Genomic DNA, 283,927 nt, shown 5'->3' on the forward strand with positions numbered 1-283,927 from the left:
TCTTGACAGACAACAGACAACAGCCATGGGATCTACTAACCGCTTTCGTTTAGGCCAACTAATTGAATTGGCATGCCTGCGTGTGTGCGCGCTTTGCTTTAAAGATACTCTTCAAAATAGAAAAAAAACGAAGGGAATACGCACTTAACGATGCTTCTCACATTGCAGCTGGTAAATCGATTCAATTGAATTCGTATCGTTAGAATCAAAAAGTCGTAATACTTGTAGCAGCGCTCTAGCTCTCTAAAATGCTGCTGCAGAACTTTCCAGATACTAGTAAAAGTAATTAATAATTAAAGGAGTTATTGCTCTTACTTTTAGAACCGAATGGTCGTAATAGCAGTTCTCTCTTCCGAACTTACGCTACTGAAATACCGCTGCAGAGCTTTCCAGATACTATGTAGTACATAACTATGTTTTTTTATATATATAAATATTATGTTTATTGTACTGGCCGAATAATTTGGTTACACCCTGGAACACCCTCCATCACACCGATGATGTGCTGAAGTCTTGCTTGATGCATTATAGTATTACTAATTAATTATTAGAGTAAATTAGATTAACGATTACATAGTTTTACATTTTTAGGAGAATTGGGATAGTTTGTTAGTTATTTTTTTGTAAAGTTAGAAATTAATTATTAGAGTAGATTAGATTATTTTTATTTTTAATTAATCATATTTCAGTTAACTATATTAAATGAGCGATGGTGACTTGAGAGGAAGATAATTCTACAATTATAGCTCAGCTTCTTAACTCAGAATTTAAATTTTAGAAGCTCTAGCATTAAATTTTATGCTTGTTAGATTTTCAATTTTAGAAGCTCTTGCATTATATTTTATGGTTCAATAGCGGACTATAAACCAGGATTAGATAGGTCGAAATCAGTAAAATGGCTATTTAGCTGATAATGAATATAAAGTTTTATGTATGGCAATCATTTTTCAGATATAGCATGGGCCTTTCACCTAATTATAGATATAATGCATATATAGAAAAGTATATGTTTGCAGGTTTAGTTAAGACGCTAGAATATCGCTTTTCAACAGAGTTTTGGACTAAAGGCTAAGCTAAAATGTACATTTCAATGTAAGACAGTTATTGTAATGATCGGTAGATTAAATGCATGTGAGCTTTATAAAAGCAAATTCTGCTTATGGTAGCTAATTAAGAGAAGACTGATAGGATGATATGATTCGGTATATTTAAGAAATGAGTTAATAGGAAAACGAAAAAAACTGATCATTTCTACAACTAAACTCCTCTATAAGCATAGTCTTTTGTAGATTTTATCCAAAGTGTAACAATTGAATTAGCTGTATTAATTGACAATATGAATTAAGAAATAACTATTTCATGTAAGAAGACATGCTTCACACCAATTTGAACTCTACTTGTAGAGTATTGCAACTTCGTCAAGAGTCAAGAGAGAAGTATATTACTCCCCCCTAACAATTGTTGTTGCTATTGTTATTGTACTTGTTGGTGCACCTTTTTTCAATTAGCGCAACACCTGGTGAGCTCTGTTGGCTGCTCCGCGCTTGATCTTTGCGCTGCCTGTCTAATTAAAGCGCTATTAATGGACCGGCCTCTTGCCACCCATTGTCAGTGGAGGCGAGCCGCACACAGCTAGACTTGCCACTCGCCACTCGACAGTCGCCACTCTCGACTATCGATTACAACTAATCAACGCGCCACACGAAATCCAATACAAGTGTAATTAATAATCCTAATGTAGTGTTCCAGCGAACAGGCATTGTAAAGTATTCAAATTACGCAGGAGAGAGAGAGGAGCAGTGCTGGGTATAGAGTACCGGGTACAGGGTACCGGGTACCGGGTAAGGAATAATACATTAGTGTTCGGGGCGACGAAAAGTGTGAAAATGCGTTTTGAAAGACATGACGTCGCACCCATAACATTTTGTGATTTATGACAGCAAACATGTGCGACCCACAAAAAAAAGGAGCATAAACTGAAAGATAGAAACCAAGGCGGGCCTGTCGGCCTCTGCCGATAGTGCAGGACCGACAGCCTTGAGCATCCTTCAGCGCCACTCCAGCGCAAGTGTCAAGTGTGCCACTCGATGTTGTTGTTGGTGTGAAGGAGGCAGCATTTTGGTCAGACCGCATGCTCCGATTACATGGCATGTTGGTTGTACTTTCGGGGCCCGCTCCTCTCTCTCTCTATCTGTATCTCTCTGGATGTTGTTTACAGTGCGGCGCTATGCATAAATTATGCAATTGCCTGCGCTTGTTTGGTTGCGCCCCTACTTTGAGGTCTGGCACTCGGACTCGAACCCAGCCGTATTGCGTAACCTGAGTCGAAATCGTTTGTTGATAACATTTCTGGAAACTGTTGTACTTTGTTTACATACTTCGTGAGACTAATTGTCGCGACTGCCACAGCAGCCGGCAAATGTTTTTTTGAGAAAACCAATTTCGAGCTCTACTTCTTTTTATTTCCCATACAACACACACACTCATTCAGACTGGGAGTCTAGGCGACAATGTTGCTGGTTGACAGACTTATAGGCACAGGGAAGTGATGGCCAAAATGTTTTGCTTGGAAATCACTTAGAAATTTATTGGTTAATGCCGATCCAGCAAAAAAGAAAAACTCATTAGCTTGGGTGGTCCAAAATGCCGCTCTGCTCCTGGTTTCAATTGCACTTGCGTTTTGGCTCTTCAAGTGGTCCCAGTGCAGGCTCTACGAAGTGTGTTTTGCTCGGGGGCTTTGCAGTTGCTCGTTTACGACTTTTCTGGGAAACATTCCGGGCAACTATGTACAGTAGTAGACTCAGAGACTGCGGAGACCAGTGTGGCACAGTTGCTCAAGTGCTGGGTTTTAAGTTCCCAAATATAAAACCCATTAGCCGCAACCAGCCAGCAGCAATCGGCAGACCAAGTTTCTTACAAGTGTTTTGTTTTGACTAAGTAGCATGTCCACAGTTCGAGAGGACATAGAAATCAAAAGTAATAAAGTTGGTCTAGAGTACGAAAACCCCCTAAACTAATGCCTGCTGTATAATAAATTTCAATGTGTACTAAGAGCAATACTTTCGTTTAATATCCTTGCTTTTTAGACCTTATTTAGGCTTATGTTCAAATCCTAAGCAAATACTAACTAGAAGATTTGCAAAAGAGCTTTTTATTCTATGAAAATTCTATGAATTATAACTTAGGAGCGAACTGAAATTAAAAGTCCCTTTCATTTAGAAAGTAATGCAATCTAGATATATTGAATATTAAAATGGTGGGTCTCTTCCCACACCTCTTCTTAGCCATTAAAGATATTTTTTGTAACTTCTTTCAGCAGCATTTCTTTTAAGTCTTTCATCTTAAAGCATATCAATAAAGAAACCCAGGATGTTGGGCTTGTAAGCATCATGAATATATAGAGAAGTGTATCCATTATCACCATCATGCGGGACTCTTCTCAGTATTCCCTTTTATTTCTCTTATATTCCCCGTCTTATCTTTCCAATTTCTTGCCATCATTCTGCGAAGCTTAGTCAATTATCTTTAAAACCCTTCCATTGGCCTTTCCTATTTCCTTACTTTCCCAACGTCGTGTCTAATTACTTCATTATCGTGAGCACGTATGCCCTTCGTTTAGCCACATTAGTTCCCTCTTAAACGCTTAATTTGTTTGAATGCCAACTTCATCTTGGTCGGTTGGTTAACCCAACATTTTACGCTCCTCACCTTCAACTCTCACTGTGCCAGTGGCCCACCCACCTGCCCTTGCACTTGCACTTGCACTTGCACATTCGATTCGTTGCCAACCTGCTGCTAAATAGTTACAAATAATTATCTGTTTGGCAAATATTAAACGCTCCGTCTCAACTAACCCAAAACAACTTCATCCAGCGCCTCGGGGAATGGCCAAAACAAAATCACGCTACGGTTTACCGTGAACGACAAGGCTCATTAGTAATTGTAGGCCTGGGCACAGGATGCGCCCAAATGCGAACGCAATTATCCTTGAGAGACCAGAGAGGGGCTCGAGCGCTGGTGCGCTGGCCCAAAACTAGCCAGAAAACGCTGGGATTCTGGGCAGGCGAGCGTAGCTAATGCGCCAACGAGTGCTGAGACATTGAAGTGGAAGAGGATGTGGAAGTAGTATTTAGGTCTGGAAGAGTCCTGACTACATGCGACTAATGTTGTGATTAGCATCTGCGTTGACAAACACAGCGAGTGGTCCCAAGGAGACGACAACGGCAACGACAACTACGATGACGATGACGATGGCCAGCCACTCGCCTTGGCCTCATGCTCTGCCTCTGCCTCTGGCTCTGGCTCGTCCTCATTCCCATCCCCACCCAAGATGAATAATTATGGACAATCTTTATGCCCACACCGGCTCCTACTGGGACCGTTAATGCCTCGAGTTACCTGCGGCGTTTTGGCATTCCGAAAATTCCTTCAATTGATGCGCTCAGTGAGTCGTCGCATTGTTAGACAAAACGAATTCACGCGTATTCCGCCGAAACTCGCTAATGGTCGCAGTCGGTGTTCAGGTTCGTTCGCTGCATCCTCGTCGTCTCTGGACAGCGTTCGAAAGACGTCCTCAGCCTTGGCTGCCTCCGCCTGTGTTATTAATGATGGAAATTTGAAAATACAGAAGGTTCAATAATTGCAACATCATTGTGCGCGATGAGCGATGCGCACAAGCTCGGGTTCGGGTTCAGGTTCAGGCTGGTGCTGAGGCTGAGGCTCAGCTACAATTTCAGCTTCGACTGCAGCAGCTACAAACCAATTTCTCAGATCGTTTCACCTTCGCGCTCGTCGCTTCGTGCATAAAATCAGTGACTTTGTCTCAACAACAAAGCCGAGAACAAATTGCCGCTTGTTTTCTTCAGCATTTCGCCACACTTCCCAATACAACTAACACGCGTCCCTGAGCCTCTGTCTGGGCCAGAGGATCCGCTCTCTACTCTCGGTCTACGCTTTTGGCTGCCATTTTCATTTCCACTGCTGCCATTTCACTCTCACAATGCAAGTGAAGATCACAGTGTGTAGATCGTTTTATTGCCACCTTTACGAGCATACATAATGCGCCTGCCTGCTCCTCGCCTCGCCTTTCCTTGTCCTGCCTTGCCCGCTCCTCTCGATCGGCAGCACTGCGTTTATATTGCAGCAATTTCGTATCAATTGAATGTTTTCCACGAATGTGCGGCGGCCATAAAGCGCGTCGCGTGTAGTAAGGACAACAACAAGAGGGACAGAGAGAGAGGGAGAGAGAGAGAAAGGGCATCAAGTGACCATTTCCATGTGCTGTTTATGCCAATTTTTATGCGCCCTACGTTCACCTTCACTTTACGTATTCCTGTTTATTGGCCTCGCCTTCAACAATATCGCCCGCTTTTTGTTTTTCTCAATTCACGCTTAAAACGTTCCTCTTCCCATTCCCATTCCCATTCCCGATCCCAGTCCCAGTCCCAGTCCACACCAAAAGTTGAGTCGCGCGCACGCCTCTTGTTTGTTTACTTTACAGCATTGATCGATGCATGTCCTTAAGGACATGCGCGCGTGCGCAGCACCAGAATCAAGTAATGAACAAACACAACTGCTTAGCTGTTGTCAAACTCTACCAATTCTGCGAAGTGTCGACACAAGACTTTCATCAAATTCCCAACACCAGTCACATTAATAATGCCCGGCCATTTGTGATGGGGAAAGCAATCGACCTTGCAGCACACTTAGGCCTATTTGCTCGTAAAGTAGCTCTAGTAGTTCCGTAAAGTCAATGTCAAAGGAAGAGTTGGGAACTCTTCACTTAACACCTTTCGAAATCAGGTCTATCTTGTAAACAGTGGCTGTGTTAAGTTCGAGGAAAACTTTAATATCTGACAAAAAAAAAAAAAAAGAAAACTTCAACTTGTTCTGTATAGAATAGATGAGGCCCAGTTTCTGTAGACAATATCAAGGACCGTGTTGTGCTTATCAATAAATTCTAGGACACCCTACCCTCAAATTCATTCACCTTTAAAAAGTGGGAGAAGTAAAACAGCTACAAAGCAAATCTTGTAATCTTTTTGACATAGTCTCCCAACACTTCTAAATATTTATTAATGATTTTCATTTGATTGTAAATCGGAACGCAATGTTTGCGCTTTCTTAATTCTTATTATATCAAAAATCTTATGTTGTCAATATAATTCGGTAAAAATAAATTCTTTGTTTAATTTCAGCTTTAAAATTAAGAACTCTTAACGTTCGTGTTTTCAAGTTTTTGCTGAAACAGTTAACATATAGTAGCTTTCGAAGTTATTTTTGATATATATATATAATTTTGATATATAATTTTTCAATTTATTCACTTTTCTTAATAAACATTATTAATTAACAAGTGAGGTAAGGATATCTAAATGTTAAGACTACAAGCAGCTTAGCCTTTTCTGCTTAAATAAACAAAATGGAAAAATATAAAAAGGTTAACAACAATGGACCGTGTAAAGCGGGAAAAATTATACAAGAAAACCCATAAAGCTGAATGACTTAAGTCTAACTTAATACAAGTTAAGATATATATTTTTTAAATGCTGATATAAAACAGAATGAAATATAATAAGAGGCATTAGTCTTAGTGTTATAAGTACTTCTGCATCGTAACTGGGCAAATGGGCTTTGGAAGTGAAGCCTTCTCTACTCTTCCTACGCCTCCACTCTTCCTACTCGTCTATAATGACAAGTTTGTTTAAAGAGCCGACGAAAAGCACTAATAAAGGAATAAACACAGCAATAACTTGGCAGTTTGTAAATAAAAAACGGCACTCTCCAGAACAAGACTTTTATTTACATATGCACTACACAATCCATTAATAGTCGTATTTATTTAAGGTGTACATGAGCATTAGTGCTGGCATTGGCTGGCTTTTGGAATAATCAACGCCCACTTATGGCCTCCACTATCTCTCATTTAGTATACAAGTATATGTACATATGTGTGTGTGCGGATTTCGATGTACTTCACAGGGAAACACATGCCGTGCCAAATTGTGGACGGCAATTGTGCTTTGATAACATACTATCGCAGAGTCCAAATAAATCTATGGCTCAATTATATCAGCTGCGCGCAAGTAGTTGCCACTAGAGTGCCAGCCAGCCAGCCAGCCACTAAGCAGTCGCAACGTCAGCAAGTTGCCACTTCAGGTGGCCGAATTCGAGTAGCGTGTGTTGGCCAAGTTAATGCCCTCGCCGCCACTTGAGTGAGCAACCGTCGCGTAATCACAGGAAACTGCAGCTCCAAACCACAGCCCGATGCAGAAACCAGACTACACTCGAGATTTCTTTAGCTATCGTCGTCCGCCTTTGTCACCGACACTCCACACAGACACTCTGGCCGCCCGGCCGGCTACTCGTCATGGCAGGTCTGTGGACAGAGACGGACAGCGACACGAGTCCAATAATAAAACGGCCGGGCTGGCTAATGCCAACTTTGTTTGGTCAGACGTTAATTGGATTTGTCTCCGCTCCCTCCACTCTCTCCATCTCTCCCATTCAGCTGCCAAAGCGGCGCTTTCTTATGGACAGCTGGATGTCCCCTTCAGCTTAGGGATGGGCGATAGTTTCACGACCATTATGGCACAGTTGTGGCATAATATGAAAAGATATGGTTAGCGCACGAACTCATCTTGAAGTAGTGCTTGAGATTTAAATTAGACTACTTGTGATGCAACTTACGTCAATTGCGAATATAAGTAAATACTTCCTGGTATTGCATATAGAAGCTTCGAGAGTTAGTGCAAATGGAAAATTAGCTAACTTTTCCAATCGCTCCAATATTATATATCTGCCTATGTTGTAATAGAATATAAATAAAATGGGCGCAAAACTTTAATTGTATTAGCGATCTATATCTTTAAAGACTCTGAAATAGCTCGAATCCTTTTTGTACTCCATTCAGACAATTTTAAAGTAAATTCTAAATGTTATAAAATAAAATATAACATCTTTAAAATTATACTTTTTTATACTTAGCTATCTATGTTTACATATCAGCTTTTTATTAAACGGCGTTTACTTCATTTGAAGTTCATATAACATTTCATTAAAGTCTTTTATCTATTAAAGAATTGACTTCAGTTGGTCGTTTAATTATTTTAAAAAATATTTAATATTTTATTTTATTTTATTTATTATTTATTATTACTATTTCCTAGTGCGACAAGAAACACTCTTATAAATTAATGCATTAGTCACAAAAAATATTTTGAAGAGTGTATAAATTCAGAAATATCGTCTCAACAAATCTTCCCACGGAAAATCAGATTGAGAGGATATTTAATAATGATAATAATAAGTATGATAAGTAGATAATAACTTTTTGCATTTCAACTAAACAGTAAGGGAAACCTTTAATTTCAATAGCTACCCAATATCTTGTTTCCTTGGAAGCTTTCATGGTATTACTCAGAGCACGATAGATCATTAGAAGCATTATAAAAGTCCACATATAATGCTATTGAAATGCATCAGATTCTTGGATAGTTGCCCCTCAGCTCTTTTTCAAACTCTTCTGGTGGTTTTGAGTGGCTATTTGGGAATCGCAGTATTCACTGATTATCGCATTTGTCCAGAACATCACATTTTTGTTTATTTTTGAAAATTCAAAGAGTATAATCAAAATTTGCCACTAATTATCTGAATTTCCTTTATTGTTACTTGAATATTTAAAAAATAAGAATTCAGAAAATGAAACAACTTTTGCGAACCAACTTGTGTGAACTGACGCCGGAAACATCCACTGATAGTCAATCTTCATCGTTTTCGCCATCTTCGTTATCTTCAAGATCTTCAAATAATTCTTCATAATCTTCGCAATCAACTTTATTGTTGCTCCAACGGATTTTGTTACCTACAGAAGATGAAGAAGGTCTTAAAGATGAGTCTTGGATTTTGAATCATAGTACAAGATGAGTAGTCCTTCTAGCTTTTCCGACGGATCTGCTGTTAAAGAGTTAATTAATACAACAAATTGCGTTGTTATTTGGTTGTGAAAGATTTTATTTATAGATTATTATTTTTTTTTTTTTATTTACAGATAATTTTTTGACTTTGTAAACTCACATCTATAAGTAGTTGCCTAGCGGCACCAAAATCTTAGTCACAGTTGAAGTGCCATCTCTGAGCTCCCATTATTGCCGCCAACTAATCCTGCACTCGGATGTGCTAACGCGCAGTGCTTGGACCAGACAAGGGATACAACTGTGAGGACATCAATTGGACAAACAGGCGGCGATAAATGAGCAAACAAATGCGCATCGTATGTGTCCTTAAACGAATCAAATTGGATCATAACTGCGAAATGTTGAAATCTGCACAAACAGGCCATCAATTGGGTCCTGCAGCGCTCAGCTGGTCAGTCTATAAACAAAAGGACTTACACACGCGCCAAATGCCGGGCAATGAACGCAATGATGGGCGCACTGGAGGGGGCGATCATAAAAAGGACACAGGCGACTCAGTGCGTGATGTTTTCAATTGATTCTCGGCTGACAGACTATTGGGAAGGGGGCACAAATCTCCAATTGCCTTTGACGTCAGCAGCAGCAGCAGCCGCGTATTTGAAACATGTTATGGATTTTCCCAGGCCGCATGAAATCAGAACGCACTAAAATTTATCCAGCTGTAGAACGGACATTCAAATATATGTTTCGAACTCTGATAAATTCTTTCAACAAAAAATTGTATTTCTTAGGGGCGTTAACAACTACCATTTGCCTCAATTGTTCCCATGAGTACCATGATTGCCGTTCAGTGTTTGCTATTTATTTATAATTCCTACAATCGCTCTTTTATCAAAACACTTAACAACAAAAAATATTAAAAAAACACACACTTAATGGTTGTGCGCTTTGTTATCGAACTATGACGCTTGCCACTTACCGAGTCTGCTGGTTGCCCCAGTCGTGGCAACAACTGGAAATTTGGATCGGGAAAGTGGGTCGCCAACACCAGAATCAGAGCCAGCACTAGCACTAGCACCAGCACCAGCACCAGAATGTACGCCCACACCGACGCCCACTTGTGCTCAGTCGGGTGCAGACGTCTGTGTCTGTAGGCATCTTTAGGCACTTCGAATTACTGCTACTAATCTCTTCGGCCTCTGCCTGTCTGTCTGTCTGTCTGTCTGTCCTTCTGTCAGTTTGTCAATCGGGCAACCGCACTGCAATGCGAATGAGAAGTGCACTTGACGGACAGCTGCAGACAACGCCATCATTTCAATGCCAATTGCAATTACATTTATTATCGCTCCATCGCTTGCGGTTCAATTAACGCTTACTACTGTCCATTATCATGTGTGAGTCTGTTTTCCTGCTATATACTCGTAGAGTATGTGTGGTTGCGAGTGTGTGTCTTTTGTGTGTGTGCTTGAAATATTAATTCGAGAGATTCTTGAGAGCTACTTATAGTTGTGTGTAAAAGCAGGCAGATATTGTCGATATTGAAAGTAGCTCTATTTTGCTTAAGAGCTGTGCTTTAAATCGATGTAAATGGAATGAGCGACAAAAGCACTTGAGATCTACAAAAATAGGAAAATGTCACCTTCCATTTTAAGTAAATCGAAAATATTATACGAAACATTAAAAATAATGGTTTTATTAATGGCTTAATTATAATTATTGTTGTATTATGCATTCATTAATTATTTATCTATAAACATAGACTAATTGTAAAAAGATTACTTCATCCAACCTTTATTTATCGTCGACAGTTTAATTATTGTTAAGAAAATATTAGGCAGTATGAAAATATATTGAATGTGAACCTATTTCAATAAAGAACTAGTCTTTAAGTCAAAGCAAGGTGCGGTAGCTTGACAAAGCGTGTGTACATAAATGTGACAAGAACTTTTTAATTCAAAAGTATTATAAAAATTATAAGGAAGCCGATGAAAGGTTAATTATTTAAATGATCTGCATTTATTCAGTGACAGTTGTAGTTCTTCGTACGTACTATTTAAGTTTAAGATTCAAAAATCTGTCAAATAGTTGCAAAAATTACTCCCCAGGGATCGGCCAACGACTGACTCTTATATATATATTACACATATGTTTAAAAACGTGATACGATTGTTACTAAATGGAAGGCCTTATAAATAGAATTGTTAAATTTATAGCCAATATATGGGAGGCAAATAAGTAATAAAATGTGCTAAAGAGAGTTATTCAAAGACACGAATTAAATTAAGCATTTCGTAAAATAATTAATAATGTATTTAAAAATATATCAATAAAATTATGAAAGGCAAACACCACTAGAGCATAATATTTATTTTTAATTTATTGTAATTTGTCTTTTTTTTTGTGCACATTAACAAACCAATAACTTTTAAATGTATTAAAATAACAACAGATGTAATTATAAAATTAATAAAATGGTATATTTTTAAATTACTAAAATCCGAATACGTACATTTAGAAATCAATTCACATCAATTTAAATTGTAAAATAATAAAATACGTAGCTTCTCTAAGTATGCTACAATTAAAAACTACAAACACTTTCAACATCTCTACACATAGATGGCGCCAATATCACCTACACCCACATCGCAAGACTGCAAGTCGATCGATAATTTTAACCAGCCAGCTGTGAGCGCAGCCAGCATGACAGGGCTGTTGCGCACTCTTAATAAATTGCATTCAATTGCAGTGGCATCGACTAGAAACTTTAGTGCAATGTTGTATGTGCAATTTACAAATAATCAGACGACCTGATGAGACTAACCTACCAGCAGGGCATGAAAGTTAGATAACCATGTCTACAGTCGGCGCATTCGTTGACGCGCAGCAGAACGATGACGACGCTGCTGAGAACTTGCACGTTAATTAGGTTATTGTTTATACTCGTGACTGCTGGCCAGCAAAAAGTGCAAGCTGGCAATGTGTTGGCCGTGTTTCCGCACTTCGGATTCAGCCACTTTAAGGTTGTGCAGCCCATCTTGGACGCGTTGGCGGCTGCGGGACACAAGGTGACGGTCATATCGTATGTGAAGAATCAGAACTTGCACGAGAACTACGAGCAGTTGCTGATCTCGCCCTTGGACGAGGATCAGACGAATACGACAATCAATGTGGTGCCATTGACGGAACACACGCCCACACGCTCGCTTCCCATACTGCTCAAAGAGTACTGGGACCTGCACGTGGAGGGTCAGCATACTTGTGAGCTGCTCTTTGCCAGCGGCCATGTTGAAAAGGTGCTGCAACGACATCGCCAGGAACAGCCCTACGACGTACTCTTCACCGAGTACTTCAATGCCGACTGCCAACTGGCAATTGCGCAGCAACTTCAGCTGCCGATCGTAGCCCTCAGCACGTGTACTCTGATGCCATTCTACTACGATCGCATCGACCTGCCTGATACGCCCGCATTTGTGCAGTCGGAGTTCGTCGGCTTTGCGCAGCCACTCAAGTGGCACGAACGTTTGCTAAACTTTGTGCAGGCCAAGCTACTGAAGCTTCTCTATCGCCATCACTCGAATCGTGTGGACAACGCGCTAGTGAAGCGTTACCTAAACATCGACGTAGATGTGGCGGCAGTGGCGCATGCCCAGACGGCCGTCATCTTTGTAAACCAGCACTACACGTTGATGGGCAGTCGCCCGCGCACCCGCCAGCTCGTGGAGGTGGGGGGCGTGCACATATCCCAGAAGCAGAGCAAGCCACTGCCCGAACTTATCTCCAGATTTCTGCAACAATCGCCGCTGGGCGTCATCTACATCAGTTGGGGCTCCATGGTGCGTGCCTCCAGCATTGGTGGCGACAAGCTGGCTGACATACTGCAGGCGCTTCAGCAGCAACCGCTGCGTGTTATCTGCAAATGGGAGACGGATCAGACGCCCCAGGTAGACGCGAAGCAGTTTCTGTTCATCAAATGGGCGCCCCAATTGGATATATTGTGTGAGTAAAAATTTTAAGTGCGTTGCGAAATTGTAGATTTTTTTTATGTTTATATTTTATTCTTGTTTTAAATTAATAGAACTAATAACTTACATTAATGTGTCGTAATTTCAAATCAATTTAGACAATTTTGAACAAGTTTTGCAAATGAAAAAGCCCATTTATTTATCATAACTATTCATTTAACGAAGTCAACTGCATTACTCTGCAGGTCATCCCAAAGTGAAGCTGTTCTGGACACATGGTGGTCTGCTGGGCACCACCGAAGGCGTGCATTGCGGCAAACCGATGCTGGTAACCCCCATCTATGGCGATCAGTTCGTGAATGCGTTCGCTGTTCTAAATCGCGGCATTGGCTTAAAGCTGGACTATGACCAAATCAATGTGGAGAATTTGCAAGAGGCGCTGCAGCAGCTATCGCAGCCCAGGTAGAGTTGTTGCAGCAGAGATCACTATTGGGCCAAATAATAAGATAACTTGTCTTATAGCTTTGCAACACGTGCTCAGAAATTGGCGCACATTTTCAATGAGCGGGAACGCACACCATTGGAGACCGCCATTTGGGCGCTGGAGCATGTAATGGAGCACGGACTCTTTGGAGCCGAACTGTTGCGCTCCCCAGGCGTAGAGCTGAATTGGTTTGTCTACAATTCATTGGATAGCATTTTTCTGCTGCTGACCGTATTGGTGTTGGCGCCGCTGTTGCTCGTTTATAGTTGCCGCTGGACGTGTGGCTGCAAGAAGCAGAGCACACAGCAACAAAAACGCAAGTCGAAGCGGGCCTGAAGTGTGCGTGCCTATATTTAAAATATATATATATTACACTATAATTTGTGCTGAAAGTCAATGGAACAAAGGTAAATAAATATACAGATCTTATTACTTAATGCATAGCTTAGCTTAGCTTATTACGTGCGTGCTGCACTCTAATTGTAATTGATTTTTAAATCGTATTCTAGTAGCGCAGGCGTTGCATGCAATCACGTCGGCATTCCTCAAAGGTCAGGAAATTGTTCTTCGTGGAGGCACAGCCGGTGTAGTAGAAGCTCTCACAGTTGCCCGTGTCCTTGTTGTAGGCATAACGCAACTGACGTCCTCGACACAAGCCCGGCGCCTTCGGCTGACTGCAGGCTGCAGAGTGAAGAGGTACTTTGCGACATTATCTATATGCTCGTATTTATAAAATCGGTTAGTGCCACCCACCAATCACTTGCTGCGTTTGATTCTCCAACACCGCTGCAGCTTTCGAGTTCAAGCGCAAGCCCAGCACGCAAGTGGCATGAAGCAGGAGAAGCGGCAGCAGCCAAAGGTGCTCCCATCGTAGCAGTCGCATCGCTGGCTAATTTCATTTAACAAATGTATTACCTGTGGAGTGCAAAAATTGGTATTGTTTCCCCCGTTTGCGTTGTCGCTCTTTATTTGTGCAGCTTGTACGCTGACTCTGCGAAATAGTATTTTGTTTCTTGTTTCTTGCGCTCGACCAGAAGAACAAGAAGCAACTTAACGTCAGACGCGCACGAACGTTTCATATAGAATGTTCCCAAGCGAATTGACACTATTTTCTCAGCCCTCTTGGCACACATTTTGTATTTTTGTTTTTAGTCTGGATGCGCACGTAGTTGAGTTTTGTTTTTAATGAAATTCGTTTTAATTTTACAGCTCAGCTTAGGGCTTTTCTTTTTGCCAGCTACTCGAGCAGTGAAACTGCATTCTATTGAAGACGTTTGAGTGCAAACGTGAGCTTCGCGCCACTCAAATGCAGGAAGCACAGCTCGGAAATAAGCAATAAGAGTGCTTACTACCGTTTTAAGTAGTCGACAAGAAAGTAGTTTACAAGTTTTTATACTCTGTACTGTAGGGTAAAAAAGGCATATTGGGTTTGTGCCAAGTATGTAACAGGCAGAAGGAAGCATCGCCAACCCCATAAAATAGTACTATATACATATATTCTGAATCAGCCCGACGGGAGAAATGATCCGTCTGGATGAACGTCTGGATGAACGTCTGGATGAACGTCTGGATGAAAATATACTTGTATATATAAATATCTACTCTTGTTTCAAATTTTATCCAATTCGGTCTATTCTAAGAAAAGTTAAGAGCGAAACAATGGCGCACCGACAATCATTTTTCTTCGAAGGAAGAACACAACACCAAGGAAAATCCTGCGATTAGACAACTGCAGGAGAAGTCGACTTGATTAGAATGGCAAACGAAAGGAGCAAAACGAAGGGATTACTTATATTATAATAATAGTCAAATTAATTATTATAATAATAATAATAAAATGTATATGTATGTATTTATTTAAATATATATGGATTCATGATAATGGATGTGGAAGAATGGCAATCGAAAGTTTAAGCCACGAGACGCAGAACGAACAAATTATTTTTATTATTATAACAATAAAATTTATAATAATAATATATGGATGTCCTTTTTTGTGTTTATTTTATTTCCTATCTTTAACTTTTTCTATGTGGGTATTACATTTACATTAATAATAACAATAATTATTGATTTGTAAATAATTGGAAATAAAAGTGCCTAAAAATGAATTTGTAATGAATTTTTTATTGTTGTGTGTGAGGGGGAGAAGAGGGTGTTTATAGAAAGTTTGGCCGATGGCCAAAACGACCGGTTTGCTAAAAATCAAAATCTGAAGTACCAGGTGAACAGAAACCAGCAGCAAGATGAATTTTTTCAAAAATTTTTAAATTAAATTCAACTGCCTAAAAGTATGCTACACTTCTTAAATGTAAGCCGGGTTTCACACCATAGTAGCCAGACTTGCAACCAATTTACCTAATTGGTTTAAAGCCCGGCTGCAAAATGGTTTGAAACCTGGCTTAATTTAATTTTTAAATTTGTTAAAGCAGCAGCTTGCTGCTGCATTATGTTCGCCTGGTACCTAGCAAAGAAGCCAGTTTGCAAACTAAAACCGAGGCCAGCTGCGTCTTTCAACAAATTTATCAAAACGCCTGCAAATGCTAAAATTTAAAATCTGAAGTAATAGGCGAACATAAACCAGCAGCAAGATGATTTTTTTAAATTAAAAATTTTCTTTAAACTGCTGCCGGTTTCAAACCGGGTTCCAAACCAAATAATAATAATAAATAAAAAATAAATAGATAAATAAGTTTGCAGCGGTGCTACTAAATACAAATGAAAAAGGACACTTTTTATGATTTGCTGCTGATTTATGATTGCCTGAAATTGAAGGATTAGGATCAGATCCTGCTTCCTGCAGCAAATAAATAAAAAAGAGATGGGTTTTTATATTTTAAAAGTTGTTTTATTTGAAATTTAAAAAAACTATAAAATATTTGCCTTATGGTAAGTGATAATTTTATGGATAAAGGATAAACACAGCTCCTTTTGGTATTTACATATAATTTAATTGGTATTTACATAAAATTTAAAACTTATTTTAATATTAATTAGTATAATCGCTTTTCGAACATCTTTTCAAGACACCTAGTCTGTGGCTTATAAACAAGGATACAAGCGCTGCTGCGCCCACTCAATTTATCCTTTATTGCTTCTGCCCGGAGATATGGTTTGCAGATTTACAGAATCGTTACAAAATCCCATCTAGGGAAAATTGGGATTCTGCAAGCAATTCTGCCTGGTATATGAGAGCCGTTAATATCGAAAAGGGCCAAGGAGTATCCAAGTTGGTGACTTCCTTATCGAGCTAGCTGCGCAGTCCATGGGGCGTGTGAGGAGGAGACTGAAGAGGTCACATCCGGACAATTTTTATGCACTATAATTATATAAAATTAATTAGTTAATTCCACAAGCTTATTTTTAAATAAAAACAGTACACTTTTAAGAAATGATATATAATTTCGTAATTTAAGATCATAAAGTTGTATTTATTAATTTCTAACTCAATTACTTAAGACAACAATTTGAAGAGCATAGGTATACATAATTTTAAGCATGATTGTAAATCCTTATAGCATAGATGTGTGTAGGTATGAATATAAATTTGGAGACATCGGAGATTAATGTGAATATGCGATAGAGTGGGCGGTTAGGAAGCTTTAAGGTTCCGTGGTCATATGTTGCATAAAAATGTTTGCTTAAAACCTATAAGGCAACCCCATATTTGTGTGTATATTTCTTTTAGTTTTATGTTTGCGCGCTTAAGGACACTAGTAGATTAACAACGGATAATAATAAAAATAATAATAATAATAGTAGTTATTTTATAATTACAAACATACAGAAAATGTACATAATGACGTTTCAATTCATGTTGATAAAAGAGCCCTGCGAGCGGGCCGCTACTTAAACGTTATATCAATTTTAAAAATGAACTAGAAACATCTCTTTACATAATAATAATAGTTATAAACTCGTTAATAAATTCATTGTGTTGCACATTAAATGATATCAAGAGAACTGTGGATGAACTGGTGAGCGTGTTTTTAGCTGCCGCGATGTGTGTGATCGATTAATAAGTGTGGTGTAAACAATGATGAGGACCCTAAGTCTCAAGTGTCAAGTAGTAGTTCGATAGGCGCTAATCGAGCGATGATTTTTCTGCTTCCACTGTGGCTACCCTGGCTACTCCGGCTGTTTTGGCAGCTCTACGCTGCTGACTGTTACTTTGGCGTACATATGGCGCACTATTTCGTTGCTTGTTTGTCCCGATTTCGTACGTATTGAGAGACATACGAGTTAGAGAGCATTAGAAGTCCTTGTCCCAGCCAGTGACATCGTCCGGCGGCGGTCCCTCCGGATCGGGAGGATAGTCGTCAAAGTTGGCAGTATCCACGACGCTCTTAACCGTCGGCTTGATGGGCGGTTCCAGCGAACGATTCTGCAGTCCCCACCAGTAGAAGCCATCAAACCATCTGTAAAAGCGATTTTTTAATTAGTATATATCCTTTTGAGATTGTGTAAAGTGGTTTATAAAGTTGATCATATCTTAAGGGCAATTGTTAGAGGCTTGACTTTACCTGTCTAAACCAGTTCCAAATTGTTAACAAAATGCTTCCATAGGGACTAGACAATATTTAAAAGCTGAATTACGTTATCAAGACAACTATATATCTAACTATATATGTACAAGTATATTCCCTCTTTACAATTGCCTCGGAATAGTTTAAAACCTAAATAATTTGATCAAACTGGTTTTTTTGGCTCCAAAAGAAAGATTTATCTGCGAAAGTTCTTAGTTTTTATTTGAAATGCGACGAAATATTTCAATTTATGTTTTCTTCTAAACTTGTTTAATGGAATTCCTAAGAAAGTACAAGTATTTGTATTGTTAATACAAACTATCTTCTACTTTCTATCTGCTCTAAATGTCTGTTAAACGTAATATGGAAATAGTTATGGGGAGGTATCCATTCAAAGTCTGTCTCGGCTATAAGATCTACTCACTTGTGCTTCTGGATCTCGCTAATGCCGCCACGTTGGTAGCCCAAGCGCTCAGCGGGATTATCGCGACACAATTTCTTGATCAAGTTGCTGGCGTTGCGCGTAATGTTGCGTGGAAATTCAATGGCGTCGATGCCCTTAAGTATAATGTTGTAGGTGCGCATGGGGTCGGAGCCCGTGAAGGGTGGCGTGCCTGTAGGAAGAGCCGTAAATAGATGGAGGGGTTTTTCCAAAGAGTTCGTTGCGCCACTTACCCGTCAGAAGCTCAAACATGAGCACACCCAATGACCAGTAATCGGCGCTAATATCATGACCACGATTCAATATCACTTCGGGCGCCACATACTCGGGCGTGCCGCAGAAAGTCCAGGTCTTGCGACCAGTTTGCAGTTTCTTGGCAAAGCCAAAGTCCACCAACTTCACGTAGCCCTTCTCGTCCAGCAGCAAATTCTCGGGCTTCAGATCTCGATAGATGATGTTGCGCGAGTGCAGATAGTCGAAGGCCTCGACCACACAGGCGGTGTAGAAACGTGTGGTTCCATCGTCGAAGTTCCCCTTGTCGCGCAGAATGGTCCACAATTCGCCACCCAGACAACTCTCCATGAGCATGTACAAGTACTTCTTGTCCTTGAAGGTCTTGAAGAGCTTGACTATGAACTGGCTGTTGGCCTCGCCCATAATTTCCTTCTCGGACATAATGTGCTGCTGCTGACGCGTCTCCACAATCTGCGACTTCTTCATCTGCTTCAGCGCAAAGGAGCGCGAGTTGTCGCCATTGATTTGGACCAGTTCGACGCGTCCAAAGCCACCAACACCGAGTGTGGCAATCACACGCAGATCCGTGAGATTGAGATCACGGTATTCCTCGTTGATTCTATTGGGAGGCAGGAGCATAAGATTATACAAGTAGGTTCTTAAAGATTTCACAAGTCTTCTAGCTTCTACTTACTTGCTGCGCTCCAAGGCGCCCTCATCATCGTAGCTGTGCTTAATCTCATCCAGGTTCGAAATCAACTGATTGAAGGTCTCACGATCGATGACCAGACAGGTGACGCCCTCCGGAGACTCGCAAATAATGTTGGCAGTGCGCAGATCCTCACTGAAATTCGATCACAGATGTTAGTTGGGGTTTTCCAATATTAATGGGATCTGAAACTTACCCCTGAAGCGCTTTTTCGCCAAAGAAGTCTCCCTTGCTCAGCATGCGTATGAATTTCTCCTCCTGAGTATCCTGCTGCTTGATGGTTACACGCACCTTGCCCTTGGATATGATGAAGAAGGTGTCGCCTCGGGCCCCTTGGCGCACAATGTAGTCCCCGCGCTGGTAGTGTGTCTCCTCGAGCACATCGGAGATTTTGATGAGCGTGTCTTCGGGCAGATCCTTGAAGATTGGCACGCTGTAAAAGCAGGACGAATATGTCAATGTTCATAGGATATTTATTCTAGTTAAGAGAGTTTGTTCAGTTATTGGTAAGGCAGCTAAACTCTTCTGCGTTTGGAAAGCACAACTTGGTAAGATTGGTTTAATTGCAGATTCTGCAATATGGATTCATACTTTCTGGAAGAAGCGGATCGAAACTCTATTCAATGCGCTGTTTGAGATGAATCTCGATGGAATTAAAAGAACTCACACCTTTTAAAGCAAAATGTGTAAAAAAATTAAGCTAATTGTGTAAGCTGAAGAATGAATAAGAAATGAGAGGTTCTTGATCTTCATTAGATTATTTCATATTCATATTCTCTTATAATGGTTTTTTTTTTATTTTTATGTGAACCTATGCTGTGGTTAGGCGGCAAATAATCTGCAAACAGAAACTTCATAAATCAATCAATAAAGCTAACTTCCTGACATTCTTCAATTAATTAATTTTACGAATGTCTAGGAAATTATTTGCGCATCTGATCGTTTAATATAAGTATATATAATATTTAGAAACATTTCAAATAAATCTGCAAAATAAATCTGTACCTTTCTTCAACATTTGGTTGCAGACTACAAGTATTTATTAAAGAAGATTCAATATATTTCGATTTCGAAACAATTAAAGCACTCTTTTTCATTACATTTCTGGATTCCAACGTTGCATCGAAAAGATTTGAAATCATAAATAAGTCATTAACAAAACTCTTTTTTATTTATTCCCAAATGTTTATAGTTTGTCTACATAATCGATTTCATACTCTTCCTGTTGGGGAAGAAAGGATTGTAAACTCTTAAATGGCGCTAATAGAGCTTTTCTTATCTAGCATACAGATCAGACTCGAAGCGCTTGCTTATGGGACATATTAAACGATAAGGAATCAGATAAAGAAGAGATTTTAACACTCAACCCATTTAGTGTTAAACGAACTTTTTCCTGAAGAGACAATCCATGTTCAAAGAGTGTTAGATGGCAGTATTTGATAAAAAAAAGTGCCTGATTAATTGCCACGCCCCCTTTAACAGTTTTGGCTGTCAAAAAGCTATATTTACTCTATCACTATAAAGGGCATATTGACTGAGAAGCGAAAAATCCACAGCTAACGTCTTACAGTTTTGTTTATTTAGCCTTAAGTCTGCCTTAGACAGTAGCGGGTTGGAAACGTAACCACACTAGTATTTGGCGAAGAACTTTTTTATTTTAAATTAAATTACAAGTTTTTATGATTTATGAAAACTATAATTTTGGTTTCTATTATTATTATTATTTTATTATTAATCATTTCTGATTAAATGTTTTAAAAATATAAATATAAAGTGCTTGCGAGGTAAGTGAAATTTTCTCTATATCGCGCTAAATTTCTCTTGCTGAAATCAAACAATCTTTTCTCGATTTCTCTGCTAATTTTTCAAGCTAGCTTTTCTAACAATGTTTTCCAGCATCCTTTCTTCAGCAGCTAACCTTTCTCATGACTATATCTTCTTTTGTTTCGGTTGGGTTCGCAGCCGCAGAATTGACATTTTTGTGGATTATATTAAAATGTTACCAACAACAAAAATTGTGCAATTAAATACATACTTGTATAAATGGAACAGATATAGTACTATATGTGAAGGGCGACATTGAAACAAATAAAACTTTTTCGAACAATCCATTTAACTGCTCGCTAATGAGAGATTCATGTTTTGTTAAACATCTGGCCGACGAGTTCACACTTTTTGGCTCAGCTTTTTGGCACTTTCTTAAAAATCAACTGAAGTGTGAAAATCATGAGCTTGACGTATGGAAAGAAAGTTGAACCTATACTATAGTCGTCATATTCGCATTTGTCTTCCACTCATTACTTATCATACATATATAAGACTTTAAACGGCAAATGCAACTCATTACACGCCTCAATTGCTCGGGCCGGCCCTCGTCAGCTCCTTTTCCACAATTTGCACTTTCATTTTCGTTTCCATCATTCGATGCAGCTTTTAATATTTTCCTAAACAGCACTTTGTTTTTCAATTTTTTGCTATTTCATGGTCGTGTTTTGGAAAATGCGCTCACTTCGACTCCTAATGGTAGAGCGGCGGCGCGAAAATGCATTACAGTTTGGGAGGCACTGCACCCTGCAAGCTGGCAATTAAATGCGATTAATTTGTTAGTCGCTCGCGCTGGCTGCACAAAACTGGTTACTAATGGTGTCTATGACTTGGCCGCTTTGTGGGCATTTTAAAGAAAGAAATTTCTATGCGGTTGTTGGCCGCACAGATGTGTGTCCGTGTCTGTCTGTCTGTCTCTCTGCCCGCCTGGCTGTCCAATTTTGAGCGTTGCACGTCACTGCGGCATAGCCGCCCATGACGATGACGATAGCGTTGGCTATGACGCTAACTGATGCCAACTGAAGTTGTCTATATTTGAGCATACACATGTGTACATACATATATGTCGTCTATATGTTTGTGCAAGTATGTACGAAGTCTTGAGTATTTGCGCGGCCGTTGGTGGTGAAAGTTTTGACGCCAAACACAGCGGCACGCAAAAAAAGACTTAAGATTGAATACAAAAAAATCCTTCAGCTTAAATGAATTTTTTGACTTAATGGCCATACATGCGGCTTGACGGAATTGATATAATTAAGTGCAAATGTACATTAATTACAGCAAATTGTAGTAACAGCAACAGCAACAACAACTACAGCGATCGCTAATGGCTGCCGCATAAATCTTCAAGGCAATGAAATTGCAAAACCTCATTAAAGCAACAAATTTTTGTTGGCGACTCACAAAATTGGCCATTGGCCATTGGCCAGTGGTATGTGGCATGTGGCATGTGGAAGTGAGGCAGTTAAGGGAATCTGAAAATGCCAGCTGCTTACCTCTTGAGGAAGTCCGTGTATTCCGCCTGCCTTATGAGGCCCGTACGCATCATAATCGTCTGGAAGCATTGCCGATCAATGGCCCACAGATTGCACTCCGTTATGGCCGTAATGGTAGCCGTCCGCTTGCAGTTATAGAGTATGGCCAATTCGCCCAGCACCTTCGCGCCAGACAGTGTCGATAGGTATTTGCCCTCGCGGGAGACTTCAATGCGGCCATCTGCAAAAAGAGTTTCAAGAAATGTTTACTAAAAATCTTCTGATTCCTGCAGCTGACTTAAGAATTATCAATTACCACTAGAGCTTCTATTAATATTAATCTTCTTAGAGAATATAGGTATGCGATAAATATTACTGGATAAGTTTTACTTATGGGTTAAATATAGTTCATGCTAAAATCCTATTAGAATACTTGTTAACTAGGAAGCGTTTAAAATTTGAAATATCTCAGCTATAAGTTTAACTTTCTGCTTAACTCCTTTTTGTGCCTTAATTTTAATCTCTTTTACCAGAGAATTATTTGATACATTTGAATATATCTTGAAGCAACGCTTATATCTAATTTTCATTATAATAGTACTTACTAATCCTAACCATAATCTTAAGCTCGAAAAGAATTGACGGGGTAGAAGCCTTTCTTAAGCTCTGGGTTGAATATTTATTCAGGATCGATATTCAAACTCTCTATCTAATAACAAATTATAGTAAGAGATCTTTAATATTTACTATTCATTTCAGTTTCAGCAGAAGTTTTGAAATAAGCTGGAAAATATTTGACGGAACAGAAGCCTTTCTTAAGCTCTAGGTGGAATATTTATTTGGGATCGCTATTCGAACTCTCTATTTAATAACAAATTACTGAAAGAGATCTTTAATGTTTACAATTTCATCTGAAGTTTTGAAATCCTTATATAACCATCAAATAAAATGCAAACAGAGTTATATTTAAAAAGGAAACAAGATCGTTAGGCAAATCTATATTTCTTAATAGCACAGTACGAAAAAGAAAACTACAAGTATACCCCAGAAAAATATACCCCAGTAACTGAAAATATTTATAAATGATGTTAAAAGTCTAACGTCGGAGCATAAGAACGAAGCATCGAACCAAAGTGTTTTAAAAAATATAAGCTCTGTTTTGATTCCTGAGGGGATTTTGTTACATCAAAAAATGTGAATATATATTTTCGGCTTAAATAATAATTCCACAAAATGTAGTTATTTTGTCGAAATGGAAACGTTCTCGAAAGAGTCTTCCTATATAAAGAGATTTTTTGAGATTTAGGGAACTTACTTATCTAGTTTCTTGCATTTCAATTTTAATAAAATTACATTTTTTGGGCGCTTCCTTTTGGGAACTAACACCCGTATAATAGCAGCCCCCTTACCACTTTCTGGATTCTCATTGGTCCTATCACATGGCTGCTCCTTCAGGTTTCCTGTGCGTCGACGTCGCGCATAGGTGTGGACAGGGACAATGAGACGAGGTCGGGGTATGCAGAAACCCTCTCGCTTATCGCCTGACGAACCATTGAGATCTTTCGATGTGTCGGGCCTGCTGTCCAGACTGCTGTTCGAGTTGGAATTCGATTTGTTTGCAGGGTGTTCCTGTGTTTGTTGTTGTTGCAATTGTAGACCCCGTAGGGCCTGCTCCAAGCTGTGGCGTCGCTGCGCTGCTGGCTGCGCTGGCAGCGTTGATATCCGCAGGGGTGGGGGTGGTGGCGGCGGTCTAGCCCTGGTGTTGGGCACTCGAATGGTGGCATAACGTTGCACAGTCGTATGCGAGCGACTGAGGGGCTTGGGTTTGGTGCGTGGGGCGGGCAAGGGAATGGGATTGACAGGGGGCGGTGGTTCCAGGGGTGGCGGCAAGGGGGGGAGCAAGCGTTGCGGCTGCGTGGAAATGACGGGCTGCTCGTGATCATCCAGCTCGGCGGCGGACGAGAATGTGGAATAGGCCGAGGAACTGTTGCTGTGGTTGGGCGCCTTGGAGGCGCGCACAGTGCCAAAGGCGAGGGTGGCGATGGCTCGGGGCTTGCGTCTGCCATCCAAGCTGGTGCAGGTGGAGGGCTGCAACATGGTCTGGGAGCGTCGCAGGGAGGGCGGCTTTATCGACAGCTGTTGGCGCGGACGCGGCTGACGCAGTCGCTCCGTGGGATCCAGCACATAGTGATTGACCGTGGGTGTGGATGCCGGGGGGCCTGTCGACTTAGATTTGGCCTTCTCCTCCAAATGCTCGGCGCTCTCGTCTATCCAGCCGTTGTGCAGTGGCGGCGGCTGATGCTGCAGGGCCGAGGGTCTGTAGCCATTCAGCTCCTTGATCGCATGCACGATGCGTCTGTCTCGCGACTGCTGCTCCAGCTGGCGTATACCCTCGAGGGTCATCTGATATTTGCTGAGCACGGAGACGCCGTCGAGCAGAAAGCTGCCGCCGCTGCTCGGCTGACGCGACAACTTGGGCAGCGGCCCCACTGTGCTCCTCACCGTGCCCCTCACAGAGCCCTCCTGGTGCTGATGATGCGCCTGCAGCCAATTGGCTTCGTAGAGCGCTCCCATGGCATTGCCGGTGTCCAGCGAGAGACTCGCGTCCACCGCCTTGCCCGGATAGTGTTTGATTTTCATGGCGAGGCGAGGCGAGGCGCGGAGTGTGTGGGAATTTTTCTCGGTCGTCTATAAAGTTGGGTTTTTTTTGCTCTATAGCTTCTACTTTTCCTTTGCTGGTGAAATTTCAAGAGACGTGATTTGTTTCTTTAAATGTTTGCTTGTAGTTGTAATTGTAATTGCCGTTGCTGTTGTTGTTGTTGTTGTTGTTGTAGTGATTGTTGTTATTTCTTTGCATAACCGCCAGCAGAAATTCGCGCGCTGAATTTTGACGAGTCAGGCGAGTCAGTTTGTTGTTTTCGAGCGACTGCCTAATTGTATTTGGTTTTCTATTATTTAAATTGTAAAGACTATTGTATTGTTGTTGCTGTTGGTATTGTTGTTGCTACAATTGCTGTTGTTGCGGTTGTTGTTGCGGGTTGATGTTGCAAACTAACTTTCCATATCTGTTGGATGCATTATTTTAGTGATTGCCTCACACCTTTTTCGATTTTGTTTATAAACATTATGTTTGCCAACCCACTAACTGCTTTGTCATTCCCCCCTTCCCCCCTCCTCATCCTCATAGCCATCACTTGTGGCCAATTGTGCCAATATTGGCAAACGTCTGTTTGTTTCTTTGTGACGAACATTTGGATGTTAAATACGCTTACCCATTGCGTGTAAATAGTCGTTAAATAAATGAAACGAACAAGCAGGCTTTGCCACTCAAATCCAATTATTTAACAGATTGTTGTGAATGAATGACGCGCATTCGTCTCTCGCAGCTTAATCATAAACATTTCCCAAGAATATTATATGGTTTTTGTGAATGAATGAGTAAATAACAATAACACATCAAATGTGACGTCTTTACGTGTCTGTCGACCTCTGTGTGTTGCCCTAGACAAGGCTAAGTGAGTGGCTGGAAGCGTGTAAGACACGTTGTTTCCAAAGACTATGCGGCTTTCAATCGTGCTATCAATCAAAACAGCGATGTAGGCATTTAGTAATCCCTTTATGATGGCTGTTATCAAAAGGTCTAGTGGCGCTTTTTGTGAGATTTTCAAATCAGTTGGCAACAGCGACCTTTCAAAACGGTCTTGCTTTTTAGAAAGACACATAAGATGTTTAATCTTTATAGAGCAGCTATACTAAAACTACAAAAACAAACAATGATGTAAATATATTTCCTTCTCCCAGTGCCTTACCTAATATTTATTCTCAAATCTTATACTTTTTGGCAACACAATTATTTGTCAAACAACAGTTTCCAAAACTAATTAAAATGTGATCTAACCCCTTTTTTCTTAAAAGTTTCTACAAAGAGTTATATACAAATAAGAACTTCCTGACAAGCTAAGCCCAAATGAGCTCTCTAAACGTGCAGTAAGCCAACATAATGTCCCGTAAAGTATATGCTGACAAATTAAAATTAATTACGATCTCTAAAGCATTTAATTTAAGCAATTTTCCAGCTGAAGAATCTTAATTAAACACAATCTTATTACAGTGATGTGTTCATCTTGAAGTTGTCGACAATTCTAAGGGCATATTTAGATTTTGTTTCCTACATTTTTGGTAGTTTTCTAGCGCCTGAATAGATAAGAAAGACCTTCTCTGATAAGGCAGCCTCGACCTAGACATTTTGTCTGACATGTATTTTTGTCTATCTATTTTCATTTCTAAGTGGTTTCTCATAATTTGATAGCATTTCAATTTGCATGAGTTCTGCGTAATTAAGCAAATTACTTTTAAAATAGAACGAATATTTTAATAAACATAACTAGTTTATTATTGTTGGAATTGAAAGACTAAACGAATTGGGAATATTATAAGTATTGACAGCATTTTACTTTTACTTCGTTAAAGCTTGATCTTTTAGTGTTTTCTATTCAGATTATTCAGATTAAAAGGCATGCATAAGTGATTTTAAAAGTTATATTAGAAGTGCACAAAACTATAGAGAACTCATCAATAGGGAGAGTGAAGTAGAAAAGAAGGCAACTAGTGTACACAGATGAAGTACCAGACCAGTTATGTATGACAATATTTAAACACTTGGGTAAATTCTAATAAAATTGTAAGTTCACATTCATTGGCATTAATTTTCCTCTTTAAACAATTAATACATTTCTTTAAGCCTGGCATTATCAGAGAAACCCCAAAGAGAACCCTAAAAGAATGCTGTATTTTCGAAAGATCGTGTTACATTTTAATTTGATTGGAAATGTAATTTCTTTATAAATAGAAACACCATCTTTTTAATAAAAACAGTGCAAATTTTTAGTAAAGAAATTAAACAAAATATTTAATGTATTTCCCCCTCACATATCACTCCTAAATAGTTTGGCTAGGGCATTTAATCTTCGGGAAATTTCAACTCAACACCTATCTGTGGTTTTTCGATTTCGGTTTGTTGACATCATCAGCAATTCGATGTTAGCGTCCGCTTTTATCTCTCGATGTGTTGTCGTGCGTCGAAGTCGAAGCCGAAGTCGCGTCCGTCGTTGCTGATAAGCGTCAATGATATTTAGTTTGAGATTGCAAACATTATTGTTTTTAGCATTTGTTTTTCGTTGTTGTTGTTGTTGTTACTTCCTCACAAATTTTGTTTGCTACACGCCGAGTTTAGCGCGTAATTTCCAATTAATGGAAATTTGGTTGGTAAAAAAGAAGCGCGTAACTAATGAAAATTGAAAGTCAACTCAAACCCACGTGCTACATACTTGTAGTATAACAAGCATTAAGTGCCTCGCATAGTTTGTGGAGTTCAGACGCTTACTTAACCCGAACGCCGGACGCCAGACCCGACCCCGACCCCGACGCCGGACCCAGCATTAGCGTCAGAGTCAGCACTTCCAGCGGCCATTAAATGCGGAAATACGTCATGCAAAGTTGAACAACTTCTGGCCATTCGAATTGAACATAAATGGCAGCTGTTTGTTCGGGCTCTTGCCAAAGATTTTGCAATACATAGACCTATACCTAGAGACGTGTTGACTTCAACGATCTCACTGCTAAGTCTCAGTCTCAGTCGCAGTGCAAAGCGGCACGAAAGCAAGGTCAACAAGTTGACTCGGCCTGGCTGGTTCGCTGAGCAGCCCCGACTCCGACTCTGGCGATTTGAATACAATCGGGCGAAGCAGAAAAGCAACAAGAATTTTTGCAAATGGCAAGAAGTAACAAGATCGAAATCAAGTGATCGCGAGTATAGAATATAGAGAATACCCTGCAGGCGACAATATTGCTACTGAAATGATAAGTTGACTAATTTTGATTTCAATTGTTTAGATTTTTGCTTGCAAATAAAACTGATTTGCATATTAAGAGTCGCTGGATAACGATCATTTATTACCTTTGATATTTTAATGTAGAGTTTAAATTTCGTGAAATTTATTTATTTAAATTCGAGACTTTTTTAAAAAACAAAACTTGTATTTTTATAAAAAACTAATTATACTATTTATTATTCAATCTGAAATCTAAGACGAGCGTCGAGACAAACTTAAAGATTCCAAAACATAGAAGAAACAACAATCGCCTTAAATAAAGATGGAAGTAATATGAATGTTTGCATGAATCGTTACTTAAACAACTACCTAAGTGATATAAAGAAATTCTAAGTGAAGCCCAAAATCTATAAGCATTTAAGGAGCAGACATGCTTAGCCTCATGTGTCCAAGTCTTATAGTTTCAAAAAACGAGACGTTCATACAGACAAACATAGAACATACACATTTACAGCTCATTTTATTCATATTAAATAGATAGACAGAAGACTATCTAACAATCGATTGCTTAGATAAGCCGTATTATAAATGTACAAGTTCACAATTCAAATTTGTTAACTAATGTCGGAATAGTTTTCCAGAAAAAAAGGTTCATACAGACAGACGAATAGGCAAACATTTGAAAGAAATAAACAGAGTTCAACTGCTGGTGGTTGAAATAATTTATAAAGCTTTAAGTAAATTATAGTCTTGTGTTACATATGTAGTCCCAAAGCGTACATACTGAATTGAATTCGAGGGTATAAAAAGCCATTCAAGCTTGCAGTTTAACTTTTGGCTTTTATCTGCGGCTATTTATAATTGTAACGGGGCTTCAGTGGCAAACCAGATCGGGCCCCTACACGTACACACCGACGATACGGCGTGGCTACCGAACAGACAGTTAGACAGACGCAGAGACAGAGACAGACGTGGCCATGCAAATACGAGTACTCGCACAAAGTCAAGTCAGTCAGTGAAATAAAGCTAAATAAAGTTAAGCTAAGTAAACCAAAGCAGCCTCAATTTAAATCCGAGTTAGTCACAGCGCTTGCTTATGTGCCAAGGGCAAGTGCTTCATAATTTTTTTCTTTTTTTTTGTATTTTGTATTGTAATGCGTTGTGTGTTTTGTATGGTAATACCCGTAGAGTGGTAGCTTGTAATTACACACATCCACGTACACGCAAACATACAGAGACGGACGGACGGACGGACGGACGGACAAACTTTTGTATTGTTGTCGCTCAGGCGACAAGGCAAGGCATAAACGCCAACAACTGGGTAAGGTAATACGCCAAAATTCCATTTGCTTAGTCACATTTTTCTGACCGCATTTCAATTTTTGAAACTCAAATTTCAGACGCGCATCTCTGCCCTTTTTTTTTAGTATTTTGTTAATACTTTTTACTAGCTTTGCTGACGTTCAGGTTATTTATAATCGATGATAAATATTTATAAATTTTGTTCGGCATATGCTAATGAAAGTCGAATCCAAGTCGAATGAAGAAAGTTATCAAATCGCTTGACTGCAGCTGGCTATGAATCGCAATTCTTTAGACTCTGTGTATATCGTTGCGTTTTAAAAAGCAAAGCTCGAAGCACGCGCTAATTGGCAAGAAGTTGAACATGAAATCAACATATGAGCCATAATATACACGTTTATTGTATCATAAATATTCAGTTTCCATTGTTTGTGCTGCTCTAATTGATTAACAAAAGAATATCTTAACTGAACAGGCTTTGGCAATTGCATGAGGAGGAACATCGCAAAAAATGGGTCAGCACTAATGATCGCAAACATTTGACAGACAGACAGACAGAGAGACAGACAGACAGCTATGGCTGTGGGTATGGCCAATTAATTGCTTACAGACGATCATTATTGAGTGATGGATGTGCAGCCTGTGGCTACAATCTGTTCATAACTGATCATTTCGGAGTGATTAGGGAAAGGCCTCCAAGCTGTGTTTCCGATCAGCAAATATTTGCAGTCAGTCGTGCACAGTCTTTGTAGAAATTTGTGGAGCACGGAAAATGTAGGGCATAGATGATTACAGATCTTGGATGGTGCTTTCAAAGCTCATTTGTTTGCTCAAATTACAAACGAAAATTGCTTGCTTTTAGCTGGAAATAGTGCATTAAATGTGATTACAAGTGATCGTTACTGAACTCTTCCAAAGACGATCGCAAATTTGTGATGATGACAGATCTTTATTTATTTTCAATTTTCATTTCTCAGACTTGAGTGATCGTTAAGAATTAAGGCCTGCAGCTAACTGCTGATTAATTCTGAGTGATCATAGAAAGACTCCTGCATAGTGTTTACTCATTACTATTATAAAGCTACTAGAATAGAAACTGTTGATAGAAAATAATTTTCTCTTGAAATTATCAGTGATCAGTAAACATATTAAAATACAGGTAAGCACTGACTAAATATTGCTAGAATTGAAACAAGCTTTCGAATATATAGTATGTATGTGCGATTAATTTAAATGATCGCAACATTGATCGATCATTACTTGGTATAAAAGGGAAATATTTGCACAGTTATAAATCTAAATACCGACCACATTTCAGTGATCGATGAAAGTAAGAAGCCATTAATTGATTAAGCAAAGCACTCCAGTTCAATCAAGCCGGATATATACTATATGCTTGGATATATACGACTCATGTATTTGCATATTTATCAACTGATCTTGATAAGCCTTGAAAGATCATTTGTAAGTTAAATTGTTTGAGTTCACGAGCGTCCGACAAGCTCTTTTGGGCATTTCCAATTACTAATACCGCTGACAATTGATCATTCGTCATATTTTTCAATGATCGATGAAAACCCTCAAGTTATAATTTGAGCAACAATTTTTATTGTACTTAAGTCGCCCAGCCTGTGTTTCTTTTTTCAAATTCGCATTAATGAGCTGTTCATGATTCGAGAAAAGCTGCGGAAAACTGATTAATTTTCAAGTGAAGCGAACGTTAATAGAACTAAGGCCCATAATGGATTGGAGTGTTTGCTTGAGGTTCGGCCTTAGTTCGGCTTTGTCTCTTTTAATTATGCTCGTAATACAAACTCTTTATAGCTACTTGCTGTTAATTGATTAACAGCTGCCCCCGAGTTGTATGGTAGTTGAAAATTATGTTTTCCGTCCGATCATTTCTCAATCAGCGACTACCCTTGAGCTGGCCATTACTTAATCACAAAGTCCAGCAATTTGCCAAGCCCCGATATAAATTTGCCTGCCAGCTGGCTGCGACTTAAAAAGTGAGAGTGCCGCGCGTCTGACTTATGTATAACTAACTAGTATCGATTAAAGCAAATGACTAATGGTCGAGAGTCAAGCGACAACCATTAGGCGGAATTCAAACGTAACTAAATGCCAGACTCTTTAACACAGTTTCGGTTTCTATTTCTAACATTTTTCTGTCTTTCTTCCACCGCCTTTGTCGTCGTGATCTCTCGATTGTCTCTTTACTTGCGTACTGTGGCGTGTTCCGCTCATGTTTCACACGATTTCTAATTTAATATTAAACTGAAAATCATTTCTACGGGCAAGTATTCGGTTAGAAATTCTTTTTGGCCAGCTACCTCTTCCGCATTTTCTAGCTTCATTTTAATTTGTTCGCAGCATGCAAAGAACAACAACAAAATTGCAAAAAAGGCAAAAATTATTATCTAAAGCAATCGCTGTCTCACATTCTTGCACGACCAGCCGCGACATAGGGGATATTGTCTTTATGACTATTATTGCTAATGCTGCTGCTGTTGTTGTTGTTGTTGTGCTGTGAGACATCAGGTTTTGGCCAAATGAGCCCAGCTTCGTTCGGCCCCAGCGCGACATTTGGCATTACTTTATTTTGGTTTCGGTTTTCGGTTTTTGTTTTTTCTTTTCTTGGTGTAGCCGAAATCATTATTTTCCATACATTTTTATTTCTACACTTTTTTTCGGACCAATGACCGACAAAATACAATGCACAAGACGAAAATAACAACAACTACAGCAACAGCAGCAATGTGTAGGAAAGGTAGATTGATGTCTGTCCTACTATGGAATACCCTAAAATCAGTGGGCGAGTCATTTATAGCCAACTGTTATGTCAGCCAACAAAAAATTTGGTGGGAAAACGAGCGGAAAAAACAAATGTTCAAGTCAATCGCTGTGAAAAGATAGATGAGAAGATACGAACAGCCTTTGTTTTAGAAACTCAACAGCGAAAAAACAATAACTCACCTAATAACTGATCTATTAAAACTACTAAATGAAATCTTATATATTGGAAAGAAACGTTTTGTGTCATAGAGTCGGCAGATTTTGATGAAATTGAAGAGTAATGCCAGAGCTTCTCGTCTCCTCCTAGCTATGAGTAAAATCTGCCTCGATTCTCAGCTCAGCCATGGACAAGACACTACAGGATATATTACGATAACGGATCTGCTTGATAAAGAGCAAGAGTTCTAAGGTACAGCCATAGAGGATTTTTCAATTTTTTTCAATTCATCAAATTGTTATCACAGCTTCGAAATTTTAAAAACTTTGAAAACAAATGCTTTGCTGATATTGTAGAATCAATCGTGAAAAGAAGAAAAGATTATTTTAAGAATAATTTAGTCATTACAGAAAGATAATCTATCATTCCTTCTAACCTCAATATACTCTATAGAATTTAAGTTAAGTCTCGCACCTCCGCTAAGCGTTGAAATGCATTCGTTTCGTTTCGTAATGCCATAAGATTTTGTGTTATCTGTCACGGCTTCGATCGCGCCTGACTTGTATCATGCATATGGCAGAACCCTGGCATACCCTTTTAACCTTTTTGGGTGCAGAGTATGTATGAAAAGACATAAAGCAGCAGCCAGTCAGCGGCAAAAAGCCATAACAACAACCACAACGGCAAAAACCACAAAGGAAAACCACAAACCGGAATTCTTCAAGTGATCTTTACGTTCAATCGTTCAAAAAAAAAGAGAAAAAAATGAAAACCAAATGTGACTGTCTATACGTTCCATACATACATACATACATATGTATGTATTTTATACATATACTCGCCGTATGTATGTATTTTCGTTTGTATATAGACAGACACCTACAGACTGTATATTCAGGAGCTATCAGCGCTTGGCGCGGCAACTGCATTTAGTTTCTTCTTATAAACACTTTCACTTTTGTTGTTTTTGTTGCTTTTCGTGTCTTGAATAATTTCAAGAATTATTTAAAATATAAATGATAAGAAGAAAAAAACCCAAAACAAGTTCATTGGAAACAACAAAAACACAAAAACACACGCATGCTTTGCCTTTACATATGTATTATTTTGTGTTAAACGTTCGCCTTGTTGTTGTTATTGTTGTGGTGGTTTTATTTTCACTTCATTTGTAAACAACACATGTGTATGGGAAACTATTGCTTTTTGTTATTGCTGTTGTTGTTGTTGTTGTTGACTTTTTAGAACAGCGAATGCGGCGAAATGTTTATGTAATTGTGTTGGAAAATAGCGCATAATATTGTTACGAGCATGTTAAAACGGCATTGTTGTTGTGCCATAATGTGCATTATTATTAAATATTATTTCATCTACTTTGCTTTTAGTTTTCGCTTTTATTGTTGTTGTAATATTTAGCGCGCAACGAAGCGTACTTATGTGTGTGTGTGTGTTTGTATGCAAAAACTGCAATGCACACCACAATAAACGAAAACACAAGAAACACGAAACAAGCGACCGACACGAGAAATTGTTGCAATCGTTGTTGTTGTTGCTATAATTGTTACTGTATTGCAGGCCAAGCGCGCATGCGTCTCGCACGTTGCCTCGCTACGCTGGCTGCTGAACGAATGACGAACGACTGAGCAGCAGCGCGGCTGCTGTCTGTTGTGATGTTAGCCATCTAGCAGCCAAGAAGGTGAGAGAGCGTCGCTGAGAGCGCGCCATCGACTGACAGCAACAACAGAGAGAGTGAGTGGGCGAGCGAACTTTGCAAAAAACTAAGTACAACATGTGCGCGGCCGTGAGAGCGACGCACAAACAGGTAAAATAATCCGAAAATACGGCAGGGCGTGGTCGACTTTTGAAAGCGCTATGCCCGTACATCTGCGAAAAATATTTTATGACCGGTTGTCGGTCACTATTAAATTATTTCTTGGTGTTCCTCGTGTTTCGATGGATTTGTCTAGTTTGAAAGCATTCGTTACGAACTTTTCAGACCATCCCGTCGATCTGGCAATGAATTTGTAGGTTTTATGGTAAAATATTGGTATTAATCGACAGAATTATTGTTAATGTTAATTGTTAAACTAAATAAAATAAAATACAAATAAATAAATAGAAACATCCTTTCACAGATTTGTTAGAAGTTGATATCCTTTATGTCTGCAGGAATCGAAAAAATCATCAAGAATAATGGCGTGTGCTCTAATCAATTCAGTACAATATTTCGATATTTTTTACAAATTTTGTTTAGACACACCTATTATTCTGTCCAGCCGAAATATTTGTACTTTTTGAATTAACTAAACGCTAAGTTATTTTTAATAGCTTGTAAAGCCGTTTATTATTTGTTTTGTCGCTAAAGTATGTTTATTTTGAAAACTAATTGATTTTTTGAGAAAAAATAGAATATAAATGAGAGGCAAGCTTTTTGAAAAAAATGTTCTCACACCTATTATTCTATCCAGCTGTGTAGTATTTTTATATATAGTATATTATTTATATAGTGTTTCAAGTATATTCAGCTTCCCAATCAAAATTGAATTGACACTAATATATGATGGCCCTTTTTTTAAAAAAAAAAAAACTAACTTGTTTTCCTTGTCTCTATGTTATTATAGCTTTGTCTTCATCTTTTTCTCAACCTACTTTTAGCTATGCCTAGTACTATATATATAAGTATTTGTCGTTTTGTCTTAATTTTCTGTTTTATTTTAAATTTCTATTCTATTTTTTTTTTTTTTTTGTTATTAATCTCTCATTGTCTGATTTCTGCTATGGGAATCTGTTCTATAATCTAGCTTTCAACTCTTAATTACTAACTAATTTACAAAATAGTATTCGAAATGGTGTTTTATTCATTTAAAATTCATTATAGACCACGCTAACGATTTTCCAAATCTCTAGCTTATAGTACGAGTATGATATTAAATAAATATATATTTTTAAACACTTAGGTTGATAAATGAACGTAGAAATTTGCAAATTTATTCATAGATAAATTAATTTTTGAGTGAATTTCCTTCAAATATACCTTATGTGTTTCGTTAGAAGTTCCTTATCTTCATATACTCGTTACAAACATTGTAAATGGTCTCTAAGCCACAAGTAGGGCATCAAGAAATCAAGCAGAACCAGTTTTAATTGGCAGAGACACATGTGTTGCTGAATTTTCGGAACACATACATACATACATACATATGTGGCACGTTTGAGTAAGCCACTCTGCGTTCTCTCTAGGCTCTGAGTAATTGATATGCAGCAAGGCAGTGCTCAGTGACATCTGCTCACCGGAGTGATTGCAAGCTGAGTGCAACAAAGACTGACGGCAGCTGTGCCTCAGCCGGTAGTCAAGTGCGGGTGCTGAGATTAAGGAAGCATCGCCGAAATAGCGATATGTTGCATGTTGAACACAGAGTTTCAAGGAAGCATTCACCTTCATTTCATTCCACTTCGCTCCACTCTACTCTGCACATCAAGTGCGCCCGCATTTTCATTTTATTGTCTATTTTATTGTATATGTACCGCAGCTCTTGCGAACGCAATTAAAATGTTAATGCTAATACGTAAAAGTCACATATTAAATTAACACTAATGCAGCAAAAACAACCGGTTGTTAATTCGCAGAAGCCGAGCACGTAAATAAACAGAAACCCCAGCGCTGCCATGTCGTGCAAATATTTAATACCACAATTAGTTAAAAGAGCTTGGCAAGCAACCTAAATGCCTAGCACACCCTGAAATGGGTGTAAGAAGCAACAACAACATCAACAATAAGCCAAGAGCAACAACTGCAAAGCAAACACATAAACGTGATCAAAATTGAAAGGAAAATTGCAAAAAAAAAAAAATAATAAATAAATTAATAAAAATAAACTCAATAAATTTTTTTTGCGCAAGTACTGACATTTTACTTGGGCGCGCTGTGAACTTCTCTGCGAGCGTGGGTGTGACCCGCAACACACGACCAGCAATGCTTGCCACAAAGTCAAACTCCATGTTCAAACTCGTAGATACACACACGAGCGTTTCAGAGCACACGTGCAGCCGGCTTCGACTGGAGAATACGGCATCGGGCTTATCTGCAACAACTAGTTGAGCGATCTCGAAAGGGGTGGACCAGAGGTGGGGCTCTGTAGGCCATGTGGCAGCTGCCATTAGCTGTGGGTGATCGCGCCTGCAGTGCGCACAGCAAGAGCGCAAAAATTAAATTAAGTGTGGCTTGCATTCTGCTGCATACTTCTGGGGAGGTAGAAAAATCGCCATTTTTGGACGAGTGTGTTGACTCAAATTTGCAGCATACTTTTAAGGGCACGTTCAAGAATTTATTAATATTGAGGATGACAGGATCTCCCCACGAGATCCCTTGTGTAAAATATTTAAAGTAATATCATAAAATATATTCCGCATTTAATCTACAATCAGTTGTATTAATATGTGTATAGGTAGATTTAAGTGTGTCCTATATATAGATATATAATATGGACAACTTTGTATTCCCCTTTAATTTTTAACAACTAAGTTAAAGTTGCCATATTCATAGCAGAATACTAGTTTAATAAATTGTAAATAATTGTTTATAAAAAATAAAATATTTGAGTATAATATTAACGATTTAAGAAGAGAATTTTCAGTTCATTCGGAATGTTCGTATAGAATATCTAAAAAAATTTTAAAATTTCGCGGCAGAAATAGATGCACTAGCAGATTTATTATCTAAAATGTTTGCGGTAAAAGATATAGCCAAGGTTATGTTTTTGGTTGTTAAAAAAAGGAATGAAAGCTTAAAAAATTGTATTTATATATTTTTCACATATTTAAAAACAAAAATTTTAAAAGTGAGTCAAGTCTACTTATTAGAAAATGGAATCAAAAATTTTAAATAAATTTAATAAATTTAAAATTTGTAAGGTCTACAAGGCTTCGTACTATGTCCGGTATTTGGTGAAAGTCATTTAAGTTATGTTTTAAGTCTGGTCGATAGGTTTAGTCCACTGCTTTTAAAAAATCCGATGCAACCTAACAATCTATAAAATTTTAGTTCTTCCCAGTGTGCTAGTAAGAAATATAGTCTTTAAAAAAGTTAAGAACGGTTTCAATACGGAAGAGGAATGCTTTCAGTATCGATAAAAATCAATGATATCTTACTTAATATCTAATTACCTTCAAGCTTCAAAAACTCGGAAACAAATATGCAGCAGATTCTTAAATTTCAAGACTTTCATCTGCGTACTATAATTGTCCTTTCTTAAAGAATAGTCACTCTATTAACTTAAAGTTTACCAAAAAGGATTACTTAACTTAAATGCAAATACATGCTTTGAATAATATAATTATTATTCTTTTGGAGATACTAGTATTACTATTATTAAGTACTTAAGTTATAATAAAAATAAAACTTCTATTTATAATTTCTATAACTTGAGAAAAATTGCATCAACTTACCTTCCATAACATAAACAATGCTGCCCACATCGCCCTCCTTGATGATTAGATTCTTGGCTGGATATTTCACAGGATACATGCAATCGACAATTTCACGTATTTGTGTCAGGTCTAAATTCTTCATGAAATCATTATCCAAAATGGCCGATTTGATTAGTTCACGGGAACTGCAAGAGATAGGAAATGGAAATTAAATTGATGATTAATTTTAAATTAAAATTGGCAAAGCTGTCATAAATGGCCAACCGTAAAATTTAGGCACGAGTTCAATTCGACCAATTCGACTCCGAATGTGGTAGCAACTGCTTCGATTATGAGAATTATGGCTAGCCACCAGCACCAGTACCAGCAAACCAATTAATTTTAACGCTGACACATATAAATCGTTTTATCTCGTTCGCCACGGCCGATTGGCCCAAAAGCAAGACAAACGCATGGAGAGCCAGAGCCGCAAAACGCGGCAGATATTGTGTATTGGCATGCGATATGAAATTAATACAAATTTGAAAATTGTATGCTTGGCTATGCGATTGGCTACCGAGGACAGGACAAGAGGCTGCGGGTGGACCGGAGCGGGTGGAGTGGAGCGGGGAGTGGGGAGTGGGGGCAGGCTTGCGCATTGCACATGGCACGGCCATGTTGCTCATGCCTGTAAATGTCAAATGACTTTATCTGTCAGCGAATTTGACAACTTGCACACAGTGCAGACCAACCGGGCCGATTAATTAAAGCCATGGCGGGCGTGCAACGGTGGCGACGTCTGGGGATGGCGCACGGGGCAGAGGCAGTCACCCAATTTGTAGCTGTTGTCGTTGCGCGCATGCGCAGGAATGCCAGCCCAAGCCAGCAACAACTAATGACAAAGCGACCGGCTGCCGAAATTAGAACGCTCAGGTCGCATTAATGATGAGTTGTGGCAAAGTCCAAGACGCCTGCGGTGTCTGGCAAATGCAACTGCAACACCTCTAAGTGCGGCAGGTGCCACAAATTGCAGCACACACACACAAGCACACACCACAAATTTTCGGCAATTAATTTTTCATACAACTAAATATGCATGACAGGCCAGCAACCAGATATGCCACTCACGACTAGGCCAGGCGGCACGCAGGCAGACTGGCGGCAAAGGGGGCACACACTGGGGTGCAGGCAGCAGGTCGACCCGTGACTATCATTGGGCGCATTGTAGCTAGGAAGCGCCGACGTGACGCTGCCTCCACCGCTGCCGCCATGTAGCGACAGCTTTAATTTTTGCGAGCGCAGCAACGATTTTGCGAAAGAAAAATGCGTATTAGATTTCAACGCCAGCGCCAAGACACGACAGGTCGCTAGAGATGGACTTGGGGCTGAGAATAAAAAGTAACTCGATCGAAACTTTTGCACACAAATGGAAGAAGAATAAGAAATTTAGTAAATTAGTGTTATACAAGCAGATTTTCAACACGTCAAGAATTATAGAGAATTCTATACTAGAGATATTTATGGTAGTTTTGCGATTGACCATATTCATATTAATTGTAAATTGTATTTTATTTATGAATTTAAATTTATTTTTCACACTCACATCGACTTGAAATTATAAGAAATTGCAGTTTTTACACAGCTTGAACTCAACAATTTACAAAAAATGAAACTAATATAATTTTGAATTGTAAAATTCATGAACAGATAAATTTAGAAAACATGATTACGTATTCAATCAAGAATAAATTTTTTTTTTTTTATAAATCTTTATTTTTTATTTAAGATATGTCCTATGGAGGACAATTATGAAATGTTCTGCCATGATGGTTGTGACGTGATCAAGAACAAATAAGCAATTTTATCATTGTATTTCATTTTGTTTTAAAATAAGATTCCATAATGATTCTTAAAATGAAGAAAGCGAGTGTGAATAAGTGAAAGAAAATTAGGAAAGATAATTATAGTAAAAAACGATTTTCAATTATCACCTAATATTTTACCAATACTTGCCAAATAAAAAGTTTTAAAAAACTGATCTGGTAGAAAATGATTTTCAATCAATGTCAAGTTTTCAAAATTCAGTTAAGCTTCTTAAAGCTTCGGAGCGACATGCAAATAATTTGCACACAAATTTATGTTATTTCAAAAGAAGGCCTCGTAATGTAAATCCCAAAAAGTCGTTTGAAGCAGAACACTAATAAAATAATTAGACAGTTCTTACTTGTTCTAATTTGTTTTAGATTGCAAAAACCATATTTTACTTAGCTATTTCAGAGTTATTTTAGATATTTTTTCAGTAAAGAAAATGTTTTAGTTTGCGAAATTAATCAAATTATTTGTTTTTCTGCTCTTACTTATCTTAAATCGAAATTTCACAATTATCGCCGATTTGTTTGGATTTCAAGGTCTTGGCAGCAATTATTAAGTAAAAATTAATATATATGTATATATATAAATCAACCCTTTCAATACATTTGATAATATGTATATATGTATATATAACAATTGTGCAGAAGGTGGCGCTCAATTTATTTTGTAATTATAGTTTTGTCAACAACTAATTGCTACCAAGTGAAAATAGAATAGTTTTCTCGCAATTATTTGCAGCTTTTTACATTTTATTAAAATACAAAAATAAAAACTTAAATGTGTCCGTTTATAAATATATTTTTTTTTTCTATATAAATAGCAATAATTGATATACAAGAGATAATGGAAATTAAATCCACATTGTTCCATTTGTATTTGTTGTCCAATATTGATAAGCTCATATCTTTAATAGCTGCTCGGTCTTGTATTTCCGCTGTATTTATGCAATTCTGGTCTAATCTAATCAAAAATATTAATAACTGATGTTTGAAAAACCCACAATTCGAATTGTATTGACAACTTTTGAAACGCTTTGTTGCTCATCTCTAAAACCCGCCAATTGGATGAAACTAGTTCGGGCCATCGTTGTCGTTTGTTGAACGCCATTGGTGGTGCATGTTGTTTGTTGCATGGTGCGTAGCGTGGCATAGTCTTGCGTCTAGTTGGTGTTGGCTGTTGTAGCAACACCCGCGGCGCTTTTCCACGCCAACGAATGCGCTTTTTATGCGTAAATTATCTTTGGGGACATGCAGGCACACAGACATATATACATACATATGTATGTATGTGTGCTCGTACGGTAGACTCCGATTCAGATGCAGAGGCACGTTTCGGTTTGGTTTGCAATTCGGTGCCACTTATAGGTATGCCACATATAACAATTAATAGCTTCAATTAGACCTACGGGGCGTGCGTTCCAGTTGTCGGAAGCTATAACCATTTATATGACTATATTTGTGCGTAAATTTGATTTTATGTGTGCCAAGGCATGTCGGGCATGTATGTGAACGTCACTCGCCGCTAGCTGCACCTATTTTTCTATTTTTTTTATTTTTTTTTTTCTATTTATCTGCCGCAATACCCAAGGCGCCCAGCATGCCAAGATACCGAGACGTTTAACGTAACAGTTGCGGGTGCGTTCAATTACGACGCCAAAATTGAAAGTGCAAACAGTTATTAGCGACAGCCAAATGCTGTTGACAATTAAATGAAGTAGCTGTGTGTGCTCTTTCAGGGTGAGGCCGACTTTTTTGCACTTGACAAACACAGCTGCTGGACACGGCCAATACAAGTTAAGTGAGGTGCGAAGTGCTGGCCACATTTCGCACTCCAACTTAAGAGCCATTTGTCATAATTCTTTAAAGGATGATACATAAATTACTGCTGAATAGCAAAGAAGCAACATGGTAGAACCAAAGTTTATACCAAATTCAAAGAATACTTGCTTAACAGCTAGTTGTTACGTGGCTTAAAACGTGTGCTGATAAAAAAAGAAGCTTTCTGTTTTATGGCAAACCTTTGAGGCCATAAAGATGAAATGCTTATTTAGCTTATGCTCTGCCGTATCATCATAATCTTTCAGATTGAGTACGTATTGTATATAGAGGCAATGCAATCAGAAGGTTAGCTTCCCCTTGAAAACAAAAATAGCCGCCATATGACAAAAAAAAATGCATCACCATTTCTCTTGTATGGAGTATGAGAACTTGAACCTTATCGTCAAGACTTCAAGGAAGAAATTCAATACGTTAATGAATAACTCTACTTCCTATAAGACTGACGAATCACGAATACAAGGCTAGCAATCAACCATTAATATTACATACATTCTGCCTTTTAAAGCTAACTTAACTGTTGATTACTCAACAAAAAGCCATTGAATGCAATAGAAGTAACGAACAGCCAAAATTAATCTAAATAACAATAATATAAGTCCAACAAATAGTTCTTCCCTTCTTTCGTGAATAAACAAAACAAGAGATGAAGTTGAAGAAACAAACAAGTAAGACTAAGTACATTGAAAAATAGTATTCAAGCTAAGAAGATTAAGCAGGAGTAAGAAAACAAGTCGAAAATTTATTTAAAAACTGTCCTCAATAAGCACTGATTAAAAAGTGGGAAGTAAAAATCATAATACATACTTGTATGTCTATTCTAAGATAAGTAAGTTTATACAAAAAGGTAGGACTCAGTGGATGCAGCCTCTTGGATACAAATCGAATTAATTTACTTCGTTTGTTTTTTTTTTTTAAGAATAAACCTGATTCTCTATGTTTCCAATGATTGTGTTCTTCCCCTAATTTGCTTACAATTTTCAGTTTGTGAGTCAAATTATTCGACAAAAAATGTATTTAAAAATCAATCATATCTTTGTGAAAAGCACCATTTCCTGGTAATCGCTCTGGGCACAATATTTATTAATACACATCTAATATTTTACTTTTGTTAAATGACGATTACATTTTTTATGCTACTTTTTCCAAAAAAAAATACACTTGCATGGCAACAAAACAATTGTTTTAAAACAAGCATTATTTTAGCTATAAATTTACTTTTCAATCATTTGCATAAATGCCTTCCAAATGTTCTCATTTAAATAAATAAATTGCATTCCTTTGCAATAAAGACTTGTAAGTTGTGAACTCATCAGCAACTCCTCTGCATAGTCAGCGCCAAAATGCTGAATAACCGCCTTCTTTATCATTATCTGTGATCAAAATTTATGCTGCCTACTTTATTGCATTGACCGGCCATATCGTGACAGCAAATCGGTCGGTTTTCGGTAAATAATGCCACAAATTTGCAGTAAACGCAATTTATGCATACGAACTGTTGACACAATCGGAAAAATGCGGCAAATTGAAATCTAACTGTGGGCCCGAATCGAAGTGTGCAACAACAATTCGGCCAATAAATGGGTCGGCTGGGCGCATAAACCAAGATCTAATGCGACATGGCCGGCGGCCAAGATTGGCGTCGGTGTTGGCGTCATAGCCAGACTTTGTGTGCAACCAAAAATCTGTGCCGACACTGCCTGGCGACGGCAACAGGACACTTTTTGACACTTGCATGGCATAAATCAAAAGCGCCGTAGGCCTGGCCAACACAGCCAGCCAATTCATGTCTGTAAGTTGACCAACTGTTGGCCATTATTGCCAAGCTGTTGCCCGTTGTCGGCTATTTGTTATGGCTGTATGTATGTGTGTGTGTGTGTGTGTGTGTGTGTGTGTGTGTGTAGTTTTGTTTGTTTATTTGTTTGTGTGTGGCTGTCTTTTTGGCAATTTACACGCTGCATATGTCGCATTGCAGCTTTCAACGGGGACATCTAATAAATAATGCCAGAATATGGTAAAGCAATTCGTACTGCGTGCACAGTGGGGGTCCAATGATAACTTGCTATATGCGTATGAGTATTATACTTGTAGTATGACTAAACTGTCCAAAGTGGCAGATTGTTGGTAATATTGTGGAACGAGTGAGATGAAGAGGTGTGTGGGTAGATTTTCAATTTAGCATCATAAATGAAAGATAGCTTCTTCTGTATGTTTATCTCTGCATTCAGCGGATTATCTTCCAAATTAAGTTGGGCTGAATAATTCAGAAACTAAGAGTACAAATTTGTGGGAGTACACCGTCTATAAAGAACCAATTATTAAAGAGTTGAATAACGTTGCGTTACCTTATTGGTGATCATGGAAATCGAGTCGTAGAAAGTATTAGCGTATAAGGCAATCTTCCATCAGGTCATCCTTTTATTAAAGTAAGGACAAGAGATTTAATAGTTGAGGGACAATAAAGACCACAAGGAACCAATAGAACAATAAAGTGCAACCATATTGGTAAAAATAGAGATCCAGTCCCCGAAAGTATGTATAGTCATCTTCCATTCAAGTGAGGCCAGATGTTTGAATGGAGGACGAACAAAGAAGAAAATTTAAAGTACCAGACGGTGAGCCAGGATTAAAGAGATCACAATGAACCAAATACTAACTTATTAGAGATCACACAGATCCAGTCCCTGAAAGTATTATTAGGACTAAAAAAAAGGATTGCCCAAACTATCAAACATGATTATTCGAGTAATAAAGAGTCTGCAGAGTACTACCATGTGGGTCAAGAATAAGAAACTAATAATAAAACATGCTGTAATTGATAATTAAGAGACAACGAAGAAACCGTTGCAGATGATGCTAATACATCCCCAAGAATATCTAATATCGTATTTGTAGTAAGCAAGTTATTAGTACTGAACGATCATTAAATTTTTAGAGTGCGAGTAGATTTTAAGAAAGTTAAGTAAATGAAGACTTTTTGCGCGTTTTAAAGTATAATCTTTAAATTCTCCATAGTAAGATAAGAAAAGATTTTATGCAAAGTTCAGTTACTGTGAAGATGCAATTTGAATGAAATGCTCGTTCCGTGTTTGAAAGAATATGATAGTGCTCCATAATTTTATCACAACTTTCATGCCACCATGACTGAAAGAATTAATCCAACTGCATGACTCATGCTTTGCTTATCAACAAGAAAAAGGTGTATCTTCTATTAAAAATATTTTAAAGATTATACCTAATTCTGTTTTTACACGGTAGATTGGTGCCAAAGAAAGTCTTGTAAAGAAGACATTGATCATATATTATTTTGAATCTTGATAAATGGAATAAATTCGTACAACCATATACAAGTATAACATTTTTAATGTTCAAACCGTGTAAAAACAGAATTAGGTGTATTTTTAAATGAAAACCTCAACTGCCTACATTTGAGGAAATCGACACATATTCTCATAATGGCTTAGTATCCATTTGTATTTATCATTTCTACTATTTAGACCAACACACTGCTGACCTCTAAGCTGTGATCACTGTGCCAATATTATTGCCACTTAGGCACACGTGTCTGCTCGGAAAAATTAGCCACTATTGCCAACAGGAAGCCACAAGCAACAATCGCAAGACCACAGCAACAACAACAACAACAATAGCAGCAACATCAGTCGACAGCAAAAGTAAATGTTTATGTTTGTTTAGGCGAACAAACAAACAAACAAAAATCAAGTGGAGAGATGGCAAGACTAGCAGAGCTAATTGTTGATGCTGGATGCTGCATGTTGTTGTTGTTGCTGTTGCTATTGCGGATCGAAATAGCGCATTGCTGGGTCCGGTTCTAGACAAAAAGTGGCCAGACTGTGGTAAGTGTGAAAAGCGAAATCTGAAAATATCAGCGCACCCACGCATTTTCGCGGCTTTTTTTTCGACGCGCCATTTCTCATACGGAACGAATGTGGCAACTGTGATTTTTTTTCAAGTTTTCGTTTCGGCCAAGTTTTAATAAAAATTGTTAAAAACAAAAGCGACGGCGCATACAGAAATATACCGCATGTGACGCAATGGAAGCGTGCTGGCTGCCAGTTGGCAGTGGCTATCGTGGATATGGCGGCTATAGCGACTATAGCGGCTATACGGGTGCGACACTGTCACCGACGAAGGCCACTCGTGCCCACTGGGATTTGCCGTACTCTGAACTTGTACGTGTATGTGTGTGTCTGACGTGTGTGTGTGTGTGCGACTGTCAGCGGCAATTTTTAATGAAGACATTGTGCGACGCCCTGATTTTGATTATGATCGTCATGATGACGCTAATGCCAAAGCCGATCGTCAGCATCATGATGATAGTGCTGATAATGAGAGCGCCTTATTTTATGTGCAGTGCAGGCCCGGCAACGTCTCTTCCATCATAAACAACTTTTTTCCATTGGAATTTCGAATTTGTGAATTAAAGCACAATATTTATACTTTGGGAAATCTTTTTTTATGGATTATGTCTAACGATGAAGAAATAATTCATTGTGTCTGGAAATAAACATATCAACAAAGAGATTTGCAAAAAGACACATTTGCCCACGCAGTCAAAAAATGTATTTTTAATACAAAGAACTAATTTTTTCAGTACGTTTTTATAGGATCAACAAAAGTACTTAAGTAAATACCTCTTGATTGCGGCCTTATTGGACCCCCAAGACAATATTAGTTTTAGTTAGAGTTCAATTTTAGTAACTTTTTGTTAGCATTTTTAAAAGCAGGGATGATTTAACAACCCAAAATATGTTGTTTTTGAAAATTTCAAATATAGAAAGAAATGTATTTTTTATACAAAGAGCTCTTTTTTTTTTAAGTGAATCCAAGTTTTTCAGTACATTTTTATAGGATCAACAAAAGTACTTAAGTAAATACCTCTTGATTGTGGCCTTAAGACAATATTAGTTTTAGTTAGAGTTCTATTATAGTAACCTTTAGTTAGCATTATTAAAAGCAGAGCTGTTTTTGAAAATTTCGAACATAGAAAAAAATAATTCTTTAATACAAAGAACTCTATTTTAATGAGTCCTAACCTAACCTAGAGTTCAATTATAGTAAGCTTTAATGCGGAGCTGATTTAACAACCCAAACTATATTGTTTGCGAAAATTGCGAATATAGCAACTAATAGTCGATCAAGAAAAGTACTGACTAATTTGCATTTATTTAGTTATATTACACAACACTGTTTATCCACTTCTTTCACACACTGAATACGGCTTTTACACAATTGGGAAAAAGTTTGAGTTAGTAACATAAGTCCATTAGAAAAAGGGTTAGGCCTAAATGTTTTTCAATCGAAAATTTGTAGTCAAATATTCAATTACTACACAACATTGTTAATACACCTATTTCGCGCACTTAAACAAGTTTGAGTTAAAACCATTACATAAAGTTTAAAACCTAAACGCATCAAACGGAAATTTTCAGCCAAATATTAGACATAAAAAATTTAAAAACAAAACAATTTTAATTGTTTTTTGATACACAACCCATTATCTCTTTAGCAAATCTATAAAAATTCCTACTGTCGCAAAGCTCAAAACCTAAACAAAAACATATACATATACATAAGTGTATGTATAGTCACATAGTCTATTAACAACCACCCGAGATGATAACTCCTAACAGATATGTCAAGAGGGAATCCCGATAACAATGTTTACAACGCACAAAAATCTTTCATTCATATTTTTATACATACATACAAGTATGTACTATATATTTGATTTACTTTTGTTTTGACTACTGAGTCACATTTTTCGAGATCGTATGTGAAGAAATAGGGCTATTAACGAGCTACAAAATGTAGTTAACACACTTACTAGTAATTCGCAAGCATTTCGGAAATAAAAACAATTAGGCACAATTTGCATGACTGCGAAAAATTACAGCCTGTTCTTGCATTCTGTGGAACTACAAGTATTATAAATAGAATATCGAATTTTAGGATTTTGTTTGAAACAATTGAATTAAATGAAATGAAATTACTGCATCATTGACTGAATGATTCAATCAATCACACACAGCCAAAATATACATTTAAGTATGTGGCTTAAACGGAAGTACAATGGTTATAATCGATGAAAAGGGCGTTCAAAATCGAATTGGAAAATGCAAATAAATGCAATTCTGTTGGATTGCGATAAATATCGAAGTTTTGATAATACGAGCAACTACACTTTCATTTCAGAAACAAATCGAGTGCTGCCGGGAAATATCTGTACTTGTAGTTCCATAAACTTTCAGGGTAGGGCTCTGGTTTTTACAGCTCACGATGTTCAATAAATACGGAATGGAAACTTCCACAGCTACAATTTTTTCGATTTATGTATAATTGACTTTTCCGAGTGCACTGTTAGATTGAACAGCTAATTTCATCTGCTAATCTGCATATACTGTATGCATATATATATATATATATATATGTATATATTCATTTGCTACTCACCGCTCATCCTTATCGTATTTGGGCAAGGTGATGTGGTCCAGCAGCACCGAAGATTCCGACTGGGGTTCCGCGGAGATGCCCTGAGCACGCTGCCGCTGAAAGGTTTGTCCAGTTTTGCGGGTCGCCCCTGTTGAGGCGCTGGGACCGGCACCCGCGGCACTGCTGCGAAAGGGAAACACACTCTGGAACTTGTCCAGATGCGACTTGAGCTCCGCGATCTCGTTATCCTTGTACTGAAGGGCACGTTGCATTTCCTGTATCTTCATCTCCTTGGCCTGGATGATTTGTATGAAGCGCTCCTCCTGCGGCGTGGCCGCCACATAGGTGTTGTTCATGATTAGCTGCGTGGGATCGATGGGTGTGCCCGGCGAGGAGGTGGTTGAGGCCGGCGAACAGGCCGATATGCGCATATTCTGCATTTGCTGACCGAGGGCCAAGGTCGAGGGCGGCTGCGGATGCTGCTGTTGCTGCTGCTGCTGTTGCGTGGGTGAGGACGTTTGCTGGAGACAGGCAGCGGGTATGGCCACGGGTTGTGTTGGACTAGGAGCATAGAGTACGGGTTGAGATCCCGCGGCGGTATATAGACCCTGAGTCTGTGCCTGCAACTGCTGCAGCTGTTGATAGCGTTGCTGCAGCTGCAGCTCCTGCTCATGCAGGATGTTGCGGGCCTGCAAGTTCAGGTCTGTGTGCAGTTGTTGGGAGCCCGAGGGCGGTGTGCCGTAGATTAGTGTGTGGGTGAGGACGTCGTTGTGGGAGGGTGGCGCCGGACCCGGTATTAAACGTAATCCGGCTGCCGTATGCTCTAGACCGACAAGTCCAATGCTATTGGCTGCTGGTAGCGTAACAATTCCGCCGCTGTGAGTACCGACGACGACCCCACCGACATTGACGTTGCCGCTGCTGTTATTATTGTTATTGTTGTTCACGATGTTCACCAGACCCAGGTCGGGCTGAAACTGATAGTTGGCGTTCGGCTCCTGCTGCATGCTGGCGGCTTTTCGCAACAGCGCTGACGGTGGCAGAAGCTCTTGTTGTTGTTCTTGTTGTTGTTGTTGCTGCTGCCTCTCTTGCTTCGGCCGCTGATCTTCGGCACTGCTGTGTCGACGATAGCGACGAGCGCTCTCCGCCGCTTTCTTGCTGTTGTTGTTGTTATTATTGCTATTATTTTGGTGAGTAAGATTTGTCGAGGGTGGAAGAAGAAGTGTGTGCTGATGATTCCTCTCTATGTCCGGTGGCTTGGCCTCTGTTCTAATGAGCGGCACATCGGTTATCACTGACTGTGCTTTTTGTAGTTGCTGATTTTGAGGTTGTGGTTGTCTCTCAGTGGCTGTTGTTGTTGTTGCTGTTGCAGTGACAGACTCATTTGTTGTGTCTGTGCTATGGCTATTGTTGTTGTTGTTGTTGTTGTTGTGGCTGTTAATGTTGTTGCTATTTGTGGCTGGCCGCTTAGTTGCGAAGCACAGCCGATCAAAGCAAAAACGCATGCAGGCGGTTTTTCAAACAAACCGCCGCCACAAAAAAAACGCTCAAGCTGCTGCGATTAGCCCTGCAATGAGAGAGAGATAGAGAGAGAGAGAGAAATTGAATTAATATTAAAGTGCGATTAAATATTGAAATGTCCGCTTATTAATCAATTTAAACAGCTTGCTAATTCATAAACAAATTCTTAATCTACTCTAACTAAATGAGCAAACTGTTAAAACTCATAAGGCTGTTAATTGGCTTCCCCAAAGAGAGCTAGTTCGTGAGAGTAGGAGAGAGTGAGAGAGAGCTGCTGGCTTGTCTCTATTATGTTTAATTTGACGCCGTCGCCGCCATCTCATTGATAACACACAATCACAGGCATTTAGACATGCTAAATGCCTTTATTAGAATTTGGCCGCAATCGTTAATAAATCCAACTCGTATATCAGTTGGGCCGTCGCCAGACAAGCCCCAAAAAATCTAGCCGGGCTGACAAATTGTACATGACTTTGCAGTTTCTATGTCTATATATAGTATATATTTGTGTATGAGTGTGTGTGTGTATAAACAGGCCTGGTTGGCTATCACCGGTACATGACAGCCACGCCTTATGCTTCAATGGATAACAAGCAACAGCTTTATGTTTCTTGCCGCACACACTACACTCATAAATCGTCAGCCCCAATTGGCATATTAGTTTAACGACCACACTCATTTATCTATTCGTTGGCATAGTGTTTAAAAGGCTGTTTTAGATCTCTATCGATATTTAATATGTAGGTACAAGTATGTATAATATGAAAGCATAGTTCGTTTTTCATACTTTATCAGAATTTTATAATCTAGTTATACTATATTGCCCTCATTTGCTCGGCTTGATAACCAATGCTCAGGTTTCCGGCAGCTTATCCATGTTTTATTGTTATACAATACTATATGTAGCCAAAATATAAATTTAATTTCTTTGTATAGATTTAAACATAAAACCAAAATATGTAAACTACCAAATGTGTTTGAATCTTTAATTAGTTACCAAGGAATAGTTAGTTAATTAATGAATATTATGCTAAGGCAGCTCAGCTGGATAGTCCATTCCCGTTTGTGACTGTATTTTAGATACACATACGAAATAAAAGGGCCGATCTATTTACAGCGTCTATCTATCACTAAGTACATATATAGACAAGTTTATACTTTTTAGAAAGACTATTTTCACGAACTTAAATATTTTCCTATCAAAACTATGTACAAGTAAAAAAGTAAACAGAGTGTTTAGAATTCCTTTGTTGTTGCTCTAATTAACTTCTAATTAAACCGGTTGGTGAGCAAATTTAGGCACTGATTATTGAAAAATTCAAATTGGACAGCAACCTTGATGAAACAACAAAAGATCTCGTATCAAACCATAACATAAGATTTACATTTTATATTCAACTATAGTTTAAGCAAGAAAAAAATGTTTCATAAAGGAACGGTTTAACACTCTATTTTCATTTGAAAAGCAGCGCTTCTCACAGTTTCCCCGGCCTATTCATAAATTCCCTAATTTGTTTACGTTCTTTCCATGCAACCAATTCCAGAGAAATAACAAAACCGGCATAGACAACTTCTTGGCACATTTCTGACTACATGTGCTGTTTACTTGGACTGTTCTTCGTGGGCATATATAATTTAAATAAATAGAACTTGGGGGCTAAAAATAAACCCAAAGGGTGATGCAAAGTGGCAGATTTCTACGCTGAGCTAATTGAGGTTCGCAGACCGAGAGTAAAGACTGTAGGCTGTTGTATTGATGGGAAGCAAACATTGAAGCGCCAGCAATGCGGCAAAACAAATTAGAAAATCATTAGCATTTTTATGAGCGCCCATCGGATTAATAGCCAATTTGAATGCTAGGCTATTTTTGTGCCCGGGCTATAAACAATGCCAAAAGCAGCCTCAGCCCGGCTCAGACAATAGTGAACGGCATTGGCCAAATACTAGACACCTCCGTCAGCTTTGTGGCAATTACACGACGTAATTACTCACAAATTTGCTAGTTGCGATACCAAAAGTATTGCTAAATATTGAACACAAAAACAAACAGAGAGATCAGTGTGTGTTTGAATGTTTGTTTGTTTGTTTTTTGTACAAATTAAAACAATAGCGGCAGCAATTGACACAAAGCGTCGCTACTTTATTTATAGAACAATTGACAGGCCACTCAAAATATTACCGATCGAGCTGATATACCCCTACATACACGTACATATGTACGTACAAGTGTGTAGCGTATGGAGAGGGGCGACCATCGTCTGTCATGGCTTTTCAATAAACACATATCTGTGTGTCTGTTGTCTTCAATATGACTCGTGATCGGTGCTGGCTATGCCTTTTGCCCACTTAAGCGCAATTACGCATGCAATTTGTTTTCATCTTTGTCATAACAAGGGAAATGGAATATAAATTGTACATGCTGGCGTATACGTAATATTTAAAATGATTTTAAATCCCCCTCCAAACATTTCCAAAGCAATACAATTTAGAAGACAGCCCTCCAACCAAGAACTGGTTTTGGATATCAATTATTATTATAAACAATTTATATCAAGCGACACACAAAACAACATAAACAAATCAAACGTATTTGCACACGAGCTCCACAAACGTTTTAATGTCAACGCTGTCGCCGTCATCGGGCAGAGGGTATTAACATCAATCGATCGTGAGTTCGTTCATTCATGCGACTGATAACATTCCGATTCCTATACGCGCAGCAAAAAAAAAACAATAACATTAGCATTAACAATACTCGTACTCGTACTCGTTCAGGTGAAGGCTGTGTCGTCAAACGATCCAACGAAACGGCCATATTGGGAGTTTTGTGTGGCGCTAAGGTGAGGCATGAAGTTGGCTGCTTTATTGCCGCAGAGCAGGTCACGATATTGGGAGGTACTATCAGCAAATACTCGTAATTGTGAATAGCCTTAAGCTCATGGGTAGGTACGAATAAATGAATAAACTTCACAACGGGCTAGGCTTCTGGGAAATAACAATAATTCTATGCGGATTGGCGTGAAATTAATTACAGAGTGTACAAAATATTCTTGCTTAAACATTCAGTAGAACTAATCGGTAAATAGTTGTGTGGAAAGCATTTAAATTTGAATACAATACGAACAATTTTGTTATGAGATGTTCAATTACTTCTAAATATTTAAAAACTAATTAAAATTATCAAAAAATGAACGAGGAGTTGACTTCGTGGCTTATTTTGGAACTTTTGTAATAAACAATTCATTATGCAAAAAGCAAATTAAAACCATTTATGTTATTTGTAAACCAGTGAGTTCATTTGAAGTAAACTTTGAATGTTTAGCTATTCTCTAAAAATCCAACAAAAATCAATTATTTTGTTAAATAAATCAACAGATTTGTTAACAAAATAATAGAGAAATATAAGTATGTTTGCATAACAGCCATTATCTTTCGTCCAATAATTGAAGATGTATATTATTATACGAATGGAATAGTTTTATTAAGAAGTTAACTATGAGAACAGCAAACAAATACCTGTCACAGAGTGATTCAAATATAAATCAAATATAATTAGAAATAGAAATAATAGAAAATGCTAACCCAAAAATGTAGCTAGATTGAATAACGTGGTTTGGCTCTATGATATGGATCTTGTATAAACGCTGCAATTATTTCTGCAACAAATAAATATAAGTATTTTAAAAAACCACCTTATAGTTATTTAAGAATTTATTGAAACTATTGAAGTATTATTCCAATATGAAAGCTTTGCTTTCAAACTTCAAAAAAATAAGAAAAACCATCTACCATAGGCCTGCTTTAAAATTCAAAACAATTTGTTGTATCAGGTTTTTCAAAACTATCCAAAAATGTATATAGTATGTGATGATGATGATGAACCTGCAGAAGTTGGCAGATTTTTTCTTCTGGTAGCAATTGAGACTCCTTTATAAATTTTAAGTATTGAGTAACAGACTTAAAAAAGCTATTGAATTAATATTTGAAATTATCAATGAATATATTTTTTGTACAAATGAATAAATAAATTAATTAATATTTAATATTATCGATCAATATATTTTTTGTACAACATTTTAGCCGATTGGTATTTAAAAATGTTTGTAATTATTCGATGAATATATTTTTTGTACAAATAAATAAATAAATTAATTAATTATGTGAAATTATCGATGAATATATTTTTTGTACAAATGAATAAATAAATTAATTAATATTTAATATTATCGATCAATATATTTTTTGTGCAAATAAAAAAATTAATTAATATGTGAAATTATCGATGAATATATTTTTGTGCAAATAAATAAATAAATTAATTAATATTTGAAATTATCGATGAATATATTTTTTGTACAACATTTTAGCCGCTTGTTATTTAAAAATGACAATTACTCAGAGCTTTCACTTGATGTGATCTGATTTAGAAGCCACTGCCTAAAGTATAAATAATTAAATAAGACTAAGCTCTTAGTTAAAGCTGTAAGTTCAATTTAAGTTGTTGTAAATAACAGTATAATTAAAGTTTTACAATTATATAAAATAAAAACTGCCCATCACTGCCTTTATTTAATACAAACTTTAAAGTTCTTTGGAAACGATTGTGTAGAATAATTAGATGTAGAGAGGCTAAATGACTATGCAGCGTCTTCAGCAATTGGAAGAAGAGCCCACTAACTATATTAAGAACTGATCAAAATATTGATATTTCGCAGAACCTCTCATAATACGTTTACTCTCTACTGACTGTGGGTAGTCGACGTGGTAGTCTACGACTTTAGTTATTTATAAACAAATTGAAATGATGCTGAATCACACACACACATGAGCTAGCAAGCCTCTCATGGATCCAGATAGTCACTTGATGTCAATCGCATGTTGAAGCATTTGAAATGTGGAGCTTCGCTTAATTGGTCTTCTGAGGATAGCAAACATCGAGCGGTACTTTGTCTCTCCATCAAGTATTACGTACGTATTACGAGTTTATGGCAGAAGTGTGTATTTATGTATGTGCTGGCTAATCAGAACTGACAGTGACTAAATGCCACGAGCATGTAAAACTGAAAACTATCTGTCGACAGGTTGTGGGTAAGCGGAATGACGGCATGCTGGAAATGCTGCTCATTCGAATCATTTAAACATAATTAAGCGGCTAGTCGGCCTGCTGGCCATCTCCCGCCCCGATGCTGACTCTGCCCAAGATCGATTCGAGTCGAACGCACAAATTGAGACATCAATTGAAAGTTTTATCTTAACCATATATGTGTGTGTGCGTCTTCTATATACGAGCATATGTATATAGAGAATGTTATAATTATAGGTTTCAATAATTGTCAGCGCTTTAATGAACGCCAAGTGCTGCTGCTTCCTCAACACACAACGCAGCACAAACCAATCGGATATATATACTAGTATGTGCGCCATATAGCGGCACATACCGGATTTTTTCGTCATTTATTTTTCGTTTTTATACCCTGTACCCGTAGGGTAAAAAGGGTATATTAGGTTTGTGCAAAGTATGTAACATACAGAAGGAAGCATCTCCGACCCCATAAAGTATATATATTCTTGATCAGCATGACGAGAGAAATCGATCTAGACATGTCCGTCCGTCTGTCCGTCCGTCTGGATGAACGCAAGGATCTCAGAAACTATAAAAGCTAGAATAACCAAAGTTGGCATCCAAATTCTCCTAGGTCCGAGTAAGGACGAGTTTATGTTTTTTTTTTTAATTTTCCCCCCCTTCCCCCGCTACAGAATTTCGTCAATAGCGTCCACATTTCAAATGCTTCCTAAACCAAACTTTGCACACATAATTAATATATAATTGTCTACTGTTGTATAAAATTTTATTCAATTCGGTCAATTCTAAGAAAAGTTATTAGCAAAACAAATTCTCGCCAGTACAACCCCCCCAAACTGCGGCAACAAGTTCGCTCTTCTTCTTCCTCTTTTTGCTGCTGCTATGGGCGCATATAACTCAGTGACGGAAGTTTACCTGGGTACAGGGTATTACACTGTCGGGCTTGCTCGACTGTAGCGTTCTCTCTTGTTTGTTTACAATATATCAAACGAGCGTGCAATTATTTAACGTATTTCAATTTTTTCGACTTTTCGCTTTTCATAAACAATCAATAAAAAATAAATAAAAATAAAAACTCAAGTTGAAAGTCTAGCGCATAAATTGTGCAGCTTATTGGCCACGTTCCAGATCTGAGGACGTTGCCTGACCGCTCGATCGCTTGATCTGCTGATCCGCTGATCGGCTGATCGGCTGATCGTGTAACCTGTAAATTGTGCTGTCCCGGCAATGACCTTCACTCGAACTAATTACAAAACAAATTGCACGAGATTTATGTTAAATTATCTTTGCTGCCAATGCCGCACATTTTGTAAAATCGTCTCGTAATCCAGAGACTGCCAAAAACGTAAAACTGTACATATAGTATAGCACATACTTGTACTTGTACAAGTATATAGTACGAGTATCGCACACTTTATCGGAGGTAGCTTAGTTTAGTTTACAAATGTTCATTAGTCCCGGCGACACGTTCGCTTGATCGATCGATTGCCGTGCTGGCAAAGGCAATTGATCGCCTGATAACGCAAAAAAGACATTCAATTTGGTCGACTTTTTGTTGTCGCCGAGTGCGGTGGCTCGCCCGATAATTAAGTCCGGACCTGTGCATTTAGTGGCAGGCATTAACTGTGCTCACAGCCCAAGTGCTCTCTATCTCTATCTAGCATGGCCCGGGCCGACGCATTTTGGCCCGAACTGGCAGCCAATTCGCATGGAGTGCACGTTCGATCAATTAAAACCTTCGCGCAGCGGGACATTTAACAACGATATGGAATTAAATGAACGCAAGTGAATGAAAATGCGGGCTCCAGGTTCTTGGCAGTCGCCGATGAGTTCGCGCAGCACGCAACTACCAACAAGGTTAGGTCAGTTATGAACTTGGGCTGTGCATGTGTCAAGTAATTACACTGGCTGAGTGAGATTAAGTGGAAAGCTGTAATAGCACAAATGAATAGAGGAAAGCAAGTGGCAGCAATTGAACGAAAGAACTAAAAATAGATGGACAGAGCAACCACTAAAATATTTAGTAAACAAAAGGTGTAGAATTGTTAACGCATTCGACACACAGTGCTCAAATCAATTAGCGTTTCTACATCAAATAGAGCTGCAAAGCCAGTCATGCACTTCCGATTGTGTTGGCTGCGACAAAGTGACAGATTTGAGCAATAAACTGGGAGGGTTCGATCAAAAATTACATAAGCTGCTTTAGAAACTGTAAACTTTAAAGGAATAAAGAAATAATATAGTTATGTAGAAACAAGCACATCCTCATGACATTATTTCCCAGACAAATAAAGCTATTAACAACTATAATTTCTTCAACTATTTTATATTAATTAACAAAATATGATGGACTCAATATATTTAAACCTCGCACAGAACAACATGACTCAAATACCTGTAATAGAAATATCGGAGCCGAATAGTTTCGTATCTATAAGACTCTTCTACATTTATATTTTAAAACTAATTCAGAATTTGAATGATATTCGAAATGTTTAAGAATTGGAATTAGTAAAAAGTTAAGTATAAGTTACTTTTAGCTCAGCTACAAGCAATCCACTATAAAAGGGATTATTTATTAACTTACATGTGTAATTTGACTAATGAATGAATAATAATTAATAATAGATGCATGAAAATCGAAGGAACTGTAAAATTAATAATACACTTCCCATTGTTTTAAGTATTATTTGAATGAGTGAGACAAAGAATTATTAAGTAAAATTTCAAAATTTACAAAACTTCTTTTGAAGGCAGCGAAAAATATGTTTAAATTGAAAAAAATAATTATCCATTTAATAAGAATTTCTAACAAAAGGGTTTGATTATTTTAAATGCAGCTAACATAAAATGTAATTTCAACAAATAAAAATAAGAAATAAATAAATAAAAATAAAATGTAATTTCAGCAATATCTTAAATTTAAATTATATTTTTTTTTAATTTGCTGAGCTTCAAGCAGGTCTATTATTATCTATTAATATTAACTTGTATGTTTGCCCAGAAATTGTGAGGGCATTATATAACTCATGAAGAACTATCGCATTAAGCCTCTGAGAATGCAATTAAGTCGAACTCAAACGAAATATTGTCTCTAATTTCAAAATATTTAACATTTTAACATTATAAATTAAGAGCTGAGGGACTCTTTTGGGGAAATAATACTGAGATACTTAGCTATATTTATAAATTCTAAATAAAGTCTCACATCAAATATCTCTAAAAAAAAATTAATCTATTAAAACCTTCCCAAACCCAACAGCAGACAAACTAAAACTAATAAAAAACTTCTCAAAAAAGAAAACAATATTTACAACAATATACAATGTAAATATATGTATGCAAATATAATGTAAATAGCATGTAAATAGCACATTAACAATTTACATTAAAAATAGGTATAATCGCTTAAAATGTTCAATTATAATTTAAATACCCCCACAAAACTCTATATAGCTTAAGTCCTTAGCCAGGCTATAAACTCAATGATCGTTTATAGTTTTAACTCTTAGCTAGTTCCATAAAAAATAAAGAAAATAAATTTAAAAATTTTGATCACAAAGAAGACAAGCCTACAGTAGCCTAGCAAGCAAGCCTTAAGATATAACAAACGTTTTCCATCTCCATTTTGTTAACCGTTTTCTCAGGTAAGTTTGCTATTTTGAAAATAAGGCGATATAAGAAGATATCTGCAAACTGAGGAATGCATTTTCCAACAAAAAGACGATTAATGCCTGCAAATGGCTTCAATCAATTACGTTTGTTTGGCTTAGTTGGCACAGTTTTCTATTTTCAGCTGGTGGATCAACTTTTAGATGCCAATTGGTTTAACGATCATGCCTCGAAACTTAGTTTGGCATTTCCGTTATCAGCAATAGATTAGTCATAAAAGTATAAAAAGCAAACGCACTTGATTTTTCATGTCGCGCTATTGTGGCATTCGCTCTCACTACGAAAAAAAAAAAAAACAGTAGTGATAAAAGTAAAAAGTGAAAAAGTAGGCATTTAATGCCGTCAGTGGCGACGTTGATGATGGCGTTGGAACACACAAACACACTTAACTGGATTCGATGTCTGCATTTGTGGGACCCCACAAGGCGTCTGTTGGGAGCCCGAAGCCAGTAGCCAGGCGGCTGTTCAATTCATGAGCATTCGCTGTCACATGACTGTCCAAGGAATTGCGATTGTCGCTTTTCAATCGAAGCTGCTTTTTGTTTTTGTTTATTTTTTGTTGCAGCTCTTTTCTTGCATTAATTAAAATGTTAGCCACACACACACACATACACACACAAAAACACACACTCAGCAGCCATTGGGATGCTTGGCAGCGTTCGATCAGCGGGAAAATTGCACACTTGGGAGCACGTAAAAGGAAAATTGCATTACCTTTTGCTGGATGCGCTGTGGAGATCCAATGAAGGCCTCCACTGACGACTACACTTGCTGTTATCCTCCAGCCCGAGTCGCGCTGGCAATTTGCACTTTTAATGAACGACAGACAACTATGGCAACTCAACTATGGTGCTCTTGTTTTTGCCTTGTTGCTGCTGCTGCTGCTGCCGCTGCTGCTATTTTGTCGATCTTAATTAGTTTGTTCATGCGAGGAGGCATTAAACCGTTACACGCATGCCTTGCCTGTAAAATTAATTGAGAACGTTTGCTCGACGACGATGATCGACAGCTCGCACGCGCCCGACGCTCCCCAAATGCCAACAACAACAATACGCTACGCCACGAACGATGTTGTTGACGAAAAACAAGGAATACAGGCAGAGGGTTATTTACTTGTATTTATTTGTTATTTGTTTTTTATTTCTTTGCTAAACTATTTAGCTGCGTTGTTGACTGAATGAGCGACGCTTGAGAACTGAGTTGAAAAGCCAGCAACGACCGTAGCTATCGATAGTAGTTGAGTTGCCGGCAGCGCGGCGGGCAGCGACGTCGACAGCGACTTTGTTGTTATCGAATTGCGGGCCTCCTCCCCTACACCAGCCAGCCAGCCAGCCAGCAGTCGCAGAGAGAAGTGTTTGGTGCGTTGCTGCTGCTTGCTGTTGTTGTTGCTGGTGTTGCTCTTGTTGTTGTTGTAGTCGTTTAAATTAAAGCTCGGAATTTGGCTGAAACCAGTTGATTGCACGCACACACACTCACACACACTCACACACACACACACATGAGTTTCTTTGTACGAGTATGTTTAAAGCAACGCCTTGCGCTGCTTGTGATTCGTGCGTTTAGCAGCGATCGTTTAAATTAAATAATAGTAACAAACAAACACACACACACACACTCACTCACACACACACACTCACTTGTTCACACGCCATGCAACAAACTGCAATAAAAATATGTGAAGTGATCTAATTGTTGGGTTACATGCTAAAATGAAAAGCGTTCACCCAGCGGCGACAGCGACAGCAACAACAACAACAACAATAGTAATAATAACAACAACTGCAACTTTATTAAACACTTCCAGGCATAAACAACAAACGGCAGCCAGCGTTAAAAAGCAGGAAAAAAAAACTATGCTATATAAATCGACACACGCATCGACAATTTTTTGTATGCTGGCGCTGGGGTTTCTCAGATCTCCTACAATGCACCCAGACATGCATATTTATGAGCTGTCCGCAGCCTGTAAGACAGAGCCTGGCATAAGACAGAGTGTTTATTTGACATTTCAGGCCAAAGACATGAGCAAATACTTGTATTTTAAAGGCAACATCTTAATTACAGTAATTAAGATGCAAGAAATGTTTGCGCAAAGGCCTAGCTAGGCCTGATATGTATTTGCTCGGATAAACATGATTTACTTAGTTGTGTTTGAAAAAAGAGAAAACAGAAAGTTAGAAAATAAATAGTGAGTGCCCAAGATTAGATATCCACACCTATACAGATATAGAACTTACGATTTACAGGCATAATTATTCAGTATTACTTTGTTTGACTAAATTGTTAAAAAGAAAAGTCTCCCCAATGCAGTTGGCTTAGTGATGATTGCAAGGAATGTCGCGGCGACTCAATATTGTAATTCAAGACTCTTACTAATTAAGCAACTAATAATTTTAATAAGAAATTAGAAATTAGAATATCTACAACAATCATTAAATCTGTAAAAAGGCATTTTTATGGATTTAGTTTACGAACCAAATACTAAATTAAAATTATAATGAATTATAATTAATTAATGTGTATTATTATAAAAGACGAAACAAAAAAAATCAAAATAAAATGAAAAAAATGATAACCGTTCATATATATAGTACAAGTAGTATAACTTTTTAACCGATGTTCGATTTTCGAACATGAACATGTGCTATTAATTTGAAATTCCATTTAAATTCTTAGCGATTTTTCATGGCATGGACTGTTGTCCGTGCTGATAGAGCTCTTGATATGATGAGTTGAGGGCACTAGAATAATCACAATATTCGATTAGTCGATGATATGCAAATTCAAGTCATTTCCAGCTTCAACGGTTTCTTTGCAGAATACAATATGAAGATAAATTTAATCTTAACTAAATTATGACGACTTGGTTTTACAAAAGTGGTGTTTTTTTCTATTTTATTTAAAATGCAAAACAGTGACTAGAGGATGTCTGTAGTATTGGTGTAGTTCCGTAGTATCTGTTGTTCTGTAGTATCTTATTATATAAGACTCTGTATTCCTTGTGCAGAAATTTAGATAGATAGGGTATTCATTTGTTAAGCCTTCAAAAGGGTGGCTTGTTTAAAGGCTATTAGAATATAGTATAAGCTTTGAGCAGATACTGCAGCAGATGAACGTCGGCTTAGTTCGTTAAACTTTGAACGATTTAAGGTCATTTGTAATGATAAATGGTATCACTTAAATTGTATGCCTTTAATTGTGTAGCTCTTGTAATTATTATTACCTGAATAAGCTTAACCTATGTATCTGGGCAGTGCTGCGATGCTTCTTCTTGCATCTATGGCGACTCAGACATAGACGCTGTTGAACACACAATATTTAGGTGTGGAAAATTGAGAAAAAAATGTTGTTATCTTGCTAGAAAATAAAGAGTATAGGGTTACGATTTCCTTATATGTCGGCACGATCATAAGACGAAATATATTGAAATGAGAGGTGTTGGACGGCCTGGAGGGGGGCGGTAAGCACTAAGGACTCTACTTCTTTAATGAATCTACTTTGTGAAATGTAATTCCATTTCAGTAATTTCTCAAATCAGATTTTGTCGCAAAAGCCAATTTCGCAAATTCTTCAGACAATGGTTAAATAATGCATCAGAACGACCTCAGTACCTACCTCAGTACCCTAACGAATTAAATCGATAAAAAAAAGAAAAGTGAAATGTGTTTGCCAATTGAATAAAAAACAAATTACGCGGATGATGTGCCTTTTGTTATATCCAGTCGGTTTCCATCCCATTCTCTTCTCTTAAACAGGGACTCTTTTGCTTAAATTCGATTTCTCCTTCTTAGGCTTTTCTATATATTTTTATAGATTTTCCTCTTCAATGGTTGTTGACATAAATAAATAAATAAAATAAAATAAAAAATAAAAATAAATCGTTTTAGAATACCTAAGTACTCCTCTCTATAAACGCATATATTTCTGATTTCATTTCGCTGAGAAGCACATGGCGTATACGTAATATTGATGATCATTGCATTGCGTATACGCAGCGTTGACAATTTCATTTCAGTAAACATTAATTGCAGTTAATTTTAGAAAATTCGTAATTGCTTTTTATGATTCGTAAATACTTCTCTGTTTCATTTTTTAAGCAAATATTACGTATACACAGTGTTGACAATTTATGATATTTTTAGAACAAAGCATTACAAATTGGTGCCAGACCTTGTCCGTAACTAAATAACTAACCGCATTGATTGTCCTAATTTGTATGTGTATGGAGCTAACCAGCCCATAAATCACATCACTTGCCACTTTATGGCTGCAGCTCATGCAAATTTCGTCACAGCCAATTGTTGACATACAATTTTTATACAATAATTACAAAAGCTTGTTTTTTGCGCTGCCCCAAAAGCATTTAGGAAAAGTGATTTATGTATTATAAACAATATTACGGCATGTAAACAAAGCAGCAAAAACGGCATTCGGCAACAGGCAGGAGATAAAGTAAAAACGAACACAAATACAACATTTAATAGGTAAGTACCTACGACTAAACATAAAGTAGCCCTGAAGTTCTAGTATTGGAAATATTAGACAAGCAACTAGGCTTTATTTTGTTTTGAAGAACTAGTTACTAATCTGTTGTAATAAAATGCACTCAAAACTCTCTTTTTTTATGTGGAGATGTAGTTAAATTTTGAGTAAGAAACTATACTCTGTTTATTAATTAGTCAGCAGATTACAAAATGAATGTATATTGAAGTTTTTGTTTGTGAACTAAGCCTTATATTAAGGCCCTTAAGATCATTTTTAAATAAAGTTGGAATTCATCTGTCTATTTCAAATCAGCAAAAGAGTATAAAGAAATTTGGCCTGGTTCATTGCACGGGCGTAGCTAGCCCTCTAGTAGGGCGGGACTCAGCCTAAACTATTCTTTAGAGAAACAGGCCTACCCAAGGACTTCATAGCCACAACGAGTATGTAAATGTTTTGCAGAGGAACTTTTATATATAAATTCAATTTATGTTCAATAAACCAGTAAAAGTTAATCTGACAACACGAAGGTCTACTTTATTCAAATCAAGGGAAGTGAATGATGGTTGAAAAATGCGATCAATTGCCAACAAATTAGTCAAAAGTGTTGAAAGATAAGAATATGAACCATTTGATCGGGTGGAACGAGTTCCTGATGAATTCTATTTCCTCGAATCGTAAAAACAAATCAACTATGTCTTTACTTTTGACTTATCCGAAAGACTTTTTTCGGTTCAGCTTGAACTTTTTAACTCCTTTAAATACCTAATAATGATTTCGAGGTTTTTAAAGGCTGTATGCTCTATCCCTGTGGCGATTTCCCATCATAAGGAACTCCTAATAATCATTTCGAGGTTTTTAAAGGCTGTATGCTCTATCCTTGTGGCGATTTCCCATCACAAAGAACTCACTATGGATTAATTTTCTAGGCAGCAGTACTTGCTGTTCGATCTTCGTTTCCACTAGTTCTTTGCTAGTTCACAGAACTGCAGGGTAATGTGCATTATCAGCATACACACACACATCCACATTAACACACACATCCACACACAAATACACAATCAATAGCATTCGAGCATGTTGAATCGTTGCGCGTAGGACGTGATTCGAACAAATATCAAAATATTATTAAATTATTTGCATGCACAGAAAATAAAAAAAAGGAATAAGAAGTGGAAAAATAAGCGATCAGCAGCTATACGAACAACAACAATTTGGAATTGAGGCAAATGGAAATGCAGCCACGCTGAATTGGAAATGGAAATGCATCGAAAAATGCACGCAAATTTATTTTACGCGCAACCACTTGACGCCTCGCTGGATGCTTTGATTGGGGGCATACACATCTATATGCATATGTATATATATATAGGTTTGGGGCTGGGTCGGTCTATCTATCAGTTAGTCAGTCGCTTAGCTTAGATAGCCACCGAGCGCTGTCTGTCCGTCGCTCTCTCTGTGTGTTTATATTGGCGGCATTGATAAGACCTGGCGCATATGTAAGTGAGTGTGTAATTATATTTTATTTAATTGACGCAATCAAAAGGTTATTTGGGCGGTAACTGCGACAGTGCCAACAACGGCGGCGACGATGACGCCGACAGCACCCGCTTTTGGCTTTCCAGCGTTACACTTGAGGTGGGCCCAAAGGCAATGGAAAAGTTGGCAAGGCTGCGTAACTTGAATTTGTTGTTGACTTAACGAGCAGATAGCGGAAATGCATGCTAATCGTTCAGATAAAAGTCGTTTCCATTCATTATGCATGCGATTGCAAAAGAATTGCAGTTAGTTTATACTTATATTCTTTGACTTGTTACGCAGCAGGTGGTTAAGCGATAGTATTACGAAATGGGACAACTTTATTATACAAAATGTGGAGACCAGATCGGCGGGAGCAGATGGAATGAAGAGTTTAGGGGAAATACTACTTATATATGTAGGTGCAGTTAGTTCCACAAGCTGTCCATTGAGCTCATCTAATAAGATTATGACGAGCAAGCAACCCTCCTAATGTTCAGTTTTTTATTTGAATTTTTATGTGTGATTATCTTTTGTATCTTTTAGCAATTATATATTTATTGAACTTTCCATTTTTTACAAATCGATGAGTAAAGTAACTTCCTTTACTTCCAACTTATCAACAGCCTGAAAATTCTTAAAGATTTTTATTTTTTATAATAATTAATAATTACAATATCGATGTCCTACACTAGGCAGTGGAAGGTTACTGTCAAGATATGGAATCTGGATCGTAATCGTGCGGAATTTTGTAAATCTAAACAATAACAATCATATGTTTGGACGCTACAACAGACTTAATTACATCACATAAAGACCCATAAATTATGATGAACTCATTAACAAAATATATATAACAATACTTATCAATACCCCTCACTACTACTTATCTTTTATAGCCATAATTAGTTTATTCATAGCAGCAAACTGCATTTATTTCTAATATTTCATGTTATTATACAAATTTTATAAATTATAGTTTTTAATTGTAATTAATTACATTTATTTCTCTCTCCATTAGCAGAAATTGGCTGTCCACCTGTTGCGGCTGCCTGCATTAGAATATTAAAAAGCTTTTGCTTGACAACAAAAACCGCAATGCTAAAAAGCTTGTCACATTCAAAAGCTTTTTCAGCAAAAGCTAAAATTCTAGCGGCGTGTTATTTGCCATAACTATCGATATTTTTTTGTTATCGTTGCACTTTTAAAAAACCCCATTTATCACAAAATGCGTGCCAGTTAATTAAACAGAAAGGAGCTGGAAACTTTTCAAACTTCACAAAAATTTAATCAATTTTAAATCAATCTGATTTAATACACGTACATACACATATGTATACATATTACATTTATTGTCGCTTCATCATCAAGTTCAATGCTAGAGAGCATGGAAATTTCCGATTGTCATTCGTTTCATTGAGAAACATAAATAACAAACAATATTAATTCTTCCACAATAACAACAGCTGTTTCAATGCTCTACTCTGTCCCAGACAATAGTGAGTATTACGTGCACGTAACGTAAGCAGCATTTGTGTTGATGTGCCCTCTTTAACTCGTCTCTCCCCAATGCCAATTTCTCTTTAACTGATGCTCGCCGCATTCCACAGAGTTGACATTTTGTTTAGTGCGCGACCCCCACTCTCTTAATTGACAACAACTGCTTCGTTGTCTCTCTCTCACTCTCTCCCCTCTCTCTCACTGTCTCTGCCTGTTAATGGCATTGAGTGGCCAAAAGTTGTGGCGAACTGGCCAGCCGAGTGGCGTGTTTGCCGATAAAGAACATGTTGAAAAGCGAGGTGCAAGTTGTAAACAAGCAATCGAAGCCGCAGCGAAGCAGCAGCAACAAAAACAACAACAATATCAGCTGCCGCCTTTATAGCGTCTCTGCGACTATGTGTTTGTGTGTGTGTGTTAAAAAATGTGCCTTTTGGCATAAATTTGATATGCGGCTTACACAACTCGAGTATTTTAGAGTGCTGGCGAAATGAATTTGATTATTATTATTTGATTATTTATCAGCGAATAATAAGCAGCCATAATTAAAATTCGCCGAAAGGGACAGCACTGAAAATTAAATTAGTTTATAGACTAATGATATATCTGGACAACCATGCTTAGCTCTAATTTCCATTAGTTTTACAAATCAGAAATATACGAATAATTAACAGCGACGATTAAAACTGAAAAATGTATTGGTTTTTATGCAAATTCCTTATGTGGAATATATTCGCAGACAGCTCGAAGTTGGAGACAGAAACTGAAGCACAGGCTGAACTCAAATAGTCGTATAAGCTGCTCGACTCTGAAACAACTTCTAGGGAGAATTAGTCGCCTTAGGGAAAGCTGTGGGGGAATATTTTTGTGGACCAGGAGCTATGAAATCCTTTAGAGCGTCCATCAACTCCTTGGCAGGGAGATGTTAGATTGGCTAGGAATAGAACACTGTCAATTGCAATATCGGAAAGAAAGGAAGGCAGACCTTCTATACCTTTGTCCAGCACTTTTAACCTATAAAAAGTGAAATACATCCATGCGTACCTGCCCCGCTGAAAGAGGCAGCGAAATGATCCTCTAAAGCGTTGCTGGCGTTCCCAAAACATAGCAAGATTCTAGCAGAACATCGATAACGCAGCTCTCCTAGTATATCATATGAGCTAAGTCTTAGCTCATTCACAATATCAGCCAATTTCAAATACCATTCCTCCTAAGAATCTAAAACTGCAAATATGCGTAAAAACACTATCCCGTAAGATACACGATTCTAGTGCCGTCCTTTTCGTTTCATTAATATATTTTTTTAATAAACCATCTGACAATGCATTTTCTTTTCTTCATTTTACTTTCAAAATGTTGATAAATTATTGAATATTAGTTGCATATTTTGAAGTATTTATATTGCATTTTAGAGTATTAATAAGACGATTTTACATAACTTTCCTATTTATTTGCATTGCTACTGCGAAAACAGGAATTGGTTAAGCTAAGAACCTGTGTACAACGATTTTAGATTGTCATTAACATCGTTGTTTTAAAATACAAAGACAACAAATAAACTAAGCTCCATATTGTTCAAAAATGTATAAGATTGGTTCAACGTTAGAATTCTTTATTGAAACTGATAAGCCCTGCTGTCTCGTCTTTCTAGGCGTTCACATTGGTTTAGTTTTATTTAAATAAAAAGAAAATAAAAAAATCAATTCTAATCGATAACAGACAGTGGATTCTAAATAATAAAGAAACTCAATAATGAATGTGGCAATCAATTCTGTATGTTTATTTAACTTATCGGATTTATTCTGGTGAAAAGCGCGAAAAAATAATAATCAGATCGGTTCAGTTAACATCGATTGATTGCAGATGTAGTTCGGTTTCAAAATAACAAATTGCACAAATTTATTTAAAATTGAAGAATTACTCTTGTTACCCGATATTAGCAGATATTAGATATGAGCAGATCCCTCTCTCTAAATAACTACTGCCGGTCCATTATCCCGTCTGTGCTTTGTTACGGCGCTGAGATGGAGGGGTTTTGGAAGAAAGATTCTAAGACGATTCTTCGGCCCAAAAGGAATTTATTTGGCGAGAATTTCTGAACGCGAGCAGAACCAACAACCGGTTGTTATGGTCACAAAAGAAAGAGAAGAAATAACAGTAGATGGCATTCCTTCTTTCTGAAATTATAGCTTCATTGCCCAACAAATGATTAGAACAGAAAACCTTATAAGGGGCTGTGCCTTCTCGTTCGCATTCCCCCCAAGGCCTTGCCCAAGACCCAATCTGGGAGCTGCCATGAGGGTAAACAATTGCACAACTATCGCATTATAAAGTAAATATGCAGTTTCAGTTACACGAGCTCCCCATTAAAGACTTGCGCAGTTGTAAAACGACGCCGATCGACAACTCATAACACTAACAACAACGAGCACAACAACAACAACAACAGTAAGAAGCGCTGCAGTTAAAAAATGGCACCTAAATACGTTTATGGCACAATTTTGTCAGCTATTTTTTGCCCCTCTTTTATTTGTTTGTTAAACTTTATGACAAAAGTCTAAAAATAAATGGCAAGCAGCAACAACAATGGCAATTACTATGCGTCGGCTTTGTGTGCGAGCCAATCTACAGTAGAGCCTCATTATAACCAATTTCTTGACTGCGAATATACATAATAAAAAAAAGCTATCTGCATAGGCAAATAATTTGCATGCAAATTTGTCAAATTTGTATGAAACCTAACAATTAATAGAAAATCTGTGGCAACAAATATATTTGTGTTTTATTTTTTAAAGCTTACTTCATAAATACGATAAATTTGTTTGCAAATTTTTTGCATGCCTGACCGTTGCTCTTCATTCGACTTAATGTTGTCGTTTCTTTCTAGAAGCGCACTGTTCTTCGTTTAGTAAAAACTTGAAAAGCAATTAAATTCGATTCATTTTGAAGTGTGAATTTGAAATGCCTACGTTTTTACATTATTTCTAAATTTTGTTGATCTCTCTCAAATCTATTCACATTCAAGTTTGATTCTCTGGAATATATGTACATAGTTTCAAAGTGGATTCTATATAGATTTCTTGTAATTGCAAGCATGAACCACTGCTATAATGTACTCATCAAAAAAAACAGAGAAGTGTTTCAATTTTAAAATAACGAAGAACATATAGTTACGTATATATTCCATTATTTGTGATTCTCGGAAACACAAAGACGAGATATCACATATAAGCACAGGAAAGAGCTACAATTACGAAGCTAAATCGATTGGCAGTTATTTATTTACATATTTAGCATATTCCTGTTTATAAGTTAATTTAGAATCGACACTCTGCTATGAACTTAACAGCTCTTCATGAAATCCATTAAGCGGGGGTACTGACAGTATTTAGCCATGTATGGCGAGGCGCTATAACTGAAGTCTTCATGATTATGCAAGTAATGCAACGGCTAAAAAAAGTTTTTGCTGGGCCTCATTGATTATTCAATGCAAGTACAAGGGCATGTTTGCGTATAGAGGGCTGGGTGTTCATACACGCAGACAAATACTTGTATATGAATATTATACGAGTAGTTGTGCAATCTTGAAGCGTAGGTGTTGGCGTCTGCTGGCTGTGATAAGCAAATGTAACTGAAACTTATCCTTAAGCCTAAGTAATTCGAATAGTACTTACATGTTGTAAACAATCTTTCAAAAATTTTCCACAATATCAACCAGAAATAGAGAATAGAGAGGCGTGCGTGTAAGTGGTTGCTGCTCTCCTGCCTTTACTCTCTTTATGCGCTCTTCTGTTTGCTGCCTGCCGGCTTTTGCTTCTTTCTCTCTCTTCTTCTGTTGCCGCCTTGGGAGAGTAGAAAGTGGTTGTTGTTTTTGTTGCTGTTGCTGCTGCGTTGGAGTCTTTTCCCACTTGTTGCTTGTTTATTATTGCTTTTTGCTTTTTCTTTTTTTTAAGTTATTGCTGCACAACAGGAAACACAAAATTAAGGCATGCAGAGCGAGGCGACGTCGTTGACGTTTCAGTTGCGTCGTTTGTTAAAGTTGTGTGTGCGTTGCTTTGAGATGCACTCCGAAAAATGTCTTACAGCTTTTACAGAATATCCTTTAAACTAATAAAAAAAACTCTAGTAAGACATAATTTTCTTAAGTCGCGGCACTGATTCAACAATTTTAGAATAATAATAACAAAATATTTTAAAAGAACACTTGATTTTTAAATAAACCTTCCCAAGGCCTATTTGCGTGCAATTGTTTTTAAAGAGCATACATATGTCGGTAATTTTTTCTCTGAGTGCAGTTTGCTGTCACTGTGGAATTTGTAGTTGTTGTTCTGTTTACTGTTTAGTTTATATTTTCTGAAATATTTTGCCAATTTCCCGTACAAAGTTCATCCAATAATGTAAAAAAAACACACACTTGTTTCTATACAGAGCGATTTTCTACATTTTTTTTCTGAGTGCAGTTTGCATGCACTTTGGAACTTGTGGGTGTTGTTCTTGTTGTTGCTGCTGCTGCACTTTTCTGTTTAATTCAAGTACACATATGTACAGAAATTGACACATTAAAATTGTATTTTATAAGACACTTTGGACTTTATTGTTGTTTTGAGCACGCACGCACGTTGGCGCTGGTCTTGTTGTTGTTGTTGGTATTGCTATCCCTGCTGCCTACAGACGCAACAAGTTGCTGAGAGCAACAAGTGTATTTGTTGTGTCGCGCTCTTTCTCTCTCTCAATTTTGCCGCTCAGCAGCAAGCAAGTTTTTTTCTTTTTGTTTTTTGTATATTGTTATCACCTGAGCGTGCGCTCTACTCCGTCGTCGAGTAGTTGGCCAGCGTGTTCTGCTCGCTGCTGTTGTCGCTGCTGGCGTCAGCGCACAGACAACGTAGCGTACCGTAGTTAACTTGAACAACAGCAGAAGCAGCAGCAGCAGAAGCAGCGGAGGCAACAACAACTACAACACATATTGTTACTAAAAATAGACGGACAGCAACAACACAAACAACAAGAACAACGACCAGCCAGCCGCTAAAGCAGAAATAACAGAAACGACATCGTCGAGCCGCCTGCCAGGCAGAAACCAAAGCGAAATGAGCGCAAAATGGAAAAATGTGTGCGAGTGTGTGGCGAACAGCACAACAAATGAATAAAACAAAAAAATAAAAAAAAACAAAAAAAAAACAGCGAAACTAAAAACTATGGCGATGGCAAGAATTGTTATTAAAAAATATTTTTAAACCAGCTGTGCTTGAAAACGTTTGCCAGCCCCTAATCTGTCGGCGTTTTTTTGCACAACTTTCGGAAATGGAAAATTCAATAGCACCAGTAAGACAATTAATAAGCTGCATTAAACGCTTCTGCAAGGCAAGCTTTTGATTTCATTTCATTAATTTCATTAATTTGTCAAGCTTAAGAACGCCACGAAAGCTAGACAAATAAAAAAATAAAAGAATATAACGCAAAAGTCACGTCAGCACGACTTTCGAACACCCTCTCTCCAAGACAGTTTTTCATTTTTAATGGAACTTTACATTATTTCAAAAATTGTTTTTCTACCAAATTTAAGTTTTTCACCGATCGCTCCTATAGGAAATAATAACTCGCTCTGATTGAGGATAAGTCTGTCACGCCTCCTTCCCCCGGGTACAGGGCATACAAGAAAACTAAGCCAAATGTCGCATAAATTAAAATGCGTCATGCCAAGCTCGCTCGCACTTTCGCGTTCTCTCTTCCCGCAGCGCTCGCGCTCGCGCTCTCTTACAAAGCATCGTTTTGACGACGTATGCTAAATGAAATCAAATTGCTCGCTATATTTTACACGCTTTTAATTAATGCACACCACACAAGCACAACAAAACAAAGCAGCAAACTAAAATGCTTTAATTTATTAACTCTATGCCATAAATTAAGGCACGTAAGGCAACAGCAACAAAAACAACAACAACAGTCATATTCAAATGTCAATCGCATGCTCTTTACATGCGCCACAGCAACAATAACAACAACAACAGCAGCATTGCATTGAGTGAGAGAGAGCGAGAGAGAGGGAGTGCAATTTGTTAAATGCATTTTTCATATACATATGAAGATTTGTGTTGTTGTTTCACGCGGGATCGTATTTTATTTGCACAATTTACCGTTGAACCCTATTCCATTTGGTTTAGTATTTATTGTAAATAGTTGCACATATGGAATACAAATTCCGACAACTTTTTTGTTGCTGCTGTTTAGAATTTAGCACGCACACACACACACACACACACATAGAAACACTCACGTAAACGCAGAGCGATTTGAGCGCTACTAGACCGTACGACCGACCAAAACCTACTGAACTGAGTGCGAACTGCGCAGCACACTCAGACTCAGTCGGCCAGAGGCGACGCAGGCAGGTAGTAGTTTAACTAGCGCCGACTGCGACGCTGCTGTCAGAGCGTTGGCGTTGTCGTTGTCGTTGGCGTTGCGTCGGAGTTGTTGGAGCCACTCGAAGGCTGCGCCGATCAGTCGCAGCAAGAGAGCCATTTCTGAAGCGGTGATAAGGGTCGTGCGAGCACGAAAGATATGGATGGATTTGAAAACCCTAATCGCGCCAAATCGTGCTTTCTTATTAATAAAAGAGATCCGCTATACACTCAACGATAAAGTTCTTACCCTAAAGCTAGACTATACTTGTAAGAACGCACTAAAATGCATTTCTGCGCACGCAAAAACGCAAAATAAAAATAAGCAGTATTATTTAGGCAGTTTGTTGCCTCAAATATTCGCATTTTGTGCTTTGAATATAGTAGCGTGTCCTAAAATAGTTTTATTGCTGTTTATAGTAAACATAATTCTTTTTATTCGTTGTTTATTGCGTATTATTGTTAAAAATTTATCAAATAAACAATTCTTCAGGGGAGGATTAGAATGCAACAAATCATCAGAGCGCAGCCATTTACAATATTAGTTCTCTATGAGAATATCAGCTTTAAAAATACGATAATGGTTTCAAATATTTTAAAAGAATTTAATTCATTTATAAATACAAACATGTTTGGTAGTTTTATATAACTATACAATTATGTGATTCGTTTAAATTTGCTGTGTATTTTTCAATCGATCAGGAAAAGGACAAAGGTTAAACTTATACTCGTACGCAAGTAGCCCCAGAATTCCTCTAATATATGTATATACATACATATATACATATATATACATACCTGCTTTAATTGCATAAAGTTGGCTAAACATTTATTTCAATCCGTAGTTTTATTATAAACAATTCTTTATAAATGATTTTCTGAGTGCCAGAAAAGAGACACCAATAATTTTGCAAAAACTAGACATTGGCATTTGGAAGCAGTTGCTAAGGAATTTGAAAAATTATTGAAAATTTATAAATTATTTTGTTTTCCTTGGATATATTGTGGAAAATCATAAATTTGTGTGTCTCAGTGTTGTCCATAATTACAAGTACATTTAAATTTCAATTTAAATCCTCAACATGATTTTACAAGTGAAGAAATGATAGGCTTATGAGGACTTTACATGAATTATTGTTATGCCAAATGAAACATTATTTTTTTAATGCAAGGAAACCTGGAACAATTAGTATTATCAATTGCTTCCATAACCAATTATCGTTTGTTGCTAAAGAAACATTTCAGAAATTAGAACTCGCAGGACTTATTAACTACAGACGAAAGTTCTTTTGTGTTGCTTTACTTTTGTGGTTTTTTTTTTCAATAATATTATTTCTAGTTCCAGGTTTTAAAATCGGGCCATGAAGTCTTTTATCTTTTATTTTTGTACATTATTGCAACTTAGAATTAAACCTAAAATTGCAATGTTATTTTAAAGTCGGAGCAACCAAGGTCTTCCGGTTGTAAATTCTTGTATTTCTAGTAAAAACATAGTAATACAGTGGAGTATATAATGTAATGGATGGCGTCTGCCAAACGTTCTTCTGTGATTATCTAAATTCTCACTTTTAACCTTTGCTCGAAATGTTCCCTTTTTTGTATAGAAACAAAGAATTTAGCTAAAAGTATTTCCCAGTCCAGTCTCAAAGTGTAAAATTAGAGGTGCGAATGCAATTAAATCGCTAATCTGTACCGGAAAAAGGCAATTCTTAGTTAACGATCGTTCGCCCAGATTGTGGATTGTGTCTTGGAATATGCAAGCGCAGACACACGAACCAGAGGGCTTGTGTGCTCGCTTAGGGAAATTTCCTTGGTGGTGGTATGCGCTGTCGCTAAAAGTTCCCAAGTATTGTATGCTGACAAAAGCTGCGTTGCTCTGAAACGTGGGCACACGTTATACTGCTTCTCTTTTGCACTCACGCATATCGCCTATGGAATGGGCAGCTGATCTGTAGGTGCGAGTGAGAGGCCATTGCTTAGCCATTTTCTGGGCATACATAGGGGAGGAGCTAATTATATAAGGAAATTTCAGTTGAAGCTCTCACAAGGATGTGCATTGTGTCCCATTATTTGGGTAATGTTTTATTTTAAAATTTTAAAAAAGATTGTTAAAATAATTATTTTCAAAAGTGTTCCTTATACATTTATATTTTTAAACTTAAATTTATGAAGTATTTGTAAAGTTGGCATCAATGTAGTGAAGGTTGCAGTGCTGAAAGAAATTTCGTTTACATACAAATGTTGATACGATCAAGAATATGGAATTTTAAGCCTTCACTTATACGTGTAGAGTGCATTTAAAACAAAGTCAAATAGACTTAGATGTAAACCTTATATTGGAATTGTTGGGGAATCGAAGCTAAAATTGTAGTCTAAATCCCAAATATTATATATCTAAATATTCAGAAACTCTCATTAAATATCCAACCGAACTACAATATAAAAAACAGCTAATAAATATAATAACAGTTATAATAAAACCATAATCAGAACTCCTTATAGAGTTTCCAAGGTCAAATAAAATCATAATCGCATGTGCGATTTTTCTTGTTTTTCTTCACTGGTTTTTGGTTCTAATTTGTGTATTCCTTTCCTTACATTTAAGCTGAAGCCATTTTATTACAGCTAGGAGCATTATTTCATTAGTATATTTATTTGTATACTTGTTTTATTTAAATTGTGTATATGTGTATTCCCTACATTTCGTACTTTTTAGCCAAACCTAAGCTTCACATCACACGCAATGCCAAATAGCTAAGCGAGAGGCGTTCCGCAGGGGTTGTCACCACCCCCTTAACTAAATGGCATCGCCGACGTTGACGTTGACGTTGACGCTGCAGCTTCGTTGGCTGCGTTGGCTGACAGCGCGGCAGACGTCAACGTCGCTGCCGCAGTAACTTTCAACCGGAGCCGCATCGTGTAAGTCGACAACGACGATGACGACGACGACGATGGGAAGGTGTGTGTGTGTGTGTGTGGGGAGCTGCAAAAGTTGATTAGATGGATTTCGTTTGGTTTTTGTGTTTTTAATCACACACCAATTTCATTTATTAAATCTTCGCATCAGCATTTCATTTTTCGTATTTTCTCCTGCTGTTGCTGATTCTGTTGCTGCTTCTGTTTTTGCTCTTGCTGGTGTTCTTGTAGTTGCTGTTGTTGTTGCTGCCTGCCTGCCTGCCTGCCATTGCTTGACGTTTGCTTTGGTTTGTGTCTTTTTATATTATTGTTGCTGTTGCTATTGTTGTAGTTGTTGTTGTTAAGCTGTTGGCTTGTTGTTGTTTTCTCAGCTGCCGTGTGGCTTTCTCTTTTTGCCTCGCACCATTGCCATTGCCATCGTGCTCGTCCTCGCTCTCGCACGCTTTTGTTTATTGTTTTTCTGTTTGTGCAAGTTTGTTTGTGCGTGTATTTCTCTCTGTGTGTATGTGTGGTTGTGTGTGTGTGTGTGTGCTTTTGTATTCTTTTGCACTCACTCATTGTCACGAGCAATTTGAGTTGCTGCCTGCAGCCGTCGACACTTGCTCCAGCACTCCCACTCCCACTCCCCCCACCCTCTCGCTCGCTCACTCTCTCTCCCCCACTTCCACTTCCACTCTCTTCAGCGACGCTGCTGCTCTGAAACTTTTTACAAAATGAAATTGTTTTCGTATTAACAATTTCATTAAAATTAAATTACTTTTTTTTATTATGTCGGCTGTTTCTGCTTTTTGTGTCGAGTTGTTGTTGTTGTTTCTGTTGCTTTTGATTCGCTCATCGTTTTGTGCGTTTCATTTGCTTATCTATGCGTCATTTAATTTTCCATCGCCATCGCCACCGCCGGCACTCCCACCACTCCCCCCTCCCATCGCAGCCAACCAGAGAAAATGCTTGGCGTCTGTTTTCAACTGTCAAACAAATTAATTGCGCTTTTAATTGATTTGCGTGCGAAACTTTTGACTCTTGCTTGGTTTCTTTGGAATGTATGGAAGGTCTTTAAAATATATGTATCGGAAAGGTAACATTTTGATAAATAATTAAATGACCTTTATATCTAAATTTTATTTCCTTAAAGCTTACAGACTTTGTGAAAATATCGCTCCTAAGTTATGCTTATGCTGATCGAGTAATACAAGTTGTCTGTAATATTAATAATAATTTAATTAATCTTTTCATTGCAGCCGGTTCTTTGGTCTTCAGCATCTAGCAAAGTAACTAATTTTCAATAAAAATCGCATGCTGCCATGGCATGGAAATCCTGAAACTAATCATGGTTCATGTATGTTGTAGTGTAAGAAAATAAATGACAGATAAATGATAAGAGAAAGGAAGTTGTACAAATGAGTCAGCTCTAGGACTATCTAGCACTAAATAAATAAATTAAGTAATTGATATTCCTGCAAATAGTTAAGACGAATATATTGAAATAAGTTGGCAGAACGAGTATCTTAAAATGGAATTCCCCACAATTTCACTATTTTACAATTAAAATTGTTCCTTGATTTGTAAATATAAATTGAATGGAATATCTTTGCAGCTAAATTGATGATCAATTATTAAAAATCTAAATATTATTCAAGATTACTTTGAGCTTTTATAGATGCGAAGTAGAGTTGATGGAGGAAAGAAAGAAGACAAGAAATACTTTATATTGACTTATGATCTAGCTATTACTATTCACTTCTAATATATAATTGACTACATTTTGACAATTAACTCGAGCTTTAGTTAAACATTTTCATGCATTTAAGCTATTCATAATACAAAAGCTTCTTTAGATTTTTGAACCCTGTTCGAAATAAAACAAACGGCTTCATTCGTTGAATTCCACTTTTGAGTCTACTTGATTCCATAAAACTCTATCCTTATATACTATGATTTAGTAATCTTATTATATACATAAACGTATATTATTATTCAAATCTATAAGTCTTTTTGGTTGTTTTTTAAAGTGTCTATTTAAGCAGTCAAGTGCCGTTTACTTAAATACAAGCAGTCCTACAATGTTTCGCAGATTTAGAGAGATATTTATTTAATTCTTAAAATGCTTGATGTTAATATATAAAAGAGGTGGATTCAAAACCTATTCACGCCTTACCTAGCCAGCATTAATGTATTCAGTTAAGCATTACTTTAGCAGTATTGTATTCAATAATGATTAACATTTGAGAGTCAAACTTTGAAACCTTTCAACCTTTGTTGGAAATACTAATGCCGAGTTACAATACGAAAATCCCTAATAATTCCAATTCATTTCAAAGTTTGAATATAGCTATCTATTGCTGCAAAGAATGAAAATTTCATAAAAATGCTACTTTTTTCATTCCTTATGTTCAGTATTATTGCTCAGAATTATGAATGCAGAAAACAATTTGTAGATAGCTCGCCAAATTTTAGAGAATTGCGCATATTGCTGAACTCACTCGACTGCTCTCTATTCGTAGAATCCATTATCTTGAATGCTCGATGCGGCACTTTCCTCACTTGCCATTTAGGCCATCAATATGGCAGAGCCATTCATTTCCACAACTCTTTGCCGTAATTCTGTTTAACCATTTATTTTATTAGGCCATTTTGAAGCCTATGGCGGGCAATGATGATGGGAGCACCCCGAAACGTTTTCATACGCTAAGTACGCGGTGGCTCTCAACAAAATTATGCGTCAGCCATAAAACTCGAATGATGGCCTCACAAAACCATGCAGAATGAAAAAAAAAAGAGAAGTCAAGTGGCCATTGGTAGGCGTGTCGGCACAAACAATTTGATGGCGCCAATAAATTTGTTTTTGTGCATTGCTGCGGCTGCGTGTGCCTCGACTATAGTCTAATTTCGTTGAAATGTCGCGCCATAAATAAGCAAGGGCCGCAAATTGTCGGCCATAATGGGCAGCTATGGCAGGCGGCTAACTGAAGCGTTTCTATAAAGGCGCTGCCGAGAAGCAGAAAAAAAAGAAAAAACACCGCAATGTAATTTGGACAAGAAGGCGAGACCAAGGGGGCGGAATGTGGAATGCGGAATATGTGAGAGCGTGGTGGCGCTAAAAGAAGTTAATAAAATTTTCAAAACTTGCCCTAAGTGTATGAGTGTGTGTGTGTGTGTGTGTGTGTGAAGAAGTGAGTCGCAGATTGAAAACGAGCCGAGCCAAAAGCTATTCATTTCGAGCTGCGCCATTTTCGTTTGGAAAATTTATAACCGTAATTGAGCCTTCGTAACAGTCAGCAACGGCAACTGGCGCATAACTGCCTACTGCCAGCCCCCCCCCACACACACACACACACACACATACACAAACAAGCAAGCACTGGGAAAAACGACATGCAAATTGCAGTAAGCCCATTTTTATTGCCTACTTTTTAGGGCGACTTATCGAAGAGGAGTATTTCAAGGCATCTTAAGCTTTCTTAGACTCCAAAAATGCAAATACACATAATTTTGTTATTACACGGTATCTTTTTTTACACGATTTCAATTTAACACGGTTTGAAAATTAAAAATTTTATATATGGTTGCACGACTTCATTTCATTTAGCACGATTCTAAAGAACACATGATCAATGTCTTTTTTACACGGTTGTTTTTTACACGACTTTTTCTGAAGCCAATCTTTCGTGTAAAAACGCAATTAGGTGTATAAGTTTAATTATATCGGTTAAAGTTAGATATTTAAAATTTATAGATTATGACAATGTATATTCGTAAAATGTTCGTGCTTAGAAAAGCAGTATTTCCTACCACAAAAAAATTGCTGTTGTAGCGTCGTTCGTTGTTTTAAGACCACATTTTGCTTGAACATTCTTAAAACCAGCATTGTTGGAAACATTTTCCACACCACTTGATTTCACTAAAGAAAAGTGCACTGAAGGAAATCTAACCTTTGTTCTAATTAGCTATATAAGCACCGTGTTTATTCATATTTATTTTCCGGGCATCAATAAGAAAGATTGGTTAATACTTCTTACTAACATCCATTTATTTTCAAGTAAGTATGAGCCTCTTTTGATTGCTCAGTCTCAATGCTGGCGGCCCCAAGACCCAAAATCTATTATTTAGCTTAAAAGGCAACCATGTCGCTATCCATTCCGCAAGGGATACGAGTTAGATCCATTTTAGTGAGCACGCGCTTCCTGGCCTCGATCAAAGAGATGATGTCGCGGCATTAAATGAAGATGATTTCCACACCATCGGCCGGTCTTGAGCATCTAAGTCTTCTGCTTCAGCTTGGCAAGATCTGGGAGCTGGGATCAGCGACAGTCATATTAAGTGCGAAAATGTGATTCTAAATGTGATTCGAAATGTGATTCTACATGTGATTCTAAATGTGATTCTACATGTGATTCTAAATGTCATTCTAAATGTGATTCTAAATGTGATTCTAAATGTGATTCTACATGTGATTCTAAATGTGATTCTAAATGTGATTCTAAATGTAATTCTAAATGTGATTCTAAATGTGATTTTAAATGTGATTCCACATGTGATTCTAAATGTCATTCTAAATGTGATTCTAAATGTGATTCTAAATGTGATTATAATGTGATTATATGATTCTAATGTGATTCTAAATGTGATTCTAAATGTGATTCTACATGTGATTCTAAATGTGATTCTAACTGTGATTCTAAATGTGATTCTAAATGTGATTCTAAATGTAATTCTAAATGTGATTCTACATGTGATTCTAAATGTAATTCTAAATGTGATTCTAAATGTGATTCTAAATGTGATTCTACATGTGATTCTAAATGTGATTCTAAATGTGATTCTAAATGTGATTCTTAATGTGATTTTAAATGTGATTCCACATGTGATTCTTAATGTCATTCTAAATGTGATTCTAAATGTGATTCTAAATGTGATTCTAAATGTGATTATAATGTGATTATATGATTCTAATGTGATTCTAAATGTGATTCTAAATGTGATTCTACATGTGATTCTAAATGTGATTCTAACTGTGATTCTAAATGTGATTCTATATGTGATTCTACATGTGATTCTAAATGTGATTCTAACTGTGATTCTAAATGTGATTCTAAATGTGATTCTAAATGTCATTCCAAATGAGATTCTAAATGTGATTGTAAATGTGATTGTAAATGTGATTCTAAATGTGATTAAAATGTGATTCTAAAGTGATTCTAATGTGATTCTAAATGTGATTCTAAATGTGATTCTAAATGTGATTCTAAATGTGATTCTACATGTGATTCTAAATTCATTTATATACATTTTTATCAAATACGCGTTTAAAATTCGCTACATTATCGTCACATTATTTATTTCTGGTATTCAATAGCTAGTGCAGAGTTTTTTCATACTTCGTAATTCCACTGCGTTGCCTGCTTGATTGTTGTTATTGGTTGCATTTTCCATTGGACCCATTTTTAAAATTCGTTTGCTATTTTGACAGCTACTTGCTACACAAATAAGTTACTCGATTGCTACTTTATATCCCTACAATGCAAGATTTCTGTTGATTTCCAGCTATGCCTATTTATTTGCAGAAGAAGAAGTCTTAAGAATTTCTTTTTTCTGAGTGTTTCGAACACAAACACACGCCCAGTTGAAGAGCCCCCCACGTAAAATGCATTAACTGCTGCTGCCGCTGCCGCTGATACTGTTGTTGCTGCTGCCATTGCTACTGTTACAGTAACAGTTACTGATGGTGATGCTGATGCTGATTCTGCTGCTGTTACTGGTGTGGCTATGACTGTGGCTTTAGCTGCGGCTGGTGTTGGGCCTGATGCAAGGCACTCGCAATTTGGTTTTCGAAAAATAAGCAATTTGTAAATTGAAAATGGTTGGGGGCCCTGGCGGGGGCAGGGGCCCTGGTGCTGGGCCACAGCCGCCTGCTGGCTCTCTAAACTGTAGGCGTGCTGTTACGTATACGTAATATCGTACGTGTGGAAGCTGCTGCGGCCATTTCCTTGACTCTAGGGCCGCTCCCCCCCCCCCCCCCCCCCCCTCCAACAACACCCGCGCCCGCACAAATGGCCTTTACAAATGGCCGCGCAGCGCGTTGAGAGTGGCCGCTGGGCTGTGTGTGTGTGTGCGACACGAAACTCGGAAGCATGAAATTAATTATTTTCCATTAAAGCTAAGTATATGATAAAAAAAAAGAGAGGAGAAGAAGAGAGGAGCAGGCTAAGAAATGCTGTGGCTGTGCGCCGCAGGCAATTTAGACAGTCAAGTGCCCATATAAATTACATAAATTTCACCCAAAGCCGGGCCCAGTTCCCGGCCCAGGAAGCGCAGCGGCTCGAGCTGCTGAGGCTGCAGCTCCCACCCTAGACAAAAGACAAAGTGGGGCCCCATTTGCTGGCCAGGCCAAGTGAGTGCTGGGCGTTTATGCGTTGCGTTTTTACGCTCTTCCTTCCCACTCCTGCATCCTGCTGCGGAGACAGCAGCGACGACGACGTCAGCGACGACCACGAGCAGCAACATCATTCACATTTTACGCTTAATAAACGGTACTCTGCGGACGCGCGTTGCGGCTGCCGGTTGGGCTGGTGTTGGGGCTGCTGCTGCAAATTATAGCCCCACCCCACTCCCCAAACGAGATGGGGGGCTGGTGGTCGTAAGAACCACTTTGCTGCTTTGCTTTGGCGCTACTTCCTTTCATTTTTTCCTTGCCAGTCTCCTCTTTGCGTTTGGCCAAAGTTTCATTTATAAAATTAATGATGCAAAATGGAGAAAATTGTATCAGGGAAAGCAATAAACGTGGCAAATGGCGCCCATGCATGTGCTGGAGTGTTTAATAGGAGGGCAGAGGGGGGAGGTGCTGGCAAATGCGAATGGTTAAGCTAAGGATGGTCGTTGCAATCAGAGATATGCACATATATCACTGCAGAGACCATTGAAGTGGAAATTTGAGCAGAAAATAGATCAATAGCAAGGTTTTTTGGATCATATAAGTCCACTCCCTTATATCATTGGTTGGGTTCCTTAAATTGTAACTAAAAGGCAAACTAAATGCAACACTAACTACTTTTAAAAGTACATTTTGAAAACTTGGCGGTTCGAAGCGTAATTTGAGGGCATTTTGAGGCCTCCACACTTTTAATGAAGTAGTCGGAAATCGATAATACGACATTCCTATGGTTGCACAGTAAGGTTTATATTAGTTTGATATTCTTTTATATGATATCTTTACGAGTAGTTTCTGGAATCAATTCAAAAAATCTATAAATTTATTGTTCCACCTAAATACTACAAATATCACCCGGTTGTTCGGGTCATAACTTATTTATTTATTTATTATTATTTATATTATTATTTACTAAACTTTGTTAAAGCGCCTTCAAAAGCAATTAATTCCGAAGCAGTCCGAAATGTTCTTTTCTGAAATGGCCTTCAGTACCTTTTTCAATTCGGCTTAATCGTGCCAAAACGTAGTTCCAGGAGTGATCTTTTAAATTTATTAAAGCAGACCAGAAGCTAAGTCCAAGGCATACGGTGGTTATGGAATGATATGCGTCTAGTTTTTGCCGAAATGGCTACGAAGGACGAGTGCAGTGGAACCAAACGAAATTGAACATTTAGCAGGCAAAAAAATTGTGTTAACTGAATAATTAGAAAAGCCAACAGCAATAGTAATGCTTCTTGTTGTTAATCAACGACGTTGGAGCATCAGTTCTTTAATAATAAGTTGATGTTTTCAGTTGTCTTGAATGGGGTTCCTCGTCAACGCTTTCTAATTGTTCTCCAAACTTGCATTTATTCTTTATTATTGTATTGATTGATCCGTACTACTGTATTAATTAAATACAATAACGAAAATAATAAAAGTTGTGTTTGTTTTTAAAGGTAAGACACTATTACGCTTCTTTTGCATTAAACTAAAACTTTACATTTTATTTTTTAAATTTTTATCGCATTTATTATTAATTAGTTCAAGAAATAGGAAGTGAAACAAACTTAATTGCGACATTACATATCTTTTGACTATAACTAATGCAGGATTAAGTAGCTGCTTCAGGCAGGTCAGTCGGAAACTGATTTATTGTAAATATGTATACTCTAATACTCTTCAAATAGCTGGCACTTTAGTGCTTTGCAGCCACAATTAAATAATAATCATTGACAAAACAAGTTTTGTTAAGACTAGTTAATGTGGCCCAGCAGAGTGGCAGTTTGTTGTTATCTATTAGTGTAATAAATAATATGAAATGTTTTTATCTGAGTGTCATGTCAGCTCAAGTTTTAGCTGCAACGTGTCATATCGAGAAACAAACAGAACTAGGCGCCCAAGTAGCATTCATTATTCAGGCAAGTAATTCCACTAAAACCAACAAGAAAAATGAAGCAACCAAATAGAATAAAGCAAAATGAAATGAAATGAAATACTAATAAAACTGAAACACAAACTAATGGCAGAACTTACACACAATAGACAAACTCATAAATCAGCGCGCCAATTTGTGAGCCTGACAGGCAGAAGGCAGCAGGCGCTGCAACATCTCGCTTCCAATCCGACTACCAGCAGTGCTGAGCGAGTAGGCAACACCCACAAACTATTGTGCAAAGAATAGTTTCAGATAAGCGCTACGCCCCGAAAAGCCAATGTAACGGAAATGGGCAATGGGTGCTCGAGAAGGCCGAGCCATGCCTTGCCGAGCCATGCCGTGCCGTGCCGTGCCGTGCTACGGCAACAAATTCATTTCGTAATTGTGGCCAACGACCCAATCGCAAACAATAATAAATGGATCAGGCCAAGCAGGCGCAGCATCCTTATCATCATCATCGTCATGGTAATGATAATCATTGCCATGGCGGCGGCCATTGGGGAGTAAGGGAGTGCGGGAGTGAGAGCTGGAGATGGAGATGGCGCACAAATCCAAATCCGGCAGGAGCAGAGACGACGTCAGCTTAGCAATAACAATAAAGGCAATAATAATGCTCGATAATAAATTAACTGAAATTCACTTACGAGTCTGTGTGTGTAGCTGGGTGGGAGCGGCATTTGTGTGTGCAAGGGAAAGAGAGCAAGAGCGAGAGCAGGAGAGCGCTCTCAGTTCAGCTTAAAATTAATAAAAATAAATTGAGTTGTCAAAAATGATATGCGAAATAAATTCCAATGGTGAGTAATCGTTTTTAGCGCAGACCCACTAGTGTTTGGGGATAACAGGGGAAGCACACAATGGGCGCCACACACACACACACACACACACACACACACACACACACACACACTCACACACTTAACTGTAAGCATAACGATAACTATGAAAATCCAATTTAAGGCTGGCTGCCTTGCCAAGCTCCATCTCGCTCTCACACTGGCGGCTCACGTGCTGCTTCTGCTTCTGCTGCTGCCGCTGCACTGACATGTAATGGGAAAGAGAATGGCTGGCTGGCTGGTTGGAGCGGCAGAGCAGAGTGCGGGCACAAGTTTGCGAAACCCCTAAATAAAGTGTAATAAAATAAAGTAGCTGGGCGGCAATGCCAAAGCAAAGTACGACGAAATTAGGAGGCAAAAAGCAAGTCAAGAATACAACAACGTGCCTGATGATGCTGCTGTTGTTGTTGTTGTTGTTGTTGCTGCTGCTGCCCTCACTCTCATCACACACACACACACGCACACACAGTCCTCCTCTCTCTCTTTCTGTCTCTCTCTCTAGCGCTTCTAGCCACCCGTGCCGAAAATTCAATTTCACAATGAAAATGCGCGAAGAAAATTGCTGCTGCGAAAAATGAGAAAATTGTCTTACGTGTCACAGTCACAAAAACAACAACAAGAACAACATCTGCAGCTGCACAGCAGTTTTTGCATGAAAGAGTGAGCGAGCGCGCATTTGCCAATGTGCGAGAGAGAGTGAGCGAGAGCCCGTTAGCTTTGACTGAGCGCACGCGCTTCGTGTTGTAAATAAAGGGAAATATTGTGCAAAAAGGCGGCGCTTAGGGGCACAAAGTGTTACCCAACCCCCTCTAACGGTACACGCACATGCGGCCATCTTTTAGGTAACGACATGGGCAACAACAGCAGCGCAGGCAGCAGCAGGCAGCAGCGCAGGCAGCAGCAGGCAGCAGCAGCAGCGCAGCAGCCACAGTGACTGACAGGCAGATAGCAAGGCAGATCTAATTTGCGCACCACAATAGCAGCGAAGCAGCGCAGTCGACAGCGATGCTGGCAGCAGTTGGCAACGGCCACGGCGACGTTGTCGGCGTCGGCTCTGTTAGATCATTCGCATTTTGGCGTTGCACGCGTTCGGTTGCATTCAACATCAACACGCAAAACTCTGTGAAACGATAGGTTCTACAAAGACGCGACTCGACTCGACTCACAAACCCATTTGGCGATATATTGCAAAATTCAGCTGCGGCTAAGTGCAATCTCGCAGAATCTTAGAACAAGCAAAAACTTCAACCCCAGTGACTTGTGTGTGTGTGTGTGTGTTAAAGTGTTAAGACAATAGTCAACCAGGCGCTTCAAACTGCCCCTAAAACACCGAACTATCAAAAGCTTAAGCTCACGTATTTTATTGCCAACTGTAAACTTTTTACTTTTGCGGCTAATTACGCATTTGATTGACTGTGACGCAAATTTCTACCTGTTTGTGTGTTTGTTGCCGTCGCCCTCAGCATTTGCAAGCGGGTCTTTGTTCAAAGGACCTCAAAGAAAACAACAGAATATAACTGAAGTTGCACGCACGTTCTAAACTTGCCAGCAAGTGTTTTTCTACGCCTTTTAAACCCAAAAGTTTTTACACGTGTAGCTGTGCGTGTGTGTGAGTGTGTGTGTGTATGTGACAGAGAGAAAGGGCTGTTGTGTGTGCGTGTTTAACAACCTTTGTCTTCTAAACGGCAAAGTTTTCCAACAAAAAAAACGAGCAAGAAAGGATTCTTTTTCTGTGCAACGCTTGAAGAACTACTGCCAAAATTTTCACGGACGGTAACAAGGTAAGTGGCCGACAAAGAGCAACTATTTTAACTCCAGAACTCCAGCAGGGAAGCTCCCTAAAGCGGAAATACGTAATGTATTTTAATTATGTATAAACGAAGAAGCCTGCGCATTCTTTCCCCTCTACAAACCTTGAAGTCATTGCGGGAATTTGCTAATCAGCTGTTGATCCGTGCAGATTCTAGTTGCAAGGGCTAGTTGCTTATTTAAGTTCTAGAATTTCTTACAGCCGCTTTCTGTTCCTTATTTATTTTACATACATTTATTAGCCTCTGAAATATCAACATTTTTCAATCAACAAACATTTATTAGCGTCTGAAATAACAACACTTTTCCACCACTTTCAAATGCCACTTGGTGAAGATTCTAGATGCAACGATTACTTTAAGGATCTTCTGATATTTGCATTTTAGAAATCTTTATGGTTTCTTCGATTATTTCACGTCGCAAAATTCCGAGTAACTTTCTAACTTTTAAAACGAACTATTGGAAAGGCTAATCAATGTTTTGTGTAAATATTTGGCTGTAAAAGCTGATGGAAATTGCGTATTCTGTAGACTACATTTTTATTAACAATATTATTTAACAAGTAACCGGTACTTTTTTTGTCTGACTTTTGTTATCCTTCCTGACATAAACCAAGAAACAAATCTACGAAAATTCTTGACGACAATCTCCCATAACTGCTCAGCATTTCGAAACGTTTCTGTAGAAATTTGAAGCTTCAACCTAAGCTCCCCCCAAAGATTTTCTATCGGACTTAAGTTAGGAGACTAATAATTCGATAGGCCAATCGATGACAAGCTTCCAGGTATGATTATGTTGCAGGAGTCTTCTTAGAGGCCTATTTTCATCTGCATATGGCTTATTATTAAAGATTTGGAAGCTTATTGAAACTGAAAATAGAATCCCTGAGCCGCTTATAGATGATTTATTAAGCAGTTTTGAAGGTGAAGCACCAGTCTACCAACATTTCTGACCATGTATGAGAATAGTATAGTTTATACGTTAAAGCCAAAAGCGATGGCATTACATTTAGGTACAAATGAGGAACATTTTATTATTATATGGTATTGTATATACTGGCTCGTGCCAGCAACGCCTCACTATAATCTGAAACTTAATCAAAATCTGCAGACTATATCTGATAGCAGCCACAGCAAAGCTTGGTTCAAAAATCGCACTAACAAATTTTCTTTTTATTTCTCTGGTAATCATATTGGTTGGCCTTAATCGTACAAAATATATCATGAGACAGTAGGATAAGGGATAGGTACGCAGACCAGCATTATCCAGGAATATATTTTTAGTGTTTTGCCTATTAGACTAGATTATTTTTCATAAATATTTTGTTAAATTTTAGCTGGTAGAACTAGTTTTTAAATGAACACAAATATTTGGCACATTTTCTGGCGGCCACAACTTTACTTTTTTAACTTTTAAAATCAAATTATTTTACTCCCTTACATTATGTAAGGTATTATGAAATACCCAAAAAAGTATGTTGAAGGGCTGACAAAAAAGTATGAAAATGAAATCATATAATAATAATTTATTAAATCGTCTGCTAATTTTCATTAATAATGTCCTAATGAGTTTGAAGTGATAAAAATCTGAAGCACACACTCGCACACATATTTAAATAGGCATTTAAGTATGTAGGTAGGTAGGTAGGTGAAGTGCCTGATACGAGCACACCAAAAGTGTTTAGGTTCATGCCTTTCCTGTCAGATCTCGCACAACCAGAATGCTGTGTGAACACTTCACTGGCGGTTAGGGGCCGGATAAGAATCTGAAAAAGCCAGCAAAACAAAGCTTCAGCTAAGAGGAAGCGAGCTGGCATAAAAGCAGCAAAGAGATTTGGGAATAGTGGCTGCAGCAAAACTTTTCATAAGGCAGCGAAGGCAAAAAGTTCAATTAGCATAAAGCAGACAAATGAATTTAGTGCAGACATAGAAGAATACTGGCGACCAACAACAGCAACAACAACAGCAATAACAACAGCAATTGCAACACTCCCAACTCAATTGAAGACCAGAAGACCAAAAGTTGATCACTCGCAAATGCTGTTTGAATAATTGATGGTAATTAAAAAGAGTGCCGGAGCTGCGGTCCCCAGTTGTGTCGACTATAAAAAGCAGACTATACTCTATACACACTGAGGGATAAAGCTGATGCAGTGCAAGAAATATTTCAATCAGATATAAGACATATATTTCACAACAAATCTAGGCAAATAGTAATGCAACAAATAGTAATAAAAAGTATATCAATTAAGTAGTTTCTCATTGTAAAACAATCGCGCTCTTATTTTTGTTAAGCATCGAGCAAAAAACCGTGTGTATTGATATTTTTATATGAAGATAGGAAGATAGGAAGACAAAGAATAGAATAAATACAACCTAAATTTAGAGAAGCAATTGTTTTAAATCTTGTTCACCCTTCTACTAAGTAAGTTTCAAAAGGTACAATACTTTTACAAAATAGATATTTATTTAGAATGGTTCTAAAACTAATAAAAATCCAATATTCAAGTGAAATTTTCTGCTATAATGAAAAACAACTTTAAGATTTACTTAAAAAAAAAAATTGCCCAGAAAGATTCCGTTACATACATAAAAATATACACACATACAGGTGAAGCTAATAAAAGCGTGTTAATAAAAATACTTACAGATGTGCCTGTACTTTTACTGACGATTTGTGTGTAGTGTTTTGATCTTTGTACAGAAATTATTTACATTTTTCGCTTACATTTGATGCAGTTTTATGATGGGAATATTGCAATTAGAGCCGTGTTGCCGCTTCCCTTTCTGATCTGGAATGAATTATAAATATATAGTTAGCAATTGGTTGGTCACAAAGTTTCTGCCGAATCATGCAAGGAACTTATTTACACTACCTTCTAAAAGTTTTTTTTTTTGGCTAATTAATTCCGTAGCTAACGTAAACACAATTGTATCGGCCCCTGAGGTTTTGGTTTCGATATAGAAAGAACAACATGTTCTTCTGAGTAATATAAAAACATATACCCCAATACTTTCTTAAAAAACGATATTTCAGCCTTCTGTTTTTCTAGCTATTGCTCTCACGATTGGAATTGATAATAATCGATTATGTGTATTTGGCGCATATATAATCATTCGAGTCAAAATGTCCCTCAAACCATTTGCACTCTTACAGCCTTATTTGCAAAAATAATTTGAATATAGAAGCCTTGATCTGGGAAAAATAAACTAACATATAAATATTATAAATTGTTGGGCAAACCTAATAGAAGTATTTAGAGAAAGAAGTTGAATAAATAAATAAATTTTAATTTATACCATAACATTAAATAATTGTCCTCCTTAGGACAGATCTTAAATAAAGATTAAATAAAAAATAAATAAAAAAAAGGATGTAATTAATTAGCAAAGCTACCAACAGCCGTGCAAATAATTTGCGCAAAAAGTTTTTTTTTTACAAGTGAAAAGTAAATGCCAAAAGAGAATTTAATGCTATTGGATTTTTTTTAAAATAGAGACAAGACAAGTGTTGGGAAATTTGACAAATTTGTGTGCAGATTTTTTGCCTGCCTGATCATACCTAAACATTTCTCTAAGATTCCGATATTGATTTTCAAAATGAAAATGTAGTAGAACAGAAGATTTTCCTCGTTCAAGCAGAACAACTTTTTTCCTAAGTGCGCTCAACCAGACCGAGGGCACCATGGATCCACACCCACATAGGTAGGGCAAACAGACAAACACACACACACACACACACACACACACACACACTGATGGCACAAAATCAATGACCAATAATTTGCCAAACGAATCCGAAACGCGCCAACAAATTAAAGCGTGGGTTCTGGGAGGTGACCGACCAAGCCGGCATCGAAAAGAAGCGACACAGAAATGCAAAAAATGGAAAAAAAAAAGAAATTGAAACGAAGTTTCAAATTAAATTGATCAACCGCAAATTAATTGGCAGCCATGCAAACGTTGTGCGCCCTACTCGATGGCATCCACACCGCCTCCTTCCCGACCCTGCTGCTCCAATGGAGTGGTCCTCCCTCGATTGGAGGGTCAGGCTGGGGGCCATGAGATGGGGGCTGCTGCTGCTTCTGCTGCTGATGATGGCGGCATTCGGCCACGTTTCGTCTCGTTTTGCTTTGGTTGCTGTTGCTGTTGTTGTTGTTGGGCTGTCGCCGTCGAGCTGATTCGTTTTCATTTCGTTCAACTCAATTAGAGGGACGTGGTAGGATGGGTCGGCTGGCGGGAGGCGGCGGCGCATAGTCGTAAAAATAAAATACAATTTGGCGCATTTAAATTAGCAAATAAAATTATCTGGCAAATGGCTTGGTCCCATGTCTATGGGAGGTTAGTTGCATGTTTATTGATTGGTTGATTGAATTTCTATTGAAATTGAAAACATTTTTTTGGTATTTTTAACCAGCCGGGCCACAAACAGAAATAGGGCAATGCTATTTAGATGGAAATTTTTGACAAAACTATGAATCATGCGACGCAAGAGACAGAGCAAGAAGAGAGGAGGGAGAGTTACACAAATTGGTGGTTTAATAAAGCCATATACATATAGGGATTGCATGCGAGCTATAAAAGAGAAGCCATTTAATACAATAATTCAGAACGTCAAATATTTACATACGAGTCTTTGTGTGAACAATTTACAGCGATACATACATGGAGGGAATTTTAAAATTCCACGAAATATCAACATAGACGTATATTTAAAATATTATTTTATATAAAGAGGTGTGACACAAAAACTAATCGAGTGCACGCTCCTGGCTGGGGTGTTTCCCAAACAGTGCCATCATGAATGAAAATTAACTCTGAGGATGTCAGATCAAGAGCCTAGGCAAAAGGTGTTTGGCCTCTATAATCGGATTCAGCCTACAAGTCCGTGCTTCGGACTATGAAGCAATGGCAATGGCCTAGAAATTATAGCATAAATTTCTAAAAGATGGCGAATGGTCTGCCACCTAACTGGCAATATTAATCCATTAATGATTGGTAAGGTCAGTGGAGCCACTTGTTCGTGAAGTGTTTTTTATCTCCTAGCTTTTTTAATCGAAAACCAACTATAAGAAATCTGAAAATTTATCTCAATCCGTTCTTCTCTCCTCCTTTGAAATATAATACATACAATATGGTTAGGAGCTTGCTCTCTACTTATTTCTTAGTGTTTACTGATTTTTACCTGATTTCTTCAATTTCTTAAAACTTCTGGTGATGGTTGGGCTCACAAGATCTACGGATAACCTTGGGCTAAGTAGATTTTCAGGTTTCAGATTTCTTACAATACTGCATTGGTTTTGGGTTCAGCCTTTGCCCTTCCGTTACTTTGTCGCTCTTGAGGGCACTTGGGATCAACAGAATCTATTTTTCTATAAATCAAAGAAGAAAAGTCAATTTATATAACTAATGGTAATTGGTTTTCTATGTGTTTGTCTAATTTGTTTTCGTTATTGTTTTAACATTTCTTTTGTGATAATGGATTTTTCACAATTTTTAGTCTGATAGGAAACGATATAAGGATAACAGACCCAATTGGAAAACTGATATCAAGTACTTTTTAATATCATTCCTTTTATGGCTTCCGATTCCAAATTTTATTGAAACTTCAGGACCCAATTCTTTATCTGAAGAACTGTGTTTTAATCTTTGCGTAAGTAGAAAGAACAAAAGTTTTCTCTCTCCACAAAGTTTTCTTTTTTCTTAAAATTTGTTTTTTGAAATAATCTTTGCTGTACGTTTTAAAATAAGGCTAGTTTTCACATTCTTTGAAGCTATTTACTTTAAAGCTTTTAAATACTTTTCTCTAGATGCAGTCTTTGTTGAAAACAGTTTCAAATTAGAAAAGTCATAGAAAATGATTGTTTTCTTTCAAAATACTTCAACTGAATCTTTATTGATCTCAACATATATGTTATGTTAAGTATGTCTGCTCAGATCGTTTTCATGCAACGGTGGGGTGTACCCCCCTTTAAGGCATACGCTCTCTAATCAAAGCTCACCAAACGGCACAATAAAACAGCTTGCAGTCTATTTACAAACAATTTGGTTTAATTAAACAGAAAATTCAATCAAAATATTTATAAGAATAAAACAACAAAAACACGATGACGACAACACACGACGCAGCAGCAGCAATAGATCAGCATGCGGGCGTCGAAGATGTTGAAAGCGTTGAAGGGTTGCCACCACAATGTGCGACACTTGGACATGGTTGCTGCAGTTATACGAATTTATACGAACGAGTAGCAGCGGGCGGTGCAGTCATAATTCAATTTAGAGCGTTTTCGTTGCTGATTTCGCACACACCGGCCATAATTTTGCACAAAAATCAGCATCAGCATCAGCGTGAGCGTCAAGTGGACATATAGACGACATCTGGCAGAGATTCGTGGCATTTGAGCTGAAAGCGCGCGCGCGAGCCAATTGACACAATCAAATTCGAACGAACCGGCGAAAAATGCTCGACTAATTCGACTGCGACCGAAAGACAAAAGAACTGCGAAATGCAACCGTATATACATGCATACAGATATATACGAGATATATGCGAGGCTTAGTCCAAAAATTTAGGATAGAAGATATACTGATATAAGATAGAATAGTTGCAAGTGCATCTAATGGATGTTGTTGATGCCTCAACTTAATATCTACAAGTGAAAGTGTTCACTAAGAAGCTGTTTTGGAAAATTCTAACTCCAAAGGGGGGAAAACGGGCTTTCGACGTTTGTATGAAAAATCTACAATTTTCATCCGATTAACTTCATACTTAGTTTGTATACTCTCAAAAAGAATATTATATATATATTGGAAAATTAGAACTCCAAAGGGGGCAAAACGGGCTCCAAAGATTGCATGAAAAATCTGCAATTTTTATTGGGTTGGCTTTAAATTTGGTTGGTTTAATCAAAACATAAATATCAACTAATTTATCACAATTGATGGTTCACAAAAAACGTTGCTGCCAATAAAAACATTTACCCTTTTAAAAACCAAAATTAAGTCACCAACATCACTGTTACTTGGAAGGAAGTAAAAATTTCGTATTATTTTGATCTTTATTCAAAGAAATTCTTTCCAACTTAACTTTTCAGTCTCATCGGCTGACTGATGCCATCGATGTTACATTACAATAGATAATATTTAATAGTAATCACACGAAAGTCTAAAAAATAATCCAACAACAGGAACGTATTGGGAATATCGGGAATTTAATTTTCATAGTTTTAGAATTGGATAAAATCCAAGTATTAATAATCTATGAAACGGTTGTGCACAAGTTAAAGTTATCAAAATTGATTGCATTTGAGGTTTAAAAAAATGATGCTAAGACTCGAATATAAATAATAAGAATTATATTACATAGTTTCCTAGTCATAGGTTTTTATTTCATAATATAAATCTCTGTAGTACATTTTACATACATTTTCCCAATCAACATTCCAGGATTATTCCTGTACCTTTCCAGTCATTCCATAGCCGTTCTTAGGCCTTTCCAGAGTCGTTCACTACTTTGTCGATTTCCAGCACCATTCCAGTCTCCTTCCAAAGTCTGAGCTTTTCTCCCTTCTTATCCCTTTCCTTTTCCTTCCAATACCATTTTGTTGTCCAATCTTTGTGCCGTTTCGGATCGATTTTAGCGCACAGGCCGACTATGCTGATATATGCTACAAGATACGGTTTTCTCTCGATCACATGCAATCCCATCTTGCTCAGACTGGTCCAGCAGACAACAATTGCACCTGAGACTATCCGTATACTGAATGACAGCATAGTAGCCCGATGTCATCCACTGGGGATTCGAGAGCACTAGACTATCGGCGACGCCCTCGGGCAGACCACAAATCACCTCGCACTTAACGGTACGCATGGCGCACACATTTGTGGGTCGAAAGCCGCGCAGACACGTGATGAACTCCTCCGTGGGATCCCAAATGTAATCGCCCATGAGCTTGCGATAGTTGAGGTCCCCCTTGAAGATGGCCAATTCGGCTCCGGCCAGTAGCTTGAAGAGTTCAATGTCCACATCGACCATGACAAAGAACGGTTGTGGACCTGTCCAGAAATACGTTTGGGGCGCAATTATTACGAGCTTGGAGCGAAACAATTCTGCAAACTTATGCCCAAGGGAGGAGAGTATGTCGCTGGGGTGGTGCTGCAAGAAGTCCAGAGTCCACTCAATATCTTGTCTTGTGGCATCCGATATATACCAAGGTATGGCCTTCACGTGCATTCGCACTTGGGTGGCCAGGCCCGTGTCAACCAGATACTCGATAAAGATCAGATCCGTAAACAGTTCGAAGCCCGCATTGTCGCAAACGTAATCCACAATAATACGCTTCTGTGCTCTCTTCTTGGCCTTGATCAGACAATTCCACACCAGCATGGATTCATTTGCCAGAATCCGATGGTCCAAGTCGATTAATAACGACAAAACATCAATCTTCTCATTTTTTGGACCCTCAAACAATATCGCATTCATTTGAATCTCAAAGTGGTTGCTCCACAAGCTCAGGCGCATCAGTTTGTTGAAGGTCGTCCAATCCTTCTGTAGTTGCCTTGTGGCCGTAGCCAGAACCTTCATGGACGGCACACTGATCTTCAGATCCTCCTGCTTCAGATGGGCAAAGTAGTCGTACGTTTTCAGATACTGACTGTGCTCGAAGAACGAAAAGATGCGCCGATAGAGATAGCACTCAGCATGAAGCCAGCAGGCTCGAAAGTAACTCCTTTTCGGCTTTGGAAGCTCACTCAGAAACGCATTCCACTTCGCCTGGTCCGGCTCGTCGCCGTGAAAGAGCGTAAAGTAACGATCCCGATTCAGGTCCACCTTCAGTCGCTCTATGGCATCCACTATACTAGTAATATCCTTGCGCACATCCTCGCCAAACTCATCCACCAGCTCAGGCGTATTGTTCTGCATATGGGAAATAATCTGTTGCATGATGCCGGGCATGCGGGTCCTTAAGGTCAGGTAAGCGAAGCTTTGCTTGAAACGACCCGAGAGCAGCGAGTGACGCGGTGTTGACATCCCCGGCATCGACTGATCAGCCGAGAGGGAGGATCGTCTGAATTCCATAAACATTTTGCTCACAATTTGTAATCTGAAGGCTACTTATATCAATTGCTAGGAAGTGTAAAATGAAGAGCTCAACAAACGAAAATGCAAAACTCAACGGAGATCACAGCTGTTTTAAGAAAGTTACATGTTCTAATGACATTTTTAATGAGATGAAACGAGGAACGACATAAATTTTGAAGCAAATATGTTGACTATTAAAACTAGGAACTATTGATGTAATTTGATTGAAAGGGTAAAGAAAATAGCAGCATCCTTATTACAGTTTCCACATTAAAAAGCAGCCCTTCAGCTTAGAGATGAATTCGCCCATCGTTTTAAAACGTGTCAAAAGAAGTGACTGACATTCATCAAGATCTCCAAGTCCCAGTCGTAGAAGTCGAAATTTCTTTAAACTTAAATTGCATCCCAATATATACAGACTTTCTGTCAGTCACTCATCAAAACGCATAATTAATGGGTGATACTTAGTAAGGTGATTCGATTAAGATTTGAAAGCTTATTCGTTATTGCTATACAAGTATGCTGGCCAAAATCTCCTTTATTGAGATACAAACAGCCAGAGAAATAGTAAGCAACTGCTCTTGTAGATCATCGTGTTAACTATTCCTGGTAATCGGCACTCTGGGACGATTTGTTCAATGATATTTCCTTTCCCACTAGCACACGTCTGATTCCATATAAGTGATTAACTCGCTTTACCAATCTTTTGTTTGCTGATGCAGGAATCATTGAATGAGAATAATATATTTGAAGAGACTTATGCGGGCGATGATCAATTTAATTCGGAGCAGCAGAAATTCGCTTAGAATTAGAAATAGACAAGATCAGAGACAGCTCAAAGGTTTCGTATACAAGATGTTAGCAATGATGTCAATAACTTATAAATTATTGAATGTAACTTCTATTTTCTCGTTTGTTTTCTGTGGTGGCTTCTATATACTTACTAGAAAGCTAGACACATTTAAAAAGGCTTTACAGTACGACCATGTGCGACAATTCTTAGGTGCAATATGATTGTTAATTGGACGAAGTCGCCATTCAATAAGTTAAAGTTTATTTTCGAAATAAGAGTGCTAGGTTCTAGTTCTTCTCGTTTTTCTATCCCTGCAGAAAAAAGCTTTACAGGACGCCCATGTGAGATAATTCTTAGGTGCAATATGATTGTTAAATATATATATTTATTTTTGAAATAAGAGTGCTAGGTTCTAGTTCTTTCTCGCCAGCTCGTAACATAGTTCCTCTCAATGTCGTTGTGTTCTTTAATTATTTAATGTAATGTTTATTGACTTATTGAGATGGACATCGTCCTCTGATTTGTCAATCTGATATTGGGCAACTATGAACTGAGCAGTCTTTGTGGGTGACTTTAGAACACAATAATGGAAATAACCCAATATTACATATCTCCACATCTCTAAATAACTCTCGATCATTCTTCTGGGTTGGACTTATTGTATGGCTGTAGCTTCAGCTTGATAAAGCCGTGGGTCTAACTTAATTAACCTTCACTTGAAGCCTCGCTTTTCAAACTAAACATCATACAAAGCTTCTTTGGAGAGCTTAAACTTGTCCCTAGAAATCTGAATCGTGTCCATTTGGGAAACCCCAAACATTATCTCCCTGTCTCGGCAATAGTTGTCATTACCTCTCGATCATACCTCTTGGACTTGGACTTTTGTTCGGACACGAGCGTTGCAATTTTTGGAGCGTCGCGTCTGCGCCAGTTTAGTTTGATTATGCGCGCCGGACGCCGGGACGGACTGTTCTAAAAACGGATGCACTTTACTTTTTGCAAGTGATAACCTCATCATCGTCATTATCAGCATCATCTGTAGTGTCAGCCACACTGACGACATAGAGCGGGAGGAGGAGGGGGACGCGTATCCATGTCGGTTGTGTGCTGTTTTGGAAAATTATCACGCGTTCAGTTTTTCGCATAGAAACACACAAAACACTCAACACATCAGATGCTGAAAAAAAGTGCAGTGTTGTGTAGGTGTGTGTGTGTGTGTGTGTGTGTGTGTGTGTGTAGGTGTAGGTGTGAGTGTGGGTGGCGGCAGCAGACAATTTTGCAAATGCGTTTAAGTGGCTCTAATGTGAGCGGGATGAGGACGGTAGGCGCTCACGTCGAATCGAGTCGATCCGGGTCGGGTCGGGTCGGGCCGGGCCGGGCCGGGCCGGGTCCGGCCTGAGCCTGGGCCTGGGCCAGCCGGTGTGCAGCGCACGTGGATAGAGAAAATGGATGGGTATGGCGGCTATATTGCCACTTCACGCCCTCAACATCAACATCAACATCAGCGTCAACGTCAACGTCAGTTGCTGTCTGGTCGTCCGTCTGTTTGTCTGTCTGTCTGTCTGTCTGTCTGTCTGTCTGTCTGGGCAGTTATGGCGAATTATGGCAGTTATGTTTGCGCCGCGTATCTGTGCGCTGTTTAGTCGCGATTTGGCGAGCTGAGATTTTGCAGGCCGATAAGTCTATTATGGGGTTTTATAGTCGCCATGTGTGTGAGTGTGTATGTGTGTGTGTGTGTGTATGAGTGCGTAATGATGTTACGGCGGCAATGCCAGACTGACCTTGAATCAGTTATGGACTGGCACACACTGGCAGACTGGCTGCAACAAATGGGTTAGATGTAAGATTAAAAGCCATGACAGTGATTGGTTTTTACTGAGACTAACAATAAGTATCTTTCAATGGAAAGAATATTTGAAACGTTTTATATAGAAATACTTAACTGATGGGTTCGAGAATTTTGAAAATGTTAAAAGCGATTGCGCGTTTTTTGTATTTTTGTATTTATTTAGACGAACTTTCAGAAGAAAGTTCTGTAGCATAAGATATTTTGTATCTATATATAGATATAATAATTAATGATTAGGAACTGTTTGCTGAAAGAGAATATGGACCTTGCCTCGTTCCATTACGACTACTTATTTTTGAAAAAAATAATCAATTAATTTGTTGACAAAAACCAAAAAAAAATTATAAATAAAAAACAACCATATTAGTTTTGGGAGAAAGTTTGCAAGAAGCCATATTGTAAATAATGTTAAGTAATGTATGATGTCTGAAGCAGTCTTAGTAACGAATAAAAATTGTGGCAAGTTTATTTAAAAAGGACAGCTCTTGGAAAACAGCATTTACTCAAGATATTGCCTAGACATAATACTCACAAATTAAAGATTAAAGATGCCGAAATGATGTTATTGTTCTTCGTTGTACAATTACAATTTTTCAATTCATCTGCGTCCCTTTTATTAACACTTAAAGGTATTTAAAATAACTGACACAGATTCCTTAAATATGATAAATAGATTTAGATCTAAGGCTTCTAGATCCCTTAAACTTGTTTGTGAAACCCAAAGAAATTTCAAAGAATTAGCAGAAATACGTGAAATTATGAAAGAAGTTATGTGGAGTCTTGATAGCTTTGTCTAACGAGCCTTAAAAACTTTCAACTCTTTGTAAAAATCAAGACAAAATTAAGACTTCCTCTAGTTACATGAACTTTGTTTCAAATGAATAAAAACAAATTCTTTCACATTAACGCGTTTTTGCTTCTTAGTTAATGTACACATTATTGCATATTTGTCAATATAAGTATGTCGATAAATAAATACAGCAACAACAGCATCTTCACTGATATTACAATCTGAGATTCTCAGTGTGGGCTGAGCTTCTGAGCTATTTACGATTGAAAGGGAAAGGCTTAAAGCACTGCTCGATGAATGCTTTGTTGCAGGCTAAGAATTGTTCAGATTTTTAAATGTGTTTTAAGGCAAGTTTTAACAATTAGTAATAAAATCAGCTTACAGTCTTCATTTCCTTCATCCGCCTACAAAAAGTTTGTTTTCAATTAGATATTATTAGATTTGATTGTAATTTGATTAGATTTCTCCTTTTTAGCTTATAAGATGCTTTCTATAATTTTTATATGTTTTCCTCCTATGTGGACAGTCAATGTTTGTTGACATAAATACATTTTCTTCCACACAATACAAATTTCTCTTGTCTATAAAGCCACGCCAAACAGCTGAGCTTTGTCGTTGGAAACAAACGAACAGAAATAAAATAAAAGTCAAATTAATTAAAACGCATCAATGTAATTAAATTTACAACAGCAGCGACGTTGGCAGCACATTATGCAACAACAGCAGCGACACAAAGAAATACACAAATATAAATTAATAATGTCAAAAAGCAGCAACAAATGCGCGACAGCAATTGCATTAATTGAACAAACAAAGTGGAAATGTGCGGCTCTCTTCTCTCACTCCCCCCCCACTCTCTCCGTGCATATGTCTCTCTCTGTCTTCTCCTTTTCGAATGTCTGCCCATGCAGCAAACCCATTCATTCGATCATGCATATTCATGCACCCAATGCCAATGCACTTTAGCCATAATGGGGAGGACAGACACAGCACAGAAATGAATAATAAAAAAAAATTATTACTTCGCTTGATTAATTTGAATTAACAAAATTAAAACGAAACACAAGTCAATCAACAGCAGCCAGCAGAAACAGCAATTGTCGTCACCAGCTAGAGAGGAAATTGTGGGTTACCTCCCGATCCCCAGCAAATCCCAACTCTGCGCGGCAGGAAAAGTGCATTGAAAATGCCATAAAAAATAATACATTTTTAATTCCATTAACGCAATCAGGCGGCAACTGCCGATGTCTGTCTGTCTGTCTGTCTGTCTGTCTGCTAGGGTCTGGTTGGCGAAAAATACGCCAACGCATCGCGGCAGTAAATGCAATTTTCGCTGGGGTGCCACTGCCATAGCTACATACATATATATGTCTGTATATATAGTCGGAGTCTGGGACGGAGTCGCCCTCTAATCCTTCAATGCGCATCTCTGATTGAATTTCCCGTTCGTCGGCTCGTGGCACCAACTACAGCGATGGCGTGGAGTCCAAAAATTCGCCACACACACACACACACACACACAACTGCTGCTGATGACAATGACAGCAACAACAACACCAATAACAACAACAACAACAACAACAATGCAGGCAGCTAGCTCAGATTTGCAGGTTGCACAATGCGAGTGCTGTGTGGCAGTTGCAGCCTCACATAGTGCGGCAAATCGTTGCGCTGTTTAGTGCGCACTTAATTGAATTTCGCGTGTGCTGCTCTGCCGCATTGTCTAGGCCAACACACCAGCACACACACACACACTTAACTACACAGATAGACACACACACACACACACTTATATAGAGTGGAACTGAAGTGCATTTCGTGCAATTGGGTAATTGCATTTGGCTCGCCTGTTGTCGCCAGCGATTTTGCTCGGACTTAGCAGCAACGCCTCTGACAGCTTAACTGTAGTTTAGCCCTCGAATTACGCAACAAATGTCAAGTTTAGGCAGCGGACCTAAGAAAAATTCCCTCTAATTAGCACATATCCCCTGTTATAAAGACACTAAGTGTTAGGCTCCTAACCAGCAAAAAACAATCACTGAGCAACAAAGCCATTGTTTATAAGTCCTGCATCGCTCCCTCTTGGCGATATGGCTTGCAAGTTTATGGAATCGCTGCGAAATCACACCTGGAGAAAATCCTGCGGATCCTGCAAGCGGAAACGGCAAAGAAAACCCAGAAGATTACTAAGAAAGAGGCTGAAGAGGCCATACCCTGCTGATCTTGCCAATAGATTAATATAAAGTATAAATAATTCATAATTAAATGAAAGAAATAATTAAATAAGACTAAATTCCTAGTTAAAGCTGTCTTTTTATTCATCCTCAAAGTTTAATATAAGTTGTTATAAATACTAACAGTTTAATTAAAGTTTTAATTTTTATAAAAAAAAATATTAAAAAAAAATCCAATTAGCACTCATCCCCAAAAGTAGACAGCATTCTAAAAAATCGATTTAATTAGAAAGCATTACATATAAGTAGAGGAACGAACTAATACCCTTTCCGAATTTTTGGAATGACGTAAGCTTGTTTTCAGTTCATCAATGGTCAGACAGGCAGACAGATATTGATTGATTTGCTTTTAATTTTGATTGAAAAGGCGCGTTTATTCATGCCCCCAACGGGTCAGTGTTTCTCCATCTTTAGCTTTTAATTATATGTTATCTTTTATTATTTTAGTATTTCAATTTCAATTTAATCATACTTTATACTCTTTATCAGTTATCGCTACTTTGATTATTTGATTATGGCGCACTATTTCGCCTTAAAATGGAACTGAATTGGATTTGTTGAAATTTTTTCATTGATCATATGCTTAAATAATTTTAAGTATTTAATCAACATTTTAATCTGTTGGCCCCCCCTTTTGGTAAAAGCTGCGTACGCCCTTGTATCTTTCTTTTTTAGAGCTCTAATAACGTCTCTGACTACACTCTGCTGCGAATCGGGATATAGCTGACCTTTGGTAAATAGAATCCCCTCACCGTGTCGGATTCGTTATTAGATATTTTTTTGTTTTTTCTATAGGCTTTGTTTTTCTTTAGCTTTATCTAGTTTAAGTTTTGTATTGTTTTGAATTTTTTTCACATCGACAGCTCTGTTTGTCAATAAAGTAAATAAATAAATAAATACGTTTGGCATTAATGTGCGATTGTCATTAATCCCCAAAATTGAAAATGTCCCAAAAATTGAAATAAAATGTGAATTGCATTTTACAAAAATGTGAACAGAAAAGATAAGGGCATGCCCTTTTTTCAAATGACATCCTAAAAACAGGACACATCGTCTTACAAATCGCACCAATTCTGTGGACTTTCCGATAGGGAACAAGCTATATATTTTAAGTTCGCAGACGCACATTTGAACACAATTCTTTAGCAGTTAAGTGTTAAAACAATAGAATGTTAATGGCTGATGATGACAGAACTATGAAGGACTTGCGACCGCGTGCAAAACATTTGGAGTAAAGCCCATGAAGGAATGACCAAATTAAAATCAAATCAGTTAATGCTAGGCGCTAGTTATGGGGAGTGAATGAGAGATAGAATGAAACAGATATGGCCAAGAGGGCCACACACAGCTTTTTCCAAATTAGCCAACATATTAAAATTTCGATTAAATAAAGCATGATGCGTTCAAATATTAATTTATGCTTATGTGAAACGGGAAAACTGCACCAAATCCAACTCAGTTTCATTTCAAGTTACATAAAATGCGACAAGAAAAATAGGTGCTTCCCTAAAAGTTAAAAAATAAGTCGAAATTTGACTTAACTCTGATCAGAATATAACATGCAAGCCAAGTTTAAAAACTGATAAACAACCAGGACCATATCGACTCGTCTTGTCAAGCTGTTCAATAAAACAAGCAATTCAAGGAATTTCCTTTTTTTCGACCCATATTGAAGTTTAGCTTAAATGAGGAACTGTATAGATGTTAAGACTGTTAAGACTAACAAGCACGAACTTAACTTCTTTAATTTGTTGTTCTTGTACAGGCTTGTATGCAAGCCATCGGCCCTCTCCTCAGTCTAATTTCCCGGATTATACGCATGCTGTTCATATTGCAATTAAAATTAATTGTAGTTCTACTATGTATGATGCATTACAGTTGACTTATTTCCCCACGGTTGTGTGTTCTAAGCCGCAGCAGCGCAGCAAACCCGCAACCAATCGCGCAACCAGACCAGCACCACTTCAGACAGACAGAGAGACAGACAGATGGACGGACGGACGGACGGACGGACGGACGGACGGACGGACGGACGGGCAACGCCCAGACAACTACCACCCAGTGCAGAAATTTTGTTGCCACTGTCGCTGCAGGCTTTTTGCCGTTTTAATTTATTTGAGTAAATTTGTTAAAAATTTTATGAATTTTATTTATGGGCCGCACACGCAGAGCGACGCAGCGCGGGGCGACGCAATGCGACACGTCGGCCGCACATGGAATTGGGACCACAAGTGTTAGCATATCATGTTACAGACTATTTCCGCCAAATTTACACACGCAAAATAATTTAACGTGCTCCTGACTCCTGACTCCCGACTGCTCTCCTGCTGACTATGAGGCCAGCAGCTGTGTCCCACCCAGAAAAGGACGAGCGTGTGACCTGCGCGCCACGCCAATAAATTTCCATTTAGACTAACAAGTGAATGGCGCACAGACTACAAAACCACATCATCACCTGGGCTGGACCAACACCAACACCACCACCACCACCACCACCACCACCATCCAACCCAAAAGGCCCAAAAGAGGCCCAATGGTGGCCCCGGCATTCCATTAGAATTGTGAGAATTTGTAATTTTGCATAATTGTTATATTTGGAGTGTCCCGGCCGCAAAACTCATTTGCCAAATGGAAAATTGCCATTTCGTGTCTAATGTTGCACATGCGGCCCACGGCCCTCGGACTACGGCCCATAGTCTGTGGCCCAGTGTAGTGTAAAGTTTTAGGGCCAGTTACCAGTTACCTGCCGCAACCAATGGAGCTCCATTGCTAGTTGTTGCTCCTGTTCTGTTGGTTGGTGTTGTTAGTGAATTAATTTCCATTGAATAATTCATGCTGAATTATTTGGCCGTATTAAATAGGCACGAGGCGCGTTTCAGGCACAGGACAAAGCACACAGAGTACACAGTACTATCTAAATCCACAAACACACACACGCCACCCGCAAGTACCGGAGCAGCTTTGCGGCACTACTGCATGGGTTGGCTAGCTCTCCGGCCTCTGGAGTTGTATTTTAAATCAAATCAAATGCTATTTCTGAAATGGATTTTTGAAAATGTGAGAAGAATTTGTTGACTACATGAATATGTGAGCTTGATAATAATTGCTGCTGCGAATGGCATAATTAGTACGAGGGATAAGCCGCGCCCTCTAGGCAGGGATGATACTCAGAAATTAGCTTTTAGAACTTTTACATTCAGATAAACAATCCTAACATTTTGCTTACTACAAAGAGTTAACACTCTTCTACAGCTTCTATCAGAGTTTAACAAACAGTTAGAGAAACAAACCTAAATATTTCATTCTTATATCAAATACGATTCGATGTTATGGTTGATGAGATGTGAAAATATTGTTGATTTAGTTCTGTAATAACACCAGCAGATAAACAGATCACCATAGACAATATAGAAACAGTCGTAAACCGATGACCGTTCCATATTCCGCCCCAAGAGCAAAAACAGTATGCAGCCTTAAAGTCTTGACCGCCAAAATCTGGAATGCCCCACAAAAAACTTAAAATGGGTGAAATGTCAATTTAGTCCTGAAGCTAAGACTCATAAGTCGGTAGAAAGAAACGGAGCAAATGTCTTATAGATTCGATAAAAATTGGTAAAACAAAGAGAAGCACTTTTAAGTTTGTTTTCGCAAAATTTAAGCACCATATGGGGTAAAAAATGGACTAAGGATATATGGGAAAATATACCTCAACGAAAAAAAGTTGATTTCCGAAATTATTATTATTATTAATTAATTATTGGCAAGTATAGTAGTAATACAAGTATTTATGGTTTCAAAACTGGACTAAGTTGGAAAAATTCAACCCAAAATTGGGTAAAACTCCCATTAAAAACAATTCCAAGCTTAACTAAAATAAACAATTCTAAGCTTAAGAGGAATAAACAGAGAAGAAAAGTAATATATGGGAAAATATACCTCAACGAAAAAAAGTTGATTTCCGAAAATATTATTATTATTAATTAATTATTGGCAAGTATAGTAGTAATACAATTATTTATGGTTTCAAAACTGGACTAAGTTGGAAAAATTCAACCCAAAATTGGGTAAAACTCCCATTAAAAACAATTCCAAGCTTAACTAAAATAAACAATTCTAAGCTTAAGAGGAATAAACAGAGAAGAAAAGTAATTACTGCGTTAACAAAAATTTTTTAAATTTAGTCACAACTCTAAAAGTCTTATTCTACCAGAAGTTAATCTATTTCCAATAAAGTTATATGATTTTCTGTGACAGCTTTCATTCTTCAGCACTTTAGAGTGCGGAGTCTTTGTACTTTTGCTCTTTCGCTGCACTCGTATTTAAAATTCCAGAGTAATTAAGCGCCAAACATGCACAGCGCCAACGAGGCGGCAAAGTAATAATCATATATATGTATATATATAGTCGTACTTGTAACTATGTAGCGATTCATCAGCCAGTCAGACAGTCACGCAGGCAGTCAGTCAGTCACTCAGTTTGTCAGGCCAGCTCTCGCATTTGTCGACTCTTTTGCGGCAAATGCAATTAATTTAAATCAATTGATTCGTTTGAGGACAATTTAATTTTATGCAGACGGCGGCGCATGCGCAAATGCAACTGCGGCGACGACTGCAAAAAGTAGCAACAACAACAACAGCAACGAACAAACGGACACAAATCGATTGTAGATTATTTGTCATAAGGCCGTAATTGTCTTTAATTGAATCGAATTGAGTTTGAGGTGCATATGACAACATTAAAGCGGCTCGGCCCGACTCGTCTTGACTCGATTCGATTCGATTCGACTCGGTTCGGTTTGGTTCGGTTCGGCCTGAGTCTGGGCCCGCATCTCTGTGGACCAGAGTCGTTGCCGGCGTGGTCGTGATATTCGATTGAATTGTATTTAAATTACAAGTGCGCCTTGCCTTTTTACGAAATACTTGTACGTGATTGCCACCTAAATTAATAAAAATTATATGCAATTTATGAAACGATTCTCCTCTCCTGCATCATCTGTGAAAGTATTATTTGTCTCACCCCACCATTTCTGTGTATTACAGCTCGGTCCTGCAGCTGCGGGCAGAGGAATGTTTTGCTACCAGTGCCCGCCCGCCCTGCATCCCTGCGGACCGCATCCGCCACGCCTGCCAACCCTGGACTACCCCTTCGCCGCAACGCATCCATGTGAGTATATATCTGAGCACATCTTCCTTTATGTTTTTGTTTTTGTTGATGGCCTGCAAATGTGCAGCGGCGCCTATCGCCGACGCATCTCTTCCTTTTTCGCTGCCGAATTAAATTTAGATAAAAAGCCAATGATAATCGTCAATATGATGGGATTTATATCTCTCGACCAGCACTGCTGCCTCTGGTAGTTACATTAACGAATTATTCTATTAGCGGCACTTGGAGTGAGTGGCGCATTTGCTCGAGTATCGAGTTACACGGGCGCACATGTCGAGCGTTTGCTCGGTAATTGTTACCGCCGGGGCTGGAATTTATGCCCAGACGGTGGCTTTTGCTTTGGGCGGACGAAGAGTGAGACTCGCCGGCTCGGTCAGAGGGTAAATGTACAAGTGGCTGCAGCGAAAAGGGAGTGAAGTGCGATTGTGGCACAAGATTGCGAATAAAGAGTGCTTCAATTAGCAGCCTACATTCAAAAATGCAAACTACTAGAACTTAGGGAATTTTAAATTATGTGAGTTCGAAAAACTAACATATTGTTGTCTTAGAAATAAGGACAAATTAGGACTGAAGAATATTACAATTTACAATTCATAAAACACAAATTAATGTTAAGCTTACCCGCCCGATATGTTAAAACGATTACGAAAACAAATTATTAAAAATTATTCAGCCGAAAACGGGGATAGAACCAAAATAAAAATAGTTGGAAATGGAAATAAAGCTATCACAAAAACAAATAATAAATTTTCGAGCTGCAGCCAAAAGCCTAACCTTGAGGAAAGAGAAAAAAGTTCAAAAGAATTTTCAAAATTTTGAGCCGTCGAAGTGGTGCTTAAATATCGCATATCCTTGATTCTGGTCCTTTGAGCATTGTAGTTTGTTGTTTTCCCCGTAAATGACACGGAAATGGAAACCAGCTCTCTAAAGTCTGAATCACAGGGTTAGCTGCAAATAACAAAACTATTCTTTTCTCCTTGTACAATATTTAAAGATGTGAATTAAACTAATTTGTCATTTACTCTAACTGTTACCATTTAAATGCAATCAAAATACTGAACCAGAAGTGGAATTAGGAGTAATGTGAATATCTTTTCAACATCACAGTTTTAACTAAATTGTTAATGCGATTAAAATGCAAACGTCCTTTTATAAATAATATTATTCCCACATTTCAAATAAAAAAAACAAGAAAACATGCATAAAACCATTTAAGTTAGAAAATATTGATATTCCCAATATTATATGAAAATTAATTATTGAAATCGAGGCAAATGCTATTTTGAAATATGTATTTATATTAAAACCAGTATACCCTTTCACCCTTAGGGTACAGGGTATAAAAATAAATTAATTGGGAAATTAAAAATCAACTTGTTTGCGATTTTGTGTTATTCAGAAAACTAATTTCTTCAAAACTCTTTTGCCAAAGGAGCCCCAACTAAATAGAAATCACTCTTTTTTAAATAACTTCATAAGCTACAGTATTCGGTAGAATTTTTCGTTGAATAAGATGTTCACCTTATTTTTTTTAACAGGTAGTATAAAATAGTGTGGTTTTTCTTCAAATTATTTCATTTAATGTCTTTAGCATTAAAGTCTCTAATATCGCTTTTTAAAATGCATATTTTCATATTATTTAGAAAATAATACATTTCTAGTATTATTATAGCTTATCTTTATAACAGATAGTAAATAGTGTGCTTTTTCTTCATATTATATGAAGCCAACTTCATTTCATGTCTTTAGCACTAAAGTCTCTAATATCGCTTTTTAAAATGCATATTTTCATATTATTTAGAAAATAATACATTTCTAGTATTATTATAGCTTATCTTTATAACAGATAGTATAAAATAGTGTGCTTTTTCTTCATATTATATGAAGCCAACTTCATTTCATGTCTTTAGCACTAAAGTCTCTAATATCGCTTTTTAAAATGAACATTTTCATGTTATTTAGAAAATAATACATTTCTAGTATGATGAGCTTTTGAGCTTAACCGAAATGCCGAAACTTTAAGCTAGCTGTGCGATGCCTCTAAACTCTCCCGAACAACTGCTTGAATGCAACGTGCGGCACTAACTTCTGACATGCTCCACATATTTTTGTCATAACTCGCACCCATGTCAGGTTTCTTCAACCAACACGTTGCTGGGCTCCCATCAAAATGCCAAATGCATAAAAATTCCATTAAATGCCGTTCGCTAAAAGAAATCCGCAAAGCAATTCGATTTCCTATTGCCAGCGCGAGCTCTTATTTTTATTTTCATTTTTTGTTTTTACGAATAATAAACTTTGCCTTTGCTCGTGTCAAAAAATGCAAAGGAAAAAAATGCCCGATACGCTTGCTATATATAACTATAATTGAATCAAAAAGTACGCAGCAACGGCAACTCAATCGATATTCGAGCCAAAGCAGGAAAGCAGGAGTGCCAGACCAAAAGGCAAAGGCAAGCAAAGTGTCGAAGTGACGACTCCACGGCTGGTTGGACGACGACGATGCTGCTGCTGCTGCTGCTCCTGCTGATGATGATGACGATGATGATGATGACGATGATGGTTGGTGCTGGTGCTGGTGCTGGAGCTGGTGATGATTGGATGGCTGACTGTTTTGACTGCTTGGTTGGCTGCCATGGATTTCATTTTGGGCTTTTGCTCTCCTTTTTTTCAGTTCGTTTATGCCCTGCTACACATTTTATGCAATTACCAGCAAAGCGTTAATGCTTTGGCATGCAAATGCCGCTCTGCTCTGGAATGCGCGAAAGTGTCGCCAACGCCATCGCCATCGCCATCACCAGCAGAGCCAAACCTCAAAAGAGTCATAACTCAAAATTTTCGACAGCGCGTATTTATCTAAATCAAAGTGCCACCTGCCGCCAGCCAAAAAAAAAAAAAAAAAAAAAGAAAGAAAATATTTGATTGATTTTCAATATAGCTGCATATACTTGATATACTATATAAAAGGCGCCGACAAGACAATTTTCCATACCGATGCCGCAAATTGCGAATTGCGAAGGGCATTTAAGTTCCACGCCATAAACACTATTAGACAAAATAAAGTGCAAGACTGCTGTTGCAAGAGAACTGTCCAATTATTCAGGCCTGTTCCCAAATACAAATTCGATGCAATGTTTTACAAAATAAGAGAAACTTCATAATTTGGCACGGTTATGCGAAAGAACTAGATGTCCTAAGAATATCATCTAATTGTGTTTTTAAGCTGTCTTTTTTGACACGATTTCGATATGACACGGTTTGAAAATGTAAAATTACATATATATTTCTTTAGAGATAAGGAACCATCCACATATTTTCGCAAATGATCTATGTCTTTTTTACACGGTTGTTACTGGAACTAATCTACCGTGTAAAAACAGAATTAGGTGCATATTACTTATGGTCCTATGGAAAAGTTTGCAGATAGTGGTTTTTTGTCAGGTTTGTGTATCCAAGTAAGTCGTTTTTGTCAAGGCAAAAGAGTCCTAGACTTGGTTTCTTGTTCCAATTTGTTAGCATCTTCCATATAATCACACTGAAATAATTGTACCCTACTGTTTAAATATAACCAGAATAATAATTTTAAATTAAATCGCATTAAAATACTTTTCACGTAAAAAAAATTTATTAATTCAAAGAAAGCAGAAATTTAAATATGTTTTGCAAATACAGTTCAAAGAATAGTTACAGAAAATTTTACCAAAGCTTCCTTGCGAAAAGTAAATCTTTACATTCAATTTATGAGTGGTCTTAGTTAGTAAAGAGACATATTCAAACAGACAACTAAAAAAGCATAGAAGTACACAAAATTAAGCATAAAGCCAAGAAATAGTTCTAATGCCTGTATGACTGTTTTTAATGACTAAATAAAAAATTGTTCTCAAAAGTCACTTAAGATATCTGAAGATACCTTAAAAGCGTGTGAAAATAAAATGTGTTAGAGATTACGCTTATGGATTTAATATTCCAAAACAAGAAATGATACTACTCCAGTTATAAATCGGAAGACAGGGGTAGACCACCAGTCCAGTATTCCGAAAACAAAATTACAATGAAAGAGTAATGGTTCTCACAGTCTCTTGATTAATATTTGTCTAAACTTTCGGGACTATTTTCGAAGAAAAAAAATAGTTAAAACATGGTGAGGAAGCATCCAAGAGGCAGACATAGAAACGCCCTTCGTGATTATTTTCTAACAAAATTTCTTAAAGGCATACTAATTTGTTTAAAATAAAATAAAAACAGGTCATAGTAGTTGTTAAAAATAATTAATGTACTTATCCGAACACACAATTACAATAAATTAATAATATTTGCCTCAGCTTTCGGGACTATTTTTGAAGAGAAAATATTGTTAAAATTTGGTCAGAAAGGAATACAAACGCCCTTCGTGATTATTTTCAAACAACATTTCTAAAAGACACACCAAGTTGTTTAAAAATAAATTAAAACAGGTCATAGAAGTTACTAAAAATGATTTATTTCCATAATATACTCGCACTTATTATAAAAATCCAAGCCAAATTCAAGATTTTGACTCCATTTTATCTAAATAATAATAAATGAATATCTTTCTTTTGGTTTTTAGATTCACCACAAACTTCTTCTATAAAAATGTTGGATTAATAATGAACATAACTTTGCTAGACAGTGTAGAGTATCTAAAGGGATGCATAGCTATAGTTGTGTTTGTTGACTGCATTGCTGCGAGCAGCTGTAATGGGATTAGCCAGAGACTTACGAACGCATTACACAAAACTAACACACTCTTGCCTCTTGCCTCTGGCTGTGGCGGCGCCTTATAAGCAGATATTTAATGCATGCCCCAGAGTCACGTTAAGTTGCACGTTAGCTTATGTGAGTATGTATTAATGTGTGTGGCTGCGTGTGTGCGTCCAGCTACTTCCTATTACCTACTACCTTAGCTGTCTTGGCATCTGTGTTCAGCTCGCAGGACCCTAATCATTCGCTAAAGGTGCAAATTCTATTTACTGTTGATTTATTCAATACGACAGACAGACAGCAAGAGTGTGCTGGCATGTGTCTTAAGTTATGCTCCGTAAATTCAAATATAAGCAACATCCGGTGCTTATTATGCTTATTACGTAAAATAGACAACTATTATCTGCCTTTTGCATTAAAAGCCAAAGTCTTATGCGCCTTGTAAGTGTCACTAATTCAATTTATTAAATGTTTGGACTTACGCTGAAGTCTTTAAATAAATTGAGATGAATTGCAGGAGCTCCGAAGAACTTATTTCAGCTTATTAGGCTAAATAGACAGTTCCTCAGATTCGCATAATATATAAATTAGGAGTATTTTCAGGGGTTAACCCTTTTTCTTAATGAGAATTTTAAGATATTCTTTTAATTGTTAAGCTGTGTGCCTTGCCAAAAGTTTGTTGACAGGCTTGTTCAAAATTTTACCGAATATTACTTTCTTGTATGTCTTAATTATTTCTATAAGTTTCTTAATCAAGTAAGTGTCAAGCAAAACTAGGCAAGTAAGAAATTTCTGACCAGTTTCTTCAACTGCTGATAGCTTGTTAATAAATTCTGAACAAGCCTTTCCTTTATCGGGTCTGCTTCTTTTTAACCGAATTCCAAAAAAGCGGAGGTTTATTTTATAATAGAATCCCTAGAAGAACCTGTCTAGAATCGTTCTAGAATATGTTCTTGAATCAAAGAGAGGTTCTGATATTCATTAATTGACTAATAAGCGCAAGTTCCCCTCTCCTTTGCGTACATTTTTTTTCTAAGCTCTCCTCGAGAATGATGTAAGACTTAAGGCTTTATCAGTGCAGCTTGGTTTATTACTTTAGGTTCAAATATTGCAATTGTTGATGTAAAAGAAACTTCTGAGATCCCTTTTCAAACACGTAAGCTATACTCCAACCGCACATTTCGATTCGCAATCCTCGCTCGTTAGAAAGTTATTTTTTGTGCCGCCACAGCCGGAATAAATAAAGGCTGAACATTGTTTCGACTTCGGGTTGAAGGACCAACGCAAATGGGCACAGAGACCCACAACCGATGGCTTCGCCTTGCAGGCAGCTAAGCAAGAACATCTCATTGTAATGCTTCAAATTTGATATTTGGAAATTTTGGACTTACGATCGAGTGCTACAGCAGCAGCTGTTGCTTTAGTTGTTCCAGACTCTTCCGCTAGAACAAGGCTGACGAGCTGCAAGGCTAAAAAGTAGAACAGTAGCTTAAGTTGCATTGTAACTAAAAAAAAAAAGATAATGGGAAAGACACTTGGAACTGACGCCTAAAATGGAAAACAACTAATGAGTTTTATCGCACCAAGAAAATGGATTGGCCACAGCCATGCATATTATGGGGCATACAAAATTGAATGTTCTAAAAAATCCAAACTTTGGGGGCAAGCGTGACTAAAAGTGCAGTTCAGAATATTTGTTATAAATTAGAATATATTCTTTGCCACAATATGTACAATCCTTCAATACATAATATGAACTGTGAGTATCTATATAAACATTAAGTGAAGTCGGCGCCAAACGACATGGCTTGGCATTAAAATTGACCCGCTTAAGCAAATCAAAAGCTCAGCATTTGCATTTTCCTAATTCAATTTGTTTGTGATTCCTTCACAACTGGGAGCCTTGCGAGCACTGCGAAGCTTCGAAGAACGTTTTCAATTGCTAAACTAATTTAAAATTTTGAGCGCGTGCGACACGAAAAATAAACTTTGAAATTGAAACCATGACAGGGAAACGGCGCTCTCTCCATCATCCTCATCGTCCTCATCATCATCGTCTTTGGGGTGTTGAAGTGCGTTGCGTTCTGGGAATTGCAGAGCAACGACAACATTAATAAAAAAAAGAAGGGCCAAAAGTGTCGCCAACATTGTGAGTGTTTTTTGTGAGGTTATGAGTGCGGAATGCAAATCAGTGTTGAATGAATGACTGAATCGATGAAATGCAACAACGCACAAAAGTAGGCTAAAAGTATGAAAACTCATTGGGCTCGAAACTTTAATAAATGTTAATTCGTCTGAGATTACGCAAGCCAGCACACAAAAGTTGTACGAAAATTGATTTTTATCGACAAATTCGAGCCCATCTTGTGAAGAGGCAGACAACGAGACAACGGGACAGACTGAAAGGCAGCGCCAGCATAGACAGACTTGCAGATTTTCAGCCAACAAGTGCGCACAAAAGTCTCTGTAGCGTGCCAGACTCATTCGCATCTTGCAGATAAAATCACACACACACACACACCCATACACAACCATTAAGTAAGAGAGATGTGCTACACACACATAGACAGAGACAGCCTTGCCACTGGGGTTGACTCGGCAGCTGATTGCATGGTACTGGCAATTGGCAACTGGCAACTGGCAACTGGAATGGCAAAAATCCCTTAATGATGGTTTCGCTTGTTATGCCAAATGTTTAAAAATTGAATTATCTCCCATTACCGGCGCAGCTAACGAGCGACAGGGCGGCATGTGTGTGTGCGAGTGAGATGAAGAATAAGACGGTAGACGAGTCTGTGGCAGAAACAAGAGGGCTGCAAATATTGCACAGTGGCTACAAATAAGCAGTTGAATATAAATTCTGAAATATACAAAAATATAGTCACTAATGTGTCTGGCTTCCATATATTAATTTATGCACCATCTTCTTCAAAATGTCATTTCCAAAGAAAAATAAACATACTTAGTATAATTATTATATGTATTCAAATATATTGAAAGAGAAATGCTGATTTAAGCTCTAATTGAAATTGTTTTCTATTCACGATTATTTCGACACTAGTTTTGAAAAAATGCACAAGTGTTCATTTCTGGAAGGCGGCAGCTTTTTTAAAAAAAATATTCTTAAGAAACCTGCTTTTAAGGCAAGAGGCAACAAAAATATTATATTTATTATTCATTTTCAAAGAAAATGAAACCTTCAAAATGATCGAAAATTGAAAGGTGACGAGATTTTCATTTATTTGTTTCCTTTCCTGGCGAGATAGTGTGTGCATAGTTAAATATACATTTTTAATTTCAAAACCAATTACTAAGGCATAATATTGCTGTTGAATTGTTTTAATATATTTGTGATTCATGTTGATTCTTCATTGGGAACTTTAATAAGTTATTGAAAAACAATCAAGTTCGAAAACTTTACAAAAATTACTAACATTTTTCAAAATGTTTATCTTTAAAAGGTCCTGTAGCTCCTCTTTAGCAAGAAAATTACTTTATTGATCCATAACCATAACATGACTTGCAAACAAAGCAACAAAATATATTTTAAATTTCTGAAGAAATTTGTTCACATTTTTGCGAATATAGTGCCCACTGTGCAGAGGGTCTGTGTGGCACTCTGTTTGGCTTGCCTGCCTGCCTGCTTGCTTGCGTACTTTTTGAATCAATTTGCCAACAAGGATTTGTTAATCCTGGCTTCCTGACAAGTGCGGTTAGTTTACTTGTTGTCGTTGTTTTTGTTGCTGCTGCTGCATGACGTTTGATGTTGAACTGGCAAGCTTTCAACATGAAATTCTTATTGGCTTTTTTGGACATGCCTGCCCGCACTTCGGCCTCTCTTTCTGCCTGTCTGTGGGTTGTGGGTTGATGTGATGTGCTTTGGGATTTGCACTCGCAACCTAATTGTGCTAATTGCCGGTTGTTGCCCATTGCCACAGAGCATGCTGGACGCAATCCCCCTCCCCATCCCCCTCCCCCTTCTCGAACCATCTCTATTATCGTTGCCATTTTGGTTTTAACTGACAGAGCAGAGCAGAGGAGAGGAGAGTAGAGGAGAGCAGGTCAGCAACCCAACACACTTTCCAAAAACTCTTACGGCAAGGCCTCTGTTGCCAGCATTTGCATTTTCAGCAATTATTGCAACAAAAAATTTGATTACCAAGAAAATTGCCTGCCAGATCGGTCAGAGCTGACAGCTATGTATGTATGATGACCAGCTAGTGAGTGCACGTAGACAGGCTCATTGACTCATTCAATTATGTGCATGTACATATGTGTGTGTGTGTGTGTGTGTTGACATTCATATCCTGATCTGTGTCCCAAAAGCACGTAATTAGCAATGGGCGTGCCTAATGGTCGGTTAAGTGGCTGTGTCGCTGCAGGTTAAGGGGCTTTCAAAGCCTTTATTTTAGCCATTTTTGGGCCGCACCTGTTCAACAATCTCTAATTATTTTCATAATAAAATATTTAATGAGACATAAATGTTTAATGCACAACATTCCGAAAGAAGCAGGCCAAGAGACACTTTGTTAAGCTTACCAGTAGCAGCAGAAGAGTTGCGGATTGGGGGAGTTGGGGATGAGGGGCAGAGAGCGACGAGGGGGAGAGCAACAATAAAGCAGACTAACTAAGTCGAGAGCTGTTGGCAACGCAAACAACATTAGTGCGCATTATATGTGCTCTCTGGGGAATCAGAGAACGAGCGAGAGGAAGAGGGAGCGAGCAAAAAAAGGGAACATGGCGTAAATGAGCAACGAGAACGTAACAGAATTTTTCTAATCGGATTACGCAGGGCTACGAAAAAGTTGACACACAGCCAAAGCTTAAGTGAGAGCGCAAACAACCCAAAAATAGCAGAGGAAGAGAGCGAAGTTGTGATGGGAGGGAAGGGAGCGGGAACTGAAGCTGAAGTGGAAGTGGGAGCGCAGAGAAGTGGAAGTGTAAGCGCACAAGAAATTAAAATTAAATTTTGCAATTTGCCAGCTAATTATTTATTTAAAATCAAATTGAAAATTAATTTTACAGCAAGCGTCGAGGGCACCAGACCGACCGACAGACCGACAACTGGACAGAATGACAGCTGAACAGACTGAAATACTGACAAAAAGTAAGCCAAAAACAGAAGCTGGCTCGTACGGGTATTGTGCAAGAGAGACGGCCATGTTGTGAAATGTTCCTTTTTGCCTTTTTCCTTTTTTGGGGTCAAGTGCGGCTGTCAACGCGTCCTTCTCAGCGTCGACGTCGTGACGAAACTTTGCCTGTGCATGTATGTGTGTGTGTGTGTGTGTGTGAGGGCCACACTCAAAGGCAGTTATAAAATATTTGCAGTATACAAAATGGCGCTGCTGCTAGAAAATTCAATTAGCTTGCAATTTGGCAACAGCTGCCTTTCACAAGCATCTCCAATGGACGCTTTGGGGCACCACTTTGGGGCAGGGGCTGACTGGTTGTAAGTTGTTGAAATTTCTGGCTTTTTCGCCAATTTTGTGGGCAAAGAAAATGGGCGGAACATTGATTATATTTTGCACAAGTAGCATAAGAACTAATTACTCGTCTTACAAATAGTTCGAGAGTAGGTAATTATTAATGTTTTAATAGTTCGAGAAGTTACATTCAACATAAGGTAGTGGAGTAAATATTTTGTTTATTTATTTAAAATCAAAACTAATTGAAATGTTAAACTTGAATGGGAACTTTTATAAAAAATCAAATGATAAAATATCTAGGGAAAACACCAAGTTGTTATTCTTCTGCCACAGGTATTCATTGATTTTTAAAAACTTTAACAAGTTTTCCGGTTTTTTTTTTGTGTGTCCTTTTTGATTTTTGTAAATAGCACTTCTTTCTACTTTAAATTAGGAGGACATAGTACGAGTCTTAATGTTGAAATGCTGCAAAAAAACACGAAATTGTCTAACAATCTAAAAACTTATAATTCTTAAATTGTCCATCGACTTTTTTAAAAGCTATTTGAAACTAAACTATGCTCCTATGACTAGGGTTTTAATATCTTAAAAATGTGTAAATGTACATAATTCCCTATATAAGAGTTTCAAAGGCTGCATATTGGCTTTTTTCTTTTAATATTTAATTAATATATTTCATGCTGCAATCTTCAATCAAACACAGTTTAAAGCCTTCAATCTTAATAAACAAAAAACATTATTAAGAAGCAGATGCGCCTTATATGGGTTCTTCTATACTTTTAAAAAAAGAGTACGTTCCCTTTAGCTATAATAGCCTCAATTTAAAATAACTCTTTCTGCTAACAAAATAGAGTTATTAAATAATGTATTTTTAAAAAGAATTAATGGTAATCAAGAAGATGTTAATTATAAAAATAGAATTATAAGAATAGGCTCTTTATGTATTTTAAAAAGAATTAGTGCTAATCAAGAAGATGTTAATTATAAGAATTGGCTGTAATTAAATTGGTAGTGCTTAGCCTTGAATTCTGCAGACAACTACTGGCTGCTGCCTGCTCTTAAAATATTTCCAAAATATTTAGCCGAATTGCCAACAAAAAATTGGCGTCTCGTACTCAACTGATATTTATAAAAATATATAGCCGATTTAAATGCTTGGAAATGTCTAGGCATAATAAAAAAAATTACAGCTAAGCTCACAAAACTTGATTAAACGATGCTACTAAGCTTAACCAGTTATACTTAATACTAGTTGTAGTTAATCTAAATCTTTAGCTTAACTCTACAGTGAGGCTGCCACTTAACAATGGCTTACCCCATTGTTGTTGTTTCTGTATCTATGTTGTATTTTTTCTGAGTGTAGACAGACTTAAGTCAAAAGCGCCAAAGGCAAGCAGCTTAGCGTCGCTTATGCTGCACATTCCTACACCTCTCAACACATGGTGGACAAGCAACTGCATTTGTATTCAATTATGCCAACTAATGCCCTCTAGGGGCAACACCTCAGAGCCGAAGCTAATGTTGCCTCCGTTTACTTGCAGATACCAGCTACTCGTATCATCCTGCCATACACGATGAGACTTTTGTGCGGCGCAAGCAGCGTCGCAATCGCACGACATTCACTTTGCAACAGGTAAGAACTACATGCGGGTCTTAGCCAACTAGTATATTCGTAGTAGTTTCAATTTTTAATGTGTTCACGCTTCTCTTGTGCTTATCTTTTTGGGGGCAGCTGGAGGAGCTGGAAACGGCATTTGCACAAACCCATTATCCGGATGTATTTACACGCGAGGATCTCGCCATGAAAATCAACCTAACGGAGGCGCGTGTGCAGGTGAGCGCAAAGTAACTGTGATTCCTTCTCTTTTGTATGCAAAATATGGAAAGAACAAGAAAGGAAATTTAATTTGCCCTCGGCAGGCAGCGTCCGAAAAAAAGGTTTAGGCATTAAGTGGAAGAGTGAAAGCGCAACGCAAAAAATGAAATACAATTTATGTATGTATATATAAAAGTTCATAAATTGTATCAAGTTTCACCCGGGCAGGGGCATTCAGGGGCAGTCACGGACACTGATCAAAGGTAGCAGAGCGGCTACGTGAGTGAGTCCTGGCACCCCTAGCCACCCTTTTGACCCGGCCAGTCCTTGCCAGTGCGTCCTCAAAAATCAGTTAGCCGCATCTCTCACGCTCCTGCTCAGCTCTATTAATAATGCATATGCATAGTAGACTTGAATATATGTACGTGTGCGTGTATATATGTATGTATATTTTATTATATATACAAGTATGTATGTGTATATAATGCAATAACTGCTTAAAAAACATTGTATATGGCATACATTTTTGATGATGTGCTGCGAAAGTAGAAAATATGTAAAGTTGTTAGGCAAGCGTGGCCAAAAGGCAAGCAGGCAGGCTTTTTGTTCTTTCCTCTCTCTCTCCCTCTCTCTCTCCCTCTCTCTTCAGTCAGTCTTCTTTTTCAATCTACCGTTAGAAGAAACTTACAAGCTTACAAACAAAAAACGATGATGAAAAAATATGGCAATGCAAAAGCGAAAGAGGTTGTAGGGAAAGCCCGTTTAAAGCAGTGAGAAGTGCAGAGAATGGCTTTTGTTCAAAGAAGAGAATTAAGAGAAATGAAAAATCAATTAAATGCCAAGTTCCTGAGCTATGAGCATTTTAAGAATGAGTCGTAAATATCGCATGAGTTAATTGACAAGCTTAGTAGTCTAAAATTATAAGGAAAATAACGTGATTTTCAATAACAAATCAGTTAATGTATAGACGTGGTTTGTGGATAAAACTGCAATTAAAAGTTGATAACTTTTTAAAGCAAATAAATCATTTCCAATACATTTTCAGTAATAGTAGTAGTAGGAGCTGTGTGTGGATAATAATGCAATAGACAATTGATGATTGCTCACTCATATACAAGTAATCTTAAATATTTAAGTAATGTTTGTAGAACAAAGGGATTTTTGTCAGAGACATGCTCATATTTTATTTTTATTTTTTTGTATTAGCAGATTATTTTTGTTTAAAAATGTACATCGTGGACAACAGTCGGCCATGCAAATAATTTGCAGAAATTTATATTGTTCTACAAGTTGTCTTTGAAAGTTCATATTGGATTTCATAAATATACCAAAACATTAAGCATATGCTAGAGAAATTCGATAAATTTGTGTGCAGATTGTTTGCTTGTCTGAGCATAACTTTAACATTTCATTTATAGTAATTCCACCTTAGCTATTGACGGAACTGAACAGCCAGTCATAAATTTAGCTTTCGCCCAATCAAATGCAGTGACACATTGAAATTAATGGCACAATGGGAATTGTGTGTCTATTTTGTCAAGAGTCGCATGCAAATTAAGTCAGAAAAGTAAAGTATAGTTGCACAAATTGGAATCATTAGCAATTCGAAATTCGCACTCAACACTCACTACTCACCACTCAGCGGTTTGTGTGCGCGCTACATTTGTCAGATTAGTGCACGGAAACATGACAATTAACGGATCTACTTCCACACACACACACACACACACACACACACACGTGCACACTCCACACAGTCAAGATGTTGCACTTCGGCACGTTGCAATCGTCGCGGCGGCATTCACACCCACACAGAAAAGTGGCAGCAACAACTACCAGCGCATTGGGCAAAGCAAATTATGCACAGCAAGTTGCTAATGAGGATGCGACGCTAACTAGACATAAATACATATATACAAGTATATATCCGTACCCACATTATACAAATACATGTACGAGTATGAGTTGAAGACACACTCACAGGTGGGGCAGCTGGCTATTAAAAACACTTTGGTGATGTTGGCGTTGCGGCCTCAGCTATTTCCGGCACAATTAGCAGGCCGTGTGGCAAGTGGCAAGTGGCATGACAGCCCACAAGCCTGCGATTGAATTACGTCAGAGAGCGAGAAGAGTGGAGGAGGTGGAGCTGGTATGAAATATTCCCACACACGCACACACACAATCAATTTGACACTTGATACTTTGAATTTAATTTGAAAGCGTGCCGTAATGTAAAAAAAAGAAATAGGAAAATGAAAACAAAATGCTTGTCAAATGTCGGCCAACGGGACACTTGTCGCAAACACGTGTACTTGTCAGGCTAACGAAATTAGCCAACCACCCAGAAGAAGTTGCACAAAAAACACCACACACACCCAACCACCCACAGCCGAACTCACAAACCCACATAACTGCCAATTGTCAGCTGCTTTGCGACTTCTGCCAGCGAACCACCGCCAGTTAAGAATTCTGCAAAAAAAAAAAAACAAAAAATGAAGTGAAAAACAGCATTTTGAAGCCAAAACAATTGGCCTCCCTCTCCTCCCCTTGTGGAGCCTGACCATTTGTCTGGCTCAGACGGGGATTTCGATAATGGAATGAATGCCAAATGTTTTGATGAGGGTGCTGCGTGGCCGCCACAAGCTGGCGACCACATTTTGACACATTTTCTTTGTGTTTGGTATTCAGGCCGTTGGTAAAAAGCAAATGCGGAAATAAATTTTATAATAAAATTTATTATGTACTCCACTCTGTCCGCCTGTCTGTCTGTCTGTCTATTTTCCCGGTCACTTGGCATACGTAGTACTCGCATATTGTGTAACCTGATATATTTTCTCGACTGTCAATTTTTTGATGCTCTGCGTCTGTTTCTTAGACAGACTTTCTGTCACGGCGCATTGCCACTCGGCACAAAATCATTTACTTAATGTATCAAAGCCTAAGCTATGCGAATTGACAAGTCGTGGTTTTTCAATTATTTAGGGGGGAATATACGCATTTGGCCATACTGCCAGCCAGTGCTTTTTACTCCTACCTGCGGTTATTTTGGGAAAACTCTGTCGCTTTACATCTAATAGAAAGTGAAAGCAGTTGCTTTGTTTTGATCCGTCAAGAGAACAAATACATTTTATTACAGTTTTGACTGAATGGGCAATTATTTGAAAGATTTCATTCAATTCAATGAGAAGTATTTGAGAATAACAAGCTAGGATACACACAGCTGAATCAGGTTTTAATGCAGCATTCGATAAACAAGTTCAGTTTTTTTTTTTAGAGAAAAATCATTACACATTAGACGAAGCTGTGTTAAAAGCTTCTAAAGAGCCTCAATCGATAACTTCTAAGGATAATACCTCATATTCTTTTTAATGTCTAGTCTAGCAAATATGCTAGTTTTATCACAAAATAAGAATGTCTGTATTTAAGAGCCCCTAATGAAATATAATACTTGTAAACTCTATTTCGAACATGGAAGACGGGGCAGCTTTTCTACTTACCTTCGATTATGGTTTTTGGTTTTTGTGCCCATAACCTAAATGGTTCCAGTATTCCCCATCCGTTAATTGTTTCCATAATAGTTAGTGCACTTGTTTTAGTTTGCAGATCTGGTCTCACTTCTTCGATGAATCTCACGAATGCATGTGGTTCCTTAATTAATTGGGATTCAGAGCCAATAACGATCGATTCCTGTTTGTTAACATCAAGCATAGCGACTCTAAAACAAGCAAATCGGATCAAAAATTACAGTTATAGAAACATTTTAAGTATATTTCGAAAGAAAAAATAAAATTTTTAATAAAAAAAATTTACTTATTTTAAGAGGAAATACCGAATAGCTGCAATATTCGTATATCGACATTGTTTCAGTTCCAGAAATATGCTTTATAGTCCCTACTTAAGGCTGAACAAATAACACTAATTCTGTTTTTACACGCTCTTTGATTTAACACGGTTTGAAAATTCAAAATTTTATGTATGATTACACGACTTTATTGTATTTAAAACGATTCAAAATAACTATTCTTATATGGGTCGTTATGCACATTATATATGAGATGAAACATAAATACTTGATTTTTCACTGATTTAAAAAGGGTTTTAGGGAATCATATGCATATGATGAATGTATTTTGAGCACGTTTCTTTTTACACTACTTTTTCTGGAACCAATCTACCGTGTAAACACAAAATTATGATTAGTTAGGAGCTGCGACACAGACTTCCAAAAGAAATCTCCTCCTTTCCAAGCAATCCCCAATCTTATCTTGGATTGCTACTTCACAATAATTTGTTTATTTTAAGGCGAAATCCAAATAGCTGTAATATTCGTATTTCGGCATTCATTAAGTTCCAGAAATTTACTTTATAGTCCCTACTTAAGGCTCACCAAATAGTTAGCATATACGCCACGGACTCCCAGAAGAAATCTCCTCCTTTCAAAGCAATCCCCACACCCCAATCTTATCTTGGATTGCTACTTCACAATAATTTGTTTACGGTCGCAACACAAAGCGCTGGCGGCGACAAAGTGTTCATAATTTCGAAAACAATGAGCTGTGTGTGTGTGAGTAAACACACATAGAGGACGGCCCATGAAAACATTGCGGTTACAAGTTACAGAAACCGATTTGCCATGAAAATGAAAACAAATAAGCAAACAGCAGGCGCACACATAATGCAAATAAAAGAGGAAACAAAGTTGTTACAACAAAGAGGAAACAATGCTGGCGAATAAAAAAGGTAAACACCACCCGGCTGGGCAGCTCGGCGGGTCGGGTCGGATCGGATCGGATAATTATGGCAAGTGCGCACCATTAGCTTCCGCAAATAAGTAAGAAACACTCAAAGCAAACACCCAACGATGACGAGGACGAGGAGGAAGAGGACGATGATGACGGCGGGCGCAGTTCAAGTGGAATGAATGAACAGATGTGTTAATATCAAACGCATTTGGCAACCCTTTGCAGCGGCCGCAGCAACAATAATTGGGCTACCGCAACAGCAACACCCCTCCGGACCAGCCCATCGCCGCCGGCAAACATATGCACGTCCTCGTACTTCGGGAGCAGCGGCGCAGCCATCAACTTGGATCAGCATTAAAGGATTATTCGAGCAAATGCAATTATTTGACGGCGCGCCAACCCCTTTGCCTCCACCCTGCGCCATATATCAGAGGTCGCTGCTACCAGTCGACACACATACATACAAGTATGTATGTACGAGTATATCGCGGCTGCAGCGTCTTAGCAGGCGATTTTGGGTGGCTGCGGTTTGTCCTTTATGCTGGCACAAACGCTGGGCGGCTCTGTGATTATAATAAATTATCAATTATTGGTATTATACTTGTATGTGCATATAAGTATGCGCCTGGGCATGTGGATGTGGAGTGGGTTACAACAAATTTTGGGGCGGCTTGCCTGCCAGCGTGGGTGTGCCAAAGGAAATTGTCATTATGGGTGATGCAGCAACACAATGCTAAACGAATTAGCTGGCAGTTATAGAGAGAAGAACGAGCTGAGGGTGACAGAATTATGAAACACCACTCTATACTATAAAAGTACACCCAGCGATTTAAATTTTTTAAGAATATTCAATGAGTTACACAAGTTGTAATTTATATTTGTGGAGCAGAGAAAAAATTTGCTTAGATGTCCTGAAGTGCACAATTTGTCGCGTTCAATGGGTTTTTCCAAATATTTGTGTGCCCAGCTTAATATTTTATTCAGATTTCTATTATCGATAACTTAAAAGAAAAGCTATTTAATATTTTCAATCCTATATCAGAAACATTTTAGCTTCCTTGAGCAATATCTGAATTTTTAACCTTAGTGCTGACACTCTTAATTAGCGACTCATCAAAACGCCTGTTAAGTTCGCCAAATGTTTTCACTAAGCAATAGTTCTGGAACCATTTTTGAAATTTTTCTCATATTTATCGTTTCATTTTAATTCAATATTTTTCGATTGGTCTTAGCTTAGGACAATCATTTGTTATCAATATTTAGAATATTTTCGACGTACCACTTCAATACACTCTTGACAAAATGAGTTGGCCTTATGAAATTGGTGGATACTGTTATGCTTAATTGGGTTCGTCCCTTGTGATGTATTCGATTTATGCTTTAAGCAATATCAACGTTTTTTTTTTTTTATTATTAGTCTACTTTGATTATTTTATCAACACAACTGTTTGTCTAAAAGACCATACACATTACTATTGAAAACTTGGGCCCTCCTATTACCTTGAGATATTTTTCATATGTCCAAGACTGTCAAATAAACTAAACTCCAATAAAGTAAAAAAAAAAAAAAACATACACATGTAATGAATATTGAAAATCCATGCAAACACAAGTATGTCAATATAGACAGATATTAATATCTGTGCCTGAAAAAATAAAACTTTAACGATTGCTTTCCTGCAGCAAATTCTGTGCTTAGCAATGCTTAAATATAATGAACTATGAATCATACAAATAATGAATAAGCAAATGTAATAAGATGTTGTAAATATTTTAATATGATTTTAAACTTAACATAAAAGTGCCAATAAAATTTGAATATGAAACCAATTTCCAGCACAAGACTCACAGGCGATTAAAGCCGCGCCCCTAAAAGTATGCAACATCTTGTCAAAAGCCAAAAGCCAGCCATTCAATTAAATATGCAAAATTTGGCTCTTTATTTATGCAACAGAAAATCAATTACTGGAGCTATGGCTCCACTGCAGAGCAATATAATTAAGCCTCTGTATAGCAGGAATGTGCAAAAAACCTTCAACGGGCGCGCATCTGACTCAGCACGTAGCAAGGGCAAATAATTATATTCAAGCAATCAAGAAACTAAACCAAGCGAATTGAATAAATAAGAAACACCGACAAGCAAGTTAGGGGGGAAGAGGCAACGGTAGCGATAATAAAACAAAGCAAAATTGTGCATGAAATTGTTATTGAAGAAGCACACACACACACACACACACCATCATACACATACATAGTATATGCTTCTGTTCGTGCACAATTGTTTTTCATTATTCAATTTTTGTCATAATGATGAAGCAACGAAGATGAATTCAAAGCCCTTCCCCTTCCGCTCTCTGGCTGCTCCAGGCATGCGAAAACGAAGAAAAAGTCTGGCCATATTTTATTGGTAATGTGCTTATGGCATAAATATTGTATTAAGTAACTGGTGGGCGTCACCACCAACAACAAAAAATGGTGAGGGCGACTGGCGAACAGAGGTATGTACTATATATGCGCCTCCCCTGGCCCTTGGGGGTTGACTGCGAATTTTTACGAGTGCGCATGTTAGGCAGCCAAGCAACCACCCACACACTCCTCACACACACACACACATACACACACACACGTACAGAATTTATTGTTTTTACTTTGTGGGTTGGCGCAGTTTGTTAGTTGAGTGTGTATTGTGTCTGGGATCTCTTGGTCTCAACATGGCGCCTGTTGCCTGGAGGCGCAAAATGTTGAAATTGCTTTATGCTGCGTTATGATTACAACAATGGGCGAGCGAACTTTTGCGCAATGTCTAATTTGAATTTTGATTAGGAAATTTACTTACACACATACCCAGAAGAACGGTAGCGAGATGGAGCGAGCGAAAAAGGTGAGGGGAGAGAGAAGGAAGCTGGGAAGCCAAGATGGCGCCGACAAGGCAAACACGAGTGGCTGTGGCTCGAGTACGTGTGTGTGTGTGTGTGCTTTTTGCTCTAACAAATCCCATTAGGGCGCGCGCTCTAAGCATGAATCAGCGTAACCGGAACTAAAAGCAAACAAGAAGCAACAAAAGTAACGAAACACACGCGCATAAGAATGTGGCAAAGCACTGGAGTTGGGGCTGACAAAGCAGGAAGCATTGTCTTCTTGATTGAAGCTCATTAGGGCGCCATGTGTGTGAGCCTGAGTCTGAATCTGTTTGTGTATGTGTGTGTGTGGCAACCCTCCAGACAGTCAAACAGACAAAGAGTCGTTCAATTTAGGCGCTGATTACAAACCAAATTTGTTTTGTGCTTTGTCAAATTGAAAATCTGATTTTATTTGTTTATGTTTTAGAAAATTTGCCGAAGAGCTGCTTAGCTTGAGACTCTCTTGCCGCCCTGCCAACAAATTGTTAAAGTTTGTGAGGTGGAAAATTGCGTTTATTGTTTTGCCACATCTCGTATGTGTGTGTGCGTGTACGGGTTTTGTAAGCAAAAGTTTTCCAATTTCATATTGGCTGCAAGCCAAACTTGCCCCCATAACATAAATAATAGACATGGCATAAAAACAATTTACTAACTTCTCCTTCATTTCTTTCTCTTTCTCTCCCCCCTCTTCCCCCTTTTTTTCATTTCTCAAACAGGTTTGGTTTCAAAATCGACGCGCAAAATGGCGCAAAGCCGAACGCCTTAAGGATGAGCAACGAAAACGTGAAAATGGCGAAAGCACCAGTTCATTAGATAAGGTAAATATCAATATTAATATATTAAATAATTTAAGTTTAAGGCTGACTTAAAATCTATGCGTACTGGGTAAAGAAAAAAGTAAAGAGAGATCACAAATTGTAGTGGTTAGTTTGCTAAGACTAAGACCTAAAACCATCAAAAAAGGATGATCTAAAGTTCTATAGGCGGCCAGATTCTGCTTAAATTTGAATTTGGCTTGCCCTCGAAAACATACAAAATCGAACTGGCATCAACAGTGTTTTTAAAAATAGTGCATTTACAAATTAAGGAGACTTCCAAATGCAGAACTGTCTTTGCGGAAAGGCAAAAGTTAGAAAAGGACTTTCAAATTAGTGGAGTGTGGAAACAATTAATATTTAGAAACTGGTAAAGACTTTTTTTCAGTGCCTCAAATTTGTGTTCAGCATTCAAGAATAGAGTAAGAAAATTAGGAAATAAGGGTTTCAATTCAAAATATATACTTTTTTCTTGACCTGCAAGGCACGCAGAATAGAGGTTGTTTATTATATGAAATTTATAAATAGAAATATACTTTAAATACACAAAATCGCGGCTTTCAAACAGGCACCGTGTGTCGGCTAAAAACAGCAATAGGGAACGCAAAATTTTACGCAAAATCTTATTATAGCTTAGAAATCAGAGTTCTTTGGAAATTATGCAAATAGAAAAAGGCATTCCTAATTAATCACATTTCTCATCACATTTACTTTATACATTTGTCGACTATAATTTCCCTTTTCCCAGCTTCACGACTCTCGCGAGTCCTCGCCGGATATAACCGGAGAAATTGACGATGATATGGACGAGCTGGCGCCACGTCAACGCTCGCACAGTCCGCTAGCCAATGGACCCATGGATCAGCAGCACTCGCGTAGTCCACACGGCGGTCTGGACTCGAGCGACAACGAGCGTCCGCTCTCCTCCACTCAGCTGACAGCTACACATTCCGCTTCGCAATCGTTGGGCTCCATTAGCGCGGGTTCCCCGTCGCCAGGCGTGCGGGAGCACACGCCACTGGCCAGCATCGGGCAGCCGAACAGCCCCTCGAATTCACGCAACACCGACTCACCCATCGAGGTGGGCGGTCCAATGTCGCTCACAACGAACACACGGCTCACAGCAGCCTCCTCGAACAACAATTCGGCCTCCTCCACGCCCACACCTACAACGCCGCATGCCGCCCATTTGCCGCATACGCCGAGCAGCGCAGCGGCGGCGGCGGCCTTTGGCAGCCACATTTTTGGCAGCTTCGGCAGCGCCAGTAGCGTGGGCGCAGGCAGTGACACGTAAGTACACTAAAAACAATAATTTAATAATGTCTACAATCAAAAATTACTTAGTTGAAATTTGTGAAAAGATGCAAATATTTATCGAAGTAGGCTTCATGAATTTACATAAATCGGTGCAACATTTTCCTAATAACATAAAGCCATATACTTGAATGAAGTTCATCTTCCAATTAATGAAAACAAATAAGGATCATTTGAATTATTCAGACTTTAAAAAGAGTCCAAGAAATTTGTGCAATTTTGTTTGTTCAACACTTAATTGGGATTTTCTTCTAGGGAGAGTCTTCTAGTAGACCTAAATAGGCCTTACAAACAAAATTTTAAAATGAGGAATAATAATTTAGGAATAATAATAACATAAAGCCATATAATTGAATGAAGCTAATCTTCCAATAAATGAAAACAAATAAGGATCATTTGAATTATTCAGGCTTTAAAAAGAGTCCAAGAAATTTGTAAAATTCTGTTTTTAAGGCCCATTCTAGTCTACTAAAAGCCTCTCCCCTAGAAGAAAATCCCAATTAAGTGTTGAGTACACGCTTGCAACCCAGGAATTAATTAAATATTCCATTCTAGTCTACGAGAAGACTCTCCCTTAGAAGAAAATCCCAATTAAGTGTCATAAAATATTAAGAAAAGTGCGTTTTCTCTGGAAACAAAGGAATGTCAATTCCTCGATGTACCCAGCATATGCAAATAGAATAGAATAAAGCTTTCTATTTAAAATTAATACAAAGAATATACTCAGACATGCTTTTTGCTCGTATATGTGATAGGAAAAGTGTTTGTAGCTTGACTCTTGAAAAAATAGACATTCCAGGACTTGTGTTTTAATCTTTTTAATATAGTTTAAGCTTCAATTTTGAAATTGAGAGATTTCTCAATTATTTTCGCTAACAAATTTACTTCAGTTAGAAAAAAAACAAAACATAATTATCTATATGGGCCTAAAAATTAAGGTGCATCTCTACATCTCTATTGAATTTGATAAATGAATAAAGAAGTAAAAGAGTATTTGAGAAAAACACAAATTCCAGATCATAGTTGAAAATTTTAACTAAAACTATATTTAGAAAAATTGTAACTAGAACAACCTATTTGGTGTCCCAACTTTGTGTTTCATAAACTAAAAAGTATTTTCTCTGCCGTTTTCATATTGCTCGTGAAATTTCCAATAAATGAACCTGAAATTTATATTTCATATGTATGGAAAATATTTACTTATTTTAAAGTATTTAAAAGTAATTGTAATGAAGGAATTAAGGAAACAAATAGAAATGTCCTCAAGCATTTGTAAATACACATCTCATGACAAATATTGCATAAATAATTTCTGAGTGTATAGACAATATTTTCTCAGACATATCGGCTGTAAAGACAAAGCTGCTCATTCGTGCGCTGTTCCGTTTGCTGATTAGGAACTTAGGGGCTCGCTATATCGACGCACGTGCCCATCAATAGCTGCATCATTAGCGTTGGAGTCAGAAGTCGGGTCAGACTAGAGAGCTGACGTTTGGCGCGCACTCTTAATGTTTCCGCTGCGCACACGACTTCCGCTGACCGGAAGTGCGCCAATGGAATTTAAACGTTTTCATCCAAAACATTAAGTAAAACGCCTTCCGTTTCAAACGCCTGCTCAATAACCCATAGCGTCCTTTAGTTCGTCTGTTATCATCATGCCTTATTGTTATTGTTGTTGTTGTCGACTCCGCAGGAGTTCCGCCTTGCCATTATTCTTGGCCAGCCACCCACATCCACCCACCCGCTAATGTCATTACTGCTCTCATTGTGGTTGTCTGCTCTATGCTCCCCATATACTGCAGTATTCTGTGTTTTGATCTGATCTGCTTTGCTTCCACATCCACGTCCACGTCCGCCTCCTCACTCTCATAATCAATTGCTAATTTAGTCATCGTCGCCAAATTTTTACACTGCCCGCACCCACTTAGGGGTGATATTTGTCGTCGCATTTCGCCCTGAGATTTGTAAATATTTGCTCGGAAAATTGTTTGGGGGTTGTTTGTTAGCTCGTTTGTGTTGCTTACATGTTTTCTGCTCTTCTGATTTTGTAGCAGTTGTTTTTTCCTTGTTGTTGTGAAATTGACGACAAAATGCGACACTTGCCATAAATTTATTGTTTGTTTGCCTAATGCCTTTGTAAGTGGAAGCTTAATGACACGCAAACAATTAGCCGATCGTTGAATTTAATTGTTGTCCTGCTTTCTATGCATATGCCAGGGGAACGTGGCGGGGTGCGACCCAATAGGGTGACAACGATATCCCGCAAGCTGCTGCTTTGGCAACTGTTCACTGAAATAGAAATTAAGTTTTCGAAATCATAGTTGTGCCGATTTCGATTCAAATAATCGTAGAATTTGTGCGTACCAAGTCGCAAGAATTAGTTCAAATATAATGTGAGTTACATTTGAGAATCCATTGTTCTTGATTCTATCATTCTATTCATTATCAAAATCGAAGATATTGGTGTTAGAATGATAATATTTAGTGGAAAAATTGCTTAAATATCGTAGAAACCTTAGAAGTTGTTTAGCGAATGTTTCGAAAACTCTCACTTATATTTCAAATAGTTGTTATAAAGATTATACTTGTAGTTAAGGCAACACAACAGTCATCCAATAATAATATTTCCAGCCTCACTTTATAACTTTCCAATTGTCCCATTTTCCTGATCTATCAATAGTTCGTCCACCCGCTATAAAAAGGATACACAAGAAATCAATTCATAAGCACACTATCTCATATCCGTACGACTATGCTACAAAATGTGGATATGACAGGCAATTGTGAAGGCATTTTTAATACTAATATTATAATTATTAAGCGAAATCAAAAACAAATTTACAAACATTCCATCAACCTTGAACTTTTTGCATGAGAACTCGATGCTTTATGGGCAATTTTTCAAAACATAAAGTCGGGAAGAAAATCCAATTAATTCTTGACATCTCTGCACAGTGAAAGCTCCTTTAATGGACACATCTTTTATCCAGACACTCTCTTCGGCGAACAGTTTTTCTAAAACATTCGATCGGTGTATTGTATCCCCTTAAGCAGAAACTCCTCTTGGACAACAATTGGGTCCGTGAGTGTCCGTCCTAGTGAGTTTTCACTGTATATGTCTTAGATAAGAAACGCACTGATAAAGCAAAACGGTTCTAAAATCTCCAAATCTATTCCTGCGCTTATCTTATAAAAGTAATTCAAACAAGATTTTAATATTCATTTTTATACCTATTCACGTAAAAAGCATAAGTATCCCATAGCATATATATAGAGATTCATTATAAAAGTGTTTGTTTTAATACTTTTTAGCATTCCATAACACAATTTGATGCAAGTCTAGAAATATTTGCTTTATATCGGCTGAAGTGAGGAACTAACTGTTTGGCTTAAAACCACAGCCCATAAAAAGCTACTTGAAAATGTAATTGGGCGTAAATGAGGGTGTTTCGTATGCCCTATCAGAGTAACCATATGCCGCGGCGCTCTTTTGGCACAAGGGCGGCAGAGACTGGGCCCAGTGGGCGGTCTCATCAGTGGCGCAATCGCTCATCGGGCGGCCCAGCTCATTTGATGGCCTTACATGTCAATGCGCCCGAACAACAACAAACAGCACACCACCACAACAACAACAACAACAATAAAAGAACAGGATATATAATAGCGCAGCAGTTGAATGACAAAGGCAAGTGGGTGAGCCAGAATAAATAATAAAAAAATAAAAAATACGAAGACAACCCACTGAGCAAAAAAAGGACACATGCTGCTGAATCATGGCAAAGGCTGATTGTTGTTGTTGTTGTTGTTGTTGTTTTGCTGTGTGTTGTAACGGTTGACCGAATCGACTGTAATATAAGTGCCTTAGTTTATGCATGCACTCAGCTTTAGATATCTTTTGATATTGTTATTCAAATGTGTGCGAGCAACGGATATCCTGCGTGTGTGCGATCTCAAGTCAAGCGTTTCATCGCAAGCATTTATCATCGCATTAGCCATGCACACACACACACACTCTCTCTCTCTCAATCTCTCATTTGCCATATTTTATGCAAATTAATAGCAAAATATATCAATCAGCAGAGACAAAAAAAAAAAACAGACAGTCACACCCAATTCAATTCCAATGCTGACGTCAAACAGAGTAGAAACAAGTCGCTCAACAACACATATTGCGGCTGTGCATTATAATTGAGCGATATGCCAATAAAAACAATATTCACAACAACAAAAGTAATAAGAAATCAATGCACTTGACACACATTGCATGCTAACGACGGAGAAAACATCAACACTCTCCTGCTCTTTCGATTTGTGTCCATTGTCTCGGCTTGCAGTCCCATCTTCAACTTGTTTCCACACTTGCAAAACCTGAATTGCCAAAAATTATGCAATCCTTCAAAAAACAAGGAAAAACGACTTAAACCTTAAAGTCTCGCCGGCCCTTGTATGACTTGCATTCTCTTCGCTCCCCCACTTCAACTAAAATGTTATTGCACGAATTGTTTTCATAACAGCCAATCATATGGCTTAATGCCTCGATTTTGATAAAACTTCAGGCTATGGCGAGTCAGCTCAAAAAACTCATTAAAAAATATTTTGATTGAGATGTTTGCGCTAAACAAAACAAAGAAATACAAAATTTATTTCCGATATTTTTGTAGACAAAAAAACTATCATATTTGGAATGATAATGACACCGATCGTTCCTATGAAAGCTACATAAAATAAGTTTTCTATATTGAGTCTGCAATATTCTTGTAATGCATACGATTAAGACAAGTCTTCATAATGTAGTTGGTCGCCCTAACTGTTGTTTTAAAAGTTATCAGTGTTCATACGGACAGACGGTTTATGAGACCGATCGTTCCCTATGAAAGCTATATAAAATAATGTCTCGATATATAATCTGTAATTATCTTGTAATGCATATGATTAATATAAGTCTTCATACCGTTGATGGTGTCCCTAAGTGTTATGTTTTAAAAGTTATCAGTGTTCATACGGACAGACGACGTTCATACTCTCTAGTACAAGTATACCCTATCCGAAGGGTATAAAAAGAGACTTCCAACACCTAAATGGGGCGCCAAATTGAAGTTGTTGGTTGTCTACAAAAAAAAAAAGAAATAACTAAAATGCAAGGCAAAGCTTTAAGAAAAATAAAAGTGTAATGCAGGTATACAAATACATACACTTAGATAAATATATTTTATAGATTCCATTTAAAATACATAAATAAGGACAAATTTCAGTTGATTAGAGAGATTTTCTCCTAATTTCAAGAATTTTAAACTTTTAATGAAAGTTTTTAAAAGTTTCCACTTTTACCAAAAATTTAAAAATAGTATTCCTTTTCTGCAGAAAAGAAAAAAGTTAAAAATATGTTTTATCAGAAATTAGAAATTGGGCGGCCAGAAAACATTCCTGTGATGCAGAAAAAAAATGTTTATGTAATAAAACAATTTTTTTTATGTTTTAAAAACTTTTGTGTATCTAAATAGTTCATAGGATATACATTTTACCTTGGCAGAAAATATAATATATTTACTTTAGAATAATTTGTAAAATTTAAACAAATAATAATTGCAATGACTAGCGTAATAATTTAAAAGTAATCTAATACTTGCAACGTTAGGATAAGGCTTATAAATAATAAATAAATAAATAAAATAAAGTATAATACTATAAGTATACTTTGGAGAAAATATATGTATATTCAGGCAGTCCCACTTAGTTCTGTTTAAAATAGTGTAGAGTCTCAACAAGTAACTCCTTCACATTTCTCCCAAAAATCTTTCTGCTATTTCTCAGTGAGGCTTTTGTCTTGAAATTTGGAAATTTTCAAAGTGGATCGTTTTATTTATATTCCGGCAGTCACATATGAAAAGCTCACTTAGTTCTACATAACTAAGTGTACGAATAGAGTTTAAACATTATCTCAACAACTATACAAGTAACTTCTATTCAATCCTCTTTGCGTGCGGGAAAACATATTTTGCGGCAAGCGTTGGAAAGTTGAAATCTTCTTAGCAATGCAAAACTTGGTCGGCAAAACTTGTGTACTATACTCGTATGTACTTGTATGTTCAATGGAAGCCAGCCACACACATATGGGAAACTTTCTAATTAAATGGTTAACAAATGCCTGCTCTGAGCTGAGAGATGGGAGCTTAAGCCTGTCCTATATTTTATGCACAAATATGTAACTTAATACATATTACATACAGTACCCAAAAGCCTTAGCTCGCCTCCTTCACTCTCCGTCCAGGTAAGTATGCCCCAAACGTGTGTCGAGCTATATACATATATTAAATATATATGTACACCTATATATTTATGTGTATATAAGCATACATACGTGTGTAGGCATGTGCCTGGCGCACGTTTATGTTTGCGCGCACGAATGCTTGAATAATAAATTAGGCAAATATTTTAATATTCATCATGCAATTAAAATAAGCTGCCTCGTCTCAGTCGTGCGTCGTCTGTCCTCTGTCGGGCCTCTCAGAAGGGAAGAGCAACTTTGCAAGGCTAATATAATAAGCATAATCCACAACGCTGCCATTAATGTTGATTTTGATGTGGAGTTATGTATTCAGCGCTTCACGAAGGTAGCGAGCGCGCAGTCAAAAGTTTCACCAACCGATGTATGTATGTATATATATGTAAGATTTATTAGGTTTATAAATCGTTTAATAAAGTATATCGAGTATTTGACAAACAATAAGAATAGTATTATATAATAACATAAGACTTAAAAATATGTTTAGACGCCGACTTTTGCAACTTCTGACCAACTTTAGTGACTGCTGTACAACTTTACTACTGACGACTGAATGCCACGACTGCTGCTTACGACTGTTGAAAAACGACTATCCCACGACTTCTTCTTAATTACACCTTCGCCTGATCGGGGGTGCCAACTGATGATAATGGCACAAGGATGCCACTTTACACTCGGCCATCCTGCTCATCATCTGTCTCAGATGATTCTCCAGCTTCATCGTCTTCGTCTTGACCCATGTAACGCCACAGTTTCATAGAATCAGTACAAGTTGAAGTCTGATTCGGACCCTGGAACTCTGCAACTTTCTTCACGTCGAACCTTCCATTACGTTTTATTTTGGTAACCTCGTATGGCCCGATATATTTCGGAGCCAGCTTTTTACCATTTACAAACTGTGTTACTTTAATGGCTACTAAGTCTGCTAATTGGTAACCACTATGCTTACGTCGCTTTTTGTCAAAATTCTTCTTGTAGCAACTTTGAGCTTTTTCAATCTGTACTCTGGCATCAGCTCTGATTTGGTTGCGTTCATCCTGCAAGCCTTCCAGTAGCTCGTCCTGAAGAATTTTCACCACTTCCAGATCAGATTCATTACGCATTTTGACGCCGAACATAATTTCAAACGGAGTGTACTTCGTAGATGAGTGGACATGTGTATTAATAGATCGTTGCACCTGTGATGTATATTTATACCATTTTGACGGCTCGGCTGCAGACATTTTTGACAAAACAGACAGAATAACTCGGTTGACTCTCTCTATCTGCCCATTTCCTCTTGGGATCCCTGTAGTAGTCTCGATGTGCTCTATTTTGTGTTCCTCACAAAAATCTTTAAACTGCTTCGATATAAATGCTGCTCCTTTGTCGCTGATAATACGCCGTGGATTCCCAAAGATAGCTACCCACGAGCTGATATGTTTAACAACTTCTTGCGCATCGGTAGACTTTGTTGGATACAACCATGTGTATTTTGAAAACCCGTCAACAGCAGCGAATATGTATTTGTACTTCTTTGCAGTCAGGTCCAATGATCCCAAATGATCTACATGGAGTGTACTCAGCGGCTGATCTTCTTTGTCGATACAATGCAAAAAATCATCTTGTTTACCCAGCTTTCTGTTATGTGTTATACACTCAATGCAATTCGCGATAAATTCCACAACTTTTTTCTCTAAGTGTGCTATAAAATAGTCCTGCTGAATGTGATGCATGGTTTTCTTCACACCCATATGACCAAAGTTATGAGCATTCCTGATAACTTCTTTTTCCATGCATTTCGGTACGGCTAGCAAATCAATACCATCTACTTGTTTATAAATCAGCTGATTTCTGACCTTGTAGTTTGCGTATGGTTTCAGTTTTAAAATTTCTGCAACTGCAACTAAGGTTTCATCTTTGCGTTGGGCCTTTAAAAATTGTGCCTGAACTTCTGTGCTTACGATCATGACTGGGAATCGACTGAGGCTGTCGACATGCTTCATCCTTATACCAGCGCGATGTTCTATGGTATACGTAAAATCTTGCAGATACATTAACCACTGCACTACTTCTCTGGGAATTTCTTTTTTCGTTGATGTCATCTTAAACGCTGCGCAATCAGTAACGAGAACAAATTCAATGCCCATTAAATAATGTCGTAGCTTTTTTGTTGCTAAATATGCTGCTTTCACTTCCAAAAAATAGCTATGCAACTTTTCTTCTTGAGGTGTCGTTTTTTTACTCCAGTACAGAATAGGATGCCACTTGCCATCATGCTGCTGGAGAAGAGTAGCACCAAACCCATCTTTTGACGCATCAACATGTAACTGTGTTGCCGCATTCTGCATAAATATCTTCAATACTGGTTCATTCGTCAAAGCATTCTTTAATTGTTCTATCGCCTGTACATGTAACCCTTCAATTTTGAATTCGGCTTCTTTTCTCAACAATTGTGTCAACGGTCTGGCTAGTAATGCATAATCTTTAACGAACTTTCGAAAATACCCCGTTAGTCCAAGAAAGGCCTGTACTCCCCGTATGTTTTTGGGAAGAGGAAAATTCTTCACAGCTTTTACCTTTTCTTGACCTGGCCAAACACGTCCGTTTTCTACTTCATGACCCAGAAAATTTATTTTCTTCTTTAAGAACTGACACTTGGCCCATTTTATATCAAGCCCATACATTTCTGCCTGCTTCAGTACAATTCGCATATTTTCCAAACATTGACCAGCTGAATCTCCGAAAATAACTATGTCGTCAACATACATCTCCATTATGCCTTTGTTAATCAATGTTTGAAATATGTAATTAACGTATCGTACGAACACTGCTGGGGAGTTGCAAAATCCAAAGGGTGCCCTATTAAATTCATACAACCCTTCCTTGGTAACAAACGCTGTATACTTTCGACTTTGCTCCTCTACCTGCACATGAAAAAAGCCATTTCGCAAATCCATAACAGTAAAATATTTCGCATTTTGCATCTTCTCGAGTACTTCTTCGACAACTGGTACTGGGAACCTATCCTTAAGTACGAGGGTATTCAGCTTACGATAGTCCACACATAATCGGTAGGTCCTATCTTTCTTTTTGGCCAACACCACCTTGCTTGCAACGTTTGACGACGACTCTCTGATAATGCCACAGTGAAGCCATTCATCCACCTGTTTTCGTACAAATTCACGTTCTGTTGTAGACAATCGGCTTGGACTTTCGCGAAAAGCGATGCTTGGAACATTCGGTATGATGGTCATTTTTATTGGGCATTCTACTGCATTGTCCACCGGCTTGTAATTGGCGATCATTTGTTTGACTGGTTCGGCATACTGGGATTCAACATTTAAATCGATCTCGCTTGCTGGACTTACCACGTTAAAAACATTCAACTCAGACTGCTCATCATCAGCTTTTGTTTGCGCCTGTACGAACGTGTAACCATTGGAATTTAGTGTGACAGTAAACTTCTGTAAAAAGTCATAGCCAACAATTATTTCAACTTTTAGACTTGCATCTGGTACAACAAGAAATGTATGATTTGTCACAAAACCATCGACCTCAACTGTTTCTGTAAATTCACCCAACACGACAGTGGCAATATTGCCTAAGCCAAACAGTTTAGTAAAATTCTTTTGCAACTTTTGGTCACCGAAAATGTTTTCATATTTTTGTTTTCGCATAAGTGAAACATCCGCGCCAGTGTCAATCAAACACGATACAACTGCTTTCCCGATTTTTATTTCTTTAACGCGATTTTCCTTTAATACAATGTTAACGCTTTGTTTGCTTGCCACGCACTGCTTCGCTATGTGACCGACACCGTTACACTTAAAACATTTTGTTTCTCGTTTACATTCTGCCCGCTTATGTTCTGTTGAACCGCAATTGTAGCAATGCTGCTGTTGTTGTTGTTTGTCTCCTACTTTATCAACGTTTTCGCGACGTTTGTTATACGAACTGCTCTTTGCCACTAATTCAGTAAGCTCATACCGACTTCGAAGTTCTTTGTACGTGGGCGCACTGTACAACGGAAATTTTAGATCGTCACGCACGTCTAAGCCATCAACTATATAATTTATAACCGACTGATCTTCAACTTGTCCAAGTGATGCTATTTTTCGCATCTGGAGCACATAATCATGAAAATTTTCCGACACACGCTTTTTCCGCTTTTGCAACATTTTATGTACTTCGGCACTGCTCAGCTGTTTATCAAATTCTTCTATTAAGGCTGCACATAACATTTCATAATTTGATACAGTAATAGTTTCCACAAATAATTTGGCCGTGCCAACCATTTTATTTCTTGCATTCACATACTTTTGTTTTTCACTTAATTCGTATGCCTCGGCGTTTTCGTCGAAATTATTTACCCACTGCTTAACTGGTATAGCTATGCCATCGAAATCAGGGACTACTTTTGCAAAGCTTTCCACCGACACACTGTTCTTGTTTGGGTTAGAATCGTTCTTTTCACTCAGCATTTTAATTAAAATTGACAAATCGTGGTTTTGTATACATGTGTGTGTCTCCTCAGAATACATTCTTTTCTCGGTATTTTCAACTGCGCAATTATCATGTAGTTCGACGTTCGCACCTTTTTCTTTTATTCCTGCCGTTGTGCCTTGTTCGCACTTGTATATATTTATCTCTTTTTCGCACGTATGATTTACACTTTGTTCATCATTTACCACTGCTCTGCTTTCCTCTACCATTTCAAACGTTAGATCGAGATCGTCTACACTTTGTGATGTCTTTCCATTTTCCATGCGCGCCACCGGCAACAGATTTTTCTTGCTTGGTGCGCCATTTTTATTTTTTCTGCTTGAGCGTATCATTTTTAAGCACTGCAACTTTTAGATGTATTATTTCAACTGACTGCGTATGAAAATTTATGCGGCTGAGCCCTTATGTAAGAATCATTTTTTATGAATGCTTCACTTAAAAACTTTGAACTGTTCTGAATATTTGTCCGGCTGCTCGACACGGTTGAGCCCCCATGTAAGATTTATTAGGTTTATAAATCGTTTAATAAAGTATATCGAGTATTTGACAAACAATAAGAATAGTATTATATAATAACATAAGACTTAAAAATATGTTTAGACGCCGACTTTTGCAACTTCTGACCAACTTTAGTGACTGCTGTACAACTTTACTACTGACGACTGAATGCCACGACTGCTGCTTACGACTGTTGAAAAACGACTATCCCACGACTTCTTCTTAATTACACCTTCGCCTGATCGGGGGTGCCAACTGATGATAATGGCACAAGGATGCCACTTTACATATATATGTATGTATATAGTATAATCGTGCTAAGTATATACATATGGGTGTGTGAAGCGTTGCATGCAAAACATTTTGCGGAAATTGAGTTTGACTCGAAAGTTTCAGAGCTGAAGCGCGAGGTGTTGATTGCTCGAGTTTAATTTGTTAGAATTGCGGAAAGTATTAAAATGTTTACCAGAAAAATTACGCGCACACAGACAGCAAAAGCGTAAGACAGTGACAGAGAGACGGACAGGCAGGCAGACAGGCGGGCTGGCAGGCAGACAGTTGTTGGCGCTGGCGTATGTGTAAAAATTAATTAAGCCAAGGCAAAAGTTGATCCTTGCAAGCAAAATGGCGGCCGCGCAATCTGTGCGGCAAGTGCGAAAATTTAAAGAAAAACTTTTTCATTTCATTTTGCCTTTGTCTGTTCACTTTTTCGTTGTTGTCTCTCTCGCTCTCTCCCTTCTCCTCCCTATTTTTTTTTGGCTAGGTACACGTCTGACATTGACAACAGCAATTGTCGAGCCTCGAGCGTTGCGCTCCCACGCTCCCAAACCCGATCCGAAACCCTAGCATGACAAGCAAAAGTAGCAAAAGTTATGTACTAACTAACGAGCTCAACGACAACACTCAAGCTGCTGAATGTCTTAATTAGAGAGCGACGGGCGGACTAACTCGAGTATGGCAGACGCCTCTGTCTGTCTGCCTATCTATCTACGTTGCGAATTTAGCCATTTTCCCGCCAGCTTTAAGGTTTTCTTGAATTGCAATTGTTTTTAACAATTAATATGTAGATCGTAGAATGAAAAGATGTGCTATTATAGTTAATATAATTAACTATACTATACTCTTTTTTTGTGGGTAGTATCTGCTTACTTATGATTTTTCCTAAACATCGAAGAAGAAAGCTCGAAAGTTTGAGAGAAACTGATACGAAGATAAATCATAAAGAATAGGTCTTACCTTTATATCATGTACAGCTTGTGTAGCGTTTTTCTAGGCAACGCGAATTCAATTTAGCAGCTTAATAAAATTTTATAAAGGAGCTTAATGTTTTTTTTAAGAAAAGACACGCTGAAAAGCAATTAACCCTTAAAGAACATAGAGCAGGCAACTATATCATGTCATCATCAGTCATTTGAATGATATGTTTTTAAAAAGACCATATTAGTAAAAAAATCGACTTTAGATATCGTGTCGTAACAAATAAATATATTGTGATGGCGATCATAAAATATATTTTTTTTAAGATCAGGTCCTTCAGATTTTATGAAACATACATTGTATGTCGATCAGTTGGAAAATTTAGATTTTTCATACAAAGTTTGGAACCTATTTTCCCCCTTTTGGAGCTCGAAATTTCCAAAATCGCCAACCTACACTATGGAAGGATTTCCTAGCTTTTAACGTTTGGGCTGTTCGTTGATCACCAATCAGTCAGGACACACTGTTCTATATATAGATTACTGAAAAGAAATTAAAGAGCATGCAGAGTTCAAGAGTTTGGTTTTCTAAAAAAATTGGAAACAAACATTCTCTTACAGAAAAGAAACGGAAGAATTTGCAAAGTTTAGTTTTCTAAAACTGAGAATGTCAAGAACAAAAATTTCCCTTGTAACAGCATTATGTCATCATTTCGCTATTTTAAGCTAATTGAAACTGCTGATCTAGCTAGAAACCAAGCAACACTGTTCTGTTATGAGCAAGAGAATCCGAGCGAGAGGAGAAAGCGCGAGAGAGGGGCAGAGGAGCAGAGCGTGGCAATTAAGGCGCAGCTGCGTGGGTGGCTGGCAGTTGTGGAGTGCCTCTGCCGAGGCGCCTAAGGCATAGCTCTGCACAATTTTTCGCCAACGACAGTCGGGCAGTCTGTCAGGGAGGAGGGGATGGGAGTGGGAGTGGGAGTGGGAGGGACAGAGCTGGCAAGCTGCTGGATGTGCACATGCAAAATTTAATTACAACCAAAGGATGAGTGCTTAATTATACGCAAACATTTAAGTTTACTGCTTTTTTCGCTACAAGTCTGCCAAGTCAGGCTGCCAGTCGTGTCAAGGGGGTGTGTGGTGGGATTGTCTGCAATCCTGCATACCAGTATACACAAATGTATATATGTTTCGACTCTGTTGTTGCTGTTGTTGTTGTTGTTATTGTTTGTGCTTCTCTCATTTGCACACTCGGACTCGGACTCGGGCCTGGCTTTCGGCTTAATTAGCTGCATATGTACGAGTATGTGTGAGTTGGCTATTTATAAGCATGTATGTACATACAAGTATATGTACGAGTATATGTATCCTTCTATGACCTTATACTAAGGAAAACAAAAAGTTGACTTTGTTATTTGCACCTTTTTTTGGCATTCTGATATCAAATGAATTAAGTCTTCTGCCAACATTCAATAAAGTATTTCGTTTTTTTTCTGTTCACAATACTCTACATAGGACTTTTTTGAAAACAAGGGAAACGAATTGATATTTTGGCCAAGTTTAAGTTTTTTACTTCATTCAAAATAATCATTTTCGAAAGAACTTTTCTGATTAGGTATTAGTCACATGGATAGGGGTTGATGGACAAAATGGGTTTGTTAAACTAAACTTGTTAAACTTTGTACAACAAACGCCAACTTCTTTCTTCACGATATTCGGGCCGATTTATTTATCTTATAAATTAATTAATTTTCATTTCATCTTTTGTATAATTAAATTTAACTGTTGCGCCCCATACTCTGAGTGCCTGGTTTAATCATAAAGTTTTTAATATAAATCTATTAAAATGAGTTAGATAAAAGAAAAGGGTGTACTATACAATTTTATTCAAAAGTAACATTAAAGCAATTGTTAAGCACGCTTAAAAGTAATTAATTCTAATTGTGAGTGTATTATTTATAACCGATTGTTGGTTGTCTTTTATGATCTGAAAACTGAAACGAAACTATTAATTCATTTGTATTTATGTATGTATGTACATGGGAAATGCCAGGCATGAGGGTCGGATTAGCCAGGGAGGTGTGTTCGATATGGCTGCAAAACAATATTCCAAAATATGTGGATATGCCTGAAGCTGACGGTTCTCAGCGCATCCAAGTCTACTAGAATAAGATTAATTGGATTCAATAGCGATAACACTGGTTTCGGTGAACCATTTTGAAAGCGCTGCTTCATCAGAAGACCTATGAAGTATCCGCTGTGCAACCGCAATCAATAGACAGATGGAGGGATATATCATATACATTTATATATCCGCCGGATATATAAATATATACATATGATATTGAATTGAATGTGTTAACAGTCTTGTCTCAAATTTGTTATTGATTCCTCCAGTAACTGGCACAGAGCATAAAACATTTATTGTTACGCACCACCACCGAAACGAGTCGGTTTTCTTTTCCTGTCCTTTGATATATTTTCCTGAGGAACCAAGACTCGCATGGCAATATGGCTCTTACCATTGATGGAAACAAGCGTTTACCATTCTTGGGGGAATCCCAGGCGGAGACAATCTGGATCGTGGGACTGAACAATTATCGGCAGCTAGTGCATGACCAGGAAGCTGATCGAATACTGATTCCAATCAAGACCCAGCTGAAGAAGGTCAAGCAAATATCTGGTACTGGACAATACTATAGTTTCCTTTGTTTTGCCTTGGATAGAGCCCTATAAAAGATATTGTGGGCCAGCTGACGCCAGTCAATGTACTCGTTGAAAAGAAGATTACATATATAGGCTGTGGCGAAGGCTACTGGCGAGCTGTTTTCCTGGGGCAAGGGCTCAAACAATCAGTTGGCCGGTACTTGTTAGCCGCAATAATACACAAAACAACACAACATTTTCCTGGTTGAGTCCGATGTGCAACAGGAGCAGAAAGAAAATGTGCCAGCCCAGAAAACGAAGGCTATCCTTGATGGCTCGGGATTGGCTGCTACGGGAAAATCGTTAGCTGTTGGACTCCCAGTGGGTAGAGCTGTGGTTTCAAATGCTGGCTTGAGAGCCGTCCTAGTGGTTGGCGCACCACCGCTATTCTTCAACAGGCGACTTGGACGCGGACTGTGTTGTGCCTGGAGTTCGCTGTGGTGGTGTCTGTGGCTGTCAAGATCACAGTCCGGTGGTGATAATAGTGGTTTTGTTTTTAAAAATATAAATTTATGTGCCGAAGTTGAAGAATCGTCTTCGCTACTTGTCTTGCTCTGCACGCTCAATAGCGAGCTTGTAGGGCCAGCGTTTACAGGTGTGGTGGTTGTTGTTGTGTAGCCGCTCTGGCCAAGCTGCTGCTCGATTTTCCCATAATGGCAGGTTCGGTTGGTGAGGAGGATACATTGGTGGTTATAGCAAATGATGAGGTGGTGCTGGTTGACCACATGCTGAGCTCGATGTTGTTTTCAATTCAGTGGCTACGTCATTTGTCAATGTCAACAGCATCGGATGTCTTGGACAAGCCGCTGATTAAACTATTGCTATCCGTAGATTTGGACTGCTTTTCGAGCTCAGCAGTTGGGGCGCCAAACTTGAAGCCTAATGTCACTTTTGTTGCCTCGCTAGCAGGCGCAGCCCCAAACCGAAATGGAAAGGCGTCCGGCTTTGGTAATTCACAACAGATGCTCGAGCTGCGAGAGAAATCATTTTGCTGGGCAACCAACTGCTGGAATCCGGCATCAGGCTTTGGCCTTGGAGTATCGCTTATGCTTGCCACTGCCTTAGGATTAGGCGCCTCGCAGGCAACGCACTTAGCAGCGCTCGACTTATTCAAAATCATGCACACTTCACACTCCCAAGAGTTGGCCGGCCTATTATTGGCCAGAGGCGTGATCAGAGGTGGTGGTGATGGCTTGGGTTGTACTTTGGAAATATCCGGGCTAGGCGGTTTTGCCACCACGGCTGCAACCGGGGGTTCTTTAGTCGGCAACGGCAGCGGATTTCTGATGGAGATGGGTACGAGTGGCAGCGGGGCAGAGAATGTAAATTTATGTTTGCCGTTGGTGTTGTCCATCTTTGTGTTCTTCTTGCTTATCAGAGGTATATCCATATCAAGCTTTGGCGGCAAAGTCATGTTGGACAAGTCCGAGCACAGTGGCGGCTCATGGTCGACCTTCTTACGCGTCGAATGCTGCGATAGACGTGTTTGCATCTTGTTGTTGTGCCTGGCAGAGGATGGCAGCGTAGATAGCTCCACGGACTGCGAGAATGAGAATTATAAAGGCGATATTTTCTCAAATTTCGCGCTGCGTTTACCAGGGAGGGCATACGTTTGTCCAGCAACGTCTCGTTGGCCTCCATTGTGACACGCTGAAGGCGGCGTCGCTGCAGCAGTTCCTGCATTGTCGGCACCAACAGTTCTGTGGACATGAGCTTCTTTGACGCAGTTGGTGTGTCCAAGTCACGCTCCGGGAGTGTGAGAGAATTGAGAATGTAGCGCGCAGTTGTCGATAGAGCTGGATTGTGCTCTGGCGTCGGCTCTGGACGCATCTCAACGGGCTTCACGATGCCACAACTGCAAAACTTCGCAGAACTCAACGTTGTCGTGCTGTCGAAAATCGTCCGATTATTGGCCGAGAAGCCGCCAAATGCTGTGGGTCCCGGATAGAACGGCGAGCTAGTTAGCAAACGATTCTCCCTCAGTGCAGAATTCTTTCGACGACTCAGACTAACAACACTTCTGCCTCCACCATTGTTGTGCAGCATGTCCAGGCTTCCTGATTGTGAGACTCCAGCGCCGGCCGCCATGAAACTTCCCCGCTTGGCATTAATGAACCTGTTATGGTTTTTGCGCTTGACCCCGCTTTTTAGCAAGTGGGCAGGAGTTGCGTTTTGCTGATGATTCGTCGCTGGCTTCTCAAAGAAATGGCAGGGGTGGGCGATTCCGCAACCTATGGCCAAGTGGGACCTGCTGTTGGGCGTCGACGATAGTGGCGGGTGGCGAGGAGTTGGCAACTGTGGCGTGCTCGACTCTATTAGTGGCTGACTATCATGCAGCTCCTCGTCTTCATCAGCATCGTGCTCAACCAATACAACCTCTTCATAACGCAGCCCTTCGGCATCCACGCCATCGTCCAAATCATAACTTCTCTGCTGCTGCTGCCGCTGATGTTGCTCGCGCGTTGAGGATAACCACTCCGTAGCCGAGCTCGGGAGCATCTCTGAGACCCATGTCTGTATTTTATTTACAACCGACTTTAAGTAACTGTTGCTGCCATCTGGAATCTCATGGGATGCTACTCTTGTTGGTGTTTGTGGCTCTTGGGCCTGACCATCGAACATTACTAAATATGAGCGGTGCTCTTGACTCACACTTGATTGCTTGCTTAGGCCACGACTTGTGATAATGCGTCATCTACAGAAGCCACTCCTTCACAGCCAGCTCTAATTTTTCGCTGTGTAGATAAGGAGTAGCAGTAGCATCAGAAATTTGTAATCTGCTCCACGACTTTGTGTTCAATAACTATTATTTCCTCGACACTTACGTATTCTTATGAACCTCGACTTGAAACAAATTACTTTTTCTATATTAAAAAAAATTACTTAAGCTTTTTACAAAAAGATTGCCATGCAGTCTAGAAATGTGTATGAAAAGCTTCGGCTTACTGTGTTCCAAAGTTTGTTTGATTGATAAAGAAATAGTTTAGTTTCAGCACGAAGAAAAGGAAAAATAGTACGATTTATAAAAAGATTAGAACATAATGATTGCCTAGCAGTCTAGGAATGTGAATGAAATCTTCGGCTTACTGTGTTCCAAAGTTTGTTTGATTGATAAAGAAATAGTTTAATTTCCACACCAACAAAAAGGAAAAATTTGCGATTCATCTCGAACACTCTTGCTTTCTTACCCATATGGTAGAATTCCTCCAATCTTGTCATTTGCCTGATTGATTTTATTAAAGCTGATAATAAAACTTACAGCGCTCTGAACTGCTTCCCTTTTTAGTCCTTACTTCTCGCACAGCGAAGAATTTCTCAAACCCATATAGCAGATTACGAAAATTGAAAAATTTATTAGCTTGCGCAAAAGCGACAAACCAACAAAAATTACGCAACTCGCATTCGAAATTCTCTTTCAAGCGACATCCAATGTTTTTGCCAGGCAGGACTTGGCAAGTTCAGAGACTCAGCCGCGCATGAAAATCACGACGACCACATGCAACTGCCACGGCTAAAATAAAAAGCCAAACGTCAAGTTTAGCGGCGAAAAGCGCCACCAAAAAAAAAGTGAAAAGAATTAAAAGCGACAGCAGCGGCGACGATGTGGCCACGACAGTCAGACAAACAGAGGACGGCGTGGACCATTCCAGGAACACAACTCGATTAGCATTTGGCAGAGCCAGAGATTTGTCTGCAACTGTGTGGGGTTTTGTGTGTGTGTGTGTGTCGAGTTAGGCCGCACTAAGAATTATTAAATTTTGGACACATTTGCATTTGGCTCGCGATGAGGGCCGCCAACAGTCAATTGTGGCTAAGCGCAGGCAGAGCCACTTAGTAGTCTGAGAAAGCCCCCGGGGGCACACAAATGGTCATTGCATTGAAGCTAACGCTAAATGGCTTAACGTGAAAATTCTCCAAATAGAAATTGAATTTTGGATTTTACGTTTTTAGAAAGTCAAGAAAAATTCAACTTTTTTTATTATTTATATTATTTCAACATTAAAAGACGAAGTAAGTTTCTGGATAATCGGTAGAAGCGTCTCTGGCCTTAGCAACGCTAAACCGTAAGTTTCCATTCTTTTTGTAGGTTGTGGGGTAACTTTTCAAGCTACTTGAAACATTCTTTCGTGAGATGCCGGGGGCAAACAATTCTAACCTTTTAAACAAATAGTCTTGGAAGATTTTTCTGCTAACGATCGAAATGGTAGTTTTTCTTTCCATTTTCGTTAATAACATATTTACTTGCATTTAAGAAAAATTTCAAATTATGCATCGATTTCAATTTTTGTATTTTTTTAAATACAAGAACTTGATAAATCAGATTCGTTTTATGCCAACATTTTGTTCCAATTAATTAATTATTTAAAAATTATTTTTATACGTCTGAGTTCAACGAAAGCAAATTTTCGACTACTGTCATGTCCTTTCCTGCAAAGAAGCATTTACCACACTAAAAGTAATGATTCTAACAGTGCTGAGCTGAAATTCCTAAAGGACCTTATGAAACGCACCTTAGAAGCAACTATTAGTTCAGTTACTATGAACCTTTTCAAATTATTATAAAGCTCCATAACACTCATGCGCGCTATCTTGAATTCCATCATTGAATGATTGAAGTACCAGAAATCTTGCTAATTTTCTTATTATAATAAATTATTAAAAATTAAAACATTAATTTTAAATTAAAATACGACGACTCCAGATCCCAACTCGCAGTAAAAGAGTACAAAATATTACCAAAAACATTCTATAAATCGTTTACATTTTGAGTTATAAGCTTGTTTCCCGATTAATTAATTAAACTATGATTGAACTAAAGCTTTGATTTAATAAGTGTGGAGTAATTTTATAAAATTTAATTTGCATATACTGTCGAGAAGCGAGAGTTGAGCCCCAAAACAAGTTTTCAAAAAATTGAAATTTATTTATGTGTTTAATTTTATTAATGGATTATGCATATGAGCAGCCAGGCATATAATTATCTGTATCAGTTTTTATGTCATTCACGCGATAGCTTTTTGTTGTTTTTTATTCTGTGCTGTGTTTGTTTCTAAAATGTTGGTACACTTATCAATTAAAATTTTAAATTGCATTAAATTTGTTTGGGGTGTATGGTGTTGGAGGCGCCTTGACATGCCGGCTATGATGATGGGCTGTTGTTGTTGTTGTTGGTATGCGACCCAAGCGTTATATTTCATTCAATTAAGCGTTTAAGTGCCCAGTAGCCGGGCGTGGACCTAGACAACATGACAACATCGCCCAACCCGGAGCACTAGTTTCCATGATACAGACACAAACACACACACACACACACAGACATACTCGTATAGTGATACACAAAATATTTAGGTTTATTAATAATAATGCAATTACGCATAAAAATGTTTTAATTTATTTCAATTAAGCGTTAATTAAGACTGTTTGTTGTTTACTGTTTGTGTCATGCCCATGAAATATTGTATGCTAGCATGAGAGCGGGACATGCAAAGCAGCACATCAACGGAATGGGCTTTAAAAAAAAATACTCTACAGTTTAAATTTTTATTTACAATTAAAAGCACAGGCAATAATCTTAAGCCTTTTGGTCATATTTGTTGGGCTTCTTTGAAAATGTGCGTTTGAAATGTTTACTATATTTTTAGGGCCGAAACCCTATTAGGATTAGGGTTAGGAGTTCCAGCTACCTATACATAAAATGCCAATAAATTTATATATTTGGGATTGCAACAAAAACAAAGTTATATATTAAACGATATTCTAACAACGGTTGTTGGGTTTCTCAGAGTATTTGCTCTACAAATTTAATTTTTAATTTATTTAAATTATTTCAAAAAGGAATATTTTATGACTAACGCTTAGATATAGTCCGACATTAGACATAAAATATATGTATTCTAAGAAAGACTGGGCAAATGACTAGGTTTATGTTTCTCCGACAAATTTGATTTTAAAAAGTAATACGAAACAACTTTTTCAACTACCTATGCAAAAAGAGCAGCTTGTAACCATTTTTTGGATTAGAAATGGACTTAAGCATATAAAATGATTATCTTTTGTCTCCGTAAGGAAGTTTGATTTTAAAGCCTAAATACGCCAGCTGGGGAGTACTAAAATTTAAATGAGAAAATATGTTCGTTTTGGCTAATTCGTCTGATTATTAAAGATGCTTGGCTGCCTGATTATTTTTTGAACACTGAACCGTCATTGTTTTGGTATTTCATTTCTTAATCGATTTCTAATGCTGAATATTAAAAGTATATAGATACAATATATTTTTTCAACGTCCAATGATAAAAGAATGATTAATACCTTCTATTGGAAATCAATGTCAGCTATTTCTAATGAAATTATTTTAAATACTTGTAGAGAGAAATAGTAGAACTGATAACATAAATAAAAACGCAATTGCACGGTTGGCATTAAATTTAATTAATTTAAAAATAAATTAATTTAAAATTGTAATTATAATTGTTATGTAATGATTTCTATAGATTTTGTTCCTAGTGTTCAGAGCGTACATTATGGGAAGTAGAACATAGAAAGACTCTTCAAAGCCCAATTAAATTCAGCTAAATTAATAATAATAATTGTTATATTTCAATACAATAAGTTTTCATACTAAAATTAAAAAACTGGCGAAGAGATCAATTTAAAGTATTGACCGATTTAAATTATGATATAATAATATATATATTATGAACTCTAAAAAATTTGTTGGTAAAACCAAATACAACTGTTTATATAAGACTTTTATTAGCATTTTAAGCTCTGCATTAAAGCCAAGGTGCAGCTTAGTCTTAGTTCGATATCTGGCTTTAGTTAGACAAATACGCTTCTCCCGACTCTCTAACTAAGTTATGAAATAGATCAAAGTTCGAACTTACAGCTATTAGTTAGCTATGTTGAACAGCAGAAATGAAACCTATTGCCGGTTCTTAAAATTGAATTCCATTCAACAACAGCGGCTCACTAATCTTTCCGAGTTGTTAAAGCATTATGTTCCCATTACAGAATTATACATTTCAACTTCTGATTCCCTTCTCTCTTCCCCCTCTCTCTCGCTCTTTTTCTTTCTTATTGCAGCAACTGTGGCTTTAGACCGGTGCTCAGCGAACAGAGTGCTGTGGCAGCGGCGGCTGCGGCTGCCGCCCAACGTAATGCAAATCATCCACCATTGTTTCTGCCACCACACTTGGCCGCACAGTTTACACATCAGCCGCTGTTCCCCGGCCTTAAAGGTAAGTGGATGGGTGGGTGGTGGTGGTGGGAGTGGGAGTGGGAGAATGACATCGATGAGCTGTCAATCCGCGCAGCGTAATCATCAAAAGAAAAATCAAAAGCACCTTTTAATAAAATTAGTTTAGGCAGCTGGGACTTGCCTCTTGATGTATGAATCCATCATAAAATGTTAATCTCTACATTTCTCCATCTTCTCCTCCCTTGCTCTCTCTCTCTCTCTCTCTCTCTCTCTGGCTATGCAGGTGTGTCGCCTTTCCAGAGCCTGTGCTCGTGCTGTTCGCTGAAGCCGCCGCCACCGCCCGTGGCGCCACTCAGTGTGCCTGTGAGCAGCTCCTCGGCAGCCAGCTCGCCGGAATCGCCCAAATCGAGCAACGGCGGCCACGATCCGCGCTCCAACTCGGTGGCTGAGCTGAGACGCAAGGCGCAGGAACATTCTGCTGCTCTGCTACAATCGCTGCATGCGGCAGCTGCTGCCGGTTTGGCTTTTCCCGGCCTGCACTTGCCCCCACTCTCGTTTGCCCATCATCCTGCTCTGGGACATGGCGGCAGCAGCAACAACAACAACAGTGCTTTGCGCATGAAACACGAAGCCCAGGACATGACCGCCAGCACAATGAATGGTCTCGGAGCTGGCTCTGTGATGGCCGTGCCTACATCGTCGAGCACATCGGCTGCTCTCCTGGATCTGGCCGAATCGGCCGTGGCATATCAGCACCATCACCAACAACAACAGCAGCAGCAGCAGCAGCATCAACAACAACAACAACAGCAGCAGCAACAACATGTGACTCTGTCGCCGCCAACAACGCCCACACATCGCCAGGAGACGCCACCGCCGTCATCGTCATCATCTTGCCACGGACTTGCCGCCAATGGGGGGGCTGTGATCACCAAAAGCGAGTAGACGAGCTAGCGAGGGACAATTTGTGCAATCGATGCATATATACATATATGAGACATAATCTTCTTACACTCTAAGCATTAGTTTTACATTTAGTTTAGCGAACGTATTCGTTTGCATCTTTGAGGGCAACACAACAATAAAGCACATTTACTTATAGTTAGCATTAGTTTCCGATCAGGCACACTCAAAGTTTCAGTCGCGCTCGCACAACAGTGGGATATATGTGTGTGTGTGTGTGGGTAAAAGTGTCCATAATTCATTGATATTCATTTGTAATTCAATACTTTTTAAATTCTTAATAAATTAATTTCCATTGAGTTGGAATTTCATTTATCAGATGAATATTTCATGATTCTATTCCAATAATTCTATGATTTTCAATATTATATATCTCGATTTTGGATATCAACACGATAGATTGTAGATTTTTTCTATATTTAAAAATTGATTACATTGCAATATTTTAACAAGGTTTTAATTTTTGAACAATTTTTATATATTGGAAATATTTCAAAAACGTATTTTCTTTAAAAGATCGATAACTACCACTGCCTTTTGATTTGAATTGATTAATTGATTATTTTGAATATCAAATAAAAACCTTTGAACACCAATTCATCACTCAACCCCTTGTCGATATATTGATTTTGCATATAATGTCTATAAATTTAAATATTCGATACATTATTGATATTTAGCTGTTATCGAATTAATTAACTTTAACATTCGATGCACTTTTTGATTTTGTCTCCCATATCAATGGTGAAAGATTTACTTGGTTTTCAATATCAACTCTTTCAAGAATCTAACAAAATAAATTTACTTTACGGAATTACTAAACCTTAATGAGATTCTCAAGTTCAACAAACCACTTGGCCAATACACACACACATTTCTGCTATCGAAGTGCGATTGAAATATTGCCGCCAGTTGTTTCACATGATTTAAAATATCAAATAAAGATTATATATTAATAAAAATACCTAAATAAACACAATATACATATATATATATAGCAAAGGCTTACAATGTAGATCGACTAGCCCAATACCAATAGAATGGCGAAAAGTTATTGCAAAATGTATCACACACACTAAAACAATATGTAAACAAACAATAAAGGCAAGTTCATTTAACATTAAAGGAATAAATAAACTAAACTTAAAATAATAATACGAATTTCATGTTAAACTATTTCACTTCAAAGTAAATGGTAAGTTTTCTTTTTAAAAAATAAATATAAATTCTGCTTCGATTTTAATTAAACATTGGCTTTTTGGAATCCAAACTGACTCTTTTTCTATTATGCTATGAAAGGGAAGTGTACAAGTATTTTTTTTAAGTTCATTCAAAAAATTTTTTTTATAGAACTCAGATGCTATAAAATTAGATGATGTATATAAAATTAGATGAGTATATCTGTACGCAGTACAAGTGTTCCCCTAAGCAGATCAAGCATATGGGATTTTTTTGATGGGTTTTTTTCTGATGGTTTGTTTTCAGATGCTAACAATATAGCAGTGTTGTTATCTAAGTTTAGTGCAAACTCTTGGCCTTTATCTACTCCTGTTCTATCTGAATACCTCATAAAGATAATATTTACGAATTACTATTCAAGCTGAGAAACAAATTTATTAAAATTTCTGTGTGACCTTAATAAGTGTCTAATTGGCATGGGAATTCGACTGAGAGATGTGCAAAAGCAATTCAATTTCATGATTCCACATGCACAGCCGACAATTATTACTTAATCCGGCTGAGCTTAGCAGTAAAATCCCCGAGCGTGTAAACAAATAACACAGCCGGTATACAATCAACAAAAATTTTGAACTTTGTCGCTTAGAACAGTTCTAGGAAAGCGCTTATCAATCCAAACTGTTTCAGTTTCAGAAGCGACTTTGCGCAATTTTTTTAAAATTGATAGCATAGTATTGAAAACCTCGGATAATTTGATTCAATTTTAAAGAGTTTACAAATTTACAAATATAAATCAAAACAACTTTATTTAACAGTAAGTGGTAATCAGTAACAGAGTTAGGTTTTAAAGTAGCCCAAGAACTGATATTTCTAACAGAAGAAACCCAGTATTTAACTGAGTCACACTTTATTCCTTGCAGGTCTTCTCACAGGCGGCCTTATCATTAAACAAATTGTTGTTGCCATGGCAGCCGCTGTAATTGAATTGAATGCACTCATTCGTATCCCGACGATAGGTCCACTTCTTCAGCAGGGCGCGACATTCGCCAATTCTGCCGAACTCCTCACCACAAACAGCTGATACATGTATTTAGAATTCCATCAGTATTCTTGTAAATCAAATATATATAGTATCTCAATCATCTACTTACGGCTCTTCAAAGCCACAGCGGCAGCAATGGTGGCAACAACCAACAACAACACAGCGAAGTATTTCATTTTGAATTTGAAAAATTAAAAATTTGATGCGCAAGTTCGACTCTGAGGTTATTTTACGGGCAACTCTGCCAATGCAACTGAACGTTCCGAACAAATGTGGCAAGCAATTTATAGGCACAAAACCGGCTCACGATCAGAGCGCTTATCATCGACCAGCTGGCGAGGGTCAGCAGAGTTTTCGATTTTAAGTGTTATGTACATATGCGAATATGAATACGACATAATCGTATATTTAGTTGAGCGCAGACAAAAGCGAAGCAAAAATGAAAACAAACCTTGAAATTATAGTGAAATTGTTGCTCTCTTTTTTTTTTGGTGCAAATTATATTCGGATGTGTGTACTTATGGGCACTTATATTGTATTACAATCAATATGTGTCATAATTTTGGCGGCTAGTGTAATATTTAAAAGTAGTCATACGCGCCGAATGGAAACATTCTTCAGCTACAGTCGAGCATGCTCGATAATGAAATACCCTGTACCCAAATAAACTGCCGGCGTTGAGTTATACGGCGCACCCATAGCAGAAGTAAACAGAAGATCGAAGAGAATTTGCCGATTTTAATATAATTTTCGTTGCTATCCAAACTATCTAGTGATTTAATGCCTCAAGGCTACATTACTGCGAGTGTGTGTCATGTTCTTGTCAGTCATATATACTTTTTTTATCAACCGTAGATTGTCCAAAATGTTCCTCCACAAAGGAACGAAAGGTACGAAAGGTAAAAAGCGAAATACAGAAAGAAGCATCTCCGACCCCATAAACTATTTACAGATATTCTTAATCAACATGAAGAGAGAAATCGATCTAGACATGTCGGTCTGCTAGTCTGTCTGAATGAACGCCTGGATTTCGGACACGCATTAACCAACAGTAACCATACTTCGTAGATATACTCTCTTCTTATCCATACGAGTTATTTTTATTTTTTTGAGCTTTCTACATCTTCAAGAAAAAACCCCAAACACAGACTGTGCTAAGATTGAGAGAGAGAATGAAAGTGCAATCTTTTCTTCTGTGACGCAAAGCTGCTGCTGTACCCGATTTTGAGAAAGATTCTTTCTTCCAAAACGTTAAATGCGATTTCTAAAAGTTCAGCTGCATTACAAAAATCCAAATTAATTCGGCAACTTAAAATCGGCAATATAAACATACTTGTATTAAAGAGTTCAATAAACTAGCATCTATAACGATCCCCACCACACCAAGCTGTTGATGTGGAAAAGAACAGAGCTCTACTTAAGCTCAATTTAAATTCCATTTCAGCTTACGCCTCTATTATTTAAAAAAATATAAACTGCATTTCTATACTTTTATTTGAGATTTTTGTAAAAGTTATAAGTTCTTACAATATTGCGTCTTTTAAGACTTTAGTCCTTACAAGATTGCTCGCATTCAATTTTGCTGCCAAACTGATTCTTATTGCCACCGCAGCCACCATAGATGAACTCAATACAGGCATTTTTGGATGAGTCGTAGGTCCAGGTAGGCATATAAGCCATGCAGGCAGCTCCATCCTGAGCCATACCAGCCATCGAGTGTTGCAGCCCGCACTCTTCTGCACATTTAAGATCGTTGCACATATAAGTGGGAATTTATTGAGCCTGGCTTACCAGACTTCGCCAATATGCAGCCCGGATTGAGCAAGAAGAGCTCTACAACTAACAAATAGTACTTCATGATCTATGCGAAAGATTCAACTGAAGTGTTTAAATGCGGCATGTTGAAGCTTTATAGGGCCCGTGTATATCTAGAAAATGCAAGAACTATAGCTTATCTGTCGCATATATATAAACTATATAAATGAGCGCTTGGCTGAACACTTAAGAGATTGCACCAATTATAAATAAAAGGCGCACTAGAGCATGTCGTATTTATGGGTTGGGTCCAGCTACACATAAAAAAATAGATAGAGCCTAGTAAACAAAATACGAATCGAAACAACAATCAATAACTCATCGATACTTATCGATATTATGCCATAATTTTGGAAAAACTTCTTGATCGAACTAGTTTAAATTAAGGAATTAAAATAATTCTGTATGAGTTAAGTCTTAAGATGCGATTTATATAAGATATCAGATTTAAAACGTCACTAGACCCTTTGATATACATTCTTTAACGAAGCTTAAAGACATTAACTAATTATTTAGTATTCAGAATAAAATAGTAATCGAATTATCTTCTCATTTGTAATAGAATTAGCTTTAGTTGAATAAAAAAGGGGAACAATAAATTATGCAATTGAATTTTAGCCACAACATCTGACTCTTAGAACCCATGCTCTAATTGTTATAATAAAAATAGTTATAGTCATCATAATATCCATAATTGCCGACCAGACAGTACTCCTCGCACATTTTGAGCGTGGGAAAACGATTCTTAGTGCCACCGCAGCCACGATATATAAACCGAATACAATAGTTCGCATTCCAATTAAAGGTCCAGGTGTGCCGAAGTTGACATTTTCGATTATTCAATTCAGTCGCTAAATATTTTAAATATATAGTATATTTTGTTCGACTTCTACATCTTTATATTCTATATACGTACCATTCGATTTTCGATCTTCTCTGCTTTTGCTACGACAGCAGTAGCCAGAAACTGCATAATTATCAAAACATTTGGGATCTACTGTATGGGTAGGATATTAAAAATTTTGCTTTTCCTTATCGAATAGTGCAATACAAACCGTCCTGCGCCAGACAGCCTAATGCATAAATCACCAAAAAAGCGACACGTAACTTCATATTTCCAAGTTTCACATTAGTGCAATACAAGTATTGCAATTAAGTTTTTATGTGAGAAAGCAAATAAATCTAGTTCCTTAATGCAAATAATTCATTATTCGTCACAGTATTTGCTCGAAACAGTGGCTGCAACTGAAGCAACACCACTTCTAAATATTTAAAATACAAACAACAAATGTGGGGCACAAGAATGACGCTCTTTCTTCTTATTAAACTATTGTCTATAGTCGCCATAAAACGAACTAATTCTGGTTGCTTCTCAGTCCATTTAAATGTTGACATCTTCGACTCCCCAATTCAGTGGGAAACATTTTTTTCAAATTCGTTAAATCCTTAAGTGCATAATCTTGCAAAAGCATTTAGGATCTAAAAATTGCCAAACTAACCGATTAATGCTTTCAAATATTTGTTCGAACACAGTTTATACGAACAATCCAAAAACAAGCTCCACAAAAAAGAAACAAACCAAAATTTTAATTCTAAACGTTTTTTAAATCAACTGCAATAAGCTACAAGTAAATGGAAATTCAGTTTTTATACAAGAAAGCGATTCAAATCTGATTTGATTGTGCAGCTAATTCGAGATTTTGCACAGTGTTGCCTCGAAATGATCTCCGAGTCTCAGAAACAGCGACAAGAACTGATAAGAGCCCTCTGCTGGCTCAGTTATAAAATACTCAATGAAGCAACAGCACGTCTACTTATTTAGTTTCAAAAAATGCAATATTTTTTAAAGCTATCTTTTATAATAGTTATCTATGGCGCGATCGTAACATTGTGCCAATCTAGCTGTATTCAAAGAAATAAGGTATGTGTGTAGAGCAGAGTTTCTGTTCAGTGTGGAATATTCATTTGCTATCAAATCAATTTCTTATCAAAGGCAATTTTCTAAATTTAGTTGAGCGGTTGCCCTTTTGACTTCATAAATGCAGAACTTTAAAGAAATTTAATAAATGTTTTTGAAAGCACTAAATACGTTTTTGAATAGCAGAATAAAACCAGGACGGATTAATAACTGACTAGTTTTGAATAAGCATTGATATAAAATAGTGATTGGATATGCCAGAACCACATGATTCCATATCTGTTTTGGTGTCAAGAAGTGGAACTTATATAGTAACGCTATCGAAAAGCATTCAATTAATCGATATAGCTTAAGATGTGACAAAAGATTAAAACTGCACACTTTTAAAACTAAATAAATAGATCACAGAAGATTAGCAAAACAGTTTCAGGAAATTCCGTATATGGAGTTTTGTAGCTCTCTCTCTCTCTCTCTCTCTCTCTCTCTCTCTCTCTCTCTCTCTCTGTCTCTCTCTCTATCTCTCTCTACAAATAATAAATCTTTCGTGCTTTCATCCTTTAAGCACAAACCATACCTACTATAACCATTTCAATACGCGATCAATAACTGCATTTGAAAGCTGTCACTAAAAAGCTTGCTTTATACAAAGATCCCAAGATAATTATGATGATGAATTATATTTACCGTTTCACCGTTCTATTAAATATACTATGTATTTATACTTACATATCTTGAATATTCTTTGCAGATTCGAAGCCTCAGACAAATCGAAAGTCATCATGAAAATACAACCACAAATATTTCAGATTGTAGGGAATACGAAAGTAGGTTACCGAACCAAGCTTTCTTGAATAATTTATATAAAAGTGAAACTTTAAAAGACACGATTGAGGCAAAAGAGCTTGAAATCTCTAAACTGAATGCAACAATCAGTAAATTAGAGTTTGAACGCCTGCAATCTATAAACGGATGCAAAGAATGCAACGAACTAGTAGTTCAGATTCAAATGCAAAAGGAAAAAATAGGACAGTTACAATTAGAAGTGGAAATGTTAAAATTTGAGCTGCTGAATTGGAAAACAAAGCTTTCTTTTAATGTTAATAAAGAAGACACATTTTTTGTACCAAACGACAAGCGCGTGGTCGGAGCACATTGGACCACCATTCAGCATAGGATTGATGGCACTGTTGATTTTAGACAAGACTGGAAAAGCTATCGAGATGGATTCGGAATTTTAGATGCTGATTTTTTCCTAGGTCTTGAGAACATCCACCAATGGACCATATCGCAGCCACATGAACTGCTAATTTTACTAAAGGACTGGAATAACATACAAAGACACGCCCACTACGATCACTTTTCAATTGGCAGCGAATTGCAGAAATACAAGTTGTTGACACTTGGGAATTACAGTGGAAATGCTGGCGATGCCTTGACACCAAACCTATATGCCAATTTTTCCACCTACGACCGGGATAATGATAATTTGTCAGCACTAAGATGCGACGAATGGCGTAGTTCGGGCTGGTGGTACCACACCTGCGTATCCGATAGGTAGGTCAGCAATTCAGTATAGAATCAGAGTAAAAAACTAATCAACTTTTGCAAATCCATTGTAGCAATCTAAATGGACACTACTGTGCAAGTCCATATTGTTCAAAACATTTGGGAAGAGGCATTGTATGGAACACCGCATGGCACAACTGGCAGTATTCTTTGAAGTCCGTGCAAATGCTAATTAGACAAATAAACCATTAAATAATTGTCGGAAAATGCTAAAAAAAAAGAAAGAATAAAATAATTTTATAAAAATTAGAAACCCAGTATATCTATACATTAAAAAGGCGTGCTATGAAACCTAAAGAGAGTGTGTAATTATTGCATTTGGAGCAGCTTTTTTCGAATCTTATATTTGAATCTGTACTAACTTTTTAATATCTGTAAGATATAGGTGTTACAATATTTTAGAATAACGAAAAATAAACATTAATTGGTTAATATTTTGAGTTACTCTGTGGGAGCGATCGTGAATGCCTTCTTCTGGGATAATATATCCAGAGATCAATGATATGGTCGGCTGATTCATAAATGTACAATTTTATTTCGATATTTGATTGCTTTTTAACATCGATCATTTTAATTGTCAAGGCTAAAAGTAAAGCTTTTTCACAGCTTCTTCAAATGTTCATCTTTAGAAAGTCGAAGAGAAATTAAACACGAATGACAAGAAACAAACTAAACACATATTAGTCTTTAAATCTAAGCATTAAAACATGCGACAGTTCTGATTTAGAAATTATTTCATTGTTTTGTTGCCAACAATAAAGTCGTCAAAAGGCAGTTTGTGAGTTTGAAAGAAAAGTTTCTGAAACTCTGTCATCAATTCAGAGACTTTTTTTTTATCAAAATTGGTTTTCAAATTGATCAAAAATTTGTATTTGTATTTGTAAAATGTATTCCGTAAAAGTTGAACTTTTTTCATAATTTCTGGATTTGAAACTACAAGTATATAGCATTACATAATATACTACTACAACAACTTTTATTTAGTTCTTGCACTTTGCTTCACACTGAGATTGACTTTCGAATCGATTGTCATTGCCGCCACAGCCTCCATAGATGAACTCCACGCACTGATTATCTGCCGCATTGTAGGTCCATTTAGGGATAAGTGCCATACACCTGGCCACACCATTACCATCCGCTGAATGTGGCTGTCCACAAATGGCTGCATGAAGAAATAATTGTCACAGAAATGTGAATATTTGGAGTGAGAAACACTTACGATCCTTGAGGCCCACAGCCAGGCCGAGCAGTGCAAGGAGCACGGAAATAAGCGCCAGGAATTTCATTTCACAAAACTTGAAGTACAAACTAAAATTTTAGATGCCAGCACAACGATTACTGAGTGCTAGACGTGTCGAGCTCCTCTTTATAGCTCAACTAAACAGAAAACTTGAAGATTATCAACGTTTGAACTTTGGGTTCATTGACGAGTGTTTGTCGAATACAAAATATATATACGAGTATATTTAAAATAAATACAAACACATACGTATATTTTTTTGTGCGAATGCAGTTCAAACAAACAAATGACAGCTGTTGTCTGCGAATTTCCGGCTCGTTTCTATTCAAACTGCCAATACAAGTAGAGACTGCTATCTAGTATATTTGTTTATGATCGACGTAGGCGTAGCCTTACTACTTTTTATACTCTGTACATGAAATGTACAAGAGTATATTAGGTTTGCGGGAGCTGAAAAATGTAACAGGCAGAAGGAGGCGTGGCAGACCCCACAAAGTATATATATTCTTGATCAGCATGACGAGACGAGTCGATCTAGCCCTGTCTGTCTGTCTGTCCGTCTGTCCGTCTGTCCGTCTGTCCGTCTGTCCGTCTGTCCGTCCGTATGAACACCTGGATCTCAGAGACTATAAGAGATAGAGACACCAAATTTTGCACGAAGATGCGTTATGTGTGTATTCTATACGAGTTTGTTTTATTTTTTTGATTTTCCCCCCCACTTCCCCCCTATGGGGGTTTTCCCGATTTTCCATTCGTATAATCGCCTATATCTCGGAGACTATAAGACCTAGGAACACCAAATTTTAGTCCCAGATGCCTTATGTGAATACGCAGAAAATGTATATTTTGGAATTCCCCTCCCTCCCCCCTCTACCCCGCAAATCGTAACTCCCGTAATTCTTGGAATTTCGAACTAAAATTTTGGAAATACCCCCAGTTAGTTATTATGTGTCCGTTTGCCAAATTTCATTATGATAGACCGATTTAACAAGAAGTTATAGCCATAAATATATTTGCTGATGCAGCGCTGCTGCAGCGCTGCTCAAGCGCTGCCCGCGGCTGTTGTTGATGTTGCTGTTTGGTTGACTGCGAAAATGCTTACACAGACACGAATAGATGCGCATAGGCATACATACACTCACACAGGCGCAATTTCTATGTAAATGTGCAATTATAAACCCTTTACGTGAGTTCGAATACCGAGAGAGGTAAAATCGATCAAATTTTTTTTTTATTTTCTTAATTTTTTTATTTTCTATAATTATTGTAAACATATGTACAGAGTATTTCAAAGTCGGGACACCCGACTTTAGCTTTTTTACTTGTTAGAATAGTGGCTAGTAAATCAAATCAAATCACAAAAATAATTTATTGTCACGTACATGAAATCAACGTATGAAATGTATTTAGAAAATGTCGTATTGCGAATTGTAGTTCATTCGCCGGCAATATACCTAGTTAGTGGTGCAATATTCAATAATTTATTTGTTCAATTACTTACCGTGGCGGAACATCGTGTCATTGCATTAAATCACTTATTAGCTAGTCTCAGTACCCTCGTATTGTAATTCGTTCCATCAGCTACGGAAATCTGTTCGAAGAAGCCATGAAATTTCTTGCTTTTAATAAGTGCTAAGACGTAGAGTATAATTTCACTTTGATTTTATTGCACAGCTATGTAGTTGCGATCTGGAAAACATGGAAGAGCATTTAAATAGTATTTGATAGAAAAAAAAGCGTATACTCTAACTTACTTAATCACTAACTGGATGTAATAACCAAATTTGAGTTCAAAATTCCAAAAATTACGGGAGTTATGGAAAAAACACGATTTGCGGGGGAGTGGGTTGAAAAAAAAAAAACTCAAACTCGTACTTTCTCGGACTTAGGAGAATCTGGATACCAAGTTCGGTACCAAGTTCGGTAATTCTAGCAGTTATACTTTCTGAAATCCTTGCGTTCATACAGACAGACGGACGGACGGACGGACAGACGGACATTGCTATATCGACTCGACTTGTCATCCTGTTCAATAATATATATACTTTGTGGGGAGAAGGAGGTGTCTCCCTGTTACTTACACTCGCACAAAACTAGTATACCCTTTCAGGGTACAAAAATGCATTGAATTAAAGGTGATTTGAGCATGGTAGGGGCACAAACGGTTATGTCGAGATCGAATTCTATGATAAGGAATATATAAACAACAGAAAACAATGTTTAAATATAACTGTAAATATTGCATGGAAAGTTTTGTTTGTTTATCATATCTTTACTATCGATTTTGTTGCTCTTTCAAACGGTATTCGCATTTTTTTTTTTTTTTGTCTCTATGCACCATAACTTATTTATATATATGGGGTCGCAGAGACCTTCTCCTCCCTCCCTTCTCCCAGTTGGTGCTGGCTTCAAGAGAAGGTGATCGATTTCTATTCCGTGTTTAAACTGAAAATTACGTTTTCCCGGAATTTTGAAATTGGAATATAGCTGACGAGCCCCAATAAAAATAAATAATAAATATTTACCTACTTATACAATTTCGTAAGCGTGAGTGCCACGAAATAATGTGAGGGCTCATGAAATATTTAACAACAAATAATTTACATACATTTTGAATAATTATTTGAGATAGTTGCTGATATAAGGCCGAGGGCTTTCCTAAATGGTCTCAGTACAATACGTTCTACCAATTGAGGAAAACAGTAGAAGGAAGCCATGAAATTTCTCGCAATAAGCATGCTGTTCGCCCTTCTTGGCGTTTCGTTGGCGCTCAAGGATCGTAAGTTCTACGAAGAGGAGGAGGAAGAGTCAGAGTCGAAGCAGGCAATATCTAATTTACTTATGTTTTATTTCCACAGCCATTTGTGATCTCCCCCATTCTGCGGATGGGTACGGAGATGTAGCATGTATGGCCTCTATGCCTCAATGGTCGTACAATGCGGAAGCCAACGAATGCATCTTCTTCATCTACGGAGGCTGTGGTGGCAATGAGAATCGTTTTTGGTCACAATACGACTGTGAGCAGAAATGCGTGGAATAAAACTCAGAACCAACGACAATATTTATGTTTATCAGTTGAAATGTGAAAATGCGTTTTATAGTCGTTAACTGATTTTGAGTTTCCATAAAAAACTGTTTAATACCAAATTAACTTGAGATATCTTTGAAAAACAGACAAGTACCAAGCTCAATCTTCCACTGTTTTGATTGATTTTTCAGCGACTTCGAGCCAAATTTTTACAAAAAAAAGGTTCGCCTCTGCTAGGTCTTATGGTAGCAAAAAAGTAGATGGAAAACGAATACGATCAAGCTTCAAAGGGAGGTGATCGATTTTACATTTGGTGCTTAAGCTATAAACTGAAAATGAAGTTTTCCAGCTCGGAAGTCAATTGCAAAAACTAATGAACATTTACATTTATATTTAATAGCCAATAATTTGCATAAATTTTGAATATTTATTTGTTATATTTACGTCGCCAATTGCTAATATAAAGCCTAGTGCCCTGCTATCTAGTCTTAGTCTAATTCGCTTTACCAAGTACGGAAAATCGCTCGAAGAAGTTATGAAGTTTCTCACTGCAATATGCGTGTTGTTCGCTCTTCTCGGTGTTTCGTTGGGCTTTAAGAATCGTAAGTGCTACGATGAAGATGAAGCCAAGACGGGCATTACTTATTTAACTTTGATTTCATTTTCACAGGCATTTGTTATCAGAGCCATTCTGCGGATGGAGACGGAATTGTAGGATGTTATGCCTCCATACCGCAGTGGACGTACAATTTTCTGGCCAATGAATGCATCTTCTTCATCTACGGAGGCTGCGGTGGCAATGAGAATCGTTTTTGGTCAAAATGGGAATGTGAACTGAAATGCAGAATCTAAGCACAAATATTGTTTATCAGTTGATATGTGAAAATGCATTTTATAGTCATTAATAGTTTCACTTTAATAATCTGTATTAGGAGAAAGGGATAGGGTAGGATGTGCTACGGGCCATAAAAGTTGTGAAGCAACCCCAAAATATTTGGATTTGGAAGAGCATTAAATTACTATTGGATTTTGGCAATCATACAAATGCAGAGAAAAATAGATGAATCTAGAATCACGTTTATATTCCCTGCAAGTCCTGGTGGCTATTTTTATTAAGACAAGGATCTCTGAAAATAGAGCAACTAAAATCATAGAACTTTGTGAAAGGGAAAGTGTATGTAGCGTTGAGTTTCAGACAGTTTCCTAGACTCGAGACATCGAAATGATGAGCTACTGTTGAGCTGTAAATTACCTTCAGATATTGGGTCATAAGCTGAGTCACCGAAATAAAAATGGATGTAATAATTATAGCAGTGTAACAATAAATTCTCCCGCCAAATCTGGATCACAATAATAATATTCGGTTAAGCAATCAGAAACAGTCAAGCTGCAATATTTTACTACATACTCGTACATACATACATATATAATATAGAAGCACAAATGTTGACACCGACGAGTATTGCTGCCAAGACCTGATGATAAGACAAACAAACAGTTTGTATAAAATCAGCGCACAGGCCTAGCGCCCGTTAGTCGGTTTTTGGTTTTAGGAGAGTTGTGAAGTAAAAATACGAGTTAAAAATGAAATTTTTGATATTATTAGTGGCAGTAGCGACGATATTCGCCAGTGCCTGTGCACTTAAAAATGGTGTGTATTCAAACACATATTTACTCAGCCCCTCTGGTTGTTGAAAAATGTCAATGATCCACAGAAATATGCGGCTTGGAACACTCCCTAAATGGTGACGGCCGGATTTCGTGTGAAGCCTATATTCCCAGCTGGTCCTATAATGCAGCTGCCAATGAGTGCGTCAGTTTCATATTCGGAGGATGTGGCGGCAATGCCAATCGTTTTGCATCACAAGATCAATGTGAAAGCAAATGCAAGGAATAGACTCGAAATGGCATAGAAAATAATTTTTAAAAAAAGTTTTGACGGCAATAAAAAGTGTACAAAAAATGAAAACAATGTGTATTTCTGCAATGAAAGCATATAGAAGGAGAAAAGACAAAGAAAAGAATATCAAAGGACTGGATTACTTGTGTTTAAAAAAATAACATCCACATTTAAAAAAAAATTTCACAAAAATTTCCATTGTAATTTCAATTCCAATTCACAGCTGGTTGGCTTCCAATCTGCTATATTCGTTCAACAGACTAATGCAATGTTTTTCAATACGAACCAATTTATCAACCGTATCGTTATTATTTCTCTGAATTGTCTGCGTAAAAAATAGCTTTCATTTCTACAAATTATAAAATAAATTTGTTACTAAATCTAGTAGTTCAATTAACTCATTTTACAACCAACCAACCAATTCCCATTTACATACGACACTTATTTGTTGTTTAATTTGGCAATTTTTTAAACCACTAGCGATATTAAATTTACAAAAGCAACAAAAGAGTTGTTAGATAATTATTTTGAAGAAAAACCATTTATGGAAAAACACTAAACTCTGTAACTCGTAAAATTCTTCATTAATGTTACTAATATCATGGCTATTTGTTTGTTTTTTCTAGTTTTATTTATTTAATATTTATTGTAACTTTTTTTAAATTTTTTTTACACCGACAGCTTTGTTTGTCGATTAATAAATAAATAACTAACTTAACTATGGTTTTAAAAAAATGCCAAAGTCCAGCCCAGCTGATTAATATCCTATATTCAATACTACTATAGTTTTGATGGAATGTATGTAACAATTAAAATGAGGCGTTACAAAGCATATTAATTCATAAGTACTGTATTAAATATGGAGTCCAAAAGGGTTACAAGAAACACAACACCCATGTTAACTGAGGTCTAGTAAAGTCATATTTGAAATGCCATACTTACTGTCTGAACTAATAATTTACGTTACTCTAGCATTGTTTAAATTTCTTCAAGTACAATTAACAACTTCAACACATTTATTGGCAGTTCAACAGATAAACAATATTACTGCTAGTCACATAATTTATTCCTTGCATTTCTCTTCACATTCCGCTTGCGAACCAAAACGATTGGCATTCCCACCACAGCCTCCATAGATGAAAGAGATGCATTCGTTGGCGGCCGAATTGTACGTCCATTTGGGCATATAGGCAGCACATCTAATTGCTCCTTGTCCATCCCCGGAATGCGGCTCACCGCAAATGGCTATGGAAACGAGGTCAAAATAAATTAAGAATTGCCAGCTTAGACTTTGAGACTCCTAGCACTTACGATCCTTCAGGCCCAACGCAACGCCGATAAGGGCGAACAGCAAACATATAGCAACGACAAATTTCATGGCTTCTTCGAACGATTGAGAGAATTATACTGAGACTATGTAGCACAGAGCTAGTCTTTATATCAGCAATTGGCGCCGTAAATATTATTACTGAGTGTGCACAAAGCTCATTAACAAATGCTTGTGAAATTAAAAAACAAACACAAACAAAATCATGTATATATATACTATACTTCCACTTCGAGTGGGATTTCCCAAATGCTCTAGAAAAAATTACTCAAAGGTAGATCATTTATTAAATAATATTTTAACTATTTATTAATTATGGATCTTTCATTGCTTTTAGCTAGTTTAATATTAGAAATAATACTTTAACGATTTATTATTTATGAATCTATCTTTGCTTTAAGCTAAATTAATATTAGATTTGCATTTGTAAACAAACATTTCTTGAAACAATTAAAAAAAAAACACATGTTTGCAGAAACAACTTCAAAAATATCCAGCAGTTTATAAATGTTCATACGTTCTGTACATTTTAAGTTACTCATACTATATGTATGCATGTATATGTTTGTAAGAGATAACAATTAACTTAACTTACGAGTATATTCTCCACAGACATAGTCACAATTGTTGTTAAATACTTATTTCGTTAGCTCTCCCATTACTTCGCAGCAATTACGCCCACAAAATCGAGTGAATATGTAAATGTTTATTATTTATTTTCATTGCCTTGTTTTTCCACTCACTTTTACTGAGAATTCTATTTATTTGTCCGCTATACTCGGGAATACCCTCGCGCTTTAGTTGTTGAAGTAAATATTTATGTTCAACAGCGCGCTGTCATAAATCTTATCGAAAAAAATTTTGTTTTTGGCAAAACCAAAATGAAAACGGACCGAAAATTATAAATAAATCTGGAAGCTGTATGATGTCAGCGGAAGTGGGAACTACTTTAGTTAGAAAACTTAATCGAAAGCTATTCATATCTTCTTTTTATACCCTGTACCCATAGGGTAAAAAGGGTATTTTAATTTTGTGTAAAATATTTTACAGGTAGAAGGAATACCACCTCCGACCACATAAAGCATATATACTCTTAACCCGCATGACGAGACGAATCGATATAGCCATGTCCAGCTGTCTGGATGAATGCCAGTCTATAAGCTCAAGGATCTGAGAAAGTATTTTTCACTTTGAACAAACCTTATTAACCTTATTAACCATTTACCTTATCTGACTGATAGATGCAGTTTTGACATGCCTTAATAGCTTAGCTTTACTGTTGTTTTATAGTATATCCCTCCAACTGTCTGGATTTTTCTATTTACTTGTAACATTTACATTTGTTTTAGCGAATGTTCTCGGGTATTTCTAAGAAAAATGTACTCTTGACATACTTACGTTAAAAAAATTTTTATTATCTTACATTTACTAGACCTTTCTTGATTTTGTTGACAATCCCCGGGGTATTTTCAAGAGAGATATCATATTGACCTACCTTAAAACAAACTATATTATCTTCAACCTACTATACCTATATATCTTTCCAACTATCTAGATTTTACTAATCACATGAATCTTGTTGTTTTCAACTTATAATCTAAGCACTGAACGAAAACTATAGTTGCACTTCAGAGTTGTACAATTGTAAAATTCTTAAATAAAAATATTATCTCCTAAACATTTTCCAAATTAATTCTCCAATTAATTTAAATAAATACTGATACTCGTGTACTGTTCTTTATCGTCAAATCTAGAAGACAGCTTAGCATTCCTAACACGTTTCCCATTATTTTAACGAATTACTGAAACAAAAAGTAGAACTCTAGTGTAAACATATTATTGAAATAGTCATACGGGACAGATTGCTTCCGCATTGCTGATGATTTATATGTCTCTAAAATTTAGGGTTTTTCTAACTAACTTTAAAAAGAGTAAAACAGATACAAAAAAGACAGATGTTTAAATAAATCAGTTTTAATATGAGCAGCGCTTCGGTCCCTTTTATTAGCGTTAAGTTTATTGGGTTCCTGTTCAAGGTATTCCCAACTATTATTATTTATTATTACAACTATTATTAATTATTTACAAATGCAGTAAAAACATTTATTATTTATACTGACAATGGCGAGCCTGATAAAGCTATAACGGATATATAAAAGGCAATCATAGATATGTATTGTAAATAAAATTAAAAGATGGATGTTGGGCTAGAAACCTCTATACTTATAAGAAGGCGATCGTAAAAAATAAAATAAAAATTAAGGAAGATTAGTGAAACTATTTTCTGATAGATAATTTAGCCTTAGTTCTTGTACATTAGACACGAATATTTAAATTTATTTGAAACTATTTAACGGATGAGCTAACGGCCTATAGGCTAAGAGGTGGAAATACATATGTTAGATGCAGATGGGATTATTCTATAAAGCATTAACTGCTATATTGCATTAAAGTCATAGAATAAATTGATTCGTGAAAGTATTTTTTTTAATTTTCGGCTTTTTAAACTTATTATTCAAAAAAGTAACGTAATACTAACATCGGTTTTATTGCATAAACATAATAAACAGACACATATGAGTTAAGAATTATAAAATGCTGTATAACTAATTCAAAAATTTGTGCTCTTATGTAGCGAGCGGCGTGCTTGTGTCCTCCTTCGCTGGCAGCTTCTCGGTAGTCGGGACTGACTCTGCCTCCGCCGCCGGCGACGCCTCAGCTGCCTCAGTAACCTTCTCAGCATCTGGATCTGCATTGGATTTAAGGACGCAGGCGCGTTCGCACAGCTCCTTGGTCTCGAAATTGTTTTTGTTGCCCGCACAGCCGCCATAGATGAACTCCTCGCACGCCCCCGTATCCACATTGTAGGCATAGCGGTAGAAGAGTGCGAAGCATCTGCCCGTCTCCTTGGGTTGATGGCAGTCTTCAGGCACACTGGACACATCTGGTGGTGCCACAGGCTCCTCGTTACCAATCTTTTGCATTTCCACAACCAAATCGGCATTGCTGGAGTCAACGGCGGCTCCTTGAGCGCCCACACAGAGCAGCGCGCCAATAGCGAACACAATCAAAGACTTGTACATCTCGATACACTTCAACTGAACGAATGATAAGTTGACGAAGCGCCGGCTAGGCTTAAATACCAGGTTGGAGGCAACGCTCATGCGTCAGCGCCGGCACGTCGTATAGCTATTTTTTTTTTTATCTTCTCTCTTTTTATTTTTTTAATCACAAACTGAAACTTTGCCATACATTTATTTGCTTAACTGATTCGCCGGCGCATGTAAATCACGGGGGCGCTGGCTATATCGTTGACGTAGACGTCGTCGTCGCGACAACTTTTGACTGCCAATGGCTCAGCCTTCGTTGCAGTTCAACGATCTTATAGATTAGTCTACCTATTACTATAAAACCAAATCATACGCGCATGCATATTTATTTCCGCACAGCACTGGTGTAAACAAAAAATCAAAAATCAAATAAAACAAAAACAATAACAGTCGACAATTAATGTGTAATGGCTATTCTGTTTGGATTCAGTTCCCTCATATCAGACATGCCTCCTCGCACGTTTGCCGGAAGCCCCAGCGGTTGTCGTTGCCTCGACAGCCTCCATATTTGAACGTCTCGCACGCATTCTTCTGTTTATTGTAGTAATACCGCTCCAGACTCATCCGACACGGACCAGGCTCCAGGGGTTGCAGGCACTTGGGATCTTGGGATTAAAAGATCAATCATATATAATCTTATCAAATATTTAATTCATCTTCAAGCTTGTTCAGACTATAAAACTAATATATCTGTGAATTTATTTAAAGTTATATATTAAGAATACCCAACGATTTGTACTTGAATTAAAAATTTGTTTTGAAAATAGCTAAAGCCTTAATGAACCTAATTTAATGATGATTTAAGGTTTGATTGAATTCAAGGTTAACAAGAGGGCATGAGGTTAAAAGGGCTGAATATTTCCTGAAATAATAAAAAGTCTTTAATCGACCTTACGATAGTCTACCCTAATTACGTGAGCATCACTCTTAGTACCAAGACGAGTGTGAACGATAGGATCCTAGAAATAATAAGAGCTGGAATAATCAACTTGGTTGATTGATTCTTCTTGATTCTTCTAAGTCTGAGAAAGATTATTTTTGTATTTTTTTCTGATAAACGTATTGCATTTTTACAAAATTGTAACGATTTGCGAGATTATAGGCAACATCTAGCATTTTTAGACCAATCTAATCAAATTTCAACGCCCACTTACGGGTCGAATTTCCCCAAGCAATGTTCATGAGAAAGCTATCAAAGTTATTTCCAATCGAATACGAGTCAAAATGTAAAAGTGTATAAGGGACAAACATATGTACCTAAAATTTTATAAATATTTTATTATATAACACCTAGCAATCACATACAATTAGTTTAAGCCACTTTTCGGTCTATTCCACAACTTATACAATAGCAATACAAATTTAGGTTGACGAATGCATGTTAGGCAAAAAAATATAAATAAGAAACGACCATCCACAGTTTAGATAAAACGTCCTTAGACACAATTCAAAACTACTATGAAACCCATTAGTGTTATCTGCCTGTTGTTTGCACTGTTCGGCGGGGCATTGGGCGCATTCGATCGTAAGTAAACCCAATATGTAATGACAAATCCGACTAACAAGGACTTCTCGCACCCTACAGCTGTTTGCTTTTTGGAACATTCTGTTCCAGGGCCGTGTAAGGCATATTTTCTAAGATGGAGCTTCAATGGTGAGAGCTGCGTCTCTTTCGTCTATGGAGGTTGTCAGGGTAATGCCAATAATTTTAAAACCGAGGCAGAATGTAATTCGATATGTGGAAGCGATTTATAAAAGAGAGGTATACATTTTATCAAAGTCCTCAAATCAATAATGCAAGCTTTTTATAATTTTTTGTATTACCTTCTTTTGTGTTGTCTTTTGAAAACGAACATCTACAATAAAAGAGTGTAGTATACATAATTTTATATTATCCGGACCAACTGAACTGATTCTGATTAGTTAAAATGACCTAAAGATATCTAATAATTAGTTCAAAAATATATTCGCCATCAGTAGAAACAAATGCGATTTATTGCGTTTAAATATAAACTTGCGGGTTAAATCGATAAAACTAAATACATGTACAATTTCTATGCTTCCTAACATAAAGTGGGAAAAATATATAATGGATCTTTAAAGGAACTGGCAATACACACCCAGAGAAAGACTAACAGTTGACCCATTCAAGATTATACACTATTTAATTAGACCCACTTATGGGTATATTCCACAGCTTATAATATAAATTTAGCTTGACCAATGAATGTTAAGCAAATAAATATAAGTAAGAAAAGACCCTTCGATCTAACCACAGTTTAAATAAAGCTTTCATAGGTACAATTCAACACTTTTATGAAACCCATTAGAGTTATCTGCTTGCTATTGGATCGTAAGTAAACCATATATGTAATAAGAACCCATTAAACTATGAAACGAAATTTACGAATTTCGCTTCACGCATCTCCAAAATATGTTATTATGAAGAAGATAAGCCAACTGTCTCTCAACCTACATGAAATTCTTTTATGAATATTTAATTAATTACATTTAGTTGTCCCACCACTTAACTAGTTAATTTAGTATTTATTTAATAACAGTTTCACATAGTTTTCTCGTTATTTTTCTAACCAATAATAATTGACAGTCTGCACTCTTTTTTCGATGAATTCGTCTATATAGTCTGAACCGGCTTCTACACCTTGGGCGGTTCCAACTTACCTTGCTGCTTTGCCTGCGACTTAGTCTGCTTCGTCGTCGTATCCTTGCCCTGTGGAGCGACACTGGGAAGCGGAATTCCACTTGGTTGCGGAACGACGCCACTCGACTGTGCCTTAACCTGTGGCTGAGGATTGACACTAGTCTGGATTTTCGCCTGCGGCTCTGTACTGCCGCCGGCCTGCACTTTCGATGGTTGTGCATTATTGGGCGTGGTCACCGCCTCCACATGGCACAGCATTAGCAAGGTGAAGCCCCATATGAGCATTACAACACGATTCTTCGGAAATTGGGTCAACGCCAGCGTCATTTTCAGGCCGTTCTGATAACTGCGCGTTATTAACTAACAATGTCAACTGAATGTTCTCTGTTTTTCTAAACTGCCCACGAGCTTGAGCGCTAAGATTAAAAACATACAACTGTAATTATGTGTTGGTTTGTGTGTGTGTGTGTGTGTGTGTTTGCCTAAGCGGCCCGTTTAGCGCATATAGCGTATACGCCGCGTTGAACACAAGCGAGCAAGCGAGCGCGAAGCGTCGCGCAATTATAGCAACGATTTACAAATAAAAACACAGCTATTGAGTTGTTTATGAATTGTCGTCAGACAAACGCAGTTTGTTCCTTTTTTTCATTCGTATTTGTTGTTTGCTGTTAATTATTTACTTTATTTTTGCATGCGATCAGCTGTTATGGGCGCTCAAATACCCTACACAGACAACCAAACAAGATAAGGGCACTGTCGGCGAAGCGATAATTAATGAAGATGTCGTCACTTTTTGTATCATTCATATTATTTACATAATCTTATGTACTTAAGTGGGCGAACTCTCCTGGAATGAACTCAAAGTATTTGTCTGTACACAAACAATATTTTCATTCAAATATGTGTTCACAGTTCAGTTGATAAGAGCAACGAACAAGATCCGCCTTATAGTCTGTCGCTGATCTTTATCAATATTTGGCTTTACAAGCGTATATATAGCATACATTACAAGCGACCTCTCTTGGGTCAATTAGCTCAATAAAGAAGCCGTATTTCATGCTCTCCCGTTTCCAATTCAAAAGCTAGACCTATGCATGTGTAGTCTTCTAATAAACGCCATCTATGATTCATTTATTGCAGTACTCCAGCTTTAAAAGCCATGCCAACCCATTCAATTGGTAAAGGAAAATCGTATGAAGCGGCAGTCATGGAAATAGCAAACCTGTTAGAATCCTGGCGATTCAGTGGACAATTCATTTTAATTAAAACTCCACATATGCTTTAAAAAAACACTCAGATATAATAAAAGATATAGCAAATTATTAAATTAATAACGAATCAGTGAAATTATTATAAGCAATTAGATAGGAATGAAGTCTGTTGTTCAGCGTAAGCTGACTTCTCAACTTAAAAAAACATATAGAGAATGAATAAAAGTAAACCTATTCCAGATTATATACTATTTAATTAGATCCACTTATCGGTACATTCCACAGCTTATATAATACCAATACAAATTTAGCTTGACGAATGAATGTTTAGCAATTACATAAAAGTAAGAAAGACCATCCACAGTTTGGATAAAACGTCCTTAGACACAATTCAAAACTACTATGAAACCCATTAGTGTTATCTGCCTCCTATTTGCACTGTTCGGCGGGGCTTTGGGCGCATTGAATCGTAAGTAAGCCCAATATGTTATGACAAATCCGACTAACAAAGACTTCTCGTATTCTACAGCTGTTTGCTTGTTGCAACCTTTTGTGGATGGGAACTGTAAGGGAGCATTTCCGAGATGGAGCTTCATTGGTGAGGAGTGCGGCTCTTTCTTGTATGGAGGCTGTGGGGGTAATGCCAATAATTTTAAATCAGAGACAGCGTGTAAATTGAATTGTAACAACGATTTTTAAAAGGAGGGGTATAAATTGTACCAAACACCTCAATAAAAACTTATGGATTTAAAACTACTCGCACATAATTGCATTCTTATGATTTTACAACTATTTTGTTTGAATAGACATCCAGAAGTTTTTATAATCAGAGACAATTTTGGGACAATACACTACTACTCTAACCCATTAAACAATCTAATAGAGTTTACGAATTTTAAACAAATTTCATCGAACCAGAAGCTTTTTAAGGAGTGTTGCCAGCTTTAAGGATTATCAGTAGTTTTTCCTTGAAGCATCTGCAGTATATGTTAAGTGTGAAGAAGAAGACAAACCAACTGTCTCTCAATCTATATCAAATTCTGTACAAAATATTTAATAAGTCGGTAACATTATTATTGCCAATAAAATAGAAATGAAGTCTGTTGTTCACTGCAGCTGACTTCCCAACGAATTAAAAGATATTAGACATATTATTCAGAGCAGATGATGAGCATTATAACATTGGTTAGCAGAGAGATTAATCAACATTTTGCTTAGAGAGTAACCCTAAATCAAAATGCACAACTCTAAATATTTGAAAGATATTTTTGGTACATTTCTCACAACACTCCGATAACATCACTTGCTATTTGTTTGCCTACGACTGGATTTTTATTCTTCTTCTTCAGCCATACTATAACAACGCATATAAAATAATTTTGTTACAGGGTACAGGGCATTAAACTGACTGTTCTATCATCTTTTTTTCTCTTTCGCATCATATTATACATTATTCTTCTTCTTCCTTTAGAAAGTTATAATATTCATTAATTGTTAAGACTTGAGAATATGGTAAGCACCATTTAAACTTGTCTTAAATGCTTAATTTGTTTAGAACAATGCGTGCCAGCGAGCTGTAATTAAGATTGAACGACTCACAACTAACAATAATGGCAAGTACGAGTGTAGAGTGAGCTTAGTTCTGTGAATCGCGGCGGACAAGTAAATAAATATTAACCCCAGATTACCTCACCGGAATAATAAATCAAGTCGTAGAACATTTGCTTGCGCACGTAATGCAAAGTGCCGGGCTTGGGTCTGGGTCTGGGCCCGGCCTGACACGGAGATGCAAATGATGCGACAATTATTATGTGTCGCATATTGCAGTTCATTAAATTTTCATTAGATGCTATTAGGGTGTTGAGTCAGAAATCGGGTGATAATTAGGTAGTCGCGTCTCGCACAGTAACGAGACAAGCACTTGAGGATGGCCGGCAATATGTTGTATGTTGTACGAGTAGCAGGTGTTAATACACAGTCAAAATTCAATTATCGCTCAACGATATTGGCTGCTGGTGTTGACAACTATCTCTCACACACACACACACATACATACACACACATATATGTTATATCGTAGATACTTAGTAGCTATCGAAACGGTGTCGTGCTATTTATTCATTAGCCCAGAAGCGCGCGCGCACACACCCACACACACACACACATTTGAAACTATGTATTTGGCTGATTGAAAGGCCAGCAGACACGGGCCAACACATTTGACGGTGGTGCCAATTCAGTTAACTGTTTAATTTGCCCGAAATAATTGAAATGCCACCCCATTATACGAGTAGTATGTCGGCGTGTGTGTCCAAAACTACGTTTAATTACTAAATTAAACCACTGAGCCGGCAGTCGATCTACCGACTACCGACTACTGACTACAGAAATCAGACCCGTATGTTGCATTTATTACTTCATTTAATTAACTGCCAACGACTAGACAGCCAGCTGTGTGCCTTTGCATTTTGAATTAATACTTCCAACTAAACTGTAGTCATCCAACTTGGCTTCATTAACATATGCAGACCCACTTACTGCCAAAATCTGACGCCGAATGAAACTGAAATTGAAGTCTTCATTTACTTCGAACGACAACACCAACCCAACCCAACCTGTTGTTGTTGTTGTTGTTTTTGTTACTGTTGTTCATATTGATATGCGGAACATGTTTGCCGTCGCTGCTGAGCAGATCTTTACGTCATTCATGTATATATACTATATACATATACTATATATACTATGTATATATACACCAATGACTGAGCGTGTAATTTATGTGCATTTTGTTTACTACTTAGAGCAAATACCCTACGTGGTTGGGTGGAAAAAATTAACGACTCACATTATTTGCGCACTCGAAAGCTAATGCGATTCTTAGCAGCCAATGAAATATTTTGCTTAAATTCTCTGATAATGAAAAATTACTTTTTTTTATTGTGAAATAATTTTTTTCCAATCCACTTACCCTTCTTAGAGCTGGAAAAATAATTGACTCATTTTAATAACATTTCGTAGTCCTATAAAATTTCAACCTATAATTATGTGTATTCTCTCATAAATAGCAGATCGTTTATTCTATATAAGTAATATTCAGTGTCTAAAATTGTATCACCAGGACCAGACAACATGACAATTGTTCTATAACCTTACGTCAACCATTGCTAAATCGCTTAAATTTATTCCTCGATACAGCAGTTTTTTCTATTATTTGCAAAAATTCTTCACCTTCCCCTATTGAAGCTCGATCTTATTGGATATCCAACTACAGATATCCAACTACAGATATCCAACTACAAACTACAAAGATAGAAATGTCAACTCTTAAGAATGTGAAAATAATTTGAAATTCTGTTACTATTACTGAGCTCACAGTATCTAGCTCTTACAGTATCATGTTGGAAAACATTTTTAGAACAACTATTTATAGCTATTCTTAGAAAGAAACTCCATTAAAAATATAGCTTAAAAAGTCTTTAAGCAATATTTCACATATAATTCAATGCTTTTGATGGAAAATCTTTTTAAAATTCACTGTGACAGTAGCAGCATTTAATCTGCGAATAACTGTTACTGAGTTCACAGTATCTAGCACAAATAAGAAAATGTTTGAAAAATGGAATAGAACAAGTATAGTATATGTTTAGTTGTTTTTCATTGGAAACTCCATTAAAAAGATAGTTTTAAAAGTCTTTAAGCAATATTTCACATATAATTCAATGCTTTTGATGGAAAATCTTTTTAAAATTCTCTGTAATATTAGCAGTCTTTAGTCTGTTAAGCTGTAACTCATTTGATGTGTAAGGGTATGACGTTATTAAACTGTTCTGCTGTTAAACTATAGTCTACAGATCTTTAGGTAGCGACGCTATTAACACGTAAAGGTGTGGCGCTATTAACCTGAGATGCTGGTAAGCTATAAAGCTGTGTAGTAGAGGTGGTTTGAAATAAGCCGACCCATGCCCATTTCTCTAACGTGTAGCTATAATGCTGCTAAGTTATAACGCTGTTAGGGTCCACAGATCTTTTGAATTCCCAACCTGACGATATCTAACAGTCATTATATAAAGACATAGGAAGCTGTAATTATTCAATTTATTTAAATGTTGGCTATAAATGTTAGGCTATTCATTAAAAATAAATAAATAAACAAGTGTTAACTGGTTACCAGCTTATTATTGGGAGTTTTTTTATCGCTTGAAAAAATAAACAAAATAAGTAAAAAAGAAAGTGTTTTAAATATGACTTAAGCTGAGCTTAATAATTCAGTATTATTTTCAAATAAGCATTGACTTAACGGCTTGAAGAATGTAAATATATGTTTTTGTTTATTAGCTCATATTCTGTTAAATCATGTTCTAAATTCATTCTTCAATTCTCCTTCATCCGTTATTAAATCTACACCTTTCTTTACACACTTAATATAACTTACAACTAATCCCATCAACCTGAACAAATTAAAAGTCTATTTTCTTCAACCCAACAACCTCCCGTTCTTTATATACATATTAATTAGTTATAATTTACTTAACTTAAACTTAACTTAAATTACAAACGTATTCAACACGTCATCTTCTATCTTCAGTCCTAAAATCAATTTCATTTATTTAGATCAGTGGCCGGCAATATGCGCTTATTACAGAAACAAATTGAATACAAATCTATAAAAAGAGGAATCTATATTGAAATCTATATTCAGATTAACGAAAAGTAGGCTGAGCGTTACGCACTAATACGAGTACGAAGGCCAGCTTTGTGTTGATTAGAAACAAATTAGCAAACTACTTATTATTTAGTACAGCTTTGTAGCTTTTAATCCACAAGTGTTGTTCAGAACCATTATAAACGAAATCAAGGCAATAAAAGCCCAACATTCAAGAGAGATATATAGTAAAACTACAAAGCAATCCAAGCATAATAGGAAAATAATAGTAACAGGATACATCGCTCTTTTTTCTCGCTTTATAAAAATACTAACTCCAGCTATGGCATATATTAAAAAATATTATTAATGAAATATCTTATATATTAATATATCTTATATATTAAGCTGAAATTACTGTAAATGGAATATCAATTATAAGATATTAATGATGCTGTTTTTATTTGACAAAAAAAATTGTTTATGAGAAGAGTTTTAAATATGGAATCAGAATTAAACTTGCATGGCACTCTACAACAATATTTTGATAATGAAGTCTTTCCAGTCTATATTATATTATTCCAGTCTTTATAAATAAACCTGTCTTTGCTGGCCTGTAGGTAGCTTAGTGTTCACTATGGCCGATTCCATTATTGCGCTCAGTAAGGTGTGATTGGCACATTAGCTAACTTGGTCAATGTTGAGTCTTGGCAAAAATAGAAATAAAGCACGGTAGGAAAACAAAGCAGAAAAAATAGTTGGGAAAAAAACAAACCTAGAGCACAGTACGTTGGGTGTTAAAGAGTAAGTCGGTCGGTCGATTGGTTGGTTGGTTGGTTTTAAGCATCGAGGCGCGTCTGGCAATGCGTTGGCTTAGCATTGGACTGTGCCTCTGGCTGGTGTGTCTGCTGTACGGCTCTGGAGAGGCAGCCTCCAAACGCGGTAGTTTAAATATAAAACATCAAATATTGGATTGTCAATCTTTAATGTGTACTATTTACTAAATAACAATCATTCGACAGTGAAATTGTGCCTGGAGCCAGCGATCAGCGGTCGCTGCTTCGGCTATGTGGAGAGCTATGCCTACAATCCTATCAAGCGGCACTGCGAGCAGTTCGTCTATGGGGGCTGTGGCGGGAACGATAATCGCTTTACCACTAAAGCGGAGTGCGAATACAATTGTCGTGATGTTTAACAATAACAAATAGCGCATGAATGACATAAAAATTAAGTGTACTTTGAGCTTCGACTTAACATACTATATTTACAATATCATACAAATATCAAGACATACTATACATATATACATTTTATAGTTTTATTTGTGCTTTTGGTTCATCACTTTGTCGTCTCATTGGGTCTACTAGACTGCGTATTCATGCGTATCCGGATATGCCGCTTATTGTTGCAGATTTTCTCGCAATCCTCCAGTGTGGCAAAGAGCTTCTTACTGCTGCAGCCCATATAGCGACAATGCTGGGTCTCCGGATCGTAATATATGCCCAGTGTGGTGGGCACACACAGGCTGCTGGTGCTCGGCTTCACTTGGCAGAGATCACCTGAAAGAGATTTGGTTTTAAAATATGCAGACAGAAAAGTGTAGAGTAGACGCTCAATAAACTCAATGAAGTGTGTCAGCTTGCTGTGCAAATACCTGTGCGGAGCTACCATTTGGAGAGCAGGTCTTCATGAAGGACTGGTTACTAATGTTCGAATTCTACACTTCTTACGAATTAAGAGACACCTTTCGTTTTGATTTAAAAACAAGAAAACCTAACATGATTCATTATAGAACTTGATGTCCAGCTGTAAGGATCACCATTTGAAGAATAGATCTTTGGAAGATCTGATTTTGTTTTTATTTGTGTTGAAAAGAAGCTTTGTTCGTTAAATATCTTAAACCATGCTAGGCAGATATCAACATTATTCGACCTTATATTATTAATAAATTTAATTAAGGATATTTTTTTTTCTTAGTCTTCGTTTTAAGTACAAGTGTTATGTGTTTCGTAACACTAATTCTCCTATTAGTATTCTATACATATTTAAACACCTTCAACAAATTTTAGCATTTGAGATCAGAAATACTAATACTAATAAGTATTAAAGAAAACATATATGTAGTATATATGAAACAAAATTATGATTTTTCAAGACCTCATTTCCAATATTAGAAATTTTCATGAAATATTTAGAGCAGCTGAGGAAGAAGATCTTGTTTTGCTACTCAAAGAAGGAAGAATACTTTGAACAAGCGGATTCTGCAGAAATACTAAAGAAATGCTGTACTTAATACACTAATATAGGCAAAAATAATTATAATTTTTGAAGAATTCATTTCGTTCTGTAAATGTTAAAGCAAATCGAAAATTGTCGTCTAAGTTCAACCAATCAGAAAAATATTGATAAAAGGAATTATTTTTTAAGGAATTCAGTTCATGCTATATATTTTTAAAACATAGAGGACGAACTTTGAAAAAAAGAAAACAACTGTACTTATTCACTCATACTGATGAAAATATATGTTTTTCACATACATTTTCTGGTGCGTGTTTTCAAAACAAGGGGAACTTTTACTTCTTAGTTCAATCTACTTTCCATATACAAGGAAACTAATCCAAATACTAGATACTTATAATATATGACTTTTGAAAAAAATCACTTTTAAAACAAATGAAACTTTTTCTCTTCTTAATTAAAATATTTAAAAAAACACATTTCAAATCATTTAGAACGTGGACTTTTCAAGAGATATCTTTATACACCTAATTCTGTTTTTACACGGTATTTCTTTACACGATTTTGATATAACATGGTTTGAAAATTAAAAAATTCATATATATTTCTTTAGATATAAGGAACCAATCGCCTATTTTTGTATATGATCAATGCATTTTTTTACACGGTTGTTTCTGGAACTAATCTACCGTGTAAAAACAGAATTAGGTGTAATACAAAATAATTAAATAAACTCACACCAAGGGGAAACCATTGCTATATGGGCCGTTATGCTCATTATTTATTTGATTAAATAAAATAAACATAAATCCTTGTTTTTTCGCTGATTTTAATAAGTTTTAGGGATAGGAACGAATCACCTATTTTTTACACGGTTTTATTTTATACCGTTTTTTTGGAAACAATCTACCGTGTAAAAACTGAATTAGGTCTATTTAAATATAAACACCCTTTTAATATAGTGTATGAATAAACAGCTTGGCGCGTGCCAATTGCATGCAATCAATATATGTACACATTGATTGATGATAGTATATACATATATGGAAGTATTATAAAGATTTCTTGGACTGACGTTGCGAATGCAAAACAGAGCATTTAAAATGCAAAACAACACCGTTACGGCAACAATACAATTTATAGTAAATGACTAAGAGTTAACACTTCTTTAAATAATTATATCCAAGGATTTATTATAGTTTTGTCAAAAGCTAAAGTAGATAACTGTACATAGATTGCGTGCGCAAAGTTTGGTTTATGTAGCTTTTGAAATGTGGACAATATTGGATAAATTCTGAATTCCAGAAGAATCTGGATACCAACATTGGTTATTCTAGCTTTTATAGTTTCTGAGATCCTTGCGTTCATCCAGACAGACAGACGGACGGACAGACGAACGGACAGACAGACGGACAGAAGGATGAACATGTCTAGATCGATTTCTCTCGTCAAGCTGAGCAGGAATACAAGTATATGCTTCCTTCTGCCTGATTCATACTTTGCACAAACCTAATATACCCTTTTTACCCTACGGGTAGAGGAATTTTGAGTAAATATGCCTGCTCAGCCTTTATGAAATTAGCAGCTTACTGTCACCATTTAATCGAGCTTGTACCATTTATAGTTGTTTTATTTATACTTACGCACTCGTGCTGCCACCACTTGGCGTTCCAGACACATGACCAGCAGGAGCAGGAGGCACAGCAAGGGTTGCAAGCAATTGTGGCTCTTCATTTTGTGTGTTGGACAGTTATTTGTTTATCACTTTCTTGGTTAAGCTGGCTAGGCTGGGCTAGGCTGGAATTGTCACAATTCAGCTATTTTGTACTGCCGCTGGTACAGTTACCGTCAGTATGGCCATAGACTTGCTGTCGACTGTCTCTGAGAGTTGGGGCGCGCTTAAGGCAAATGCGCAGCAGCAGTTTCTCGCCATAAATGTCTAGTGTATGGGAGGTATACTGAGTAGTATACTTGTATTATGTTTTTGTATATATGTATGTAATATATAGTAGTAGTATAGTATGCGCGTTCTCTATTGATATGCGCACTGTTGCCGCTTTATTCTTAAAGAATTAACGAGCTTTTATACTAGACAGGCAGGCAACAATGGCACCAAAGTTCAGTCCCAGTGCAGAATCAAATGGTTTGTCGCAACCGAATGAGGCAGTGGCGCGTTTTATACTGAAAAAATTATCGACAGGTTCGGTGGCACACACTGCGAAAGTCATAGACGTTCGTTAACTTGGGGTTTGGGGAAACTTTGGGAGTCAAGGCTATAAGAGCAGCACTTCAAGATAATGACCGAATTTTGCTCGATTGCCAAAATAATTGCGCGACTTGGTCACTTGGTCGTAGAGCTGTTCGATTTCTGTTGTCGGCTACGCGTCAAGCTCGACTCGAAACCTCGAACAAAAGCCAATACTCATCATAATCTGGCTAGGCGGTCGTCGCTGCTACTTTGATGATAACAAACGTTCGGAACAACGCCGTCTCGCAAGCAAAATAGTAGCTCAACGGCCAGCTAAATCCAGTGGATGCCCGTTTTAAGAAGGCCATCGTCACCATACCAGGGCTGCAATACCGAAAATCATGCTTACGCCATAACGCCCATATAGAACGAGTATATAGTATGTATACGCTATCACTAGCATATTGAACCGGGCCACCTCAACAAAATTTCACAACGTTTCCCCACGAAGCATAAACGACAGAGATCGGCCGGGGAATACTCTATTTTATATTCTTCTTCACTTATGCTTTATGGTTTCTCAATTCTCGATCTGTTTTGAAGTCTAATTGTTAATTAGGAAGGGTACAAGAAGTGTTAACGATCTGTCTTTCTCAAGTCGTCATCTCCATCAACCACACAAAGTTCTTTATTACAAACATATACACACCATATTTTCCATACTTTCTCTATTTATCTTACAACTTAGGGATGAACTGGTAATAATTATAGATTTTTACCAGCTTTCTTCTTTCAGAAGCTGGTGCGTCAATAGAAGAATACTCTTATTTGCTAAACTTTTCCCTATTCCGGGTTTACATTACAACCTACCTGCTGATAATTAAGAATTCTTCACGGCTACTCTTTTCCAGCTCATAATTCATCAAAACTCCAGACTTTTTTAAGAAAAAGGCCGCCTTTAATAGCAGCTGTAGGATATTTTTATATTTATCCATAATCCATATGCTTCGAATATAGTTTTCTTGGATTATAACTACAATTATGTAGAGCATAGAGATCATTATAACTATAGGTACATTATATATCTAGTGAAGCTCTTAAGATCTCATTGTGCAATTTTAAAAATCAAGGGTTCCTGAAAGATCTCAGTTAGTTGATTCCTAGTGCTATACTCTACTATAATAAGTGCTCCGGTATCTCGAATTCTCGCACTTCTGTTCATACATCGTACACGAGCAATACAGGTTTATAAAATCAATTTAGTTTCCTGTTTAGTATATTACCAACTTTATCCTTCAAAATAAGAAAAGTTTTCTTAATAAGAACATACTTTTTTTTAAATAATGTCAAAAAAGGGTCGTTTTTATAAAAAATTTGATTTCATAAATTTATCAAATATTTTTTAGATAGATCGAACATCAAATCACAGCTGCTTTTAGAATCTTCCCAAAGCTGATTACTTAAGAATGAATATTCCCATCAAGATATAAGTAATACGGTGTAGATTGGCGAGTTAAGGAAAAATTTTTCAAAAATGTTTTTAGACAATCAACAATCTAGTCACAACACTCTCCCACTCTATAGCGTATGAGAGAAACTGAAAGCAGTTGCGTCATTGCTTTGATAATTATTAGTAATTAGTGCATGGCGAGTTGCGCGTAATGAGCAGCAGAATAGAGCAGAGAAAGAATTTTAGACGTACATATCGGCTGATCCGGAGTATTATTTATTCAGAGCTTCGTTCAATTAGTTTATTCATTTACATGCAGATCTTGAATGCGACGCGTGCCTCGCACACATGTGGCCAAGCAGTTCTGTTTGCTGCCAAAACTTTGGCCGGGTGTCATACGACAGGCCCCGATCGAGTACATCTTGCAGTCCTGCGTGTTGGGATCGTAATAGAAGCCCTCGATCTCAATGGTACATAGCCCTACAGAGTGCGGCGGCGGCTGCTTGCAAATGTCTGAAATGGTTCGACTCATAATCGGCTGAGAGCACACACACACACACATACAAAATATACATATATTTTCAAAACTCACTCGGCAAGGTGGCGACAAACCGCGTCTCAACTGAGAAACAGGTGCAGCTCAAAATTACGAACAGCAATATCAATAATGATCGAGACGATGACATCTTTATTTCTATGGACTTTCACACTCAACACATAAGCGGCTTCTGTTCAGCTCGTGAGCGAGCGAAGCGAACAAATGAGCAGCCGGACAGACGGACGGACGGACGGTTAAAGCCCCCGCCGACCGCTAATGATAGCCTTTAGCTATGAGTTCAATGTGGCGGAGATAAGCGACCCTCTCCTCCTATACGACTATTTAGCTACACTAGCCGAGCCAGCTAGCTCAGCATTTAGCATATCAGTTAGTCACCGCTAGTCGGCCGGAGATCAGCTCAGATGCAGTTTCAACTCACAGTCAAAAACATAGGCGAATGCAAGTGTTATTTGTTTTAATTGCGAATTGCCAATGACCCCCAGTTGTTTTAAACAATGAACTCGCGCGACTGGAGAGTGTAAACAGTAATCGGAGCCAGATAACGAAATCGAAATAACAATTGGTAGACACGCACTCGGCAACCAATGTAAGCTTTGTACTCATCTGTAAATTCAAGCTAAGCTATTTTATTCTCATTTAGCTCAGAGGGAGATGCGACGACCCCTAAAAGTGAAACCTTATCAGATTAATAAGTTTATTTATACATACCTATTCATACAACAGATTTTTCTTACAAACCAGAGATAGTTTTTAGTGGGGCGAGAGTTTAAAAAAATTCCACCCGCTAGTGGGGAAAATAGTTATAAATACCTATTTATACAAACGTTTTTTGTCATTGATTCAGCAATACACAACGATAACTATACAAGATAGGTACAAGATAAGTAGAATACGAATAAGTAGAATAGTGTAAGTCACTTACACTGGAAGTGAACAAAACGAACTGTTTTTTTAACTGTCAACCTGCTTTAAGCTAAGCTGGGGTTTCTTAGTAAGTACCATACACTTATATAGAACGTTGTTTTCGTAGCAATTTTAATAAGAACTAGGGCTGATTTCTTTGATAACCATTAATGGCGAACATCTAGAAATAACATTATTAAATTATTACGAAACCTTTAAATATGTTACAACTACATTTTTGTTTACAATTTTAAAACGAGTTTGAGGAGATCAATCGCTAACCACCCAATTAATTTATCTTCTTCTCCCGTACAGAAAATCCAGAAAAATGGCGCTTTGCAGTTCCATGTCTACCCTGATATTACACATAACCAGAAGACTGTGTACATCGAATTTGGCGAAGAAAGCTATAGTTATTTCAAAAATACCTTTAGAAATTATAAAAGTTAGAAGGAATTCCTAGCACTTCTACTTGAAAATCTTAAGGCTGTGTTTTCACATTATTAGAAGTAAGTTTCTAGTAGTCAAAAAATTTCTTTAAACTTACCTGAAAATCTATATTGTTATAAATGAAGAATATTATTATTTTTAGTTGCATCTTTTTCAATATTATCAGAGACATTGACAATGCAGTTTAAGGAGATACATAAAAGTTCCTTTTAAATCAGACTATCTACACTTTTAATAGACTAGACTATGTTAATATTATAAACTAGTTCGGTTACTTTCTAAAAAAATAGTAAAAATTGGTTTGGGTTTCCTTGAAGAGTATTTTTGTTTTATATCATATATACGAAATTTTGCAAATAAAAGCTTTATTCCATTTGAATTTAACATATATTATCTCTTATTTTTGACTATCGCTATCAGGGCTAAGATAAAAATAAGTGATATTTTTAAAAATAAATAGATATTCCTAAAATAATATAGAGCAGTCAATAATAGTGTTGTTAATGTGGGGGCCCAGGCCCAAGCCATCAGTAAAATTTATCAACAATAATATTAGTCATACCACAATGGCATGGACAACTCCTTTGTAGATATATTTTAAGGTTTTATTTAAGTATTTTGTCAACAAATTAATAATCAATGTTAGAGCAACTCGTGTAGGTGCACATCTTTACGCACCGCATTATTGAAGCCCTCTTTATAACGATACCAAATGGGGCTTTTAACAATTGCATCTGTTTTTGCTATAAATGTGAAGTGAAGAAGTATTGATTGATAAAAACGGAGATAGTAGCGTTTAAAGAGCTCACTTACCTTCTTCAATTTTAGACGATGCAGTAGATTTGTGTTGAACTCGTCCAAAGAAGTCTTTGGTAAGCTGTAATGAGGGAAAAGAAAATTTAATATTAATAAAAGAATTCTATTTATTTATAAATAAAAATTTAAAATATAAAATGTGTTGCAATTAAAATAAAATAAGTATACCAATAAATTAGAAATCCATTTAGATAACACTTTATGACATGTATTGTTAAGTTATATTGATATCGATCTAAATATTTAAAGACTAGTGTACTAATTTAAAAGTAACCTAATAGTTATAACGCTATGATAGAGATTAGAAATATAATAAAGAAAATAACGTTTTATTGAAAAGCATTATTAACTGGCAAATGGTTCTACATGCGATACAGCAAATAACTTTAGCGGTCGTCGGATTAACTCCCTCAATATTATTCCGTTTTTACAACCACAGCAGTGGTGAGCGGAAAAGTCATCAACCATTGAGGAAAGCACATCATCTGCAAAGTGTACCTAATTTCCACAATACAAGTAATCTTCTGAAGAAGATCCGACACTACGTCATACATGATCCGAAGAAAGCTGAAGCCAAAACACAGAGCAAACAATGAAATTTTCGAATCTGTAAACTGTGAAAATCTATAATCTAAAATAAAATCTTTAATTTATAATTAAAAATCTAATTTAACGCAAGGTAGCTAGCACTCATATCGAATTATAAAATTATCATTTTACTTTTTTTTAATGTAAATTAAAAATTCAAAAATACCTTTTAATAATTTTAGGAAGCAAATAAATTTGATGGTTATACATGAAGTATAGTATATTCATCTCAATAGCCATAAGATAAACAAGTTAGAGTAACGAAGAAGCTGCAACAGAGATCATCAATGCAATAAAAAAGCTGCGCACAGAGCGCTCGACTGCTGAGTTAAACCATAAAGCCGAGGACAAAAGAAGGAAAAGCAAAGCGGCAGTCACTTTCGTTTAAGATGGGCAATAAATGTTGGTTTGCGTTTATCCCACATTATGGCCCGAATGCCAATCCCCTTATGGGTTATTAGCTTTTGTGGGATTTACGCAATGATACAACTGGACCAGGTACGGCGGTGCGAGCGAAGGCGATGTTCGAGGGTTGCAAAAAGCTACCAAACCAAATGGTCAAATGTAAGAGTATGCGCAAAATAACAAAATTGAAAGAGCCAACAAATTTGCAAGCAAATTGCTGCTAAGTAAATGCAAGACATATGAGTCGCATATATATCTATTCACACAATATATCGCTGGCATGCAAATTTTAGCTGCACTCAAAGCAAGTGGCAGGATGCGAAAGGAATACCATTACCTGCTGTTTCGGCGCATTCGTAGCACTAATTTGTTTTGGCTTCAATGTTCTCAAATGATTGGGCAAATGCGGTGAAGTTTTCTTTGTGGCTGGCTGAGATGATGTTGTTGTTGGTGCTATTGGATCGAAATCATTGCTCTTGGGCGCCGCACGACGTATGCGTTCCAGATCCACCTCGCGGGCTATAAGCTGACGACTGAAGTAGGGCAGCGTAATGCCCGGAAAACCTGCGTCAGCCAAATAGTGAGAGAGATGATTGGTTTTATCGAGGCATACTTACCTGGAAAGGCGGACAATGCATCCAAATCGGGCTCAGTTTGAAAGACATAATGACCCTCCACAGATTTGACTTGCACAAATGTTAAGCCGAGATCAACCATAACCTGTATGGTGTGCCGCAAATCATATTGCTCTCTGGGAAATTAAGAATATATTTAAGGTAAGAAAAAACTGTAATACAAAGCTAACTAAATGGAGGGAGCAATGTTTTCATTTTGATAAACTTAACCTTAGAATATATATATATTTAATATTTTTATTCTCTGATCCCATTCAGCTGTTTGCTTAGCCCTTAACTAAAGAGAGAATGCTTTCAGAAGAACTACTTTTCTTGAAGATTTAACTCAAGCGACTTTGACATAATGTCTGCCATAAAAAAATAACTTTCTTTTGTCTTTTTAAGGTTGTTGGAACTGCAAAAATTAACCATATGGATCGACAGTTCTGGCTTCAATTCACTCTTTGACTCACAAGTCTTTTTTTTCTTTTTATCCCTATCTTTAGAATCAAATCTTCAAAAGATATAGAGCACTCTTCGAAAATGTTCAAGATGAGTTTTAATTTCCAAAAATTATCGAAAAAGAAACTTAAAAAATTGCTTTCCTTCAAGCTAGATCAATCTACCATATTTGGATATTGAAGTGTTCTTCTTCTTCTTCTTGCCGCTCTCACCTAACCTATATTCTCTCCTGTAGACGACATATCTAGCGGGTTCAAGAAGAGAGTTTCTTTCAATCTAGTTTAATTTGTATACTATTTGATACTTGTAGATTGAAGCTTTCATTCTTTTCGATATGTAAGCCTTATTTAGACCAGCTTGTTTTCTTCTTAGCTGTACGTTTTTTCCTACCCTTTTACGGCCACACAGCTTCCATAGAAATAGAAGCTTATGCCAAGCTACAAGCTACAAATACTTAATGCTACTTACTTTTGTGATAGCAGTTGAACCGCCACCGAGCGTAATTGCGGCGATATAATGCGCCTCACCAGCGGCACAGTGTCCATTAATAGTACACTACCCTGTCCAATGCCCTGTGCTGCCGTCGTGATGCTCTTGCGAAAGGCTTGAAAGATGTTGCGCTGGTTCGTGCTCTTCTGATTGAACTGCAAGGAAGGAATGAAGGGATGGAGTTGAAGTAGATAAGTGTAGCTGTAATGTAAACATTGTCAACACGATGCGAAATCTATGCAGAACTCTCATTAATCTTGTGATTGCATTTGAGGCACATAATGCACAAAAAATTACATGGCTTGATTGTGTTGATTATACACTTTTCTTGGCCGCAGCAAAGTTTGTTTGCTCGAGGCTTGGGCACAAAAGCGCCAGCTAATGATGCCTGCATAATACATGAGTTGCCATGAGACGCAATGGCTGCCTCTGTGTGCTTTGAAAGCCACATGCAAAATGAAAAGATATAACCATGATGACGATGACGATGATGATGACGATGACGCTTATGAGGCTCTGGCCTCGCTCACTTTATCGTACATACCTCAAAGCCACGCGTAGGAAATGCAATTTTCGGCCAAGCCAGTGTGGCAAAAAGGAGATGCCACACCACAAACCCGTACTGCAAATACGGATAGACTGTGTAGTTTTGCTGTCGCGATATTTGATTTTGCAGCGCATCGGAGAAGCAAAACCATTGCATGGCCTCGCAAACGCCATTGAAGTTTGGATCCGGCATTTTCTGCTGCAAATAGTTCTCATACACTCCCTGGGTGAGACTGAAAAGATAGCAGAGACAAAAAGAATAAATAAAAGCACTAAAATGTTTAAAGAGACAGTTTTTAAATTTCCCCAATCCTTACAAAAGTAATAAATAATTTCTATAGATCAAAAAGATCAAAAGTCGATAGCAGGTGAAAGAAATTAAAAAAAAAAAAAAGTTTAACAAAATAGAGTACAAAATTTCTGATCAAATATATACATATTATTTATCATCTTAACCCAATTGTTAATTCATATGTATAGAATTCTGAAGTGATCCTAATCTTATAATAAAATTTCATAAAAAGTAAGACTAATTTTGTTAAAACTTTAAAGTAAATTAATAATATAAAATCGTATTGAAAATGTACGAAGAATTCCAAAACGAGCGTCGTAGCTTTCTACGATGATTTTTAGGTATGTAATAAAAAATATGTTAGGAATATTTATAAACTTAAATCGATATATTGTAAAAAAAATGTGCAAATATTTAAATTACTCCGTAAACTATTTAGAAAATTAGTAATAATATATTTATTATTTATTTTCACGGTCTATGCCAACGCTTAGAGTTCGAATTAGATAGTCTTGAACCATCAACATAGTCTGATAAACATAGTCAGATTAACATAGTCTGATAAACATATTCTGATATTCATTTATAAAATTAATACAGAAAATATATAATACGAACCAAAAGGAATAACCTAAAAGCAATAACACTGTTGCTCCCCCTTCTTAAAAAATGTTTCACATTTTCAACTTAATTCATTGGGCACGTTCAGCAGGTCGTAGCGATTTGTGATTTGTGATCGATCATTACTGATCGCTTGTGATGAAATCATAATATTTTCCCGATTGTTTTATTGTTTTTGCGATTGACATTTTTACTAAAATGAATCACAAATCGGAGCGATCAGCAGGTGAAATCAGTAATGATCGATCACAAATCACAAATCGCTGCGACCATTATTTTATGTTTTTCCAGAGCTGTAAATTGTTTCTTGACAGTAACTTTCCATTCAATGACATATAGACTATGTATCGCTCTATTGTCTTAATAACACAAATAAGCTGTACTTAAGAAATAGCTTTTCTGTTTCTTCTTAGGTATATAACAACATACCGCTCGTAATCACCACCCGAATGCACCACATCGAGCACATTTCGCACCCGTGTGGCCACCGACATGTCCGTCATAGTGACCTGCGCCTCCTCCTCCTCTGTTTTATTGCGCTGTTGCAGTTGTTTTTTGGGACGTTGTATCTAAGAGATAAAGCAACTATGAGAAATCGAATAATAATATATATTAGGTCTGAGAGCATACCCTGAAGATAGCGCCCCAAATATCAAAGAGGCCCTGCGAGCGATCCTTTTGTCCCAGATTATTGTTAAGCACATCCTGCAGTGAGAGACTCTGTTGCTGGGCGCTGCAATCCATTAAGGAATTAGAGAAAATATACAAGAGGTTTGTGTGCCGCCAACTTACCTGAAGAACTGCATGGAGGAAATACAGCTGCGGACATCGTTGCCCGATTTGTCGGCCAGCGCTATCAGTGAACCAAAATCTGTTTGCAGGCGTTCCCTTCGTGCAATTTTTAACAGTCTGCCAATTTGGAGATCAGTTTAGATCAAGTTTAAGGCAGCGAATCGAAGAACTTACCGCTCTGCCAAACGTGCTGAATCAAGGGGCGGAAACCTAACGACGAAAGCCATTTGGCGGAGTGCCCGCAAAGCCGGATCGTAGATATCATTACAGATACAAATAATCGGTCGTTTAAGCACATTGTGCACGGCTTTGGCGCCCTTGGCTTTCGCCTTGCTATAGATGCCGTCGTTAACGAACTTTACCAGATATTCTATGGACTGACGGGGAGCGCCATCGATTTCATCTGCAAGGCAGTAAAGGTTTGAGTTTTAGTTCAGGATTTTTCTAACTTGTCTAGCATTATTTATCATCTATAGACAGAGCTCTCCAAGGCCCCCAACTCACCCAATATGATGCAATTGGGACGCCGATCCACATTCAGCACGGAAGACATTTGTGTGCCATTCTCCAATGCCAGCTTGAAGGCCTCTGGAGTGCGATCGTCTGAGGCGTTTATCTCACGCACATTATAGCCAGCATGTCGGGCGATTGTGTGCGCCAACGTCGTCTTGCCCAGACCAGGCGGACCACACAGTAGAGCCACTTTCTGCATAGGTCTGCCCAGTTCATCAACATTGGTGTTCAGTGCCTGGCGCGGCTTACGCTGACGCCAACCACCATTCGATTCAAATTTCCCCGTGCGTTTGTTGAAGCTATTCAGCTGTTGATTACCAGCTCCGCCTCCGCCTCCTCCTCCACCACCAGCAGCGTCTGTCTGCTCCTGCTTACTGTGGAACTCTTTGCCAAAGACGACCTTGTCCCACATTTTCAGCCAGTAGAGCAAACTGCGATTGGTCATCTCGTCGGAGAGCAAATCAATATATTTGCGTGGCTTATATTTGTCCACCCAAAGGCCTTCAGTTTCCGCTCCCGAAGCGGCTGCCGGCGCAGCGGCAACGGGCAATTGTGTGGCGGGCGCCATGCGCTGCAGCACCTAGAAGGAATTCAAATAAATAGCTCTGAAACATTAACTTAAATTAGGTCTTTTTCATTCCTTACCAGCTCGTTGGCTTCCTGCCACACCTGCTGCTTGGCCTCGCCCAGCAAACTGCCACACATGCTTCCATGGCGAAAGCCGCGCGCACTCAAGAGCTCCAGCTGGCGCGTCTCATAGTCCTCGGAGTGGAAACGCACATAGAGTCGCTCCAGATCGCTACGTTGCACGGCTAGAAATGGCCAGGTGGGTATCTCGTAGGACAAATTCCGCATTTTGAACTCATGTAGCGCCTTCAGGCGCGTCACCTCATCCTGGCGCACCGTCTTGCTTGTCTCCCGCATCTTGCGCCGCAGCTCGAGAATGCGTTCAATTGCCTCATTGTCCCGCTGCTCCTCGGTGCGCGCCTTTTTGGCCATTGGATCCTCGTAGCTCTCATCTGGATATAGATCATCAATGTCCCCAAAGAGATCGCGCTCCAGGCGCCGTTTACTACTCTTTCGCAGTCCTACCTCCTGCAGCTGCGTGGCAGCAGCATTGAGCAGCGGTTCCGTTTCCATTGCCACCTCCTGCACAACCTCTTTTATTGGCAGCATGCGCTGGAAGGGAGTGGAACAGCCACGTTGTGGCGGCCCTTTTGGAGTTCCAAAGAGGCGTCGATTCACTGGAGCTCCATTCCCTTCCGGTTCCGCTTGACTGTGGCCAAAAGTTATTTGCGACAATTGTGGCGAGTGGAGCGTGGAGTTGCTCAGCTGTGATTGGTCCAGCAAGGGTGCTCTGCCCCCTTTATCCACCTGTTGCAGCTGCAGTTTCTGTTCTTGTGCCGCTCGTTGCGCCGCCGCTTGCTTGGATGTTGTGGGCCCATATTCAACATGCTGTTGGTCAGAGGGCAGGTCATCCAGCATCTCCAGCTCATCCTGGTATTGCAGTTCAAATTCCTCATTCTCATCCGGATATTGATCCATTTTAGAAACCGATTAGCGAGCAAAACATAAACAAGACTCTTTTTGTTTTGGGCGGGAACAAACCAGGGAACCAGTTCAACCACATGAACTTAAAACAAAGCTGCCTGCTACATAACAGAATACGTATGTTAGTCCAGTAATAAAGTGGACAAAATCTAGCAACTTTGACGTCTACACAGCGTTGCCACATGCATGAAATACTATTTTGTGGGCTACGTTCCATATGAAAGAACGAACTAGTTGCGCTATATTTTAACTTGTAGTTCAGCTTAAGAAATTAGTTCAATTAATCAATAAAGATATACTGCTTTCGTATAGAAATCCATTTGTACATTTTAAAGGGATTTTTTTTCTTTTCCAATTTTATTTTAAAAATGTTTTTTGGTAAAGATTTTAAAGAAGTTGTCTATAACATATAAATTAATTATGTCTAACTATTATAACTCTTTTTGATAAAAAGAAAAAATAACCATTGTTGCTAATTTAAGAGTTCTACTTAGATATTATATTATTATTTTTTGCGTGGTTCGTTTACAAAATCGCAACAGATTGGCGCCAAGAGGAAAATCAGTTCACGAATCAGTTGGAACGGAAACAACAAGGTGACCCAAATCCACAAACGAAATGAACGATAATTAGTGGCCTAGCAACTTGAAAGTATATAAGTGCATAATATATTTTCTAAAAGAAAATAAATTAGTAAGAAGACACATTTTAATTAATGTTGATTGAATATATTTAATTAGGTTAATTAGTACATATTTTTATTGTTTGGAACGCATTCGATTTCCCATTGGGAAGGCAAGGCGTGCGCGTGTCAGTGTGGATTTTGATTTTTTTTCTTTCTTCTTTCAGTCTCAGTCTTGTCGCTCTCGCGGCAGCGTGAACAGCGCTAATTCGTAGGGAGGTTTTAAATATTTTTATTTACATTTTACCCAATAAATTATCTAAAGAGTGTTGCCTAAGTATAAGAAAGTGTCGATTATCTGCGCCGTCACATATTTAGCTGCCTTTGTTCAACAAAAGCGCTCAAAATCCATTTCCAAATGGGAACGCAAACAAGAACGTCATGATGGTGTGAACAGCTGCTCTTGCCTAGCAGAGTAACCTTTTTGCATACAATAACAAAAGCACAAACACACACACACCAGCGACCACCTAAAACAACAACAACAAGCAACAACGCACAGCCGAAATTAGAGGCCAGGCCGCCGCCGCTGCCGTACAGTTATTGCAAAAACGAAATTGTGAATAAAGCGAAAAATGCATGTCTTGTGATAACAATAACAACAGCAGCAGCAACAATAATAAATACAAGGCAAGCGAAGAAAAGGAAGAAGAAAAAACAGAAACAGAAACAGTAGTTTATTTACAACAAAAGCGCAACATTTGCCTTGCACCCCAGGGTCGCTATCGTAATTCTCGTCGCAGCAGCAGCAACAGCAACAACAACAATAATAATATACAATAAAATTGTTGCTCGTCATAGTCCACAATTTTAGTTTGAATCGAGGTTTGGCCAATCAAGTAGGCAGGCAGGTAAGAGAAAGTGTCCATTTACGTCAGCTGATAGATAATACACGCAACTTGCCCCACAGAGAGAGAGACACACACACAAACACACACAGAGACAGGAGCAGCAACAATAGCAACAAAAGCAACATGCAACGCTGGCTATCCACCCATGAGTCAGAGGCTTGCGACGCCGACGCCATGGCAGCGCCCTCCACATGTCGGGCGGCTCCCGACGCCGGCAGCAGCAGTCGTCGCGTCTACGGCGACATAACCACCAATCGTCTATGGACCTTTCGAGTGCTAATGACCGACGACATATACCCCAATGAGCAGTTAGCCATTGTGGGCAGCTGCGAGGCGTTGGGCAACTGGCAGCACGGTGGAGCGGCCATAATGACCAGGGATGAGGAGAATGACGGCAATGTGTGGACGGCGGATGTGTGTATACCTCGGCATTGTTCGACAGAATATCGCTATATGGTCTGTGCTGTGGATCCGTCGACGGAGCAGCTGATGGTGAGACGTTGGGAGACGCATCTGAAGCCGCGACGCGTCCTGGAACTGGACGCACAGCCGCAAACGCTGCAGCAGTCTGAGGACACCTTTGGCTGCATCAATGGCGTCCAGAAGGTGGACCGCGGCTGGTTGACCAGCGAGTCGATGGTGCAGCTGAAATTCTTCAATGCACCCTTCACCTGGAAGCAGCGCATGAAACGGCGGCATGTCTTCGTGAAGGTGACGCCCATGAACTTGCGCATACCGAGCGCTGGCGGTGATTCAGCTAGCAATTGGGCTGGTCCCAATACGCCAGTATCGCCGCTGGAGGATTCGCTGTCCAACGATACGCACGACACACGCGAAAATGGCGCCGAGAACTCGACGGCCTTTGCCTTCTGCGAGGTGGTCACCTTGAGTGCGGAGGAGTGCGAGCTGAAGCCGCAGGAGCAGTTTGGCACGGCCTGTGGCTCCAACGATTTGGTTATCTTTCACCTGACGGTCAGTGATGTGGAGAACACTGCCTATTTGATTGATCTGTATGCGTATAGTTCGCGCGTCGCTATAGAGGATGGACCCCCGCTCCATCTGGGCTACCATTACGTGCTGCCCAATTTGTTTAAACGCTCCGAGGGTAATCTGGAGTTGCCCATTACTTGCGCCAAGGGCCACAGACCGCTTGGTATGATGCGTTTGGGTTACCTTATAGTGCGTCCCTCCTCGCTCTGTGCTCACATGGACATGCGAACCTCATATGCGCGCTACTGGAACAACAAATGGACGGGATTGGATGTGGGCCATCGCGGTTCGGGCACCAGTTTCAAAGCCAAGGATGCCGTTATACGAGAGAATACGATTACGTCGCTGAAAAATGCGGCAGAGCATGGTGCGGACATGGTCGAGTTTGATGTGCAGCTCAGCAAGGATCTGGTGCCGGTGGTCTACCACGATTTTATGATCTATGTATCGCTGAAATCCAAGTGCAGCATGCAGGAGCACGACTTTCTCGCCTTGCCCATGCGCGACCTTACTCTGGAGCAGTTGAAGAAGCTAAAGGTCTATCATACCGCTGAGGGTTTGTCGCGCGAGACTCGCTCCTTCCACAATGACGATCTGCTGGAGCATCAGCCGTTTCCACAGCTGGCCGATGTGCTGGATGCCATTGATGTGCATGTGGGCTTTAATATTGAAATCAAGTGGTCGCAACGATTGCAGGATGGTCGTATGGAGGAGGAATTCGAGCATGTTGTGGACCGCAATCTCTATATCGACTGCATCTTGGATGTGGTGCTGCGAAAAGCGGGCACGCGTCGTATTGTGTTCAGCTGCTTTGATCCTGACATTTGCACAATGTTGCGATTCAAGCAGAACCGCTATCCGGTCATGTTCCTATCACTGGGTCGTACCACCAAGTACGAGAAGTATTTGGACCCGCGTGGCAACACCATGGAGCTGGCGGTTGTGGCGGCCAGCGCCATGCAACTGTTAGGCATTGTGGCGCACACGGAGGACTTGCTGCGTGATCCCACCCAGGTAAATGATTCAAGAACAGCAAGGCTGCATCCCAAGTGGTTGCATTTGACTCTCACCTACGGATTCTTAGGTGAACCTGGCTAAGGAGCGCGGCCTCGTCCTTTTCTGCTGGGGCGATGAAAACAATTCCAAAGAAACTATCAAATTGCTTAAGGAATTGGGTCTACATGCTATCATCTATGACAAGATGGATGTACTCACTACCAAGGAAGTAAAGGTGAGTACCAGAGTACAGACGTCCATTTTGTGCCCTGTATGAATAAAATGATGGAACCTTTGGCATATAGTCTTGAATTAGAACCCTACAGTATTTATAAAATCTTGCACCTTGATAGTTCAGTTCAATAACAAAGAGAATAATTAACGGCGTACACTAAATCCAAGCCATAACAAAATAATACTATGTGTTGGGCTCAGAAAATATTTCAAAAATATTGAGTTTTATTCGAGTTTAAAAATTAGATTTACAAGTATTATCATCCTTAAAACTTTTGAAGAACTTCACACATGAATTATTTATTAGAAATATTTCTTGTTATTAAACAAGAGAGAACGCTACAGTCGAGCAAGCCCGACAGTGAAATACCCTGTATCCAGGTAAACTTCCGACATTAAGGTATATTCGCCCATAGCATCAGCAAAAAGAGGAAGAAGAAGAGCGAACTTGTTGCTGCAGTTTGGGGGGGTTGTACTGGCGAGAATTTGTTTCGCTAATAACTTTTCTTAGAATTGACCGAATTGAATAAAATTTGAACAGTAGATAATTATATATAAATTATGTGTGCAAAGTTTGATTTAGGTAGCATTTGAAATGTGGACGCTATTGACGAAATTCTGTAGCGGGGGAAGGGGGGAAAATTCCAAAAAATAAAATAAACTCGTCCTTTCTCGGGCATAGGAGAATCTGGGTACCAACTTTGGTTATTCTAGCTTCTATAGTTTCTGAGATCCTCGTGTTCATCCAGACGGACGGACAGACGGACGGACATGCGATTTCTCTCGTCATGCTGATTCAGAATATATATACTTTATGGGGTTGGAGATGCTTCCTTTTGCATGTTACATACTTTGCACAAACCTAATATACTTTTTTTACCCTACGGGTACAGGGTATAAAAACTTTAAAGTAGTTTTAAATTGTTAATTTCGTTTTTTTCGACTGGTAATCCAATAGTGGATTCTTGTTTTATAATTTGGAATAGAATTTAAATTCTTTATTATTTCAGCTTAGTTTAAATTCAAGAAATAATCAGCGTTTTACACTTGTTTTATTATTTGGAATAGAATTTAAATTCTTTATTATTTCAGCTTAGTTTAAATTCAAGAAATAATCAGCGTTTCGCACTATGGTCAGGCAAACCATTTGCATAAAATTCTGTTCAATTTTAGGAATCAATGTCAGGAATCTTTTGCTTCAATTAAGCTACTTTTTTTAAATTTCTCTTGAAAGGCTACTTTTAGTGTAAGACAAATATAGTATGCGTGCAAATTATTTGAATGTGTGAACATTTTCTTCGGTTTTACATAAAAGTCAGAGGAAAAGGTTTCCAAATAAAGTTTTTTGTAAATCTAATTTCTTTTAATATTACTATTGAAAAGCTACTCCAAAATAAAACAAATTTGAGTGCAAAATATTTGCATGTGTGAACGTTTCTTACATAATAGTCAGAAGCAAAGTTTTTCTTTGCCTAAAAATATAATACAGCTCAAATTATTACTTAATTTTATGATTCAAAATCGACCATTATAAAAAAGATGTCTCGCTTTTAACAAACACTAATTAGTCAATATCTTTTCATTTGTAACCGTATTGTTTACTTTTATTAATTGTAGTGCTTTCTTAGCTTAAAATTAAATTTGTTATTTAATAATTATTTCTCATTTAACGGCTATAGTTCGAAACTTTATAAAACTACATTGGAATTTCTTCAATTAATATTGAAATTAGTCAATAAGCGAACTATCGTATGAAAAATATTGGAAGTACTACTAAACCAGTTACAGCTATTAGCGCAATTCGCAAGTAAATAATAAATAATACTGGGCATTTGAAGAACGTATCGCTTGCTATACTAGAGCCCTCATTTGTTTTAATCGTTCCCACTTCTTTCCAACAGCAAAGCGTTTTCCTGCTTCAGGCCAAGGACAGCCAAAAGGAGTTGCTCAAATTGCAGGCTCTGGAAATGGGCCGAGTCTGGCATACATCGGACAACGAGGAACAGCAGAATTAACCAAAAAAAAAAAAAAAAGAAAGAAAGAAAGATGAACTATGCGGCAATGACGAGTCCTACTTCTACTTACAACCCATAGCCAAGTGACACCAAAAGCTATTGCGCTTTATTTTTAAACATTTACAAACAAATATACAATGCTACCTAGAGGACCTCTTCATATACACAATTATTATGATCAAATAGCAAATTGCATTTGTTTTTATAGCTTAATTGGAAACAGTACGAGTAATTTTAAGATATTTCGCTTAATCACAAAGATATGAAACTAAACTTGCGAAGTATTTCTATCATGCATCTTACTTTGTAACAATTGTGACACATTTTCTGTTCCCACGGTTTATACGTAGTTTATAAGGACGACGCTCTGTACTTCAAAGTTACGTTCCCAAACACAATTAGAGAGAAAAAGCGTTGCAATTTATATTTAACATACATATATACTCAAAATTGTTCTATAAAATAAAGCGATTTCTTTTGTCACATAACATTGAAAAAATGTATAAAAAAAATTGAACTATGTTTGGAAATGCAATGTGTATACTTATATCTAATGGTTTGTTTTATTTTCGTACTGGACTTTGGTCTTCACATGTGGACTATCGGTTGGTACTTATAATCCAATCATGTGTTGTAAAATGGGGTGTACGGTTAACTTATTCATGCAGAGTAAAGAAAATGGAAAAATTCTAATCATTTTCTTTAAAAACCTGGAAATTAATGCAGCATTTTTCCACAGATATACTCGTACTACAAGTACTTATATACAGAAATGTTTTTCACAATTTCAAGATTTTGAGAAGCAATTTACTTTGCTTCCTAGTTTTTTGCTCCTTATTGTAAATTAGGTCCTCGATTATAGGAAGGGGGTGTGTTTCCGTACATTATTTCCAAAGCAGCCCAACTTTATTTCATGATATTACAGTAAAAATTTCAAAACAACTAGGTTCCCGACTCTTGTAAGAATATTAATGTGTAATTTAGTTAATGAAACATCAGTAGTCGGTGCTTAAAAGATTCCACTAAGTCGTTAGTATGAGAGGCGCGGAGCAGGGCTGTGCTTTTAATTTGAATTTAATTAAGTGACTAGGCTAGTGCTTCGCATGAGAAGCGTGAAGCGTCAATTAAAAATTTGTTTAAGCGATTATAGAGAGCTAAAAATATAAATAATAACAAATATAATAACCAATCTTTCAAAGTCTAATTTTATTTTGTTTTAAAAGAAAAACTAGGCCTGAAGAAAGCTGTAGCTCAAATTTTTTAAATGACGACTAAAGTGCGATTTTTTATTATTTAGGATTTTCTTTTTATTAATAATTAGTTTAATTCCAGTAATAGCAATAGTCACCAATTTGTTAATAATTTGTTATATTTTATGCAAAAGTCACTAATATTTATAGTGATTAGAATTAACTGCTTTCTTGTGATTAAGGAACAGTTTAATGTTTTCAAACTGTACAATGCCTCCGCAACTGTAACGTGGCATGCTTCTCAAACTGTTCGAGCCCATCACTCATACGCAGCGTTGCATTGTGCGCTGAAACCGAAAAGTTGTGAGTAAGGCACAGTACAATGCTTCCGCAACTGTAATGCTTTCTCAAATTTTGTGAATCCATCACTCATACGCAGTGTTGCAAACCAAAATAAATGCACACACATATGTACACACCCCACATAAACGGCTAGACAACAACTTTGGGCGAATGTCAGCACAAAGGGGAATTGGAGAGCTGAGTGCAGGCGCCTGCGCCGCAAGCAACGGCGAGTAAGCAAGCAGCCAGCATTGATGGTGGACCAAAGAAATTCCTTCGGTGTTGTTTCAGTTTGTTAAATCGCATCGGACTGGTCGGAACTCGTGGAGAAAAGCAAAAACATTGGCGTCCCCCCAGCACGCAGCAAGCACACGAAAAATTAGAGACGGGGCACGCTAACGGCAAAAGTGTAGTGTAGAGCCTTAGTTGGTGTTTAGTTCCCCCTTTTTTATTTGGTTTTTCAGTTTCGGTATTATTTCAACTTACGGTTCGATAGCCACAGATAGAACACATAGAGCAGCGGATCAAAACTCATTTGCGAAGGCGGGCTATAATGTTCATTGGCAGCGCGCAAAAAATCTCACGCCAAACAAAAATAGGTGAGCAGCCTGGCAGGCATACAAAAAATGTGAACTTTGTTGTGCGTGTGTGGGTGTGTATGTGTGAAAAACAAACGGCAAGAGTATGTGTGAAAATTGAAAATTTTATAATTTGAGTTTTTATTTTAAAACAAGTGCATTGCAAAAAAAATATCAAGGAAGTGTGGCTACAAAAGCTGAAAAATCGATGCGTGCGCCTTTTGGCCTGCTGCTCCCTACACGTGTATATGTGTGTGCGTGTGTGAGTGAATTGTGAGCGTGTGTGCCAGTGTGTGTGTGTGTGTCATGTACACGCCACGCCAACGAGCAACTTCACACCACAACAAACAGTCACCCGCACTTACTACACGCTACTTACTACTACTTACAACACTCCTGACCTACTCCCACCAACTTTTCACAATATGGGCGACGAGTGTGTCCGTGTTTTTGTGTCTGTGTGTGTGTGTGTGTGTTTGAGTGCGAGTGCGTGTGTTTCAAAAAGGAAATTTTGGTATAAAAAGCAAACAAGTCTGCCAACACTTCAACACACACCAACCAAAAAAAAGAAAAAAAAAACGAAAATTGAAAACTCAATTTAAATAGCTAACAAAAAATATTTCCAGCAAGTTTTCAACTCTCATTAAATGTGCACAAAAAACACCCACGATGAAAGGGATACATACATATACATATCATCACATACTCGTACATACGATTAATATGCATGGTCTTTTAATATTTGATTACGTGGAAAAAAGCCAAGTGCCTCGTGTGGACAGACACACACGCACGCACACACTCATATACTTGTATAGTATAGTATATGTACGCCCAACGTCCGCTTGCAGGCCTACAATAAATTCCAAAAATTTATTTATAATAAAAAGCGCATGAATACTTATGAAGGCATCATAATAATAATAACAAATAGTCCCCGCCAGGCATCTACAATATGGTTCAATAGTGCACGAAAAATCCTTTGTGTGTGAGAGCACAAAAGTTTCTTTTCTGTTAAAGTAAACACTGCCGAAGGGATATAAAAAGGTGGACATATTAGAGATCATGAGTGATATTGAATAGGGAATTTTTGACAATATACTATTTGTACTATTTCACATAAAATTATTAGGGGTAGGCAGCGAAGATTTCGGATATTTCAAAGTACAGTTCCATCTTCTTTTTTGATTCTCGAATTGTAGAACTGGATTATGGAAAACGTTGCCTCATCCTCCAGCATAGTATAAATCTTAATCTTTCACAGCATACTCAAAGCTATTTTTTGAGTTCTTAAGTTGAATAACATATTGTAGAATAATTTTCGCAGAATCAAATATTTTTCTTTTACTACATCTAAGTAATGTTATTTTCAAGAACAAGTAACATTTGTTTAATATCACATACAAATTTATTTATTATAAAGGAAGCCGCGAAAAATGTATATCATATTATTAAATCTAATAAATGGTTCTATTATAGTTTGTGAAAATCGTAACCATTAAAAAAACCTAGATCCCTTATACTCGTAGCAGTTTCCGAATTTCTTAACCATGGATCAATCATAGACTGGTTTCCTTTTCATAAACTTCTTGTCATAACTATTTTAATATGGAATATATTTAGGTTATGTTTTGAACATATACATTTAAAAATGAACTCCAAGCCGCATTAAAATAGCGAGTTTTCACCATAAATGTTTAAATGCACTACAAAAAATGTAAATTTATTTTAAAATATGGGTAAATGGTAGAAAAAATGGCTATGGAAATTAATCAACGAAGCATTTCTTCCTTTCCTTGTTGCTTGTGAAGTTCTTCTTGAACCGATTGAGATAGTTTAAAGAGATATAGAAAAATTTATAAATAATGGGTAAATGGTATAAAAAATGGCTACGAAAAATAATCATTGAAGCATTCTACCATTCCTTGTTGTTTGTTTCGATATAGTTTTAAGATACATAGCAGAAGAATATATAATAGAATTGAATAGAATGGAATAGGCCTATAATAACAAAATATATTAATAGACAACATTCTCAGGAAGAGCTATTCTATACAATTGAAACTTGTCCCATGTTTTTAATTAGCTTTGGGCTTTAAAAGTATTGGGTTCGTTGGAATTTCGGTGGATATTTGTAGGTAGCACTTACTATCTAATATTAATCCGTATATTGTTTGGTAATCCATGGTGGCTAAAACATTTTCAATATTCCATTTGCTTGCAATATCTTCAAAAACCACACGATTTTTACACAAAACATCTTTATAATTTTGAATCAGATATAGCTCATATTATAGACACTTCCTTCTACATTGCTGCTACAAAAGGCAATTGACGCATTCCTTTCTTGTTGGTTTATAAAGGAGTTGTCTTAGGCAGTTTCCACTGTATGCATAAATGCTTTATATAGACAATTTAGTCATGCATGTATGAGTGCGTGCGTGTGCCTGTGTATGTGCCCCTTTGCAAGGGCTGTACGTTGGTGTGTGTATGTGTGTTAACATAATCATTAGCATTAATTGTAAGCCCAAGGCAGCCATGCCAGGCCGTATCATTAAGGCCTGCCATTGCCAACGACAATGGGTCACAAAAGTTATGTGTGTGTTGTATATGGGAGTATGTTCGAGTGTGTGCTTGTGTGTGTGTGTGTGCGTGTTCTGTACGCATACTCGATGCCACACACAAACCACAAGAGCAACAAAAGCAACAGCAACAACAAAAAACAACAGAAATAATCAACCATAGGCAGCTAATGTTTTTAGATTCTCGCAAGCTCTGTGCAATTTGCTGCCCCAACCCACAACGCATTTGTTTGTTTGTTTTGTTTATAAATCTCATGTTTTTCATTTTTATTGCGTTGATTTGCCGGGCCCGGCGTATTGTGGTGAACACTTTGTCGAGCGCTACAAATAAACGGGAAAAGTATAACACATCGGCAGAAAATCGACAGAAGGCGGCCATACAAATAACTACACTGGACGCATTCGAACTTGGACAGATACAGATATACACAGATACACACACACACACATTCACACACTTCACCCTGTTGCTTATTTGCCTTATATAAGTATGTATGTATGTAAAAAGTATATATTGGAGCATGTATTGACGTTGCGCTCGTGTGAGCGGCAAGTAAACATTTGGCCAGCCTGAAAATTAAATATTGTTTAAGAACAAATAATTGCGCTTTTCGCCCAAATCGCCTCGATTTTTCGCACTTTTTATTTTTATTTTAAATGGGTGTTTCTTTTTCTAAACCTCCCACTTTTTTCTTTTTTTGCTGATCTAGCCAATTTTAATGACGGCATGGTTTTTAATGTTTTGTACAACAATATGCAACAAATATTTGTATTTTTTTTTTTAATTTTTGTCTAGTCATTGGACAAATAACATTTTTCTAATGCCTTTCACGAGCTGTTTATGGGCTTGCTCTTCAATTGAACTCATTACGATATTCTAGTATTTCTTCTCTCCAAGTCTTATTGCATTCCTGTTTATTGTTTTTGGTCTAAGCGGCATAAAAACATCCCCAGCCACACCAAAAATTGCGATGCTTTTCTAATAATTTATCAGAATATGCATTGAGTCAGCAATGAGGTAAGTGTGTGGTGGCTAACATAATAGATTTCGGAAATGTGTAGCAGACTAGAGTTGAGTGTTTTATATGCTCTTAAGGGAAGAACTTGCAGTGATTCATATGAATTATGCATGTTTAGATACATTTTCAAGAGAATGTGTGGAGCATTCATTTAAATGTGAATTCTCCGTGAAGCAGAACAACAACTAAAACATTTGAATAATACCAATACAAAGCAATACAATATGAGAATAGCGTAGGGCTTGTAAAAACATGCTGTGAAGATTTTTTTATAAATTACCAGAATACTCGGATGCATTGATTGTTTGGCTAACGCGATAGATGCCGGATATGTAGATCACAGTTAAGTGTTTCTTACTTTTTTGGAAAGAACTGACAATGGTTCATAAGAATTATGCGTTCAATTGCCTTCACTATTCTCGTTGGGAATTTTCCTAATCTTATTTCTATTTGAAGGACGAAGATTACGCAATTCGGAAATATAGCGCAAGGATTACGAATGATTTATCTTTCAAAATGAAAACAAACAAAAGAAATTAACAAGGTTAAAGAAATATTTAAACACAACGATTTAAATGATTTAAAAGATACCCATGTTGGCATTAAAATATCGGAAAAGTACTTCGAATTAGCATTAACCACAGCAGGTACCGCCTTCAACAGCGATTCTGACAAACAAGTGGAAAGAATTTAAAGAATTTTAAGAAAGAATTATGCAAACTAATTCAAAGTTCAAGAATCAAATTTAAGATTTTACGAGCTTTGTAATTACACAAATAATTAGGTGAATAGCGGCTTCGAATGGATCAAGCTGAGGGAAAGTATATTAAGCATTTGTACAATTCAAAACACTTCGATATATCTATAAAAAAAAATATATTTACATAAAGAAAAGATTTAAGATTTAAAAGATAATGAAAATAAATAGCAATTAGACAACAATCTAATGAGTATGTTCAAATAATGACTTGTGTATTAAAAGAATTGAAGAATAACAAATAAATTGGTAAAACACATATAACCATATTGTTTTTATATCCTTTTTAGTTTACTTCTGGCTAGCTAACCAAACACTATATAGTATACAAACATATATAGCATGGTGCCCACACACAAATATATTAAACTAGCAACAGCTCACCTATTCATTCTATGGTTTAGCGAAAAAGTTACGACTATCAACATTTTTAGTGCAGTTTGCTGCAAAGTCATTTCTTTAATGCCACAAGAAGCGGAAGTGATAAAAGTTGTCTGCGAGCAAAATATCCAATTCATACGGTCATATACTATATGTATTTATATAGCATTGTGTATAAATATATATTTATGAATATACAACACATTTAGATAAAAGAGCGGAATTTACTTGTCAGTTTAGAGTTCAGTAAATCTGTATATTTTATAGATAAGGACAGTGGAATGTTATGAATTAGTTTATGAAAGAATATTTATTAAAGAATATATATGAAAGAATATAAATGAAAGAATATCCTGGGAAATGGAGCGAAAACTTGAAACATTACAGAAATCTAAGAAGATTTGTATTTTATAATAATGGATAGTCCTTCCAGCGTTTTTTTAAATTATGTCGCCAATTATTGTTTCTAAACTATTTCTAAGCTATCAATACTTGATTGATTTATGATTGTACGTACCAGATGGCGACACTATTTGATTTATCAGCATCTGCTCGATATAATTGAAAGTGTGAAGAATCACCAGCCACCTGCAATGAAATAAAAAATATATTTAAAGTTTTTGTGCTTTAAAATGTTGAAATACTATTGATATATATAATTTTTTCCAGCGCAATGTTGATCCACGACGTCCAAGCCTAGTGAGTAGTAAAAACGTATGATCCCTTATGGTTCCCTCAGCATCCTAAAGTATGTAAACCAAAATTTTAAGTGCGTATGCGGTAGCTAAAGAAAACGGAGCGTCCAATTGACGGCGAAGACGACGACGAGGACGACGTCTGACGTAAGGGAGGCGTGTGGGAGAAGGCGATTGTGTGTGTGAGTGTGTGTTTGTGTGTGTGCCTCAGAACGGGGCACGCAACAGCAACCAAAATCGTGGGCAAGGATAACGAAAAACATACAGGTTTGCGGCAACCAAACAGCTACAAAGCTGCTTAGCACATTAGAACACTGTAGACATAAACAAACAAAATAAAAACAACTACAACAACAACAACATACAACGACAGCATACATCGAAAACAACAACAACAACAAAAACTTGCATCCAAAAACAACACCCTATAAAAATATACTCTGCTATGACTTATATACCTAAGAAAATGCAACATTATACGCATGCAGCCATGAATCTGATCAACATGGACTCGGAGAATCGCGTAGTGCTGAACGTGGGCGGGATAAGGCATGAGACATATAAGGCCACATTGAAGAAAATACCAGCGACGCGCCTATCGCGTCTCACCGAAGCGCTGGCCAACTATGATCCCATATTGAATGAATACTTCTTCGATCGGCATCCGGGCGTATTTGCGCAAGTGCTCAACTATTACAGGTCTGTTATAAATATATACCTTTCTTTAAACATCAATTACAGACATTTATATCTCTTCACAGAACGGGCAAACTGCACTATCCTACAGATGTGTGTGGTCCGCTGTTCGAGGAGGAATTGGAATTTTGGGGTCTAGACTCAAATCAGGTAGAGCCCTGTTGTTGGATGACATATACACAGCATCGAGACACACAGGAAACTTTAGCCGTACTCGATCGTTTGGATCTCGATACGGAAAAACCGTCCGAAGAGGAATTGGCGCGCAAATTTGGATTTGAAGAGGATTATTATAAGGGCACCATCTCGTGGTGGCAGGAAATGAAACCGCGCATTTGGTCACTATTCGATGAGCCTTACAGTTCCAATGCTGCCAAGGTGAGCTCGATAATTAGATCACTTGATGATCGTTCTTGACTGACTTGACTCTTCTCTTTTTTTATTTACAGACAATTGGCGTTGTTTCGGTATTCTTTATATGCATTTCGATTTTATCCTTCTGCCTCAAAACACATCCGGATATGCGTGTCCCCATAGTACGAAATACAACGGTTCGCACGGCCAACGGCAGCTATGCCTGGTTTCTGGACAAAACACAGACCAATGCGCACATTGCTTTCTTCTATATAGAATGCGTTTGCAATGCCTGGTTTACATTTGAGATATTGGTAAGACTACTATGTAACTTCAAAAGATCTTCAATCGCAATTGGCAATTTGAGTTACTTGGTAGAAATATTAGTTGTTCCGTTTGTTATGGAAATGATAATTGATGCGTCGAATCGGAAAAAAAATCGTACAACCTTGAAGATTTTTCAATAATTCAACATAGTTTTAACTCTGAATATTTAAAATTGTGAAAAGTCGGCGCTCCTGTGCTAGTATTTCCATTTGTTATGAAAATGATTTAGTTACGAGAAATTAGTAAAAAGTGCTTGGCATCTTAAAGATCCTTTCAAGATCTTGTGAAATTTAAGTAACTCTATTTAGTTTCAAAAATATCTTAGACCAGCTAGCTTCAATTTTCAATATACCATATTTAGTTTCGAAAATACTTTAGTCCAGCTAGCTTTAATTTGCAAAATGGTGAATTTTAGGTACTTTGGAAAGCGAGCGATTTTGAATGGGTATAGGCTTAAACTTTTCAAATTCTTCAGCATATTTGGTAATCGCCAAATATTAAAAAAGAACATTCCGTATATTTCACAGAGTCGGTATTAAATTCCACAAATTCTGAATGGAACCCAACTTGCAAAATACTTTTCTAGGTCAGAGAATCCCATGGAATAATAGAGAATGCCTTAAAAACCCTCTGTTGTTGGATTTTATAAATTGATCAAGGAATTGAAATCCCATTTAATTCGAATCCTCAATATATAGTATTATAAATAGTCGTAGTAGAAAACAACTTCATATCCAAAGATAAAATAATATATCTTATTTGATATTAGATAGATATACAAGTAATTGAACTTATGAAATCAAATTCTATTCCAATCTTTCAAAAAAACAAAGAATCTTCATAGAAAAGAGATTGAACTAATATGGGATATGGCATATCTTTTAAATCACTGAACTAAATGTGCCGTAATATTAATTGAAATTTTCAATATATTTCACAGGTACGCTTTATCTCGTCGCCAAACAAATGTGAATTCATAAAGTCATCTGTTAACATCATAGATTATATAGCAACGCTTAGTTTTTATATCGATCTTGTGCTTCAGCGATTCGCATCGCACTTGGAGAACGCTGATATACTCGAGTTCTTCTCGATCATACGCATTATGCGTTTGTTTAAGCTGACACGCCATTCGTCCGGCCTTAAAATACTGATACAAACGTTCCGTGCCTCGGCCAAAGAGCTAACACTGTTGGTATTCTTCCTTGTGCTGGGCATTGTTATATTTGCCAGTCTGGTGTATTATGCCGAGCGCATACAACCGAATCCGCACAACGATTTCAATAGCATACCATTGGGCCTATGGTGGGCTCTGGTCACCATGACCACTGTGGGGTATGGCGATATGGCGCCAAAGACCTACATCGGCATGTTTGTGGGCGCACTCTGTGCGCTCGCCGGTGTGCTAACCATTGCACTGCCAGTGCCCGTTATTGTCAGCAACTTCGCCATGTATTATTCGCATACGCAGGCACGTGCGAAACTGCCAAAGAAGCGTAGACGAGTGCTTCCCGTGGAACAGCCGCGACAGGCCCGTTTGCCAGGTGAGCGTACGTACTCCAAGCTAATGCAATTCAAAGAAGTATGGTTGTTTTTATGGCCTCTCTCTCTCTCTCTCTCTCTCTCTCTCTCTTAACAATTTCTTGCAGGCGCACCCGGTGGGGTAAGCGGCTGTGGCACGCCCGGTTCGGGTCCACATTCGGGTCCCATGGGTTCTGGTGGCACTGGACCGCGTCGCATGAACAATAAAACTAAGGATTTGGTCAGTCCGAAATCAGGTGAGTCTTTGCGTGCGCATTTCCCCATTTTGTTTATATATGTCTTCACGCAATAAACAAGAATCAAAAGAAAAAAAGAAAAAAAAAACAAAGAAGCCACACCAAGCACAGACTGTGCTGTTCCAAAAGCAAATCAAATAATATATAATAGTTACTTAGCTAAAATAGGCACGCCAACACTAAAACAACGCCTATTTAGCAGCTGAACTTAAGGCAACGTAACGTTCCTAACCATAAGCGCACCAGTGCTCCAAAATTGGTTCCACATAAAACCTAACCTCAAAACACTCGCAAATTCAAGTGCCACGCTTGCACAGCTGCACAGAGTTCCAGATATAGCGTAACAATATATCTCCGATATCAGACCAATTGACCATTTATTTATTGTTGTGCCCGTTCAGCATACTAGGCCCTCAATCGGAATTTTGGCGATTTATCCAAAAAAAAAATTGTTGCTATGGCTATCAAGTATTCTATATACATATACCCTGTTGCATTTGGGTGCGCTCCATACATATGTTGTGTATATATGTACTCTATGTAATTAAATGTAAAGGCTTTACTATTAAATGCATTATCATCCAGTGCCTATTTCAAATCATTTCATACTCCAGCTTAACTTTCATTTTATGCTGCTCATCTGAAGGGTTGATCGGAAAGGGTTTACCAAGACTAATATAGATTCGAGTTTGAAGATCTTTATGATCTGAAGCAGAGCTGCTCAGATTCAGAATATGTCAGTCGGAATATGTTAGTGGAGTACAGATCTCTTATTTCATTTGTACATACTATGTATATAGTACTAGATTTTAACAGCCCGCCGATCGCTCACCATATTTCATTCTTTCTCTATGCTTCAGTCCTATGCATCAAAACCTCATGGAAGAGAGCAGCATTTTGTAAATTCATTGCCATAAGCTTCCAGTTAGGGTTTTTCTTTCTCCATCTCTTCTTCTTCTTCTTCATTTTTATTATACATACATATGTCCAACTATCGCATATATATAGCATAATCGACAATTATTACAAAGGAATATGAAACTCTATGCGTAAATATTTATGCATTACAATTGCTACATTTTAAGTTTTATTCAATATTTATTATAATTTTTTTGTTTATAATACCAATACAAACCCAAACAATTTTATGTAAATAGATGAATATACAACAATGATTGGCAAACCACGCGATGGCAAAAAGAGCAGGCTGCTTTAAGTATTAGAACAACAACCACAACAACATGAACATCAAGAACAAACAAAATCGAACCACATCGCACCAAAATCGAGCAACAACAAGAACAACAACTGCCTGGCTGGCACATAAGAATATTAAAAGAAGCATGCAGATGAGGCATATCTACAAGTATAAAGCATATCTTTGAATCACAACCCTTTTCCATTTCTGGATCACCCATAAAAAGCCAGAGCTAAACAATCACAGCTAAAGACGATTTATAGAAACAGAATCAAAATTGAAGATGCACTCAAATGGGAAGAGAAACTTGAAGGATAACTACTGGATAACGTATTGCCCATCTACCAACCTGAATGTGGTACGTTGGATTCTAATGGATTCTATGATTAAACGTGCCATCTCTCTGGCGGCGTCTGCTAAAACTACTACTACTGCTGCTACAACTTGCTACTATATATTCGTATATACTCGTATATATAACTACATATGTAATTTTCTACGTGTTTTCTTCTATATACATATACATATATATTGATATTGATATTGCGTACCGTATTCTCGCTCGTTCGTTCGTTCCATAGAATCTACTATATTTATGAATATTCCTATACATATATATACTTACATACAAATATTTCTCTCTATCTATATGTGTGCGTGTGTGTAATTACTATATTTTGTTGTTGGATACTCTGCTCTTCTCTCTATATTGAAGTGATCGTTACAGTATTGAAAGAAGCAATAAATACTATATATATACATGTATATTTTTAATCTACCATATAGTTGAAACATTTTTCAAAACTATGTATTATCTTGAACTCTTGTATTTCAGATATGGCCTTCAGTTTCGACTAAGAAATACAAGTTTTTCTAATTTGTATTCGAAACAAATCCAATCCAATCAAATCAAATCAAAAACAAAACTGAAACTAACAATGCAAATCGAATCAAACACAGTTCAAAAATGCAAGCGCACCAAAAAGACAGAAAACATAACTCAACTACAACAACAACTCAAAATCAAAATCAAAATCGAAACGCAAAACTCAGTTAAAGTAATGTAAATGTAAACGTTAACTAATATTAATTCGCTCGCAACAAAAACAATTCTCATCTCTCATGCCCAGTCCAAACAGAAACCAAACAAACAAAAAGTACACCATAAATACTATATTAGAGGCAATTTCGGCACGGATTTAAGCCGGGCGGGTGTGTTGGTTTATATATGCTTTTAATATAATACATACAGTATATTGTTACCTCCTAAGTCTTGCCTAAAACCCCTCTATGTAGTCTAGGTGTTGACACCAACTATATGGCATCTCGATTTCTACTAGTTTGTAGACACTCCACTCAAGCAACCACAAACCTTCACACTTCACGGTACTTTTCCTCCCCCTTCTTTTAATGTTAGCAGCGAATTGTCTATTTGTCCACTCTCGCTATCTCAAAGAATCCCACTTCCACGCCCACAAGAGTACTCGTACAAACAAACGCTATAGTCGGCATGCGGTCGACTCTGAAATACCCTATGCCCAAAAAAAGAAAACATCAACCATACATATCTCATTGAAGAACAACAATACGATTAAATAATAATTATGATCAGCTTCTTAAACTGTCTAATTAATCTAACTAATATTAACTTGAGTGAGCTATTAGTCAGAAAAATAACTATTTGTAGGAGCTATAATTCTATAATTCATCCTTCACACTGACAAATAGAGAAATCCAGAACATCCTATTGAGAAACTAAAATGAATATGGGTTTTGCTAAGGCCATGGTCAGACGGATAAATAGTTAAATTTATTGAGTGATTTAAATAGTTTTTCCATTAAAAGCAATTATATTAACAATAATAATAATGGGATAAGCTTTTCCACGCCTCACTTGTAAAAATGTATGCCGGAACATACCATGAGTTGTCTACGTACTAAGCATATTATACTAAAATTCAACACACTTTACGAGCACAGGCGTGAAAAGTTTGAAAGCTATAGCTTTTGAAGTTTAGAAGATCCAAGCGTTCATACAGTCGAACACTAGAAAGACAGAAGAAGCTGCAGTTATTGTCCTGCTCAAAAGGAAGATGCTTTTTACGTAAGCAAGCATATGCCTAAAAAGTTTGGAGGCTATAGCTTTTGTATTTTCGAAAATTACGGCGTTCAGACAGTCAAACAGAAGAGAGATAAACGATCTTTAGGGAATACAGGAAACAAATTTAGAGGCTTCTAAAATTTATGAAAACTTTCGTAGATTCCGTTTTTGTACAGTCCCAAGAGTTGTGTGTTCCTTACAGGGTACAGGGTAAATCGTGAATAATCATCCAAACAACCAAGTAGAACCTAGTCTTATTGCATGCTGCATGTTGCAACTGTTGCGTCCAGCAAGGATGCTTATACCGTTAAGTATTGCTTGACCCACACAGACCACTTAAGTGTCGTTTGTATGTGAGTGTGTGTGTGTAGAACCTTAATACTGTTGTATATATACAAATACTTACCCGCTTAGATATAAATGTGTATGTGTATGCGTATGTTAGGTCTAAGTGTTATGCCTTGTGTGTTCGTGCGTGAGTTTGTGCGTGAGTTCCACCCAGTAACTAGTAGAACGTACACCCACCATAACAAAAACAAAAATCAAAAATATAGCTGCCAAAATTTAACTAGCGTTGTGTCTTCCTCGAACACATATCGAATTTGAAATCTACAAAAGCCAAATAATTTGGTTGCGATTTCTTTACTTAACTAAAAGTTTAATTAAACGCTCTTTTTCTTCTCTCTCCTCTTTCTCCCTTCCGCTGTCTCGCTCTATGCAAACTACTACTCTACTACCACTATTTCTTCAACTACCACTACTACACGACCTGCCTAAAACAAAATAGTTGCTCAACTCTTCACAGGTCCCTTGGGAGCCAGCATTGTTGCCATGAGTCCGCGCACTATGTTAGATCTGAATCCAGCATTGGCCATGGGTAAGCCAACATTTCAGCCCAGATTTCCCACGCAATTGGCTGCCACACCACCACCACCACCACCACCATCGTCATCACTGACAGCAGCAGCAACAACAACAATTGCAACAGCTGCGACCACAACAACAACAGTTGCAGCTGCAACAACCACAGCGGCCATCACGTTGCCCAGCATAGCTGTCTCAACAACCGCCAGCTTGAGCAAGGATAAGGAGATAACCACCACAACAACAACTAGCACCGCCCTGGAGGCCAACAAGAAGGCATTTCTCTAAGGCCCCGCATTCTCACACAGTCTCAAAAACAAAAGAAACCCCATCAAGCAATATTAACTAAAACTACTTTATCATATACCTATATATTTACATATACACATACTAGATAGATAGCCTCTGCATATATACATACATACGTATCACGCCTCCTTGCGCAATTCCTAGAATTCTCATGTTTCGAACCATATCATAACATACCTATCAGCCACACACACACATACATACATACGAGTATAGTATCTACAAGTACATAACTCTAGCTATATAAGAAGGGGCATTATAACTACATTTGTACTCAAAAATGCATAAGCTACTTTGACATTTTACAGACACGTTTTGATAGACAGTAATTGGAGAAAGATTTTGTAACCACCAACATAGAGACTACAGCGCTATTTTTGTCAATTTTATTTTTAGTTTTTACTAAAATTTAATTGCTTATCGATTGAAGCATATCAATTGCGTGTAGAAACGATTTTTAGTTTACAATCATAATAGCACCAAACTGCTAGTTATTGGGTGCTTCAAACAGTTTCTGCCGCATTTTCCGACAATACATTGAAGGACCAAATTTTATTAGAGTGATAGTTTGAAAAAGAAAACCTTTGAAAATCTAAATAATACTTTGAAGAAGTTTGAAAAACAAAACCTTTGAAAATCTAAATAATACGTTGAAGAAGTATTAACGTTTTTGTCTTTTCACTTTCATTCGAGTAAATTCATATCTTAGCTATATCGATTCATGCGCTCCTATATTCTACAGCTATTGAGCTTTTTAATTAAAATGAAGCCATTCGGAGCTTAAAAAACAAGCCTTACTTAATATCTTAGCTATATCAATTCAAGAACTTTGCGCTCCTATATTCTACAGCTATTGAGCTTTTTAATTAAAATGAATCCATTCGAAACTTGAAAAACATTTTCGATATAATTTTTGGTCCACACCTATGTCAGATATTTGCTTGACTGTAAAATATTTCCAATTATAAAATTTGGGTGTATATGGCGAGTATATTTCAAGTATATATATCCTTGTAAATTTCTTTCCTAGTGGCAGGCCAAAGAATAATTTAGAAGCTATATGTATGTAAGAGATATGCTGTTTGTTTTTTTTAATTTACCCATATTTTAAAAAAGAAAAACACCGAATGTTCCTGATTATGAACTAAGAAGTTTTCTTAGCAGTTACCAGTGGAGTTAAAATTTAAAAAAATTAATTAATTTTCAAAAAAGTGAAACGGTCAATGTTTCCTAATAGCGTGTCCTGATCGGATGTGCTAAAATAAAATTGAATTTTCTTAAATAAGAGCATACTTATAGGATTTGGCTCACGGTACTTGATACAAAGTACTTCCATATCAAGTACAGTAAATTGTAAACGAAAACAGGAACAGAGCTGATCCTATTAGGCAACTAATTTGAAGGGCCTTTATGTTATTGGCTAGAAGATTAAATATTAATAATTTGGAAACTGAACACATACGAGTAAGTCGCCTGTAATGCTCCATAAAAATATATTCTATAAATCAGTCTCCAAAATACAAATTCACATTCAAAGACTCTATGAATTGTAATTTAGACTATCTTTGCGGTTTGTTTCTTGGCTCTACAAATTAAATTCAACTTAAATTTAAATTTGCAGATTAGAAAAGCTGTCTTGGTGAGCCTTCTTTAAGTATTTTAAAAACTGTAAAAGGTATCTCATTTATTCAGTGGCTATAGGCCGACTTAAGAGCTACTATAGCGTAGCGTTGAAAAGGGCAGAAACTTTTGAAGTAACCCATGCTAGCACACATAAACACAGACATACTCACACACACATACACACACACACACACACATATGTACATACTAACAGCTACAGTTTTAGGCTATTTTTAATTCGGTTCGCCAGTTCCTTATGCGTTGTGCGACTGTCTTCAGCAGTTGCGTTTGAAAGCTTTAGTTCCATGCTGCATATGCTCGTACTACATAGAAATACTATACATACTTACGTATTGAAAACTCGTTGTGAAATCTGATCTCTGTTTATATACGTTTATTGAAACTCTTAAGTCTAACAATTGGTTAAACAAAATTACAAACAGTTAGTTCATCAAGCCGCAGGTCCTAGACCGTAACGGCTTTAAATGCATGCGAACGAATGCACGTTACTGGAAACCGTAAACTCGCTTTTGGGCATGTGTTAACTTTTTAACTCGAGGAAAACAAATACCTGTCTAACGCTTCAACTTTGGCTAAAACTTTTCCAAAGTTTTCACAAACAAATAAGCAGAAATTTGCGCCACTTTACAAAAAGTCAAGTATACGTAAAGTGTGCAAAATGCTTCACACACACACACACACACACAATCACATCCAAAAGTTATATACAAATTAGCAACAAAAAAAGCCTCAATTATTTTTAAACCTGAGAACGACAGCAACAACAACAACAACATCAACAATTTTTACATATCAAGCCAGCAAGTCGCGCAAAGTTACTTTCTTTTTCTTGCGGGGGGTTGGGGAACGGGGGGAGTCACTCAATTCAGTTTCAGTTGAAGCCTCAGCACAAATCCCAGCCACATTTTGCTTTAAACGAGTTGTAATTTAAATGTTAAATTGTTTACTAACGTAGAAGGGTCGCTGGGGGAATGTTAGGGCTGGGGGCGGGTGTTGGGCAAAACAAACAAACCATCCGCAATTGAAGCAAAACATGTTGGGGGCAGGGGCTGCCACACATATATGTAATAACTCGAGTATATATATATTTGCTAAAAGGGCCAACAACAAAACGCAAAACATAAAAAAACAAGCAACTCGCAGCCAGGCAGATAACAAATTGGTTTGAGCATAAACACATATATACTATAGGAACATACATACATACATACAAACGTACACAAATATGATGTTGTATTAACATGCAGCTAAACAAACAAACAAACAAACGAACATAATTTTCTTTTGAAATCATTAGGTAAAGTTCTCTTGTACATTTTAAATATCTCAAAAGCTAACAAAGCAAATGCATAACACATATTTATATATACATATATATTGTACTTATACATAATAATTTCTAAGGTAAAAAACCAAAACAAATATTCTAACGCTTTGCAATAAAAATAAACAAACAAACAAACATACAAACAAACAGACAAACAACGTTTGCAAAACATTTGTTAAGTTTTTACAATGAATGAGAAGCATTAATAATAATTAAATTTAAATTTAAAATTATGCAAGCAGCAGCCGCAATAAATCAATAATAAATAAATAAAACAAACTTGTTTTTATCATTTTTATTTGTTTATATTTTTTAATATCTAAAACAAACTGATTTTTAATTGTATAGTTAAGCAAATTGTATACTATTTGACTAAACTGTTCTCTCAATAATTCATGAACAAAATAAATTAATTATATGAAAAGTATATAAATCGAATACAATAAACAAATCTATTGAACACCAATCCTTTGTGGTTTTATAACAAAAAATTGGGTATCATTTAAATTATAATATATCTTTGTATTGCATGTCTCTAATCGTTCTTACAACGCCATGCTGACATCAATGCGACTGCGAGCAGAACATGTTGAAAAGTTTCCAAAATATTGGAAAGAAATACACAGAACAAAACTTATATATAATATGACCCTGAAATCGGGCGGGTGTTTCTATAGGGATATTTCGATTTCTATAATGATTCAACAAACAAGTTCGTCTTCCTTAATACAAGAATTAAGATTAGAATTTCTGCAGCCGAAAAGTTAAGCGTATTGTAAAGGGCTTTCTATAAATAGGCTATTTCAAAAACATGTCTTGTATTTGGCGATAAAATAGCTTTCAAAAGTTATAATGGAAGATATAATAAATTGTATTTGTTCACATTAGTATATTTTTTAGACCACCCCGTTTCACAAAATAATGAACATTTGGCACTTATTGTTTAAGAACGATCAATCCTTTAAAAAATTAACTTCTAAGGCGTTTAATGTCTACGTCCTTGGCTGGGAAGTCAATATCGCCGTTAATTAATTTGCAATCCTTGCAAGCCTCTTTGAATTCTTTGACTGCAAAAACTACTTGTATTCATCAAAGGCTAGATGCTATATCTCGCATAGTGTACAAACAATACAAGTAGTTAAGGTAATGAACAAATCAACCAAATTAATTTCAAATGTCTGCCCTGAGGGCTTGTCACAATACACAATACTGTGGCACACAGGGTCTTTTGTTGTAATTATAATTAAAGTATTTTGATCATAACCAGCTATAATTTAAACAAAGGCCTTCTGGAGCTGCACAAAGTCTATGGGGAATCGTAAACCGAATAAGTGTTGGAATTCCGGCTGTGTGCTGGCTTATAAAGTGCAAAGCAGAGCAAATGAGCAATTCTGAAAGCAATTGCAGACAGGCAGCAAACCAACTCAGACCACCCGGAGGAGAAATATTTTCTAAAACAGTTACAGTCGTTCCCACAGCTCTTAAGTAGAATGTGCCTAAGTGCGTTTACCCTTGAGCATAGTATTTGCCATTTGCTTTCTTCCTTCATTAAATTTTTTTGTTGCTTGCCACTGCCAGCAGCTATTGGACAATAAACTGCTTCATTAAGGAGCCCTTTCGTTTAGGTTGTAAAATCAGCCAACAACAACAAACCCCACCCGCAATCATCCACACCGGCACCATTTCACCAGCGGCAAGGCAAACGAAACCAGTCATTCAGTCAGTCAGTTAGTCAGTCAGGCAACCAGTATGTGAGTGTGTGTGTGTGTGTGTGTGTGTGTGTGGGGCAATGGCAACAACACACTAATAACAAAATTCCAACGTTTAGGTTCGACACATACTTACAAGCATGCTCCATACTCGTATCATATAGTCATGCTCATGGCTTTTGAACATGGCCTGCACTGCTGTAAATGCGCCCAAAGGCATTCAATCAACAGTTGGCCGACAAGGTGGCAGCAACAGTGCTTGCCACAATCAGAAACCTCACCCACACACCCAAACACACCCAGGCACACACACATACTCGTATAGAGCAACAATTTAGTAGAAAAGCGAGCGATTGAGCGAGCTAGCGATGGGTTCAGTTCAAAACTAATAATGCATGAAATTTCAATTACAGTCAAAAATCATAAGCTTCAAGCCTATATATATGGTATTGCCAAAGCTCTGCGGCTGACTGCAAAGCCCCACAGTCTTAGCCAGCCTTGCCACCTCCTCTGCATCATCATCTTCAACATCTTTCTCTTTGGCATACCAGCCAAAAACAAAAAGCGTTTGCGAGTAATGCCGGAGCAAGTGAAGTGCGTGCGGCAACTCTAACAAAAAAAAAAGAAGAAGAAAAAACAAACACTATGCGAAAGACAACTGAGACATGGACGGACAAACAGACAGATGGACAGGCAACCGTTAGCTGCGCAGCAACATTTCGAGCGCTGAGCAGAGCACATTTCCAGTTTCAGTTCACCAGAGTTGGCTTTTCTTTTTCGTCTATGCGCGGTGAGAGTCTGCTTGTTGTTTGTTGTTGTCTGGAAAAAGTTGCTGCTGGCTGTTAAAAATGCGAGAGAGTGCCACTCTCGCGCTCTGCAAACGAGCAAGTGAGTGTTTTACGTCGTATACCCTTTAGTGAAATGTGTAAGGGTATATTGTTGCTTAACTGTAGGTTTGTAACGGCCAGATCTCATGTTAAATGATCAGACGAATCTAAACGGACAGGTCTCTCTCTTCATAAAGAGCTTTTGCATATAAAACTGTTTGAAAACAAAACTCAGACCTTAGAGAGATTCAATCTAAAAACAAGTCTTTGTGCTCTTCGAAAAACACAGATGTTGCCAATTGGAAAGTTTTGTTTTCTAAATTTTATTTGAACTTGAAATTTATAAAATATATCTTAAAATCAGAAATTCTTTTTTCCAAGTACACTGTTTGAAAACGAAACTCAGACCTTAGAGAGATTCAATCTGAAAACAAGTCTTTGTGCTCTTCGAAAAACACAGATGTTACCAATTAGAAAGTTTTGTTTTCTAAATTTTATTTGAACTTGAAATTTATAAAATATATCTTAAAATCAGAAATTCTTTTTTCCAAGTACACTGTTTGAAAACAAAACTCAGACCTTAGAGAGATTCAATCTAAAAACAAGTCTTTGTGCTCTTCGAAAAACACAGATGTTGCCAATTGGAAAGTTTTGTTTTCTAAATTTTATTTGAACTTGAAATTTATAAAATATATCTTAAAATCAGAAATTCTTTTTTCCAAGTACACTGTTTGAAAACAAAACTCAGACCTTAGAGAGATTCAATCTAAAAACAAGTCTTTGTGCTCTTCGAAAAACACAGATGTTACCAATCAGAAAGTTTTGTTTTATAAATTTTAATTGGACTTGAAATTTGTAAAATATTTCTTAAAATCAGAAATGTACTTTTCCAAGTACACTGTTTGAAAACAAAACTCAGACCTTAGAGAGATTCAATCTAATAACAAGTCTTTGTAATTTCGAAAAAAAAACACAGTGCTACCATTCAGAAGGTTTTGTTCTGCAGACAAGTCCTAATTTTAATAATATCAATAGGACTTTGCTCTGGAAATTTTACAAATATTTCTTACAAGTAAAATTCAAGCAAAAAGAAAACCGACTAAGGATCTAATAAAGTGAATGCTGCACGAGCAACAGCCGTAATTAATTATAATAATAAATTAATTAAATGATCTGATTAATATTGCCTTGCTGTCATTTAAAGGAGCATAATGTTTTGAGTACAATTCTGAAGTAACAGCATTCTGTTCAGGAATAGAATTGTTAGCTATTTCGACTAAATAAGGTATGTTTAAGGTAGTTTTCTCCGTTTTCAAATAAAAAAGAATCATCAAAATCGGTTCAACCAATCAAAAGTCATGAGGTAAGAAAAATATAGTCGAATTGGGAATCTCCTCCTGTTTTTGAAGTCCGTAAAAATCAGATATTCTTTTCTTAAAGTACAGTAACTATAATAACCCAGTAAGTAGACAACTCACAGCTAGTATTTATAGAAATCCAATTGTGAAATTACAAATATTCGAACAATAGTTTCTCAATAACAGGCCGACAATTAGAAACAATTGCCATAAATATGAGCAAAGAATGCATAACTTGTTCCGGATTTAATAATATAATCAAAGTATTTTTTAAAGAATTGGAAAAATTAATTTCCAATTGACACACCATTACATTCATGATATTAATAGTTTATTTAGAACAATTGTGATTTGTTAATTTAAGAAACATGGGTTATTAAGGTTGTCTAAGACAGAGAATCTTTCCTCCTCCTTCAGGTCTGTTTTCGCTTTTGCCAACTCCGTTTATTTAAAAAATCCGAAAATTTATGAAACATGGGTTATTCAGGTTGTCTAAGAGAGAGAATCTTTCCTCCGCGTGTAAGGTGATTTCCGGCCAATAAGCATGGAGTAGTCACTTTTTCAGGTCTGTTTTCACTTTTGCGAACTGCCTATATTTCAAAAACCCGAAGTAATAACCCGAAATAAGTGTGATGATTTGATTCCGCTAGCTGTTTTTTAAAAAACCAACCTAGCATTGTTAGAGATTTTAAAAATTTATCCATGGTTCGCCTAATTTATTCGACTGCGGACAAATTTAAGGGTATATGGATGCGTCGCAGACGTTGCTAATATCTTGGCCCGTTTTTGTTGTCAATGGAGTGTCAGACTTGGGCAAAAATATATAGTACTAGTACTCGCATATGTGCTCTGGGAAGAGAGCGGGAATCTGTGCAGCTTGCTCTATTTGTCTATTTTGCATGAGGAGCGAGCAGCCAGCAGCCAGCGAAGCACCCGCAAGCACCCGCGCTCACCCATCAGCTCCTGCGCCTGCCTGCCAGCCTGCCTGACTGCCTGCCTGCCTGCCTGGTTTGTTGTCTCTCGCATTCGGGCCATCGGCCGTGCGCATTCGTTTGAGATTGCTCGGCCGTGTAGTCATAGATACGATACGGCTACGGCTCTGTCTGCCTGAATGCTATGCCTGATGGCTTGCCTGGCTGGCTGGCTCGCTGGCTGGTTGACTGGCTGGCTGGCTGGCTGGCTGCTGGAGTCCCAACCAGCATTTCAGTGTAATTTTGGCTGCGCGGCGTGTAAGTCTCTCAGCTCTGGGACTTCGGGGCACACAGCACACAACCGCATCCAAAAAATTGTCAGATACAAATTTTTGTGTGCTTCAACATCTCGTCGTTGTTATCGTCGCGGTCGACGCGCCGCGCGTTGTCATCGGTTGTGCCGTCGTCGTCGTCGTGGTCGTGGTCGTGGTCGACATCGCCAACGCCGCCGCCATTGCCATCACCCGCCACCCCCGCCCGCCACAGACCACGCATCATTGCCAGTTTCCTAGCGTTGACGCCGTTGTCTGTTCGCTTGTGTCTGTTGCTTTTTGCTCGGTCGTTTGCACAGCACATCGTTTGTTGTTGTTGTTGTTGTTGTTTTTTTTTCTATATCTTTTTATATTTCGCACAACGTCTTCGCCGCCGCGTTGCAGCAACAGCAAGTCTTTTTTTTTTTTGTTCATCATCATCATCGTCATCTAGTATATACTACATATAGCAAATATTGCTGTGTTGTGTCCACAACGTCCACCGCATTCACGTTCACGTCCAGCTCCAAGTCCAGATCCACGTCACGCGTCGCGTTTATTCATATTCGTGCGTTTGCCCCCATAGGTTAGTTGCTGCCTGCTTTTGTAGCTTTTACTTCAGCTTGATTTCGTGTATTTTTTCCCAACTGTTGTTGTCGTTGTTGTTGGCTGCTGCTGTTACTGCTGCTGCTTGCTATTTGAATATTTAAGCATAAAAGTGCGACAACGTCACGGGAGCATTTGGCAAGTCGCGACGACAGTTTGGCATCCCGGGGTCTAGCGCCCACACCTCCACCTCCACCAGCACCAGCACCACCACCACCACCATTACCTCCAATATACACCTGTCCCAGTAGCCAAGCTACGAGCTACACTTGTAGCAATCGTCCTCCTCGTCCTCCTTCCCTGCTGTGCCCAGCGCTTGTCGTCCGCTTGACTTGCTCTGCGTTCAAGACCAGTCGTTGGCGTCGTCATCGTCGTCGCCAGTTGGCGTCTCTGGCCACAGTCTTTGCTCGGTTGGTTGCCGGGCAACATTTGCAATACTGCGACACTACGATACCGAGTGCTAGCCATGTATTATACATAAGGTTACCAGCTGAACAGTGGGGGGGCACAAAAGTCAACTAGATTAAGTGTGAGAGTTGAAGTTTTTAGTTGTTTTCCCTCCTTCTCCTCCTTCTCCTCCTCCTCCTTTTTCTCTAGTCTCACTTATTGGCAATTGAAGCATCAAATTGGTTAAACCACAGAGTAAAGATTTTATTGCAGTCTATTTTTTCTCATTCATTTTCATTTCCAATTTGAAATGTATAGATTGTTCATAAAAAGTTGAGCCACATATGCTAAAAATGTGTGAATTCATTTCGTACAAATTATTGCACATTTTATTTAAAGCACATAAAGTACGTATAGGTTTGGCATTGAGGAGGAAATTCAGAATCTTAATGAGTTCAAGACATTGAAGACAACCTCAATGGTTGGAAAATATTTATAAATTTCAATTTTATTTTTATGAATTATTTAATTGTTGAACGTTTTTCACGCTGCTTTAACAGCTGATGCTCCTAATTTTTTAACAATAGACGCCTTTAAATTGTTGACAAAAATTGGGTAAGCTTTGCTAAAAAGGTTGCAATTCAATAAAAATATATTCCTATATAAGCCTTCTTTGGCATTCAAAAAATTTCTCCTTAGCACTATTTTTATACAATATTTAATTTCTGTCAAAGCATAAGTCAATACTTTAGAGTCAATTTATGATTGACAGTTTGAAAAACACATCGGTATCAGGTATCATTTGGTGCGGAAAATCATTCAGAAGCGCCCCAAATAAAATTGTTATGTTAGTTTAAAAATATTTCAAGTATTAAAATAATTTTCAAAATCTTCCGATAGAATGCGTTTCTTTGTAAAACAAAATAGTTTCTTGAAGCGTTTAAGTTTTCTTTAAATAGGCTTTAAGGGGCATATTCGATTGCATAGAAGACAAAAGACTGAATGCTATTGATATCGCAGCATGGAAAACAAATGAGAACCACATATTCAATTTCTATCAATTGCAAATCAATCTTTTTCTCTATACCTTTCTCCCTACTCTCTAAATCGCATGAACTCCAAACAGATTGCTACAACATTCGACACATATAGAGAAAGGAAATAAGAAGTGTATTTACTTCACAAGTATGAAAAAAAAATTTAAATTCTGTGCGAAACTTCAATTCGTGATTTTACGTTTGTCAGGTCTTGAAAATACTCCTTTATTTTATTGAAATCGAAAAGAATCCGACCGTACATTTGAAGCACAGCAACCGTTTCCTACCGTCGCCTTCTACAAGTACATCTAAATAAAATGTTCTTTCTAATGAACTGTCACAAATAAAGGCGACATTTATTGTGCACACACACTGTCCCAGAAAAGGATACTAATTCGGGCAAAATTTGGCAAGCTTGTCAATGAAAAAAACTTTTCTTATTACCGTATACAGTTTTAAAAGTTTTGCCCCTCAGTAAGTTAATTAAAAAAAAAAAATACAAGTAATTTTAACATTTCAGCCCCAAATGTGTCACATCGCTGGCAAATAAATGTATTTAAATACTTTGTGCTTTTAATTAAATTGTAATGTATTTGAATGCTTGGATAGCTTTTCGGTTGTGTTTTAATTAATTTTTCAAGTGTTGCCATCAAAGCTTGCGTAGCCAAATAAACCAAAAAGTGCACCCCAAAAGTATGCTGCTCCTTATTTGAAATTCAATTTTGTTTCCAATTACACTCCACGGAAAATCACTTGAGAGAAAAGTGAAACAAAATCTAAATTGAAAAGGTGAATATTAATTGTTATTCGTTTTGTTAAGTTACAGAAATCTTTAAAAAGAGTTAAAGTATGACACGAAAGCAATGATTCGCATTTAAACAACACTCATATAAATACAGTTACAAAATTCTACAAAATTCAATGATGACTTATTTCCTTAAAAAATTAAATAATACTACACAGACAGTTTCAATTAATTTGGCCCCATTTCGTGAGGCTAAATTAATCTGGAAAATATAGTTGCCAGACAAGTGAACCCCTGAATTGTTGTGATGTAAAACCACTGAAAAGATATGAGGCGCAGTATTTCTTAAATATAAGGATAATTTTAAAAATTTATCCGTTTCCTGTTTAAAGCATCTTGTCAGGGTCTCTCTGCGAAATCTGATAAAAGCTAACCTTCTCAAAAAAGTGAAGCTATCGTACAGATAAATGGGAAGAAACATATTTTTGTGTTACGACCAAAATAGTGCGATTCATTATTTCATTAACATGCAATAAATACTAGGTATTGGTTCCCTTTAGTCGTTATAACTAACTTTACTATACGTTTGTGCGACTTTAAGGATTCATTACTTTTTAAAGATGGCCCACGAAATGAATAAAATGGTTTCTATGGAGAATTTGTTTTTGTGTAGCTTTTTTGCGAGTTTCTCAGCTATCTTGAGACGTCTAACCAAATCGGTTAACATTTTTCCATGTTTTCTCTACTTCTAGCTTGATTAGTTAATACTGCTGCTTGAGATTGTCATTTGTGTTTGAGTAACTTAAGCAAGTTATTAAATTTCTTGCATTTGTAGTTTTTGGTACACAATTTACCAAAGTAATGCCATTACTTTTTAAATTCTCATATCCTTTACCCAATGCGTATCGTACTCTATTTAGGACCGAACTATAAAGTTTGTTTTCGATATTTTATTAAAAAGGAAATTTATCGTATGGAGTTAGCTCTTCATCCAGAAATTATTTAATTATTTAATGCTTACATTCAACAATAGATTAACCTGGAAATCTAATTGTATGGTTCTTTGTCAGATGTTTTACAGAAATTTGTTCACAAATTGTTTAGTGTATTCAAAAATTAATTGGCGTGCAATGCTTACATTATTTTTTATAGTGTTATGAGAAAACGCAACAGCATGTCCAAGGCGGTTGGCCTCGCATTACTTATTACAAATATTTGCGCAATGCTGCGGGAATTGTTGACAGAAATGACTGTGTGGGAGGTGTGTGTATATATGTGTGTGTGTGTGTGTATGTAGGGGGCAGTGTGTGTGTGAATGCTTGCCATTTTTTTCGAATTTGCACTCTTGCTTTGTTTCATTAAAAACAATTCGTTTTATGTCGTCGTCGTTGTTTTCGTTGGTTGTTGTTTCGGGCACTTGTATGTATTTCCATGCCATTTGATTTTTGAAGAATGTTATTCGATTTATTATGTCATAATGCTTTATGCGGCGTGGCATCATGTGATTATTTGTTTCAATATCAATTGTAATTGGTATTTGATGTGGATGTGTATGGTTGAAATGTCTGTTGCGCGTATGAAGAGCTTATGGTACGTTTATTACACTGACAAGTAGCAGATCGAAATGAGCCGTCACTTTTGATTATTAATTATGGTTTTTTTCATACGATACAGTTTTGTTTGTTCGCAGACAGATTTGCGGTTAAATACACACGATATGCAAGTATAATGACTCATCATTTTAATATACATATCATGCACGTATTGAATAAAACATATTAATAGTTAATTACATTCTCGTATATGCAGAAATGTCAGCATTTATTTGTGATATGATATTGTTGTAGGCGTTACTGTAAGTTCTTCACAACAGATTTCACAAAGTATACGAGTAGGCATATCTTTTGTCTAGTTAGTCGTTTGTCTGGCTGGAAACGTTCTGTTCTCTGAAACTACATTGTCTTAAAAGCTATACGATCTAGTGTCACTGCGCTTGCTATATAGTAGAGTAATATTTTATTTACTATTCACTCTTACTCCTTAAATGCAACACTCACTTTTAAATCTGAACTTGTAAATAGTAATTGATTAATTATTTATAAAAGTTTTCATTCTTATTTATTTTAATATTGCCAAAAAATAAATCCTTTTTGGAGCCTAACAATCAGCTCTTGGTAGATTATTTCTCTTCAGTTCCCCTAATTATACAACGCAACCTTTCACGCTGTTGGTCCTCGCTTGGACATCGTTTAAGTTGCTTCACCGACCTTCGATCAGGCTTATTTACGCACAATATTTTCCTAAGTGGTCCCTTTTATATTACCAGCAATCATCCATTTATGAAAGAGACCGAATTCATTCTGTTTGGCAAATAATTTGCAGATGGAAGTTCGACCCATTATGTTTTCTGGTACCCATCTATTGACCTTCTTTTGGGTTTTTCACAAAGTATCACATCAAGAGGTTCGATAAATGTTCAAAAAACTCTCAAGGCATAATTCTTTTTAATTCCCAACACTGTCTAACTTTTCTTTGGATAACTGTGTTATTCTATTCAATAGGTCTAGGAAAATAAATTACATATTGTGAGAAAGTTTTGAATGGCTGGATTGTTCGCCAAATTACGATACAAATCAGATTCTAATGAAAGCCCAAACCAATCAGCTTCTTATTTATTTTGCGCATGATTTAAACGTTGATTTCAAAATCACTTGTCAACTCAAATGTTTCCAATTCTGTTCCATGAATTGAACAACATGGTTTGAAATAGGGGGCGGAGTTGTAGAAGCTAATAGCGCTTATGAAGACAATGTAACGCCAATAAAAGCAACTGTAACAGGCGCTTGGTATTCGATTGCCTACGGGTTACAGGCAATCAAGAAAAAACAAGAATTTGTGGCCCAAAATACTCAACGAGATATCAAGTGTCACAAGCAATATAATTCTATAACGTATTCAATACTTGGTGGCTGGAAGTGATGTGAATTTTTGTGAGCTGCCGAAGCAATCGAGCTTTTATGCTGGTTTATTGTTCTAAGAATTTTGGCTATATCCAGTTATTATTATTGAAATAAACGTGATATTTATATGGTATAACAAAGATACAACTTTTTACTTTCGAACCGTTCTAGTGAGCAAAATGTGTTGACTCCCGAAATACTTACAGCAATTATATAAAAGCCATTGAAAGGATTTATGCAATTTTTGGAGCTGATATATTTCTAAAACCAGGTAAAAAAAAATTTTTTATTAATAAGTATTATGTATATCAACAAAAATCTTCAATTTGAATACTAGTATGTAAGGCCTGATTTATACTTTTATTGCAGAATCTTTGAACTATTTAAGTGCGTTTTCAACTTCTTCGTTTTTATTCATGAATCTAATTTTAAAACGTCTCTAATTCGCAAGTAATGAACAATTCAATACTTGAAATGAATGCGAAAAGTTATGTGATTGCAGCAGAATAAGTTGAAGCATTTTTCAGCTTAGCCGTTGACATTCATGGGAAGAAGTTGCCAAATACTTTGACAACCACTAGCCTTTGGCCGACAACACTATTACGGTTTTTGCAATGCAATGCAGTTTCTGAAAATCCTTTACTGATTTACTCCAATTGTGTGTACGAGTCAGTATCAACTTCATTGTTGTCAGTCGTAGGCAATGGAGCAACTATCGCAACTATAACAGCCAACTGGCTAAACCGATTAAACTTTGGTCAGCTTATGCACTCGGTATCTGATGACATATCAGCACACACACACACACACACACACACACACACAGAACTACACCCACACACACCTACACACTCTGTGGTTGTCTGCACAAGCATTTAGCCATCACAACCCATACTCGTACGAACACAAAGCTCCTAAGACTGTTTCCATTTCCATTTGTGACGAGTTGAAAACTGACAAAATTAATTTTCATGCTACGCTTTGACTCTGCATATTTATGGCTCTTACTTTCATTTCTTCCATTTAATTCAACGTACTACTTGTCCTCGGAAATGGCATCAATTAACTTTAAGTGCAGCCTAATTGATCATGACAAGCGCAGAATACAATAGTTACAACAAATTCTATAGGTAGTTAAGTATTTATGCTACAGTTGCCATTTGTTTAAATCTTTAGGTTCGCATCGATTACAAATTCATTGAAGGATTGAACGTAGTAATTAAATTTAGCCAACCAAGAAGTGTAAATTTGCTTACCTGGCAACTATTTGATTATTGGAATATCAATATTCAGTATTCTTTGATTCATTTAGAGTATTTCAGAAAATTAACTTTCTACAGAAATAACAATTTTCTTTGAATAAACTGATTGATATAGTGGTTTAGTTTGCTTTAGAAATGTGGACTAGAACTCTACAAGCCGAAGTCCAGGTGTTCACCAGGCGGACATGTCTAGATCGATTTCTTACGTCATGCGGATTACTGAAGGAAGGGATATCTCCAAACAGTTTTAGGAGAATTTAATATCCAGTTCGGCTTCTTGATTACCTTCTTGGGATTACCTTATATAATACCAATACAAATTTATCTTCACAAATGAATGTTAAGCGAATTCAGAAACCACCCCATACATATACATAAGCATGAAAAGAACTTGGCAATTCCAAAAAATAAAATAAACTCGTGTAGCTTAGGGACTAGGAGCAGCTATATACCAAGTTTGGTTAATGTGCGCTCAACCGTTTCCGAAATCCAGGCGTTATTCCAGCCGGACCAACAGAAGGATTTCCCTCTTCAAACTGATTCAGAATATACTTATATCCTTTATGGGGTCGGAGATGCTTCCTTCTGCCTGTTACATACTAATATACCCCACAAACCTAATATACATGGTATAAAAACTTGACTTATCTCGGTTAGAACAGAATATACAGATCCGGCTGCATTTTTCCAACAATTTCAGTAAAGGCAATATTTCAGTTAAATAATAATAAAGTAATGGCCAAAAATGAAATAAATCTTTAACTTCACTTCTATTAGGTATTATCAGGTATTGCCCGCCTTTGTTGGGCTACGTAAAATTTGCTAACAATTATATATATATTTACAACAAAGTACAACAAATACTCTGTATATACATATGTATGCAAAAAATTGTATATATGTATGAGAGTGTTCTTAAGTAACAGGTGTTTAGCTTTAGTTATAACTTATATACTACCAATACAAATTAAGCTTGACAAATGAATGTTAAACGAATTAACAGGCCAACCAAAGAAATATAAGTCAGGCTATACTATGCGACCAATCCACAGTTTATATTAAACGTCCAAAGATACAATTCAGAGCCACTATGAAATACATTGGTTATATCTGTCTGCTATTTGCGCTATTTGGCGGTGTATTAGGTGCCGATCGTAAGTAAACAAATCAGTCTATATCAGAAAAACGCTGACGTACACATATTTTTTTTAGCATGTCTCGGTTGTAGAATCCCGCCCCAAAATAACGGCAAGGATTCTTAGCGCACTCCCCACGGACAATAAACGAATTCGTTTAGTTCGTCTATAGATGCTGTCGTATAATTTATATCGATAAGCATTAATAAAATAATTTGAGCTCAAACTACGCAAATATTCTACTCCCAAATTATAGGAATTGATGTGGCCTTAATATTTATTTTTATTTTCTGTTGTTGTTGTATTGAATTCGAAAGATTAATCTGTGCGGATATGCATACTTTTATTAATTTTGCTGGACAGCTGGAAAAATTCACATCTTCAGCTTTCTTACTCTAGTTCCTTTAATCCGATCTTCGCCAGAACACTTCTATTTTAATTTCTTCCTTGGTTCACTTTATAATCGCCTATATCTCGGAGACTATAAGACCTAGGAACACCAAATTTTAGTCCAAGATGCCTTGTGTGAATACGCAGAAAATGTATATTTTGGAATTTCCCTCCTCCTCCCCCCTCTCCCCCGCAAATCGCGATTTTCTCTAACTCCCGTAATTCTTGCAATTTCGAATTTTGAAAATACCTCCAGTTAGTTATTATGTGTCCATATCCAAAGTTTCACTATGATAGACCGATTTAACAAGAAGTTATATCCATAAATATATTTGCTGCTGCAGCGCTGCTCAAGCGCTGCCCGCGGCTGTTGTTGATGTTGCTGTTTGGTTGACTGCACACATTTTTACACAGACACGAATAGATACATACATACACTCACACAGACGCAATTGCTATGTAAATGTGCAATTATAAACCCTTTACGTGAGTTCGAATACCGAGAGAGGTAAAATCGATCAAATTTTTTTTTTTTTATTTTCTATAATTATTGTAAATATATGTACAGAGTATTTCAAAGTCGGGACACCCGACTTTGGCTTTTTTACTTGTTTTCTAATATGATAGAGAGCTAGATATCTTGCTTAAAACACTATGTAATATTAAATAAGATTGCAACATTTTTTGACAGAAAACTTACTAATCATTTTACCCCAACTACGTAAAATTTTTTTGTTTCGTTCTGTTTGCGTTACTGTTTTGTGCATATAAAATGTTAAGGCTGTTGCCATTCCCCTAATTTATTATTCAATTAAAGCTGCGAAAATAAACTTTAATCGCGCCACATACATCAGCATCCAATCGCCCTGCAGACCCCAGCCAGCGCGCCTGAGCAACAATAACAACAAAGCCCCCTGAAGACTACAAATACACACGCACACACACTTAACAACACACACACACACACACATGAGTAGAGCGTGCCTTTTGCGCCTAGACCAGGCAAATATTAAAATCGTGCCCCAAGAAAATTGTTGTTCAGTTTCACACACGAAATATTTTTGCTGCCTTTTGTTTCATTTTTTATTTATGCATTCACTTTGACTATGCAATCGATTAAAAGTGCATGTCAAACTGTGCGTGCCAGGCACGCGCTGCCTACTCCCTACTGCCTCCTCCTACTCCTACTCTTACTCGCCACCAGCTATTTTTTATGGCCTGCGAAAAAAAATGAAGCATTAACAAGAGTAAAATGTTGGCAACAACACCGAAATAAAAAAGAATCTGTATTAAAAAAAAAGAGAAGGCAAGCAGTGACAAAAATTTACGAGCGCTGCTCCCTCATATTTGAAGGCATGCACAGACACACACACACACACACACACACACACACACACACACACACACACACACACACACACACACACACACACACACACATAAATACACACACACACACACACTTCAACTTTCTATACACATTGGACACATTTCGGCTCGTCATGTGCTGCTGATGCTGCGGTGGCGCCAGATACAACGCCAATCACTTCCGTAGATACACAGCATTCTTTCTTCTTCGTTTCTGCATAATTCCAGAAGTTTACTTTTCACTAAATATGTAAATCGCTCGTCTTTACGTCCGCTGGCTAATGCCATCAATTTGGAAAATAAAATAACCGCGTTTAAACAATAAAACATTATCATTTAATATGAATCATTTAGAAGGATAAAAGAGTGTGTCAACCAAATTTTAGAATGGTTTTGTTTTCCGGATGTCCACGTAGGATCATAGAAAAGCATTTAAAAAAAGATAACGTGTACGGTGGAGTAAGAAATTAAGTAAAAGTTTAAATTAATAGCGGCCCGACTGTTGACTACTCTATACCTAACCTTTTTTTTCCGCCCGGCAGCCAACGTTGTTGCTACACTTCCTACTATAACTTCAGACTATAATAGAGCATTATAAAAATCATTAAAATACCACATTTAAACTTTAAATTCTGTTTGTTTTAATATGAATGTGATTCCGAATTTGGTAACAATTAAACCCTAAATTCATTGTCATATAATTTGAACTTGTTTGTAATCATTTGATCAAAAGAGCATTACATCATTGATTCAGAGAACAATTTGGCCATCTTTAAGGGTAATACACATTGTTTTCATTGTGTCCTATAAGTGGATAAGGCTTCGATCCATTATAACACTGCCAAGTCTAATAGGCAGTCGGCAGAGTGAAAAGAACTCCATGAAGTCCTGCCGGTAAAGTTAGGTAAGGACTACCAGGAAAGTGGAAAAGGTGGACCGTTAAAATACTGTAATCAAGGATCAACGTTCCCAATTAGTTAAGAGGAATTAAAGCCACAACCACATACATATTATGCGCAAAATCGAAAGCAAATTTTCAGGAATTTGGTGATGAATTACTATCTTATCCACCGTATTTTCTAGATCTTAAATTATTAAGCTTATATTTGGAGCTGGATGCATAATACTGTGATCAAGGATCAACGTTCTCAATTAGTTAAGAAGAATTGAAGCCACATCCATACACACTATCCACCATACTTTCTAGATCTTAAATTATGAAGCTTATATTTGGAACTGGAGGGTACAAATGAATGCAATTTTTAGGCGATAGGTAGAAACCTTTATTCGAAAGGCTTAAACGTTTTGGAAGACTGCTGCAAAAAGTATATCGCCGCAAATGGGGGGACTATGATGGAAGCTTAAAAGGAATTTGTTGCACATATAAAATAAAACCGTATGTTCTTGAAGTTTTGGCAGCACTGGAAAGATTATAAATCGGCCAATAAACGAACCTGAATTTAAACAAAATCAATTGACTATGACATTTTGTTAGCTCGGGTTCTTATTCAAATGCTTGCTACTACTCGTATATGTAAGTGTATGCGTTTATAGGATGCGTGTGTGTTTGTTGTGTGTGTGTGTGTGTGCGTGTGCGTGTGCGTGTTTTTGTGTTGTGCATCATGCGCTGCTGCCTTGTCGCTACTTCATGGCTTGTTTTTAGTGCTTTGGCACGTAATGGGGTCGTAGTCGTAGCCGTCGTCGTTGTCGTCGCCATAGTCGCTGTTGCTGCCACCCATCAAGTAAAGCCGCCTTTTTACATATGTACATAAGTATAAGTACATATATGAATATATGCATGCCTATGTCTGTGGCTGTGTCTGTGTCTGTTTCTCTGCATGAGTGTGCGGTAGGCCGCCGTTTTCTTTACGTGCGTTGGCAGCATTAGCAGCAGCATCACTCGGCGCTTGCCACTTTAATGCCATGTGATGACGACGCTGTGTGCCACTAACTGCTGATGATGATGCCTCTAACATCCTTTCTCTTTCTCTTCTACAAATGGCAATGGCAACGGCAACGGCAACAGTGCTATTCGGCGACAGCAGCAATTTTGAGGACGATGCGATTTCCAGTTGTTGGCGCCCATCTGTTTGATGTGGATATGAAGAACCGATTAACGGGCATTCAAGTGCCTGGCAGCAGATTTGCACAAACCACGAAAGCAAATTACGTTCAACGACGAGCATCATTTTCCACTTTATTGAATTACTTGAGCAGAATGCTGCTGCTGCTGCTGCTACTGCGGGTATTTAGGGGCCCGACACCAATTCATACATACATACATACATACGAGTATGTGTGTGATCCTGTGTGCGTGTGTTGTTTGTTATATTTTTGGGCACTTTGACTAAAAGCATTAAGAATAAAAAAATTGGCGCACAGTGGCAGTTTTCCTTCATTTTTTTTTTTTAAAAAAAATTTTTTGTCAACGTCGCTTTTGCCCATTCATAAGCGAGAGATTTCATCAACGCGATAAAGAGCGGAGAATTTCAATTTAAATTTTTTTTTTCTGCTGCCCTAGCATATTTTTGGGCGCCAAATGCTGTCACTGTCAGTCACCCAGGCAGCCAACAAGCCAACCAGGCAGTCAGCCATCCAGTCAGTCAGTCAGTCATTCAGTCAGAACAACGTCTCTACTTTAGACATAAAGAAGTTATCAGCAGCATTTACGGCTTGATGCTGCTGCTCCCGCCTGCTGCTTGGCCTGTCCAAGGGTTTTGCCAAGCCCTCCCTATCCCTAAAAGCCCTACCATCGCTACATCATTTGCCTTTCCTAGCATCTAGCCAGCAAGCTGTCATTCAACGACAAACGCAAGGCGCTCGCCTTTTCAGCTAATGAAAGCCGCGCAAAACACTGTGATGATGATAATAATGATGACGATGATGATGGTGATAGGATGTCGGTAGTGCCAGTGCTACTGTGACTGGTGTTGTTGGTGCTGGCTTTTGTTTATTTGTTTTATTTGTTTGCCTTGTGCTTGCCTGCCACACGTTTGTCACATTTTGATGAGCGGCACAGACAGACGCCAGTCCCAGTTCAAAAACAAAGCCAATTTGGAGCAGTGATGCCGCTTTAGCCTTTTTACCTATTTCGCTACAAATTGGATCTTAGCAATATATCTTATTTTCGATTCGGTCAGTTGTCCAATGCAATAAATTCACACAATCCGACAAATGAAAATGAATTCTGCAGAAAAGTTTCAACAACAAATGGAATGGGGAGCAGGCACTTAATATTTGTTAGCTTGTGTCTGACCCTTATACATACATACTATATACTTGTATATATATTTTAAAGGCACTTTTTTTTTTCAAACTGCAAAAGTGTTTTATGCTTTTAGTTAACTGTGACTTTTTGCATCAATTTTTAAAGCAAACACTTCATCTTAGGTCATCACTATGTCTAACAGAAGGGAACTAAATATGTGGTAGCCTCTTTTACGTTTAATTTTTTGGCTTTAATATGCAAGATACTAACAATCTATCAATCTAAGCTGATCCATTAATACTTATACAGCGAATAGAACTCAAGGTACTGACTTACTTCTTTAGAGGCCCTGAAGCTGCAGTTTCTTATTCGCTACTAACTGCTTAGAAAGGCGTCTTTAAAACTCAAACAAATATTATATGTGGAATAGAATTCTCTAATTATTATTATAACTACATACCCGTATAATGCTATAATACATTGAAATATATCGATCAATTTTAATTACGTTTTTATTGCAAATTAAAGTGTTCTTAGAAGTTACGGAAGAGGCTTCCAATGAATTATTAATTAAAGCAGTTACTTACGCTGTAACTTAAAATATCCTTAAATATTTTCGGTATCTATCTTCTAATTTGAATATTGCCTTTTTTGTTGTTAATATTTGAAAGTATTAATAAAGCAAAAAAAACCCTCAGTATTACTGCCAAAGCTGCCATTTCATATCAATTAACTAACATTAGAACTTTTCACTTGGCTCCCATTTTGAATTAGTTAACTAAGTATATGGAAAGTCTGGGGACTATTTAAAGTAAAAAATGTTATCTGAAAATAACGAATATAAAGCATTCGTTTAAGCAAACCATTTTGAACATGTCCCTAACATTCTTGTTGCCATTGATACAATTTGAAAAGAGTGCTTTATTGTTCCGAAAATAGCATGTTTTTCAAAAAAGCGTGTTTTATTTTCTCTTCGTTTTTTTGGGAAAAAATGCTGAAATGTTTTGAATAGCTTCTAACAAACAATATGCGGACACATTTGCTGTTTCACATGCATTCATTGCTTTTCAAAATACACATAAATTGAATACGTTTCAAAAAACATGAACATATTTTCCGCTGTACTTTTATATTCCTATTAAAAGGTTGTTTGCTATTTTTAGTGGTTTCCTCTTTTGGGGAATTGTTGACTTTCCTTTGTCCTGGCAGCACTGATTCGTGCTGGCACCCACCATAACGACAGCAGCAGGCACTGTCATAATCATCATTGTTATTTGAAATGTGTTTTTCTTTTTCGGCGTGCTCGCGTTCGCTCTCTCTCTCTCTCTCTCTCTCTCCCTCTGTCTGTTTGTTCGGTTAGATAGTGAAGCACTTGTACGCTCAGACGCGTCCGCCCAGGATGCTGGCTAACCACCCAGACAGTCCACCCACACCCACACCCATTGCCACTGCCACTTTAATTCCCACAAACCACAAGCCACTAGCTCAATTCATGCTGCGTCGTGCTTAAAAGAGCATTGCCCGTCGGCATTATGTTTTGTGTCAACGTGATGATGGGCGCCCAGGGTAGACGATGCTGGACGAAGAAGAAGGATGCCTTCTGCAGCAGCTGTTCACGGCAGTGCAGCACGTAGTTTTGTGGGTTAGCAGGCTATTTGTTGTCGCTGCTCTCGTGGCCGGCTATGTCATTTTCTAATTTGGCAGCCCCAATCAACCAGGCGAACCATAGTGGCTTGGTCTATATGCCTGCCACTTGCCAACTATTTGATCAACGACCAACCAGAGCTGTGCACTTAGTCTCTGCTTTAATGAGCACTCTCTATTAACCACAAAACCCGGCTACTACAACTAACATTAATTAACCAGCAACACCATTAAAGCAAAAGCAAAAGCAAAAGCATGAGACATGTCTCAGTACCAGACGACATTGATGACGTTGTTGCTGATATTGTTGTTGTTGTTGCAAGGGCGTAGTCAGGAGCGCATTTAGGGGGCATTATACTATTTATTAAGTATTCTGCACTTTTGTTGTCAACAAAAAAGTTGAAATGTTTGTTAAATGGCGGTAGATAAAAGAAAACAAAAAACTGCTAATTGAGTTGCCAAATAAATTCACAACAAATCCCTTTGGCAGGAAAAAATACTGAAAAGAACGAAATAAAGGTTAAAAATAAATGACTATCCATTTATTATATCGTATGGAAAAAAAATTGGTAGGAATATAATACCGCAACATCGACATATTGAAATACGTTTTGCAAATTACATTTTTCATAAAAACATTCTGAATTTTTATCTGAAAATCTCAAAAAAACCAGTAGAAGGTCCCAAAAGCCAAAAGAAAGGCTTCAAAAGCTCCAAGTATGCATATTTGTTTAATATTGAATGCGGTATGAAGTTGTCGGGCAGTTGAATATTGTGTAGACAATTTTTTGGAAACATTAAAATGCTTATCGATTTCCTTCACCTATTAAAACATCCCTCTTTTTTTTAGAGAATATGAAAATTTGTTTTTTTAGAAGGGATTGAAATCAAACTAAAATAAACTTGAAGTTAAGAAATCCAAAACATTGATCAATTTTTAAGTATACAGTATATCGGTTGTTTATTTTCAAAGATATTTAATGTTTATATACCGACATAAAAGATGTATAAAAATGTTTAAGTTTCAAATTGTTTCTCAATTTTATAACGAGAAATTACAATAAACATTAATATCGTTAAACAAAACCTGTATATTAATCTTTTATAATGAAATAAAAAAATTCATAAGAATTCAAATTATTGTTAAGGAAGTAGGAAAGATGATATTTATTCTCTTTTTTCAATTGTTGTTAACATCAAATATTTACCTTTAAAAATCAGTATTGAAAGCACTCAGAAAAGCCGAAATTAAAAACCAGACAGACAAAGACGTTGATAGATAATTTCAAAATATGTTTAGTTCGTTTGCTTGTGGAGTATGGGGGTAGCTGCCCATATGTACCCCTTTGCGGCACCCATGGTTGCTGCTATTGATGCCTTGTCGTGTGCATGCCTCACGGCCTGCCAGCAGCTCCTTTTCTTCCTTCAGCCTAATGATTTGGCACACTGGCGTTTTCTTGCTGCTGCTGCGGATGCGGCTGCGGCTGAGACTGAGGCTGCTGATGAGCTTGACAAAGAGTAACGCGTTCTCGTCACACACTTTGACACATTGTTAGCCAAACAAAAGATTTTGCATGCTAATTCGATTCTGTTACCAACACAAATACAAGTATAAAGCTGGTGCTGCGCTAAGCCGTTTTTGGGCCAGACACGAGAGCCTCAAAGACGTGCATCTTGCCAACATGATGAAAGCCAATTGTTTTGTCAGTGTTTATATGTGTGTATGTGTGTGTGTGTGTGTGTGTATGTTTGGTGTAACGGAGTGTTGCTTAAGCTTTTAACCAAGATGTAGAGGAGTTGGGCAACAACATCAGCATTGGCAGCATGCCTCGGTCGTGACGCTTGATGGTTGATAAAAAGCCGCCAGACATCGCACCATGGTCTCAAATACAAAGCTACCTCAGCAAAAACGAAAGTCAAATTGTTTTTCTTTAGCCTTATAAATCCTGCAGATTATGTTTAGATATGCATATAAATCAAAATAGTCACGGGGCGTGCGTGAGGGCAGAGATTGAAAAATGTTTCTAGCTAAGTAAATAGAATTTCATGAGGCGCCTTTTTTTTGTTAAACATCTATCTGCTCCTAAGTCGTGTTGTTTTGTGTTGTTTTTCTAGCACAAAGCAAAAAGCAGATTACTTAAATTTTGTTTATTTATTTTACAATCGTTGAATAATAACGACTTCAAGTTGACCAAATGCCACATTGATGAGCGATGGACACAAATTTTGTCCAAAGTTAAAGTAAACGTTTCAGCAACTTTTTATCTCTATGTCTGCATTTCAGTCTGTCTGGTTTCGTGAAATTGTTAAAAGTTCTGACCCTTCTAAGCGACAATTACAATAAAAAGAAAAAACAGAAAAGGGCAAAAGTATTTTTTATTTTAGGATGACATTCAACTTGAAATTATTAGCAAGTACATTGCTTTGATGGTTTCAAAAAATAACTTTATTCCTTACTTTTGCTCTTTTGCTGAGTTGGGGTTTTCTTTTTATGTAGATATTTATTTTCTTCAGCGAACAAAAAGTTTAAGCCGCTACACTGCGCATTTTTGTCAAACCCCAGAGAGTTCACACAAATTTTAACAAGATTGTAAAATAGTTAAAGAATATACATATGTGGAACGAATATATTTGGAAACTATGTTTATATTTTGTTATGTTTCCGCCAAATATTTGAATCTAAATTTAAATTTTGTTTAATTGTTAAAGTGCTCCATTTAATTCGAATATATTCAGGATAACGATTTTAATTAGAATTTTTTGTACTACTTAAAGCTTTACATTTTCATCTTTCTTTAGATGAACATTGCAACAATTAAATGACTTTTAACTTCAAAATAAAGTTAAGGCTCTAGCACCCTTAGAGTGGGAGCAGTTGTCCATAGAAAATAGACTTGAGAAGTGTCGTATATAATATTTATAGTGATGTTGTGTTGACACAATGGACAGTATTTGTTAATGTTGTTATTAATATTCATATTGGTTTGTAAGATTCTTTATTATATTTTAAATATTGATTTTGTTCTAATTTTCTTAATTTTTAACACGTTTTTTTTCTTGTTCTGTTTGACAATAATCAATGCAGTGCGTTCCTGAAATCACATTTAGTTTACAAATTCAATTATTTGGCTGCCAATCATAACGAACCACTTCATAATTTGCCAAACACCTAAATTAACTGACTTGTTGGTAGTCCAGACTGTCACAATCATTCACATTTGGTTGAAGCGACCAAAATAATTTGCAATTAAATTTTAAAAACGCCTGCTGTCTGGTAAAATCATTACATTGCCATCGTTGCTGACTTTTATGTGCACATAAATACAATTTATTGCAAAATAATTGCCACGAATGTGATTTGTATACACTTTGACAGCACAACGCAAAATGTATCCAACTGTGACTTTATTAGAAATGTTTGTACGCTGAAATGTTTATAAATCAAGCAATTTATATATGTATTTAAAGCCAAAGACTCATTTGCAAAAGATGTTAAACACCGCATAAAACCTGCTCAGATATGCTAGCATTTCTTAAAAGCTATTTCACCTCAAAGAAAAAAACATTTGACGAAAAGGACGCAGCCGTCAATTTATGTAAAAATCTGTATATACAAAGCTCATTTCTTATTCTATTGGATTTGCATGTTTTTATCTTCTGTACCCAAATGGTAAAAGGGTGTACTAGTTGTTGTTTGTAGTAAGATGGACGTTTCTGGGAATGTAAGTAACATGTAGAAGCAGGCGTTACAAACTCCAATAAGTACACATATGTATTATTGATCAGATGACAAGAGGAGAGACAATAACAAAGTTCAGCTATTAGGTTATGTAGAGCCATAAATTCAATATCTGCCAATGTTTGTTGGTGCTTAGGTTTTAGTAGAAAACTCGATAAAAATTGTATGCTATTAAATATTTCTAAGTTCGTTCATGTAATATCTGGTGTGCCTCATATACTCATGAAAGTTGATGATGTAAAATTAATTTTATCATACAGAAACTCTCTATTCTATAATCAGCTGAAGCATGATCTTAACCTTTATCAAAGTATACTATTGAATATTTCTGAGTTCGTTAATATCTGCTCAAAATATACTATATACTTAAAAAAGTTTATGAAGTAAAATTAATTTTATCATACAGAAACTCTCTTTTGTATAATCATCTGAAGCATGGAACTTGGGACATCCAATTCCATCAATTGCTCTAAATCTAAGTTCATAAACCTTCATCAAAGCATGTTTAATTTAGCTTCTTCTATACGATGGACAGTGTAGCATGGCAACGTTTATTGGTAGTCAAAGAACTTGGTTTACTTCAATTGAACTTCAATCTTCACATCTCCATTTTTGTAATAAGGCCAAACGTGGTCGAAGGAATTTAATGATCCTTATACAACTAAGCGTCTGCTGACTGCCCAAGTACGCTCTGTGGTTGAGTACTGTTCATGCGTTTGGTGTCCGCAGAATAGAAGCATGAGTGTTTTGCACAAATGTATTTTATTTAATGGAATTATAAGTGCTTCATTTGTAATTATAGAATGAACCCCAACTTGACGCCTTCGCAGACAAAGGACGACCTTCTTGACGAGTGCAGTCTGCTTCTGACGTGTGCAGATTGCTCTGTCGGATGATAAATAGTTGGGATTACCATTTCTTCATTACCCTGCACTGCATTCTACCATCATCAGCAAAGCATGACGTTGGACTTGAAGCAATTCCTTTCTATTGTTCTCCAACCTTCGCTTGTCAAGTCTATTTTGTTATAATTAGTACATCATTAGAAATGTATAGGACTGAGCTAGTCCACCAAATATTAGTTTCCTTTTAACTTATGTAGATCCACAACTGTTATTGGGTTTTGTGTTCCAATTATAATGATTTTTTTCACGCACAAAACTCTCTCCGTACTTTATTAAAACTATTCTCTATAAATACTCGTATAATACATCAAAGGATATCTCTGCTGTGAGCTTACAGGACTGGCAAATAAATGGTTTTACAATACGCTAAAAAAATGTTCCATTATAAAAAATAACGTAATTTTGCATTCCTTAATATTGGAAGTTAACATTTGTTTGCTAAACTAATTTATTAGCACAGTTAGCCACTGCAGTTAGTTCGAAAAAGGAGCAAGGGTTAAAAACAATTTTTATAAGTAATTCAATTCATTTCCATATTTAAGTGGGCCCTTTCACTAATTGAAATATATCTATATTGCAAGGTATGCAAAAAACCAATAAAAAAGAATCAAATCTCAGTAGTTTACAAGACAACCGTTTCAATCGAAACAAATAATTGGATGGATTGCAAAACATACATTTATTTCTAGATACGATTTAAAGTGAAATCATTTTTGTTAAGCTTGATTTCAATTGGACACCATGGCTAGTCCTTTGCGTGCTCTGGCCTGAGCCGGATTTGCTTCGTGTGATTTTGATAAAACATTCACCCAGTCTCTGGCAACCATTCATTTGTTCGTTTGCTCTTCTTTCTACAATCATCTCGCCATTTTCGTTGTTTTAGACATGACTTTTCCTTTTCCAGCCTGGCTGGCTGGCTGGCTGACTGTTTGGTTTGCCTTTTTGTCTTGCTTCGCCTTTTGCTTTTTTGCGGAAGTGTCATTTTTCAGCTAAGAAGGGTTTAACTTCCGCTTTATGATGCGGTTCACGCACGCCCCAACTTGCCACAGACCGCAAACGCTCAGCTCCAAACCCACACTTACTCAGACACACATACACACACGCACACACACTCATACACACACACACATACTGCCGAGGGCAGGTCAGACCAGCCAACGATTTGTCTTTTGGGTTAAGATTTGTGTGAAATTCGAGTGTAAGCCAAAGTTGGCGTTGAAAATTTATTTTTAATAATATTAATATTAAGGCTGGCAAATTCATTTTTAGGCAGCGGCGGGTGCCGCCACTGCTGCTGCCTTTGCTCCTTTGGCTCCTGTGCACGTCCTTGTCTTGTCAGGCTACGTAGGCAAGCTAATTATGGACTGATAGGATTTCTGAGTAAGGTTAATGGTCGCAGTTCGTTGCCTTCGGAATTTGATAAAAAATGTAAAAACAGGCCAAATAGGCGGGAGGGGCGGGCGCCGTTGGGTCCTCCTCCTCCTTCGATAAGGTAATTTCAACAAAAAGAAAAATGATGAACAAATAATGTAGCACACTTTTGGGCTGAGCCCTTAAAGCTCACGCAAATAACTCAATTATCTAGTGACCTTTTATGTGGCGCAAAGGGGCTTATTAACAAATAACACATTTTGAGCCAATTTTCAAATTTGAACTCACAAAACCATTAACTGACGCAGCGCGTCGTCTGCCACCGCAGTACAAATGTATGTAGTCACATAAAATATGCACAAAGTTTCCATTAAATTGTCAAACTGTTTCCGCATGAACTTCTAAACATATGCTTCTTGTTATAGCTGTTGTTATTGTCGTAGTTATTGCTGTTGCCGATCCTGCAGCTGCTCTTTAAAAGAGCAAACTATTGTAGCTTAAACTAGTATTAATACAATTGTGTAGATGCAGTACAATCTCGATAATTCGCACGATTGGTGGTTTAAAGGCTTAAGCTGATGATACTAGAAGAGGTAATTCATATTTGCAAGTCCGGATTTGTGAATATGGGATGCAAGTGATTCCCCAAAATCGTTTTCAGAAAGCTGAAATTCCAACTCGTTGGGGGCATACCTTTTAATTACACAAATTAATAAGTGCAGGAGTTATTTAGAAACTTAATTTTATAATCAATTATTTCCGCAAAATATTAGTTTATCGTTACTAGCCATGAATTCAAATTCATTTATGCATAATTTTTAAAAACAAATTTGTTTTGACTTTTCCTTATTAATATCAGACGATTTCAGCGCACGATATAACGATCATTAGATAGTTTCTTGCCATATTGAGAAACCATTTTCCATTTTCTGAACGAAAATAATTTGCCAAGCATTACTTTCCAAACGTTGTTTAATAAAATAACTTTCCCTTTTCTTTAAGAGACACTTAGAAACTTAACTTCATATCTAAGGAGGCAGCGCTATTACGTTCGCGCTCTGATTTTTATTTGTATTATCCTGTACTACTATAGTATAGTATATACAAGCTTACTTCTTCAGAATAGAAAGTACGCTTCTGAGATGACAAAAATTCTATTCTCCTGAGTACAGAATGTATATTCAAACTATCTAGTTTCCGATTTATCTAGCTAGCACTGTACAAACATTTGTATACACACTCGTACATACATACATACACGTATCTACGCCGCTCTATCGGTCTGTCTGCTGCCTGTAGCAGTCAGCATAGAAATTATTTTGCCTTAGGGAACATAAAAACTGCACAAAAGACATCAAAAATCGTATCCTATCCTTTCCTTTTTTGCAGCGTAATAAAAGTTTTCTGCACTGATTCCATTTCTCTGCTGGGCACTCAGTATATGTGTGGCTATGTGTCTGTTTCGGTGTAGTATATGTGGGTGTTTATGCGTCTGGCATATTGTCGAGTGTTTATTTGTGCGAAAAATGTAAAACTAAAATGTAAGCCCCACGGCAACATGATTCTCATTATACAGGCAATACTCACACACACCCAAAAACTAGACGACAACTAGTACATGTATAGATTTGGAAAAAAAAGTATATTTTTTTGGTACAGCATTTATCAAAAATTTCTTCAACTGCTCTTGCGTCCCTTTTGCGCATTTATTGAAAGTTGGGTCTTAACGAAAATCTACATTCAAATGCAATTTAAATTTTATTTTCTAAGAGGTAATTGATTCCCTTGAATTATAAATGTTATAGATGTAGATTTTAATGTTGTTTAGATTTCAAAAATTGTAGAGCTCTTTCACTTGAAAGGCTATTGAATTAAAAACTTAACTATTGTTTGCATCAAGCTTACCAAAATCTATCTTCGATTGACAATCAAAGACATTGCTGATTTTGTTGGAAAACATTTCTGTTTTGAAAAGGTAAAATACAGTTGGTTCAAAAACAAAACGCTCTACTGCATTCGTTCTTCATGACCATTTTGTAAAAAAAAATAACGACACATATCGTTCCACAACCACCATCTTCATTGAAATTAGCGTCGCGGGACTGCTGGCTATTGAATAAATTGAAAAAATTGAAAAGACCACTCCGGGGACACTGTTTTCACATGCTTGAGGAGATTCAAGCCTAATCGAAGCAAGTACTGAATGCCATTCCAGAAAAGACTTTTTCAGACTGCTTCGAGGTTTGTAAAAAGTGTTGGTCTATGTGCATTGCACCCGGAGGGGTTTACTTTGAAGGCCATTAAATATATTTCGGTGAATAAGTAAAGATTTAAAAGGTGCCCCTTTTGAAAAGCAGAAAATCGTGGTACTTAATTATTATTATTTTTTTTTTTTTTTTCCAACTCTATACCTATCTGCATATTTTTCCTTTGATATATAATACGAAAATGCATGCTTTAATGCTTTTATTATTACTGTGCATCTAAGTGAATATATTTCATACATTAAATAAATATATGCTGACTAGTGTGAATAATTCAGTAAACAACGGGCGTGTGAATGACAACATTAACGCCCACACAAGTAGCAACCAACTGGCAGCAACAAAAACTGTGCAGGCCAAATTAAATTTCTGGCTTAAAGTTTTTGTGCGAGACCACGTGTGTTTAAGCAGCAACGTAAACCAGCTGACCAACTAGCAGCAAAAAAAAAAAAGAAAAAAGAAAAAAACAACAAATGTGTACACCCCTTCTCAAATGTGCCATATAAAAGTTTGGCCTTTTCGAAGCTACAAATAAACATATATGGCACGTTATATATAAATTTAGTGCACAGTAAAGTTCACGAAGTCAACGACCAGTTAAGTCAACGGATAGACGCCCAGACGGACCGGAGCGGACCGCCTGTCGCTTTGCATTGGGCACATGGAAATATGGCCAGCAGGCTTGGTGGCGGGAAAGGGGGGAGGGAGTTCCCCCCTGAGCCTGCTTGGTCCATTTATTCTCGACCAGATTGTAGAACTCGACGTCGCAATGCAGAGACGACACGTTTTCCGAACTCTCTGCAAATACATCATCAGTCATATGTAACGATTGCAATATAAGTACAAATGTACATAGTACAAACGAGTGTCTCTGTTTGCACTTTATGCATACACTGAAAGAAAATTGGGACGATTACGACATATTTATGGAGAAAATAAAAATTGAGGATATTGATTATTTGATGAACGTTGATGAGTGGAGATTGAACATAATTATAATTACAATTACGCTTAAGTTTTCGCATCTTTTGAAAAAGTGAGTTTTAGGACGAAAAGAAAAAACAATAAATAGTGAAGCAATAACCGGTTTGAATAGAAATACCATCAACAAAGACAAATCATGGAGATGTTAAAATACCCGTTATGAGGTGATTTAATGGCTTCAATGGATTTAATGTTGGACACTGCAGCTCATTTCATGAACAAACCCTTTGTTTGTAGAAACGTATAGAAATTTGTGCGTTTGAAACTTGAAAAATAAAATGATCGTGAACTGATTGATGGTTTTCAATAGTGATAGTTTTTCAATTTATTAAACATAGAGTTTCCTGAGCTTTTAATAGTACATATGCAAGTGCAACAGTTCCAACAGTTGAGGAAGGTTTTACGACACACATAAGAGCAATATACATAGTAGAAGATGTATAGTATATAATTATTATTGGGAAAAAGAATTGAAAAGTTGGACAAAGTAAGATGCAATATGTAAAATAAGAATATGTACCATTTATATTGTACAGGAAAAAGAAAAACAGTGAAATTTTGGTACATAAGAAAATTACCAGAACATAATCTTAAAATTGTATAACAACCGTAGGATTTGCTAAATAAAATCGGATTTAAATTGGAAATTGAAGCGATGGTTTATTTCCCTTTTTGCTCTCCCACAATTCCAAAGTTGTAGAATTTGGCGCGATTAGAAAAAACGTTTCTCAATTGTTACTTATTTTTTGCAAATATCTAAAGGACAACTCATGCACCTTAATGAAAATTAATTAATATACTACAATAGCTTCAAACTGATGATTGCTTTTGTATAAACCGAAAATATAAAATAAATGGTTAAATATTACAGGATAGGGCGCAAACATGTGTATGCCAAGCGAGCTGGGTTAGGTTAGGTTGAGATAGTTGGAGCGATGGTGCTCGAAAAACTTCGGCCTGAAGAGCCTCATTTTTATGGTCTAATACACCCACCTTGGTTTTATTGATACGCTTTAAGACACCAGCGTTAGTTACTAATGAATTGAGCTTAGCTAACCATCATCATTTTGGCATATCTGTGAGATCATTTGGGAAGACTTTTTCTTATCTGCAAAACTTCTGCAGAAACTATCCAAGTGTAGAGGCGTGTCTGCCCAGTGACGGCAGTGACAGTGACCCCTAAGTCCCCCCACCAGCGTAGAATTTTTAAGCCGGCTAGTTCTTTAAAACTCAAAAGTTGGCGAATATAGCCCTGCGCGAACACACATACTCAGAAACTTGTAGGAGAATAGCGACAGAATGGCATGTAGGCGGTAATTCCCTCCCTTTCCAGTTCCCCTCAATGTTTCGTTAGTCAGCAATTTTCACAGCGTCGGTGACTTACATTAAATTTCGCAAAATTAATTTTGTTGAGTGTAAACATTTTAATACTGCATTTAAATAATGAAAATGCTGACCGTAGTCATGCTGAATGGCGTTCATGAAGGCAAGTCGTGCACAATATTGCGCGCAAAACCAAAAATAGCACAAGGATATCATTGAAATGGGGAAATTGTGTGAGGGAAATTGCGGTTGGTATGTGGCCAGGCGTTGACTTCGACGCCCGCAACTGTTTGTTAAAAGTATTTTTAAAATGATGAAAAGGAAAAACACCCCTACAACAACAACAACAACAACGAAAGCGCCTGCCGACCTATACACACACAAGCAACAGCAAGCTAAAGCCTGAAAAGCATTGTGAGAAAAAGTTTTCTGTTTCTGCTTCCATTTTTTTTTTCTCTTCTTCACGCTCGACTGGCAAATTTTTATAATATTTTCACACATCCATACACTCTTACACCCACACCCACACCCACTAATGCACGTGCTTTTCAAGCATTAAGGAAGCACCGGATGTCTTTATGTATTGGCTGTTGTTGTTCTTGCCGGCAATGTTGTTAAATTTTATGATTCCACAGGTATAGCAGGAACATTTAAGCTGCATAGCTTCAGCTGCCGACTTGAGCTTTACTGCCAGCCTGTTTGCCTGCCAGCCTGCCTGCCGCTCCTTATTGAGCGGCGCACAATGCGTTTTGATTGATGTTGTAGCCCGCTTCCGGTTTCATGCTCACAATCAATTTAAATGCGCCGTTTGTGCATTGTAAAGTTTTCGTCGTCGTGGCTGCGGCTGCTTGCTTGCCTGAACATGAGAGCCAAAACAACAACAACAGCAGCACAACAACAAGATGACACAACTGGGAGCAATGTGCAACACATTGTGGTGGGCGGCAGTAAAAGAGGGGGCTGCAGCACACAGTTGCAATGATGCAGCATTGTCGGGGGTCGTAGGTGAAGTGTTGCAGTTTTTTATGGTTCTTGGTTACATCATCTATCACTGAACTGGAAGTTGTGGCTAATCTGAAAGAGAATATCGGCATACCATAAAAAACGCAGCAATAGTTAATCAACATAAATCAAACGACGGCACAGTGGGGCCAAATCTCTATCTACTTGTAGCTTATAATTCCAATATATTTTTTAAAATTTTAAATGATATTAAGTTCATCATAATCAGTAGTTTAATTATGTATCGCACTTAAGAAAGCGTTAAGATCGAGTTATGAGTTCAATTCGAAACTCACAAATTCTACTTCAACAACAAATTGTTTTATAAGATCCCTGATTCCAACTGTATTCTTTCCGAATTTAATTACAATATTAAATGAACGGAACAATAGATGCATAGAAAGCTATATGCACAGCAATACTGACTACTGGCTGAACATATTTGGTGCCTGCTTGCATATCTCGATGCAGTCTTTCCAGATCCTCGACAGCCATTCTCAGCACTTCCGCGGCGCATTCTTTATATTGTTTCCTATCATAGGAGGCCGCCAATGCTTGGGCGCAAGCCCGTAACTCGATTTTGACATCCGCTTGGATTCTTTTGGCATCCTCTCGACTCTGCCCGCTCAAGCTTTCTGTCTCTATATAATCGTTGATCAAATTGTTTATGAGAGCTGTAACGGATGCCACCATTTCTTCATTTGTAACTCCTTCTTTTGGAAGTTGACTAATCACGTCAATTAGCACTTTCGCTCGCTCCTGTAATTGACCCTGTGCGAATTGCCACACATTGTACAAAAAAATGATAATGAACAAAATTGAGAACATTTTATGAATTTCAAATATAAACAATATACTTCATATTTGACATACACACATGTATAATACTTTGTGCTTAAAAGTATAAGTATAATGTAACTTTAGTGAAATGTTGTAGTCTTAGTGACAAAAGAAGAAACGTCGCTTCTCAGTAGGAATAGCTTGAATAACTAACATCTGTCCGATCTTATTCAATTTTAAGCAGGCAAGGAAATGAATTACGCGGAAACTGTTAAAATGTTATTGAAATCGAGATGCAAAGTAATTGTTGCAAAAAATAAATTAATTTTTTTGAACTTAAATTATAATTTAATATGTTGTGACTAGAAAATCAAAGATTTTAATATATGTAACTTTTTAATTCATATTTTTCAATCATCCTGGGAATTCAGAATTAAAGAACAACAAGCAATACCTTTTAAACAATATAAGTTTCATAAATATTGATGAACGGTAACATACTTTAAAAATGTGTGGCGTATTTACATATAGATGTAGAAACATGTTCGTGTAATCCCCTTTATATTACAAATTGAATAAACATTTTAATACAGTTTAAGGAATCCTTTAGCTGTGCCAAGAAATTTTAAGACACTCCAGTTGTGGAAATAGAGTAGTGGATGTCATTAATATTCTTCAGCCACAGAGGCCAAAAATTAAAAATTAAAGCATAAATTTAAATGTTGTCCTCAAATTTTCTAAAAATTCTAAAATGATTGCAATTTCTAATTCATGCATTTTGGCCATGAGCTATTGGTTGCTTTGAAATGGCTTAAACATGCGATCTAAATTCAGAAATATGTTTTCAAATTTACCAAAAAAAAAAAGCCTTTCTGCTTTATTTTCGTTCATTTGCTGCAAATGGCAGCCTCTGGTTGTTTCCAGCTCCATGCATATAGTAGTATGTATGTATGTATGTAGTTGCGAACACTTTGTTTTGTCTAACCCCAAACTGTCAGTTGCATAAGCCATAAGCCGAGCGCTTAAACGGTCAAAGCTGCAATTCTACAGCTCTGTAGGTGACAAGCGCTTGCACTTATTGCTCGGCCAGCCAACGAGCAAAATGAATTGCAAATCTAATTATTGAATCGATGTACAAACATACTCGTCCATAATGTGTTATGTACATATGGTAACATATAGTGGTGTTATATAGTAAATGAACATGAATGCTGGGGAAAATAAACAAATTTATGTGATGGCTTTATTTGTTATAAATTCACAGTTTACTCTATTTGTTCCAATTGCAGTGCCAACAACGATAGGAACAACAACAGTAACGTGCCAAAAACGAAAATCCAATCAATTTTATATAGAGAGGGCAAGCCTTCTGGGAGCTGCAGCAGCAATAAAAAGTACAACAACAGCTGCCAGCCAAATATAAAAGCTGCTCTTCAATGTTGACTGAAATGACCGACATTGCGAGCTGCGCTGCGGCGAAACCCACAAAATAATGTGCTTGAATTGAAGTGGCAAGCGCGGTTGACACCGAAACACACACACACACAAACAGAAACACACACACACAGACACACTCAGACACTTGAATACTTGCGGAATACAATGGTCATCCAGTGTACATGTGATTGCAATTGCAGTGATAGAGACGCCAATACCCGCAACGCCAGCAACACCATCTCCGCCTTCATCACATGCCACGGCCTGCAGAAGCAGCAGCAGCAACAGCAGCAGCACTCACGCACGCATTACTCACGCACGGCCAGTGGCGATGATATGGAGGATAAGCATTCGTATTATCGCCGACTATCGAATACCTCATCAGCGCTCTACGGCAGTTGCCCCCAATTACAGCAGCTCCATCAACTACAACAACAACAACAACAACAACAACATCCACGGCCGTTGGAGCACACCTACCAGACCCTCACATTGAATAGACGATCACGGCCCGAGCTATTGGAGCATTGCCAGCAGCGTCTGTACTCCAGTTTAGTGCGGCCAAAGCAAAGAAGTCCAGTGTTGTGCAACAAATGCGCGCTGTGACGAAGATACAATCTAAGCTGTGAGCATCCCAAGGCCAAGAATATAGCCCCAACGGCAACAGCAACCACCAGCACCACTAGCCCCAAAACCACACCAATTAGCTGTCTTAAGCAGACAACAACAACATCAGCAGCAGCTGCAGCTGCAGCAGCAGCGACAACAGACTCTGCTGAGAAATTGGTTAGCGCGTCACTGACAGAAGCTGCCTGCTTTAGCACGCAACGCTATTTGTGCGCCGAGTGTCGTTTTAATAATCAGCCATTGGCCTGGTGGGTCTCATGCCCGCGCCTCTCCAATCTCAGTCTGCAGTGTACGGCAACAACAACAGCAACAACAAGCGAGCCAGCTAATACAACAAGCGCAACAACAGCAGCAGCAACAACAACTACAACAACGACTGCCACCCAAACGACAGAGACAATGCATGCAGCTGCAAGCAACAAGCAGCCGCAGTCCCGTCACTGCCACGCCATAGCAGCGCCAACTGCCACCACCACGCGCTTTCCACTCGATGGCGGTAAGCGCCATTGTGCCACAGTAGCCGATAATTTTGGCAGCTACGCCACATTACCCACCATTGAGCAGCAGCCACCGCCGCCGGCACAGCCACCGCCGCAGCAGCAGCAGCAGCAGTCGCATCAATTTCATTCGCAGGCTTATGCCGCCCGTACGCCCCCGCTCTGCAGTCGACATTGCGCGGCCGCTGTTGCACAGCCACAGACACACTCATATGCACACCAACACCAGCAGCATCAGCAGCAGCCGCCACCTCCGCCGCCTTCGTCCCGCTGGTATCCTGCAAATCCAAATGGCTGCTGCTATAGCATGTACAATACGGCGCCCTTGGCAGCCCCCCACTACCCACCCCCACAACTCTGCATTTGCGATAATTGGTATCAGCAGCAGCAGCAGCACCAACAGCACCACAGCGCACCACCACCACCACCGGTGCCAGCAGTGCAGTCAGTAGCGGCAGCACGTCACAAGCCATTGGCCAATGGTGGGGGCTGCTATTTCGGTGAGTAATGAGTGGCGTTCCATTTAATCAACGCTCAATTGTTTGCATTGCAATCCCAAATTTCAAACATCACATGCGACTTATTTTCATTTGAATGCCTGACAGGCTATGATACCCACGTCACTGACGAGGAGGATTCGGCATTTCCCGCCCTGGCCGATCGAGAGTTTCATTTGCTACATCGCAATATACCGGCATTGCGGCGAACTGGCGTCGACACAACACGCATACGACAGGTAGGCCTGGCACACAAAACTACCATTACAATGGCTCTCAAACTGTATACGCTCTTGTGGTTAATTACGAGTAAATGGAATTGTTCGATTTCGTGTGTGAGGGGCAAACACACACACACACACACACACACATTGTTTAGGCCATTATGCCTAGACAAATGCTGAAGTAAACAGATAAATAGCTTGGCTAAAAGCCAAGCTATAATGCGAATGAAGTGTGGTTTTATGGGCAAAAGGAAGAATGCGTTTGAAACGGAAAAGCAATAAAAATGCTAATTGCTATTAAGTTAGCTGTTCCGCTTTTCAAAAACCAGTTTTCATAATGTTTGTGGTTATTTGCTCGTTTTAATGAGGTTTATATTTCATAATTAGTGCAAACAGAGCTTTTTGAATTATGAAGAGCTGCCTTAGTTTTGTTATTCCTGGAACTCCAGAAGATTGTCATGTTAAATAAATTAGTTTTTTTTTTTTTCAAATCTTGATATAAACAAATACATTTTCTTTTACCTGAAAACAAAACTATAATGCAAATAAAGTGTAGTTTTATGCGCAGCAAAAGCAATAAAATTATAATTGCCATTAATTGAGCTGTTTTGGTTTGGAAAAACAGCAAAATTTGTAGTTTTCTATAATTGTTTTATGGTTATTTGTTGATTGTTTTAATGCGGTTTGTGCTTGATAAAAATAGTTATTAATTAGTTTTAATTTTGCCTAAGCATAAATCTTAAATGCTAATTCTTTTTGGCTTTAAATAGTAAAAATAGTTAACTGAAAGCCAACATAAAATGCAAAAGAAATTAAGATTTGTGGTCAAATGGGAATGTGGTAAAGCAATCCAATTAACTTAGCCACTGTGGGAATTGAAGCTCGTCATAATTTTAATATTTTATGATTGCTAGTTGATTGCTTTTCTATTTAATGTTTTATCCTGCTTCTTACATTTAATTGCAAAAAGAAAGTTGTCATAAATTCTGAATGCCATTCTTAGCGATGAACAAATATCTTAGATGTAAAGATTAATATTTTTTGTATCGAAGGCCTACAGTTGCTTGTATCTTAAATACATGAAAGGTGCATCCCAAACAGGACTTGTTGAAAATAAGAACAGACAACTGATATATTTAAGTTTATTTTATTAAAAAAAAACCTTAGCATATATTTTGTAGCGAAGGCATAAAGTTGCTTGTATCTTAAATACATAAAAGGCGCATCCCTTTGTCATCCTTGTAGCGCTTTCCTTTCATGGCCAAATGAAATTTTCCAAAAAGGAAAACAGTGCCGAATTTGCCAAATCACTCACAAGTGCCGACCAATGAGATATATAAATTGTTGCTTATCAGTCAACTTGTGCGGAACAAAGCAAAAGTGCACCTTTCGCATTTAATGGCGACCATATTTTTTCTGATGCACCTTTTTTTAAAAATAAAAAAAAAAACACGAAGGGAAATTGTAAGTAAGCCCTTTTATTTATTATTTTGATTTAATTAATTCAAAACGCGCAATTGTTAGAAGTAGGAAAGTAATATCGCATTATTTTATGCAACTTTCAAAAAAGTATTACCCCGAATTAAAATCAACTTTATAAAGTCAACAATTTTCGTAATTAACGCAATGCACTTTTTTATGCGTTTCTGGTATTTGTGAGAAAAACACGCAGAGAATCAAGCTTGGTTGCCCCCCACTAGTGTTTTCATTTTTTCCTCATTTATATGGCATACCATCAGATTTGTTTTCGCTTCAGAGCATAGTTTAAACATTTTTATTATACCCTGTACCAAAAGGACGAAAGGGTATACTTGTTTACACACTGAAGTATATATAATCTTGATTAGCAATACGAGTCGAAAATACGAGTCTGGCTGTTACATTTTTCACTTCTTCTAAACCTAATATACCCTCATACAGAAAATAATAATAATAATAATTTTTTTAATTGAATTTTTTTTTATTTGTGTAGGAGAGGGTATTCTCATTTTAATATGAAGACCTGTTCTGCATTCCGAATCAAGTTTCTTTCTTTTATTTGCCACTAGACAGGCAATATAGCGACGTAGTCTTATTTATGTGGAATGGATATGTTTTTAAAATGTAATACTTTTATAGATTTTGATTGTCTTGCAATATTTTATTTTATATTGAAATGTTTTTCTTGTTGCATAAACTTCTGTGTAATCCAAAAATAAATGCCCATATATTTATAGTTTTATTTATTATTTATTTATTATAACTATTGTGCAAGATAACTGCTGATTAAGGACGATGATGCTGCCCATCTTTTTCATCTTACGTATATTTTTAAAACAGTTTGCTTTTTTAATTATTATTTATGCTTAGCCATCATAAATTTCGCGCAGATAGTTTCTAATTTTGATGACCATATCTTTACGCGACCATCCCATATTATTAACTAAAATTTTGCGCAAGGACATACCTCAGTAGTTCTTAGTTGACTGCACAATGGTTGCCCCCAGTGTTAGTTTAATTAAATCTGCATTGCCAACATGCTGATATTACGTAACACACAAAGGTTTCCTTGGCAACTACGAGTATTGTTCATGTGTTGATAGTACTTGTATTTATTATTTGATTAATGAACGCCTGTTTAATGGATTTTGCAGCAAAACCATAATTTAATTTTCAACAAACTGCGGTTTTCTAAAAACATGGAAGCCTTTTAAATTTCCTAACCATAATTTAATTCACACAGATTCCTATTGTACTCTAGTTTTGCAATACGCCTCTTGCTGTGAAAGTTTTTAATACATTCTTTGCAGTACTTTTATCCGGACGGTGGCTGGGGCTGGATTGTGTGCGGAGTCTCCTTCCTTGTGCACATATTAACCACAGGACTGCAGCTCAGCTATGGCCTGCTAGTGTATTACGCCGTGCAGCATTTGCACAACACCAGTGGCATCGGTAAGCAATGGCTGTCAAACTGTGATTGTGTGCGTGTCCGACTGTCATATAATATAAAATAAAATGCGCTTTTCACAGAGCTGCTGGGCGCCTTAAGCTGGTCAATTTCCATGCTGGCTACACCATTTGTGGTCTCGCTGTGTCGCAAGCGCTCCATACGCCTGCTCTCGATTGTGGGCGGCCTGGTCATGCCACTGGGCATACTGTTTACCTCATTTGCCACGGAATTCGGTCAGGTCGTTTTCAGTTATGGTATGTACCGAACCAAAAGACACAAACATGGCTGAAAAGCAAAGAAAAATCTGCACAGTTGTTGCCGTTGTCAGAGAGCTCAGTGCTTCGTCATATTTCCCGTATACTACTTTTTTGTGTGCAGGCATTGTCTTTGGCATTGGGGTGTCCATGGTGCGGGAAGCCTCCACCGTTATGCTTGGCAATTACTTTAAGCGGCGTCGTCAATTCGTTGAAATGGTGGCCATGTCCGGCGAGGGCGTTGGCATCGCTTTGTTCTCTGTCATACTGAAAGAGGGCGTGGGCAAGGCGGGCTGGCGTTTGGGCTTGCAAATTGTGGCCGCATTAACAGCACTGAGTTTTTTCATGGGCCTCATGTATCGACCGGCATCGCTATATCATCCGCAACGTCGCGCCATCCAGCACTTGAAGAATCAGCGCAAAAAAGTGAGTTTTGAAGGGTTTCCATCCAATCCAATCCCATCCCATTCATGCATTCTTTCATTGTCTCTTCTCAATGATTGTTGTTGTAGCTGCGCGAAAAGAAGCCCATCATACCACACGATGTTGACTCGCCCACAAAATATTTATTTCTGGACATATCATCACTCAAATCGGTCACGGTCAAAATTTTATTAATGACCTCCAGTGTGGCCTCCTTCGGCATCTACACGCCCATGTTTTTAATGGCAAGTCTTTCCAGCTCATTTCCCATGGCATCTCGTTTTCTTATTGCTCCGAGATATTTTCTGCTTACAGGCCTTGAACGCTGCCAAAGAGGGCTCCGATGTGCAGGAGTTGGTGTTGTTACAAACATTCCTGGGCATCTCGATGGCCTTGGGAGTGGTGCTGGCTGGAGCCTTGTTGCGCCGCTCCTTTGTGATTAGGCATTTTGTAATAAATACGAAAATTGTGGCGCAGGTAAGTGCGACAATAATTTCTGATTACTTCAAAATTATAAAATTGGCGCAAATTTTAATCTAAGTTAAAAAATTGAAATTTATGCAGTTTTTCTTTTTTTTGCACCTTCAATTCACAGCTTTTTATATCGATTGTGGCTTTGGCCATACTCTTCCTATCGTTCGTCATGGGCTATACGGGTCTCTGTATATTGAGCTGGATTTATGGCATTGGGTTGGGCGGTTTTCAATACTCTTTGAAGATTTTGGCATTGGAGCGCATAAAGCTGAAACATTTTTCCAAGGCCTGGGGTAAGTAATGCACAGTTTAATTTCCTCACACTTACACAAAAAAACTATTCTTAGTAGTTACTGAATGTCATATTCCCACAGCTAGCATGAATTTTAAGATATCATAAACAGCTAAACCCATTCTATTTGTATTTGAGGAAGACTAAACAGAAATGGCATGTATCAGCACAGATAGGACTCGACTCGACGTTGTTGAATAATTTGTTATAAATCCATAAAACGCAGAGAGGGTTAAATATCTACATAAGTATATACTGCAAAGCAGAAGTTATTATGGCAGATAATTAAGCAGGTCTTTTGTAGTTGGAGAGGTCGAACTTAGAATTATTTTTAAGGAGTGAAATGAATATTTTCAAGTAGTTGGAAAAACACCAAGAATAAGAATTCGATCAGAAAAAACATGTATGTAAATTAATTTGCCTTGAGTCCCAATCGCATTGTTTGATGCCCAATTAATTCCGTATACTCCCACTATGTGTTCTATGTAAATCATTCAAATATACAAATTAGAATATGTATGTGCCTTATTTCTCAGGGACAGTTCCCTTATGACCACACAGCTAATGGCTGTAAGTCTAATGCTTTTACTAACATGAATCAAATGCATTTACTTTACTTTATGTACAGCCTTTCAAAACTCGTTTTTTTCTTTCAAATTACAGGCTTCATACGGGGCGTTGAATCGGTGCCTGTGCTCATTAGTGTTCCGCTCACCTCCTTCCTCAACGATTACTCGCTGAAATATGGACGCGCCGGCTACTACATTTGCTCCGCCGCCGCCGCCATATCCGGTATAATAATTTTCTTTATAAGTGAGCCCCAACAGCAGCGTGGCCAAGCAAATGGCCATTTACCCACACCATTGCTTCGGCATTCCTCGGCGCGACAGCATCGTCCGCACATGCATTTGGATTACCCCTATGCTGGTCAGTGCGGTGACTATCCAGCGCCTGATTTACTTAGTCGCAGCTGCATAAGTCTGAATCAAATGGAGCCCCCCTACCACGCCAACCTACACACGCCAATGCCGGCAAGTTACTGTCCACGGCTGGCGCCATTTGTGCGCCCATGCCAGCGTCATGGACACCAACACCAACAACTGCAACTGCAACAACAACATCAACACCAACAACAGCAACAGCACTTACACCAGCAACAGTTGGCCTGCCGCAGTCTGGACATCCCTGATGTACGACAGCAATATCAGCTGGGCCAGGGCAGCATCGGAGCTCGCATGGGCAAGAGATTACAGCGCAGTCTGTCCTTCATACAGCAGCACAACTGCTGCGATGGCCAAATGTATTGCAGCTGGCACAGCACCTACGAGCTGGGCTGCAACAAGACGCCCAAGTAAGTATCATGGCATAGCCACAAAAAAAAAAAAAAACTCTTAAGCTAAATGATGAGCTAGTCACACATATTAATTATAGAGCTGTTAGCGCTTTAATAAAAAATAGCATAATGTGCTATTACATTAGTCTTTAAATTTCAGCTAAAACTATGAAAAGTATTTACTAACTGCCCCACAAATTCTAAGTCGCTTAGATAGCTGACTGAACTATTCACAATTCCCAGGCATATGACAAATTACATAAAGGGCATTCATTGTTATAAAGCATGTGATTGTTCAGTCTTAAGCCCCAAGGGTACTCTCACATTGTCATTTGTAGACTAGCTCCATTACAATTATTTAATATTTCATATAAAAGGGTCAGGGAAGCATTCGTTCCTTAAGCATTCGAAAAAAAAGAGATTTTAAGCGAATATTCAACTGTGTGTGAAACCAGTGCAAGATACTTGGCATTTTGCCAATTTGTGAATAGGTGCCTTTATACTCAACCCCTCTCCATTTTGATAAAATAGGTCATATTTTTGTCAACAGTCCAACAATACCCGGCTGCCATTTTGCGCCACAAAAGTATGCAACACTTTTTAAAACTTCTGTGTTGGCTGCTTGGGAATTCAATTCCATTTTATAACTAAAAGCTTTAATTCATAATTTATGTATTCCTCTATAATAATAGTCAGGGGTTTTCTGTAATGGATTAGTGTATCAACAACTAATAAATAATAGTTTCAAGCAAGATAGAGTTTTGCAGTCGATAATAACAGTCAATAGAAAGAGTAGAAATCCCGCTGCTCCCATTTGGTTGCGTAAAATTATTTCCATAATCGGTTTTTTCAGGATTGAACGATTTGCATGAAATTTTAAACAGGGGTAGAATTTTGCATATAATTAGCGTATAAAAAGGTTAATTTATGAAGGCTTTGCAGTTGTGGGCAGTATTAAAATTGTGTAGCATGGGAAGGCGGGGAAATAAAAATTTGTTTATTTATTTATTTCGCCTATGACTTAAATTAAATGATGCACTCGTCATATACAAGTATATATTTTATGGGGTGTTGCATGTTTCTTTCAAAGGATATTACGGGTACAGGATATTACAACAAACGAAACAAGTTTTCAGTGCGGATTTTCATAAATTTATTAAAATTAGTGAATTTTAATTATTCCTAGAAGAGGCACATTAATTTCTGTTCAAAATCTTAACCCAAATTTATTCAAATTCTGAAGCGAACGTCAATGGTTAAACAAATTTGGGTTAAAATTAAAATCAAGTAACTCTGAATTTCCAGCGCCAATTGCTTCAATCATACTACAGATAAAGAATTGTTTAAAAAAATTTAAATTCAATTCTTTTATAACATTTTACTTTTTGTTGCTTAATAAAAAAAAGTTAAATAACAAGATTAACTAATGTTTTAGTGAATGAAAATAAGTTTTGTGCCCAATAAGATTTCTTATTAGGTACATTTTTTGTTGGAGACTCTGATTTTTATTAAATTCTTTCAAAATTTATTTTTGTTGTAACAATAATAAAATCTTAATTGAATAAAAAACTCAAAAGCATTAAACTGTAATAGTTTTCTAACTTTGTAAATCAAATATTCAAATAAAATAATAATTGAACGACAAGCTTTAAAGATAAGGAAATTTTAGAAAGAAAATAAAAGAAATGAGAAGGCTAATTAAAATTTAAAAAGAAGCAGAAAACAAACATTTCGCCAACTTGTCACATTAAATTGGTGGGAAAAAACAAAACTGCAAACTTCCATATATATTTAAATTTTTGCACTGCCCAGACCGTGCGAAAGCAGAGCCGTGAAAAAAACGAGTACTGTGTCGTCATTGAAGCACTCACTCGCACTCACCCTTGCATATTTATGTTTGTACTTGCCACATACTTTTAACCACTTCACCTATGCTACTGCCTCACTTGCAGGTCCAACGACAGACAACCACTTATATGCACCTGCAGTCCCAGCTCGAACTACGGAGCCAGCTCACGCAGTCGCAGCGTGCCCGAGGGCCTCTCAACCATGTCACAGCAGTGTAACTGCCGACCCCACACGGCGCCCTCACGTGACTTCATCTACGTGCCACATGCATATGCCTCGCTGCAGCGTACACCCCATAGACACACCCAGCCGGCTCCTGGACCGGCGGCCGGTTGTCAGCAGACACTGAGGGGCCAGGGAACACCGCAATGTCGTTTGAAGCGCTCGCAGTCGCTGTGCCGGCCCGTGCATTTTGTGGAGCAAATCACCACCTCGGTCTAGTCTGAGGACTGTCCGCCCATTGTCGAAATGGCCCCCACCTGGTGCTTGGCTCCTTAGTTATTCTTATTATGATTACAAGCTTTTTCGTTATTGTTGTAGTAGTAGTAGTCGTCGTCGTCGTCGTCGTCGTCGTCACAACCGATACGTGAATTGAATTCAAATTGTCAGATCTCTCTAGTCTCTCTTTCGTATGTTAGTTAGTTATTGTAGTAGCACAAAAGAAATAAAAAAACAAAAAACGAAACAAAAAAGCAGAGCATGTAAAACTGTAACTGAAACCACACAAAAAATGTCAACTAATGAATTTCTTAAATCCCAAACATGTTCCACCTTGAATCACACAAACCTACATACTCACACGAATAGCTGAGCGGTTTCAACAAACTCTTGAACATTTCGAAATCGCCGTTAAAACATATTCACATTCTCATACTATTTATATAAATAAGGCAACAAATATAAAACACGACGGCTGAAGAAAAGCTTTATCTTTGTCTCAAGCAGCATATTAAACAATTGTACGAGTATAGATAATTGTATTTAAATCACCTTTGCTACCATACGACATTTTCATAACAAAACATATTTACCATCAAATAGCAGCAACAACAAAAAAAAAAAAAAACAAAAAAACTTCAAAAGGTCCATTTTTACATGTGCATACAATATATCCACCGATACTTATATAAAGACGAGGCAATTAATTGTGTCGCACGGCGCTGTCGTACTTTATTTTTAAACTGCAATTACGCATTCGTTATTGAGATGCATTTAAATAAAATAAAATTAAATTAAATTCAATGAAGTGACGTAGTACTTTGCCAACCTTTGTCGTTGTGGGAACGAGCCTTATTTTTACTCGAAGCGCGCATATTTAATGACTTAATATCATATTGTAATCGACATTGGCATCGAATTAACTGCCAAGCGAATGCGCACACAAATAACTGTTGTGAGATAAATTAATGAAAATAATAATATTAATTGGGATAAATATACAATGGTAATTGAACTTAAACACTGATAAGCAATGCAAAGTAATAAGAACTTATAATAAGTGTTTAAAAATGTATGTCTCGAGGACAAGAACAAAAGGACTAATAGGTATTTAAAAACCCAATAAATAGTCAAGTACATCTACTTTCAGATGCAGCCATTCATGTCCACAATTACATAACAACTTACAAAACATTATAAAACATGTCATCGGTGTTCCGAAGCCAACATACCTTTGCAAACCGAACTATATAGATATACGTAAATAATTTATGCATGTTCAGATTGGACTGTCATCGTCAATTATCTATGCAAAGCAAAAACTTTTGTATTGAATCAATATAAATGGTTCATATTATATCGATAGCTTTACTATTTTTGACTTACAAGTCATTAAAAGTAGAGCCTATAATTGCTGATTATACAGACTGTTTTCGATTTTTAAGGCAATGTCAGCCAACGATCTGGGGAGAACTCATTTTTTGTAAATTCACGTCCGCATTTTTTAAATTAAATCCTTAAATCAATAGTATTAATATGTTTTACATATAAGTCAATGGCAATATACATGGTAGAACGGCAGTATCAATTTTTGGTAACTATAGCGTCGCATGTTTATACAAATTCTCCATTTTTGTCTCATATATAAGTCATTGACAATATAGGTAGAAGTTTTGGTAATTAAACAATGTTCCAAAGCCTATAATTGCTGATTATACAAACACTCACTGAACGTTAAAGTATCAAAAAGTACCGATCTATCTACCTTCAAAATATAATTCGGTCATGGTTACCCGATACGTAATTATTTTAGAGATTGTAAAGCTGTTTCCGCTATCCAATCTGAACAAAAAATATTCATTTGTTTACGATCAGGGAGAATATCCCTAATACGCGTATCCGCCAATTGCAAATAAAAAATATTTGATGGAATTCTTTTATACATATTCATTATATTTTCCATACATTTATATATTTTATTCTAAATTTTTGTTCAATTCCATAAATTGTAATTATAAAATGAGTTTGGATACATTTCTATAAGTAAAGTTGTACCTACAACAATTGTTTTGCATAAAAAAAGGGTATTTTTACAGACTTCACTTCATAATTAATTTAGTAAGCATTCTCAATTACTCAATTGTTTGGAAGCTTCAAAAAAGACAGATTTTAGGTTTGCATTTTCTAATAACGTAATCAAACAAACTTCATATTCAACAGCAATTTGGCTTGCATTTAAAAGTAATATTGATAAAATGTTTGCGTAATTCCATTGCAAAGGTATGAAAATATATATTTAAAGTTTTTCCTCTGACTCCACATACAATAAAACGTTAATATATGCAAATAAACTAAGTACACACAGAAAGTCTATCAATAATAAACGAACGAAATTCTTTCAAAAACTTTAAACTTTTCGCCATTTGTGTTCAGACAAGCGCAAATTTGCATATATATGAGTATATGAAACGTAAATTGATATTAAAAGCCCACATAAGAAAACATCTACACACACGCACACGCACACACACACTCAACAGACATACAAACACATCATCTTCTATGCATATCTACATGTTCAGCCATTTCAACAACAACATTTTACCTACTACTTACTACCTACTACTATTTCACTTTGTCAACCTAGACTAAAACTTAATGTACAAGCGTAGCTAAATCAAATTTCCCCTGAGGCAGCAGAACCAGCAGCAGCTCAGCATCAGCAGCAGACGATGATGCATCAGCAGCATGAAAGCAAATTACAAGTAGATATTGAAAATTTGCAACTAAGCGACAATGTCGCAAGAAACTTGAATAGAAAAGAAGTTAAATATAAATTATAAATAAATATATATACTATATAAATGTACTTTCATATGAATTTGTAACTCTTTATCATTAGTAGTTTAGCCATAAATGTTAATACTTAGTAATAGTATGAAAAACAAGAAACTAAATCAATTCTTCACAAATAAACGAACAAACAAACAAAGAAACGAGCAAACAACTCAATGCCATAACTATTTCATTTAACGAGCCTGGGGGCTAATGGAAAATCCGCCAACTGAACTCCGACCTTCTCCCAGAATACACAAAATGTCCTATCAAGTGAAATTAAATGCCGCCACAAAATGTTAAGCTCCAACATTAACCCTTGATGGATGCTCGATAACCCAGCCAATTGTGCCGAACAAACGTGCCAACCACAACTGAGCAACTACTGCCACAGCAACAGGGGATTTGGGCTTGTCTGGGTTTTTCGGCTCCCACGTTACTTTTTTTTGTGCCCGTCTCTCCTTTTTTTGTGCCCTATAAACTTTAATTTATTACGTGCTAGAAATTAATAAACAAGTGTGTGTGCATTAAAGGGACAAACTTTAACACTGCTTGTCATATTTCATTTATTAATTAATGGAATTAGCATAAAGCGTCAATTTGCAGAAAATTTAATGCCCAAGATTAAAAAGTTCTATGAGGGTCTACTCGTATATAGCCGACAACTTCAAAATCATTTGTATGAGAAGGCATGCAAAATTATGCGTTTTATAACCGCAACGAACGAAATATGAAGATGATGATGTTGATGGCACAGAAGGGGCATTACGACGTGCCTAGACTGTAAATAATCGACTAGAGTAGCAGTTGAAGCGACAACGACAACAACAGCAGCAATAGCAAGAGCAATAGCAACGTCAACGCCAACGTTCACTTATTTCGCATTATGCTGGCACACTGTGCGTATGCTTAATATTTGCTGATATTGACTTGGGCAAAGCATTTAAGCTCTGAATATTTACAAAGTAAGCCCAGCCGAAAGCCAGCTAAAAGGCATAAGACAATTTGCTGCTCAATATAAAGGCCTCTGTCCATGTGTGTGTGTGTGTGTGTGCACAAACATAAACACATACATATATGTATGTATGTGGGGTGTACTTGTATGTGTGTGGAAGTACATAGCAGACCCCCAGAAACTAAACAAACAACAGCAACGGAAACTATTGTTGTGTATATTGTTTTCATTCGGGGTGGCTATCACACCCACACACATACACCCGTACATGCACACACAAATATATACAGCAGCAAACACTTAAATAGGTATAACATTAATTCCTGGTACGGAGGCCAGTGATTTTAATTAATATGAAGTTGTCGTTGCTGTCATTTCCACAAAAATTAATAGACAATAAGAACGCTGCTTGCCACAGTAAGTAGTAGTATGTATATAGAAATAGGTCATAATATTAGAAATGATGTTTGTTTTCATGCTATATACAAATACTATACAATTATTATAAGTTTATAGATTCCCACTTCGACCTGGAATATTTTGTATTATATATTTATATTTTCAATGCCTCTTCGATTGCTTTACTAGTTATATTATTCCTCTTCGCTTTCCGGAAAAGCTGTAGAAATGAGATGATGCTCTAGGGCAATCCCACCTGATCAATTTCTCGGAGAAACCTAGTCTTTGGACCATAAAAAAAAGCTGAATTCGTCAATAATGCGGACTGTCTGAAGGCGGGTCTTTTTAAAAAAAAGAAGTGCTTATATGACGCCAAATCATTCCTTTAAGGCCTTAGTGCATGGATGAGCATAAGTGATCCAGCCAATACAATCTGTCCTTATAAAATTAGAAACGTAATAGCTTCTTACTATCTGATAGCAAAATTTAATATATGATTCAATTTTGAGACCTTTATAATTTTCAACGTAATGCTACTACATATATATGTATATATGTATACTTATAATACTTTACTATGACCATGCCACTAATAATATATAATTGTTTCAATACAATTCTATAGATAGTTAATTTTTGAATTTAATTTATAGTTCAAAGAACTGCAATAACACATACATTGTAAAAATGCATAAAATCAATCACGATAACCAACTAGAATTTGATATCGAAATTATTTGGAAATTCTCGATAGCTTATTTATTTTCGATGGACCAATAGTTTTGGTTTCCATTTATGTAATGCTTATTAATATTTGAAAACATCAAGAATGTAGAATAATAATTTAATATTTGATTTATTTATTAACTTGTTTGAATAATTATTAATCAAATACAATTTTTTAGAATTGTTTACTTAATTCGATTCAGACCTAATGTTGATCTGCTAATTAAACTGAAACAGTGCTGTACCTATTCATGTACTTCCCACTGTATGGCCAGCAAGCAAACTGGGGCTCTGCTTTAAGCAACGTATTTGGAGCTGTTGCTGATGTTGTTGTTGCAGTTGTTATTATGTGCGACTGCGGCTACGGCATCGGCGTGAAAACTGCCGCACGGCAAGCTCGTACACTTGTATGTACTGTAAGTGAAAAGTAGCTGCTAGCTGCTGTTGGCTGTTGGCTGCTAACTTTCCCTCAGCCATGGCTACGTGTCTTGCATCGAGTTCGGTTCGTGTGTAATGGCATGTTGAGGCTTCTATGGGCAAGCTGTCAACACGGCGTTGGCGTTGGCGTTGGCGTCGGCGTCGTCATGCGCATAGCATGCTCAACACGTAAGCAGCAGCAGAGCAGTAAAGGCGTCAGCACGCACACGCATATTTGACTCGGCAGTCACCCCAACGCACTAGCGAGGCGGCTCCTGTCCAAACCTAAGAAGAGAAGACTGAAGAAGTGCCATCCAAAGGATCTCCCCACAAGAGCCCTTGTATAAAATACATAGTATATATCATAAAATATAATCATTTTTCATGTAAAACATTGTAAATATTGTATATATGTACATAGATATAAGTGCGTCCTATAGATGCTTACTATAGACAACTTTTGTATTCCCTAACTTTCAACTAGCTTAAGCTGCCATATTGGTAGTAGAAAACTAGTTTAATAAATTGTATATATGTAACACGCATATTTGCGTTGCCTACTTCCAGGCGTTCGCATTCCTTCATCATTGTTGTTGCGCTTATTCAAGCTGTCAAGCTGACAGTTGTTTGCGAAACAGATGTTTTGTGTTTGGCTCTGTTTCCAGTTACTCTTAACGCACTACTCTTTACGCTTGGCACTCCCTTAACACGCTTACGCTCACTCACTAACTCACTTACTCTCGCTCTCTCTCCTTCTCTCTGTCTTGCTCTTACGCAGCATCCGTTGTATATTTTTTTTTTTCAGAAATGTTTATCGTTAGGGAGCTCCTGCAATGCGTTTGAGCTTGTAACCAAATTTGCTGTTCAGTTTAGTTCCAGCATCAACGCCACAGCGCACGGTGGTGGCATAGAGCGTAAAAAATAACACGCGCGCGTTACGGCCACACAGAACACAGAACAACAAGAGCAGCAGAATAGCAACAACAACTACGAAAACGTTGACGAAGGCAACGTTCTGTGGAACGGACCAACAGACAGACAGAAGCACACACGCACACACACATACAAACGTGTATACAAAAGGGCAGCATCAGCACAGGACGCGAAAAAAAAAAGCAGCCAACGCACGCAGTTTTAACGTTTTATAAATAATTAAAGTTACATAAAAAGCAGCATTAGCCAGCGCCAGCAGCGACACAGGAAGTGGCAGCAGCAAGTTACAAATAATAATATGACAGAGCAGCAAATTTGCAAAGCAGCGCCTAAAAGGCTGCAGCGGAAAAAGTGCTGAACAAAAACTAATAAGAATAAGCACGCGTTTTTCTTCTTGGCTGACTGTTTTGGGCAACACGAATATCGATTGCTGGCCTTGCATAAGTCCAGGATTAGTATACAGCAGCAGCAGTACCAAGTTATACATATATATATGGATATGTACATATATACATATACTGTACATAGAAGATAAACGTGCTGCAGAATGCAGCAACACGCGCACACACACACACACACAGTACAGAAACAAATTTACGCCCAAATGCAAAAAAGACAACGAAACACATAGAATTTAAATTTTAATTATTTTAATCGAATGATGTTGATGGGAGAGCGATGAGCATGTAATGGAAGGCGTAAGCATTCGAATGAATCTGAATCTGAAGCCCGACGACCATTGACAACTGTAACAAAAGTAGTAAAAGCAATAGCAACAGCAATAGCATTAAAGGCAACAACAACGAAGTTTATATAAACGCGACAACAGCAACAGCAACAACAGAGAAAAAACGAATCGAAAGAAATCGCTTCTTTGTGCAACTTTTGTATGTGTGCGTGTGCGTGTGTGTGTGTGTGTGCCTGAGTGAGTGCTTGCTCTGACTAAAATGGATATTGCCCTAAGAGGCAGTGGCGCTACTACCACGACGACTGGCATCGCCACTGGCACCACCACTGGTAAGTCCTTGAGCAGAGCAGTAAATGTGTTTGGAGCGAGCGAGCATTTGTTGCCTTGTCACTAACATGACAGGTCAAAGACACATAATCTCACACATGTCGCTGCATGCTCACATATGCATGTGTGTGTATATATACACGACTATATATATGTATGTGTGTGTGTGTGTGTGTGTGTGTGTGTGTATGTGTAGCCTTTGTGTGTGTGCAACTTTTACTTATTGTGAATCATTTGCTGCGTATGTTTTGTATTTGTGTTGTGTTGCGTTGCGTTGAGTTCTGTACTAAAAACACACATTTCATTCGCAGGTTTACATCATGCCGTCTCACTGGGCAATATTGAGGTCTCCTCCAAGGTTTGTAACACCACCAGCATGCTCATGGAGCGAGGATGCGCTGACATAGAAACTATCTGTGGAACAGTTGCTGTTGTAGCACATATCCATTTCGTTTGTAGTAGTGGCTCAGGAAGTGATTATGAAAGTTTGTTGTGTAGGTGGCAGAAAAATACCGATAAAGGTCAAGGTTCATATGAATGGAGAGCATATTTGTGCTAGTCAAGTAGCAAGTCAGCAGCATACAAATTTGTGTTATCTAACTAATGTGGCAGAAGCCATATTATAGACTGTTCTAATTTAGGAATTTTCACTTTCTTAAATAGATAGAATTCGCAGTCGAGGTAGAGACATTCTTGAAAATTTAGCTGCAGTCTTTTAAAGTATATATCCAATTTCAAACCTTGCACCAAAATGACATTTTCTTATATAACAGCTTAACTGCTACGTTATATTTAAAAGATGAATGTGTTGCTTAAATGAATTATTCTAAGAAAAAGCGTATTTATATGTAACTAAAGCTACTTCTTAAATTAAAAAACTATTCAATACTGAGCCATCTGTCAGCCTTATATAAGTAGTATGAGAGACTATAGGTTTATTTTATAGCTAACTTATACAAAGAACATGTAAAGTAAAGTGAAAGGATAAAATGATGTTAGTTTAACCCGAATTAGATTAACTTTGACTTAATAATATTACTTAGAAACTGATTTGAAATAGTTTCATCAAATATGTATGCTAGCAAAGTGAAAAGAAATGTCTAAAGTTTTGATCAGTTTGTCAAATAATTTGTCGAGCATTTCATGAATATAATATTACTTTAATTAATAATTATACTTTTCTGCTAAAAACACTTCCTTGGGATTCAGCTTTCAAAGTCTTCTTAAAATACCTTTAAAACAAATTTGTATACAAATTATTTTGTTAAACCCAAAACTTTTAATTCTACAAGATTTTTATTAAACTGATATTTATATAATTTTTGTAAATAGGATTCTAATCGATATTTATAGGGAATACGAATGGATGTTGTTTGTTGACAACTATAAGTGTTCTTACAGAGAAAGATTAGCTTGTGATCGATAGTTAGTTATAATATGATTAGATGATGATTAATTATGAATTTAACAGTTATTACAGATTAGAGCAACGGAAGTGCAGAATGCCTATCCGTATCTTCTGAAATACATAAGAAAGATAATCTTATGATCGATAGTTAGTTATAACATGAATAGATGATTATTTGAATTTAACAGTTATTACAGATTAAAGTGCAGAATACGGATCTTCTAATACTGCCTTTTATAAATACTGTAAATGCAATTGCTATTAATGACCATAATTTTTTTCTCTGCCCGATTAAGCCCACCTATTCAAGCCACATGGATCGCAGCTATGACTCTGAGGATGAGCATACGAGTCGTCGACGTCTGCGTCACACGCTTTCCACAGAGCTATATCCACGAACTTCCGTCTACTCGCGTGGCGATATAAGGGAACAGGTAAGCATATCACTAACTACAAATACTCGTATCTACTAAAAACTTTTTTAATTTTTCTCCACCCTAGTACTGCCTAACGGATCGTCAGTTGCATAGCATAGAGCAGCGGCCACGACGTGAACGCTTCTTTGGTTGCCTTTCGCGACGCGGTGGAGCCCAGCAAAGTTTTCTGGGCGGCTGTGTGGGCCGACGTGTGCCCTCAGATGAAAATTTGGCCACCTATGCGCCATTCGAAAAGTATCCACGGTGCGTATACGTGATTTGTTAATCTATAATTCTATTATAGAAATAAATCTTTCGTTTTAGCTATCAAAACAACTACACTGACACAAACGAATTGGATAGTTCCTATTTTCGCCGTCAACCGGCTTCGATCTTAAGCACCGGCAAGGCTAGCGAACCTGATTTGGGTGGACGCTACACCTGGATAGGACAGCAGGCGCAGGTGAACAACAATCCTACTCCAGTGCCTGCTTCAAGCCAATTGGATAACACAATGCTAAGCAATGCGGAACAGAGGTATGTGAGAGTTGATGAACTAGGCCAGCAGTAGTCCCTATATTCGATATCCAAATATGTCCAAAAACGCTTTGCGATTTTCAATATAAATACTTGTATGCTATGCCGCCAACTATCGCTAGTCATGATGCTTATACTAAACTAAACTAACCAACTAAACTAAACTATGCCTAACTATCGCACATATTGTAGTCACAACCATATCTATATCTGTTTGTGTATATACGTATGTATATGTAAATGCTTGCAGTATATGCTTCAACACAACAACAAAAGCAACAACAACAACAACAACAACAAGCCTGTATCATTGCATTGTGCCAAATATTCCCGCTTATTGCTTTCAAGCTAACAGTCGTACAACATCCACTGCTCGCTCTTTCTCTTCTTCCTCTCTGTCTCTGAATTCTCTCGCTCGTTCTTTCTTCTCTCCCACACAATTTTATTAAACCGAAACCAACAACAACCACAACAACTATAAATATTAACCTCTATCGAGTGTCAAATGCTGTAAAACTTTTCGTATATTTTCGTTATTCATTCACCTTCCTTCCTCCTAAAAAAAAAAAAAACTACAATAATTAAATATTGAAAACCAACAACAACCAAAAACAAAACCAAAAAAATCGTATACTTAATCAATATGTGTAAAGGGCAACTTGTTGTACAGCACCACTTGAATCCTTTTACCAGGATGTTTTGCTCCGGAATTATTATGTCGAGCTTTGCGCTCCAAAACCTACACCACCACACACCAATCAAATCGCTAATATAAATGTTTGGTATGTAAATTAAAATAAGAATATCCTTAATACAAAAAAACAAAACAATCAAATGCAAATTAAACTAATCCAAGTGTCTAAAAAGAAATTCAAAAAATGCGCAACTAAAATAAAAATGTTTTTTTTTCTGTTATGTGTCTGCACGTGACCAAAGAGAAATGTTAGTTTTAGTTTGGCTTTAATCTAATTACATGGACTTAACAATGCTACCCAATTCTATTTCACAGCTCGTATCACTGCCCCACTTATGCAGCAATACCACCGCAACAGCAACACCACCACCACCAACAACAACTTCAGCAACAGCAACAGCAACAACAACAACAGCAGCAGGGCACACATCCCAGGTATTTAATGCAGACACCAGCAAAACCGCAACCACAAATTCATAAACGTAAACCGCCCTTCGACTTTTCAGAACCAAACACGTGAGCTTTGCACGCTCCCACACACTCACCAGCTTCGACAATGTTAATGCCGGATTCCGTTCTTCGGGTCGCTTGAAAACGGCAAGCAGTCAGGAGCGTTTGATTGGCGGAAAGAAGCCAATTATAGCCACCGGCTCCATGTACGAGACACTGCCCCCATTGACGCAGCAAAGCGCCACCCTGCCCAAGACTTGGTTGCATGTCCAGCACCAACCGCAGCCAACGCCGGTCCAAGCCTGTCTAACCCACACGCATCAGCACCACCACGCGCCCATACATCTGCATCAGCAACTGCCAGGCAAGTGGTTACCATTCCACACCAAATTTCCTTTTTAATCTGCAAGGGTTATCTGAATGGCTTACCTTAGGGGTAGATATTTGAGCAATAGTCTTGAATCATTTCAGATATAGACGAGTATATTAAATCAGCGTTTGGTTAATGTTCCTACATGTATATAAAGCTTAATAGTCGCATCGAAATCTCAAACTTTAATTCCATATCCACACCACATATTCTTTTTAATCTGCACTTCTGGAGAAGGATTATCTGAATGGCTTACCTTAGGGGTAGATATTTGAGCAATAGTCTTGGATCATTTCAGATATAGACGAGTCAGCGTTGGGTTAATGAAGCTCTTTTAGTCGCAACCAAATCTTAAGCTTTAATTCTAATTACATATCCACACCACATATTCTTTTTAATCTGCATTTCAGGAGAAGGGTTATCTGAATGGCTTACCTTAGGGGTAGATATTTGAGCAATAGTCTTGAATCATTTCAGATATATACGACTATATTAAATCAGCGTTTGGTTAATAACGCTCTTTTAGCCGCAACTATATTCTATTCAAATCTACATGTATATAAAGCTTAATAGTCGCAATGAAATCTCAAACTTTAATTCTAATTACCTACCCTAATAACAAATATAGGTTTTCAATAATACACAAATTTTCAAAAAATATGTATATATCTAATGATGCCAACATTAGATCATACATCTTCAGAGACTTTTGCTTGCCACGCCTACCCTTAAATCTTTAAATTAGAAGTAATTTATTTATAACATAGGCAGCGATTTAAGCTGGCAACTTAAAACTTTCAAAGTCCATAATTATTAAAAGCATACCATAAATTCTTTTGATTAATTTATTACACATGATATTCACTCAAACCATAATCTCTCCAATTTACAGACAACATGCTGAGCTTGGGTTTGCCCACGCTGGCAGTTATACCGCAACCTTTACCCCAACCCCTAAGCCCTGAAGTGTTGATTGTGGAGAAAAAGTTTCGCAATGCTATGAAAACCCAGGCCACCCAAACGGAGGTAGCCCGTCGTGAGGGTTACAATACACAGGTTCTAGCCCTCAGTCCACGTCCGCCACATCGCATTAAGGTCGTCTCGCAGGGCGCTCAGACAAATGGCCTGCAAAATGGCAAAAAGCTAACCAAGAGTCTTTCGGAAATACCCAATGGCAAGGATATGCATCTTATGGGCGCCTATCAGCAAGGGTGAGTTACAATAACCAATAATAATTGATCCCATTATTGAATTAACTTCACCTACTTGCCAGTGCGCCATACGTCCACGAGATCATCTATCGCACCCAGTCGCAGGATGTGACGCCCCTGCAAACTATATCGGATGCACAGAATAATATCATGTACTACAAGCCACCACCTCCTTTGCTGGATGCTGACAGCTACGGCCTTGGCATGGAACACTTAAGTCGTGGCAGGAATATGCAAACGCGTGCTGATCAGAGTGCGGAATATGTGAATGCAGCGGCCATAGCTTTGAATGAATCCTTCGACTATGAGAGCAATAGCTTGCCACGTCGTTCGTGCACCTCCCATGCGCGAACCGAGACAGATTACTATTCCAATAGCTTGCCACGACACTCGGACGCCCTGCACACTCACGATGTCTGTAAGCACATCACGGAGTGCGCTGAACTTATGACGGACAGTGTGCCACTGGACTTTACACGTCCACATTTGTTGCCACCGCCGAGCGAATATTGCAAGAACGATGACGATGAGGAGGAATACTACGACGATGAGGAGGAGGAGGATGTGCGTGCACACGAAACGGAAAGCTATAGCTCAGAGGTTTGTGTGGCAGAGCAGCTGCAGCAGCAGGTGCCAACGCAGAATCGACGCATGTCCATGCTGCCGATGGAGGAAACACCTTTTAGACGTGACGACATACGAAGACAGTCAATGCCTGTCTATGGACAGACCGAGAAACTCATCGATGGCTTCGGACCACGCAGCTCATTCCGACGTCGCGACAAGGTCAGCTCATTTGCGGATGATACGCGTGATGATGAGCACGAAATCTTTATAGATTTCAAGCCGCACGTATCGCCCAAGCCCAGTCCAAAGATGCAATTGAAGCACCGCAAGCAGCATAAGGCAGAGATTGCCATGCGTAAGATGCAGCAACAGCGTCAGGCACAGGCAGCAGCTCTAACGCTACCCAAACCGATGCCACTGCCAGTCGATGTTGAGGTTAGAAAAGTTGAGCATGCGCCAGTCATGTTGAGCGATGATGACGACGAAGACGAAGATGATTTAGAGCAGGAGCAATCAAATGAGCCAATTGTGGGTGACATGGAAGCCCAGCCCGATGAAGATGATGATGCCGGCTTAGACGAAGAGCCTCTGTATGAGAACATAACGCCCTGCAGCTGTAAGTTAGAGCCCCAGCCGCCACAGCTCCCATCTCCACCGGAGCCTACAGTTGACAAGCGAACCCAATTCCGCAAGCGCTCAGTCAGCCTGGATGATGATTATGTGGCAACAGCGGCGGTTTCCACGCATGAGCGGCAACCGGCAGTCCGGCTTCCTTCTACGCCAGCTAGTCCCTGCCGCGATGAGCTCTTGCTAGCCAATGCTTCAACTTATCCATCCTCAGACTCGCTGGCCAATGACACCACACGCGATCATTCCGATGGCATTTGGAATGAGTCCCAAGTAACGGTGCTAACAGCCGAGCAGCGTGACATATCCGACGGCTCCTACAGCTCCAACTTACTGCTGACACCATCGTCGAAACGCAAAAATTTGCTTTTGCAACATCAACAGCGAAGTTCCGTTGACACAGATGCTTTAGACTTTGAGGAGCAGGTGGGTAGACTACGAACTTGCCTAAATACTAAAATAATGTACTTGGTAATTGAAATAGAGCCCTACCTATGCCATGCAAACGCTGCCTAAGATCACGAAGACACCCACGACACCTTTGGAACGAATGTCTAAGCCCATGCAGCCCGTTCTACCAGTTATTACACCAGCTATAGCTGTAACGCCTTCCAGTAGCAATACACAGGATTTGATTTGCTCGCCACTGCCCAAACGAACCATGGTTGCCAGGAGTTCTGTGCCAGATGCGCGGCAATTAATGTATGTGGCAGGGGCACAGAAACAGCGGTACGTCTGGATATCCATACATTCTTTGAATCCACAGCTATAAACTGTGCTATGCTCAACTAAGTTGATCTCTATTCGTTCTTTCTACAGGCACTCTGACGCAGGTGCCTCGTTCTTTCCGCCAGTCACAGACTATGCTCGTAGCGCCGATATATCCGAATGTAGCACAAATACAGATGAGTATGCCACCTGCACGGACACCTCGAAACGTACACCAGGTATTAAGACTCCGCCGACCACGACAAGTTCATCGTCAACGACACAAGTACCAGGTTTGGGCTTTATGTATTGTGCGTGTAGTGTTGTCATATAAACTACCATCTAAACAACTTACGTGTTATAATTGTGTATGTTCTGTGTAATAACGTTGTATACGTGTGCGTGCCCCGTCACAAGCTGCCTGGTCAAAAAAGCAAAAACAATCAAACAAACAAAACTCACTGTGTGGTCTCTCACCCAAGATCATTGATCGCTCAATATGCTTGCAGCTTTAGCTCACCCTCTCTGCAACCCTAGCGTCTAGCCTAGTTCATCTCTACTATACTCGTACACGCATAGATCATTCACTACAGACAAGCCTACAATACACTGCTACTACCTATCGCTCTCTAGTTACCCATATAGCCATTTGGTATTTGTTGTTGTTGCTTGACGAAAGCCTTGCCCGATACGCTTTAGCTGTCTAGTTTATCTATTAATAATTTAGTGTGTTACTAACTGCACCTCTCTTTGCGATTCTCGTAGTGTCCACACAAAGCTCACAGCTGGAGAAAACACACGCGGGCTCTTCGTTCGAAAGCGCTAGTTCGTTGTATTCCATGCGCGGTGATCTCCTTAATGAGGACACCTTGCAACCTGACGATAAGCAACAACAACCATCAATGCAGGCAGCGAAAAATAGTCAATTGAAATCTCCAATGGGATCTGTGGCCGAACTGCAAAAGAAATCGCCCTCGCACTCTATCAGCAGCACCTCTTCGGGTAGCTGTCATGTCTCTGGCCAAGCAATTAAGTCTCCACCCAAGGAAGTCGAATCACAAACTGTTCCAAGCACTGCGGCAGCGGTTCCGTTAAAAGTTACGACACAAGAGGCAATACCAGCACAACAATTAATGCAGAAAATCAAACCCGAGTCAATATCGGAGGATGAGCGCAGTGAGGTGCGTTACTCATCCTCCGGCTACTATGAGAGTCCACATGATGACGATGATGAGGAGCACGTGACGCCCACTTGTAAGGCAAGAAGATTGCGGCAAGAGGACGAACGTAAGCGTCGCAAGACCAGCATGAAACTGGACATAGAGAAGGAAAACATGCGCGCACTGACTAGTCCAATTAAGAAATCCACTGCAGCCAAAGCTCTCTCGCCCGAACAACTGGCCGTTAGTGCTCAGGATGGCAGCACTGGAAGTCCCAGCAAAATTAAACGTTTCCGTCCAAAAATACGACGACAATTTCGCAAAAGTTCACGCGAGGATGTGTTGGCAGCAGCCTCGGCTAGACGGGCACGTGCCACTCCTATTATCTACGGTCTGAGCAGTGGAAGTGGCGATACTGAACTCTTGCTGGATGCAAGCATGATCTCAACACCAGCCCCAGCAGTAAGCTCAGTGGCGGCTGGACCGGTTACAACAACAACTACCAGCGCTTCAGCCTCATCTGCGGGCACACAACCAGAGCCCCCCTTGCCAGCTGTCCCAATTAAAAAGCCACAAAGCTTGCCCACACCCACTGCTTTGTTATCGCCCAAGCTACCGGCAACGAGCGTATCTCCAGTTACGACCACAATTCACGCCAAGTCCGCCTCGGAGGTGTGTCAGCTAAAAACAAAATCCGTTGAGTCATTACGCTCGGTCTCTCCGGGCTCAGATTCCGTTTTCTACAGCGAGGCCGATGGCAACGCAGCCAGCACCGAGCTCGGACATTGCTTGCACTGCGGCAAGGAAATGGAGGGAAAGCAACACAATACTGTGAGCGAGCTAGCCGGTGATTCGGTCGAGTCTATACCCTATATAGAACAAGAAGCGGACATTGTAAAGCCACCCTCTGATTTCGCTGACTCGCCAGTCACCACAAAGACCACGCAGAGATTGTATAAGAAAATGGACAAACGTTTTCGTTCTGAGGAGCGTTATCATGGAGAGCGTGGACGGCATTACAAGACGCGACAGGAGAACATTCGCGCCAAAGTAGGATTCTTTATTGGTTTATGTAAAGTATTAGCCAATAATTGTCTTGTCTGTTGTAGAGCGAGGAACGTGGACGTGCACCTAGTCTTCCAAATACACAAATTTTACGCCCTGCTGGTTCCAGTCCCTGTGTCCTGCCTGATATTAATACGGAACAGAGCCAACATATAATCTATAAGGGCCACTACGATGCTGGTCGGTATACACGTTTGACGGATGATGATCTTTGGACCCAATTGGATCATCAGTGCTTTGGTAAGCTGAAGAAGACGAGAATTTAAAACTATACTCTTTCAAGTGAAAGATAATTGTACATACTCAGGGAAAGGGAAAAATGTAAAGCCAATCAGTCTTGCTTAAATAGTTGTTGTAGTTTAGTTTTATAGAATCTTAAAATCAAAATGGACTAGTATTCCCAAGTGGGTTTCTAGTGGTTCTGTGTTAGAATTGCGAACGAGTTTTGGAACGCTTTAAGTTGCAGATTACGACCCCGACGACTGGTAGCTTTGGCACCAACATGTAAAATTTTAGAGATACTCTTTTAATGCTCAAGGCTTAAAAGAACTAATTACAATCTTACAGATTTTTTTTTGAAAATAATTTTCCCCTAAACTACTGTATTAACAGTGCAAAATATTGTTTAGTTAATTACGTAGATCAATCGCTTTGTGCATGAATGAAAACATATTACCTTCAACGAAACACCCTTTCTTCTCGTGTCTCATAGATCGGTCTCGTGAGCGTCGTGCTTCCACAGAATCGGAAAAGGGCTTCCATGCCAAGTATCAAGTGATTTTGCATCGCTTGGTGCAGCGTCGTTGCACTTTGGAAATGTATCATCGCCAGAAGCACAACAGTTTCCGTGAGTACCGTTAGCCTTCTTCCTAAAAATACACCCTGTAGAGAGAGGCAAACAATTTTCTAATTTTGGCCTCAACGTGCGCGTCAATTTGCTGAGAACGAGAGCTTTTGTGGTAGTATGTGAACGCTCCTCTAGATTATAGCCGGTGGCGGCGCTCCGATTTTTACACAACCGGCACGACACGGCGCGGCACTTGGCATAGAAAAACTATTCTGTTGTTCTTGGTAGTCCGCGGTGTGTTATCGAAAATAGTTGCTGTGCTTGCTTTGTTCTATGCCGACCCACAGTACTACTACATATATGCAGAGCTTCTCCGACATGTGCTCTATTATCAAACGTGAAACGTAAAAGTGCAAAAAACATTTGAGTTCCATTCAGAAACGCTCGTGCGTTCAAGGCAACGACAGCATCTGGTTTGCTTATTTCAGAAATCTACTTACTGTTTACACAATTCATAGATTAAATGATTGGTGGGTAAACAAATAATATCACATATGTGATGCGCACGCTAAATTATCTTTCGCTAAAATGCTTTCATAGAATTGATAGCGTCTAATTCTACGCCGGATTCGGTGCGTCGAAAATTGGAGGAGGTGTTAAAACTAATGCTGTTAGTATGGGCCCGCGAGAGTTTTGTGATATCGACGCTCAGCAATGGCGCGCACGGTAATAGTGTCCAGAAATAAAAGCACACAAATCAAAAATACATACAAATAATTCTGAATATATATATTTAATTTATTTATCTACACAGGCGTGGACAAAACTGTTGTGGTTAAGAGTGATTCGGGGGAGTTCGGTTTTCGCATACACGGCTCCAAGCCGGTGGTTGTGGCCGCCATTGAGCCCGAAACTCCTGCTGAGAGTTCGGGTCTAGAGGTGGGGGACATTATTATATCGGTAAATGGCGTACAGGTGCTGGACAAACATCACACAGAGGTGGTCAAAATAGCGCACGATGGCTGTGAAACTTTGGAGCTGCAAGTGGCGCGCACCATAGGCGTATTGATGCACGAACAATTGGATCCGCCCAGTCAGCCCATTTATAGTGGCTATCTATGGCGACAGAGCGGTCAAGCGAAGGGCGCACCAAATGCTAAGAAATGGGTGCGACGTTGGTTCTCGCTACGACCGGATAATTGTCTCTACTACTATAAGACGGAAAGTGTAAGTGTCATAAAATTCTAAGTAGTTCCAAGAGTTATCATTACTTCCTTGCAGGACACACAGCCCGTGGGCGCCATGATTATGGCCAAACATACGGTCGAAACGTGTCCTTTGGACATAGGCAAGCCATTTGCATTCAAGGTGGACTCTGGAGAGGGCATACCAATGTATGTGGCGGCAGATTCTGATGAGCTACTGAATAGATGGCTGCAGCTATTACGACAGGCGGCCACACAGGACAATCAGTGGTTGGACAAGAGGTGAGGGAAATATTTGCTTGCTTTCGAAAATTTTGTTAAAATTTCTTAGATAGCTCTTGGATATTTCCATTAAATTTTTCGAATATACATATATTAGGGTGTCAATTATTGTTTGAACTTAATTGAATCTACTTTTGAAATACATTTTAATGTTGTCTAGGGATATTCGAAAATTAAAACAGCAGTACCATTAATCCTAATAAACCAAGTGATTTTTTATACAACCTACAACAAAATGAGAAATGACTCATGACTTTTATGTAATTTTCAGAGATTCTGAGGAAATTTTAAAAATATGCAGTCTTTATATTGTAATTTCAAATATTAAATCAGTGAGATTTTACTTAAGTCAAACGTTTTTAAGGACAATTACCCGTTTTTCCATTTCAGCATTATATTATAATTATATTATATTATATTATTATAATTTCAAATATTTATTCAGTGAAATTTTATTTAAGTCAAACGTTTTTAAGGACAAGTACCTGTTTTTTCAATTCGACAACATTTGAGAAGGTTTCTAAAAAAGCTGGAAGTTAGGTTCCACTTATTTTGCTAACATTTTTAAGTTCCTTTTGATTTGGGTATCAGCTATTTATTCTCTTAATACAATTTTTTAAAAACCCTAATTTCAAAAAAGTTTTTTCAAAATACTAGTTTCTTTTTTTGAGTCAAAGGTTTTCCAAAAGCACTATATAATAGAGTATTGGAAGCGAAATCATTGCGCGTATTATAACAATTTATTATTAGAATTACGAAACTTTTTAGGTTCATTAGAGCATCTGTTTGGTTTTGTCTTCCACCATGTCAACGATCGCTAAATGTTTTCAAAACTCTTCCGCAGCGCCCGTTGCCTCTATCAGAGCCCAGCAAGCATTGTGCGACCCGATTGCTTTGGCTATTTGCTGAAATTGGGCTCAAGGTGGTGCGGTTGGTCGAAACGCTATTGTGTACTTAAGGATGCCTGCCTCTATTTTTATCAAGATGCGAATAGCAAGAGTGCATTCGGTGAGTCATGTCGAGCGCCAGAGCAATGCGACAGCTAATTAATTTGTAATTTCTTGCACCACCACCACAACCACCTAGGCATGGCCTGTTTACATGGCTATAAAGTGGCCTCGATGTCCACAAATGCGTCGGGCAAGAAGAACTCTTTTGAGATAATACCACCAGAATCGAAATTACGTCATTATTATTTTTGCACCGAAAATGAAATGGATAAGAAGCGGTAAGTAGAATATATAGAACTATATTTGTATATTTCATGACATCTATAATTTATAATCGCTTTACAGTTGGATTTCCGCATTGGAATATTCGATTGATCGCTGGATCAAATCTGGGTAACTAAGGTTAAAAACACGCTCGACATCGGCACTGACCAGCCGACGCAAGCGGCGAAGTTTTAGCTATTTCATGGATTAGTTGTGGCTGGGATATGGCACTAGTACGGGTACTACCAAATAGTATAAAACAAAACCAAAAACAACCAACTAGTCTATATAGTGTTTAGATACTAAGCTAACTACATACGAGTATATATATACATAACGTACACACATACAAAGGCAAGGAATTTAGGCAGTCAGTCAAAGTCAAGGTCAAATCGGGTTTAACTATTTTGAAAATGAATTACAAAAATATGAACCTAAGAGGTGCACGCACAATTAGAATTGCTGTGTATTCTTGTTACATTATATTGTAGCCTATACATACATATAGTATATATATATAAACTTTAGTGAGGTTGTCATATTATATATATATATACACATACAAGTATATAGATATATATATATAGGAGAAGACAGAATATATATCACATGCGGCGTAAAAAGGAAATTGTGCAACAGACTAAAGTTGTGGTGTGTGTGTATATAGGGAGGACCTTTGGTAGACTAAATTCGACTTAATGGGTATTCAATGGCTCTAAGGCACTGCAAATTTTTAGATAATTGTCTAGGATGTGTGGAATGAGATATTTACAATGCAGTTGAATCTAAACTAATTAGCAGCAAACAAACAACATTGAAGAATCAACTTATTTTTTGGCATACATACAATAAGCAGCATGCTGGATTGTTTTAGTCTAGAGCGAGTTTAGGGAGAAATTTAGAATATGAATGCATTATCTGACCAACCAACACAGCGATATTGAAATAATGAAAATATGTTTAGAAATTCTAGAAATTATATCAGATTAAAATTACTGTTTACGGATAATAACAAAATTCAAACTTATCAGCATTAAATTCCCCCCAAAGAACAATTTAACAAAATGTATAAAAGGAAAACTCTAACTACACACAACACAGCATGAAGTTTCGCAAATGGCTAAAAGAATTTAAATTATTTTATATTTAACTTAAGTTAGAATTGCTGATCAATCAGTTAATACACTGTTAGGCAAAAGCTGCCACAGGCATAACCTCTGGCTGCTTTATTAGTTACGCAATAATAATTTTGTAATCAAAATACAAACAAGCTAACAAAATTAATGTGCATAATTTGTACATGAGTGACAACGGTTTTCGTCCTTATTGGAAAATATTAAATACAAATAAAACAAGGTTTATTAGTTAGACACAATTATTATACATATTATACATACGAGTACATGCATATAGCTTTTTATAGAACATGCCACTACTTCATTGAATGCAAATGATATTAATTGAAAGTCAAACATATTTTTGTCATGATCAAGCTTTGCTAGCTAGTTAGTTTTTTTGATAGGTTGAATTTTTGCGATTCATTTTTAAGTATGTACGAGAGTAGATCGATTGTCGATTGCCAACAACTTATATGTACATATATTTACAATAATAAGCATAATGCATTACTTCAGAATCCAGTAGTTACTTTGTTTATATGTATAATATACACGCATACAATAGTATATATACATACATATATACATATATATACCCGTATATACATACATATACATATATAGTCTTTAAATGCTGATTTCGTTTTTTTGGATCGGCAACAACAATTTTTAGCTTGAACCTTTTTTTAAGTCCACACCCACACACACACACATTTACACAAACACATTTTATATTTTTAAATAAATAAGAAGAAACGTATATAAACGTATATTCAATATTCATAATTAAAACACAACAACAACACACACACACCATCTTATGTTGTAAGTTATCAGTGAAAATGAAGAAGAAGAAAAAGAAGCGAAAGATGAAAACCCCATAAAACTAAATAAGAGCTTTAATTATTAAATAAATAATATATACCATGAAGAAAAGACAAATGCAATGTTTGTGTGTGTGTTTCTGTGCCTTTGAGTCGCTGACAGCTTCGGGTGCATCTAAACATCATTAATAAGTATTAGGCACAATCCAGCGAGCCATCTACCTGTCTGTTGCAGGCTCATCAAAATCCAGTCACTCACTCCTGCACTCATGCGCTGGTCCAATCAGTCAGTCAGTCAGTCAGTCAGTTAGTCAACGAAGCATTTCAAATGCGATCAATGAACCTGTCAAGTCCGCCAAGTAAGGCAAAACTGCCAACAGCATGCATCCATCTACCTAGCCAGCCAGCCAGCCAGCCAGCCAGCGAGTCAGCCAGACAACACTACCTGCCCCTCTCTTGGCCACATGTTTTACACTGTTTTCAAGTAATTTATTTAAAATCGTAAAGCGCTGCAAAATATGCACACGGCAGCCGGTCGGAGAAGTCAACGACTAGCATAACAATTCGCTCGCCCTATGAGACTGCTACCGTTTTTTTTTCTTTCTTTTCTTTTTCTTTTTTTCCTCATCTCTGTCGTCTTTCTCCTATTTCAGCTTGGGCCACGTTTGTAGTCAACGGCAGCTACAAAAACAATTTAGTTCCACTGTGCACAAAAACGTAAACGAAAATGCCCGCCTGTTGACGGCCCCTGCCGTCCACCGACCGATTCTCGACTCGAGTCGACTCGACTCGGCCATTAGTCCGAGGGTAAGGCTGGTGAGGCCGATGCTGCTTAATTATCTCTTGCTCGGTTTGCAGCCTTTTGTCAATTTCTTTGGGTTTTCTCTGCCATTGAAACAGTTGGTGGGTAACTACTGTTGCCCGTGCGTCCATCATCATCATTATCATCATCAGCACTTTGCTGCCGATGATCATTATGATGATCATTACAAAACGCCTCTCTCTTGGCCACAGACTCAACAGTTTAGACCCTGAATCTGTTTTTTGCCTCTTAGCAGTCGCATACCTTTGCCGTGATTCGGAGTTGCCAGAAAGTTGTGCTTCGGATGGGAGATATTGCTTATGGAAAAATATATATACACCTACTTGTAATTCTATTTTTACACAGATTGGTTCCAGAAAAAGTCGTGTAAAAAACCCGTATAAAAGAATAAA

The 283,927-nt window shown here is 37.6% G+C and overlaps 26 protein-coding genes and 2 long non-coding RNA genes across 34 annotated transcripts; 14 read left to right on the forward strand and 14 right to left on the reverse strand.

The window, feature by feature from the left end:
• The first annotated feature begins 11,706 nt into the window (after positions 1 to 11,706).
• LOC115631116 (UDP-glucuronosyltransferase 1-7C) lies at positions 11,707 to 13,805 on the forward strand. Its single transcript, XM_030527776.1, has 3 exons — positions 11,707 to 12,914; positions 13,126 to 13,342; positions 13,403 to 13,805. The coding sequence occupies exons 1-3, from the start codon at positions 11,810 to 11,812 to the stop codon at positions 13,698 to 13,700; spliced, it is 1,620 nt and encodes a 539-aa protein (XP_030383636.1). The 5' UTR covers positions 11,707 to 11,809; the 3' UTR covers positions 13,701 to 13,805.
• Positions 13,709 to 14,448, reverse strand: LOC115631117 (kunitz-type serine protease inhibitor HCRG1). Its single transcript, XM_030527778.1, has 2 exons — positions 14,118 to 14,448; positions 13,709 to 14,045 (listed from the first exon to the last, which is right to left on the reverse strand). Exons 1-2 carry the CDS (start codon positions 14,245 to 14,247, stop codon positions 13,870 to 13,872), a joined length of 306 nt encoding a protein of 101 aa, XP_030383638.1. The 5' UTR covers positions 14,248 to 14,448; the 3' UTR covers positions 13,709 to 13,869.
• A 2,326-nt stretch (positions 14,449 to 16,774) lies between these two features.
• LOC115631927 (cGMP-dependent protein kinase, isozyme 2 forms cD4/T1/T3A/T3B) lies at positions 16,775 to 70,100 on the reverse strand. 2 transcript variants are annotated; one of them, XM_030528778.1, is made up of 9 exons: positions 69,668 to 70,100; positions 48,242 to 49,787; positions 38,100 to 38,266; positions 22,596 to 22,815; positions 19,472 to 19,708; positions 19,261 to 19,410; positions 18,566 to 19,185; positions 18,315 to 18,504; positions 16,775 to 17,782 (listed from the first exon to the last, which is right to left on the reverse strand). In XM_030528778.1, exons 2-9 carry the CDS (start codon positions 49,723 to 49,725, stop codon positions 17,617 to 17,619), a joined length of 3,234 nt encoding a protein of 1,077 aa, XP_030384638.1. In that variant the 5' UTR covers positions 49,726 to 49,787; positions 69,668 to 70,100; the 3' UTR covers positions 16,775 to 17,616. The 2 variants fall into 2 exon arrangements, with proteins under 2 accessions (XP_030384638.1, XP_030384639.1); XM_030528779.1 differs by lacking the exons at positions 38,100 to 38,266; positions 48,242 to 49,787; positions 69,668 to 70,100 and adding an exon at positions 23,984 to 25,500.
• A 15,527-nt stretch (positions 70,101 to 85,627) lies between these two features.
• Positions 85,628 to 153,273, forward strand: LOC115631296 (homeobox protein OTX1 A). The gene is made up of 9 exons (XM_030528011.1): positions 85,628 to 86,263; positions 106,078 to 106,201; positions 117,891 to 117,982; positions 118,082 to 118,183; positions 126,524 to 126,625; positions 127,371 to 127,912; positions 150,185 to 150,339; positions 150,583 to 151,113; positions 153,257 to 153,273. The coding sequence occupies exons 2-9, from the start codon at positions 106,105 to 106,107 to the stop codon at positions 153,271 to 153,273; spliced, it is 1,638 nt and encodes a 545-aa protein (XP_030383871.1). The 5' UTR covers positions 85,628 to 86,263; positions 106,078 to 106,104.
• Positions 93,654 to 95,492, reverse strand: LOC115631931 (damage-control phosphatase ARMT1). The gene has a single exon (XM_030528782.1). It carries the CDS (start codon positions 95,373 to 95,375, stop codon positions 93,927 to 93,929), a length of 1,449 nt encoding a protein of 482 aa, XP_030384642.1. The 5' UTR covers positions 95,376 to 95,492; the 3' UTR covers positions 93,654 to 93,926.
• On the reverse strand, positions 153,221 to 153,733 carry LOC115631936 (chymotrypsin inhibitor SCI-II-like). Its single transcript, XM_030528787.1, has 2 exons — positions 153,593 to 153,733; positions 153,221 to 153,518 (listed from the first exon to the last, which is right to left on the reverse strand). Exons 1-2 carry the CDS (start codon positions 153,657 to 153,659, stop codon positions 153,349 to 153,351), a joined length of 237 nt encoding a protein of 78 aa, XP_030384647.1. The 5' UTR covers positions 153,660 to 153,733; the 3' UTR covers positions 153,221 to 153,348.
• A 1,298-nt stretch (positions 153,734 to 155,031) lies between these two features.
• On the reverse strand, positions 155,032 to 155,341 carry LOC115631297 (male accessory gland serine protease inhibitor). The gene is made up of 2 exons (XM_030528012.1): positions 155,275 to 155,341; positions 155,032 to 155,219 (listed from the first exon to the last, which is right to left on the reverse strand). Exons 1-2 carry the CDS (start codon positions 155,339 to 155,341, stop codon positions 155,032 to 155,034), a joined length of 255 nt encoding a protein of 84 aa, XP_030383872.1.
• A 500-nt stretch (positions 155,342 to 155,841) lies between these two features.
• Positions 155,842 to 156,810, reverse strand: LOC115631933. Of its 2 annotated transcripts, none has more exons than XM_030528785.1 (3): positions 156,354 to 156,810; positions 156,215 to 156,292; positions 155,842 to 156,149 (listed from the first exon to the last, which is right to left on the reverse strand). In XM_030528785.1, the coding sequence occupies exons 1-3, from the start codon at positions 156,409 to 156,411 to the stop codon at positions 155,947 to 155,949; spliced, it is 339 nt and encodes a 112-aa protein (XP_030384645.1). In that variant the 5' UTR covers positions 156,412 to 156,810; the 3' UTR covers positions 155,842 to 155,946. The 2 variants fall into 2 exon arrangements, with proteins under 2 accessions (XP_030384645.1, XP_030384644.1); XM_030528784.1 differs by having other exon boundaries at positions 156,215 to 156,295.
• Positions 156,811 to 157,122: 312 nt separating this feature from the next.
• Positions 157,123 to 159,035, forward strand: LOC115631932 (fibrinogen-like protein 1). The gene is made up of 3 exons (XM_030528783.1): positions 157,123 to 157,219; positions 157,965 to 158,770; positions 158,836 to 159,035. The coding sequence occupies exons 1-3, from the start codon at positions 157,130 to 157,132 to the stop codon at positions 158,972 to 158,974; spliced, it is 1,035 nt and encodes a 344-aa protein (XP_030384643.1). The 5' UTR covers positions 157,123 to 157,129; the 3' UTR covers positions 158,975 to 159,035.
• A 589-nt stretch (positions 159,036 to 159,624) lies between these two features.
• On the reverse strand, positions 159,625 to 161,417 carry LOC115631935 (male accessory gland serine protease inhibitor-like). The gene is made up of 3 exons (XM_030528786.1): positions 161,405 to 161,417; positions 160,002 to 160,090; positions 159,625 to 159,944 (listed from the first exon to the last, which is right to left on the reverse strand). Exons 2-3 carry the CDS (start codon positions 160,066 to 160,068, stop codon positions 159,763 to 159,765), a joined length of 249 nt encoding a protein of 82 aa, XP_030384646.1. The 5' UTR covers positions 160,069 to 160,090; positions 161,405 to 161,417; the 3' UTR covers positions 159,625 to 159,762.
• A 1,287-nt stretch (positions 161,418 to 162,704) lies between these two features.
• LOC115631820 (male accessory gland serine protease inhibitor-like) lies at positions 162,705 to 163,173 on the forward strand. The gene is made up of 2 exons (XM_030528657.1): positions 162,705 to 162,801; positions 162,881 to 163,173. Exons 1-2 carry the CDS (start codon positions 162,738 to 162,740, stop codon positions 163,060 to 163,062), a joined length of 246 nt encoding a protein of 81 aa, XP_030384517.1. The 5' UTR covers positions 162,705 to 162,737; the 3' UTR covers positions 163,063 to 163,173.
• Positions 163,174 to 163,554: 381 nt separating this feature from the next.
• Positions 163,555 to 164,358, forward strand: LOC115631582 (male accessory gland serine protease inhibitor-like). The gene is made up of 2 exons (XM_030528379.1): positions 163,555 to 163,652; positions 163,721 to 164,358. The coding sequence occupies exons 1-2, from the start codon at positions 163,586 to 163,588 to the stop codon at positions 163,900 to 163,902; spliced, it is 249 nt and encodes an 82-aa protein (XP_030384239.1). The 5' UTR covers positions 163,555 to 163,585; the 3' UTR covers positions 163,903 to 164,358.
• A 187-nt stretch (positions 164,359 to 164,545) lies between these two features.
• LOC115631581 (male accessory gland serine protease inhibitor-like) lies at positions 164,546 to 165,019 on the forward strand. Its single transcript, XM_030528378.1, has 2 exons — positions 164,546 to 164,701; positions 164,766 to 165,019. The coding sequence occupies exons 1-2, from the start codon at positions 164,635 to 164,637 to the stop codon at positions 164,945 to 164,947; spliced, it is 249 nt and encodes an 82-aa protein (XP_030384238.1). The 5' UTR covers positions 164,546 to 164,634; the 3' UTR covers positions 164,948 to 165,019.
• A 924-nt stretch (positions 165,020 to 165,943) lies between these two features.
• LOC115631683 (male accessory gland serine protease inhibitor-like) lies at positions 165,944 to 166,396 on the reverse strand. Its single transcript, XM_030528499.1, has 2 exons — positions 166,262 to 166,396; positions 165,944 to 166,195 (listed from the first exon to the last, which is right to left on the reverse strand). The coding sequence occupies exons 1-2, from the start codon at positions 166,326 to 166,328 to the stop codon at positions 166,014 to 166,016; spliced, it is 249 nt and encodes an 82-aa protein (XP_030384359.1). The 5' UTR covers positions 166,329 to 166,396; the 3' UTR covers positions 165,944 to 166,013.
• Positions 166,397 to 168,742: 2,346 nt separating this feature from the next.
• Positions 168,743 to 169,382, reverse strand: LOC115630957 (blackelin-4). The gene has a single exon (XM_030527531.1). It carries the CDS (start codon positions 169,358 to 169,360, stop codon positions 168,905 to 168,907), a length of 456 nt encoding a protein of 151 aa, XP_030383391.1. The 5' UTR covers positions 169,361 to 169,382; the 3' UTR covers positions 168,743 to 168,904.
• A 315-nt stretch (positions 169,383 to 169,697) lies between these two features.
• On the reverse strand, positions 169,698 to 172,559 carry LOC115630958 (tissue factor pathway inhibitor). The gene is made up of 2 exons (XM_030527532.1): positions 172,070 to 172,559; positions 169,698 to 169,992 (listed from the first exon to the last, which is right to left on the reverse strand). Exons 1-2 carry the CDS (start codon positions 172,374 to 172,376, stop codon positions 169,823 to 169,825), a joined length of 477 nt encoding a protein of 158 aa, XP_030383392.1. The 5' UTR covers positions 172,377 to 172,559; the 3' UTR covers positions 169,698 to 169,822.
• LOC115630960 (tauPI-stichotoxin-Hcr2d-like) lies at positions 170,652 to 171,276 on the forward strand. The gene is made up of 2 exons (XM_030527535.1): positions 170,652 to 170,912; positions 170,973 to 171,276. The coding sequence occupies exons 1-2, from the start codon at positions 170,846 to 170,848 to the stop codon at positions 171,140 to 171,142; spliced, it is 237 nt and encodes a 78-aa protein (XP_030383395.1). The 5' UTR covers positions 170,652 to 170,845; the 3' UTR covers positions 171,143 to 171,276.
• A 935-nt stretch (positions 172,560 to 173,494) lies between the features above and the next one.
• On the reverse strand, positions 173,495 to 174,853 carry LOC115631700. The gene is made up of 2 exons (XR_003996228.1): positions 174,781 to 174,853; positions 173,495 to 173,889 (listed from the first exon to the last, which is right to left on the reverse strand). It is a non-coding gene; the product is annotated as an uncharacterized LOC115631700 (long non-coding RNA).
• On the forward strand, positions 173,621 to 174,016 carry LOC115630959 (kunitz-type serine protease inhibitor cvp2-like). Its single transcript, XM_030527533.1, has 2 exons — positions 173,621 to 173,729; positions 173,790 to 174,016. Exons 1-2 carry the CDS (start codon positions 173,663 to 173,665, stop codon positions 173,957 to 173,959), a joined length of 237 nt encoding a protein of 78 aa, XP_030383393.1. The 5' UTR covers positions 173,621 to 173,662; the 3' UTR covers positions 173,960 to 174,016.
• Positions 174,854 to 178,654: 3,801 nt separating the features above from the next.
• LOC115631741 (chymotrypsin inhibitor SCI-III) lies at positions 178,655 to 179,206 on the forward strand. Its single transcript, XM_030528580.1, has 2 exons — positions 178,655 to 178,844; positions 178,925 to 179,206. The coding sequence occupies exons 1-2, from the start codon at positions 178,766 to 178,768 to the stop codon at positions 179,095 to 179,097; spliced, it is 252 nt and encodes an 83-aa protein (XP_030384440.1). The 5' UTR covers positions 178,655 to 178,765; the 3' UTR covers positions 179,098 to 179,206.
• On the reverse strand, positions 179,137 to 182,493 carry LOC115631740. The gene is made up of 2 exons (XM_030528579.1): positions 181,784 to 182,493; positions 179,137 to 179,461 (listed from the first exon to the last, which is right to left on the reverse strand). Exons 1-2 carry the CDS (start codon positions 181,872 to 181,874, stop codon positions 179,241 to 179,243), a joined length of 312 nt encoding a protein of 103 aa, XP_030384439.1. The 5' UTR covers positions 181,875 to 182,493; the 3' UTR covers positions 179,137 to 179,240.
• Positions 182,494 to 184,018: 1,525 nt separating this feature from the next.
• On the reverse strand, positions 184,019 to 184,621 carry LOC115631895 (kunitz-type serine protease inhibitor vestiginin-5). The gene is made up of 2 exons (XM_030528743.1): positions 184,371 to 184,621; positions 184,019 to 184,291 (listed from the first exon to the last, which is right to left on the reverse strand). The coding sequence occupies exons 1-2, from the start codon at positions 184,462 to 184,464 to the stop codon at positions 184,080 to 184,082; spliced, it is 306 nt and encodes a 101-aa protein (XP_030384603.1). The 5' UTR covers positions 184,465 to 184,621; the 3' UTR covers positions 184,019 to 184,079.
• A 114-nt stretch (positions 184,622 to 184,735) lies between these two features.
• Positions 184,736 to 185,852, forward strand: LOC115631886. The gene is made up of 3 exons (XR_003996244.1): positions 184,736 to 184,923; positions 184,978 to 185,328; positions 185,556 to 185,852. It is a non-coding gene; the product is annotated as an uncharacterized LOC115631886 (long non-coding RNA).
• A 418-nt stretch (positions 185,853 to 186,270) lies between these two features.
• Positions 186,271 to 193,413, reverse strand: LOC115631445 (chromosome transmission fidelity protein 18 homolog). The gene is made up of 12 exons (XM_030528189.1): positions 192,474 to 193,413; positions 191,820 to 192,408; positions 191,490 to 191,718; positions 191,316 to 191,432; positions 191,154 to 191,256; positions 190,953 to 191,092; positions 189,609 to 189,843; positions 189,044 to 189,219; positions 188,117 to 188,250; positions 187,837 to 188,063; positions 186,504 to 186,567; positions 186,271 to 186,433 (listed from the first exon to the last, which is right to left on the reverse strand). Exons 1-12 carry the CDS (start codon positions 193,371 to 193,373, stop codon positions 186,333 to 186,335), a joined length of 3,015 nt encoding a protein of 1,004 aa, XP_030384049.1. The 5' UTR covers positions 193,374 to 193,413; the 3' UTR covers positions 186,271 to 186,332.
• Positions 193,414 to 194,268: 855 nt separating this feature from the next.
• LOC115631005 (glycerophosphocholine phosphodiesterase GPCPD1) lies at positions 194,269 to 199,307 on the forward strand. Its single transcript, XM_030527604.1, has 4 exons — positions 194,269 to 194,912; positions 194,972 to 196,916; positions 196,987 to 197,133; positions 199,034 to 199,307. Exons 2-4 carry the CDS (start codon positions 195,036 to 195,038, stop codon positions 199,145 to 199,147), a joined length of 2,142 nt encoding a protein of 713 aa, XP_030383464.1. The 5' UTR covers positions 194,269 to 194,912; positions 194,972 to 195,035; the 3' UTR covers positions 199,148 to 199,307.
• Positions 199,308 to 201,037: 1,730 nt separating this feature from the next.
• Positions 201,038 to 214,873, forward strand: LOC115631394 (potassium voltage-gated channel protein Shaw). 5 transcript variants are annotated; one of them, XM_030528117.1, is made up of 9 exons: positions 201,038 to 201,278; positions 206,666 to 206,695; positions 206,767 to 206,958; positions 207,180 to 207,390; positions 207,453 to 207,765; positions 207,837 to 208,055; positions 209,009 to 209,618; positions 209,718 to 209,846; positions 213,951 to 214,873. In XM_030528117.1, the coding sequence occupies exons 4-9, from the start codon at positions 207,182 to 207,184 to the stop codon at positions 214,295 to 214,297; spliced, it is 1,827 nt and encodes a 608-aa protein (XP_030383977.1). In that variant the 5' UTR covers positions 201,038 to 201,278; positions 206,666 to 206,695; positions 206,767 to 206,958; positions 207,180 to 207,181; the 3' UTR covers positions 214,298 to 214,873. The 5 variants fall into 5 exon arrangements, 3 of the variants coding, with proteins under 3 accessions (XP_030383977.1, XP_030383976.1, XP_030383978.1); XR_003996215.1 differs by lacking the exons at positions 201,038 to 201,278; positions 206,666 to 206,695; positions 206,767 to 206,958 and adding an exon at positions 211,004 to 211,402 and having other exon boundaries at positions 207,137 to 207,390; positions 213,933 to 214,094; XR_003996214.1 differs by lacking the exons at positions 201,038 to 201,278; positions 206,666 to 206,695; positions 206,767 to 206,958 and adding an exon at positions 211,004 to 211,402 and having other exon boundaries at positions 207,137 to 207,390; positions 213,951 to 214,082.
• A 7,870-nt stretch (positions 214,874 to 222,743) lies between these two features.
• LOC115631300 (monocarboxylate transporter 7) lies at positions 222,744 to 260,913 on the forward strand. The gene is made up of 14 exons (XM_030528014.1): positions 222,744 to 222,858; positions 228,312 to 228,411; positions 250,806 to 251,548; positions 251,825 to 251,869; positions 252,515 to 252,577; positions 252,683 to 252,813; positions 255,588 to 255,729; positions 255,808 to 255,981; positions 256,106 to 256,407; positions 256,494 to 256,649; positions 256,720 to 256,881; positions 257,000 to 257,171; positions 257,834 to 258,521; positions 260,456 to 260,913. Exons 3-14 carry the CDS (start codon positions 251,119 to 251,121, stop codon positions 260,790 to 260,792), a joined length of 2,802 nt encoding a protein of 933 aa, XP_030383874.1. The 5' UTR covers positions 222,744 to 222,858; positions 228,312 to 228,411; positions 250,806 to 251,118; the 3' UTR covers positions 260,793 to 260,913.
• Positions 260,914 to 267,967: 7,054 nt separating this feature from the next.
• Positions 267,968 to 282,408, forward strand: LOC115631392. Its single transcript, XM_030528113.1, has 19 exons — positions 267,968 to 268,071; positions 268,381 to 268,427; positions 269,774 to 269,911; positions 269,979 to 270,157; positions 270,218 to 270,430; positions 271,440 to 271,559; positions 271,631 to 271,938; positions 272,837 to 273,155; positions 273,218 to 274,775; positions 274,834 to 275,078; positions 275,169 to 275,350; positions 275,823 to 277,267; positions 277,327 to 277,522; positions 277,995 to 278,129; positions 278,884 to 279,296; positions 279,351 to 279,556; positions 280,401 to 280,564; positions 280,643 to 280,784; positions 280,852 to 282,408. The coding sequence occupies exons 1-19, from the start codon at positions 268,002 to 268,004 to the stop codon at positions 280,901 to 280,903; spliced, it is 6,132 nt and encodes a 2,043-aa protein (XP_030383973.1). The 5' UTR covers positions 267,968 to 268,001; the 3' UTR covers positions 280,904 to 282,408.
• The last annotated feature ends 1,519 nt before the right edge of the window (positions 282,409 to 283,927 follow it).

This window comes from Scaptodrosophila lebanonensis, unplaced genomic scaffold (assembly GCF_003285725.1).
Source record: "Scaptodrosophila lebanonensis strain 11010-0011.00,11010-0021.00 unplaced genomic scaffold, SlebRS2 tig00001412-arrow-pilon, whole genome shotgun sequence".
NCBI lineage: Eukaryota > Metazoa > Arthropoda > Insecta > Diptera > Drosophilidae > Scaptodrosophila > Scaptodrosophila lebanonensis.

Bases quoted from the DNA above. Each gene is read 5' to 3' on its own strand.
- LOC115631116 (XM_030527776.1), top strand. From the start codon at position 11,810: ATGACGACGCTGCTGAGAACTTGCACGTTAATTAGGTTATTGTTTATA. The intron at 12,915-13,125 runs GTGAGTAAAAAT...ATTACTCTGCAG, and splicing joins GCCCCAATTGGATATATTGT to GTCATCCCAAAGTGAAGCTG. The intron at 13,343-13,402 runs GTAGAGTTGTTG...CTTGTCTTATAG, and splicing joins CAGCAGCTATCGCAGCCCAG to CTTTGCAACACGTGCTCAGA.
- LOC115631117 (XM_030527778.1), bottom strand. From the start codon at position 14,247: ATGCGACTGCTACGATGGGAGCACCTTTGGCTGCTGCCGCTTCTCCTG. The intron at 14,046-14,117 runs GTGGGTGGCACT...TTCACTCTGCAG, and splicing joins TCAAACGCAGCAAGTGATTG to CCTGCAGTCAGCCGAAGGCG.
- LOC115631927 (XM_030528778.1), bottom strand. From the start codon at position 49,725: ATGCGTTTTTGCTTTGATCGGCTGTGCTTCGCAACTAAGCGGCCAGCC. The intron at 22,816-38,099 runs GTAAGTTGATGC...CTCTTTTTGCAG, and splicing joins CATTGTTTATGTTATGGAAG to ATGGCCGCATTGAAGTCTCC. The intron at 17,783-18,314 runs GTGAGTAGATCT...TCGCTTTTACAG, and splicing joins AGCGAGATCCAGAAGCACAA to ATGGTTTGATGGCTTCTACT.
- LOC115631931 (XM_030528782.1), bottom strand. From the start codon at position 95,375: ATGTTTATGGAATTCAGACGATCCTCCCTCTCGGCTGATCAGTCGATG.
- LOC115631296 (XM_030528011.1), top strand. From the start codon at position 106,105: ATGTTTTGCTACCAGTGCCCGCCCGCCCTGCATCCCTGCGGACCGCAT. The intron at 118,184-126,523 runs GTGAGCGCAAAG...TTTCTCAAACAG, and splicing joins TAACGGAGGCGCGTGTGCAG to GTTTGGTTTCAAAATCGACG. The intron at 127,913-150,184 runs GTAAGTACACTA...TTCTTATTGCAG, and splicing joins GTGGGCGCAGGCAGTGACAC to CAACTGTGGCTTTAGACCGG.
- LOC115631936 (XM_030528787.1), bottom strand. From the start codon at position 153,659: ATGAAATACTTCGCTGTGTTGTTGTTGGTTGTTGCCACCATTGCTGCC. The intron at 153,519-153,592 runs GTAAGTAGATGA...TACATGTATCAG, and splicing joins CGCTGTGGCTTTGAAGAGCC to CTGTTTGTGGTGAGGAGTTC.
- LOC115631297 (XM_030528012.1), bottom strand. From the start codon at position 155,341: ATGAAGTACTATTTGTTAGTTGTAGAGCTCTTCTTGCTCAATCCGGGC. The intron at 155,220-155,274 runs GTAAGCCAGGCT...TTAAATGTGCAG, and splicing joins CTGCATATTGGCGAAGTCTG to AAGAGTGCGGGCTGCAACAC.
- LOC115631933 (XM_030528784.1), bottom strand. From the start codon at position 156,411: ATGAAGTTACGTGTCGCTTTTTTGGTGATTTATGCATTAGGCTGTCTG. The intron at 156,296-156,353 runs GTTTGTATTGCA...CTACCCATACAG, and splicing joins AGGCTGTCTGGCGCAGGACG to TAGATCCCAAATGTTTTGAT. The intron at 156,150-156,214 runs GTACGTATATAG...TAAAATATTTAG, and splicing joins AGAAGATCGAAAATCGAATG to CGACTGAATTGAATAATCGA.
- LOC115631932 (XM_030528783.1), top strand. From the start codon at position 157,130: ATGCAATATTTTTTAAAGCTATCTTTTATAATAGTTATCTATGGCGCG. The intron at 157,220-157,964 runs GTATGTGTGTAG...TATTCTTTGCAG, and splicing joins GCTGTATTCAAAGAAATAAG to ATTCGAAGCCTCAGACAAAT. The intron at 158,771-158,835 runs GTAGGTCAGCAA...AATCCATTGTAG, and splicing joins CACACCTGCGTATCCGATAG to CAATCTAAATGGACACTACT.
- LOC115631935 (XM_030528786.1), bottom strand. From the start codon at position 160,068: ATGAAATTCCTGGCGCTTATTTCCGTGCTCCTTGCACTGCTCGGCCTG. The intron at 159,945-160,001 runs GTAAGTGTTTCT...TTCTTCATGCAG, and splicing joins GGCTGTGGGCCTCAAGGATC to CCATTTGTGGACAGCCACAT.
- LOC115631820 (XM_030528657.1), top strand. From the start codon at position 162,738: ATGAAATTTCTCGCAATAAGCATGCTGTTCGCCCTTCTTGGCGTTTCG. The intron at 162,802-162,880 runs GTAAGTTCTACG...TTATTTCCACAG, and splicing joins TTCGTTGGCGCTCAAGGATC to CCATTTGTGATCTCCCCCAT.
- LOC115631582 (XM_030528379.1), top strand. From the start codon at position 163,586: ATGAAGTTTCTCACTGCAATATGCGTGTTGTTCGCTCTTCTCGGTGTT. The intron at 163,653-163,720 runs GTAAGTGCTACG...TCATTTTCACAG, and splicing joins TTCGTTGGGCTTTAAGAATC to GCATTTGTTATCAGAGCCAT.
- LOC115631581 (XM_030528378.1), top strand. From the start codon at position 164,635: ATGAAATTTTTGATATTATTAGTGGCAGTAGCGACGATATTCGCCAGT. The intron at 164,702-164,765 runs GTGTGTATTCAA...AATGATCCACAG, and splicing joins TGCCTGTGCACTTAAAAATG to AAATATGCGGCTTGGAACAC.
- LOC115631683 (XM_030528499.1), bottom strand. From the start codon at position 166,328: ATGAAATTTGTCGTTGCTATATGTTTGCTGTTCGCCCTTATCGGCGTT. The intron at 166,196-166,261 runs GTAAGTGCTAGG...TCGTTTCCATAG, and splicing joins TGCGTTGGGCCTGAAGGATC to CCATTTGCGGTGAGCCGCAT.
- LOC115630957 (XM_030527531.1), bottom strand. From the start codon at position 169,360: ATGTACAAGTCTTTGATTGTGTTCGCTATTGGCGCGCTGCTCTGTGTG.
- LOC115630960 (XM_030527535.1), top strand. From the start codon at position 170,846: ATGAAACCCATTAGTGTTATCTGCCTGTTGTTTGCACTGTTCGGCGGG. The intron at 170,913-170,972 runs GTAAGTAAACCC...CGCACCCTACAG, and splicing joins GGCATTGGGCGCATTCGATC to CTGTTTGCTTTTTGGAACAT.
- LOC115630958 (XM_030527532.1), bottom strand. From the start codon at position 172,376: ATGACGCTGGCGTTGACCCAATTTCCGAAGAATCGTGTTGTAATGCTC. The intron at 169,993-172,069 runs GTAAGTTGGAAC...TTTAATCCCAAG, and splicing joins GTCGCAGGCAAAGCAGCAAG to ATCCCAAGTGCCTGCAACCC.
- LOC115630959 (XM_030527533.1), top strand. From the start codon at position 173,663: ATGAAACCCATTAGTGTTATCTGCCTCCTATTTGCACTGTTCGGCGGG. The intron at 173,730-173,789 runs GTAAGTAAGCCC...CGTATTCTACAG, and splicing joins GGCTTTGGGCGCATTGAATC to CTGTTTGCTTGTTGCAACCT.
- LOC115631741 (XM_030528580.1), top strand. From the start codon at position 178,766: ATGCGTTGGCTTAGCATTGGACTGTGCCTCTGGCTGGTGTGTCTGCTG. The intron at 178,845-178,924 runs GTAGTTTAAATA...ATCATTCGACAG, and splicing joins AGAGGCAGCCTCCAAACGCG to TGAAATTGTGCCTGGAGCCA.
- LOC115631740 (XM_030528579.1), bottom strand. From the start codon at position 181,874: ATGAAGAGCCACAATTGCTTGCAACCCTTGCTGTGCCTCCTGCTCCTG. The intron at 179,462-181,783 runs GTAAGTATAAAT...AATCTCTTTCAG, and splicing joins AGTGGTGGCAGCACGAGTGC to GTGATCTCTGCCAAGTGAAG.
- LOC115631895 (XM_030528743.1), bottom strand. From the start codon at position 184,464: ATGTCATCGTCTCGATCATTATTGATATTGCTGTTCGTAATTTTGAGC. The intron at 184,292-184,370 runs GTGAGTTTTGAA...GAACCATTTCAG, and splicing joins GTTTGTCGCCACCTTGCCGA to ACATTTGCAAGCAGCCGCCG.
- LOC115631445 (XM_030528189.1), bottom strand. From the start codon at position 193,373: ATGGATCAATATCCGGATGAGAATGAGGAATTTGAACTGCAATACCAG. The intron at 191,433-191,489 runs GTAAGTTCTTCG...CCAAATTGGCAG, and splicing joins TCAGCACGTTTGGCAGAGCG to ACTGTTAAAAATTGCACGAA. The intron at 189,844-190,952 runs GTATGTTGTTAT...CTATCTTTTCAG, and splicing joins TCGGGTGGTGATTACGAGCG to TCTCACCCAGGGAGTGTATG.
- LOC115631005 (XM_030527604.1), top strand. From the start codon at position 195,036: ATGCAACGCTGGCTATCCACCCATGAGTCAGAGGCTTGCGACGCCGAC. The intron at 196,917-196,986 runs GTAAATGATTCA...ACGGATTCTTAG, and splicing joins TGCTGCGTGATCCCACCCAG to GTGAACCTGGCTAAGGAGCG. The intron at 197,134-199,033 runs GTGAGTACCAGA...TCTTTCCAACAG, and splicing joins TCACTACCAAGGAAGTAAAG to CAAAGCGTTTTCCTGCTTCA.
- LOC115631394 (XM_030528116.1), top strand. From the start codon at position 207,137: ATGACTTATATACCTAAGAAAATGCAACATTATACGCATGCAGCCATG. The intron at 207,391-207,452 runs GTCTGTTATAAA...ATCTCTTCACAG, and splicing joins CAAGTGCTCAACTATTACAG to AACGGGCAAACTGCACTATC. The intron at 208,056-209,008 runs GTAAGACTACTA...TATATTTCACAG, and splicing joins GGTTTACATTTGAGATATTG to GTACGCTTTATCTCGTCGCC.
- LOC115631300 (XM_030528014.1), top strand. From the start codon at position 251,119: ATGGTCATCCAGTGTACATGTGATTGCAATTGCAGTGATAGAGACGCC. The intron at 255,982-256,105 runs GTATGTACCGAA...TTTTGTGTGCAG, and splicing joins TCAGGTCGTTTTCAGTTATG to GCATTGTCTTTGGCATTGGG. The intron at 256,882-256,999 runs GTAAGTGCGACA...TTCAATTCACAG, and splicing joins ATACGAAAATTGTGGCGCAG to CTTTTTATATCGATTGTGGC.
- LOC115631392 (XM_030528113.1), top strand. From the start codon at position 268,002: ATGGATATTGCCCTAAGAGGCAGTGGCGCTACTACCACGACGACTGGC. The intron at 270,158-270,217 runs GTGCGTATACGT...CTTTCGTTTTAG, and splicing joins CCATTCGAAAAGTATCCACG to CTATCAAAACAACTACACTG. The intron at 280,565-280,642 runs GTGAGTCATGTC...ACAACCACCTAG, and splicing joins GAATAGCAAGAGTGCATTCG to GCATGGCCTGTTTACATGGC.